The sequence below is a fragment of the Salvia splendens genome, chromosome 20 (assembly GCF_004379255.2).
Source record: "Salvia splendens isolate huo1 chromosome 20, SspV2, whole genome shotgun sequence".
Classification (NCBI taxonomy): domain Eukaryota; kingdom Viridiplantae; phylum Streptophyta; class Magnoliopsida; order Lamiales; family Lamiaceae; genus Salvia; species Salvia splendens.
In genome coordinates this window covers 14233276-14520318 of record NC_056051.1, presented here as the reverse complement: position 1 = coordinate 14520318, position 287043 = coordinate 14233276, and the positions used below count along the sequence as shown (strand labels likewise).

The window sequence follows — 287043 nt, the reverse complement described above, 5'->3', positions numbered from 1 at the left end:
TTCCCAGCCGGGAAGGACTAAGTTCGTCTCTTAAAAGCAGAACGCAGAGGCGTCAATGAGAGGAGCCTATGCATCAAAGGCTGAAGAAGGAGGAAGTTAATCACGTTTTCAGATGCAGATCCGTCCCGGCCATTTCTCCTCATCAGACGCGATTGTCTTCAGCGGAGTGGCCAAACATCTGATCCACAGAGTGTTTTTGTTACAGGAGCGTCGGTTTAGCATTCCTTTTAAAAGAATGTTTTGATATAACTAGGAAGTGGATCCCCAGCGGCTCAGTCCGGCCCCACTTCCTCTGAAAAGTTTCGCCCAGGAAGACACCCGCCCTGAAGGTACCTTCAGCCTTCCGATTACGGTGGGAAGAGCGCCTACTAGCTCCAGTACGATGATCGAGTTTTTTTGTGGTAAAAGCTCGGTCCCCGTATAACATCATCCTGGGAAGAGACTGGCTCAACACAGTTCGGCCATTTGCTCTACTTATCACCTCACAATCAAGATCCCCACTAAAGGAGGGATTGCAGTCATCCGAGGTGATCAAAAGAGAGCAAAAGAATGTTTGCAGATTGCGCTTAAAAGTGCCGAGCAATCAGATCGGCACCATCAAGCATAGCAATCACAGCAGCCGGAGTCAGAGGCAGGCGAAATGACCGAAGTACACCGGAGCCGAACTCGATGACAGTTCAGTTATACGAAGATGATCCATCCAGAACGGTCAAGATCGGTTTCGCGGGAACACACTCTGCTCCGGGAAAAGACCATCCAGCTCCTCAAAGAGTACAAAGATGTCTTTGCGTGGTCTCCGTTGGACATGACCGAGTGTCTTCCGAGGTAATTACACATCGGTTAAATATTGATCCTTCAGTCCGGCCTATAAAACAGAAGCAAAGACTCTTTGCGGCAGAAAGAAATCAAGTCATCCATGACGAAGTCCGCCAATTACTGAAAGCGGATGTATTATTCGAAGTAAAATATCTTCTTGGTGGCCAATCCTGTGATGATCAAGAAAAAGAAGGAGGATGGCGGATGTGCATAGATTTTACCGATCTAAATAAGCACTGTCCTAAAGATTGCTACCCCTTCCGAACATAGATAAAAAAGTAGAAGCTTTGATAGGCTTCGAAATTTTCTGTTTTCTTGATTTGTATAAAGGATACCACCAAGTTTTAATGGATGAGAATGATGCTTCAAAAACGGCTTTCATTACTGACTTCGGCATTTTTGCTTATAAAAAGATGCCATTCGTTTAAAGAATGCCGGAGCCACATATCAAAGGATGGTAGACAAGCTATTTCGGCACCTGATCGGAAAAGAGGTTGAAGTCTATGTTGACGACATAGTTGTTAAAAGTAGAAGCACTTCGGATTACGAAGACAATCTCAAATCAACTCTCGACGTGCTCAAAAAAGCCAACCTCAAACTCAATCCCAAAATGTACCTTTTTGGTAGATTCGGGAAAGTTTCTGGGTTGTTGGGTTTCAAAGGACGGACTCAAGGCAAATCCCCTAAAGGTTCAAGTTGTTCAGAACATGGCAATGCCGAAGTCCATACATGATGTGCAAAGGCTAACTGGATGTCTAGCCGCACTGAATAGATTCCTTTCCCAAGCAGCCGAAAAGCAACTGCCGTTCTTCAATGTTTTGAAGAAGGCACCAAAGTTTGAGTGGGGAGCCGAACAGAAAAAGGCTTTTGACGAACTCAAAAGTTATTTAGCCGAACTCCCTATTCTCTCTGCTCCAACAGATGCCGAAGTGATATTCTTATATTTAGCGGCATCAGATCAAACCATTAGCGCGGTACTTGTAGCGGATCAAACCATTAGATGCAGAAGAAGGCCTAAAGCAGCGTCCTATCTACTTTACAAGCCGAGCATTAAGAGGTCCCGAAACAAGGTATCAACCTCTGGAAAAAATTGCTCTGGCATTAGTAAATGCAGCAAGGAGACTGCGGCCATATTTCTATGCTCACAAGGTATGCGTCTTAACCGATCTTCCACTTCGGCAAGTTTTGACTAAGCCTGAAGCATCAGGCAGAATTGCCAAGTGGGCCATAGAGTTGGGAGAACATTCAATAGAATATCTACCTCGGAAAGCCATCAAGGGACAAGCCTTGGCAGATTTTCTGGTAGAGGGCAAAGTTCGATCAAGCAATCCCTATTATTGCCAAACGAAAAGCCCTACCAATGATGAACCAACACAGCCCCAGGAACCCGAAGTAGAGCCGCCGGACTGTTGGATTGGATTCGTAGATGGAGCTTCGAATAGACGGGAAGTGGAGCTGGTATTCTACTTATCGCTCCCCGACGGACACGAGGGTAACTTATTCACTTCGGTTCTTATTCCCAACCACTAATAACGAAGCCGAATACGAAGCCCTTCTTGCGGACTTCGGTTAGCGCAAAGTCTATTTATCAAATCTCTCAAAATCCATTGTGATTCACAAGTCATAGTGAATCACATGTTGGGGTACAAGTGAAGCCCGAGATGAAAGGATGAAAAAAATACTTGGACAAAGCGCAAAGCATTAGCCGAAGTTTCTCTTATTTTCGGATAATCCGCATTCCCAGAGCGGAAAATGGCCCGAAGCAGATACTTTAAGCAAGTTGGCCTCATATCCGAGCTCAAAAGTGGAGGAATTACCGCACAGAAGCATTGATGATGCTGAGGGTACTTTCAGTAACCAGCTCGCCGAACTGGATGACGCCAATATCAAAGTATCTAGATCAAGGACAACTGCCCGAGGATAAGAGAGAAGCTCGGAAAATCACATGCCGAGCACTTCGGTATGAACTTCATGAAGGAGTCCTATATAGAAAGTCCTACCTTCAACCGTTATTGCGATGTGTAGGACCAGAAGAGACGGACTACATCCTTAGAGAAGTTCATGAAGGATCGTGCGGCAGCCACATCGGAGCTAGAGCTTTAGCTAAAAAAGTTCTGAGATGGGGATATTATTGGCCAACTATGGTACAAGAAGCAGTACAGCTCGTTAAGAAATGTACGAAGTGCCAAATCCATGCAAATATCCCAAGGATGCCGCAGACCGATCTATGTGCTATGCAAACGCCTTTTATGCAATGGGGCATAGACATAGTAGGACCACTACCACAAGCTCCTCGGCAAATGAAATTCTTGATCGTTGCCGTGGACTACTTCACAAAGTGGGTGGAGGCTGAACCATTAGCTACGATAACGAGCTCGAAGGCATTGGATTTTGTTTGGAAGAACATAGTTTGCCGATTTGGCATACCCCATATCCTCATTTCGGATAATGGGACTCAGTTCACCGACAAGACATTCAAGAATTGGTGCCAAGAGTTGAATATTCAACAGCGGTTCACTTCGGTCTCTCACCCACAAGCAAACGGACAAACGGAAGTAACGAACCGTATTTTGGTGAAAGGATTAAAAGCTCGGTTAGAACAAGCCAAAGGACAATGGGTAGAAAATCTTCCTCAAGTCCTATGGTCTTACCGAACTACACCAAAAACCTCCAACGGAGAAACTCCGTACAGTCTAGTGTACGGCACTGAAGCCGTAATTCCGGTTGAGATCGGCATACCCAGCCCCCGAACACTCAATTTCTCAACAGAACTGAATGATGACGGACTGAGAGCCGAACTAGATCTTGCCGAAGAAAGAAGAGAACTGGCCTGCATAAAAGCAGCCAAGTACAAGGAGCAAGTAACCCGGTATTATAACCAAAGGGTGAAAAAGCTGCAGTTTCAAGTGGGAGATCTCGTATTGAGAAACAATGAAGTAAGCCGAGCAGAAAAGCTGGGCAAACTTGAACCCACATGGGAAGGTCCGTATCGGGTGTCAGAAGTCCTGGGAAAAGGGTCTTATAAATTGACTCACATGTCAGGAGAACAAGTACCCCCGAACATGGCATATTTCCAACCTCAAGAAGTTCCATTTGTAAGAGACAAGGTCCGGTCAGTCTTGTATCTAGTTCGGTCCTAGGGATATGTGCTTTCATGTTTCTATTTGTCCTTTATGCTGGTCGTTTCATAAAAGTTTAAAATCTTTTTCGTCTTTTTTATTTGTCTTTATGTGCGTTTAGTCTCTGTGTGCGTTTTGTCTCTTATAAATATTACTGAGGTATATTGATCTTTAAAGGCTGATCCCCTTTTTAGATCATGTATTAAAGACAATTGTGAGTCCAAGCTTCTAAGGAAGATACAAGACCACAATTCAGCTTAAGAAACAAGCAGTTCGTCTGAAACGGACTGCAATAAGCCGAAAACCACTTCGGTCAACCAGGGAAAGTCCAATCCAAGCGATAAAACTCGCCAAATTAGGACACAAAAGGAAAGTCCAATCCAAGCGATAAAACTCGCCAAATTAGGACACAAAGGGAAAGTCCAATCCAAGCGATAAAACTCGCCAAATTAGGACACAAAAGGAAAGTTCAATCCAAGCGATAAAACTCGCCAAATTAGGACACAAAGGGAAAGTCCAATCCAAGCGATAAAACTCGCCAAATAAGGACACAAACTAAGTCCGGTCAAAGAAGAGTTTTCCTCATAAGACCGAAGACGAGTCCGGTCAAAGAAGAGTTTTCTTCATAAGACTGAGGACAAGTCCGGTCAAAGAAGAGTTTTCTTCATAAGACCGAGGACGAGTCCGGTCAAAGAAGAGTTTACTTCATAAGACCAAGGGCGAGTCCGGTCAAAGAAGAATTTACTTCATAAGACCGAAGACGAGTCCGGTCAAAGAAGAGTTTTCTTCATAAGACCGAAGACGAGTCCGGTCAAAGAAGAGTTTTCTTCATAAGACTGAGGACGAGTCCGGCCAAAGAAGAGTTTTCTTCATAAGACCGCGGACGAGTACAATAAATGAAATAAAAAATCGCTGAACTGTAAATACGCAGTGATAGAAGCGAAATGAAAAAATTTCATTTATTAAGTCTTGTTCGGCATACATTTTCGCTGCCCTACGAGAAGGCGTTACACCATTACAAAGGACTATTCTACTGTCCACGGTCGCTAAAGTTGAGCCACCTATCCAAAAAATCCTCATGATGCTGAGTTCGGGTGTTCCGAACAGTTGAAGAATAAGTAGGTCGACGAGATGCTCTGATCGACCTACCGCCCCTTCCCTGAGTCCGGGAAGTTCTAGCACCTCGGCGGCGAAGAGTCTCTTCACGAAGCATCCGCTGATCTTGCTCACTCATAATCACAACTCCTCTACGAACTTCAGGGCGTTCTCGTCTTGACGTTTCCGGTTCATCCTGAGTCCGTTGTTGGCTTGGAGTAGAATCTTGAGCAAGTGGATTAGAGGTTTGAGTTGGAGTGAGAGCATCTGTTGGCGGGAAACGCCTAAGGAATCTCTCGATTGACGGACGCCGGGAAAGAATGATGTCGTACCGAGAAGCCAAGCGCCGCAATGACTTCACAACTTGTTGGCAAGCCGAGCTCTCCAGCGCATTGTTCTTCCGGAGTACATGAAGCTCCTCCCACAGTTCATCAACTTGATTCTGAACTTCAGATATGGTCATTCCCCCGCGCCCGCAGATGAAATCCTCATATGCAGTCCTCTCAGCGATGACAGTGTTCAGCTCGGCATCCAGATCTTTCTTTATGGACTTTAAGTCCTTATTGTTGGACTCCAGCTCCACTAACCGAGCCAAGAGTTCGTCATACTTCACCTGGTCATCTATGGCTTTTTTCTCAGCTTCGTTTAAAGCCGAAGAGTATAGCCGCTTCCAGTGAAGTACCTCCAGCTCCTTAGAGTTAAGAATACAAAGCAGCTATGTCAGTTCGGCATTTCAGTTTACCGAGCAGGCAGTAAACCACAACAGGAGTAAAAGAGATTACGAAAAGCTATAAAGAAGAATTTTTTCATTCACAAGAAAAAATTTTTTTACACAAGGAGGGCTTCAAGGCCATTTTACAAGGAGAGAAAGAAACTAAACTAAGAGAAGGGAGACGAAATCATACTCCGCCAGTTTCGTCTCCAGCTCCTCTGTGGGTTTCAGCCTCCTTCTCCTTGTCTACTTCGGCTTCAGCCTCGGCCTCCCTACTCCCTCCAGCCTGCTCGGTGCCCCCATCGCCGACCTGCTGCACCTCCTGCTCGGCATGCCCGTCGCCGGCCTGCTGATCCGTCTGCTCGGTCTCCTTGCCGGCCTCGTTTTCCTGCCCACCCTCTTCGTTAAAGATTGAAGCGGGTGAAACAGGTCCCAAGGAGGCAAAGATGGCCTCCATGTTCTCGTCCCGGTCAGCGCGGGCAGTTACGGACTCTTTCAGCAGAGAGCAGGACCGAGGAAGAAGCAAGCTCCTCAAGGAGCGGCAGACTCTGGAGACGAGCTGAAATCTCTCGGCCATACAGCGGCAGGACGACTTCGGGTCCCTGCTCAGCGTTATCGGTCATCAATTTCAGCAGATCACCGATAAAGGCCGAAAATTGATTGCTCAAAAAGAGTTTCTCCGTGAAAACACGGAGAGCCTCCCCCTGAGCAACCACGGCGGCAGCCTCCCTCTGTTTAGATTGCTCTCTCTGGATGATGAGCTGGTTTTTGGCACGCTGAGCTTCATCCTGAGCCGAGATCCTAGCGGCCCTTGCCTTCTCAAAGTCTGCCCGAGCCTGTTCGGCCTGGTGACGAGCAGCCGCCAACTTCCTCTGCATCTCAGCATAATCGTTGGACGCTTTGGAGAGTTCAACGGCGACGAGCTTGGAGAGCATATTGTTCCTCTGAAAATGGAAAAAGGAAAAAGTCAACAGAGGGGCCACAAAAAATATAGGAAAAAAGCAAGGCCAGAAAATCAAGAAGAGAATTCACCTCTACAAAGTCCGTTGGCCATGCAAAAGGCTCACAGACATGTTCCGAAGGGGCCGCCAAGACAATGTCTTTCTCCGGCGCTCTTGGGGGTTTCTGAATCTTCCCCTTCCCCTTTGCCGAAGTCGACTCCGGCTTTTTTTGGATCCGAAGAAGAGGTCTTCTGCCTTTTCGGATTCTTCTCGGCATCAGACGCCGAGCCGGTGGCTTTCTGTCTCTCCGGCTCATTAGATTCGGAGGATTTGCGACCGAGCTTGTTTAGCATGTTCACTGCCAAAAAGCAAGAAAACAAGGTTAGTCTTCGTCGTTAAAGCAGTAAAGCATAAAAAAGAAATCCTCACCCTCAGTCTCTTCGTCCGAAGACGAGGAATCGAACACGAAGTCACCCTTGACGAGCTCAGATTCCGAATACTGTTTCCTAATCATGGGAATCTTATTGAGCTCGCCCTCGAGCTCGTCCAACGGTTCTACCCGAGGATGAGGAATTACGGACTTCGGCCCTCTCCAGGGAAAGCCCGGAGCCGCTGTCCTATTGTAAAAAAAGAAACGATTTTGCCACTTCGGCCATTTGGTTTTACAGAATGCTCTGAAGGGCTGTAAAGGGATCAAGTAAAACCAGGATCCCTTTCTCTTAAACTGAAAGAAATTAAGGATTGCCCTCAGAGACAGATCCTTTTCTAGTCTACGCAGCTCGGCAGCAAAGGCCGATAAGTGCCTCCAAGAATTTGGAGTCACCTGACCTAAAGGAAGTTGAAAAAAATCAAGAAGCTCTACAAAGGCAGGGGGAAGAGGGAAACGAAGCCCGCATTCTAAGCAGGCTTCGTAAACGGTGGCATAACCCTCCGGCGCGAGTTAGCCCTATGAATGTCGTCGGGAATCACCACTAACCCCCCAGGTAGAAAATATTTTCCGTGTAAGGATATCACAGTATCCTTACTCAAAATGCTCAGGAAAATATTCTACCGTCTTCTCCCCGGACTTCTTCCGGCCAGAAGACCCCTTACCCCCCTTCCTACCGCTACCTGATTCAGAAACAGATTCAGAAGAAGAAGACATGATTCTTACTCTCTGATGGTCGAAAGTCTGAAGAAAGTCTTGAAGAAGCGGAAGAAAATTTTTCGAAAAAGGGAGAGAATACAGAAGAAATAATCGCAAAAGTGTTTCCAATGATGAAGAAAGGAAATATTTATCGGATTCGCAAAGGCATTTCAAATCCGTCGCGCCGTTTCAAATCCCACTTTTTCTGGATTCAACGGCCGGATTTACTGTCACATTTAATGCAGACACGCGCATGGCACGTCCCCTGACGTCAGCCTCCCCCTTACATTTATCCAAAATGCCGAAGTGATTCACTTCGCTTTTCGGGGGGGGTGGTGATGGGGTACGAACTAAACAACTAAACCCTAGTTGCGAGCCCAATAACAGTGACGGCCCATCAGCCCAAAACCCAAGAAAGAGTATCAGTTCGGCACAACCAAAGAGTTCGGTCACAGCCTATAGCTCGGTAAAAGCCGACCAATCGAGCTCAACTCTCAGATCGGCACAACCAAAGAGTTCGGTCACAGCCCATAGCTCGGTAAAAGCCGACCAATCGAGCTCAACTCTCAGATCGGCAAAAGCTGATCGGCAAAGTTCAGCAGTTCGGTCTCAGCAGTTCGGTCTCAGTATTCGACCGAACAAGGAGATAGTGGACCCATGCAGGATCTCCACGACCTCCACTACACCCACGATCTATTTAGTGGTATTAAGCAGTTATCAACCCCACTACCAGGGCTGCAAACCACGATCTTAGTTCGAATGTATAAATAGAACATAGATCAGATAGACGAGGGTTAAGCTCTCTAGATCCTGAATCTTATAGCGAATCAGTATTGTAATCTGTAAGCGAGACCAAGCAATACAAATTTGCCCTCTCTTCTTCCCGTGGACGTAGATTTACCTCAGTAAATCGAACCACGTAATTTCCCGTGTTGTGATCATTTATTACTTGCATTTATTCCCATCAAAAATTCGCCACATCATCAGTCCCCTTCATAGAAAGAGGAGAAAACAATTTGCCAATTGTTCTTCTCACCCAAATTTTCATGGTCTTCTGATACTACCTGATAAATGATATCAAGAGAAACATTAGTGTTTAATGAACTTTAAGAGTAATGGATAAAGAGATATTGAGAATGCCCAATTAGAAATTAATCCAGCAGCACAAAATCACTGGTTCAATGTGGATAATGATTACTGGATAGGTGTCTATAGGGAATTAGAAAGTCGATGAAGAGGGCACATTACATTAGCTGTTTTTTGTCTTCTACGGTTGACACACTTTCTCAAATGTGTGCCCTTATTTGCAGTATCTTGTCTTGGTATAACCTGTACAAGAAAAAGAAAAAATAATTACAAATGAGTGAGGGTGAATGCATAGTATGCCATGAAGAATGAATGATCTGTAGCATATGCCACATATGAAACCAATAGCAACGACTCACGTCAGAACCTTCCAAGGGTACAATTTGACACTCCCCAAAATTGGTGCTCTTGTAGTAATTATATAACACTTCAGATATATTCACAACCTTCAGAGACCAAAACAGGAGAAAACTAAAATCAGTCAACATTTTATAGAATCTAATCTTAGTTTCATTGCATGAGCTTCAGAAAATAAGATTATAGAGTTAAGGATCCCTCAAATCATGCTGATTAAGAGATTGCAAATTGAAGCTTCACTATATACATACCTCTATCCACTCCGGAGAACAATGTGGACGGCGGTAAAGCTTCACATGCCCGCTGGTGGTGCAAAGAGCAAGCAAACAACTGCCTCATTTATTTGGGGGTAGGGAGAGGGTGATTAGCTCTATGGATGCAGTTATGATGTTACAAGCACAAAATTACTCAAAGCTGAAAAAGTTCATATTAGTACCCAGCAGTGTTGTTAGGGTCGAGGGTCGCACCGGGTCGATAAGCTGAAAATTCGGGTCGCGGGTCGACGAGTCGACTGGGTCGAGAGACCCACTAATCTAGGCTAATTTTTTTGCCTTTTAATATTAAATCAAATAAATATATTACTCTAATGTTTATAATATATCAAATAATATAAATGTAGATGTAATTCATGTGAATAGAGATAAAGTGGAAAATAGAAATTATTTAAATATCAAAACAATTCATAAGTCATAAGTATAACACAAAATAAATAATTGAAACCATTGTCTGAAAATGTCAAAAGAAAAAAGTTATGAAATGTGTGTCATTTTGTATATATGTAGTATTAACTTATAATAAAATAGGAGTGGAATGTGAAATCTATTTTAAAAATTAGTAAAAAATAAATGAATATGTATTAGTAGTAATTTATTCGTAAAATAATATACTCATTTTCCACCATTAAATTATACTCCGTGTTTGGATTGACAATATATTCATTTAAATATATTGGATTTAATTTAACTAATCAAAAATTTGGTAAAATAATATTTATTGCTCCCTAAAAAAGTGAGATAAACTATGTCAATTTTTAATATTTTCCTAATCCCACTAAACAAATGAATAGTGACAAACGATAGAACTCTATTCCCAAGGTTATGACTCATAATTACTCTCCTCTCTCCTCTCTCTTCTCCATCATCTTCCTTCACCAATCTCTGTAAATTAAAGCGCAACAACGCTGTAGACGAAACGCTCGACCCACCGGAAACGCTCGACCCCGCCGACCCAACCGACCCAGCGCGACCCATGCATCTCGATCAACCCACCCATGTTGGGGCGGTGATGGTCTCGACCCGGGCGACCCGGGCGACCCGAGCGACCCGAACGCCAAATTGACAACACTGGTACCCAGCATCTTTGGCGAGACCTGCAGGAGACCAAGAAATCAACCGAACACAAGGACGAGTTTCCCTTGATAAATGATATAGAAGCAAGCACCCATTTAGCAAATCCGCACCTATGTTCAAATCAACAAAAAAGGCTGAGACAACTAGAAACACAATCCATCCTACATCTATCAATATGATTAGGCTAAGCTTAATTACAAAGCATACCTCCGCCATCAACATCAGTGGGAAAGCGCTTGCTAGATGGAACGGTAATCACACCTCGAACTTTAGGAGTATGAGGATTCTAAACAAAAAAAAACAATGCAATTGCTCAACTATTAACCAACCAACTGAACTATGCAACAGCAAATTCAAACAGCAGCACATAAGTTGGAAAGTACACAAATTTACCAGAATTATAACAGCTGCGCCACACGCCACCGCCACCAAATTCTCTTCCGACCAGACGACGGCCTTGGGGTAAACAGTCCGCAATGCGACGACGGCGGATTGGAAGCAGGACATAGCACATCAGAAAATTGAATAATCGTTCTTCTTTTTCGGTTAAACTGAACATTCGATTCGCTGCTCGCAATAAATATGTAAGCTTCGCAATGGCGGCAAAAAAAAAAAATAAGAAAAGAACTGATTTTGACTTTCTCTCTTTGCTGTGGTGCCGAGCCGAGTCGATTTCTGCTACTGCGAGTAGTCTGCAGCAACCTACAACATAATTAGCTTTAATTTACAATAAATTAAATTAAATAAATACTAATATTGATTAATTGAATAAATGGAAACTTTAAACCTTGAATCGGTAAGGAAATAATGAGATACGGTTGAAGATATTGATGCTTAAAAGTAGGGCACATAGCAACAATATTCATAAATAAACTGTTCAATTTCTACTCCTAATTCTAACCTAATGGCCGAATCCTAATCAAACGCGAAAAAAATTTCCATCGCCAACACCTGATTTTTACTCTATAAATATTGCAATCGACAGAATTTTGGGAGAAGCTGCGATTGACAGAATTTTGGGAGAAGCTGCGATTGACAGAATTTTGGGAGAAGCTGCAATTGACAGAATTTCGATATAACTTCATTGACAGAAATTTGAGAGCGATAAAGCCATGGAAGTATCACCGAAAAAAAGCTCGTTTTCAACAGGTAATCCGGAGCCGTGGATGTGGTTTTGCAGTCCAGCGGATGCAGTGGTGATTAAGCAGCTCCGCGCTTATTTTGGCAATTTCAATTCTCGGCCGTCTTCTTCTACTCTGGCGCCGATGAAGCGGGAGCCATGGATGTGGTTTTGCAGTCCTGCGGATGCAATTCTGACGAAGCAGCTCCGCCGTTGCTTCAGTTCTCCGCCATCGTCGTCTGCTTCTACTGCCGAAAACGATGGGAAATCACTTCATTGACGTACCGAGTGTTCTTCAATTTTGTTTTATTTCTTCTGATACAATACTGTCAATGGCGGATCCCGAAATTAAAAATCATGGGGTCAAACGAGAAAATAAATATAATAGTATTTAAATATATGTGTTTAATAAAAATACATTACAAATGAAATATATCCATCTTATATTAAACGTGATAACTGATATATAATATTCATATCAAACTATCAATAGAAACTATCCCACAATTTTCTTGTCGTTGTGGTTATTATTCAACATTAGCTAAAACAACTAACAGAACCTCAAGATCTTTTTGAGAAAATTTAATCCATTAATATAGAAAGGAAGGTAATTAAATTTAATAATGAAAAATAATATACTGGTCATATTTATTAAAATAAGGGAAAAAATATAATTGTTATCACAAATTAAAAATGATAAAATATGATTAAAGAGGTAAAACCAAATTTCAAAATAATAATAATATATAAAAACTAAATTGGTTTATCGTTATATTTGGTTTTTCAAAATCAAATCACCCCAAATAAAAAGTGGAACCAAATTTCAAAAATTAATATTTTACTTAAAAATCTAAAATCATGTTATCATGATATGACCAAATTATTACTCAATATTTATAAATGATCACATAAAATACAGTCTTATAGGAGTATAACTTTTTTCTAATTGTTAACATTAAATAATATACATATAAAAAGGGTAGCCCTTTTAGTGTTTCCCGTAGCATTACAATACATAAGATATTCAATAAAAAAATAATTTGACTGATCTGTTTTTTTATAAATAATGATAGTCAGGACATAATTTATCATTTTTGACTTATCTGTCTTTATTTTTTAACGGAAAATATGGAGTAAATTAGCAGGCATAGTCTAATAGTCAAGGGAGTAATTAATAGTACAAGGCCCAAGCTCAACTAAAGTCTTTTTTCCCCAATTACCACAGCTTCACCGCAGACACAAAATCTGGGTGGCGACAACCATGAGCCATGGCGCGGTGACTGGATCAAGCACCGAATCAAGGGCAGAATTCCAGAGACCGTGGGGCGGGGACCGTTGGGAGTATTTTTCTGGCTGTTATCCGAGGATGGCGGTGGGGTCGGCCGACCCCACTCGATCCTGCCTCCCTCCGCCGCTGAATACAGTATAGATGCCGAGTTTTGTTGCTGAGTTTCCATTGACATTGTATTTTTGCTTCATTCTTGATTACATTAATTACTATCATTAACATTATAATTATTGTAAAATGGTAACAATAACCACACTTAATTTATGTGTCATTAAAATTCTGAATGAAACAGATTTCGAAATCAAAATTAAACTAGTATGCAAAATTGAGGAGGACAATAGAGGTGAGATTCAATATTTTTAGTTTTAAATTTTGATGCAAATTCTTAATTACTACTCATATCTAGGGATGTCAATGCAGCTTGTAACCCGTGGGCTGACCTTAGGGTTGGAAATTTCTAGCCCGATAAAATCAAAACCCGATTAGCCCGCACCCGATTAACCCGCAACCCATTAGGGCCAGACCCGAAAACCCGATGGGCTGGTCCGAAAACCCGATAAAATTTATATTATTCTATTTTTTACTCCTAATTCGACATTTTATTGATTAATTTTAACTAAAAAAATAACTTTTAATTTTATATTAAATATACAAATTATATATTGAATTTTTATTAATATAATAATTGATAAATAAATTAAAAACTTTAAATTCACAAAAAAAATATTTAAATTTCTAAAACATGCATTAAAATTCTACGAAATATCTCAAATATTAGTATTTGATCATGTTTATGATTGAGTTTAAGCATATATCTCAAATATATCATAATTAAATGTTTTACATTGTATGAATATTAGTAATTTTAATAATTATTTATTGGATTGATCACATGTTAATATTATCGGTAGCAACCCGATTAACCCGCTAGGCTAGCCCGAAACCCGAGCTTTTAGGGTTAGGGCTGAGCTTTTATAACCCGAAAGAAATCACAAACCGATTAGCCCGCACCCGATTGACCCGCAACCCGAGTAGGGTTGGCCCGAAACCCGATGGGCCGGCCCGATTGACATCCCTAATCATATCTCTCTACTGTAAAACACCCCAACATGGTACAATAATTATATGGTTGATTAAATAGTTCATTGTCTTTTAAATCACAAAAATAATCATTTTTAGATTTATTTCATTCATTTTAAATTTTGAATAACAAATCATAAAATTTCAAAATTTCTACCAATTTGCATGTAAAATTTATAGTTTTCACCAATTGCTGATATTGCATATTGACTTAAAAAAATCATTCATAAATAATAAAATTTATTCTGATTTTATAGTCTGACTTATTGATATATTCTTCAATTTCTTTTAATTTGATTTGATTGTTAATGATGACTCTAACTACTCACATGTAATTTTATTGCAAATTTTTTTTTTAACTTCCTAATTTAAATAGTTTCATTGTAAATAAATTTATTCTAATTTATATAATTCCATTGTAAATAAATTTATAACTTTTTTTATTATAATTTATTGATTAATTTTACGACATAGAAAAATATTTGAACCAAATTTTATGATTTTTCTAACAGTTTACACAATACTCCTTATACTAATAAAAGTATTTAAACAAAATCAATTTTCTTCTGTTGTGCCGCCGCCGTCTTCAAGTCATCATCTCCACAAGCCCTGATTCCTGCGCAGAAATACTGAATAAGTGAATGTAAAGCAGATTTCGCAGTTGCCATCCACAGCTTGTTGCAACAACCTGGTAATCCTTTACTCTAATTACACTTTGCCTTTTTTACTTTTCCAAATTTTCCAATGCTAACTGCGGAAACATTATAACCTAGTTATTCCCCTTCTTTTTATAGTTTTTTGAAATTTTGTTATCATAAGAGGACGATATCATTTGTTTCTTCACTGTGAAATTCAATTGATTTGGTAGAGTTTATTTCATTCTTTTTAGGATTGAAGATCTTGCTTGTACAATATTTGTGACTATGAAGGGGAGAGGACCGAATAGGGAATCTTCATCCTCTAAATTGGATTCCCGGGAACCCAGAATGGACATCAAGTCCATCCTCAAAGATATTGAATTTTTGGGTAAGATTAAGTCTTTTTACATTTACTACTACTTTACAATCCATTTTATTAGATCTTTGCTATTAACCATTAAGCATGCAAATTTCTTGGAGCTGTTGTTATAGGAAAAAAACGTTGACAATGTGATTCATATCTATTGTTGTATGGAAGCATCTGATGGTTCTATATACAAGAGAGCTTTTGATATTACCTTTGGATATTTGACTTATTGTTTGCTGGAATATCTTTCTAGTGATGAAATACATCAATTCTTTAAAATTTTCTCTGAACAATGAAGGCAAATGAATTCAATAAATGAATCCGTTCATAGGACTAGTTGTATTCATTAGAAATTGCTCCATGACGGTTCAAGGGTTTGTTGTTGAATGTGTTGAATAATGCAAAATAAGGTTTGGAGAACATCACTATCATAAAAGGTTTAGATTTTAGTTGAAGATCACTAAAATGTAATCTTTTCTTGATACTTTACTCCTCCCTCTTACTGTGAACTCATTCCTTTGTGTGTGTGTGTATTTGTATTGGATAGGCAAATGAATCCGATTATCTTTTTGAATGAATCCGTTCACCCGACTAGTTGTATTCATAGAAATTGCCCCATGAGGGTTCTAGAGTTTGTTGTTGGTTGTGTACAATCATAGTAGTAATTCATAAAAATGAGAGGTGGAGAGGGAAACTAGCTTTAGTAGTTTTTTTTCTTGTTCTAATTTGGACTTAGTTTAATAAATTTATGATGCATAAACCGGATAGGACGGAGGGACCCTACCTATAATGACTTTATATTTGTATGAAATTATTATTTTTGTTTTAGACTTTGGTCAATGAATAAAGATATGTAGTCATAGTATGACTAGCTATAAATAATATTTTAATAAAATTGAGGTTTTATTCAATATTTAAATAGGTTTGCGTTGTTATGTCATTCTATTTGTTCTAGAGAGGGGATGATTTAACTAATAATAAAGGGAGTACAATAATTATAAGAGCATTATCAAATGAATCATATATTTTATATGTAAAACCACGGTGATGGATAGATTACTCTTTCAGAATTTATTTATATTATACTATATCCGCCCACGATTATCGATTTATATTTCCTTGTTATGGGTAAATAAATACATGTTTCATTTTATTTTTTACTAATTTTGATAAATGGATCATACATTCTATTAATTCATTTTATTCAGATTTTATTATGAGATTAATATATAAAATAGAAATCATATTTCTTAAATTATTTCTATCCGTATTTATTTACCAGTACATTCTAATAATGAGGAATCATGGCCACATCATTGAGAAACAACAATTTTAGATTAGTGACACCCATGGAGTAGTATATTTTATGTATGATGTTAATGTCATCATTGAAAAGCAAGATGGTTGTCAGTAAAAGTAATATAGAGTGCGATTGTAATTATTTGATTGAGAGACATACAACAGTGGTTAATTAGGGCTTAAGTACAAATTCCGTTTATCATTCGCTAGATTTGGAGTTTTAATCAACATGATGATTCTATGCTAAATATAGTGATCACAAATAAGCTTAAAAATTGGAACAGTTTCTCCCGCTTTTAAGCATACATTTGTTATATGGAAACGTGACTACTTAAATATTTATTTATTGGTTAAAAGATTAAACATTTAAGTTGAGATTTTGGTCGTAAAATAACCATTCAAACCATGAAAGACTAAAATTTGGCCGATTTTACGATGTTTGAAATTAAATTATACATTAAATTATTTGAGTTTTAATTTTTTCAACTATTTTTTTATATATATAATGCAGTACTGTTTTTATGACGTTTTATTAAAATAAATATTTTTTTTTCTTTTCTTATTTTATTGAAACGCCATTTAAACATTAGTAAAATATTTGGATGGGAGTTCAGGGATAACTGTTAAAATTTTAAAGTTTATGAAATTTGAACAAATTTTATGATTAATCAAGTGTTACTAACCTGAAATAAAATGAGTGAGTCTAGTACAAACATGAATGAATATGAATTATAGTAAAATGTAATTTACTTAGTAAAATGTTTTTTTAATTTAGAAATTGTAAGTTCAAGTCCCTATGATTAAGAGATAAAAGAATCATTATCTACTTTCCTTTCAATTTGCAAGTCGGTATCTGAATTACTCGACTATATGATACTCTCCATTTCATGTTAGTAAAGTTTTTTTTCGGCACACATATTAAAAAATAGATATTAAATATATTAAATAAAAAGATAATAAAGTATTAGGAAATAGATAAAAGCAAAGAGAAAAAATAAGAGATGGAAAATGTGTTGGTACTTTTTATCAAAAAGGGAAATAATTTTGTTATTATGGAATGTTTAAAAATAGAAAAATAACTAAACTATCATAAAATGGATGGAATAATAAATAAATAGTAGTGTATTAATATTATTAGAAAGAGATTAAATGTGAAGTTAAGTATGAATGGATGTGGATGATATATTATGAATATATAGTAGTAGATGAAATAGATAGTTGCATGAATGAATGGAATACAGTAAATCATAAATAATGATAGTACTAATATTGTGTGAGGAGGTGCCACGTGTAACGCGGCTTTTGTATCTAAATCATAAATAATGATAGTACTACACGACCAACAGTGAGATTTGAACTCAGGCTCATTGCAACAAGATCTGCTCCTCTGTTGCCAACTGCGCTACGCCCCTGCGGACAAACTAGTAGATTTATAATTATAAGCATGGTATTGGTGTCCAATAACTATTTCTAAGTTACTCCACTCCCTCGAGCAATCTCCGTGTGCAATAATCTCCACTGGTCATAAACTCGTCGAGAATTGTAACAATTTTTTGTATAACATTTGACATTCGAGTTTTTAATTTTCTTTTTTATTTTAATTTTCTTTTTTTTTTGCTTAAGTTTAGCCTGTCGAGGAAAAAGAGAAGGGAGCCATGTATATTGCTACAATTACTCACATAATAGTATTAGACGTGCATTTTTTTTAAATTACTGTTTTAAAATATGCATGAAATCATCGGTCAAATATAATAATTTAGAAATGAATTTAATTCTCATCTAAGAATTGCAACTATGACCATAAATTCATGTAATATATCATAATTTTACTCTAGATTTTGTAATTTAAAAGTTGAAAGTATTTATAAATAAAACAAAATATAAAAGCATGACATTTGTCGTTATTAGAAGCGTGATACTATCAATTGGAACCTTACACACCTCGTTTATCTCATGCGTGCTTAGTTGCTTTCTTCCAATTTAATTATTATACTAATCTTCCCTCTCACATCAATGTCTCATGGTCCTAGTGTCTTAAAAATGGCGATAAATTTATAGACTATATTGAATTATGTAAGTTGCAACACATTTCCTATTGTTATTGAGATTGTTTGTGTTTATTCATAACGCAATATAGTCTATAAATTATTAATATAATTTGTACAGAATATAAGAACAATATAATTATACTGAGTAAAAAATAAATTAGAATTTAATGGTTTAAAATAAGCATCAAAATAGTAACCTAGTACTGACTGCTAACCACTAGTTTGAATTTCTAATATATGCATGTGGAAATAAATCATTTAAATTATCACATAAAACATATTCATATCAAAACCGTTGTTTTCTTTTCCAAATAGCACGTTGAATTCGACCAAAATTAGTCATGGTGACCGATGCATTAAATGCTAGCTATTTTGTATGTGAATATGTGAAAAGAAGTTATGCTACTTGATATGCATTTATTTTTACAATACTATCAGTATCAATCAAAGAGTTGTTGTCACAAAAATGAATCTAGATACATCGATTTTTTTTAAGTTGAAGAGCGACAATAAATACGAGTACTATAAAAAATAACCATAAAAGAGTAACATGAAGCTTAAATGCAAAATCATTACATCAATTAACACAAAATGACAATCTTGAATTTCAAATTAAAATTTACTACCTCCGTCCCCTAAATATTGTCTCACTTTGACCCGGCACGGGATTTAAGAAATGTAATGAAAAGTGAGTTGAAAAAGTTAGTTGATTGTGAGTCCTACTTTTATATATTAGTTTTATAATAAAATATGAGTAGGAATGAGTTAGTGGAATATGAGTTCCACTACAAAAAATGGTAAAAAGTTAAATGGGACAAACTTTGAGGGACGGACAAAAATGAAAAATGAGACAAACTTTTAGAGACGGAGGAAGTACTGTATAGCTTAAGAGAAAAGAAAAGAGACGAGGGGTTGGTGGAGGAAGGAAAGGAATATATCATTATTGAGGTTAGGTAATACTATCAAGAAAGCCTTCTAAATGCATGTTAACACCTAATCAAAGAAAGTGGCTATCAAGCTAAATACAAATGCTTTTTTCTTACATCTCTCTCTCAAAATACTATTATGAGAATTTTCTATTTTTTAAAATTTATTTAGAATGAGACACTTTAATACGCTAGACAGAATAAACTTTATTGTAATAGATAATGTGAGACACATAGTAATGTTAGCACTATGAAGACATGTCAATAAACATTATCATGGGCTAATTTCTTACAAGAAAATATAACAGAACAAAATATAAGAATAAATATGACCTCTAATCATAAGCAATAGTGGGAGATGATCAGGGTCCTAAAAAAGTAATACATATTTTTTACCCCCAAAGGAAAATTACATTATTCTACAAACTAAGAAAATAAACTGAAATTTTAAAATGATAAACAAGGAATTTTCGTCAATAAAGGTGACCCAAATATAGAGCTATACAAAACATAAAGCAACAATTTTTCTTTCTCTTGGCGGTCAAAAAAAAGGATATCCAAAAAATGTAATAAAAATTTTATCATACAATGGTCAATGAAATAACTAAAATCCAAAAGAAGAGCCTAAACGGCTAACCATATATATACATAAACCACCAAAAAACAAAAATAAAATTCTCTCTCACACACACACACACACACACACACACACACACATCATAATGTGAAATAGGAATTTCCACATCATAAAGAGCATGAAGTAGCACACTCTTTTGCCCACTTAATTAAATACTTGATTAATGTACTCCAATGACTAAAATTAGTGGACCACTAAACCTAATTAACTTAATATTAATGAGATATAAAAGATGATCAAGCAGGATCCCACTTTGTCTGACAATATTTCAATCTCAGCCGTTGAAGAATGGCCATGAATTTCTTTGTGGGCACCTCTTGAAATTAATTACAATATACGTGGCCAAATTGCAATTTCACTTGCTATGGCGACAATTCATCACCCTCCAAATATGTATAGGAGCTTATGATTGTGACATAAATGTAGCAAACCATGTGTGCAAATCCTATTTTAAATTGGGATTTTATGTGAATAAGTAAATAGAAATATATTTGCAACAACATGGAAAATGCAACATTTTTTTTCCTTGCAGTAATCATAATTAACTAATCATTAAAGTCAGCATACTGTACATAATGTATTCAACTGTTTCTTCCATGACTTGTACAACCTATGAATGTGACATTAGCAGCATATTCTCAACTTTGATCCCATCAATGCTTTCATTTTCCATAAATCAACATCATACTTCTATAAGCAAAGCATTGCAATTGGAAGATAGGAAGAATCTGGTTTAAACTGGGGAAGGTGACACAAAATATTGCGGTTGCGATCTATGTAGAAGTATGCCGCAGAACGGACAGCATGGTGTCGAAGTATGCTTGTGAGTAGGAGACTCTACGAAAGACTTGAAATCGGAACGATACCTGGGCATGGCGAACAAAATGGTGGGCGCCATCTTTGAAGCCCGTCTGTGGCAACACATACAATACCAGGAGGGCTTAGTTGGTAGAACCTGGAGAGTAACTGCACACCTTTGAAGCTTGTGCGTTCGATTAACCCCATTTTTGTCTATTGATCCGGAGCAAGTTGCGTACTCAGTTGATTCGAATGGCACAATGCCTGTGCAGAAGTGGCAGCGCTCATGCACTTCGTGTTCTGAGGTTTCCTCTAGTTTCCTGATGAGAAATGAAATAGATGTGATATCCTATGTAAAAGAAGGCGTAATTAACAAACCGATGAACACTAGAAAAACAACATATTGCGAATGCTTAGCCTTATTCAAACAGCATACGTTGAATAACATAAATTTGTGATAAACAACATCCAACGAAAATAATGGGGAGTGGAGATGCAGCAAACATTAAGAATTAAACAGTCGAACTAGTAGAAATGTCATACCTCTTCTTAACCTCTCTAATTTCTGCTGCAAGGAATATGTATTCGTCTTTCACATTTTGCAAAAGCCACTGCTTCATCTGTGGCAATCCATCACCTCCAACTCCGGAAAATTCTTCTGATGAAATACTAATGCTGACAAGCCTCAACAAGAGTTCTTTTTCACAGCTAAGTAGTAAGTCCATCCACAGATTTATTTCTTCTTTCTTGTCACCACTCAAGCCTTCTAATAAATGTTCTTTTCCGCTCACGTTCTCTGTCATGAATTCTTTAAGCACCACTTCCCTGCTGATTATGTTTATGAGGTGCAACTGACGGGATGAGTGCATGGTCAGAAGCTTAGGCGCTTCAGACAATAATTTACGAGATATTTCACACTTGGATCCTAAGCAAGATGCCAGCCATTTCAGCAGGATATGCTCTACATACTTGGGTGCAGACTGCTTGAAGGCTCGGAGTGCTGCCACGATATCAAAAATGTTCAGAAGCCTGTTGGGGTTCTCACACTTGTTAAGACGCCCGAGTATATTCATTTCCCACCAAGTCAGTTCTTTCTCCGGGAATCCAGGAAATGTTTCCTTTGCTATCTCTGAAGATGTAATAACAGAAGGGTCCAATTGTTGGCCTCCAACCCAAAGGAACTCAACTGCAGATTTATGAGATCTGAAACATTTATGACAATATTTCTACATTAATTAATGGTATGAAAGAGGATGCGCTGCTTTCTCACACTTCAAAAATATTTCTAATATCATTCTATTGGTTTCTCTAAGGGTGAGTTAATGACTACTATGTGCAGACTAAACTCCTAGGCAGTTAGTTTTGACATTTTTGCAGAATACCAAAGATATTTACCACAGTGGATATGGAAATTATATTGACAAATGCAAATATTAGGTGAATATACCACCATGTATCTCTTGGCGCATAAATATGCCCAAGTGTAGGTATATATTAACAACAGGCTACAAAAAAAGAAGTCTAAAAACTCACCTTCCTTCATACATCGGATCTAGTAGATCACTGTCATATCTGCGAACCTGCAACGAGAGGGCATACACTTTTCAGCCATCCATTCTGCCTAAGGCTGTTATATAGGAAAGCATGATGCCTGTATTTTATCTATCTCATTAGCATATTACTATTTATAAGCATTACTTTCATTCCCAAAACTGCTCTTTACATTCACTGCCTTAATTGTAAATGTTGGCTTTTCATGATACTTCTGGCTATAATAAATAAGGAGAGGACAAAAATATCATACCACAGCAACTGCCAAATTTCCAGGAGATACCGATAGACCAAAGCAAGAGTCTAATGCATGAGCGAACTGTATTTTTTGTTTAGTATTAGTTCACAAACAAAGACAATCTCTTCAAACCAGGAAAGGTGATCTCATACCTCTGTGGAGCTCTTCAAACCAGGACTGCTTCGGGGAAGTGGCACTTCAGACAGAGAATCTCCAACGAAAATCCAGCTCTTCAAGGAGTTATTCTAGAATTAATGAAAATTTATGTAAAACAGTTAAGTTAGTTGCTTAGAGAATCACTCTCTTTTTTGTTAACTTTTAAGACTCTTAGCATCATAAGACAAAGCAACAATGACAATTATCAGAAAGATTTGGTAAGCAACCCAATTGCCAGTGGTAATAAAACATGATGTACTATGACATAAGTCACATAATTTTCAAGCGTGGAATGTTTTATCGGACCATCACCTGACATAAGTGACATAATACATTTACTATCGAATATTGTACCTGACTATAGCTGTACAAACAACGTCCATCAAACGCCCAAGCTAAACCAGAAACCTGATGTTTATTTCAAAAAAAAATTACTCATAAATATTCAAGTGGCCAAAAAACAGTAGTGGAAACTTACCGTGCTGTCATGTGCATTATAACAGCCAATATTGTCAAATTTGCCAGTAGATGTGTCAAGGGTACACAATTCAAAGGATCCGGAACTTTTGCCAATAGCCAAGAACAATTTCGTTGGTGATCGAGCGGGCACAGTAAGTGAAAGTACAGATATCATAGAAGAATCAACAGTCGCAACCTAATTTGATGATAAATTGCTAATTTTAAGATAAGACCAAAATGAATCACGTATAAAACCTAGACACTGAGATGCAATTCTGACCTCCCTCAACAATGATAATGAATCATTGATAACTTCAGACGCCTTGAGTAATTTTTCACCATTTACCAGCCAGATCTTCACACTATAGCATAAAGTGGGGAAAAATAATCATGTCAGTAATTACCCATGTGCATTGTTAATAACCTTAATATGGTAGTTACTCACGTGGTGATTATTTAAGAGCAATCAAAATTCTACTAATTTTAGAGGTCAGCCGGAAGGTATTATAAAATTACGCACCTACCATCAGAACTCCCAGTAGCCAATGCAAACTGGGTCTTTGAATCATTAGACTCATATCTAACCCAACTAATTGCTGTAATCCAGCTATCATGTGCCTTCTCAAGGCCAACAAGTCGAACCTCACTCGCGTGCCCAGCATTATCAGTAGAATAGCACTCAGGTGCACGAACTCTCCACAATGAAATTTTACCGCACTTTCCACCAACAGTAAGAATTGAGCAGCAATTAGAAGAGCTAGAAGGAAAAGCCACATCGTTTCCAGATGTCTCCAGAATTGGAGACCAAGCAATAATAAGTGACATTAGCATTTCATTGCGAGAAGCATACTGCTGTGCAGATATTAATGGAAGACAGTCTTCCGTCACTTCCTCCAGAGGGTCCCCTTCATAGAAAGAGGAGGAAACAATTTGCCAATTGTTCTTCTCACCCAAATTTTCATGGTCTTCTGATACTACCTGATAAATGATATCAAGAGAAACATTAGTGTTTAATGAACTTTAAGAGTAATGGACAAAGAGATATTGAGAATGCGCAATTAGAAATTAATCCAGCAGCACAAAATCACTGGTTCAATGTGGATAATGATTACTGGATAGGTGTCTATAGGGAATTAGAAAGTCGATGAAGAGGGCACATTACATTAGCTGTTTTTTGTCTTCTACGGTTGACACACTTTCTCAAATGTGTACCCTTATTTGCAGTATCTTGTCTTGGTATAACCTGTACAAGAAAAAGTAAAAATAATTACAAATGAGTGAGGGTGAATGCATAGTATGCCATGAAGAATGAATGATCTGTAGCATATGCCACATATGAAACCAATAGCAACGACTCACGTCAGAACCTTCCAAGGGTACAATTTGACACTCCCCAAAATTGGTGCTCTTGTAGTAATTATATAACACTTCAGATATATTCACAACCTTCAGAGACCAAAACAGGAGAAAACTAAAATCAGTCAACATTTTATAGAATCTAATCTTAGTTTCATTGCATGAGCTTCAGAAAATAAGATTATAGAGTTAAGGATCCCTCAAATCATGCTGATTAAGAGATTGCAAATTGAAGCTTCACTATATACATACCTCTATCCACTCCGGAGAACAATGTGGACGGCGGTAAAGCTTCACATGCCCGCTGGTGGTGCAAAGAGCAAGCAAACAACTGCCTCATTTATTTGGGGGTAGGGAGAGGGTGATTAGCTCTATGGATGCAGTTATGATGTTACAAGCACAAAATTACTCAAAGCTGAAAAAGTTCATATTAGTACCCAGCATCTTTGGCGAGACCTACAGGAGACCAAGAAATCAACCGAACACAAGGACGAGTTTCCCTCGATAAATGATATAGAAGCAAGCACCCATTTAGCAAATCCGCACCTATGTTCAAATCAACAAAAAAGGCTGAGACAACTAGAAACACAATCCATCCTACATCTATCAATATGATTAGGCTAAGCTTAATTACAAAGCATACCTCCGCCATCAACATCAATCTTCCCAGTGGGAAAGCGCTTGCTAGATGGAACGGTAATCACACCTCGAACTTTAGGAGTATGAGGATTCTAAACAAAAAAAAAACAATGCAATTGCTCAACTATTAACCAGCCAACTGAACTATGCAACAGCAAATTCAAACAGCAGCACATAAGTTGGAAAGTACACAAATTTACCAGAATTATAACAGCTGCGCCACACGCCACCGCCACCAAATTCTCTTCCGACCAGACGACGGCCTTGGGGTAAACAGTCCGCAATGCGACGACGGCGGATTGGAAGCAGGACATAGCACATCAGAAAATTGAATAATCGTTCTTCTTTTTCGGTTAAACTGAACAATCGATTCGCTGCTCGCAATAAATATGTAAGCTTCGCAATGGCGGCAAAAAAAAAAGAATAAGAAAAGAACTGATTTTGACTTTCTCTCTTTGCTGTGGTGCCGAGCCGAGTCGATTTCTGCTACTGCGAGTAGTCCGCAGCAACCTACAACATAATTAACTTTAATTTACAATAAATTAAATTAAATAAATTGTAACACCCCGAAAAAAAAGAGAAAAAAAAATCAAATTAATCTAATTAAATATTTTCCTAGTTGACTTGGTCAAATATATTTCTCCAAACCCTATCACCAAACGATTTCCCCATATCTCCACTCCCTAAATTCTCTCCAACCACCAAATCCATCAATATCTATCAGTTTTGTCTATATATATATATATATATATATATATATATATCTTCCCACAATCTTCTCCATTAATTCCAAACCTGAGAAGAGAAGCACAGCGAAAATCGTTCCTGCAATTGCAAATTATCCTATCCAATTGAAGGTATATCCTCTGTTATTTATGAAGTATTGTATGAAGTCAAGAGCAATTAGCGTTGACCATGAGTTTTTTTTGACGTAACCATCAAAAAAGGACCAATTCATCAACATTTTCATTTTGTTATGGACCTGTTTTTCAAAAAGTGAATGTTTTGGACCAAAATCGTATTTTTATCGTATGTTTAGGACCAAAATTGACCTTTATTTAAGACCAAAATTGACTTTTACTCTAAATACAACAAAGCATTGTGTGAAAGGCACGATATTAGAGATAAAATTGATCCCATTTCCCTCAACGACATTGATGAGTGTAACAAGTGGTTAGTTGGAGAATTAGATGATGTTGAGGTTGTTAACGCCGACTATGATATAGTTTTTAATGGCAATACACTTGACTGGAAACAGCTTATGAGGCTTCGGGAATTGGAGTGCCTACAACATATACTAGGACCAAAAAAATAAATGAGTCTTCCACATCATCGAGTTTTGTTCGAGGTTCTAAGAAAGACACAAGGACCACAACCACATCAAGAAAAGGAAAAGAAAATTTGCTGACTGTGGTTGTAGAAAGGACCCTTGAAGAAGAAGAAGGATTTGAAGGCGATGAGGATTAGGAGCGAAGACACTTGACTATAGACTTTGCATTTTACTTTGCATTTTTATTATTGAGTGAAGACCTTAATATTAAACATAGCATTGTTTTACTTTATGTTTCAACTACTATTTTTTATTTGAAATATTATATTTTCTAAATTTTTGCATCTTAGGTTATGTATTATATTTTACTGTATCTATTTATTTATATATCGACTGCCATGATACCACTATGCGGCTGCCATATCCCTATGGCGGTTTTTGACCAACCGCCATATGCCGCCATTGATAACACTAATTATGATACATCTACTCATATCAATATCAAACATCATGTTTCAAGAATGATATTCATAATCTCATACCGTCCATTTATAATATCATTTTTTAGTCAAAGCCTTAAATCATTATTTCTTTCGATCACGCACCATTTTCCGTTCCCCAACTACATTTTGTGGTTTATTCACCTTTATAATATCACCCACATATTCCATATCAATTTATCAATAAAAAGGGTGTTGCAATAAGTAAATTCTTTAAACGTCTAAGGTATTTATCATGACTTACAAATATGTGTAAATTAGAACTAGAAAAGTTTCTCCAAAATTACTCTTACTTAGCTAACATACCTTTATTTTTTCTTTTTAACTTTTAGAGCTTTTAAAGTTCACTGCATTACACTACACTTAAATAATAAACTGCCTATTTCTCAGAGCAACCTAGGGGTCGATCCCTATACCAGTATACCACAAGAAACCTCTTGGTGTCTAGTTTAATTTTTTTTAAAAAGTAATCCCCAAAACTCCAAGGGATTAGGGAGTTATGGCAATTTCATTTCAGCCTGCCAGTTTGCGTGACAGTTTCTGCCGACTGTTTTGCAGGAATTTTTAAAATATCAAACATTGATGATATAAGTCGAAATTTTAAAGGGATCTTCCTAAGACATGATAATATCTAAAGAAAATTTTACAATAGGATTTTCAACACATTGGCATGGCTGAATCTGACCAGTACAGTAGGGAAAGAACAATACTAAGTATGAGTTACTTCATATTTGTGTCATTGAGTAATTCCCTCAACACTTCGTGCTCAACAGAAAGACAATATAGTTGTGTATATTTTGGATCTAATCTTAAACCAAGCAAGGCAGATTCCCCCTTTTTTCCTAATTCACACACTCTTCAAAAATTTAGATCAACAATCATCTTCTCCATGGCCCCATATCATAATTATACCTATCACTTGCAATTTTAAGCTCAATTAAATACATGAAACTAAGTTCTCTATTTGATCCCAAGGTTTTAGACGGAGCTTCATTTATCTCCAAAGTTCAACTTTTCTTTTCAATTAATCTACAATTTACAGGTTAAAGACTAATAAAATGCCCAAATCCAGCAATATAAACAATCCCACAAAGGCAATTACTCAGTCCTTTTCATTCCTTTTACTAGAATTGGGATTCATCCATAATAGTTAAGAAATGCAGGGTAACAAAGGGGAGTTCATTAGCACTACAAACTTATTGCCTTGTAGAGGTTACCAATTCTCCTTGATTGTTGGTGATTTTCGAAGTATTGTATGAAGTCAAGAGCAATTAAACAATTAAAACATAATCTTTACTTATTCCCCTACAATTTTCAGCCACACCTATTTCAATTTGAGAAATGGTTTTTATACACCTTTGTTAACGTGTTCTTCCTCCAAGGACTAATTCTATAGCTAATTCAAACCAATATGACAAAATCCATCAAGAACAAGAATAAAAAGGCCATTGTACGGTTCTTCCCCTCTCCAAACAAATATAGAAATTTCTTTTATCTGCCTATCAATTTCGTGTGCTTAGAAGATGACATAATAACAAAAGGGGTAGAAAACTTACAATTTCTTTTATAAAAAATCAAATATGAGAAATTGGTTCTTCAAGCTTGAAGCCACTAAAATTGAAGTGTGGTGTTGGATGCAGGCGAATAGAGAAAAGCGGCGATTCAGGGCAGAGAGTGCCGAGAGATAGAGAGAGATGATGGGAAGGAATAAGGTTGTTGTTGCGGCGCCTGAATGGATTAACACCGGCGGGGCGGCGGCGCCTGAAGTCAGGGATGTTCTATTTTGCTCTATTTTTTCTCTTATTTTTTTTCCTGTACCGGAGTGAGAGTCATTTTATTAGACCTAACTCCAACCATACACCAAAACTCATTTTTGGGTAAAAATCATTTTTAACCATACACCAAATTCAAACTCATTTTTGTGTTTTCTACAAATTTACATCAAATATGGTGTACAACACCAAATATAGTGTTACTGCAAAAATTTATGAGAAATTGCAAATCGATCCATTATTATTTAATTATGTGAATTAAAACACAAAAAAAATTATAATAACAAATAAAGATGTTCGATTTCGAAAGTATTTCACTTGATATGATGCAAAAAAGAAATGAAATGCTCATATGGACTCACTAGTTGATCAGTTGTGGGAATAAACACAAATTCCGAGTCTTGAATTTTTTCTAATTTTATATCCATATTGTGGTATGTTTATTTTTGTGATTGTGATATTTTTAAATATATTTTGATTAATGTTTTAATTTTATCAATAGCATGTGAAGTGTCTATTAATTTTCAAGTTAGTGTATTTTTTAAATATAAAGTATATTTAATACTCTCTCCGTCCCATTAAATATAAAACATTTGGTTTCCGGCACGTGATTTTATGTAGTGTTGTTTTGTGAGTTAATGAAGAAAGAGTAAAGTAAGAGAGAGAAGAAAAAGTAGGGAGAGTGTTGTTTCCATTTTTAGAAACATTTCATTTTTAATGGGGCAACCCAAAAAGGAAAACGTTTCATTTCTAATGGGACAAAGGGAGTATATAATAAGAAATTTTATTATATAATTTAATTTTTTTATTTAATGTTGAAGGATCAATGTGTAATTTAAATAAGTATGTAGGTGTAATTGAAAAGGTATAAAAAGTAGGTGGATATGGAATATTCTTTTGGGTTTGAGTTTGATGTAAATGATTAAAGTAAAATTACTTTTGGTGTTATCATATACCTAAAAATAGGTTTAAGTTTGGCGTAAATGGTTGGAGATGACCAGGGAATCGGGCCAGTCTAGCAGGTTTGGGGCTTTGGGCCAATACTATTCGGATTATAGGTTAATCGAGTGCTGGTTAATCGGGTTGTGCTTTTATCAAATTATAAATATTCACCCCTAATCCTAAATATTCAGGTTCGGACTGCAATGCAAATAATGAAAAATAGTTAAATTTTTTATAAGTTGTAAATTATTTATTTATGATACTTTTAAGGTATATGTTAAATCAAACATAAATATATGCTAGTTACTAATTTAAAATTTGTATGAATAAAATAAAAATTAAATATATTTTAAAATTTTTAAAGCATATTTTACAAATGGAAATATTTTATATGGTTAATATGAATTTTTCGTTCCAAAAATTGACAGATTTGTAAATGATACTGGTTTTAATGTGCAATAAGTAAAGTAAGATATAGATGAGAAAAAGTAAGAGATAAGGTGAGAAAATGTAGTTGAATGAGTGTTAGTGGATCGTGCGGTCCACATTATAAATAATGTGTATGATTATTATTTGTTGAAAAACTTTCCATATTTAGACTTTGTCTAATTTTGGGGGACTGCCCAAAATGATAAAATAACTTTATTTTTAGGGACGGATTGGAGTATTATATTAATAAAAATGTACTCCCCATACATGTATTAAATACAACACTGAATGATTTTTTATAGTTATTTATGTTATAAAAATAATTAATAAAATATTGAATTATGTGTCAAATGTGAAGAAATAATAGTAATAGTTGTACCTAGGTTCAATCCACTGGGTCAGTCCATCAGGTTTCGAGTCTATACTAATCGGGTTGCGAGCTAATCGGACTATACTTTTATCGGATTGAAAAATTGCCAGCCCTTAACCTCTAAATTTAACAGGTCAAGGCAATCTACGAATTACAGACTGTACTAATATTCCTAGTTTTTTCCAATTTAATTCTTTTTTTTCATTTTTTTATAGTCCAACACCTTAGTTATACCACAATCAGCCCACACCAAAAACCTTTCCATTTTCATTTTCACATACTCCATTCGTTTCCTAAAAATAGAAACTATTTCATTTTCATTCTATCTTCTAAAAATAGAAACTTTTATTAAATAAAATTTCTTTCTTTCTTTTAAGATGAGACCCATTTTCCACTGACACATTTTTCTTTCTATCTCTTTTACTTTACCTATTATGCATTAAAATTCGTGTTGTTTCAAAAAATATTATTGTTGTGATGGGAAGGAATAAGGTTGTGGTTGTAATGTCTGAATGGATGAATACTGACGGGGCGGCGGCGCCTAAGTGAGGGATGTTCTATTTTACTCGATATTTTTTTCTATTTTTTTCTGTACCGGAGTGAGATAGTGTTTTAAGGGATGTTAATCGGATCAACACAGTGGGTTTCAGGCCAACCCTACTCAGACTGTGGCTTAATCGAGTGCTGGCTATTCAGGCTAGCCCATTGGGCTAATCGGATTGATACCTATAAAATTAACATGTGGTCATCCAATACAAAAGTAATGAAATACAGTCAAATTTTTATAAGATGTAAATAATTTATCAATTATTTATGATAATTTTAAGATATATATTTAAAATTAAACATTATTATATACTCCTAATTTAAAATTTGTATGAAAAATTAAAATGAAATATATTTTAAGAATTTTTTAAAGTATATTTAGATATAGAATGTTTTATATGATATGAAATTATTTATTTATTTTTTTATTATTATATTAATAAAAATGTTTACGGGGTCAAATTCATGCATTTACGGGGTCTAACACATGTTTTAAGCCAGGTGTGTAGAATGTTTCGCTAGGTCCAGGAAGAAAGGAGGACAATTGCATGGAGAAGGGAATTTGGCCATAAAGTGAGCATTGTGGAGGAAAATGACCAGACGGAGGAGGTCACGAAGCTGAAGGGCAGAATTGATATTTCTGCGAAGGCTTCTAGAAGATTAATCCCGCACCTATATAAGGGAGAGAGCATGCAATCAGAAAAAAAAACTTTTGGCACTTTGGCACTCACAAACACTTCTACACACTTCGGGGTTTTCCGGGAATTTGTAGGGGGTTTCGGGTTTCACTTTCTGTTAGTTGTTGGGAAACACCGTCCTCACGGAGGGCAAAGATACAATTATTTGCTTTCATTTCGTTTTGTTGTAGTAAATTTCACCGAGCTTCGCCGTTCGAAGCTCGGCTCTGTTTTCTGTCGAATTCTCATTGATTTATGCAATTCCTATTTTCTGTTTGCTGCTGTTGATTTTGAGTATGGATGATGTTTTATTTCTGAGTTTGTAGTTGTTTACTCGTTTGGATGCTTTTCGCATTTGCTAGTTGAATTTGAGTAGAATCGTTGGTAGCTTGTGTCGATCGGGGCGGATTCGTTGAATCGGAGTTCATGGAGTTGATTTTGGTTGTTGTTGGGTTCGGATTGCTTGGATCCGGAGTGGATTAAGCATCCCACGTTTGGATCTGAAACAGAGTTGATCGTAGTTGATGCCTCGTTTTCGTGTTTTTGTTTCCTTCCGTCTAGTATATGTAGATCTGTTTTATTTCCGGCTAATTGCAAGTTTCCGACGTCCGAACTTTTACATTCTGTTTGAATCTGGATATGTGCTCTGTTTTCTTCATGTTCGCGTTTGATTCAGGTAATGAGATGCAGGTCGTTGTTAGTTAAATTCTTAGTTTGTTATTTGCAGCTTTTCTTCCGTACTTGCTGTTTCTGGAAAATGGTCCCCACTGTTTACTCGCTTTCTGTCTAGCCTTATTAGGTAGTTGTTTACTCGGTCTAGGAAGTTAGTTTGACATGCCGCAGTTGCGAGGATGTCCGATGTCAGCATGATATTTTCAGTCTCCTAGGTCCAGTATTTGATTTTGTTCCTAGGTCTAGTAGTAGTTATACCTCAACCTAAAATTGCGTAGCAGCAACCATTTACCTTTCTAGAGTCTTCTAAATGTTTTCTTACGCGTCCATCTCCGTGGGATCGATCCCTGCTTCCCTGTACTAATTCATAGTATAGCGGGTTGAGGGTTTTGAAAGCGCAGGGGTTGTGTGTCCAACGACTTAGACTTCCAGGATCCTCCGAGTTCGTAGACCTTGTGATCTAGCGGATTCTCTGGATCTGAGAAGCTTGACCTAGCACAATAACACACACATCTCTCTGTAAACTAAACGTCTTTCAAATGGCGCCGTTGCCGAGGATGGATGGTGTAATTTGTGATTGTGTTTAGAAGATTTTGGCGTACATACTTTTGATTTTTCTTTTTTCCTTTATTTTCAATTTATGAGCAGGGGCTCACGGTTTGGATACTGGAGTAACTCGTCTGGGTGGAGGAACGATCGGTTTATTTGGCAGGTCAGAGACACAGCATCTACGGTCACCCACCAGATCGGGGCTATCTACGGGAGATCCATTTCCGTTTGGTTCAGAAAGTGAAGAAGATTGGAGTTCACCAGGAAGGGAGGATCCCAATTCATCATCAGAAACAGATACAGATGAGGTGGAGATCAGAGACATGACACTCGTAGTCGATCCAGATCCGGAGATCGGTTCGCTCACTGCCCATCTACATGGTGAGCCAGCCCAGACTATAGTGATGAATCCGCGTCAGAGAGCTATCGATATTAAAACAAATGTGCTAGCATCCTACCGACGTTCTCAGGGCGTAGGAACGAGTGTCCATACTAGTTCCTAAATGAGTTCAGCAAGCTGTGCAGTATTCAGAAAAGGCCCAACGATACGACGGAGGAAGATTACCGCCTACGTGCAATTCCGTTCGCTTTGAAGGGAGAGGCCAATACATGGCTGCTGAGGCTGCCTCAAGATTCCATCCGTACATGGAGAGATTTCAAGCTTGAGTTCCTGGATTACTTTTTCCCTTCGAACAAAACGAACGCCCTCAAGAAGGAGATAGTGGAGTGTAAGTAGGAGTATGATGAGTCTCTGAGTCAATATTGGTCACGGTTTAAGGGACTACTAGACGCTTGCCCAAACTATAGGATGATCGAGGCAGAAATTTATTATCTATTCTATGAAGGAGCAAACCCTGAGTCAAATGATTTGATGAATTCCTAGAGCGGGGGAAATTTTACAAAGAAGAAGGGAAGTGAAGCAAGAGAAATTTTGGAGAAGTTAATGGAGGCTAAAAAGGCATACGACAGCCCAAGGAACATTATGAGGCGAGGGTCAGCAAACGCTCTGAGGGAGCAAGATGATGAAAGAGTTGAGGCGGGGATAGATAGGCTTGAGAAAGCAATCTTGAATGCCATCGAGAAAACTACCCCGCCAGCCTCACAAGAGAAAGAGAAATCTCCAGGCCCAGGAGAAATTCCACCCCAGCAATACTATGGCCCTCAAGAGGAAGATTACCAGGCCAGGTGAACGCGATGGGGAGTTGGAATCCAGATGGGAGTTGGAACCCAGGGAAACCCCTGTTGTTTCTGCAAGTGTTGGTGAGGGTGAAACCCTAGTTTCTGTTGTAAGTGTTGGTGTGGGGGAAACCCTAGTTTATGTTGGAGATGCTGTTGAGGGGGAAACCCCTGTTGCTGAAGGTGTTATTGAGGGGAAAACCCCTGTTGGTGATTTTGAGGGGGAGACCCCTATTGTTTCTGAGAAAGTTGCTGAGGGGGAAACCCCAAAAAAGTTCGTGGGCGGTGAAGCCCGTATTTCTGATCAGTTAGCTGCGGAGGGGGAAACCCCTGTTTACATCTAAGGGGGGACCCCTAGTTGCTAAAATAATCGCATAACTTAATTTGGATTATATCTTATTACTCCCTCCGTCCCGCTTTAGTAGTCCCAGTCACTTTTGAGCGACCATTTTGTAAAAATGATAATAAATAGTTAAAGTGGATAAATGGTAAAGTACAAAAGAGAATAACATAGATAAGACTCTTCTCTACATTATTCTCTCTCTTACTCTACCATTTCTCCACATTAACTATTTATTATCATTTTTACAAAATGAGTGCTTAAAAGTGACTGAGACTGCTAAAGCGGGACAGAGGGAGTATTACTTTCTTCGTGCCAACTAAGTTGAGTCAAAATTTTTGAACAAACAAATTAAGAAATTGGGTTAAAAAGTAGGAGAAAGAAATAAAATAGGAAAAAAAGATAAAAAGAGAGTAGAGCAGATGACAGAATAAAATAATAATAATTTGATGTTTAATTTTTTGTACTCAACATAGTTAGGACACCTCAAAAAAGAGTACAACTCAACTTAGTTGAGACGGGGGACTACTATATTTTATCTAGGAAACTGAACACTCATCTACGTTTTCTAGTCTAATTGAAAGTAAAAGTAGACATAATTTTTCTAATTAAGCCCACGAATTATACAAAAAATTATAGAGAAAAGTAGTCTTAATATTAATTGTCTAGATGAAGCACAAACAACGATTAAAATGATTGTTTAAATTTTACACCAAAACCGGATCTTTAGACCAAATATTGGAACAGTAAATCCTAAGCTTCAAGGACAAATTGATGATGCATATAAAGACCAAAAAGTAAAAAGACAAGGAAAAAAGAAACGCTCGATTTATAAACATAGCATGCAAAATAAATTTGACCCATGGGTATGGGAGGAGAGAGCTGAAAACTTGAGAAGCCATTGAAGCTGAGGTGTGTGTGGAGAGAGAAAGGGTGGAAAAGCAAAGGACAAGATAGAGAGAGAAACCCACGAGATGGGAACTCGACGGTCAGCTTCGTAAATGAAAAGAAAATAAAAAAAGATTTTATAGTTTAGTGAGAAGAGGTAGTTGCAAGAGTCACTAACGGCTGAGATTCTGATAATCTAACGGGCGAAACAAGGAAATATTTATTCTTGACGTGGCTTGAAATTCGGCTTTTTGGGTCGGACTTGAGAAAAAAATAAATCAAATTCACCTTACAAAACCATGGCCCAATGATTTCAAATTTCCCTCCATTTCCATTGGTGGTCTCATATTCTAGCAACACAAGTTTAAGAAATAGTTTGACTTTGTAAATAAAAGTAATAGAGAAAAGCTAATGAATGTTGGCGAAGTCAACTAATAGAATATGAGAATCCACTTATAAAAAATATTAAAAGTGAATTAATTGCGTTCTTCACATGCAATAACTATTTATATGCTAATTTGATAATCCAAATAACCATTGTAGATCCATGTAATTTGATTTATTTACTTATTCACATCTCTTCCACTGCGATCTCTAATATTATTCCCTATAACTCATAATTAGTAACATCGCTACATTTTAATGGGATCTTATTCAGTATGTAGTTGGTTGTCAAAATAACTTCTCCCACATGTTATGTGATAAGGCTAATTTCATGCATTGGTTAGGGGGTTAAATTCAATAATTTACGGGGTCTAACACATTTTTTAAGCCAGGTGTGTAGAAGAAATCGCCAGGTCCAGGAAGGAAGGAAGATAATTGCCTGGCGAATGAAATTGGCGAGGAAGTGAGCAGAAAGAAGGAAAAATGGCTAGACGGAGGAGATCATGAGCTGGAGGGCAGAATGGAGAATTCAAGAGGAAGCTTCTAGAAGATCGCCTCCACATCTATAAAAGAGAAAGCATGCAACATACAAAAAAAACTTTTTGGCTCAGAGCTCACTTTCACACACTTCTACACACACTTGGGTTTCGGGAATTGAGAGGGGATCGGGTTTCACTTTCGGTTTGATGTCGCGTACCACCGTCCTCACGTAGGGCGAAGAAACAATTTACTGTTTTCATTTCAGTTTCTGCTGTGAATTCCACCGAGTTTTCGTTGTTCGGAGCTCGGCTTTTGTTAACTGTTGAAACCCGTTTAGTTTCTATGCAATTTCTATTTTCTATTATGATGATGTTGATTTCGAGTATGGATGATGTTTGTTTATGAGTTTGGAGTTGTTTACTTGAATGGATGCTTTTCGCACTTGATCTGTTGAATGGGAGTAGAATAGTGGTTGGATTGTCGTTGATCACAGTGGATTTGTTGAATCGGAGTTTATGGAGTTGTTTTTGGTCGTAGTTGGGTTCGGATTGCTTGGATCCGGAGTGGATTGAGCGTCCGGCGTGTGGATCTGAAGCAGAGTTGGTTGATTGTGCATGATTTTGATGACTCGTTTCTGTGTTTTCGTTTCCCTTCGTCTAGTATATGTAGATCTGTTCTGTTTCTGATTAATCGCCAGTTTCTGACGTCCAAATGATTATATTCTGTTTGAATCTGGGTTATTACTCTGTTTTCTCCATGTTCGTGTTTGAATTAGGTAACGAGATGCAGGTCGTTGTTGGTTAAATCCATAGTTTGTTATTTGCAGCTTTTCATCCGTACTTTGCTGCATCTGGAAAATGGTCCCCACCGCATGTTTTCTTTCTGTTTAGCTAAATTAGGTAGCCGTTTACTAGGTCAAGGAAGTTTGTTTGAGATATTGAAGTTACGAGGATGTTCGATGTTTGCATGCTGTTCTCTGTTTCATAGGCCTAGTGTCAATTAATTTTCATTCTTCAGTTTAGTTATAATTTTCTCAACCCAAAATTGCGTGGCAGCAGCCAATCACCTTTCCAGAGTCTTTTAAATGCCTTCTTACGCGTCCATCGTCATGGGATCGATCCCTACTTCCCTGTACTAATTCATAGTATAGCGGGTTGAGGGTTTCGAACGCGGAATTTGTGTGTCCGACGACCGGGACTTCCAGGATCCTCTGAGTTCCTAGACCTTGTGATCTAGCGGATTCTCTGGGTTTGAGGAGCTTGACCAAGCACAAAAGCACACACATATCCACCTTCCAGTATCCCAGTTCCCCATCGTCTCAATAGTGACATCTTTCTATGTGGATGATGTAGGGATCAGATTACTCGGGATTCACTAATTACTGGGACCTCTTTGTATTGACAAAAGTCTGAGATGGCTAATCTCTGAAGGTACAAGCCAATTACACACTCAAGTAATACTAACAAGAACAATACAAAAGATACAAGAATTAGTAGAAACCCTAATCGATTACAAGATCTTAACCTCTTGTAATAGCACCGGATCTATCACTGCAATTCACCTGCACACTCAAGAAGCCTGTTAGTAACACAAGAGACAAATCCTAACTGGATCTAAACAAGTATACACAGTAAACAACGAAACTTGAAACACCAAGCACAGAGGATGGCTCAGGTCGCAACAACGACTTGACAAGGGCCAAAGACCTCCTCCGTCTTATCCAACAAGTCTCAAGGGAGCACAGTGGACAGAACCTAACCCCGAGCTAGGGTTACCCGATTACTACCACAGAAAGCCACCCCACGCGTTCTACTACTCAAAATCACCACCACACGGTCTCAAGAACCCTCAGAACTCACGGATCTAAGAAACCAACCGTAGATCTTCCCAGAACAGTCAGGAGACGAACTCAACCGTTCGAACTCACACAAAATCTCCAGATTAACTCAGAGGTTGAGAGATAACGCTCGATCCTCACCTAAAAGAAGAGAACGAAGTCATCGGAGAAGAAAATCGGCCAGAGTTTTAGAGAGAGAGGTTTCTAGAGAGAAGTCAGAGCACCAGCTCGAAGAGAGAGAGAGAGAGAGAGAGAAAAGTGATTAGAATGAGAGAGTGAAGAGTCGAGGAGTCGATTAAAGACTCAGAAGAAACACACCTCACAATCCAACGGCTCAACGCCATGATCCGGGTGGAGGTGACAGGTGGCAGCCATCGGGGCACCTCTTCATTAAGTAATGGGCCAAGACAGAATGGGCCATCAATTAAAATGGCCCAGCCGAATTAATTCCAAGCCCAAATGGTTAGCCCATAATTCCACATACTCCACCTTGGACTACCTTTGGTAAACAGAGGAGAGCCTTGGTCATCATGTTGCTTCATCACAGCCTACAAGGTTAGGATCAAGACACCAAAGAGACAAAGCTCATTAGTCCAGAACTTAACCAGGTTGCCTAACAAGACACCAAAGAGACACAGCTCATTAGTCAAGTAGGTCTTTATCTTTGCCTTGAGATTCCAGTAGACCAAGGTCTAGAGGACCAACAAGGTCTTCCCCCGGGACATGCACATGCACATGCACATGCTAACCACAATCAAAATGCAATCTTTTAATACAATTAAGCAGTTTATCAGCATGTAGACATTTAGTTCCCAGGTCAGCAGGGTTTTTATCAGTATGCACCTTATGCAACAAAATTTCTTGTTTTTAAACTACATCTCAAATGAAATGGAACCTAACATCTATATGCTTAGTTCTATCATGAAAAACAGGATTTTTGCATAGTTGAATAGCAGACTGACTATCAGAATATAGAGCAGGAACAGTTTTTAAGAATTTAAGTTCAGAAAGAACTCCCTTTAACCAAATTGCTTCCTTCATAGCCTCTGTGATGGCTATATATTCTGACTCTGTAGTGGAGAGGGCTACTATGTGCTGCAATTGAGACTTCCAGCTTATACAAGAACTACAAACAGTAAACACATAAGAAGTGGTGGACTTTCTCTTGTCCCTATCATTTGCATAATTAGAGTCAACAAAACCACACAGATTAACACCATCATCACTCTTCATAAAACACAGACCATACTTAGAGGTATGTTTCAGATATCTCAACAGCCATTTCAAGGCTTCCCAGTGCACAGGTCCAGGGTTTGACATATATCTACTCAGGCAAGAAACAACATAAGCAATGTCAGGCCTAGTACTAACAATTAAGTACATCACAGAACCTATAGCATTAGCATAAGGAACCTTTTTCATAGCATGGATATCAGTTTCAGACTTCGGACACAAATCTTTACTCAACAGGAAATGAGCAGCTAAGGGCACCGAGGCAGTCTTAGCAGCAGACATGTTAAACTTATGCAGGATTTTAAACACATATGGTTCTTGATGAAGCACAAGTACAGAATCCTTTCTGTTCCTATGGATATTAATACCCAAAATCTTTTGTGCATCACCAAGATCCTTCATATCAAAGTTATTACACAGAGCAGATTGCACAGACTTGATGGATTTGAGGCAAGGTCCCATAATCAGCATATCATCAACATATTGCAGTAAGAACACATGAACCTTATCAAGGTTTTTCACATACAGGCATGCATCAAAAGTGCTTCTAAAAAACCCAAGATTTTGCATGCATGAATTAAACTTGATGTTCCATTATCTGTGAGATTGCTTCAAGCCATACAATGCCTTTTTTAACAGGCAAACATGATTGGGATACTTAGGATCTACAAATCCCTCAGGCTGTTTCATATAGATAGGCTTATCTAAGTCACCATGCAGGAAAACAGTTTTAACATCCATTTGTTTAAGTTCCCAGTCAAAATGTGCACACAAAGCAAGCATAAGTCTAACAGTTGTAAATTTAACCACATGAGCAAATATTTCAGTATAATCTACCCCCTCTTGTTGAGTAAACCCTTTGGCCACAAGTCTGGCCTTATACCTAAGTCCTTCTACCTCATTCTTAATTTTATACAACCATCTGCAATCAACAACAGAAGCACCAGCAGGTAGAGGAACAAGTAACCAGGTACAATTAACTTTCAAGGACAACATCTCATCTTCCATAGCTTTTTGCCATTCATTCCAAAATTTAGATTTAAGAGCTTGTTTATAAGACTGAGGCTCATCACCATCAGATTCATGCACATTAAAAGCCAAAGAAATCAAGTTAACCAAACCAGAATACCTATTAGGTTGATTAATGTGCCTCCTGACTCTATCTCTAGACAGGAGATAATCACTCAAGTCTGGACCAGGGTTAACAACTTGGTCATCAAGTAAAGCTGGTTCAGGCTCAGGTTGAGGCTCAGTTTCAGGTTGAGGGTCAGGCTCAGGTTCAGGGTCAGGGGTGATAGGATTTGGAATCCAAAATTGCTCCACCTCAATTGGAGTATCCTCAGATACCTCCACCTCAGTGAGATTGTCAGGGGACTCCACCTCACTAGGAGGCTCATTGTCCACAGTTAGAGGAGTGGGATCAGGGGCAGGTCTAAGACAGGGGAATTCATTTTCATTGAAGATGACATCTCTACTTATAATGACCCTGAAGCCAGGCTCACTTCTATTCCAAATTCTATAGCCCTTGACACCCTCTGGGTAACCAAGAAACACCCCTTTCTTGGATCTAGGTTCTAATTTATCAGTTTTGGTATGTACAAAGGCACTACAGTCAAACACCCTAAGATGAGACAAAGAAAGTTTCCTACCAGTGAAAACAGACTCAGGGCACTTTCCCTTTAGGGGAACTGAGGGAGACCTATTTACAAGGTAGGCTGAGGTCAGTAGGGCTTCACCCCAAAATTTTTTGGACAGACCACTTTTTGACAAGAGACACCTAACTTTCTCTAGGAGGGTTCTGTTCATCCTCTCAGCAACTCCATTTTGCTGAGGGGTATAGGGGGTAGTCTTGTGTCTCTTAATTCCAAATTGAGAACACATGGAGTCCATTTGGGAATTACAAAACTCAAGACCATTGTCTGTCCTAATCACTTTAATAGACTTTCCAGTTTGATTTTCAAAGAGATTTTTCCATGCAGAAAACTTTTCACTGACCTCAGATTTATTTTTCATTAAAAAACACCAAACTTTTCTGGAGAAATAATCAATTATGGACGGAAAATAGACTGACCCTGAATGAGTTGAAACAAAGGCTGGGCCCCACACATCCATGTGCAGGTATTCTATCACACTGTGACTGATATTTTCAGTAACAGGTGTGGGGAAAGACACCCTATGTTGTTTTCCCAAAACACAAGTGTCACAAAAAGGAAGGTTATTTTGAAAATCATTTTCAGAAAGCAACTCATTTTTCTTCAAAATATTTAAACCTTTTTCACTCATATGACCAAGTCTATTATGCCACAGCATGGCTTTATTAACCCTAGCCAGGCTTGAGACATTATTCACACAGGCCAAAGGTTGAGCAGAACACACATAGAGGTTGCACCTTTTTACAGCTTTAAATAAGCACATAGCACCCTTACAGATCTTCATGACTCCCTGCCCCACTTACCCTCTAGCCCATCAAGCTCTAGGCAGGTACAGGAAATCAAATTGTAACACAGGTCAAGCACATATCTCACATTGTTTAAGTTTAGCACATAGCCATTACTGAATTTTAAACACACAGTACCAATGCCAAGAATTTGACACTTCTTGTCATATGCCATAGAAACATAAGTATTTTTCATAGGTTTAAAATCAGAAAATACAGATTTGAAAGGAGATATGTGATAGGTGCATCCAGAATCAATTAGCCAATCATTTTCAGTAAAAGAGCAACCCAGGGAAGAATTTACAGACAGAATATCATGAGTCATGAAGCAAACTCCTTCAGGGTCATTATTCTTAGCTAGGTTAACAATAGGATCCAGATTATTATTACCATCTGCTTCTTAGGGTTAGGACACTCTTTCTTGTAATGACCTACCTCTCCACAGTTGAAACACTTTCTATTAGCCTTAGGATTCCTACTGTTAGACCTAGATATTCCTTTTCCTTTCTTCTTTCCCTGACCATTGGATTTATTGTTGTCATTTCCCCCTCTGGTTTGAGATCTGCTCCTAACATTAAGGGCTTTAGACTGAGCAGATTTAAAGGCATTGTGTTCCTTAATTTCAATTTCCTTAGATTTTAAAGAACTGATGATCATGTCCAGATGAGCACTATCCCTACCATACTTTATAGCAGCCTTAACATCATTATAAGAGTCAGGGATAGCATTCATCAAAGCAATACTAGTATATTCATCAATAGTTTTGTCCCCAGATCTTTTGATGTCCTGAACAAGTTTCTGGAAAATATCAATGTTGTCATCAATGTCCTTTGAAAGATCCAGTTTAAATTTGAAAAGTTTTTCAAGCAAATACATTCTGGAGGACATTGAAGTGTCAATATACAGAGTATCAAGTTTTTGCCAAAGCTCAGAAGCAGATTCAATAGATCCAACTTTCCTAATCACAGAATCAGAAAGGTTTAAAATAATGGTTGACCTGGCCAATTCATTCATTTCAGCAACTTTATCAGCAGGTTCAGTATCAGGAAGAGTTCCCTCTACTGCCTTGAAAACCTTTTGCTGAATCAAAATACATTTTATTTTCTGTTTCCAGATGGTAAAATCATTTTTCCCATTAAAGGGCACAATGCCTACAGGTTGGGTCATCTTCAAGAAAATTTTCACACAGATAACAGTTCCAACACCACAGCAAGCACAACAAGCAACCCAACTGTCACAGAAAGTGGAATTAAGCACACAACACTTTGAGAGACTACTTAAGGCAGATATGCAGGTATTCCTCATACAGAAAACACAGATGCAAGGCAGGCACACTACACACAGGTAAGTAAAACTCCAACACAGTTCTAAGTGGTTCCAGAAACCCCACAGAAAGTGTCAAAGCTGAGTTCCTACCTATCTGTCACGTGCACCCCGCAAGAGGATTTCCCAGTTCGCAATCACCCAATGTATGGGGGCGCAGGGGGTCACTCAAGGCGGTTACCAGTACAGGGTGGATAGGTAATTCACTCAAGACACATATTTAGGCTCTTAGAAACCCACTTAGCACAAAACAGGAGAGAAACAAATCAGACAGTAGTCAACGGAAGCAAGTTAAGCAGGAATGCATCAAGAAAACATATCAGAAGACAGGAGCACATAAGCCTAGACCACGGCCAGTGGTATCTACCAGAAACAACTGCCCAAACCTAGACTAGAAAGCAGTAAAAGATTTAGGGTTGCAGCCAATTTACCAGAGCGGTTACCCTTCGTTAAGGAATAACCGTCTTACCTCTGGGCCTATACCGGAGGCCGAGCTTTACTCTGACAAGCCCACCTCCTTAATTTTAGCGACCCGGCGTGCCTAAGTAATCCCCTCATGGCTCTGATACCAATGTAGGGATCAGATTACTCGGGATTCACTAATTACCGGGACCTCTTTGTATTGACAAAAGTCTGAGATGGCTAATCTCAGAAGGTACAAGCCAATTACACACTCAAGTAATACTAACAAGAACAATACAAAAGATACAAGAATTAGCAGAAACCCTAATCGATTACAGGATCTTAACCTCTTGTAATAGCACCGGATCTATCACTGCAATTCACCTGCACACTCAAGAAGCCTGTTAGTAACACAAGAGACAAATCCTAACTGGATCTAAACATGTATACACAGTAAACAACGAAACTTGAAATACCAAGCACAGAGGATGGCTCAGGTCGCAACAACGACTTCACAAGGGCCAAAGACCTCCTCCGTCTTATCCAACAAGTCTCAAGGGAGCACAGTGGACAGAACCTAACCCCGAGCTAGGGTTACCCGATTACTACCACAGAAAGCCACCCCACACGTTCTACTAAAAATCACCACCACACGGTCTCAAGAACCCTCAGAACTCACGGATCTAAGAAACCAACCGTAGATCTTCCCAGAACAGTCAGGAGACGAACTCAACCGTTCGAACTCACACAAAATCTCCAGATTAACTCAGAGGTTGAGAGATAATGCTCGATCCTCACCTAAAAGAAGAGAACGAAGTCATCGGAGAAGAAAATCGGCCAGAGTTTCAGAGAGAGAGGTTTCTAGAGAGAAGTCAGAGCACCAGCTCGAAGAGAGAGAGAGAAAAGTGATTAGAATGAGAGAGTGAAGAGTCGAGGAGTCGATTAAAGACTCAGAAGAAACACACCTCACAACGCCATGATCCGGGTGGAGGTGACAAGTGGCAGCCATCGGGGCACCTCTTCATTAAGTAATGGGCCAAGACAGAATGGGCCATCAATTAAAACGGCCCAGCCGAATTAATTCCAAGCCCAAATGGTTAGTCCATAATTCCACAGATGACATGAATAGTCTAGGAAACATGTTTTTGAGACTATCATCATCCCCTATCCAATAATCAATCCAGAACCTAGTTTTGACTTCATTCTCAATCTTCACATGAATACTTTTACTAGCAACTTCTTGTATTTCTTCACTGAACCTCTTGAAATCAACAATCTGCCCCCATGTGCTCGTATCCCTCATGCGTCCTCTCCTCTCAATTGCAAATCTCTGATATTTTTTATACTATGGCTTCTTTGATTTTCCCTTTTATACTCTGTTATTTATTTATTTATTTATTTATTATGTTATACTCTATTATTTTCTATCATTTTAAGTGTAACTCGTACTTGAAATAAAAAAAAACATTCTTTGTTTTTTTATTGCTTTTATTTTTTAATATTAAATTCTTAATTTTAACATTTTATGTCTAATATAATTTTTAGTTCAACCGTACTCCATATAAAAAAGTTCTTACTGTTTAAATTATTTTTATATTCAATTTTATTTTATTTATATCATAATTATTGGTTGTACAATCCGTACCCTCAAATCAAAAATTCTGAATATGTTAATAGTGGAGGAAATAGAAGTTAATTAAATATTGAAAAAGTGGATGATTGAACTAGGTTGGGTGGTTGCTAATAAAAATGGTCATATAGCCTTATAGGTATTAGGTGAAGATACAAATTTTTAATGTGAATTAGCCTTTTACGTTGTTTATTGCTCTTGATATTAGTTTGCTGTGTTATTTTGCTCTTCATATTAGTTTGTTGTGTTATTTCAAATCATAGGCTTAGCCAGAGTTAGAATTAAGAATGAAAAACACCTTAATCAATAAGACTCAATAGAGTTGGGACTTTGTATGGAAGCTTTGACCCTTGGTGCATATGTAGTTGCAAACTAGACATTAGAGGGGAACCTTAATGCAAGCATAATACTTACATAAGTTAACAACATTAAATTCATTACATTGGATCCTAGAATCCTACATCCAGTAGTGGGGCTAGGGGGGCCCTTGGGCCCCTTACCCGAACTTTACCTACATATAAATTATGTATGCATACTTTAAAACGTTTGTAGTGATGCAATTGGTAAAGAGACTGGAGTTAGAGTAGCTTGATCTCAAGTTTGAATCTTGAGGTTGCCTTTTTCTCCTTTTTTCTATTATCTCATATTTTCTAATGGAGTGAACTACTTCAAAAGTCCCTAACTTATTGGGTTGTGACATCACAGATCCTTAACAAAAAAAAATAGCGCTGGAAGAGCCTAACGTTAAATATAATCACGAATGAAGGTTTTTTAGCCGCTTTTCGGACAAAAATGCCCAAATAGCTTGAAGGGTATTTTTGGCAATCCCTAAATTCGCTGACATATGAGTGATTAAAGTTTTGTTAATATTTGTACAGAAAAAAATTCTTATATCCCCCTATTTCTAGTTAGTCGTAACAATATACTAGTTATATCATGTAGGAAATTCATTTAGAAACAACCAAAAATATGGAAAAGTGAAGTTATTTATGTAGTAAAATCTGAATCAATAATACACAGAATAAAAAATATTTCACATTTAATTAAATAATACAGTAATTATTTTCTTGAAAACACTGACATTTATAATATTATTTCGTTATATATCATCAAATTAATTTGTTACTCTAAGCCTAATTTGTAATCGATTTTTATGATTAATATTTAATTAAGAATTTTAATTTAGTTCAAAAAACTGAAATTTTTAACATCATATGAACATTCAATCTTTAGATATAAATTTGCATAATTTCTTGCCATTCATGATAAAATTAAAACATGAGTAATATTTTGAAAATATTCAAGCATGTGATATTAACTATTTAATCCTTGAAGATTTTTTTTATTAATAATAGTATTTGAAATTAAGACATTGTAAATTTATAAATTAATACTGCAAAATTTAGGATATTTTCATTATAAATAAAATTGATCCATAATCAAGGTAAAAAATAAATAAAAATTAGGGCAAAATAGAAACACGAAAAAATACCAGAAAATGAGTTTTATAAGGAAGAAAGAGTTTCGTATTATTTTCATATTAATTAATGCAGATAATGATAAATTTGTATATTATAAAAAATTAGAGAGTGTAAATAACGATTTTTTTTAAAAATTTTATATGAAGTACCATAACTTATTAGAAAATTACATAAGAAATTGCTGACAGAAATGTGACAGAAATCACATGTAAGCAATATAATGGAGTGATAAAAATGCTCTTTTATGGCCTGAGGGTGTTTTGGTCAGGAAAAACATGATTCGTGATTATATTTAACATTAGGGTCCTCTGGCGCTTTTTTTTGTTAGAGGCCTATGGTGTCACAACCCAAAATGTTAGGGATTTTTTAGGCAGTTCACTCTTTCTAATGTTAGCAATTTTATAGTGTAATCTTATAGTTATTAATCTTGTGTAAATAATTTTATTTTGTAATCATTAAGAATATTTTTCATAATTTAAGAAAATAAATTATTTCTTTAATCCCATAAAAAAATCTAGTCATTGATTATTTCAATGTCGACATTGTCTTTGTATCTCTAATTTTTATTGCCATCATCTAACTATGTCATTATCCATTTCTCGCGTGCATCTCTCTATTATTTATATTCGAGTTAATTTCATGTCGTAGATACTGAAACAATTCAACACTGAAATAACTTTACAAAATTTAATACTCCCTCCGTCCCAAGTTAAGCGAGTCATATCCAGTTTAGGGATGTCCCAATATAAGTGAGTCATTTCCCTTTTTAGCAAAAAATTATCTCCCTTACTTTATTCTTTACCTACTTTATTCTCTCTTCACTTTTCTACTTTTCCCTCTCTCATACCGTCTCTACTTTAACTATTTAAATATCAATTCCTTAAATCTCGTGCCCAAAAGAAGTATTTCGCTTATCTTGGGACAGAGGGAGTATTAATTGGGCTCCCCATGATTAAAATCCTAGCGTCGCTATTGCCTACATCCTGGCTCCATTCTTCCTTATATATGCCGCGAAGGACTGGTTAGAAGGACTTGTGCCCGATTCAATCATCACATGGAAGGATATGGCGCAAAAGTTCTTCCTTCTCCGAACAACACTGAAGCTACATTTTAATTCAACTTGCATAAGAATGTGTAGAACGGTCGGGAAAAAGTGTGGAAAAATGCTTTGCATCACCTCTATGTCATGAAGATCATTAAACTCAACATATTTCATATCCTTTAAGGTGAATCCTTGATGTTTCCAACAAATATCTGTAAACGCTAAGAGGTAGTTGACTATAACAAAATCATCAATCGAATTGTCTCAGAGAGACTTTGATACTTCCTTTCATCTACACTATTCATAAGTAGAATGTCAGGTGTAGGTATTTGAGAATGTATTCCCAATTCAGAAAGGTAGTCCAAAAACTCATTGTTTAGCAACTGAATAATTATACATCTTGGGTAGCGTTGATCATCATACAAGAAGGGGTAATATTGTTTAATAATAGAATCGTGTCTCGACGAATGCCAAAGATGATATTGTCCCCAAGAGATGTCATTATCATGTTTTTATTATAGATAAACCTAGCTAGTTGGAATTATTTTAGTATAATAAATAAGATCCTTCAAACCCTAAAAAAACGTTAACTAGTGACGGAATTAGTGACGACGACCGATAGCTCAATAACTAGTAACGGATAAATGACTGAAAAGTGTCAGCCACTAACTAGTGACAGATTATTCCGTCACTAATACGAACTACCCATGGCAACCACATATGTTTTCCGTCGTGGGTTAGTAAGTTTAGTGACAGACTAATCACTAATGCACTTTTTATTAGCACTAAATAAACCTGCAAGTATACAGAGTATATAGTATAGCTAAAGGTCAGTACCAGATATCGAACACATGGAAAACAATCACAGTTTCGCTACCTCCTACTAAGCCTCTTTCATTATTTGGAACACCGAGAGAATTTTGGAATTTTAAAATAAAAACTTAAAAAGCGCAATGAACAACTAATTGCAAGTAAATCAAGGAGATAAAATATGAGAGATAAGAGAATTCCAGGGATATGCGTTCACAATTATGGTTATACAAATTCCTACTACAATACTCTAGCACAATTATTACTTCGATAGAATGAGTCACATAAATTTTGCCCATGTAGCACAAGCGTAGATTACTAACACTAGGGTTGTCAATCCTAGATCTTTAACTCCCAGAAGCTCCTAAGACCTTTGAAAAGTCCTCACTCTCAATTAACAGTGCCGTTTTAAGGGAAGTGATGAGGCTCATTTCACATATGTCTTCTGTCATAAAACTACACCAAATTTTGTGAACTAACGTCTAATTTTGAGCCAGGTGTGTATGAAAGTCCGCCATTTTCAGAAAACGAATTGATCAACTGGGCAGACGAATGGATCAGGAGAAGGAGTCAAAAATGCTGCGCAAATGGATCAAGTTGAATCAAATGACATGCAGCAAGAGCACCCAATTAGAAGACTGATGCGTCACACAAGAAAGATCCCCGAGGGCAAAGGGTAAAGCAGACTTTTAACAGAACAAATGCCCTAAAGATCAAGACCTCACGCCTTCCTATAAATGGAAATAGAGAAGGAGAAATGATGAGTTTTCCAACCCGTGACGCTCATTAGTTTTCAGCTCTCTTCCAGAGCTGAAATGGGAACTCCCAATACTCCACACTCCTAAATTCCGCTGCATACACGCTTGGTTCCTGATTTAGTTTAGTTTTTTTTTAAAACTAATTCCTATATAGGGGAGGAAATTGCAAATAAACTCCATAAGGGAGGAAATTGCAAATAAACTCCTATACTATAGATAGGAGGAAGTTACAACTGATGTCAAGAGGGCTTGAACTCGGCACCTCTTGCAATAATGTCTAAGCTCTTTGCTGCTAGGACAAAGGCTCTGGACTCCTGTTTTAGTTTAGTTTAGAAGGTGTTTGGTGTTGGTTTTTGTCATCTTAATCCTTAGTTTTGTTATTCCGCTTCAAGAAGAGGCGATGAAACAATTTCTCTTATTTTTGTTCATTTCCAGTTTATGCTTTATGCCATCAACCATGAATGTTTTTTGATTTAGTAAATTTAGTATTATGATTTCGATCATTGTGGAATTGTCTGTTTACCATGCACGAATGCTCTGATCTACTTTTGATTCCAGTTTTATGATACATATCTTCGCTCAAGTGTTTGGTTACGTTTTGGTTTGGTCAGATCTGAGTTTTACACTTATGTTTTGTTCAGTTGCGAAGGAGATTATGGATAAGTAGTTTTAGGATGTTTAGATTTGATGGCTGATTGCGATTTCTGCATGGTTATGACTCATGTTTTCTTAATTACGCAGGCGTAGTTTAGATCTTAGGAGTAGATTTAAGTTTACAAGTTGTTATGATGTTTCGTTGTTCGTAATTGTTCAGATTTGCTTTTACTCTGCTTTCCATGTTGATTTTGTGAAGAAGATGAAGTTGTTAGAAAAGTTTTTCTTTATCGTACGTTTTGCAGAAGACTGATAGTCGTCCATTTTATTCTGTTTTCCCATTTCTATAAAGTTTCATTGCGAGTTGATCAAGTAGAATTTAGTTAAGTTTTAGCAAGTTGATCAGTTTAGTTAGTTTAGTCTCTCAAGTCAAGTAGTTTAACTTAACCCACCCCTAGAAAGCGTGGCCGCAACTATTCCCATTCGTGTCCACAGCTAATGTAAAACACATCATCTCTGTGGGATTGATCCATACTTCCTTATACTAGTTAGTAGTATTGTTGGTTAAGGTTTTGAAAAAAATGCTTTTGAGCTCCTCCATTCATCTTACTCAAGTCGAATCTAAGTCAAGTTGATCAGCCTGAGCTTCCACTGGATCCACTCACCGACATTTTGCAGGTAGAAGACATCCGCATGGCCTGCTGGATCAGTTTGATGATTTAGCTTGAGCAGTTCACGACGATACAAAAAGAATGAGAGTACACAAAGAGTGGCGAAAGCGGGACTTTTCAGGAAGCTAATTGTAGTGTCTACTTACCCTTAAAACGACAGTGTTAATTGAGAGTGATGACTTTTGGGAGTTACGGATCTAGGATTGACAACCCTAGTGTTAGTAATATACGCTTGTGCTGCATGGGCAAAACTTATGTGACTCATTCTATCGAAGTAATAACTGTGCTAGGGTATTGTAGTAGGAATTTGTATAACCATAACTGTGAACGCACATCCATAGAATTCCCTTATCTCTCATACTTTATCTTTGTGATTTAATTGCAATTAATTGTTTACTTGCTTTATTTATTTGTTTTATTTATTTTAAACCCAAAACTCTCGTTTCTCTAGATAGTATATGACGCTTAGTACATGATAGCCAGTTGCAATTATATTCCCCGTGTTTGATATCCCGGTACAGACCTTTAGCTATACTATATATACTCTGTATACTTGCAGGTATTTTAGTGCTAATAAAAAGTGCATCAAGTTTTTGGCGTCGTTGTCGGGGAATATTTTTGCTTTAAGCTTATATTGTAGAAAGATTGATAATACTAATTTAGAGTGTAATATTATTTAATTTTAGTTTTCTTTCTTTTGATTTTTTGAGGTACTTGAGGAGAGCAAGGAGCGCAACAACGGAGGTGTTCCAATATTACTTCAATTATAATTTTTTCTGCTTTTGATTTTGTTTTTGGTTTTCTAGAAAAAAATTATAATTTTTTCTGCTTTGTTTATTTTCATTTTTCTTTAAAAAAAATCATAATTTTTTCTGCTTAGTTTATTTTCATTTTTCTATAAAATTATTTTTTTACTGGATTAGGGTTAGCGGTCCGCTAAGTTATTTTCAGCGGCCCCCTCCGAGAGAAGAACGATGAGGATAGACCATCCACAGCGGTCCGTTGAGGCGAGTCTGACACGACATTTTACTTAAGGTATGTTTCCCCTTTTCCTTGTTACATTCTTTTTCTTTCTAACCCTAGCATCCACTTCTCCTCTCTCTTTAAATTTTATATCTCCACATTATTCACACAACCACACTTCAAATTTGCTCACCTGCTCAAATTCTTTGGATTCTATCAAATTATTATTGTGCTCAACTGTCAACCAATGCAAGGTACGTTCTTCTTGTAAATTCTGAGTATTGATCTTGAATTCTTCCATTGAATGACTTTGTTGTTGGTATAACTTTTGGTAGTATGAATTGGAGTTTGATGGGAGATGATATACTTGTGATAAATTTTTGAGTTGGATTTGTTGGAATTAATTATTGTTGTGTATCATTGTTGGGTGTGCTTGAATTAGCCTTTTTTTGTGGATGAAATTTGAATACCCCGTTGACTTGATTGTTGATACGCATATTTCATCTTCATAGCATTGTGAGGCTATTTTATCTTGCATGACTTGTGTATATTTTTGAGCTTATATTATTTTGCATGATCTTGGTCTATTATTGGAAATTCTTGCAAATTATCAGGGAATAGGGATCATGATGGGGGAATAGATTACTTGGTCTTGCATGTGATTATTTTTACACCTTGATTTGATTCAAGTTTGGGGGATTGCCAAATATTATGTGTTGTATCCTACTACAATTTTCTTCATTCTATGCTCACATTGCGAATTTGTAGGTACAGAGGCATCCCAACGGAATTCCCATGATGGGGGATAACTCATGAGCTTCAAAGAACGTCAAGCTAAAGACGAAAAACAAGCGCTTATTGGGAGGCAACCTAACCACTTATTTCCAGTTTTTATAGTACTTTTTGTGTTTAATTTCGTTTTCATGTTGATTGAAATTTTTCGCAGATTCTGGACTCTTTCCAGCGACCGCTGCAGAGCTCGCAGCGGCCCGCTGGGCACCCACTGGAACATTCTGACTCGTCGCCAGCGACCGCTGGAGGGCCCCTAGCGACCGCTGCCCAAATACAGTTTTCCAGCCGTAATTTTTTGAATTTTTCAAATTTTTGCCCCGTCCAGTCACTACGTGAAAATTTCAAGGCATGTTTTCTTTTTAGTAGTTTACTCACGTCCCTACAGACTCTACAAACTTATTTTACACTTCGTTTTAAATAAGTTTGGGGAGATGAAGTGGTGGACCGTGAGTTTAAGTTTTTGTTTTAAAAACCTGAAGGTGAATCCATTTCATAAACATAGCATGAAGAACTTTGAAACACACATGTTTAGGGACACATTAAACCGAGTTGCCAATGATATTAAGGTCCTTTCATCTTTAATTAAGTATGGCTTGACGTTTTGATATGATGGTTTGGTGAAAAGGTGCATAATAAGTGAATTGCTTTTTCGCCTTGAATCATACTTATACCATGTAAGATTTGAGCCTTAATTCTTTCTTGTGTGATTTATCTGCATGCATGTATATGTTTCTAGAACTTGCTCCTAGTCTGCCTAAGTTTACATAGTGTTTAAGTTGATGAAGGAGGATGTTAGGCCATTTTTTCTGAGCTACTTTTATACCTAAAATTTTCGACCCTCTCAAATTTCAAAATTTTCCCTTTGGAGCCAACTTTTGAGCCTTTAAGCCTATTCTTTGGAAGCCAAAATAAATGGGGATTCCTTGGGTTAGTATAGTTTTTAATATCTTTTGTAAAGGAATTGGAGAGATGAGGAGGAAAAGTTATAGAAAGTAGTGTGCTTAAATGTAAAAAGTGCTAAGTTGTGAAATAGTGAAAATTCAAAATGTGTGCTTGATCTAAAAAGGATGCTTATGAGAAAGAAAGAAAAGAAAAAGAAAAAGTAAGAAAGGTTGTGAAGAAAAGAAAGAAAAATGAAAGGATTGGAAAGTGAGTTGTTGGAGAAAAATGTGTTAAAAGTGTTTTGGGTTTTTAGAAAAGTGGAGTCATTTTAACTCTATTTGGGATATTTTTTATTTTGAGCCACTTTTTAGCCAAATATTCCTCACCCTACATTACAACCAAAGATAAAGACCTTTCGGAATTTTGATTCTTAATCACATCAAGTAGATGAGTGATTAGAATTTGAGCAAGCCTATGGTAAACTTTGCATGATGCATGATTTGAGTGCTTATACACATTATCCTTATAAACTTTGAGAGTGAGAGATAAACACTTCCCATCATTAGATGTTTGCCACATATGAGTGTATGATTTCAAGGTGTTCCACGAGTTAGTAATGAAAGTGCACTAATAAGCCTTGCTTGATTTGATTGCGTTAACTTATGCTTAGTCTATCTTTTTTTCCGTACTTTGAGGTAACGAAGAAGTCTAGTCCTTATGAATTCTGTGCGTCTATTTTTGTGTCTTTCTTATTTTGTTTGAGGACAAACAAATATTCAAGTTTGGGGGTATGATACGCTCGGATTTTGCACTATTTAAGGCCATTTTTTGGTCTGTTTTGAGTGTCAAAGTTATATTACATGTTCATTATTTGCATATTTTATCCATTTTGGTATTTAGACGTGTTTTGTGAGAAATGTGCAAAATAGAGCTAAAAAAGAGTATAAAAACGTCAAAGTTCGGAAGCTGGAGCAGAAGGCAACCAAGCGGACCGCTGGCGCACGCCAACGGTCGCTGAAAATTACTTCAGAACGTTCTGACTCTCTCCAGCGCCCGCTGGGCCCATGCCAGCGCCCGTTGGGCATGTTCGCGCACGAAAACCTCTTTTCAAACTTAATTTTCCGGGGATTCTGAAGTCCGATTAAGGTATGCTACATACCATTCCCTTTGTCTTTGAAAGATCTTCGGGATGGTATCTTGATCATCTCAATCAGAGTTCTGTGAAGAAAGTTATGGCCGTTTTCCAAAAGTCGCGCAAAGCTGTCAAGTGCAGAATTTTAGGCGGAAATTCAAGGAAGGAAAGAAGACATTACCTTGTAAAGCCAAATCTTTTCCTTAACCTACAGCGCACGAATATTCCTTAATTACTATTACTTGGAGGAAACCTTTACCAAGTTTAAATCCTTTTCAAGCCTATAAATACCCCATAATCTAATTCACAATAATCACCAATTCATAGCCTCCAAAATTAGGGGAGCTCCAAGGCTCCTCCTCTAACCCTAATCCTTCATCTAGATCTTCTTTTTGCCAATTAATTCCATAACATAAATTTGAGAGTTCTTCATAGTAAAAGGGGTTGAAGAAGGAAGCAAGAGATCATCAAAGAGCTACAAGGATTCAACCTTTGGGTTTTATTTGCTTTAGCACTTATGTTCTTTTTGTTTTTCCTACAATATATGTTTTTAGCTTATTCTATCACGTGTAACTAAACTCATAGGATTATAGGGACGTGTTAGTAACTACTTTGATTATACAATTCCGTTTTGCTATTTAATATCCATTTTGTTTTTACTTCGTTTCTTCCCTAAGTTGATGGATAATGCTTCACGTTTGAGTGACACATTCGGTGATGAATTAATATAACTTGCTACATAATCGTGAGAAGAGGTTGGCGAGTTAGGTCCACTTAGTAGACACTACGTTTAGCTACTCTTAAAACGCCACTGTTAATTGAAAGTGAGGACTTTTCAAGGGTCTTAGGAGCTTTTGGGAGTTACGGATCTAGGATTGACAACCCTAGTGTTAGTAATCTACGCATGTGCTGCATGGGCAAACTTATGCGGCTCGTTCTATCGAAGTAATAACTGTGCTAGGGTATTGTAGTAGGAATTTGTATAACCATAACTGTGAACGTACATCCCTGGAATTCCCTTATCTCAATTAGTTGTTTACTTGCTTTATTTATTTATTTTATTTATTAAACCCAAAACTCTCGTTTCTATAGATAGTATATGATGTTTAGTACATGATAGCCAGTTGCAATTATATTCCTCGTGTTCGATATCCCGTTACTAACCTTTAGTTATACTATATATACTCTGTATACTTGCAGGTATTTTTAGTGCTAATAAAAAGTGCATCAGAAACGAAGTAAAAACAAAACGGATATTAAATAGCAAAACAGAATTGTATAACCAAAGTAGTTATTAACACATCCCTATAATCCTATGAGTTTAGTTATACATGATAGAATAAGCTAAAAATATAGATTGCAGGGAAGTCATAAAGAAAATAAGAACTAAAGCAAATAAAACCCAAAGGTTGAATCCTTCTAGCCTTGATCTTCTCTTGATTCCTTCCTTAACCCCTTGCACTGTGAAGAACTCTCAACTTTATACTCTTGAATTAAATGGTAAAAAGAAGATCCTTAATGAAGAGGTTTGAGGGGGTATATATAGTGGCATTTTCGAGCCTTAGTAATTAAGGTAAAAAGTGGCTAAGTTTGGTAAATCTTGGGGGAAAGTAGGTCAATTCTGTGCGCCACGTTTTCCCAGCGGTCGTTGCGGGTTGATCCGTAGTCTCTGTCTCTCGAACAGGGGTCGCTACACTTCATTCCAGCGGTCGCTGTGAATAATCCCATAGCTTCTGGATCTCTTGCAGCGGTCGCTGCGCACTCCCTAGCGGTCACTGGGCGTGTTCTTCGTTTCAGCACAACTTTCTCCGGAGTGGACCGCTATTGGCTCAGCGGTCGTTGGGCCCCAGCGGCCGCTGTATGTGTTGCAGCGGACCACTGGGCATCTCGAATGCTCCAGATTTCCAACTTGGACTTTTAATTGTCTTTTTAGGCTCAAATATGCATATTTCTCACAAAACATGTCAACATACCAAAATAGATAAATATGCAAAATATGGACATGAATTGTGATTTTGACATTAAAAACGGACCAAATAAATGACTTAAAACAATGCAAATCCAAGCATATCAATTAGTTACAAAGTACTCCCTCCGTCCCACAATAATTGTCATTCTTTTCCATTTTGGTACGTCCAACAACAATTGTCACACTTCATTTTTACCATGAATGGTAAGTAGGTCCCACATTCCACTAACTCACTTCACTAACATTTTATTATAAAACCAATATAAAAAGTGGGTCTCACATTCCACTAACTCTTTCAACCAACTTTTCTTTACATTCATTAAAACTCGTGCTGTGGGACAGAGGGAGTAACATATACTTAAATAAACAAATGAAATGTACAACTAATACTCACTAGTTATTAACACTTTCCAACACTTGAAAATGCACCCAAACCCAAACCCCGAGTTGGAAAATTATCTCCTTCCGGCCCTTCTTAGCCCCGCAAGCATTGTGCTCATTCATATTGTAAATTCTCTTGAATAGCTTCTGTTGGTTGAGACAAATCATGAAACAATTATGAAACTTTTTTGTACCAACATGACATTTGATATCAACATGAAATTGTGATGGAAATTTTTGTATCCCACGTAAGCAGAGAGTTAACGACTTCTAAACTTATACGGAAGAAGGTATTTAAATGAAACATGAATGAAGCTTTTTGTATGAGCTATGCAAATTTCAAACTTTTATACCAACATGAAACAACGATGTAACATTTGTATAAACCGTGTAATCACCCCTCGTCGGTTCATTTACCGGTTCAATTTTTAAAACATTGATTAAAGTCGTCCATGTGCACGTTAATTGGGGTCAAGATATGAACCAACAGAAGCTGATATTTACTTCGAATTCATATTTTTAGTGCTTCTTACTAGGACTAGATTATTTCATAATGCGTACCATGTTCTCAACATCTACATTCTACTAAATTCTACACCAGCCTTATATAAGGTGAACTTGTATATGTCAATTTTAATTCTTTCAAGATCTGGGACACTGTTCCAATGGGTAATGGAACTAAGGTGGCGTGTTTATAGCATCTCCAATGATTCATTAAAACAAAAAATGAGATGGATAATTAGCTTCAATTGTATTTTAAAATTAATCCCATTTTTAGTTTTTGAGTAAAAAATATTTATTTTTAAGTTTACACTAAATCAAACAAAAAACGTTTCCAGATTGAGGATAACTGAGAGAGACGGATGTGGGTAGATGGAGGGCCGATGAGTCATTGTGTCCAAATGTGGGGGCACTATTCTAGCTCCAATTCAACTACCACGAAATTTTAAAGATTCAAATTTGTTCCAAATCTGACGAACAGTGCGGGCCTCCGAAGTAATGCTAAAAAAATAAAAAAGAAATATTAAAAAATAAAAAAGTAACCAAATTATGTCAATAAAATGAAAAAGAAATACTAAAAAAATTAAGAAAAAATGGCTTTTTTTTTAAATTTTCTAGAATACGTAAAATTTGACCCTTTTTATATACTTCCTTCGTCCCACAATAAGAATCACACTTTGCCATTTTGGTCCGTCCCATAATAAGAGTCACACTTCATTTTTATCATAAATAGTAAGTAATCTCACACTCAACTAACTCATTTAACTCACATTTTATTATAAAATCAACATAAAAAGGTGGGTCCCACACTACAAAAAAACACAAAATACTGACGGAATTAGTGACGGCATCCAATAGCTCAACAACTAGTGACAAAATTAATGACTAAAAAGTGTCAGTCACTAATTAGTGACAGATTACTCCGTCACTAATGCCAAGTAGTCACCTACAGTTTCCGTCATAGTAAATTTAGTGACGGAAAAACTGTCACTAAAACTTTTTACCGACAAGTTTATTAATGACGGATCTGCCCAAACTTGATCTGTCACTAGTCTGTTTATTGAAGAAATTTCACTGATTAGTGACGGAAAAATCCGTCACTAATTGGCGACTTTTTTGTAGTGCCCTATTCCACTAACTTTTTTCAACCCACCAGTTTTTACATTTCTTAAAACTCGTGCCCACAATAAGAGTGATTCCTATTGTGGGACGGTGGGAGTAAATCTTTTGAAATAAGTAAATTTTGATTTATGTATATTTTTGTCAACAAAGTTAACATAATTATTTCAATTAAATATAGTAGAGAGAAAGTGTGGGAAATAGTAGGTTATAAAATAACTTTTATTTCCATAAAATAAGATCCACGTTTCAATCTTTTAATGATCCCTTCCTAGGTTTAATTAACCTAGCAGTCGGCAGGTACTCTTAATTTGACGAGACTTAATATATGAAGAATTTAACATAAATCATGAAGATATTGAATTTGAGTTTCATTATATTTGACAAAATTAGTTTTCAATTTTCCTTTAAAAGGTCTGTTCGAGATAGGAATAATTAACATAATAAAATATTTAGCTAAATAACTTTGATTTGATATAGATAAAAGTGAGTATAAAAAATTAATGAAATGTGAATTATATTTTTATAGATAAATTTTAAAATTTTGAACAAACATAATTTTTATATAGAGCAATATTTTTAAGGAGAATTTAATTTTTCGTCCTTCTAAAATCAGAATCGAACTTTTTCTTGTAGTATACACGCATAGTTTTTGGTTAGTATGTGTAATTCTTAATATTGATATAAAATTGAATAATGGACTAGTTTTATTATTTTTAGTCGTCCTCCAAAATTAGACTAAGGCTAAATATGGAAAGTTTTTAACAAATACTACTCATACACATCATTTTTAATGTGGAACCCATAATCCACTAATAATCTTTCCCCTATATTTTTTCCTCTATCTCTTATTTTTTCCCACATCTCTCTTACTTTACCAATTGTACATTAATATTTGCGCCAGTTATAAATTTGTCTATTTTTTAGGGACGGAGGGAGTATAAAATATGAGCAGAGAGTTCGTATTTCTACGGACAATTATTGATGATATATAAATCAATAGTAACTTTTACATATGAACTAATCTAAAAGCTTAATTAAAATACTAAATTGAAAAAAAATAGAAGAAAGTTGAATTATATGTGCAATGGATGGATTTAATGGTTTCAAAATCCACAATTTTACACCTAGCAAAAATGTAAAAGAGAGAAACTATTTGTTTATGCATCGTTGCGTGAGTGCGTCTTTTAAAACAAAATAAAAAAATAATATAATCATGAAGAAATATAAGTTATACCAGAAAAAAATTATGAAAAATGAAAGACTCATGCATTCTTTATGAATTCAGAGTATAATGGCCATCAAAGAAAATTTTCTATGTGATTTTTCTTTATCTAGCCGCTCAAAAACGTAAAATTTTTTCTATTTCAAAGACTTAAAAGGTGCAAACTCATTTTTTTCATTTTTGCATTTTTCAAGGGACTAATAATGACGTCCATTATATTGAAAATAATAAAATTAAAATAAGATATTTAATAGTAAATGAATGAAAAAGAAAATATAGTATAATTATTGAAAAATTTAAGTAATAAAATTAAAAATAAGATATTTAATATTGAATTAATGAAAAAGGCAATATGAGAAATTTAATGAGAGAATATACTACATACATTATTAATTTAGTTTTTACCTTTGTACTCTTATTATTTATATAAGGATAGTACCATATACAAATTTGAAATCAGACGTAAAAAGAAAATACCTTAAATACTGCAATTCAAAGTCAAACGTATATTTTGGTGAGTGATTTCGTTTTTCAGAAAACTACCATTCGATTCTGTGTATAAACAGCTACGTTTGGAAAGCTTCAACATAATACTTACCAAATTGACTGTGGTAACTCGAATTCGCAAAAGCATTATATACATATGTAATATTATTTACTTGTTTTCATGATCAACAGCTCCATACAATAAACTTTGTTAAGAGAAGAAGTTGAAGAAACTGAATTGACGCAGCCAGCTTGTTTCTATTCACGGTATGTGTTTTTTTTCTTTCGAGACTTTTTTTTTCGTGTTTTGGCGTTAGATTCAATGCATATGAGTTTTGTATGTGATTAAGCACGACAACATTTTTGATTCGATATATGATTCTTCGGTCATTTGTTGATGCAGAGAATGGCAAAGTTTGAACGACAATCGGTCCTTCGATGGCCTTTAATAATACCTTGTTTCCTTGTCCTTCTTACTATGATCCATGCAAACAGGTTTGTTTCTAGCTTTGTTTGAATAAAATCTATAGTAATTGTCAGAAAAATTATGAGACGTGGTCAAATTCTGTCAGTCGGAAAATCATTCGTGGACATCACCATCGGTGAATTAAACATTGTAGCCTATACATGAAGAAAATGTTATTTGGCTGAAAAAACATCAACTATATATGATTGATTTTATCAAAAAAATTGCAAAAAAGTTTCTCGTTACATTTGACTAAATTTTATGATTTTATTCAGCAAGTTTCTCATAAATTTCTGTATAAATCTATACCCGAATGAAACCCTAAATATTCCTCCATCTTCTTTATAGACAAAATATAAATTCCTACATTAGAAGTTAGAGCAAATGCAAATCCATAATATCACAATATTTGTCTGTAAATATATTTATTATTATTAACAATTTAAACTTGTGTGGCAATATGGACATTTTTGTTCGATATCCGCGGTAATTGGGTGTTCAATTTGGAAAGAATATGGTATATGTAATTATGATTTATGAACTTTTAGTTGCAGTTGAACCATACCACTCTTTTTTTAAAAATTCTTCTTCAAATTCATATCAAATTATGAGCAGATTATTTCCAGTGAGTAATCAAGAGGCATCACCTCCGGTCCAGCTCAATGTAACGCCCACCCACGTAAGTCTTTAAATAAACTTTAACACTTAATTAAAATACTGAAATATTTTACTACTTCATAGTTAGTCTAGACGATCAAATTGTAACAACATAAGGATTATTTTTGTGCAGGTGGAGATTGACAATGGCATTGTTAAACTGACATTAATGAATCCGGGAGGCTTGATCACAAGCATTGGATACAACGGGGTTGACAATATTCTCGAATACGTCTTAACTGAAGACCGAAGAGGGTTAGTAGAAATGATGATTTCATTAGGTGATTGGTATTTGAGTGAGTGAGTTTTTGCAATGCAGATATTGGGACATTGTATGGAGCAGGCCCGATCGCAGTGGCACCAATTTCGACATGTATGTATATCTCTATTTATCATATTAGTATAGTCGAACAAGTTTTCGTAAAATTGAAGTGAGCATTGTTTGTATGCAGGCTGTTTTGTACAAGATTCAGAGTTATAGTGGCAACTGCTGATCAGGTTGAGGTTTCATTCACAAAGACATGGAGTCCATCCCTCGATAAAGAAGTGCCTCTCAATGTCGATAAAAGGTACATTCTGTTGCGTGGATCTTCGGGTTTCTACTCTTACTCCATATTCGAGCATTTGCAAGGATGGCCTGCTCTCAACATAGATGAAGCAAGAGTCGCCTTCAAGCTCCACCAAGACATGTAAGCAAACATATATACTCTTTCCTCTTTCCATTTTAGTTTGTCATAAATTAATTCACTTTCTGGTACTTTTCACCGCACTATAGTCTAATAATAAGGTGGGCCTCACCATTCATTCAGTAACACTGCTTAAATTAACTCTTCTCATTCTCTTGCATTAAAACCTGTGTCATCCCCAAAGTCTTTCCTCTTGTGGGTTGGTGTAGGTTTAATTACATGGTAATATCGGACGACAAGCAGAGGGTCATGCCAACAGACAAGGACAGACAAGCAGGCGATCCGCTTGCTTATCCGGAAGCTGTTATCATATCACATCCTAGCAACCCACAACTAAAAGGAGAGGTGGATGACAAGTATGAGTACTCGTGCAACAACGAAGATAACCACGTGCACGGCTGGATCAGCTCCACTAATCCGCGCATGGGATTCTGGGTGGTGATGCCTGGTGATGAATTTCGAGCAGGCGGCCCTATCAAACAAGACCTCACATCACATGCCGGCCCAACTTCCTTAGCTACGTTTTTCAGTAATCACTATGCCGGTGACACCTTTGGCGTTAGCTTGCGCAATGGAGAGCCGTGGAAGAAGGTGTTTGGCCCTGTTTTCATGTACCTCAACTCGGGTCCCAGCACTAGTGCCATATGGGGAGATGCCAAGAGACAGGTCAGGTCCGTACCTTTGTCTTCACTAAGCTTATCTTAATACTCTTCATTTACATTTTTATTTGTGTTAATATCAGACAGCAGAAGAGATGAGGAAATGGCCATATGATTTCCCACAATCACCAGATTTCCCTGATGCCAATCAACGCGGTGCAATCACCGGCCGCCTTTTGGTACATGATATTGTAACGGCACCAGCAAAATCAGCCTACGTCGGATTGGCTCCTCCCGGAGTTGTAGGATCTTGGCAAGAGGACACTAAGGTCAGTTATTATGTTAGTATGCGTTAGCAATTGAAACTAAATATATAAATATTATTATCCCACATCAGTGCTAAGAGAACTGAAATCACTATATAAGTCTCATAGGCATTTCCTGCTAAAATCCTGTTTCATTTCTCAGGGCTATCAATTTTGGACACGAACTGACAAAAACGGCTACTTGAGCATCGGTGGGGTTAGGCCAGGCACGTACAATTTGTACGCGTGGGTGCCAGGCGTCATCGGGGACTACAAACACCCCTCCGACATAACCATCCTTCCAGGAAAACAAGTTGCGATAGGCGAAGCCGTGTACAACGCTCCAAGAAACGGTCCAACGCTCTGGGAAATCGGGATCCCTGACCGCAATGCAGCAGAGTTCTACGTTCCCGACCCATACCCTAACCTCGTAAACAAACTATTCATCAACCACACAGAAAAGTACAGGCAATACGGGCTGTGGAGCAGATACACGGACTTATATCCTCGTAACGACCTCGTTTACACCGTTGGAGTAAGCGACTATCACAAGGACTGGTTTTTCGCACATGTAACCAGGAATGCGAAGGGACAATACTTAGCAACGACATGGAAAATCGTGTTCAGCGTTAAAAACGTGATGAGCAGAGGAACGTACACGCTTCAGCTTGCGTTGGCATCTGCAAGCTATGCAGAGATACAAGTAGGGGTGAACGACCGGCCTTATTTCACCACGGGGATGATCGGGAAAGAGAACGTGATTGCGAGGCACGGGATTCATGGGCTCTACAGATTGTTCAGTGTGAAAATATTGGGATCTCTGTTGGTGGAAGGAACAAACACGGTATATCTCAGGCAGTTGCGTGGTGGAAATCCGTTTTTCGGCGTCCTCTACGATTACATTCGCCTAGAAGCCCCGCCGCTGCCTTGAACCTTCACTACTAGGATTACACAGCCATAGCCTTATATTCATATATTTTTTGGTGCTTATAATTTTTTCTCTGTTTAGCTTCTTACATTTTTTTGATTCATATAATATACTCCGTAGTTTTTTATGTATTATTCCATACAGGGATGGGGTTATATATTTTTTTTAATCAAAGTATCTTTATAGGCTTTTTGCTCTCTTTTTCCGATTTAGTATTTTCAAACACGCCAAAATTGTGTAGTTTAATGGATTAAGGGGAAAGAAAATGGAAAAGAAAAAGAATCAGAAATATAAATATGCTTGGTGGGTGATTCATAATCTTGGTGTGAACAAGAAATATAAAAAGGATGGAATTGTGATTTCTTATTTACTTTATTCCCATGATTGGTAGCTATGAATTAAGTATAGAAATTGAATACAATTATTTTATATTGCTAAATTATACTCACTACGTCCCATAGAAATATGTCATATTTCCTTTTTCGTCTATCCCATAAAAATAGTTTATATCCATTTATGGTTATCTTTTTCTCTTTCTTTTTTACTTTATCATTTATATACTCTTCCCATTCACTACACAATTTCAACTATTTTTTCTACTTCTCTTTTACTTACCAATTGTGCATTAAAACACGTGTCAAACCTAAATAATCTATTTTTATGAGACGAATGAAGCAGTAATTTATTGTATTGTACAAAATTTGGGTCAAGCTGAATATTTTGGGCCACATACAATTTCCCTTCAGAGCTAACTTGACAGCATTTTGAGAATTTTATTTGGAATAATTCAACATTTTCTATTTGAAAACTGAATTTGTTCTCATTTTGAAATTTTTGCGTGATTAGAAAACTTGTATGGTTAAACTATTATAGTATTTCTCATATATACATCGGTAGGAGACCAAAATTCATTCCCAAAGACTCACCCATATTAAAAGAAAATAGTAAATAACTTAAAAATTAGCGTGGGTTGTTTTTGAATAAGATTCTGTAACAATTTATGAAAGATATTGATTGCAACATCCTTTTTCAAAATTTGGAAAGGTTGGACTTTTTGCTAATTGAATTGGACCAACCCTCCAAATTTACACATATTGAAGCTTATATATTATTGTTGGGCCATATTTTTTATCACAACAAAATTGATGTATTAGTTGAAGCTTAGTGAATAAAAATTGTGATACTAAGAATCATCTAAGATATTACAGAGAATGTTTATGCATTCAAAATCAAATTGCTAAGTGCTATATTTTGTGTGGACAAATTCTATCAAAGTTTGCGGGAGGAAAAATAGTGAGGGAAGAAAATTTGTAGGGGAATTGTGTATATGGCCCGAGTTATGTCCAATTTTACTGAAATGCACTAATGGAATGCAAAGTCAAGTAGTTGGTATTTACTACATCATCAACCCCTTGATGTTGTATACAAATATATACTGTACATAGTATAGGTATAAAGTTTAAGAATGCATCCATCTTAATCTCTTGAAAAATAAACTTCTATTCATGAATATCAATGTGTAAGTTGAGGCAACCAAATTGATACGCATAATTTGAGTGACGGGGTACGAGCTCTTTGATTCTTTTCGTCGATAATTAGGTTATGCTGCGTACATAAGTACTGGTTTTGTTTGTCGTCAAACAAGATATATAGTGTTTCGTTTGGTGTGAATTTCATTGTCGGCTTAAACGACATGCAAAAGCGATTTGTTTGTACAAGTTGGTTTGAATTGGATTCGATGTATAGGTTTGTGGCGACACGACACCATGGAGAAGAAGGGTCGATGAAGATCAACTCCACGCTGCCTTCTTACTGTCTTTCTTTTTCCTTCTAATTACCAAGAATCATGCACACAGGTTTTTTTTTTTTAATTTTAAATTAATCAAACCTCTACCTTGAAGCCATGTACATCCGTCATAAATATTATAATTGTGATTGTTGGATGTAAAATTAGAAAAGATAGTGTAACTGTGTAGGTAATGTCACAAAACCTGTCACGTACCTTTAAATCTTGTCATTACTAAATTTATGCAACAGTCCCATATCTGAATTTTTTTTAACGTAATGTCTAATTGAATGCTTTGTTGGCTGTTAATATCAAAATTATTCGCAGGTCATCGCCTCCAGTCAAACTCCACATAACTGACCAACATGTAAGTGTCTATCAAGAAATTTACAATTTATGTTGGAAGCTAAAAATACATAAATCAAAAAATAAACTGAGTATGGAAAACTATATGCATTGATGTTGAATTTCATTGCAGGTGGAGATAGATAACAGCATTGTTAAATCACGTTGTCAAATCCGGGTGGCATGATCACAAGCCTCGGTTACGAACGTACTTGAATATCGCCTCGAAGAAGGGAGAAGAGGGTGAGTACAATACTACAATTGGTCTAAATTTTGGAGTATTTGGGAGATATGAAAGCTTCAAATAACCCTTTTTAAAAAAAAAATAATTTTGTTCAACAGTTACTATGACATCATGTGGAGGAGGCCAGATCGCTACGAAAGTAACTTGGATACATAAGATCTCTATTTGCGATTCAACAATGTTGTATAACTGAAGTATAAATTGGTGAAACTGAAGCTGTTGTAGACAGGCTCGACTGTACGAGCTTTAGAGTTGTAGCAGCAACCGAAGATCAGGTTGAAGTTACGTTTACAAAGACATGGGCATCACTTCCTTGATGGCGAAGTACCTCTCAATATTGATAAGAGGTGTGTCATTACTCATGTATTATGATTTTTAACATTAAGCATGTCAACCTAATTCATACATATATCAAGGTATATTGTCTTGCGTGGATCTTCTGGTTTCTACTCGTACGCAATTTTAAAGCATAGGGCAGGATGGCCTGATCTAAACATAGGCGAAGCAAGAATCGTATTCAAGCTTAGACAAGACATGTAAGACTTTATTCGATTCTATCCTACATGCCTGATAAGGTTAATTTCATGCATAGGTCTAGGGCTTTAATTCGTGAAATTTCTGGGTCTAACACACGTTTTAAGCCAGGTGTGTGAAGATTTTCGCCAGGTCCAGCAAAGGAGGGAGAAGGCGAAAGAGTGGACATTATGCGGAAATTGCTCGACGGAGGAAGCCTCGGAGTTGAAGGGTAGAATAGAGATTTCTACGAAGACTCTAGAAGGCTATGTCCGCGTCTATAAAAGGGAGAAGCATGCACGCTGGAGGGATCTTCTCGGTTGGAGACCTTACTAACAGCCTATAGCTTAGTTCACTTCTTCACACACTTGGTTTCTTTTTTCGGTGGGAGATTCAGGGGAACACACTTGGGGTTCACATCTAGTTTTCATTTCGATTTGGTTGTAACACCGTCCTTCTGTGGGGCGAAGAAATAATTTAATTTCTGCTTCGTACCTTGCTGATTTCGCCGAGCTTCGCTGTTCGAAGCTCGGACCTCTGGTTGTTTTTACTGTCTATTCCGTATCTTATGCAAGTTTTATTTTCTGTTATGTCGATGATGTTGATTTCTGGTTTTGCTGCTATGATCTTCTGGAATTTGAGTTAGTTTACTTATTTTGGATGCGTTTTGCAATTGTTTGTTGAAGCTGAGCAGAGTAAAGGGAGATCGGGGTGAGCGGAGTATGCTTGTGGTTGAATCGGAGGATTGAGTTCACTGGTGTTGAGGAGTTGCTTGCGATTGTTTGAATTCGGAGTTAATCGGAGCAGATCTGTGAAAACTGGAGTTATGGAGTCGATTATGTTTGTTGTTGGGTTCGGATCGCTTGGATCCGGAGTGGATTAAGCGTCCGACGTGAATCTGAGCAAGATTGATTTAACTTTATGCCTAGTTTACGTGTTTTCATCTCGTTTCGCCTAGTTTACGTAGATCTGATATATTTTCGGTTCATGGTGAGTTTCCAGCATCCACATCTTTATATTCTGTTCAAATCCAGATATATGCTCTGTTTTTTCCATTTGCGTGTTTGAATCGGTTAGGAATTTCCCTGTCGTTGTTAGTTGGAGCGTGAGTTTGTTATTTGCAGCTTTAGCCGTACTTACTAAATTTGGAGTCATGGTCCCCGCTGTTTTATTCTCCCTGTTTGGTCTTATTCAGTTAGCCGTTTACTCAATCTAGGAAGTAAAATGTGTCTCTCAGTGATGAGGTTTGGTTCTATTTCCTTTTCCGTGTACTAAGTCTAGCATTTATATTTCGTGCCTAGGTCTAGAGGTAGTTAAAAGCAGCCGCTTGTTTCCAGAGTCTCTAAGCACTGCTTTACGAATCCATCTTCGTGGGATCGACCCCGCTTCTCTATACTAATCCATAGTATTTGGGTTGAGGGATTTAATTGTTGAAGGGGAGTCGAGTGTGTCCAACGACAAAAACACTGTTGTCCTCTTGGGTTCCTGGACCTGGTGATCCAGTGGATTTAAGGAGCGTGGTGTCTTGACCAAACAATTGCATTAGTTTTCTCTGTGCACACTTGCCTTACATAACACTTGTTCATTACGAGTCGTCCTTTCAATGCCTATCATCTTTGTATTTAGACTGATAATTTTGTGAATTTAGGTTTCATTACATGGTAATATCTGACGATAAGCAACGATTCATGCCAACATCAATGGATAGGATAGGATGCTACAATCTTGATTACAAGGAGGCTGTTTTGTTAACAAATTCTAGCAATCCTCTACTTAGAGGAGAGGTGTTTAAATAAAATTTAGTAAAATCGTTTTTACAAAAGAAAGTGTGGTGATATGCAAGATTTAGTACTTGAATCCATCCACAGGTGGATGATAAGTATCAGTACTCGTGTGACAACAAAGACAGTCATGTTCACGGATGGATTAGTTCGAATCCTCACATTGGGTTTTGGGTGATAACGCCTAGTGATGAGTTCCGAGCTGGTGGGCCTATCAAACAAGATCTTACTTCACATGCTACATCCACTTCCCTAGCTGTCTGTCTCTTTCAATTCGGTTTCATTACTAATGTCTCGTTTTATTCAGACTAATTCATTTATCATCGACAGATATTCTTTAGCGTGCATTATGCTGGATCAGATTTTGGAGTTAGATTGCGCAATGGAGAGCGGTGGAAGAAGGTCTTCGGCCCTGTTTTCATGTACCTCAACTCGGACTCTATCAAAACCCGAATGCAATTTGGGCAGACGCTAAGAGTCAGGTAATTTTTCCTCCACAAATAATATTACAAACATACACATCTTTACTAACATTTTTTCATTATGTACCAGGCTGCACAAGAGACCAAGAAATGGCCTTACGATTTCCCATTGTCACCAGATTTTCCTCATTTGAACCAACGTGGTGCCATCAGTGGCCGACTATTTTTAAACGACGGTGCAATCACACTAGTAAATTCAGCATATATAGGATTGGCTCAACCTGGTGATGTTGGATCCTGGCAAGAGAACACTAAGGTTATATACACATTTGATAAGTCCAAATCAATCATACTAACACTAAGGTTATATACACATTTGATAAGTCCAAATCAATCATACTAACACTAAGGTTATATACACATTTGATAAGTCCAAATCAATCATACTAACATTAAATTTTCTCAGGGCTATCAATTTTGGACCCAAAGTGATGAGAGGGGCAACTTCAGCATCAATGGTGATAGAGCATTCACTTACAATTTGTACGCTTGGGTATCAGGTGTAATCGGTGACTACAAACACCATACTAACATAACGATCCGACCAGGTCTATTTTTGGATTCGCCTTGTGTTTTTTGACAACTAGACTAATTTATCTACCATATTTTTTATCATATTAGGTAGCCAAGTTGTAATGGGAGATATTGTGTATGATCCTCCAAGAAATGGTCCGACTATGTGGGAAATCGGAATCTCTGATCGAACAGCAACTGAGTTCTACGTTCCTGATCCAATCCCTCACCTAGTAAACCGGTTATACGTTAACCATACTGAAAAGTACTCCTTATAACTTGTGATTTTCAACTTGTCAATTTGTAGCATATATTGAATTATTCTTGCATCTGGGCAGGTATAGGCAATATGATTTGTGGAACAGATACACCGACTTATATCCTCTTCATGATCTGATTTACACCGTTGGAGTGAGCGACTATCGTAGAGATTGTTTTTTCTCCCATGTAAACAGGTACCATATATATGGTTTTTCTCCCATGTAAACAGGTACCATGAGAGATTAGCATTGTGATTTCCAGGCGTGTGAAGGGAAGCTATGTAGCAACGGCATGGCAAGTCGTATTCAATGCGAGACACGTGCAAATGAGAGGAATTTACACACTTCGGGTAGCATTGGCATCTGCCAACTTTGCAGAAATCCAAGTATGGGTCAACAAGCACAAGGGTGTCGGTTCACATTTCTCAACAGGAATGATTGGTGGAGACAACACGATTTCTAGGCATGACATTCATGGCCTCTACAGATTATACAGTGTCAACATTTCAGGATCTCAACTGTTGGAAGAAAGAAACACAATATCTTAGGCAAGCACGTCGGATACCTGCCATTCCTCGGCGCTATGTATGACTACATTCACCTCTCCATCCCTCTCATAACAGCAATATGTTGCAAAATCGAATTCAAATGTGAAAAATAAATACTGAAATGAAAGAACAATCAAGAGCATGGGAACTACTACATTGTATTAGCTTACTTTTTTAAAAAAAACATTGCGTAATCTTTGTTTTATAGAAGAATACTAGTAGTATTGCTCCTATATGTACATGACATATTTTATTAGCTAAGTACATAGGCTATTGCACAATCCTTATTAATTTCATTGGGTAAGTTGAGTTTTAACTTTGTTTTCTTGATTCTGTGCTAACTTTATCTTTGTTTTCTTCTAACTTCTAACGGCCCCTCAAATGAAGTATCAAGGTGCTGATACTTAACTGTAGAGATCTTCAATTTGGATATGTTGAACAAACAATTTGTACTCTCATTCAATAGTTTTCAATTTCATAAAGGCTCCGTTTGGTACACAGAATTGGAATTGAATGGAATTCAAATTCTATGGAATTCCAAATCATATGTTTGGTAAAATGACAAATTTGAAGAATTTATGCACACACACTATACACAAAATACATACTCAGACACACTTTACACAAAATACACATAATATACACATAAACACACAAAATACTCACTTCACACAATGCACACTCTACACACGCTATACACACACTACACACATTACAAACACATTATACACACACCGCACATACCATACACAAAATACATAAAATTCACACACTATACACAAAATACACACACTACACACATTACAAACACACAATACACACTCTACACATATTATACACAAAATACATGAAATACACATACTACACACAAAATACACACACTACACAAATTTTACACAAAATACACACAAAATACACACAATACACACAAAATACACACATCGCACACTCACTATTCACAAACTAAAATTTCAAATTTGGTTCAGTTTTTCAGTTTGGTTCAATTTAAATTTTTTTTAAATTTGAATTTTTCGATACGGTTCAGTTCGGATTGAAAAAAAATCTAAAAATTAAAAAAAAGAATTCCAAAAATCGAATGCTTGAAATGTGAATGTGTGTAGTGTGTGTGAAGTGCGTGTAGTGTGTGAATTGTGTGAAGTGCGTGTAGTGTGTGTGAAACGTGTGAAATGTGTGAAATGCATGTAGTGTGTGTAGCGTATGAAGTGTGTGAAATGCATGTAGTGTGTGTAGTATGTGAAGTGTGTAATGTGTGAAGTGTGTGTTGTATGTGTGTAGCGTGTGAAATGTGTGAAATGAGTGTAGTGTATGTAGTGCGTGAGATTTGTGTAGTGTGTGAAATGTGTGTAGTGTATGTAGTGTATGAAATGTGTGTAGTGTGTGAAGTATGTACTGTGTGTGAAATGTGTAGTGTGTGTGAAATGTGTGAAATGTGTGAAATATGCGTAGTGTGTGTGAAATGTCTGTGAAGTGTGTGAAATGCATGTAGTGTGTGTTGTGTGTGTGAAATGTGTGAAATGCGTATAGTGTGTGAAGTATGTGTTGAGGATATATAGTGAAAATATATAATTTTATAACTATTTGGAATTCCAATTTTCTACTTTTGATATGGAATTGAAATTGTGGAATTGAAATATTTGGAATTGCAATTCAATTCCAAATCCAAATATTTTTGTGGAACCAAACATTGGATTTGGAATTGAAAACTTCAATTCCAATTCTACACCTCCAATTCAATGTTCCCAAACATAGCAAAATAGTTTAAGCTCTTATTAAAGAGCTATTCAAATTTTTATTGATCAATGTACAAACCCCGAAATTCGACGGCGGAAGATTTTGCAGTCCAAAATATACCAACACAATTAACAAAATGAGCAATTCCTCACCCTAATTATGGACACTCTCGACCACCTCAACAGTTTTCTTCTCGACATTCTTTAGGGTGGTGAACTTCCCTTCGACAACTTTTTCTCATGCTCCTAGCCATTTCACCATCAATTGTGTTTCAGCAATGGGTGTAATCGTGTGGCAGTGGTTGTTTTCTATACCTAGGACAGACATCTCGCTAACTCTAATCGTTTGGAGTTTATTTTGTATTCGTGATTCAGATCTTTTGGACAACTTGTTGGAAATGATATCGATCCGACCGGGAATGACACTTCTCTCTATTTGATGTTGAGGAGGTGCTTCATCACCTGGAGGTGCTTGTGATGCACAATTTACTATTCTCTCAGTCTCATAATTTTTATATGAGTTTTAAGAAATGTAAAGCGTAGTGCGTTGGAAAAGTTAGTGGAATATGAGCTCATGTGAGTGAAGTGGAATGTTGGACCTACTAACTATTTATGGTAGAAGTGAAACAGGACTCTTATTGTAGGACATACTGAAATGGCAAAATGTGACTCTTATTATGGGACTGACTCAACTTATTTTAACACAAGAAATACCTGCAAGTGTACAAGACTAGTGTAGCAGTTAGTAAGCAAGAGTATCGTATCCTACAAAGACAAAATTATATCAACTTAAGTAGCACGAATAAATATTGACTACTATCTAGACAATCGAAATTATGTTCTAACACTACTAAGAGCATATAATTAGCAAAGAGAATTAAAAGTTACAAATACAATAAATTTTAACACAAGAGAAAAGTATCACAAAGAGAAATGTAAAGTTTTGGATCCAACTACAATGGAACATCATGCAATTAATTCAACAACATCGATTACCCATTTTATGTCTCTAGGATTACTAGGAAAGTGGCTAGTCTAGGTTGAGCCCTCTCTCGAGTGCACTCACCCGTTGTTTAACCCTTAATATTGAAGTCTCCTTCAAATATGTTTATATTAACTCCAAGGAACAAAAGACTCAAGCCCTCACAAAGGATCTCCTCTCTCGAGTGCAGATTATCTAAGTGATGATCATTCTTTTATCACCCCTGGTTAGGTATCTCTCGATTATTACTATCTAGGTAAACAAACTCAATTGGTAGCTAAGCAATTGAATTAATAAAGAACAAGAATGAAGAAAGAAGCCACAAGAGCTAAACAATCTAAAGAAGTTAGTGAATTAATCACAAACACCCATTGTAGTCTTCAGTTACGAAGCCACTATGGGGCCTGGGGGCACTGGTAGACATGCACAAACCGAACCAGCCCGGCGGTTACCGCCGGTTCGGGCCCGCCGGTTCATGAACCAGAACCGGAACCATCCGGAGGGTTGCCGATAAACATGGGCCGGTTCAGGGTCGGCAAAATCGTGAACCGGCGGTTCGGTAGTTTGAACATTAAACATTCAAGGATGTCTCTATAAAAGAGAAACAACCAAGAATGATTTTTTCCACATCGAAAGTGAAACATAAAACATTCAAGGATGTCTCTATAAAAGAGAAACAACCCAGAATGATTTTGTCCCACATCGAAAGTGGAACATAAAAATTCAAGGATGTCTCTATAAAAGAGAAACAACCAAGAATGATTTTGTCCCACATCGAAAGTGGAACATAAAAATTCAAGGATGTCTCTATACAAGAGAAACAACCAAGAATGAGTTTGTCTCACATCGAAAGTGGAACATATAACATTCAAGGATGTCTCTATAAAAGAGAAACTACCAATAATGGTTTCCTAAATTCGCAAGCCCATCAAATATATATGAGCTATTACGAATTTCTTGTATTCATTTATTTGTAAAAATTGTTTTTAAATATAAAAATCAATTTTTATAAATAATTTTTTTAAAAAAAATTTCGGTTGAACCGCCGAACCGGCCCGGAACCGGCGGTTTAGGCCAAAAACCGGCGGTTTGAACCGCCTGGTGAACCGACGGTTTTTTAAACCGGAACCAGAACCGCTGGGACCCTTGGCGGGCCGGTTCACGGTTCATCATAATGAACCGTGAACCGTCGGTTCATGAACCGGAACCGGCGGTTCGGAACCGTTGTGCATGCCTAGGCACTGGGCCCCCCAGCTTACACAATTTTTACAATATATACGCTATTGAAAAGATAAAGATTGTGAGTAGCACAGTTGGTTTCAGTTCAAATCAGTGTCCTAGCTTACCCCGAGTTTGAATCCCACAGCCTGCAATCTGTCATTTTTTATCCTTTGCATATTTTTTCTTACATTTTTATGCTCCCAAGTTCGACTCCCCTTGAGCCTAAAAATAAATTTCTTTTTCTTGCTTAATTTTCTTACACTCTTATGTCTAGGAGTTCGTTTTATGTTTCCAAAGTTCAATTCATTTTGTAACAAATAATTTTTTAACACTATTTATTTCAAATAATTTGTTTTATTTTCTTACAGTATATTTTTATGTTTACAAGTTCAAATCCTTCCACCTATAAAAAAAATTCTTGTTTTATTTTCTTACACTTTTATGTCTATTAGTTTTACTCTCACTGCTATTTTATTTGCATATATTCAACTTTTAATTTTATATTATAATTTACTTGCACATTGTTTTATAACAATAATAAGTATATAGTATATTTCTAGTTTCTATTACGCATTCTCTCATTTTTTCCTGTCATTATTCATCTACTACTATATCTTTTGCAATTCCCCATTGCTGATGCTACAAAAAATTTTGGCGATGCCAACACTAAAAAATACCTAAGCCCCCAAAGTAAAGTTTTTGGCTTCGTCACTAGCAGTCTTCACCAAAACCCCACATAAGTTTAACTACTCATGTTCTTCATGAAAACCAAGACAAAGGATTGAATCAAATACATAAATAAAAGCAAACTAGATACTCTTGTGGGATGATTTTATGGAATGGAAATTTCAATCTTTCAATTTGTAGTCTTCAATCTTCAAATCTCTCTTCAAAAATGTTCTTGGGGGTGTATGAGAGTTGTTAGGGTTTGTATACTAGAAATTACCTTTCGAGTGATTGAATGCTGTAAAACTCTAATTATTATTTTCCAATGAATGCAACAGATTATTTTTGTCGTAATGTTGTTATGTTTTACATTTAATGGATGTTTATTGCATATTTAAATGCTGTAAAATTACCTTTCGAGTGATTGAATGTTGTAAAACTCTAATTGTTATGTTTTAGTAGACCGGTTGTGGGCTGCGCTCAATTTAAGGTACGCGGTCAGTCCTGAACAAAGAAAAATAAGAATTTCACAACCCAGATAGACTTAGACTACCTATCGTGAAAGGTTGCAATGTCAGTCCGATTATTTCTAAACCTTATTGAAATATGATGACATTGGTATGGTATAGCACTGAATGGATCTAACAGCAAGACGAGTCTTTATGCTATCTACTGAAAGACGAGGTCTTGATAATTAATTTCTTAATCAATGTATGTTAGCATTGAGCATACGATATTGAGTATCTACTACTTTGACTTACCAAAGGTGCGGGTTTTTCGTCACCCAACGATCCAGGTATATTGGGTAGTGGTAATCATTATCTGGCGGTGCTAGGATTGCTATTATGTTGAATCGTGCGCGAGGAGAGTCTCGTTTGATAACATCCACAAGAGGAACTCGAAACAAGGTTTTATTATTCAGAACCTAGCTAGTTGGAATTTAATTACTCTATGAATAATAAATAAGAGTTTCTTGCGAAGTCTACTCTTGGAGATTAAAATATGTTAATTAATTAAGTTCATAGAACACATTGATTAATTAATGGATGTTTCTATCTTAAGCGCGGGAAATGAATTAAACAAATTAAAGGAAACCCGGAAGACTTGTAATTTCGGATTTGGAAAGGCAGTGCAATATTACTTCTGTAGTGGCTGCTTGTAATATTCCAATATAAGCTTGTATTAAATTGTGGGTTCAATTTAATTAGTAAAAAGCTAATTGGGTGAGGCCATGTCCAAATTCTTCCTTAGATACCTGACTAGGCCTAATATGAGACTTAATATAAATAGGAGAATAAAGGAGATAAAAAAAATAATTTTTTCCTCAAAATTTTTATCCCCCTCTGTATAGAGAGAGATCGAAATTTGCTCTTCCTCCGTGAGCTGTGTTCTGTCTTCGTTATTCGAGTCCTAGTATTCTAGTGAGATTTGCCCACACAAATATCAGTCTACAGTCCGGGATACCAGTCAGAAGATCCGAGGTCGAGTTCTGAAGATCTTCACGTGGAGAAGACACAAGTCATCTTTGATTCTTTGGTGAATCAACAAGGTAAATCGGCTAACTCCGTAGTATCCATGTTTTAGGGATTGTTTGATCTAAAGCATAATTATAATTCAAGTTATGAGCATGATACGTAAGATAATTACGCGAATAGAATTTATCTAAATAATCTACTAAATAGATCAAATTCATGTGATCCGTTACTATGCACGCTTCCGCTGCCAACCCCTTCAATTGGTATCAGAGCCAGTCTTTGACTCTGATTATTTGGATTTAAATTTCACGAAATTCATGTATGCATGTGTTATTTGATTACGAAGCATGTTATTGTTAGTTTTTGTTTAATTTTATGCATGTATAACTCAAGAACAATCGAATCAAGAACTTAAATTTATCGATCGTACGAGTGGTGCGATCCGTCGGCGCTCGCACCGAGACGAATCGCACCACACTCGATCAAGAAAGGGTAGTCAAAACAGTGGGAGTTGAAGGATCGTGGGTCACGGGGTGACACGTAGACGAGCATGGGCGCTCGCGTGCCGCCCATCGAGAACTAACCCTAGGTGGCTCGCACACCAAGCTCGACGCATGGTGGCTGGCGCGGTGTGGTGGTTCGACCGAGAACACACCTGAACACCGAGATGCCGAACCCCAACCCTAGGCGGAAGAGACCGACCGTCAACCCCGGACAAGGCCGAGAGCGATGCACCCGTTGGCGCGAAGCTGGCTGAGCCAGTGGGAGCGGCGGATGGAGCCTGGCCGAGATGGGTCTTCACGGCTGGTCGAGAGCAGCGTCGCCGTCGTACACGCTGCTGGCCGAGAATCGTGGCACCCGACGAGCCAGGACACCGAGACGGATTCAACGGCTGGCCGAGAGCTGAGGCTCCTATGTGCGTCTCGCTAGCCGAGAGCTGCCGAGACACCGACGAGCCGGTGGTCAAGCCAGGCGGCCGAGAGTATGCGCGCACTTGTGCGCTGCTGGCCGAGACGCTATGTGCGTCGTGATCCGACGATGAACTCGTTGGATTTTCGTCGTTCATCGTTCGTGCGAACCTCGTGCGATGAGATAACGATGAAAGATTATTTTAATAATTATTTATTTTTTTTAATTAAAAGATATCATTAAAATATTATTAATTAATGGAAATAAAATCTTTTTGGAATATTTACCTAGATTTTAGGAATATTTTTATTATTATCTATATCTATGGAAATAAATAATATTATTTTATTCCTAGATGATATGGATGAGAATAATTTAATAGTTTCCTAATATTTATATATCTAGAATCCTAATAAGGAGAGATATGTATAAATACATTAAATAATAAATCTTCTCTTCCTAATCTTGAACATGGAAATAATTTGAATTTAATTTTTCATGTCTTATTAAGAATTAAATAACTTAATTATTTTAGAAATATCTTATAGTAGACAGTAATAAGAATTAAATACTAGAACATTATTTTCCTAAAGGAAGACTCCAATTATGAATAAAAAATTTAATTATCCAGCATATTAAATACCAACAGAATTTAACTAAGCCTTAATCTGCTTCAAGGCTAAGGATAATTAAATAAAAACCATAACCCAAAATATCTAAGCTGTAATTACGAACTCAGCGTTTGTATATGGTCTCCATCAATTGGTTTGCAATTTATGAAGCTTTTTTCTAATATTATCGCCACCTGCTCTGTGGGGACAATAATCCTAAGAAATAGCGAGTTCATAATGCGGACTTCTCAAATATAAATAGTATGAACTAGAATGTGGTTTCCAATATTATCGCCACCTACTATGTGGGGACAATAATCCTAAGAAACTACGAGATTCAAAAGTTCACACAGGATTTATGGGATAGCTTGATCTTGTTAGCAGCACATGAGCACTGTTATGGGAGTGTGTTGTAGGAATGAGATTCTGTAATGCTAAATTCGGTGGTCTTGCTTAGGCAACATTAGGCGGTCATGCTACTCTGTGGTCTCTGGAATATTCGTCGATGATTGTGAAAAGTAAAATTTTAAAATTTTAATGTGTATTGACCTCCTTTGTAGGATACAAAATTTTAATATTACAGTTGTAAGATTTTGGAAAGTTTTATGGTTAATTTAATCAAACTTCTTACAAAAGTTTATGACAAATGGTAAATACTCTGTTTTCCAGTGCAAATCAAATCGTCAATATGTCGTTCAATCCTCTTTCTGCAATTCTTAAAGAAAACAAACTTGAGGGCCAAAATTACATAGAATGGAAGCAAAACTTGGACATCGTTCTTACAGCAGAAGAGTACACCTTCGTACTCACAACCCCGCGACCTCCATTGTCGTCGGCCAACACAGTGGCAGGAGTCAGAGATGCACACAGACGGTGGCATAAGGTGAATGAGATGGCTAAGTGCTATATGTTGGCATCTATGTCATCAGTGCTCAAGCATCAGCATTCAGCCATGGAAACGGCCGCCGAGATCATGCAGAATCTCAAGAATCTGAGTGGTACTCAGAATCGAACGGCTAAGTCTCAAGCCTTTCGGAGTATCATGTCGGAGACAATGAATGAGGGCTCGTCTGTGAGGGACCATGTCCTCGATATGATGGGCCGCCTCAACCAGATTGAGGTCTTGGGAGGGACGATCGATCCCGAGTCCCAGGTGACAATTATCCTTCAGAGTCTTCCCCCTAGCTTCCAACAGTTCAAGCTGAACTTCGAGATGACCAAAAGGAACTACACCTTGGCAGAGTTGTTGACTGAACTTTAGTCGGCAGAGGACCTTATGGTCCAGGCTAAGGCGGCTATAATGACTTCGGCGCCTCGTTCCTCTGGCTTTAAGCCTAGCAAAGGAAAAAGGCAGGCACCGAACTCAGAATAGGGCAAAGTAGCTAAGGGAAAGAAGAAGAAGAGGGCAATCAAGAAGCCCACGAGGAAGTGCTTCAAGTGTGGAGAAAAGGGGCATTGGAAACCAGACTGTCCTAAAAAGGGCAAGGTTACAGGTATGCACCAAGCTTTAGTAGTCGAGTCATGTTTGGCTTCGAAATCTACTTGCACTTGGGTTATTGACACAGGAGCTACTGATCATATTTGTTTTGATCCTGACTTAATGTAGGTGACAAGACGGCTGCATGATCATGAGATCGAAGTCCAACTGGTCGACGCTACGAAAGCGGCGGCCGTTGCAGTGGGAGACGTTTATTTGCGTTTTAGTAGTGATAGATTTTTGATTTTGAAGAATGTTTTGTTGATACCTTCTTTTATAAGAAATTTAATTTCAGTTTCTAATTAGTTTTTTATGGATATTCGATTTCTTTTAATGACAATTGTGTTATTAAGAAAGATGGTTCTTATATCTGTCGTGGTATCATGGAAAACGATCTATACACGATCACATCTACACAATTTAATAATCGCAAATTAGAACTCAATACAACATCAAAAACTTCAAAGAAACGAAAAGAACCTTCAAGTTCAATGAACGAAATGTACTTGGTCATGCAAATGAAAGGAGGATCCATTCTCTTGTTCAACAAGATCGTATTAAAGGTCTAGAGGAGGAACTCTTTCATAAGTGTGAGTCATGCTTAGAAGGCAAGATGACCAAGAGGCCTTTTCAGGCTAAGGGCAATAGGGCCAAGGAAGTACTTCGAACTCGTTCATTCCGATGTATGTGGACCAATGTCTACTGAAGCAAGAGGTGGTTTTCGATACTTCATCACTTTCATTGATGACTTCTCGAAAATTGGATACGTCTATTTGATGACCCACAAGTCAGAGTCCTTTAACAAATTCATGGAATTTAAGGCTCAAGTGGAGAAGTATCATGGTAAGAGTATCAAATGCTTGCGATCTGATCGTGGATGCGAATATCTCAGTGCCGAGTTTTTGGACTACTTATCGGAGTTGGGAATCCAATCCCAATTGACTACGCCGGGCACGCCCCAACAGAACGGCGTGGCTGAAAGAAGGAACAAGACCTTGTTAAACATGGTCCGGTCGATGATGAGTTATGCACGACTACCTACTTTGTTTTGGGGACATGCCTTGCTATCAGCAAGCCATATATTAGACAATTTACCGTCAAAATCCATACCTACCACTCCTTATGAGTTGTGGACTGAGCGCAAGCCCAATCTAGCACATATCAAGATTTGGGGTTGTCCGGCTCATGTATTGGAAAAGGATCCAACTAGGCTAGGATCTAGGACGGAGGTATGGATGTTTATAGGGTACCCCATAGGGACGAAAGGTTATGAATTCTTTAGTCTCCGAGATAAGAAAGTTATTGTGATCACTCACGCCACATTCTTAGAGGAAGACTATGTAATGAATCATAAACCCAGCAGCGAAGTGGCTCTTGAAGAGCTAACTTCTGCCACAAGTTCCATTAACCAAGAACAAGTACCAAGTGTACAAATAATTCCTGAAACTTCAACTTCTACTCCAAATATTGTAGTACCGTGCCGCAGTGGGAGGTGAACACATATCCTGAAGTAGATTTTCTCGAGTCCTGATCAACTTGAAAGTTTGAGTCAGTATATCCCAAAGGACAGAGCTCGACTGCATTGTAAACTAGAGCATAGTCCTTAGTCCATTTAAGGTACTTGAGTATGTTCTTTTCGGCAGTCCAATGTCCTTGGCCCGAATTTGACTGATATCTTGCCACCATGCCAACAGCAAAGCAAATATCAGGCCTCGTGCAAAGCATAGCACACATGAGACTTCCAACTGCCGAAGCATACGGAATCCTTCTCATTGCTTGTATCTCAGACGACGTTTTGGGGCACATCTCTTGAGATAGATGGACGCCATGTCTAAAAGGTAAGAAACCTTTCTTGGCGTCCTGCATGCTAAAACAACTAAGTACTGTGTTGATGTAAGGTTCTTGAGATAAGCACAACATCTTCTTTTCTCGATTCCGAAGAACCTTGATTCCGAGGATGTGTCACGCGTCTCCCATATCCTTCATCTAGAACTGGTTTGACAACCATGTTCGAACTGATGACAACATCTTTTTATTATTTCCAATTAGAAGAATGTCATCAACATATAAAACTAAGAACACTGCATTCCCCTTTTCGACCTTTTTATACACGCAACTTTCATTTGGGCACTTTTCGAATCCAAACTTGCTAACAGTTTGATCGAAACACTGGTTCCATGATCTAGATGCTTGCTTAAGGCCATAAATGGCCTTTTTAAGCTTCCAAACCATGTGTTCTTTGACCTTTATGGCATATCCTTCGGGTTGTTCCATGTAGATGGTCTCCTCAAGACTGCCGTTTAGAAACGCAGTCTTAACGTCCATCTGCCATACATCCCAATCCATATAAGCTGCTATAGACAACAATATCCAGATCGATTTGAGCATGACCACTGGGGAGAAAGTCTTGTCGTAACTGACACCTTCCTTTTGGGTATACCCCTTAGCCACTAGTCTTGCCTTGAAGTCTTTAACTCGTCCATCGGGTCCATGTTTACGTTTATATATACACTTGCTCCCAATGGCAGTACAGCCTTTGGGTAAGACGGATAAATCGTAGACGTCTTTGTCTATCATAGATTGTAGTTCCAAATCCATTGCTTTCACCCATTCGCAATGATCGACATCTGCCAGCGCCTCCGCAATGTTCCAGGGATCTAACACATTGCTGTCCGAGGAGTGATCCATAGATTTTTTCCAAACCGATGTATCTATCGGGCTCATTTGAAATCCTCTCACTGCGACGCGACACTACTACATTCAGTGTAGAATTTGAAATTGTTGGAATTGTTTGTAGACTTGGTACTTGTTCTTGGTTAATGTAACTTGTTCTTTTGTTTTCTTCTAACTTCTAACGGCCCCTCAAGTTAAATATCAGGTGCTTGATACTAAATTGTTGAGATCTTCAATTTGGATATGCTTATCAAACAATTTGTACTCTCATTCAAGAGTCTACAAATTGATAAATAGTTTAGGCTCTTATTCAAGAGCTCTCCAGTTTTCTGGTTGATCAATGCACAAACCCCCCAAATTCGATGGGGGAAGATTTTGAGGTCCAAAATATACCAGCATAATTACCAGAATGAACAGTTCTTCACATTGATTATGGAGAAACTCACGACCACCTCAACAGTTTTCTTCTAGACATTCTTCAGGGTGGTGAACTTCCCTTCGACAACTTGTTCTCATTCTCCTAGCCATTTCACCATCGATTGTGTTTCGGCAATAAGTGTAATCGTGTGGCAGTGGTTGTTTTCTCTTCACATGACAGACATATCGCTAACTCTAATTGTTTGGAGTTTATTTTGTTTTCGTGATTCTGATCTTTTGGACAACTTGTTGGAAATGATATCCGAGTGGCAATGACACTTCTCTCTGTTTGATGATGGGGTGCTTTGTCATCAGGAGGTGCTTGTGATGCACAATTTACTACTCTCATTTACACGCATTTTAAGAAATGTAAAGCATAGTGGGTTGGAAAAGTTCGTGGAATATGAGCACATGTGAGTGAAGTGAGTTAGTGGAATGTTTTGGATCCAACTACAATAGAACATCATGCAATTAATTCAACAACATCAATTACCCATTTTATGTCTATAGGATTACTAGGAAAGTCGCTAGTCTAGGTTGAGCCCTCTCTCGACTGCACTTACCCAGTTGTTTAACCCTTGATATTGAAGTCTCCTTCTAATATGTTTAGATTAACTCCAAGGAACAAAAGACCTAAGCCCTCACAAAGGATTCCCTATCTCGAGTGCAGATTGTCTATGTGATGTTCATTCTTTTATCACCCTAATAAGACTCTTTTCATGCATGTGTTCCATGATAAAAATACAGCCAATTTTGTAATCTAATGTGCAAATGTGAGCCAGGTGTTAAAAATTGCAGTGCTAAGTTGATCAAGTCAGAATCAAACGGAGCTAGCAGGAGCTTCCACATAGAAGATTGAGCTAAAGACCCCACCTCAAAATCCAAGGGCAGGAATGACATTTTGAGAGGACGGTACCCTAGGGATTAGAGCCCTACGCCTCTCTATAAATTTGAAGCCAATCGTGAGTAGGAGGGGGTTACACAGACGCATACAGAGACACATTTAGGTATTCAACTCTCTTCTAGGGCTGAAATGGTAGCTCATTTTACTTTATATTTCTGATTTCTATCACGCACACACTTGGGGTTGTAGTTTAGTTTTAGTTGGGTGGTAGTTTATCAAACTGGAAGTTGTGTAACATCGTTCCGAGAAGGAGCGAAGATACAATCTTTTATTTCGTGTTTTGTTGCTACAATTTGTTTTTGGTTGTTTGTTGCTTATCGACTTTGTAATTTTTGGAAGCTTTTGAAGTTATGAATTCCGTTTTACTCGCCATTTTGAGTTTCTTTATGCATGATCTTGCTTATTTTGAATCTAAGTAGTTGTTTACATCTTTTGTTTGAATGCTGAGGATTTCTGAATGAAAGGTGTTGGGATGTTCAAATCTGGTTGCTCGTAGTATCGTAGAGTAGATCTAGGTAGGTTTATGTTGATTGAAGGTTTGATAATGTCTGATTTAGCTTCGGAAGTTGTAGATCTGGTAGTCGATTTGTGAAATCTGCAAAATTATGTTTAGTTACTTGTTGACGTAGATGCAGTTTAACGTTTAGGGCAGATTTACTTTTACAAGTTTATGATGTTAAGATTGTTCGGTCACAAGTTGTTCGGATATGTTCAGATCTGATTATACTTTGTTTTAATGATTGATGTTGTGAGGAAGATGAAGTTGTTAGAAAAAATTTATTTTATCATACGTTTTGCAGGAGACTGACACTTGTTCACTTTTACTTTGTTTGGCCATTTCAGGAAATTTCAGTATGAGTTGATCAATTATAGTTTGGTTTTGTTTTTAGCAAACGGATCAGTTTAGATAGTTTAGTCTCTCAGTTCGTTCAATTGAGTAGTTTAACTTAACCCACCCTGAAAAGCGTGGCAGCAGCCATCTCATTTTGTCCTCAACAAATGTAGAACACATCGTCTCTGTGGGATCGATCCTTACTTCCCTTTACTAATTTGTAGTATTGTGGGTTAAGGTTTTGAAAGCCCTGAGTTTCTCCATTTACGCACTTAAGGTTGGATTAACTAAAGTTGATCTCCACTGGATCCACTCACCAATATTCGCAGGTAAAAGGTATACATTGGCCAGCTGCATCAGTTTTACAATGTAACTTGAACCGTCCACAACGACATGAGAATTGAGAACACGGAAAAAGGAGCAAAGCTTTCACACCCCTAGTTAGGTATCTCTCGATTACTACTATCTAGGTAAACAAACTCAATTATTGGCTAAGTAATTGAATTAATAAAGCACAAGAATGAACAAAGAAACCACAAGAGCTAATTAATCACAAACATCCATTGTAGTCTTCACAAAAACTCCACAATAAGTTTAGCAACTCATGTTCTTCATGAAAACCAAGACAACTGATTCAACCAAATACCTAAATAAAAGCAAACTAGATACTCTTCTGGAATGATTCTATGGAATGGAAAACTTCAATCGTTCGATTTTTAGTCTTGAATCTTCAAATCTCTTTTCAAAAGTGTTCTTGGGGGTGTGTAGGAGTGTGGTAGGTTGTAGAATGATGAAACCTAGATTCCCTTTTCCTTCTTATTTTTCTGTTTCTACCCAAAACTGCACAAATTCGCGTGTTTTCCCAGGTGACTTAGTAGCAATAGGACACTTTCCCGAGTGAAAGTTTCTAGAATTCTCACGCTTTAAGTTTAATACCCGCCCGGGTGGCATGTTGCCAAAGTCACCCGCCCGGAGGAAATTTTCTGGACAGTGCAGTGTTTGTATAACGACCATAACCTCTTCTACCCAACTCCGATTGAGGCACACGAGATATACATGTGAAACTCTTTTAGAGACAAAGATAATGATATGGATTAGGGGATGATTGGACTTCAAAATCGCCAGAAGAATTTCTTTGAACTAAGGCTGTTGCACATCCACATATTTTGTACCTTATTCAAATATTTTTGCTATCATATTTCAACAAAATACCAAAATATAGAAATGTAGCCATAATCATGACAAACAAAGACAAAATATAATTAAAATCATCGAAGATGACTCTTTAAAACCATGCAAAATCCAAGTATGCCAGGGACGGATTGGGTAACACAAAAAATAATTGCAAGTATACCTGGCAAGCACATGGTATCAAATCACGGGGACTAATAAGCAAACCGACTAATGCGAGTAAGTTTCATACACTTCATATATATGGGGTTTTTTGATTGGTTATGTATAACTAAAACAATATAAAATAAATAATAAACCTAATAAAAAGTAAGATAAATTAAATAAGGTATGGAATTCTAGGGAATTGATTTCACTAACGCTTTAGTTATTTTAATTATTTAGATCTACGTTCATCCAACTCAAACTTTATTAAGATTTCTCCCTATTGAGTATCAATACTTATGTAACAATTATTGTATTAATACATAAGATATATCAATCAAAGATATCACTGATCAGTGATTCACACCAATCAAGGTAACAGTCAATTAATTGAACAAAAACTTAGAAATAATCAAGTGAAATGAGTTTTGAACATTAAACATTAAAAAATCTACATAAAAGTAAATTACTATCAAACCCTATAATTCTATTGATTAACAATTTATAGATATATGTACTAAAATAAAAATTAGATTACAAAATACGAAATACAAAATAGGAAAATCCTATCGGTTGGAATCCAATGTCTTCAATGTTCTTTCCTTGATCTTTAGAGACGCTATGCAAGATGGTAGAATTAAGGTACTCCCCCTGTCCCATAAAAGATGTTTCACTTTCTTTTTTAGTTTATTCCACTAAAGATATCACATTTCCACTTTTAGAAAAAGTTCTCACTGACAATAATATATATTATAATTTCTTTTTTCACCTAACACACAAAATAAACCTCCTAAAATCTTGTGTCGTCCTACAAGTGTGACATCTTTTGTGGGACGGAGGAAGTACGAAGCATTGGAGTCTCTAAGATGAATGAAGTAATGTAGGTCATGAGGTATCTATATACTTGGAAAAGGTTGAGATATGTTAACAATTGAATCTTATTAGTGCTGTCAAATTGGGTATCCGTGGACATCCGATCCAAAAATTTCGGGTACCCGAACCCGAAAATCCCAAAATCAACTACCTGATACCCAATCCAAAAATTCAATCAGGTATTCAGTCCCAAAAAGTTAGGTATTCGAACCCAAAAATCCGCAAAACAACTACCTGATACCCAATCCGAAATTCAATCGCGTACCCAAAAAATCAGGTATCAGTTCTGATTTTAAAAAAAATACCCTTCCATCCCGGTCTAAGCGAGAGGTTTCTATTTTGGCACAAAAATTTAGGTAGTCGTGTTTTGTGAATTAAATTATTAATAGTAAATTAAGAGAGAGTTGAAAGTTAGAAAGAGAAAGGCAAAAAAAGTAAGAGAGATGATAAAGATAATAATGCAAATTTGTTATTTCATAGATTGTGAGAATGACAATGAATCTTATTTATAAGACTAAGGACCCTATGGTTGATTCCAACGATTCGGGAATGAAACAAAGAAAATCTGAAAATGAGCTTATAGATACGCTCGACCCAATTATTATAATGTTTTAAATAATGCCCCAAAATAATAAGTAAATAAGGAAATAAAAATCCAGTAGCAGTATTAATTCTCTAGCGCCGGACGTAATCCCCGAACCCGTCGGGCGGAAGTGTAGACCTTCTCGGCCTGCTCTTCTTGATCAGAGTCCTTGACTTTGATCTTCTTCTTTCCACCGTCTTATACATAGCTCCATCATCTTGTATATTTGTAACTTCACATGCCGGTGGGTCATCTGCCATGGGGATAATATCGCCCGTTGTTAAGGGATTGCTCCCCTAACGGACGATAATTAGGTTACTTTAGGAGTCGTGGGAAAGTTGAAGTCCCGTCGAGCAGCCTGATTGTGAATTGTGATAAAGGAAAAGATAATAAAGCAAATTTGTTATTCAATAGATTGTGAGAATAATAATGAAGCATATTTGTAAGACTACGGACCCTAGGTTTATTCGACCTATGATTTGGAAAAGAACAAAGAAAACCTGAAAAAGAGCTTATAGATATGCTCACCCAATTAATACAATGCTTAAAATAATGCCCAAAAATAATAAGTAAATAAGGAAATAAAAATGTAGTAGCAGAATTAATTCTTTAGCGCCGGACGTAGTCCCCGAACCTGTCGGGCGGACGCATAGACCTTCTCGGCCTGCTCTTCTTGATCGGAATCCTTGACTTCGATCTTCCCCTTTCCACCGTCTCGTACATAGCTCCATCGTCTTGTACATTTGTATCTTCACACGCCGGTGGGATGCTGCCAAATTATGTGGTGGTGGAGCAGCACTTCTGGGATGATCATCCCTCTCACGATGTCTACGAAGGCCACAAGTTTGTGAAGGAGGTTTATGAGGCGTTGAGGTATAATCCTATGTGGAATGAGATGCTATTTGTGATTATTTATGATGAAAATGGTGGGTTCTATGACCATGTTCCGACTCCGGTCACCGGCGAATTTAAATCAACTACCTGGCATATTATCAATTTCTTTTGGAATTGGTGATTTGAATTTTGTGGAGGCGATGTGTAGATATTAGAGTTAGAGCCTAGAGGTAGTGGAAGGAATTACCTTAATTCAGATTTTGAGGATCTGAAGTAGTCATTTAATATTTTTAAATCAAATGCATAATTGATAAGATTAAAAAATTTATAAAATGGGGAAATTCGGGTATATCCAATCGGGTATCGGGTAACCTTACACCCAAAAATCCAAAAATTGACTACCCGAACCCGATGCTAATCCCGAAACCCGAAAAATCAGGTAACGAGTATCCAACTATCCAATTTTTTGGGTTTGGATATTGGGTTATAAGGTATATCTTGTATAGGAAAAAGATTGGGTTACAAAAGGCAATATAACATGCTGAAATCGCAAACATGTTGTTACCGCCACGACCCACTGACATATGGGCTCCCCCAATTAGCTTTTTACTAATTAAATTGAACCCATAATTTAATATAAGCTTTAATTGGAATATTACGAGCAGCCACTACAGAAATAATATTGAACTCCCCATCTAAATCTGAAATTATAAGTAATCCGGGTTTTCATTGTTTGTCATTTATTTCCCGCGCTTAAGATAGAAACATCAATTAATTAATTAATGTCTGCTATAGACTTAATTAATTAACATCTTATTAATTCCAAGAGTGGACTCAGCAAGAAACACTTATTTATTATTCATAGAGTAATCAAACTACAACTAGCTAGGTTACGAATAATAAAGCCTTATTTCGAGCTCCTCTTGAGGACGTTATCAAACGAGACTCACCTCGCGCACGATTCAACATAATAGCAATCATAGCACTGCTAGATATTAATCACCACTACCCAATATACCAAGATTGTTGGGTTGCAAAAAAACCGCACCATTTGGTAAGTCAAAGTAGTGCATAATCAATACCGTATGCTCAATGCTAACGTACATTGATTAAGAAACAAGTAATTATCAATACCTCGTCTTTCAGTAGATAGCATAAAGACTTGTCTTGATGTTAGATCCAATTCAGTGCTCTACCACACCAATGTCATCTTATTTTAGTAAGGCTTAGAAATATGCGGACTAACATTGCAACCTTTCACGATAGGTATTCTAAGCCTATCTGGGTTGTGAAATTCTTGTTTTTCTTTTTTCAGAACTGACCGTGTTACCTTAAAGTGGACGACGCCCACAACCGGTCTACTAAAACAAAGACTTAGACTTTGTTAAGTTACTTATACATTTAAACATACAATAAATATCCAGTAAATGTAAAACATAACAACATTATGACAAAAATAATCTATTTTATTCCTTGGAAAATAAAATAAGAGTTTTTACAGTATTCAATCACTCGAAAAGTGATTTCTAGTATACAAACTCTAACAATCTTCCACTTATACACAAAACAGTTTTCGAGTATACAACAAAATGTGCACTACGTCTAATTCTCCCACTTATACTGAAAGCGAGTTGAGGTCTTGAGCGAGTTGAACTCCCATCCCTTCAACATGGCGCTCGAACGGTTTCACCGCCAATGCCTTTGTAAAGGGATCTGTCAGGTTGTTCTCTGACGCAAACTTGATATGATACTTCCTCTCTATGTGTTTGCTCGCTTTGTGAGCCCGTGGTTCTTTCGAGTTTGCCATAGCACCAGAATTGTCACAATAAATGGTGATGCTCTTGGACAGATTCGTAACCACACCTAAGTCCAAAAGGAAGTTTTTAAGCCATACAACCTCTTTTGCATCCTCCGAATCGGCCACATATTCGGCTTCCATGGTAGAGTCCGCAATGCATTTCTGCTTTACACTCTTCCAAATTACGGCACCACCTCCTAAGGTAAACACATATCCAGAAGTAGATTTTCTCGAGTCCTGATCAGCTTGAAAATCAGAATCAGTACATCCCAAAGGACAGAGCTCGGCTGCATTGTAAACTAGAACATAGTCCTTAGCCCGTTTAAGATACTTGAGTATGTTCTTCATGAATGTCCAATGTCCTTGGCCCGGATTCGACTGATATCTTGCCACGATGCCAACAACAAAGCAAATATCAGGTCTTGTACAAAGCATAACATACATGAGAATACCAACTGCCGAAGCATACAGTATTCTTCTCATCTCTTATATCTCAGACGGCGTCTTAGGATAAATCTCTTGAGACAGATGGATGCCATGTCTAAAAGGTAAGAAACCTTTCTTGGCATCTTGCATGCTAAAGAGACAAAGTACAGTGTCAATGTAAGGTTCTTGAGATAAGCACAACGTTCTCTTCTCACGATTCCGAAGAACCTTGATACCGAGAATGTGTTCCGCGTCTCCCATATCTTTCATCTCGAACTGGTTTGACAACTACGTTCGTACCAATGGCAACATATTTTTATTGTTTCCAATTATAAGAGTGTCATCTACATATAAAACTAAGAATACAACATTTCTCTTTTAAACCTTCTTATACACGCAACTTTCATTTGGGCACTTTTCGAATCCAAACTTGTGAACAGTTTGATTGAAACATTGGTTCCATGATCTAAATTTTTGCTTGAGGCCATGAATGGCCTTATTAAGCTTTCATATCATGTGTTCCTTGCCCTTCAAGGCATATCTTTCAGGTTGTTCCATGTAGATGATCTCTTCAAGACTACCGTTCAAGAACTCAGTCCTAAAGTCCATTTTCCATACGAGCATGGCCACCGGGGAAAAGGTCTCATCGTAATCGACACCTTCCTTTTGGATGCACCCCTGAGCCACTAGTCTTGCCTTAAACACTTTAACTCATCCATCGGGTCCACGTTGACGTTTGTATATCCACTTGCTCCCAATGGAAGTACAACCTTCAAGTAGGACTGACAGATCGTAGACGTCTTTGTCTATCATTGATTGTAGTTCTGAATCCATTGCTTTTACCCATTCTCAATGATCGTCATCCGCCTGCGCTTCTGCAAAATTCCAGGGATCTAATACATTATTATCCGAAGAGTGATCCATAGATTCTCCCAAACCAATGTACCTATCGGGCTAATGAGAGACCCTCCCACTGCGACGCAACACTACAACACTAGGAGTAGAAGTTGAAATTGCGGGAATTGTTTGTACACTATGTACTTGTTCTTGGTTAATGGAACTTGTGACAGAAGTTAGCTCGTCAAGAACCACTTCACTACTGGGTTTATGATTCATTACAAAGTCTTCTTCTAAGAATATCACGTGAGTACTCACGATAACTTACTTATCTCGGAGACTATAGAATTCATAAGCATTCGAACCTTTGGGATAACCAATAAACAAACATACCTCTGTCCTTGATTCTAGCTTAGTTGGATCATTTTCCAATACATGAGTCGGACACCCCCATATCTTGAGATGTTCTAGATTGGGCTTACGCCCATTCCACAACTCATATGGAGTAGTAAGAACAAATTTTGATGGTAAATTGTCTAAAATATGGCCTGCGGAAAGCAAGACATGTCCCCAAAACGAAATAGGTAGCCGTGCATAACTCATTATTGATTGGACCATGTTCAACAAGGTCCTATTCCTTCTTTCAGCCACGTCATTATGTTGGGGTGTGCCCGGCGCAGTCAATTGGGATTCAATTCCATCCACCGATAAGTAGTCCAAAAACTCGGGACTTAGGTACTCGCCTCCGCGATCAGATCGCAGGCTTTTGATACGTTTTCCATGATGTGTCTCTGCATAAGCCTTAAATTCTTTTAACTTGTCAAAAGATTTAGACTTGAAACGCATCAAATAAACATATTCGACTTTCGAGTAATCATCAATAAAAGTGATGAAATAATGATAGCCACCTCTTGCCTCGGTTGACATTAGTCCACACACATCAGTATGAACGAGCTCTAGTACTTCTTTGACCCTATTACCTTTCACCCTAAAAGGTCTCTTAGTCATCTTGCCTTATAAGCAGGATTCACACGTGGAGAATGTCTCTGTTTCTAGACCTTTAAAAAGGTCTTGGTCCACGAGAGTTTGAATCCTTCTTTGGCTGGCATGACCAAGTCTAAGGTGCCATAAGTACATTTTGTTCATTGAACTTGAAGGTTCTTTCCTTTTCTTTGAAATTTTCGATGCATTATTGAGTTCTGATTTGTAATCATTAAATTGTGTAGATATGATTGTGTACAGATTGTTTTCCATAATACCACGACAGATATAAGAGCCATCTTTCTAAATAACACAATTGTCATTAAAAGAAATCGAATATCCATCAATAACTAATTTAGAAACTGAAATTAAATTTCTTCTAAATGAAGGTATCAACAAAACATTTTTCAAAATAAAAAATCTATCACTACTAAAACGCAAATAAACGTCTCCCACTGCAACGGCCGCCACTTTAGTAGCGTCACCCAGCTTGACCTCTATCTCACGATCATATAGCCGCCTTGTCACCTGCATTAAATCAGGATCAAAACAAATATAATCAGTAGCTCCTATGTCAATAACATGACTCGACAACTAGAGCTTGGTGCATACCTGTCGCCTTGGCCCTTTTAGGGTAATCTTGCTTCTAATGCCCCTTCTCACCACACTTGAAACACTTTCCTGTTTGCTTCTTGTTTAGCTTCGTCTTCTTCTTTCCCTTAGCATCCTTAACGGCGACCTGGTTCGTCACTTTCTTCCTTCCTGCGCCAGGCCTAAGGCAAGAGGAACGATGTGTAGAACTAACCATCGTTGCCTTAGCTTGGATCATGAGATCCTCCACCGACTGAAGTTCAGTCAACAATTCATCCAAGGTGTAGTTCCTTTTGTTCATCTCAAAGCTGAGCTTGAACTGCTGAAAGCTAGGGGTAGACTTTGAAGGATGATAGTCACTTGGGACTCGGGATCAATCGTCCCTCCCAAAACCTCAATTTGATTGAGGTGGCTCATCATCTCGAGGAGGTGGTCCCGCACATATGAGCCTTCCTTCATAGTCTTTTCCATAATACTTCGAAAAGCTTGAGACTTAGCCGTTCGATTCTGAGTACCAAAAAGATTCTTGAGATTTTGCATAATCTCAGCGGTAGTCGCCATGGCAGCATGCTGATGTCTAAGCACTGTTGACATGGAGGCCAACATATAACACTTAGCCATCTCATTTTCCTTATCCTACCGTTTACGCGTATCTCGCACTGCCTGCGCTCCATTAGCCGCCGGCATTGGAGGCCGTGGAGTAGTGAGCACAAACTTGTATTAATCAGCCGTGAGAAAGATGTCCAAATTTTGTTTTCATTCTAAGTAATTTTTGCCCTCGAGTTTGTTTTCATTAAGAATTGCAGATAGAAGATTGAGTGACATTGTGACGCTTTAGGAGATTTACTAAACCATAGAACTTTTTGTCATAAACTTATGTAATGAAATTGAAGATATAAACCATAGAACTTTTCAAAATCTTACAACTGTAAAATTAAAATTTTGTATCCTTAAGCAAAGGTCAATACGCATTAAAATTTTAACATTTCTACTGGTCACAACACCGATGAATAGTCTAGAGACCGCAGCACGGCATGGCTGCCAAATGTTGCCTAAGCACGACCATCAGATTTAGCATTACAGAACCTTGTTTCTACAACACACTCCCATAACAATGCTCATGAGTTGATAACAAGACCAAACTATCTCACAAATTTTGTTCGCACTTCTGAAACTAGTAATTTCTTAGGATTATTGTCCCCACAGCATGGGTGGCGATAATATTGAAAACTACTTTCTAGTCCATACTATTCACATTTGAGAAGTCCAGTTATACGAACTCGCTATTTCTTAGGATTATTGTCCCTACGGCATGAGTGGCGATAATATTCAGAAAATGGCTACATAAGTTGTGGACCAATCGATGGAGACCATATACAAAACATAGTTCGTAATTATCGCTTAGATATTTGAGTTATGGTTTTTCATTAATTATCCTTAGCCTTAAGGCAGAAAACGACTTAATTAAATTCTGTTGACATTTAATTGACTAGATAATTAAAACTTTTATAATCTTTTAACATCTTATTTAAGGAAGATATATTAATTATTAAAGTTCAATCCATATTCATGTCTTCTATAAGATGTTTCTAAATAAATCAAATTATTTATATCTTGGACTGACATGAATAATTAAACTTAAATTTATTCCTCATTCAAGATTAGGAAGAGAATGATTTTATTATTTAATGCCTTCCTACCTATCTATCCTAATTAGGATTCTATATATATATAATAATTAGGAAACTATTAAATTATTCATGTCCATATCATCTTGGAAAAAATAAATATATTTATTTCCAAAGATATAGTCAATAGTCAAAATAATCCAAAAATCTAAGGAAATCTTTCCAAAATATTTTATTTCCATTAAATAATAATATTTGAATTATTTCTTTTAATTTGCAGAATTAAATAATCATAAAATAATCGTTATCTCGTTGACCGAGGTTCGCACGATCAACGACGTCGAAGACGAAAATCACCATCGATCAGCTTGCCGGAACGATGAAAACGCCGTCCAGCTCACGCCGGCAGTCAGCGTAAGTTGTTGCTGCTTATGTCTTCCTTTCCGGCGTGAAAAGCCGTTTGCTCCCTTCGTCGCTGTCACCCAGCCGCGTAGCCATCGCCACGCTGCTCCGGGCGATTTCCCTTCTCCGTCGGTGATCTCGCGTGAACCAGCAGCGCCCGTACAAGGCGGCGCTGCTCCCGGTTTAATGCCGCACAACCTACGGTTCGACTAAGGTTAGGGTTCCGTTAGGGTTTTGGTTTTGTGATGGAAGAACCGTCGCTACTCTTAAAATAGCAGCGAGTTCCGCCGTCTTTCACCACTGTCGATCGCCGCTGTGTCGGAGCATCACCTGGACTGTGGTCCTGCCGGCGGCATGGATGAGCCCTTGCTCGTATTCATGTCGCCGTTCGTTCGCTCCACATGCTCCCACTGTTCGGCCGTAGTTTCCGGAGCATTCCGGGACCGGCGGTTTCGCCGGTGGCACGCACGAGCCATCGTTCGTTCGATCGTCGCCGCATGATCACTTCCCTTGCTCCCACTAAATAGAAGAACATGCTTCGAAATCAAAACCTCATGCATACATGAATTTTGCAAAATTTAAATCCAAATAATCAGAGCCAAAGACTGGCTCTGATACCAATTGAAGGGGTTGGCAGCGGAAGCGTGTGTTCAAATAAATCAGACACTGAAAGCGATCTATTTCGCAGATTATTTAGACAAATTCTATTCGCGCAATTATCACATGTATCATGCTCATAACTCAAATAAATCATGCTTTAAGAATAATTGAAACCTAAAACATGCTTTTCTACGGATTAGCCATTTTAGCTTGCTGATTCTCCAAAGAATCAAATATAGCTAGAGACTTCTCCACGTGAAGAACTTGAGTACTAAACCACGGATCTTCTGACTGGTTCCCGGACTGTAAACTGATATCAGGGTGGGCTGATCTCACCAGAATACTAGGATTTAAATAAAGAAGACATAAACTGATCTCACGGAGGAGAGCTGAGAGGAAATTTTCGTCCTCTTCAGAGAAGGAGATGGGGACGAAATTTTATGAAGAAAATTAAATGTATTTTCTGTCTCCTTTATTCTCCTATTTATATTAAGTCACATTTTGGGCACAAACGGATCTATGGAAGGTTTTGGATATGAGCTCCCCCAATTAGCTTTTGACTAATTAAATTGAACACACAATTTAATATAAACTTTAATTGGCATATTACGAGCAGCCACTACAGAAGTAATATTGAACTCCCCATCCAAATTCAAAATTATAAGTAATCCGGGTTTCCATTGTTTGTCATTTATTTCCCGCGCTTAAGATAGAAACATCAATTAATTAAATAATGTCTGCTATAGATTTAATTAATTAATATCTTATTAATTCCAAGAGTGGACTCAACAAGAAATGCTTATTTATTATTCATAGAGTAATCAAACTCCAACTAGCTAGGTTCCGAATAATAAAGCCTTATTTTGAGCTCTTCTTGAGGACGTTATCAAACGAAACTCACCTCGCGCATGATTCAACATAAAATCAATCCTAGTACCGCTAGATATTAATCACCACTACCCAATATACCATGATTATTGGGTTGCGAAAAACCTTCATCATTTGGTAAGTCAAAGTAGTGCATAATCAATACCGTATGCTCAATGCTAACGTACATTGATTAAGAAACAAATAATTATCAAGACCTCGTCTTTAAGTAGATAACATAAAGACTTGTCTCGCTAATAGATCCAATCCAGTGCTCTGTTAGATCCAATCCAATGCTCTACCACACCAATGTCATATTATTTCATTAAGGCTTAGAAATATGAGGACTGACATTGCAACCTTTCACGATAGGTAGTCTAAGCCTATCTGGGTTGTGAAATTCTTATTTTTCTTTGTATAGAACTGACCGTGTTACCTTAAAGTGGACGACGCCCACAACCGGTCTACTAAAACAAAGACTTAAACTTTGTTAAGTTACTTACACATTTAAACATGCAATAAACATCCATTAAATGTAAACATAACCACATTATGACAAAAATAATCTATTTTATTCCTTGGAAAATAAAATAAGAGTTTCTATAGTATTCAGTCACTCGAAAGGTGATTTCTAGTATACAAACTCTAACATGTTTGTGGTTGGCTTGTCGAATCGCTGACGTTGTCTCAGTGGACTACTGCGCGAGGGGTCATACTCAGGCGGTTTCTGCAACTGGCTGTTGGACCTTCGGCGCCTGCTAAATTGGTTTTAGCGGACTGTTGATATGGTTCGTTGGGGGAGTCACTTCAGTTTCAACCACTTTGTATCTTTTATTTAGTCTGTTTCTTACATTTATTACAAAACACACATCTAAATATCAAAATGCACTATATTCAATAAATATTCAAAGTGGGAAAAGAGTAAAATAAGAGAGGTAATAATGTATAGAAGAGTCATCACTACATTATTCTTTTTCTTACTTTACTTTATCTCTATTTTAACTATTTATTAGTATAATTTTTTCAAAACAAGTATAAAAAAAGAAATATGTTAATACTAATAGAACAGAGGAAATATATTTTCGCAATATAAATCACATGCATAGTATTGAAAACAAGTCAAATGTAGACTTTAATAATCGGTGTTTATTAAGCTGCGAAAATATACAAAAATCAGTGTTTATTAGAGTGTCTCCAATAGGGGAGCCGCAACTCCCGGGCAGCGCGTGGCTCGGCCGCGGCTCCCTATTACGAGAGCCAGGCAGGGCCACGGCGGGGGGGGCATGGGAGAGCCACGACAGCGGCTCGGCTGGGGCGCTTGGGCGAGAGCCGCGGTTCCCTATTGTGGCGGCCGAGAGCCGCGGCTCAATCCATTTTCGAATTTTTTTATTTTTTTTATTTCTTATTTCTATAAATATACTCATTTTTCTCCATTTTTTACCTCATTCCAATCTCCACTCTTTTCAATTTATCTCAATTCTACTTTCAAAAAGTTGAGTTCCGATAAATTTCATTCTGCTTAAATTAAAATACCTTAAAAAATGGAAAAAAAAATTATTTGGTGGCTTGGGCATGTCCACTATTAGGGTGGATAAATTTTTTGGTGGCCCGGCCAAGTTTCGTGGCCTAGGCAAAGTTTTTATGGCTTGGGCAGGGCCACGGACTCTCCTATTGCGGACACCCTGCGCCACTGACTTAGAATTTGTTTTAAAGGGATCGTACATTATAGTTGGATTGCATGTTGGGATACAATTATAATTGTTGACCGTTGACCTTTTACGTAGTTATCGATGAATTTAGGCTTCTAGTGAACTGCTAACTGCTCAAAATTAAGTAATTTGTATTACATTCCCTCCGTCCCATTAAATATGCAACATTTGCTTTTCGACACAGGATTTTATGTAGTGTTGTTTTGTGAGTTAAAGAAGAAAGAGTAAAGTAAGAGAGAAGAAAAAGTAGAGAGAGTGTTATTTCCTTTTTTAGAAACGTTTCATTTTTAGTGGGACAAACCAAAAAGAAAAAACGTTTCATTTCTAATAGGACAGAGGGAGTACTAGTTTGAAGCATTTTGTTTTTCTATAAGACTACAGCTTAAATATAAAATTTAAATATCTGTAATAATTTAAGAATCGGCTACTTACTAGTTACTACCACACTTTTTTCGCACGACATTTAACATAAATACAATTATAATGAATATTAAATTATTGTTGACGTAAAGTCATAAACCATCCCACGTCGTGTGAATTTTTGTCTCAAATTATCTAGCTTCTAAAAGAACACTCAAGTTTGCATGTTACCCTCTATGTCAAACATTGAATGTCCATATCAAAATATATGATTTTATTTTCTATTTTTTATAAATGAATTTCATATTCTATTAACTCATTATATCAATGATTTATTACTATAGATCTAATATATAAAAATTAAAATATACTCCGTATATTATACTCACACTTTTTTTTATATTTTTTAAAATTTAACTAAGGATCGGAGTACAATTTAACGAGGCATTAATACACCCAAGCAAAGTACTAGTATAATATTAACATCGTTTACTAAATATCACTATTGTCAGATCTATTCACATACAACCAAATGTATATTAATAAATGATACAGTTGGCTAGTCAAACTTCTTTCAATACTATTTCATCTGGATATACGCAAACATAAATGAATCAGTTGTGCCAATTTTTTATATTATTATTATTATTATTATTATTATTATTATTATTATTATTATTATTATTATTATTATTATTATTATTATTATTATTATTATTATTATTATTATTATTATTATTATTATTATTATTATTATTATCTCCTGTTAATTTATCTCTAGTAAATGAATACAAAAAATTTGTTGTCTCTGGTATCCAAATTCATGAACAATATTAATCATCGGAGATGCAATTATCGTAGATCTTCGTAATTCTGAACATAAAAATAATTTTCTAATACCTCCATAAAAAAATAGACTAATTTTACCATTTTGGAATGTCCATCAAAATTAGATCGGTTCTAAATATGAAAGTTTTAAACAAATACTAATCTTATACTTATTTTTTTAGATATGGACTCCACAATCCACTAACATTACTTTCACTATCTTTTTTCCCCCTCCTCTCTCTCTTACTTTATTAATTGGTCATTAAAACTCGTGTCACTTATAAATTTGTCTATTTATTGTTGACGGAGGTAGTAGTTCTTATAATAAGAAATATTTTCATTTGAATCTATATATATGTTGTATATATATGGGAGAGGAATAAATCATACTCCCCCTGTTCACTAAAAATAGAAATTCTTCCTTTCAGGGTTGTCCCTTAAAATAAAATCTATCATTTTTAGAAAATTTCTTTCTGTTTAATGAGGTGGACTCATTTTCTACTAACTCACTTTTCCCCCATCTCTTTCATACTTTACCAATTTTTTGCATTAAAACTCAATATTTCTACTTTTAAGGGACGGTGGGGGTATCAAAATTCATTCTTATATTAAAATTAAACTAGATACATTAGATTAAGATAATTAACCACTTAGATTGTGTCATATGGATCAATGTGAATCGTTAAAATCTAAAAAAAAATTTCAAAACTTTCTCGATTTAAATTATTATTTTTACATACCGTATACTCATTCTTAATGATATAATCTTTTTTTCTTTTTGGGTCGTTTTCTTATAAATAGAAACGCTTCATTTTTTAAAAGTTCTTTCTCTCTGTGGTGAGAGTGAGTCTCATTTTCTACTAACACACTTTTTTATCTCTTTTTTACTGTATCAATTTTGCATTAAAACTCGTTTCATTCCAAAAGTTTTTATTTTTAGAAATAGAGGGATCAATTAGGATTCTAGTAAAATTTCAATTGCATGCGTTTCGACGAAATTGTAATTAGTATCTATGATAACTTATAGATTAATACTCTTCTTCATTGCATTGTTATGGTGCCCTAAGTCAATGTACATAATCTCCTAAGTTCACTTTACATAATGCCAAAAAAATTGTATTTTTGTTTAAGTATGTTTTCAAATTTGCGAGTATTTGTAAGTGCAGTATATGTAAGCTCCTAAGTATACAATGTATGTAAAGTCCTAAGTTCAATCTACATAATGCTCATAAAATCGTAATGCTATTTAAATAAATTTTAAATTTGCAAGCAATTGTATTTAAAGCCTAAGTGCAGTATATGTAACGCCCTAAGTACAGTGCATGTGATGCCCTGAAATCGTAATGCTATTTAAATAAATTTTAAATTTGCAAGCAATTGTATTTAAAGCCTAAGTGCAGTATATGTAACGCCCTAAGTACAGTGCATGTGATGCCCTGAAATCGTAATGCTATTTAAATAAATTTTAAATTTGCAAGCAATTGTATTTAAAGCCTAAGTGCAACGCCCTAAGTACAGTGCATGTGATGCCCTGAATGCAATGTATGTGATAAGGCTCATTTCATGCATCGGTTTAGTGGTAAAATACACGCTACTTGATCAGTTTATCGTGCAAAACAAGTGTTAAATGTGCAGGAATGCTGCTTGACCAAGGCATCAAGGCCAAACTGATCAAGCGAGTACAATAGGCGAAAAAGGCCAAATATCATGGGAGTTGATCAAGGGGAGTAATCAATCAGTCAAAGAGGGGACCACTGGTTTCCAGAAGAAGGACACATGAGGCTATGAGCTGGATGGTGCACATCATTCTGTTATCAAGGACAACGTTCTAGAAGGGGACACGTGTTGATATATGAGACGCAAGGACGGAGCTGAGTCACGAATCTGTTACTGAAAAGCGTCGACATTCTAGAAGGAGAGCACGTAGCAATCAATGAGACGCTCACTCTCAGCATGAGCGAATATTCCCTGCCAAGATCATTATCCAGCTGAAGGTCGTGCCGAGCCTATAAATAGAAGATGTGTCACCACACAAGAAGAAGATCCTATCTTTTACTTTCCGTCTTAGTTTAGTTTAGTTCTCTCGCTTAGTTCAGTTCTCTAGATAGCTTAGATAAAGTAATGCTTAGTTAGAAAGGGCGATCGAAGGAAGCACTGCAGAATACTTGATATCTGTCGGTGTATTCTTAAGTTTCCCGCCGAGGATCTCCTCGGTTTTACTTGCTTTCGTATTTTCCGAAGTGTTAGCTTAGTTTAAATTTCACGCTGTACTATTCTGAGTTTAGTTTTAATCAAAGTTGTTTTCATTTCCGCCATTATGTTTACTGTTCTAAGTAGTTAATTTTCATTCTAGTCTGAAATTCACTTGTCCCAGTAGTTAAATTTCTCTTGAGCAAGTAGTTAGTTACTTTTTTGTCTAAGTTAAAATTAATAGTTAAAAACTCTCAATGTTAAAGCGTGGCAGCAGCCAACCCCCCTGTTCACTCCTCACACACTTGATACACTAGCTTCTCTGTGGGATCGACCCCAAACTTGCCGCTTTACTGTTAAAGTAGTGCAAAATTGGGAGTTTACAAATTACATTGGTGGCGTGCAAAAGCGAGATCAACTTGATCAAGGGCAATGACATTTGCTAACTGATCCATCCGGTTCAGTTATCTCTTCCATATAACTTGAATCAAAAAAGAAAAAAAAAATCGCTTAAGCACGAGTTCCGCCAGTATGTAAAACCAATAAAATGTATGTATTTTCGAATTATATTGTATACATAATAAAATTATCAATCTAGACCATTTTAATCCCTAATGCCCTAATCACATTAAACTAATGCCAGCCAAAAATCCTAGATATCCATCATTCATTTTTTAATTAAAGAAAATAAAACTTCACACCCTCATTTCTCTCACCCTACCTAGCGGTGTTGGCGTGTTATGTCGCGCTAGCAACAAGAGGCAAGCACCATCCCGCACCGCCAGCCCCACCAAGTGACATCCCTCCGCTCAACACCCGACCCTTCCCATCCCCCTGCAACAAAGGCACACCGTGCGCTAGGTTGCGGTTGTTGCATCCTGAAATAGTCCTTTAGTGTTGCCCTTAGAGCATCAGCAGTGGTGGACGTCACCGCGGAATTTTCACCGGTGTGCGGGAATTCCATTGCGGACGTCCGCCATTGTGCGTGGCATGCACGGATACAGAATTCCGTCGAGGAATTCGAAATTCCGTGGCATTTTGCGGAATTCCGTGTGGACGTCCGTCATTGCGTTGACTCCCACGGACGTCTGCGCGGAATTCCCGTTTATTGAATTAAATGTTTTTTTAATTTCTATAAATACATCTCGTTGAACTTTATTTCATTCACACCACTTATATTAACAAGTTTCTCTCTCTCTAAATTTCTTTTATATATTCGTAATGGTCGGTAGTGGTAGCGGTAGTGGTAGTGGTAGTGGTGGTGATGGGAATTATGAACACATGATGCGACTGATTCACGCACGTGTGCGGGAGGCCGCGGAGAGGGAGGAACAAGCGGCCTCCGCCCCGGTGGTGCCTTGACCCATCCATCGTCGCACTATAGTACCCCGAGACCACCTCGCTACCCACCATAGGTTGTACGCGGATTACTTTGCACCAGAGCCACGGTTTGGGGAGAACCTATTCCGGCGACGGTTTAGGATGCATCGTCCGCTCTTTCTGTGTATCGTGGGTATTCGGGAATAAGTATCTTGGAAGCCTACCCCCGAAGATTGTCAGGCTTTGGTGGATATGCACGGGAATCAACACGGGTTTCCGGGGATGTTAGGCAGCATAGATTGTATGCACTGGGAATGGAAGAACTGCCCCGCTGCCTGGAAAGGGATGTACACTACTGGTTTCAAGGCCTAGAGTCCCACGATGATCCTTGAGGCGGTAGCTGACTACCGGTTATGGATTTGTCATGCATATTTTGGAGTAGTCGGGTCGAACAACGACATTAACGTCCTCTAGTCGTCGCCCCTTTTCAACGACCAGTGCATGGGCGTTGGTCCGGCCATCAACTTCGTCGCCAACGGCAACCAGCACAACATGGGCTATTATTTGGCGGACGGGATATACCCTATGTGGCCCGTCTTTGTGAAGACGATCAGATGCCCAGCAGATGAAAAGAAGATATATTTTGCGGGTCGCCAGGAGGCATCGAGCAAGGATGTTGAGCGGGCATTTGATGTGCTCCAGGCTTGATGGGCGGCAGTGAAGGGTCCAACACGGCTGTGGTACGTTGACAGCATCGCCGACATCATGTACGCATGTATTATCATACACAACATGATTGTTGAAGATGAAGGTCCAGCACTGACTGATTGGGCCGATGATGATGCTGATGCTGCGGGTCCAAGCCACGGCGTTACCACTAGCAATGTACGCATGGGGATACTCCATGATGAAGTTGATCGAGTCTGTGCATTTGCCGACATGCGCCAAAAATAAGCCCATGTTCGACTCCAGAACGATATTATTGAAGAAGTATGGCAGCGGGTAGGTCGTTGTTGATGTAGTTTTAAATTATTGAAATGTATTTTTTTTAATTTGGTAAAATGTACTTTTCTTTTTTAATGGAATTTTTTCCCTATTTGTGTTGAAATTTTAATTCCGTTATTTGTTTAATTCCGAAAATTATTTAATTTGTGAATTTGTGAATTTTTTTTATTGTGGGAAGTCCATCGGGAATTCTGCCACTGTGAAGTTGAAAGTCCGTATGACGTGGCAGAAGGTGTTTCCTCGGGGAATTCCACCGAGAGCTCCGCGCCACTGCTGATGCTCATAGACATGAATTCAGTTATTGTTAGTTTAGATCTACGGTTTTACTTTTTAATGTTTGAATGTCGTTCACCATCATATTAATTACTCTCCCTTGTTTTGTCCACTTTTACCATTTACTTTTATATTTCAATATTAATCCATTTTCATTTTTGATAAAAAATATTCTTTCTATGAGATAGGCTTCATTCTCTATTAGTAATAACTTTATTAATTTTCTTTATATTAAGTGTTTTATTTTATTAATTTTGTATTAAAACATGTATTTTTTTCCCTAATTCTCTACTTTTATGGAGCAGTAAAATTATTTAGGAACATGTTTATTTTTGTTTGTTGAACAAATGAGAGATGCCGATTCCCTTTATGGCATCAAACCTAGTAAATTAAGAAATTAAGAAATTTCTTTCCGTTCATTTTTTTATTCATTGATATCCTTTCTCTCCTAGTTAATTAATCTAATGGTCTTTAGACTAATTTTTCGCTCAATCATCACAAAAGTAGATGTCTAGCCAACTGTTAACGGGAAGTGCACACATTTTTGTTGAGATATAATTATACTCCAAAGAGTACTCCTCTATTGGGCAGTTTTAAATATTTTCTCATGAGACATAAAAGGTGATTCGGTCGCCTTGACGGCCCTCACACTCCGTCCGACATCATATCAGGGTGTTCAATCAGAATACGCAGTAGCCCATTAAGAGGGAGACCTTAACCCACTAGATGCCAGAAGCCCATCTACCAAGGTCCCACACTTGTGTCTGAGAGATAGAAACAACTACATGCCAGCAGTGAGATTTGAATCCAGACTCATTGCAACAAGATCCCCCTCCGTTGTCAACTGCCCTACCCCTGCGGGCTTCATATTTTATTTTATTTTATTTTTTTATTTTTATTTTAGTTTCTTTGGCTACTTCAAAAATATACAGTCATATCCAAGTGAAATTTTGGGTGGTGAGATAAGAATTGCACTATCCTTTTTAGGGTGTCCACTATGGGGAGCCCGCGGCTATAGCCGCGGGTTGGGGGCGGAGGGCGGGCGGCTATAGTGGGAAAGTTGTCCGGAGGGCGGGCGGACAACATCTGGGGGCGGTAGGGCGTCGGACGGAGGATCGGCGGGGTTGGGGCGAGCCCGCGGCTGGGGAGGATTAGCCGCGCCTATAGGCGCGGCGCCCATAGGGGGCGGACAACCGGCGCGGCGGTTTCAATTTCGTTTTTTTTATCTACCTCTATAAATACCACTCCCCACCACCTATTTTTCACCATTTTCAAAAAATCCATCCACTCACTATCAACACAACCACTCTCTAAAAATGCACCAAGACGTATGCAGCAAATACGCAGGGGAAACTGACCCGTATGTCAGGAACGTCTACAAGCGGCTTATAACTCGTATTGAGAGTCGACTGGGGTTGGTTGATAATGCTCCTGGGGAAACCACGGCCGGCAGCAGCGAGAGAGGAGGAGGAGATGATGAAGAAGAAGAAGAAGACGAGGAAGCCGACTCCGACACCGAGTAGACGGTGGCGGAGTTTTTAGTTGTATTTTATTTTAATTATTCGTTGTATAATCGGTGTCGGAGTTTTTAGTTGTATTTTATTTTAATTATTCGTTGTATAATTTTACCCTGTTGCAATACAACGAATATTCAGCCCTAATTACCTCGTTTTCTATTTATTTATACTGCGATTATTTTAATTATAAAATTTAGAAGCTATTAGAGGTGTCCACTATAGTGGTGGAAATAGAATTTTGGGGCTGTGGACAACAAAACTTGGGCTATGGAAAAAAATTGGGGCGGGGCTATTGGGCGTGTCCGCCTTATAGTGGATAACGTTAGGGTAGAAATAAAGACACTATCTACGTTATTTCTTTTATTTTCCATTTAAAGTTAAGAGGAAGACCTAATCATTAATACTGTTGGGTGGGTAGTGGGGGCTCACACACGACTCAAATAAAAAATTATGCCATTTTGTCTCAATTCGTGTTAAAGTAGTGGAGTATAATATAATACTAAAAAAAACTATTCTGATTGATTCCCTCGACTTTTGTATTTGGGAATCAGTGAAGCCTGCAATGTTTATTCGATGAAATATTGAAGAATGAATACCCAAATTTTACATTTTTCTAAAAAAAATAAACAAAATTAAACACTAAACAAAAGTTTCAAACTAGAAACCCTGAATGTATATAACTCGCTTGTGGACAGATTAATCCAAATATTGAAAGCCTCATGCTAAATGAGTAATTGGATTAATTGGAGTAGTTCTTTAAAACTTCAATGAAATTTTGAATATATTATTGAAATAGTAAATAATAAATTAGTACTCTTTCCCATTGAAGATGATGACCCACTTTCCTTTTTAATTTGTCCAGCCAAGATGTCTTTTTACTTAAAAAAAAATACCTTTATCTCAACTTTATTCTCTCGACTCAACATATAAAATCTCGTGCCGCCAAGAAAAGGGTCATCTTCATTGGAACGGAGGGAGTAGTAGATTTTGATTTTACTTCAATTTTCTTATTTTGGCAGACTGCGTCAGTGCTTACGAGGGGAGGGCAACATTGGTTTTTAATATTTTAGTAAAAAGAAAAATTTAATGGCCTATAAATACCAGTCCTTTGATGTTAGTTTGTAGATCGAGAAAGCATTTGCATTTGCTTTGGAAGAAAAAGAAGTGTTTGGAGATGGCGAAATCACCAGAAACAGAGCACCCAGTTAAGGCTGTTGGGTGGGCTTCGAGAGACACATCTGGAGTTATGTCCCCTTTCAATTTCTCAAGAAGGTGAGTTATTTGGATATTTGCTTCCCTAATACGAATATATAATCTGAGATTGAATTGTTATATTATTTTAGGTAGAGGGAGTTAGCTATGACTAATTAATATGAGATTTGATCTTATGAACTAAACACGTTACATATTTAATCCCGGGATATAGTGTTATACTCCATCACTTGGACTTGCAGGGCAACTGGCGAGCGTGATGTGTAGTTCAAGGTTCTGTATTGCGGCGTCTGCCATTCTGATCTTCACATGATCAAGAATGAGTGGGGCTTCACACACTACCCTATTGTTCCCGGGTAATTTCTCTTAATATTTGTTGATATGTTCAAGGTTTTGTTATAATATTATGTTGAAAATCTCATTCTTCGTTAGACCTTTAGAGAGACTGAGTAGTCTATTTTTACATGGCATCAAAGCAGATCTAGATCAATAAGATATCTTTGACTCTTCGTAAAACCTATTTTCAGAAAAAATCTTGTTCAATATTATACTCTCTGTGTGCCATTTTATGTTCCATGACTCAAGAAATTATTAGATTTTAAAAAGAAAAATGGAAAAAATAAATTAATTGAATATAAGTTCAACTTTTATATACTATTTCGTCCATCAATATACAAGGGAACATTTGACTGGGTACGAGTTTTAAAAAAAAATTATTATAAAATGGATTGAAAATGTTAGTAGAAGGTGTGTCCTACTTATATATATTAGTTTTATAATGAAATGTTAATGTAAGGTCCATTATCATAAGTACTAAAAATGGAATGTTTATTGGTGGATTGACAAAAATGGGAAAACATGAAGTTTGTTGATGGATTGAGGGTATTGACTTTATAATACAATTTGAATGTAATGATTTAGTTGAATGAGATGTCTATTTACTTAAAATGGAAGAAAGTAAAAGGGACGGTAAATCACGGATATCCAAAAATGATGAAAGTGAGACGTCCGAATGGAGTATTAATTAGTTGATTTTGATGTGTTGAGTACCATATATAGACGCTGGATTTTGTATTGAGTACCACAAAATCTTGGTTTGAGAAAGAATTCTGTTCACATTTGATGCACAGGCATGAGATTGTGGGAATAGTAAGTGAGGTAGGCATCAAGGTCGAGAAAGTGAAGGTAGGAGACAAAGTAGGCGTGGGATGCTTGGTGGGATCGTGCCGCCAATGCGACCAGTGCTCCAACGATCTCGAAAACTATTGCTCCAAACAGATCCTCACCTACAGTATGCCTTACTTGGACGGCACCATCACCTACGGCGGCTACTCCGATCTCATGGTCGCCGACGAGCACTTCATCATCCAATGGCCCGAGAATCTACCCATGGACAAGGGCGCCTGTTACGAAGGCATCCACACCAAACCCATTGGACGTGAGTGTAGCAGGGGAAACGGCTGGCGAGCTGTTGACGGAAGCGCCAGCCGAGGACGAGGAGCGAGCACCATCCGAGGACGAGGAGCGAGCACCATCCGAGAACAAGGAGAGAGCCGAGGACGAGGAGCGAGCACCAGCCGAGCTCGAGGCCGAGAACGAGGAGAGAGCCGAGGACGAGGAGAGAGCACCAGCCGAGAACGAGGAGAGAGCAGAGAGAGACGCGGTGCCGAGCAGGAGCTTGAGGCCAAGGGATCGGTTGAAACCTCCCAACCGATTCCTTTGATTAGTTGGAGTCTTTTGGTCATTTAATTATTTTTGTTATTTAATTATTTTTGGTAATTAGTAGTCATTATGTAATTAACGTTTTTTATTATTTTCCGTCGGGTTTTCTTTGTTGGTTCTTTCCCGATGTAGTTAGGATAGGTCGAACCAACCCTAGGGTCCATAGATTATAAATAGGGCTCTTCATTGTTCCGAAAATCATATGAATGAAGAATATTTTTGCCCAAGAAATTGCGTAATACTTTGAACCTTTGTATTCTGCCGACGAAGAGTGAGTCTTCGCGCCAGATTTTGTTTCAGCCGCCGATCTTCTTGTTGAAGACGCCGGAACGAGTGTTACTTGGTGGAATTGGTCAGGATATTCACGTTAAGAGCAGGAGCATCTTAACAAGTGGTGCTTTCATTCCGTACTCATGGATGTGTGGGACGTCAACAACCCGTCTCGCCCGCCGCTGACAGGGGGCAACGCGACGGAATTGGGAATCGGCTCATCTCGCCGCCAATCTGGGGTTGTGTTTCGAGAGAACGCGGGTCAGCCGCAGGAGCAGGCGCGCGGGGTTAATCGTGAAGGGGACGTCGACCCTTTCAAACTAGGGTTTGATCGACTTATGTCTCGTTTCGATCAATTGGAGATGCGTATGGATAATTCTGATCGTCGGATGGATAATATGGAGGGTCGACCCATACAGGAGGATGATCTCTCGGTTGAGGAGTCCGATTCCGACGATCGCGAGTATCGTTCTTTTCGCGATACGTACGGCCAGCCCAAGGATTGTAAACCTAGACGTCAGGCAGGTTACCGCGGAGGGCGACCGCCACGGGGCGGGCGAAAGGACGTGTATAGAGGGCGTGATTCTTATCGACGAGAGGAGGGAGCATCGCCCGATACACGCCCGCGGCGCACGACAAGTTGGGACCGGCCCTCTGCGCGCCTGAAAGGGGGCCCTACTCGCCGCCCAACGGTGTGGGACAGTCCCCGCCATCGGGAGCAGGGTGCTTGGAGACATGGAGGTGATGACAACACGGGCGTCACTATGCGGGCACCGCACTTCGACGGCTCAAATGCGACGAATTGGATATCACGCGTCGAATATTACTTTAATCACAAACTGATGCCCGAGGAGGACAGGCTACATTACACAGTTATGTTATTCGAACCTCCGGCGGCAGAATGGATTTTTAACTATCAGAAGAACAATCCCTACGTTACTTGGCCCGAATTTTTGGAGGACGTACGTCATCGTTTTGATCCTCAGAGTTTCAAAAATTATACGGGTCCCCTTGCGAAATTGGTGCAAACGGGCTCTGTTACTGAATATCACAACACCTTTGAGAGGTATTTGGACAGAGTCCAAGGTCTTTCGGACGAGGCATTGATCCCAATCTTTGTTGAGGGTTTGAAACAACCGCTCCAGGAGACGGTGGAGTTGCAGCAACCGCAATCACTAGCCGAGGCAATGGCGCTGGCACTGCGGTTGGGAGCAAGTCAGGAGCAGCGCGCGCAGCAGGCTGTTGCAACCCAGAAGCGGCAGTGGCAGAACAGGGACTCCCGGCTCGCTGCGGGGGCCCCGACGACCAGCTCCGCCCCACCACCGACTGGGGCGCCATCGACCAACCCTCGCTTTGCTCCAGTCAGGGTTTCGCTGGCTGAAAAATCGGAGAGATCGAGGAAGGGGTTGTGTTGGCATTGCCCCGAGAAATATACCCCGGGACATGTGTGTACGGTGAAATTGTTGTGTTATGTCGGGGAGGAGGATGACGAGGATACACGACCGGATACCGAGTGTCAATTACAGGATGATCATGTTATCACGGCAGACCTATCTCACCTGCATTCGTTGAATGGGAACAGCCGGTCTAGGCCATTTAGGGTGACAGGAAACATTGGATCAACGGAGGTGGGCGTGCTTATTGATACAGGAAGCACCCACGACTTCCTGCACCCGCGAATTGCGGAGCGCCTCCAGCTCGCTTTGACACCTATTCGACCCTTTCGGGTATACGTAGGAAACGGAGCCTCGTTATTATGTGCCCACGTGTCTCGTCGCACGAAGTTGACTATACAAGGTGCTCAGTTTTTGGTGGATTTGCACATTCTGGAAGTGCATGGAGCGGATGTGATCCTAGGGATGGACTGGCTCGAATCACTTGGCAAAATCTCGGCGGATTTTGTTGGGAAAACCCTGGAGTTCCGACGGGGAGAAGATGCGATCGTGTTGAAAGGGGATAGACCGGGACCGCAGCAGCTGTCCTTGAATTCATTGATGATGCTGGCAGCTCACTCTCCATCACACGAATTTTATGAGATTGTGCCCTTCGATTCCGAACTAGGGACAGGCGAGTTGTTATCCGTCGAACCGTGTTTTCCACCTGATCTACCGCCACAGTTTAGAGCAGTATTGGAGGCTCATCAGCAGGTGTTCGCGTTGCCAGTAGGGATGCCCCCTAAGCGAGCTTTCGATCATAAAATCCATTTGCTCCCCAACACCAAACCAATTAACGTGCGACCATACCGTTACCCTTACTTTCAGAAGAACGAAATCGAGCGTCAGGTTCAGGAGATGTTAGAACAAGGGATAATACAGAAAAGCCAGAGCCCTTTCTCGTCTCCAGTATTGTTGATTCGGAAGAAGGATTGTTCTTTCCGGTTTTGCATAGATTATCGTGCCCTGAACTCGGCGACTATTCCGGACCACTTCCCGATCCCAACCGCGGATGAACTATTCGATGAGCTAGGTGCGGCCAAGTTCTTTACGAAGTTGGACTTACGTTCGGGATATCACCAAATTCGGATGAACGGCGAGGATATTTTTAAGACGGCATTCCGCACCCATGATGGGCATTTTGAATTCCTGGTCATGCCTTTCGGACTGACGAACGCGCCGTCCACGTTTCAGGCGGCCATGAACGGAATATTTCAGCCCTTACTCCGAAAATTCGTCATCGTGTTCTTCGACGATATTTTGATATACAGTCCGTCTCTGGAGGCCCATTGCGACCACTTGTCCGAGGTTCTATCCTTACTACAGTCCCATAAGTTCTTCGTAAAGTTGACGAAGTGCGTGTTCTGCAGCACTACTGTCGAGTACTTAGGCCATCTCATTACGGAGGGCCTCTTGAAGGCGGATCCAGCGAAATTGGAAGCTATGACCGCTTGGCCTACCCCGCGGTCGGTCAGGCAGTTACGCGGATTTTTGGGGTTGACCGGGTATTATCGCCGCTTCATCGCGAACTACGCCATGATTGCAGCTCCCCTTACTGATCTTTTAAAAAAGGACGCCTTCGAGTGGGATGCCGGGGCAGCGGACGCCTTCGAAGCTCTCAAGTTAGCTATGACGTCGGCGCCGGTGTTGAGTCTGCCCGATTTCTCGAAGCCATTTTGTATTGAAACGGATGCCTCCGATGTCGGCATTGGGGCAGTGCTCATACAGGATGCTCATCCGATCGCCTTCTTCAGCAGGAAATTGGGGCCCCGTCGACGAGCTGCTTCCACGTATCACAAGGAGTTATTTGCTATTGTGGAAGCCGTCCAAAAATGGCGCCAGTACTTGTTGGGGAGGGAGTTTGTAATTCGTTCCGATCAAAAGAGTTTGAAGGAACTGTTCCAACAAGTTGTTCACACGCCGGATCAGCAAATGTATGTCCGGAAGTTGATGGGGTACAAGTTTAAAATTGAGTACAAGAAGGGGATATCGAACAAGGCGGCTGACGCTCTGTCGCGTCGTGAGGATAGGGTCACACCACCGGGTGAACCGGAGGCTTCTTTAGATGAAGATGCTGTCGCGGGAGCGGCGCTGTTGACGGCTGTGGCCCATCCACTACCGCGCTTGCTGGAGGTACTTCGCTCCGAGACAGCATCCTTTCGCGATTTGGTGGAGCTGGCGGCGAACATAAAAAAAGGCGAGGCCCCAGCACACCTCTCATATACAGATGGTCTGATCTACTTTGGCCGCCGGGTCCTTGTCAGCCCGTCATCGGCCATGAAGAGGTTGCTGTTAAAGGAACACCATTGTACCCCACTCGCAGGCCACCCCGGTCATGAGCGTACGTTCCGTTTGTTAGCCGCGGGGTTCTACTGGCCCAAAATGCGGAAAGAAGTGCGAGATTTTGTAGACGCGTGTGTCGTCTGTCAATCTACGAAGTATTCAACCCAGAAACCGGCCGGCCTGCTACAACCGCTCCCGGTCCCGTCGCAGGTTTGGGACGATGTCTCCATGGACTTCATAACGGGTCTGCCGCAATCCCGGGGATATACGACCATTATGGTTGTGGTGGATAGGTTGTCCAAATATGCTCACTTTGCCGCTTTACCCACTCGGTTTGACGCCCTGCGCGTGGCGCATCTCTTCGTCAATACAGTGGTCCGACATCACGGATTTCCAAGGACTTTAGTGTCGGATCGGGACCCGGTTTTCTTGAATTCCGTGTGGGAAGGAATCTTGCGACTTAGCGGCACGAAGTTGCACTTTTCGACGGCCTATCATCCGCAATCCGACGGCCAGACGGAGAATCGGAATAAGGGACTAGAGCAGTACCTCCGCGCATTCACCGCGGATCGCCCCTCGACGTGGTCGAACTTCCTACCTTGGGCCGAATTGGCGCTGAATTGTTTTCATCATGAGGGTCTCGGGACGTCACCATTCCGTGCTCTGTATGGCCGAGAGCCGCCACCCTTGATTGCTGCTCCCCCGTCGGCCAAAACCCCTCCAAACGTGGCAGATTTGATTAAGGAACGGGGTGCGCTCTTGGTGGAGTTACGCCGGAACCTTCAGAGGGCACAACAACGGATGAGAGCGTCGGCTAATAAACATCGCCGCCACATTGAGTTCGAAGTGGGGGATTTCGTGTGGCTGAAACTGCAGCCGTATCGTCAGCACTCGGTGGCAAAACCGGTTTCGGCTAAGTTGGCGAAGAGATTTTATGGACCTTTTGAGATTCTACAGAAGATTGGTCCGGTGGCGTACAAGCTGCGTCTTCCCGAGGGGAGTCGGGTGCATAATGTTTTCCATGTTAGCTTGTTGCGCGCTTTCGTGGCGGGGGATGAAGTGGTTCCTCTGCCCGACAAGTTCAGCGGGGTCAGACCCATTGCTCATCCGGTGGCCATTTTGGAATCTCAGATTATGTGGCATGAGGGAAAGGCGGTCGAGCACGTGTTGGTGCGTTGGTCGGATGGAACGGACTCACCCTCGTGGGAGCCGCTGACGGAAGTCCGCAAGCGATTTCCAGATCTCCCCCTTGAGGACAAGGGTGCTGCTAAGGAGGGGGGAGTTGTTACGAAGGCATCCACACCAAACCCATTGGACGTGAGTGTAGCAGGGGAAACGGCTGGCGAGCTGTTGACGGAAGCGCCAGCCGAGGACGAGGAGCGAGCACCATCAGAGGACGAGGAGCGAGCACCATCCGAGAACAAGGAGAGAGCCGAGGACGAGGAGCGAGCACCAGCCGAGCTCGAGGCCGAGAACGAGGAGAGAGCCGAGGACGAGGAGAGAGCACCAGCCGAGAACGAGGAGAGAGCAGAGAGAGACGCGGTGCCGAGCAGGAGCTTGAGGCCAAGGGATCGGTTGAAACCTCCCAACCGATTCCTTTGATTAGTTGGAGTCTTTTGGTCATTTAATTATTTTTGTTATTTAATTATTTTTGGTAATTAGTAGTCATTATGTAATTAACGTTTTTTATTATTTTCCGTCGGGTTTTCTTTGTTGGTTCTTTCCCGATGTAGTTAGGATAGGTCGAACCAACCCTAGGGTCCATAGATTATAAATAGGGCTCTTCATTGTTCCGAAAATCATATGAATGAAGAATATTTTTGCCCAAGAAATTGCGTAATACTTTGAACCTTTGTATTCTGCCGACGAAGAGTGAGTCTTCGCGCCAGATTTTGTTTCAGCCGCCGATGTTCTTGTTGAAGACGCCGGAACGAGTGTTACTTGGTGGAATTGGTCAGGATATTCACGTTAAGAGCAGGAGCATCTTAACAGCGCCCCTCTCCTCTGTGCCGGCATCACCACCTACAGCCCCCTCCGGTACTTCGGCCTCGACAAGCCCGGCCTCAACGTCGGGGTCGTTGGCCTCGGTGGCCTTGGGCACGTCGCCGTCAAGTTCGCCAAGGCCTTCGGGACTCGAGTCACGGTCATCAGCACTTCCTTGAGCAAGAAGAAGGAAGCTCTCGAAAATCTCGGCGCGGATGATTTCTTGGTCAGCCGCGATGACGAGCAGATGAACGCGGCAGCGGGGACGCTGGACGGCATCATCGATACCGTGTCGGCGACGCATCCCCTGCTGCCGTTGTTAGGCTTACTGAAGCCTCACGGCAGGCTTATCGCGGTTGGGGCTCCCGAGAAGCCGCTCGAGCTCCCAGTGTTTCCTCTACTTTCTGGTATAGGACACGAAGATAACAAACAAAATGGTTTTAATCAAAATTATAAAATGCTCATATGTTAAAGGATAAAAGTAAAACCTTAGTCTAATGTTTAAGTGTTTTTATGTGACCATTTGGGCCAAGGTTACTTTGTCAAATTTAATGGTGTCGTCACTTTTAGAACAATAATGGTGTGCCTGCACAAGAAGCAAACAAGTATTATGAACTAGTCTAATTGTAGTTAGCAAAATCTCATCACACAAAAACAAAATGAGAAGTTTTAGGATAAGCTCACTTCTCGAATGTTGTTCCCCGATCCCCGAATTACTCACCAAACATCACTCCGATGCAAATTCTTAATTATGGTGCTATGATCCAATCAAGAAAAGCATACAACTCAACGACCTCATTAAAAAGAATAAAGAGATGAGGAATGACAACCTCATTAATGATGATTTCTTCCTCTTCAACTCCTTCACCCTGAATTCCCACTGCATCAGCCTCATCTGCTTCATCGGGTACCGCCTCAATATCCTCAGCAACCAAGAGTGCACCGGGATACCTAACCTTGAGCCTGTCGAAGCCCTTCATATGGCGACCACGGTCCGAGTCTTTCTCCTTGATCTTCCTCAACTTTCTCTGGATAATGGAAGAAACCAAATCTATGCTCCCATAGAGCGACTCAGCATCTTCTTCTGCTCGAACCACTCCATGTTTCTTGGTGAACAAAGTAACCTACATACATTACCACAACTACTTAGATAGCATACTAACAAACACGACCCCAGTAGGATAAATACAACATGGTAGTAAGACACACACACCTCACATCTTCGCACTTTGGGGCATTTCCCTACCTCTCCAGCACGGATGGACAACCTGACATCGACTTCCCTCACTAAATGGCTATGCTTTTGCACTGCCTTACCACACTTCTCTTCCACATAACTCTTCACAGAGGGATGCAGCTGCATTTTCAATCCATGAAAGATCAATGAAAGAGCATCAGAGAATAAGCTCACCACAGTTTCCCCTCAACATTACACCTGTGTATGTGTCTTTACTCAAATGTAAATGTATGATAAAATCAACAGAACATAAATGCAATAGTTCTCTTAAGAAACACCAATTCCCAACCTACTCACCTCCCATCAAATCGATTACCGCTACACCTCTTCAATATCAGAAGTGAGAACTGACTAACTACATATTGAACACTAGTTCAAGCTTTACCTCTTTAGCAACAAATAAAGATCATTTCTTTCTATATCTCAGACAAAAACTCCAACTAATTATACCTCTAATATCAAGAAAGTTCAATCACATATTATAAAAAATGTGAATTTACTAACTAACTATCTAATCAACAAACTACACATTGAACACTAATTCTAGTATGACCACTGCAATTATGATAGGGAAAAATATTTTAATAATAAAAGTATTTAAATAAAATCAATTTCTTCTGATGTGCCTGTGCCGCAGCCATGTTAAGTCTTCATCTCCACAAGCCCTGATTCCTGTGCAGAAATACAGAATAAGTGAAAGTAAAGCAGATTCCGCTGTTGCCATCCACAGATTGTTTCAGCCACGCTGTAATCCTTTACCCTTATTACATCTTGCGTTTTTTACTTTTTCAGATTTTCCAATGCTAACTGCAGGAACTTATAACATAGTAATAAATTTTTGAACTATTTGTTATTATAAGAGGACGTAATCATTTATCCACTGCGAAATTCAATTGATCTGGTTGGGTTTGTTTCATGTATTTTGTTGGATTGAAGATCTTGCTTGTTTTTCAGTTAGGAAAAAGGTTTGACTATGAAGGGGAAAGGAACGAAAAGGGAATCTTCATCCTCCAATTTGGATTCCCAGGAACCTAGAATGGACATCAAGTCCATCCTGAAAGATATTGAATTTTTGGGTAAGATTAAGTCTCTTTACATTTACTACTATTATAATCCAATTTGTTGGATCTTTGGTTAAGTATGTCAATTTCTTGGAGCTGTTGTTCTAGAGAGAAAAATATTGACAATTTGATTCATACATATTGCTGTCATCATTCTAGTATATTTGATCTTATTCTTTGCTGTAATATTTGTTGGGGTTTTGGAGCCCCTTGCACAGCGGAAGACTTGTACAAAACAAATAAATCAGACGTAGGATCCATTTGACCGATTATGAGATTAATCTATTCACATGTTAACGTAGAATTGCATGCTAGAACGCAAATAATTCATGCTTAAAGAATATAAACCCTAAAACATGAATTCTACGGTTTAGAGTTACCGATTTGATTCTCCAAAGAATCGACGATTGCTCGCGCCTTCTCCACGATGATCTTCAATACTAGACCACGGATCTTCTGGCTGGTGTCCCGAACTGTATCTCGAAATCAGGGTGGGCTGATCTTATCGAAACACTAGGACTCGAATAAAGAAGACGGAAATTCCTCACGGATGAGGAGCTGAAAATCTCACGGAGGAGAAGAGAGAAAAATTTTCATCCCCTACACTGTAGAGAGAGGGACGAAATTTTAATCTCTTTAAAATTATGTTTCTGTCTCTTTTATTCTCCTATTTATAATAGTTCATATTGGGCTCAGTCAGGGATCTATGGAAGGTTTTGGATTATGGGCTCCCCCAATTAGCTTTTTACTAATTAAATTGAACCTAAAATTTAATACAAGCTTATATTGGAATATTACGAGCAGCCACTACATACGTAATATTGAACTCCCCATCCAAATCCGAAATTATAAGTATTCCGGGTTTCCATTTTGTTTATTATTTATTTCCGGCGCTTAAGATATAAATGCCCATTAATTAATTAAAGTCTGCTATGGACTTAATTAATTAACATCTTGTTAATTCCAAGAGTAGACTTAGCAAGAAACACTTATTTATTATTCATAGAGTAATAAAACTCCAACTGGCCAGTTTCCGAATAATAAAACCTTGTTCAAGCTCCTCTTGAGGATATTATCAAACGAGACTCACCTCGCGCACGATTCAACATAATAGCAATCCTAGCACCGCTAGATAATGATCACCACTACCCAATATACCTGGATCGTTGGGTGAGGAAAAACCCACACCTTTGGTAAGTCAAAGTAGTAGATACTCAATATCGTATGCTCAATGCTAACGTACATTGATTAAGAAATAGATATTTATCAAGACATAGTCTTTCAGTAGATAGCATAAAGACACGTCTTGCTGTTAGATCCATTCAGTGCTATACCACACCAACGTCATCTTATTTCAATAAGGCTTAGAAATAATAGGACTGACATTGCAACCTTTCACGATAGGTAGCCAAAGCCTATCTAGGTTGTGAAATACTTCTTTTTCTTTTGCAAAGCATTGCATAGAACCGACTGTAGTTACCTTAAAGTGGACGACGCCCACAACCAGTCTACTAAGCAAAAGACTTAGGCTTTGTTTACTTCTTATGCATTCAAATGTTTATAAAACATCTTATAAACGCACAAGCAAACACAATGTAATAATATACTGATTCTATCCGTGCAAATGCTCGAATAATACTGAATCGGGTCAAAAGTGGATTGTAGAGTTTTCCGTATACAAGCAAGATTCTATTCGTGCGAACTCGCTCGAAACATGCTTTTCAGTATACTAACCCTAACAATATTTTTCTAGTGAAGAAGTGCATCAATGTTTTTAAATATTTCTCTGAACTATGAAGGCAAAGTAATTCGATATCTTTTTCAATGAATCCGTTCACATGGTTTATCAGAAATTGCTCCATGAAGGTTCAAGGGTTTGTTGTTGGTTGTGTAAAATAAGGTCTGGAAAAGATCACTATCATAATAAGTTTGAGATTTTGGTTGAAGATCACTAACGTGTAATCTTTTGTTGATGCTTTGCACCCATGGCTGAATTGCTCCTTCCTCTTACTATGAACTCTTTCCTTTGTGTGTGTATATTTGTGTTGGATTTGGCAAATGAATTTGATTAACCTTTTGATTTAATCCTTTCACCGAACTAGTTGTATTCATCAGAAAGTGCTCCATTTGGGTTCGAAGGGTTTGTTGTTGGTTGTGTAGAATAATGCAGAATAAGGTCTGGAAAACATCACTGTCCAATCAGGTTGAGATTTTAGTTGAGGATCACTAACTTTGCACCCATGGCTGGAATTGCTCCTCCCTCTTACTGCGAACTCTTTCTTTTGTGTGTGTTTGTGTTTGATGAGATGAACATATGAGATATGGGTGTACTACAATATCTTGGAATGTGTATAATTTCTTGTCAATTCAGGTTTTCTCACACATGACATGGAAACAGAAAAAGGACTTGGAGAATAAGAAGGTAGTGTCACTCGGTGGAAAGGTGTGTTCATTTCCGCCATTACTATTGCCTGCACATATTAAGCTCTCAAGTACCATGTATGAACTTTGTGTTTCTTGTTAAACAGCCTCCAAAGAAACAGAGGTTATCTCTTAAATGTATGATAAATCAATAGAACATAAATGCAAGAGTTCTCTTAAGAAACACCAATTCCCAATCTACTCATCTCCCATCAAATCGATTACCGCTACACCTCTTCAATATCAGAAGTGAGAACTGACTAACTACATATTAAACTCTAGTTCAAGCTTTACCTCTTTAGCAACACATAAAGATCATTTCTTTCTATATCTCAGACAAAAACTCCAACTAATTATACCTCTAAAATCAAGAAAGTTCAATCACATATTATAAAAAATGTGAATTTACTAACTAACTATCTAATCATCAAACTACACATTGAACACTAATTCAAGTATGACCACTGCAATTATGACAGGGAAAATATTTGAATAATAAAAGTATTTAAATAAAATCAATTTCTTCTGATGTGCCTGTGCCGCCGCCATCTTAAGTCTTCATCTCCACAAGCCCTAATTCCTGCGCAGAAATACTGAATAAGTGAAAGTAAAGCAGATTCCGCAGTTGCCATCCACAGATTGTTTCAGCCACGCGGTAATCCTTTACCCTTATTACATCTTGCATTTATTACTTTTTCAAATTTTCCAATGCTAACTGTGGGAACTTATAACCTTGTTATAAATTTTTGACCTATTTGTTATTATAAGAGGACGCAATCGTTCATCCACTGCGAAATTCAATTGATCTGGTTGGGTTTGTTTCATGTATTTTGTTGGATTGAAGATCTTGCTTGTTTTTCAGTTAAGAAAAAGGTATGACTATGAAGGGGAAAGGAACGAAAAGGGAAACTTCATCCTCCAATTTGGATTCCCAGGAACCAAGAATGGACATCAAGTCCATCCTGAAAGATATTGAATTTTTGGGTAAGATTAAGTCTCTTTACATTTACTACTAATATAATCCAATTTTTTGGATCTTTGGTTATGTACGTCAATTTCTTGGAGCTGTTGTTGTAGGGAGAAAAATATTGACAATTTGATTCATACCTATTGCTATCATCATTCTAGTATATTTGATCTTATTCTTTGCTGTAATATTTTTCTAGTGAATACGTGCATCAATGTTTTGAAATATTTCTCTGAACTATGAAGGCAAAGGAATTCGATATCTTTTTCAATGAATCCGTTCACATGGTTTATCAGAAATTGCTCCATGAAGGTTCAAGGGTTTGTTGTTGGTTGTGTAGAATAAGGTCTGGAAAAGATCACTGTCATAATAGGTTTGAGATTTTGGTTGAAGATCACTTACGTGTAATCTTTTGTTGATGCTTTGCACCCATGGCTGAATTGCTCCTTCCTCTTACTATGAACTCTTTCCTTTGTGTGTGTATGTTTGTGTTGGATTTGGCAAATGAATTTGATTAACATTTTGAATTAATCCTTTCACCGAACTAGTTGCATTCATCAGAAAGTGCTCCATGTTAGGGGTGGCAAATCGTGCGTGTCGGGTCGTTATCGTGTCGACACGATAACGACACGAACACGATAACAACAAACACGAACACGACCCGTTAAGAAAACCTCAAACACGAACACGAACACGACACGAAACCCTCAGACACGAACACGACACGAACACGACACGAACCCATTAACGACAAGAACCAATTCGGGTCAACACAACACGATAACAACACATACACGAGATGACACGATAACGACTCGATAACAACACGACCTGATAACGGTTAAACCTATTAAAAATGAAAATAATAAGAATTAATAATATTAAAATATTATTTGTTAACGGATAACACGAACACGACACGAACACGACACGAACACGTATTGTTAACGGATAACACGAACACGACACGAACACGACACGAACCCAATAAGCTCTGACCCAAACCCATTATTTTCGTGCCGGTTCGTGTCGTGTTATCGTGTCGTGTCAAAAATTGCCAGCCCTACTCCATGTGGGTTCGAAGGGCTTGTTGTTGGTTGTGTAGAATAATGCAGAATAAGGTTTGGAAAACATCACTGTCCAATTAGGTTGAGATTTTAGTTGAGGATCACTAACTTTGCACCCATGGCTGGAATTGCTCCTCCCTCTTACTGCGAACTCTTTCTTTTATGTGTGTTTGTGTTTGATGAGATGAACATATGAGATATGGGTGTACTACAATATCTTGGAATGTGTATAATTTCTTGCTAATTCAGGTTCCTCACACATGACATTGAAACAGAAAAAGGACTTGGAGAATAAGAAGGTAGTGTCACTCGGTGGAAAGGTGTGTTCATTTACGCCATTACTATTGCTGCACATATTAAGCTCTAAGTACCATGAACTTTGTGTTTCTTGTTAAACAGCCTCCAAAGAAACAGAGGCTACCTCTTAGTGTTGCTAGAGTTTCAATGATGTCACGACCGCCCTTTAGGGTTAATAAAAACGGGCGATCGTGATTAAAAGAATTCAATAAAGAGACGAAAAGAATTAGGGTTTCAATACAAGTGGGACTAACAATTAATGTTCAAAGAAGGTGACAAGGGGTTTGACATTATCCAACAAAATTTCAAGTATCCAATATCCAATAATTTAAGTTGTAGACTCAAAAAATGATAAGTAAAAGCAATGTCACAGTGGAAACGACCAAGAGAAAGAGTGACGTCATCTGTGAAGACATAACGACACTCATAAATCAAAGATAACGAATTCATTCTCCAATTCACTTGCTCAACACCACCATATTTCGTCGCCGCTCAACCTGCACATAGGGAAAACACATGCAGGGCTGAGTACTTAATATACTCAGTGGACACATGCCGAAAACAGTTGATAAAAGTTATGTCATCCATACCATTGTGAACTCGAGTTTTACATTCAGAAAAGAGATATCATCGAGTATCACAAAACAGTTTCATAGCTTGGCCAGGCAAAACGATCTTCCCACTTTCTCAACAACCAATCATTCACATCCTCTTACCATAGTGTGACGAAAGTGTGGCAACACTATTCGCCCACGAGACCGGCAGACTAGCAAGGACGGCTCACGATCCCATATGTGTACACAGCCTGATAGGGTTTGCGGCTACTCAGACCATTCGTTTAACATAGCCCTATAGCCTAATGGTGCGAACTCACAAACTAGGCATCAGGTGACAATCTCATCACATAGCCCTATAGCCTAATGGAGCGAACTCACAATCTAGGCATCAGGCGACAATCTCATCATTAAAACACACATGGCATGACATAACAATTTAAACCACCCTTATTCCACCATAATCATACTTTTGAAAGCGTAAATGAGTTTAGTAAAAGAAAGCTCACCTCAAGTGCTTAATTCGAAATTATTTCCTTTCCCTTGATATCACGTCTCGCTTGCAAGGAATCACCTTAAGCATTTAAATAACACATAAATCAACACAACAAATCAAGCCAATAAATAAGATGCATGCACTCTATGACTTTGATAGTTTTTATCAATAAGATTATATTTTTTTTTCATTAGACACTTGGGTACTTCGATTATTTCTAGCCGCTCACGCTACAAAAACTTTACGAAAAGATAACACGAACCACGAGGGTTTAATTAGCTCGATTCTATTCGCCAACAATTAGTCCAACAACAGAAGCAGAAAGTCTCAAACCAAGCCCAAAGACTTAAATAGGTACGGCCACTTCCAAGAATTTAAAAGAACTAGCCCAAAGTTTAATTAAACAATCCACATCCCTTTTGCAAAACAAAAATAAAAAGAAATTTAATAAAGAATAAAAAGTATACTCTCATTCCCAACATGCACACATACACGAATATTCCCTTTTTCCAATACAGCACACTTCCATTTTAAATTAAATATTGACCAAGAATTCAAATATTCTCATTCCAACAAAAGTCGCCGGCCCTCTCTCTTTCAATTTCGTTCAAAGTTCTTCCAAGTATACACCCAAATTTCTCAAATTTGAAACACTCAAATTGAAGATTACAAAAATACACACACCAATTCCCTCTCTCCCTACTGAAATTCTTAGTCCAACACCGGCCAAAATTCATTTGCTGAACAACACAGAGTTTCCTTATTCCCATCTCTCTTTCCCCTTTCCTCGGTCTCTCTCTCCTTTCCCGAAAGATACAAAATCCCCAAATGACTGGACACTCTCTTCTCGTGTCGTCGTCTCCACGAGCAGCCGTTGTCTCAACGCGCAACCGCTCCGTTGCCGTTGTCCATCGGCTTCGGCAGCTCCGTTTCCACCCCCGAAACAGCCCCGATTAACCCCGCAGATAAGTTCTTAATTTGAGTTCATGAACTAAAGCTCGAATCTTTGATTTAGATTGTTCAAATTATCGATTTGTTTCAGTTACATTTTTTTATGAGATGCACAAATATAGAATTGAATAGGAATTGGGGGGAAGAAGGGTATACCTTCATTTTGCAGATTTGCAACTAAACGAAACAGGAACCCCTCACTTTGGTTCTCGGTTTGGTTTCTGACAGGAAGAATGAGTGAGTTGATGATGAAAAAGTGAAACATATATGAAGTTCGAAAGATTACCTTGAATAGAAGTTGAAAGAATGATTCTTGTTTTTCTTGTTTGCAGGGACGTTAGGTGAGGGAAAATAATAACTGAATATAAGATTTAAGGTAGTGGAGAGGGGTTGAGACATGAGCGGAGGGATTTAGGGAGTGGTGGGGTAGTTTAATCATGGGATAGGAGTAGGATTTGCATTCACTTTTTTTTAAAAATATTTAATGTAATTTGCTGAACATGGCTGTTACAAATGAAGAATCAAAAGGATAGAGAAGAGAAACTGCTACAAGAGGTTACTTAACATTCTCAGCGTCATCATTTCATTCAGTCACTCTAAAGCTGTATGTCGATTAAGATTAGAAATTATGTGTAAATAATTGGTCTCTATACAGAGAGCTATACTTGGAAGGTTTGGAGCCTACAGTAGCAGTAGTTCCAAGAAGGTGCCAGAGAGGAAACCAGCAAAGGACAAAATTCTGAAGTCAATGCAAGGCGATTTCAGAAACGGGGTTCTCAACGTCGGGCATCTGTTGAAGCCCTCGGCTCCTGAAGCCTCTAACTACAAGGGCAGGCACCCTATAGGTAAAGGGAAGAAGAAAGGGTGGTGGTGGTGGAGGTGGAGTGGTGGTGGTGGTAAGAGGCGTCACCAGGAATATATCTCAAAGTGACTACTCTTCTTTTAAATTTCTTTGCCTTTCTGAACCCGGCTATGACTGTAACTGCAGAACCAAGCTTGTAGAACATATATACATTCATGCCTTGTATATATTGGCATGCTCAGATTTGTTTTGTTGCTCAATGTAGAATGAAATTTTGTGTTGCTAATTTCTGATATATAGTTTTCAGTTTATTCTATTTGGTAGCGCAAAATTGCATAATACATTTAGCAACAAGGGAATGTTTGCAAAGGAACTGAACACCATTTACAAGAGATCTCATAATTTTCGACTCTCTACAAACGTCATTTTTTACTCATATTTATCTCAAAACACCTTCTTGAGCAGGAATCAGCTCGATGTCGACTCAACGACCACAGACTCCAGTTTCTCTGTTTCACCATTTTGTTTAGGGATGATAAGACCGTATCCCCCGGCTCTCCGTTTGTAGACTATGTTGATCTCACCAGCAACATGGCACTCTCTAGCGTAAGCGTCCGTGAGGAGCCCTGTCATATATAAAGATGAAAAGACGTGAAGTCAGCTTACCAGTTTCTTCATTGCGAAAGCCATAGAAGTCATGATCGAGGTTTTCCAGCTGCTCGACTGCCTCACTAACAGTCAGAGGGGGCATATCGAAGTACTTTGTGCGAACAATCTGCAAACAAAAGTGTATATATCGGGAGATTTCTAAGTTAACACGAATATAATGCACAGAAAAGGAGGTTTAATGTCTAAGATAAAATTGGGTATTTTATTTGTTTATGAGATGGTTTATAGTTTGTCTTTTCCACACAATATTGTTACGCACTCTAGATAACATTCATTATCCAAACACAAAATTTTACAAAGGTGGATGAGATCAGAATATTCTTTAATACAAAAATTAGATTTTAATTCAATTACAAATCCAACACAAATTTCTAATAGCATCAAATTCAAGTGATATAAAAGTCATAAGTATACTAGTAATTATTTTTTCAGGGAATAGAGAGAATTCATCAAAAGTATTCAAGTATGTAATCCGAAATAAAAGGCCAAAACATAAAAGGAAGATAGATAAAAGAGTTATGCGCTAGAACGTATGCTACTAACATTTATAAAAATGCATGAAATTTAGAAATATCAAAGAAAAATTGAAATTATTATTACCAGGTATCCTCTGAAGATTCTCTGAATGAGAATCGCCACCTTGTCTTCTCTCACCAAAACATTCTCCTCCTCCACCGCCGCCGCCGCAAAAGGTCGCTTCTGCTCCTCCATTTTGGTCTGCTTCCTCCTGATCTCTTCTCCGCCGCAAATCCTCACTGCCGAAGAATTCGCACATTTCGCTGTCTCAATGCTTAGATTCTTCCGAAAAATCCATCTCTTCTTCTCTCTTTTCTGAATCAAAAACACACACACATTTAGTTATTGTAATCAAAAGAGATAAAGAGAGAGAGAATGCATACTTTTTCTTCATCTTTTTGGTGGTTTTCTTCATCTCTTGTTGTGGTGATCTTCTTCTCATCATTGGTGGGAGATCTGAAGGCCTTCTTCACATCATTCAGCCATGAATTCTTCCCCATCACAAGATGAAATGTTCAAGACTGGGTTTATGCTTTATATAGAGGGAAACAGTATCTATCTCAGTATCTATCTCACTATTTACCAGATGGAGACGTTTTCTTATATTCTGCATTTTTTATAGCAAAAAATACTACTGTAATAAAGTTGTTTTAAAGTGTCTACACATTAAATTTTGTTTGTAGCACAATGCTGGTGAATAACGATAAATTATAAGGTGAATAGTAGTAATGTTTTATGGGCGATATACTCGAGATAAAGTCAAATAAAAAAGTACTATTGATTTTAATTATACTAGTGTATATACTCTTAATTGAAATAGATAACAAAATGGAATATAAGATTATCGAGAGACATTATTTTGTATGCAAAAGATACAACTATGATAAATTGAAATTTGCTGATTTAGTATTTCATTTTCAAATTGATCTCTAATTTGACTAAAATTTGTGATTTATCTCTAATTGAATAAACATGTAGTAGTGTGATAATTAGGCATATAAAAAAGTGAAAATAATTAGAGGTGAGGGAGTTGAAGACAAGCATGAGGCCATCCGCAATGGCGCCTAGCGCACCGCCTAGCCAAGCGCCAGCGCTAGGCGGTCCATTGCAACCGCCTAGCCAATTTCGGAATAAAAAACCGCCTAGCGCTAGGCGATTTCGGGGCACGGACGATCCGCTCGGCGCTATTGCAGCGTCCGGATTGCCTAGCGCATCGCTTAGCCAATTTTTTAATTTTTTTTTATTTTCGAAACACTATATATACGCACTTTGCACGTCATTTTAATTCGCACCACTTGTTTTAACGAGTACTCTCTCTATCTTAATTTCTGTACAAGATCAACACCGAGAAATGAGTAACGCCGGTGGTAGTAGTGGTGGGGATGCTGAGGAGTAAGAGCGTATAATGAACGAAATGCTAGAGGCCTATACGAACCGTGAGATTGATCGATGGATGAAGAGGGCCTTGCAGCCGGCGGTACCTCCACCTCGCCAGTGGTCCACCACCGAGAAGTGATTGATCGTGATCACGTAGCTGCACATCAGCGCCTATACGAAGACTACTTCGCACAGGAGCCGCGGTTCAATGCCAACCATTTCAGGCACCGTTTTAGGATGAGCAGGGCCCTGTTTATGCGTATTGTTAACGCTTTGGAGCAACGATATCTGTATTTCCGCTTCAGGCACGATGCGGCTGGCAGACCCGACCACACACCTATTCAAAAGTGCACTGCGGTAATCCGGCAGTTGGCCTACGGAGGCGCGGCAGACATGTAGGACGAGTACCTCCACATCGGTGAGACGACTGCCCTTGAATGTATGAAGTATTTTTGTCTGGGCGTGATTGAAATATTCAGTGATCAGTACCTTCGAAGCCCTACCCCCGAAGACTGCCAGGATCATTTGCGGATGCAAGGGGAACAGCATGGGTTCCCGGGGATGTTAGGCCGCATAGATTGTATGCATTGGGAGTGGAAGAACTGTCCCGCTTCCTGGAAAGGGTTCTACATGACCGGCTACAAGGCAAAGAATCCCACGATGATCCTTGAGGCCGTAGCTGATTACCGCCTGTGGATTTGGCATGCGTATTTTGGGATAGCCGGTTCGAACAACGACCTCAACGTCCTCAACTCGTCGCCACTTTTCAATGAGCAGTGCCAGGGTGTCGGTCCGGCCATCAGTTTTGTCGACAACGGCAACCGGCAGTTGGCCTACGGAGGCACGGCAGACATGTAGGACGAGTACCTCCACATCGGTGAGACGACTGCCCTTGAATGTATGAAGTATTTTTGTCTGGGCGTGATTGAAATATTCAGTGATCAGTACCTTCGAAGCCCTACCCCCGAGGCCTCCAAGATCATTTGCGGATGCAAGGGGAACAGCATGGGTTCCCGGGGATGTTAGGCCGCATAGATTGTATGCATTGGAAGTGGAAGAACTGTCCCGCTTCCTGGAAAGGGTTCTACATGACCGGCTACAAGGGAAAGAATCCCATGATGATCCTCGAGGCCGTAGCTGATTACCGGCTGTGGATTTGGCATGCGTATTTTAGGATAGCCGGTTCGAACAACGACTTCAACGTCCTCAACTCGTCGCCACTTTTCAATGAGCAGTGCCAGGGTGTCGGTCCGGCCATCAGTTTTGTCGCCAACGGCAACCGGCATGATATGGGCTACTACTTGGCGGATGTGATATACCCTAGGTGGCCTGTCTTTGTGAAGACGATCCGATGCGCATCAGATGAGAGGAAGGCCTACTTTGCGGCACGGCAGGAGTACAACTGATGGGATATACCCTAGGTGGCAAGGACGTGGAGCGCGCATTTGGTGTGCTCCAGTCTCGATGGGCGGCAGTTAGGGGTCCAACGCGTTTGTGGCATGTCGACTGCATTGCTGATATAATGTACGCCAGTATTATCATGCACAACATGATTGTCGAAGATAAAGGTGTACAACTGACTGATTGGGCCAACGACAATAATGAACCCGGTCCAAGCCACGGCGTGGCCGCCCCCAACTTACGGAGTGGGGTACCTAACGATGAAGCCGGCTGCCTCCAAGCACATGCCGACATGCACCAAACGGAGGCTCATATCGACTCCAAAAGGATTTAATTGAAGAGTTATGGGCGCATAGGACTGCACGACGTGAGTTTTTTTTTAATTATGTAATTTTTTAATTAATGTACTTTTTAAATTTTAATAATATTATTGAATTTTCTCATATCTGTGTCGTAAATTTAATTCCGTATTTTGTGTGATTGTTAATTATTTGTTTTATATAATTTTGAGTGATGTGGCTAGGCTATGGCTGGGCTATTTGCTTGTTTTGATGATGTGGCAGGAGGATTTTTAGTGTTGATGATGTGGCAGAAGGAGTTTGTGGCTAGGCTATGGCTGGGCTATGCTGGGCTATTCCTATTGTGGATGGCCTGAGGGAATATCTTTTTCACGAGAGATGTGAAAGCTGAAAATACTAATATGAGATGCATTTTCTTTTTGCTACTTTATTTTTCTATAAGCTAAAATAAGAAGCAATTTCTTTTTCTTACTTTATTTTTTTTTGTAGTATAAGCTTTTATCATTTTATTTGGGTATTGTTGAAGAAACTCCACATGGTAGATGATGATTTATGGCAGAGAAAGCGTAGGAATTAGGGAACACTGTTGTTTATGGGGATTGCTATTTGCAGAGATGAACAAACAATGGATCTCCATTTTTGGTTTTCTTTATATACTTTTAAAAAAAATCTTATTAATCAAAGGAGTGTGGTCGAGTGGCATGAGACTCATCCATCCTTAATCAAATGGTTAGGGGATCGATCTTTGCCTTTTGGTATGGAGCAGTTTTAAATCCTTGGGCCAACTGTCCCACCCTCACCCTAAAATAAAACTTTTGGAATTCCATGAATTAGATATAGCAACTTTAAGTGATGATTTATCTAATTTCAATAATGGTATGGTGGCGAGTTCATTTTATTTCCCTTAAAACGTCGGTCCTAACTCCAATTGTCTTTTCATTTTTCGGCCTAAACGAAGTGAATGACACTTTTCTAATGGTTTTATTTATCTGTATTACTATATATACAAAAGAATTTACCAGTTGCTTCTTCTTTAAGAGTGTAATGAATGTACATGTTTTTAGTATACATGATATCTTCATTACAAATATCTACGACAAGTTTGCTATTTGACTATTTCATAGCAATATCACCTTTAAAATAGTAGTACGTAGGAAAAATAAGATGATAAGGCTAATATAATAGTGGGCTAAAATCTTCTTAGGCTTTGATCCAAGGCCGCATAGCTATTTTACTTTGTTAGCTACTTCAAAACCAATCCTTTAAAATTCACTCTACATCTTGATCTCATTTTAACGACAAAATCTTGTATTGTGTCCATTCGAAAACATCAAATGTTGAGTCTTGCAATAGAGAGGTTTAAGGATCAAATCCCGTTGCTTCACGACTCGTCCACCAAAAAGAATGACACAACCATGTATTTTGAATAGACAAAAGAATCCGAGAATGATTTCTTACATACATTGTTGACATGGTGCACAATTATCTTTTCACGTCCAAAACTTCTTATCGGATCCACATAATCCGTCCACTAAGTAAAATCACGGATCCAGTTCAAAATCAGCAATTTAATTTTTATACCGATTCTCAACTTTTTTCTGATTTTCTATGAATTCGCTAGTTTTTCTAGTTATGGCTCCAAAAACTTTGAAACCAAAACCGAACTGCTATAACTGATATGCCGGTTTTGATTCAACCCGTGATCGGAACCAGAACTTGCATCCTATACACGAGAGAGACTACTGGCCCATGGCATCATATGACCCTCAAACTTTAGGTAAGGCCCAAAAAATAACGTGGCCCAATCACAAAACTAGATGATTCGCAAATCCAGCACAGAAAATGAAAATTTCGAAAGAACATTCAGGAAAAACACACAATCATCTCTCGATCAGTCGAGATGAATCGACACTCTTCTTCCATCACTCTATCTATACACAATTCCATTCCATCGTCACCAATCAGATTTAGTTCAACAATATTGATTTCATTGCTCCTCTGTTTTCTTCTAGAGTTTGCGTTTGCTTCATTCTAAAATGGCAGCCGGAATTCTGAGTTTTTCTCCGCTTTCATCAAACGCCGTCGTTCCACCTACAAACAGAGCTTCCACTGCATTCTTTCCTAGAGCAAGAGCGTCGCCGTCTATTAGAGCTCAGGCCGCCGGAGAAAACAAAGACTCCGCCGTCGACGTTCATGTTTCTAGCGGCCAAGGCGGCGGAGACCAGCGCACCGCCGTCGAACGTCGCCCCCGGCCACTCTCCGCCGACATATCTCATTTCGGTAAGTAGATTTCCCCTGATTCAGTTTCAATTTCAATTTAGGGAGAAATTCACGATTTAACCTTGCCATCCACGAGATTCAGTCCAATCGCGAGTCGAATTCAAATTAGGGAAAAAAAATCCCCAATTATTGATGACTCAATTGCTCGATCTCCTCACACAATTGCAAGATTGCTGGACAGAGCGTCGCCGATGCGGTCTATGCGGAGAATGCTGGACACAATGGACAGGCTGTTCGGCGACGTGATGGCATACCCCGGCGCGGCGGCGGCGGGGGACGTGCGATTGCCGTGGGACATGAGCGAGGACGAGAATGAGGTGAGGATGAGATTCGACATGCCTGGATTGTCGAAGGAGGACGTGAAGGTGAGCGTGGAGGATGACGTGCTGGTGATCAAGGAAGAGAGGACGGTGGACGGCGAGTGGTCGAGCGGGAGCAGCTAAAGCTCCTACGGCACGCGGCTGAGGCTGCCGGAAAACTGCGAGGAGGAGAAGGCGAAGATGAAGAACAGAGATCTCTACATCTCTGTGCCGAAGACGAAAGTGGAGAGGAAAATCGTCGATGTGGAGATTCATGGTTGAACAAATTCATGGTGTTTCGAATAAATTGGTGTAAATAAAAAATTACTGCTCTTTAATAAATTGGTGTAAATTACGCATAACTGGAAGGTCTCCTTATTTAGTGATATTGAATTTAATTTTTCGTAATTTTTGACAAATTTAATTATAGAAATTCAATGTGTAGAAATATGGATAATCTTGGTATCAACACGTTACACGCCTCATAAAGTCAACGATAATTACAAATAACTGAAAGATTAAATATCTCCAGAGATAAAATGCTAAAAGTCATACCATCAAATTGTCTCATAAAAGCGATGATAATTACGACAAACAAATGACCAAAGGCTTCATTGCTTCAATAACTGAAAGAACAAAGATGATGCTATTTAAATTTCAACACATGTGTGCCATGTATGTGTACATAGATAGCATTATTAACATGGCACTACCTTTTTCTTACTTAGCTAGTTTAATTTCTTACATGTTTTTTAGGATTGAGGAGTTTGTTGAAAATATTAAATCAAGATATGGGAAAACATTATATCAATGTTTAGAACTTAGAATAAGAGTTTGCATTGCTAAATTAGCATCACAATTACTATAGTATTTATAGGAATAATTCATATTGATAAAACAATTACTTTATTATAAATTTTGATTTGAATATGCTCTAATTATGCGAACAAACTTCACATTACTACAATTCATTTTCTTCTGGAATGGGAAGGAGACCAGGTTTCCAGCTCGTCTGATTGGACAGCAGCTCCTCCAGCTGCTTCTTTGTTATCACAATCTTTATTCTCGTCGCCGCCGCCTCCGTGGAGCCTCCGTCCCCCGCCGCAACTGAAAGTTTCCAAGGGAAAATAGTAAGTCTTCCCCAACTGCAGCTTAAAGCTTGGCGCCAAAAACTTGCCACATTTTCTTGATTGTGTCACTCCAACCCCTTCAAAATTCAGTAGCAATTCATTCACAAAAACTGCTGATTTCAACTCCACGACTTTGCCATCATCCACTTTCACTGTTGGAAATAGAATATGAGAGTCTTAAGATTATGGGAAAGAGTAACTTTAGGGTCTCAAGGGAATATATCATTATTATGGTAGAGTCCCAAGTTCATAAGTCCTAGGTACATTTAGTTCTCTAGTTCTATAAATATGAATGTACAATGTATCTCAAACAATCCAAATCAATAAAAATGTAGTCTTCAAGAGTTCTTGAATTTTATTTTCTGTATTTTACTTTTCAACATGGTATCAGAGCAGCAGGTTCGATTCCTTGCATGGATCGATCTTTGTCTCTCTATCCAAAAAAAAAACCAAAAAAATCCTATCGGAATAAACATCAAGGAAGGGGAGGCTCTGCAGTTAGCATGAGGCTGAAACTCTGCCTAACAGGAAGCTCATCACCAACAAAGTGATAGCATAGCAAGATCCGACGGAAATAGCGTCACGACGGCAATGGCAGGGACAGCGTCTGAGGCTGGCGGTGGCGGCGCTGTAAACGACGGTGGTGCTTGGCTGGACCGAGATGACGACAGTGAGTTTTCGGCGGTAGAATTTTGAATGGGCATCAAATGGCGAAGCCCGACCACGGCGAGGCAACAGGGAGATTAAGCAACAGCAGCGCCGCGATAGGAATAGAGACGGCGAGAGGTAGCGCAAGGCGATGGCAACGGCTGCAGAACCCCGACAATGATGAACGTCGGCGATAACGACTGCTACTTTACGAACGACCGAACCGCGGTGGAGATGGCAGCGGCGAGAAGCAAGGTTGGCAGCTAAACATCACTGGCAGCGGCGGTGAATCGTTTGCACGCCGAGTAAAAAAGCAGCGGCGCTAGAGGCCCAAAGCGAACCACGCACGACGATGTTGTGTCACTGCAAAATCGAGGAGAGAAGAAGCGAATGGATGTGTTGCAATAGCAACTGGAGCAGCCCTGTTCAAGAACAATCCGGCCGAGGGGGGGAGGACTTCCACTGCCGGATAGTTCCACCCACAGCCGGGGAAGGAATAACTGTGGAAGAAGAACTCGAAAGCCTCCACGAAAAAACCAGAAAAATGTGGCCAGTGGAAGAGTGAGCCAGCGACCGAACAATACAATTGTCGGATGATTTCACCCATAGCCGAAGAAGGCCAGTGGAAGAGCGAAGCAGCGATCGAGCAGATGTCGTCGAGAAAGCCAAGCGTCGCTCCGGCCGATGAAGAAGCAGCTGGCCGAAGTTTACACACACCTATGAATTGGCGCAGGAGCTGCCACAGACGGAGAAGAAGGCTGCAGAGGAGCAGCCATGGAAGAAATCGAGTCTCCACCTCCGAAAGAGAAGAAAACATAGAGGCGGAGCAGACAACGTCTGTACGGCTAGGGGAGAGAGATTGTGTCACCACACAGCCGCTGTGAAGGTCATGGTGCAGGAGAAGATCGATATGATGACCGCAGGAATGGCGGTGAATACTCTATAGCATCAAGTTGCTTCGACCGAAGAGAGTCTTCGAAGAAAGGAAATTATTGATGGCATCGGGAAGTAAGGCCATAATGCTGCTAAAAGAATGCCGAGAAGAGGCTGAAAGGTGAGCAACGGCACTGTCCGGCAGAGGGGAAGAATTAGACTGCCGGGCGATTCCAGCATTGATGGAGAAGGCGGCAGCAGTGAATAGATCGCTGGTGGTTGCTGATGGTGCAGCATCGCATTGCCACAGTCAAGAGAAGAAAACAGAGGAGTAGTCCTCGGTTTGTCTGGCCGAGGGGGAGAGGACTACCACAGCTGGAGAAACCAGAAGGAGGCGGCCTCGTCGGAAGGACGAGAGATGACTGAAGTTTACGCCTTCAATTAGGCTGTAAACTTGGGCATCCGATAAGTGTTTCCGCTGAACAGATTGTCTCAAAGAAGATAAGATTCAGAAAAGGCATGGCCATCGTCAATTGGAGAAGAGAAGGAGAAAGGAGGCGGGTGTTGACGTCTTCTCAAATGTGTTTCAAGAAAAAGAAAAAATTGGGCCTATCATTATTGGGCTCATTGTATATGATCATTGTTCTCAGCGGTGGCTTCATCCTTCTCTTGAGAAACACTCTCATCAGGAGGTCCCGGTCCAGCAGCAGTGTTCGACTGACATCATACAACAAAAACAAGATCAGTTTTTAGTACGAAAACAACAAATTTCTCGGATAAAAGCATGGGGATTGATTGAACCAACTTACAGCTTGTTTCCTCCAGACGTGCTGCCACAAGTTCCTGAGCTCGTTTTTCCTGACGGGCTTGACAAGAAAGTCGGTCGCACCTCTCAGCATGCATTTGTAGACAGTGCTAACCGAGTCGTGTGAAGACATCACTGCCAAAACAGACAGATTGGTGTTAGAAACCATGAATCATGTGTTGAGGAAAACCAAGAAGCGTTCAAGTAAACCTACTTATTACTGGAATGTTTTTGCAGACGTCGTGCTCCATGATCAAAGTGAGAAGCGCGTATTCAGAGACTGATGGCAGTTCGACTTCAGTCATAATGAGATCTATGTTATGGGACATTGCTTTCAGAACCTCCCAGGCTTTTAATCCATCACTAACTGCAGCAACTGCTTCAGATAAACACAGCTTAGTTTCAAACAAAACCAACCAAAAAACTACTTCTTATCATAGTTGCAATTATGAGTAATACTATCTGACAAATTCAGCAAGAAATACTACATGTGGAAACTTTACATCCTACAAACTGAAATCACCACATAGATGTATCAAACTGCCAACAAAACTACCAATTTTAAACAAAATTTCCAAAATTTGTAATCTTAATGGCCAACTTTCTATTTTTTTCAAAACAATTCATGAGGCAACTTTTCCAGAGATTTGCCATGTCACTTGAACTAATACAACTTGGTAATTGCTTAAATTGAAATTTACAAAAGAAATGATCCAAATTAACAGTCTCAATCTAAAGGTTTGATTTTTCTTGGAGCTAAACCTAAAATCTCCAACTTGTAACTTTCAATATCATCATTCTAGCAAGCTAAAACATAATTAACTCACAATATAGCAATACTCAAAAGATTAATACATAAAATTTCATGATTATTCCTCAAAACATCCACAAATATGAAAAATAAATCTTCAAAATATCTTCACCATATTTGTTCATAGAATTCCATCCCTAGATGAGTTATCCACCCTACCAAACATGCACTAAAAACTGAAGACAATCACAAAACAAAACCGAAAATTCAGCTTATCAGCCTTGTAAATTTGTAATCACACATTCAAACAACAAACATCCACAAGATTCAGTTTTGGAACATAAAAGGTCACATTCCTCAAATCCCACACATCAAACCCCAACCTTTTCACTCTCCCAGAAAAAAAACTCTAAATCCAAATTTAGAGCAATGATCCGAACTCAAAAAACCAACCTCTGTAGCTGCATTTCCTGAGAAGTGCAGAAATGATCTGCCTAGTGGAATCATCTGCCTCAACAAGAGCACCCTCACCACCATTTTTGGGAGAAACCTCTCCCACCTGACTGTCTCAGAAACCCCCTCCACGGCGGCGCCGCCTTCTTCAGCTGTAATTCCATTCCCGTTTCTTTCCATCTCCGCTTCTCGAGCTTGCAATTCCATTCCATTTTCACTGCTCATCGTAACTTTTCCCATTTCAAGAATGAAAGCTTTTGTAAAAAGACTATTTTTTTAAGTTAAAGAAATATATGAAATTGGAGACCCAAATTCTTGATTTTGTTGCTATTGGACATTGTATAACCGCCTCTTATCTGATGGCTTACATTTCTTGTTTAACTTTGAAGGTCAACTCAGTCTAGTCTTTGGTTGGATCATTTAGATATTTTTTTAAAATTTTCTGATTTACCCCCATATTTTATGAAAATTATAATTAACACCCTGTAGGTGACTACTACATCAAATTACCCGTTTTTATAAGTAAAATAAATCAATTTATTATCATTAAAGTTTTCATTTTTTGAATATATGAAGGGTTAAAGATTTAACAAATTTTATCATTTTACCATTATAACACTAATTAATCACGAATTTTGGTGGAATTTTATAACTTTAGCCAGAGTTTAACTAAATTTTGGCATTTAAATGACTACTATCCATTTATCATTAATGTGTAACTAAACTTAAATCCTTTCAAACTTTTGAGGGAATTATAGAATTATAAAAAATTGATGGGCAATTGAGTGAGTGCTCATACTTGCTTTGGACATGCAATAAAAGAAAGGTACATAAAATATCTAGGATCATTATTGATATTATAATGAATGGCCCAAATTGGCCACTTCCTCCCCCAATCAAAATGCAAGTGGCCATTGGTTTTCACCATTCTTTATTATATTACTCCCTCCGTCCCAGTTAAGATGACCCATTTTGTTTTTCGCATGTGTTTTGTAAAAATCATAATGAATAGTTAAATTGAATGGAAAGTAAATTAAGAGAGAGAATAATATAGAAGAGACTCTCATCTACATTATTCTCTCTCTTACTTTACTTTTACTCCACTTTAACTATTTATTATGATTTTTTCAAAATATGTGTGAAAAACGAAAAGGGTCATCTTAAATGGGACAGAGGGGGTATTATTTTGTTGTATTTTATTTCCCCTCTTCAAATTTGGATGGTGGTATAAATTAAAAGAGGGGGTTAGGACCAATGGTCGATATTAAACACTCTTTATTTACAACTAGAATAAAATACAGCTTTATAAAGATATTTATGCAACATATGGGCACAAGTTGTCATTCGGGCCCCACATGAGAAGATATTTTGAAGTTTCATGGATGATAATTCGAGACGTGGAATCAACCATTGATGTCTCTGATTCTCCAATTCGACACGTGGATTCGACATTTGGTGTATCTAATTTGTGGCTTTAGAGTTGTCCAAATGTTTTATCTTTAATCCTTATATTTCTATTTTAATTAAACTATATTAGTGAAGGAAAACGACGACTTGACAATGGGAAGTTGGAATAGTTGTAGAATATTTTCATTTGGAGGGTCATAATCTCAAACACTAGTGGTGGGAGATTCGATAATATCTTTTTTTTTATTTTTACTCAATACAATTTTCGAAGCACTATATGATATATGTGAGCCGGAAAGTGTGGCATTTTAGACAGCAGAGCATGGTATGTTGGCACGCCTCGAGTTTAAAGGCTCGCTAAATCACATTGTGTGCTCGTGTGTGCTCTCCTTGGTTGATCAGCACCGCACGTGAGGTACACGTATTGGGCTCCAAATGCAATATTTGTAAATGTCTCATTTCATCATTCAACTTTCACCATTGTCTCTGTCTCTTGAAAATATGAAGTTTTGAAAGGACATAAATTTTAATGCACAATTGGTAAATTAAGAGAGGTAAAAATAAAAAGTTATTGAAGTATTGTTAATGGATAATGAAGTTCATTTTATTAAAGAGAACAATATTTTCTAAATTGGAAAATATATAATTATAAGAGACATACTAATAAAATAGTTAATATTTTTAAGAGACGGTTAGGGAATCAATAGTAAGTAGGCTTCTCAACGGTATTTCTTTATAAAATTAATGTTCCTTTTATTCATAAAAAAATAATTATATTTATGAACGATGCGGCTCTATATATAATATTATAAAACGTGACACAAAAATCCTCTTTAAAAGAAAGAGCGAACTACAAAAATGGTTCCTGGACTAAAGTTGGGAGCATAGATTTGGTTTCTTCCATTATCCAGAGAAAGTTGAGGAAGATCAAGGAGAAAGACTCGGACCATGGTCGCCATATGAAGGGCTTCGACAGGCTCAAGGTTAGGTATCCCGGTGCACTCTTGGTTGCTGAGGATATTGAGGCGGTACCCGAGGAAGCAGATGAGGCTGATGCAGTGGGAATTCAGGGTGAAGGAGTTGAAGAGGAAGAAATCGTCATTAATGAGGTTGTCATTCCTCATCTCTTTCTTCTTTTTAATGTTTGTTTTCACTTTCTTGTGTGCCTTGTGTGCTTTTCTGTGCATTATATTCGTGTTAACTTAGCAATCTCTCTATATATACACTTTTGTTTGCAGATTGTTCGCACAAAGTACTTCGATATGCCCCCTCTGACTGTTAGTGAGGCAGTCGAGCAGCTGGAAAACCTCGATCATGACTTCTATGGCTTTCGCAACGAAGAAACTGGTAAGCTGACTTCACGTCTCTTCATCTTTATATATGACATGGCTCCTCACGGACGCTTACGCTAGAGAGTGCCATGTTGCAGGTGAGATCAACATAGTTTACAAACGGAGAGCCGGGTGATACGGTCTCATCAGCCCTAAACAAAACGGTGAAACAGAGAAACTGGAGCCTGTGGTCGTTAAGTCGACATCGAGCAGATTCCTGCTCAAGAAGGTGTTTTGAGATGAAAATGAGTAAAAAATGAAGTTTGTAGAGAGTCAAAAATTATGAGATCTCTTGTAAATGATGTTCAGTTCCTTTGCAAACACTCCCTTGTTGCTAGATGTATTATGCAATTTTGCACTACCAAATAGAATAAACTGAAAACTATATATCAAAAATTAGCAACACAAAATTTCATTCTACATTGAGCAACAAAACAAATCTTAGCATGCCAACAGATACAAGGCATGAATGTATGTCTGTTCTACAACCTTGGTTCTGTAGTTACAGTCATATCCGTGTTCAGAAAAGCGAAGAAATTTAAAAGAAGGGTAGTCACTTTGAGATACATTCCTAGTGACGCCTCTTACCACCACCACCACCCTTTCTCTTGCCATGACTTTTCTTGCCATCTTTCTTCTTCTTCCCTTTACCTGTATGGTGCCTGCCCTTGTAGTTAGAGGCTTCAGGGGCTGAGGGCTTCAACAGATGCCCGACGTTGAGAACCCCCTTTCTGAAATCGCCTTGCATCGACTTCAGAATTATGTCCTCTGCTGGTTTCCTCTCTGGCACCTTCTTGGAACTACTACTACTGTAGACTCCAAACCTTCTAAGTATAGCTCTCTGTATAGAGACGAATTATTTACACATCATTTCTAATCTTAATCGACATACAACTTTAGAGTGACTGAATGAAATGATGATGCTGAGAATGTTAAGTAACCTCTTGAAGCAATTTCTCTTCTCTATCATTTTGATTCTTCATTGAAACTCTAGCAACAGTAAGATGTAACCTCTTGTTCTTTGGAGGCTGTTTAACAAGAAACACAAAGTTCATACATGGTACTTGAGAGCTTAATATGTGCAGCAATAGTAATGGCGTAAATGAACACACCTTTCCACCGAGTGACACTACCTTCTTATTCTCCAAGTCTTTTTTCTGTTTCCATGTCATGTGTGAGGAACCTGAATTAACAAGAAATTATACACATTCCAAGATATTGTAGTACACCCATATCTCATATGTTCATCTCATCAAACACAAACACACACAAAAGAAAGAGTTCGCAGTAAGATGGAGGAGCAATTCCAGCCATGGGTGCAAAGTTAGTGATCCTCAACTAAAATCTCAACCTGATTGGACAGTGATGTTTTCCAAACCTTATTCTGCATTATTCTACTCAACCAACAACAAACCCTTCGAACCCACATGGAGCACTTTCTGATGAATACAACTAGTTCGGTGAAAGGATTAATTCAAAAGGTTAATCAAATTCATTTGTCAAATCCAACACAAACATACACATACAAAGGAAAGAGTTCATAGTAAGAGGAAGGAGCAATTCAGCCATGGGTGCAAAGCATCAACAAAAGATTACACGTTAGTGATCTTCAACCAAAATCTCAAACCTATTATGACAGTGATCTTTTCCAGACCTTATTCTACACAACCAACAACAAACCCTTGAACCTTCATGGAACAATTTCTGATAAACCATGTGAACGGATTCATTGAAAAAGATATCGAATTCCTTTGCCTTCATAGTTCAGAGAAATATTTCAAAACATTGATGTGCTTCTTCACTAGAAAAATATTACAGCAAAGAATAAGATCAAATATACTAGAATGATGACAGCAATAGGTATGAATCAAACTGTCAATATTTTTCTCCCTACGACAACAACTCCAAGAAATTGACATATTTAACCAAAGATCCAACAAATTGGATTATAATACTAGAAAAATATTACAGCAAAGAATAAGATCAAATATACTAGAATGATGACAGCAATAGGTATGAATCAAATTGTCAATATTTTTCTCCCTACGACAACAGCTCCAATAAATTGACATATTTAACAAAAGATCCAACAAATTGGATTATAATAGTAGTAAATGTAAAGAGACTTAATCTTACCCAAAAATTCAATATCTTTCAGGATGGACTTGATGTCCATTCTAGGTTCCTGGGAATCCAAATTGGAGGATGAAGATTCCCTTTTCGTTCCTTTCCCCTTCATAGTCATACCTTTTTCCTAACGGAAAAAAAGCAAGATCTTCAATCTAACAAAATACATGAAACAAACCCAACCAAATCAATTGAATTTCGCAGTGGATAAACGATTGCGTCCTCTTATAATAACAAATAGTTCAAAACTTTATAACTTGGTTATAAGTTCCCGCAGTTAGCATTGGAAAATTTGAAAAAGTAAAAAAATGCAAGATGTAATAAGGGTAAAGGATTACTGCGTGGCTGAAACAATCTGTGGATGGCAACTGCAGAATCTGCTTTACTTTCACTTATTCAGTATTTCTGCGCAGGAATCAGGGCTTGTGGAGATGAAGACTTAAGATGGTCGCTGCACAAGCACAACAGAAGAAATTGATTTTATTTAAATACTTTTATTATTCAAATATTTTTCCTTATCATAAAATTAATCAAGAAATTTAAATTTATTTAAAAAATATGAAGTTTGAAATTATTTTCAAGTTCTATAGGAGTATATTAAAGAGTCATTTATTTACAATGAAATTATATAAATTAGAAAAAAAAATTAAAATGAAACTATTTAAATTAGTAAGTTTAAATTTATTTGCATTAAAATTACATTTCGATTGACTAGTTACTAGTATCATCAACAATAAAAAAAATTCAAGAATTTGAAGAATATATCAATAGTCAGACTATAAAATCAGAATAAATTTATTTTATTATAAACGGATTTTAAGTCAATATGCAAAATTAGAAATTGGTGAAAACTATAAAATTTACATGCAAATTGCATATAATGCAGAAATTTTATGATTTGTTATTCAAAATTTACAATGAATGAAATAAACCTAAAATTGATTATTTTTGTGATTTAATAGAGTTTAACTATTTAATCAACCATATATTGATTGTAGAGAGATACTCCATAATTAAGGATTTGCATCAAAATTTAAAACTATAAACATTTAATCAACTCTATTGCCGTCCCCAATCTATCATAATCTAAAGTGGCAGTTTAATGAAAAGACTTATTTATCCTTTTTGGCGGGAAAATGCAAAGCTATTTTGTTTACCCTTTTGGTCATTTAAAAAATGGCAACATTGGAGGAAAATTGGTCCAATAAAATGGTAGCTTTCCAAAATTATAAAGCAATTTGAATGTGCAAAATGAAACGTAGAGAGCGAAGGGTGAGAAGAAGAAAGAGGAAGGAGAAAGAGTGCATCGAGGCGGCTATGCAGACCCCCAATCATCGCCGGAGTGGCGGCGGACGACAGCAGCGGCTGTGGCGTGATAATGAGAGAGAAGAAGGAGAAAGAGAGAAGCCCGGCGACGCGGCACAGCCTGGACAGCTTACACTAACTTAATTTCTTTTCTTTTTTAACATAATCAAAAACTTTAAACGGATAGCTGCAAGTCTGTTACCCTTTACAACAAAATCAAGTGCTTTCAACATAAATCCAGCTTATCACGCTTGAATCAAGCTCAAATCACACCTTAAACAATACTAGCAAGATCAAAACGTATACATAAAACTTTATCATATAGATGGCAGCTGCAAATCAAATTTAAGAAAAACAAAACGGAACAGAAAAATTAAATAACGTGAATCAGAAGAAGACACCAACAGATTTCAGCTCAATCGATGCAATACATGAAAAACAGTAGATTGATTCAATGGAGAGTACCTTTTTGGGCAGGATGGCGGATGCAGGCGAAGAAGAGTGAGTAAAAAACCCTAATTTTGGGGAGCTTATATGTACCACAGAATAGTAGTATGACATATGAAACCTCAATGGGCCTTGGTTTAATGATAGCCTAGTATGTAAGAAATTAGCCTTTCTTTAGGCCCGTAACAAACTAACCTTTTATCTCTTAATTTTGCATACAAAATAATTTGAAAAATAGCCCAAGTTCGATATTTTTGTGTTTTTAGTCTATGTATTTATAATAACTGTATAAAATATTAGCTCAAGTTCAAATTTTGTAATTTGGCAATCTTTAATTTGTGAAACCAATTTCATATTTGATCACAATTCAATCCCAATAACAAATTAGTTGACATGCTTATACTTTATGTTTTAATTGAGAAGAGTTTTAAATTGGGTGTTATGACTATAATATTACGTCTTAAAAGTTTGGTTTTATTTGACTACTACTATATATTAAATTTTATATAATATGTTTTTTAAATAATTTTTTTTGATTAAGCAATTATATTTATATATTAATTTTCCTTCTATTTAGGTTAAAATTGGAGTTGGGCTAAGAGTTTAATTTGCCTTTTATTTGAATTAAAATTAAATTTTTTTATTGCAATGCTTCTTCTTATAAGTAACTCACAAGCTAAACGACAATGCAAATATTTAATCATTTTAAGTTTCATATTATATTTCCTTGATTAAAATATTTACTAAAGTATATTTTAATATTTTAATTAGTATTCAATTTAAAATATTTTAATTAGTCTCCAATTAATTAAATAATAATACCAACTTTGTAGAATAACTTATGAAATTAGATGAAATTATAAATATCTAAAATGAATATAAACTTACAAAGTTTGTATGGATTCGTATAATATAAAGAGTAGTGTAAATTCTCACATTATTCAAAACAAATAAGATCCATAAAATTTTAACGTTATTTTAAGTGAAACATGTTGTAGATATAAATACGTAGGAACAATTGAAAAAATATATTTATTGGTGAATACGAATTCTTTTGGTTTAAATGTAGTGTTTATGAATGGAGATGATATTAACTGTTAAAGTGAAATCCTATACATAACCTTTGGCGCCTTCTCTTTGTTAAGTTGGAGCACATTAGTATCATTTTTTCGGTGTTACGGTTTTGAGAAAAATAAAAATGAGCAAATAGATAAATGAACTGTACACAACTTTTTACACCTTCTCTTTGTTATGTTTTTTAAGAACAATGTATAGGATTACACTTTTTATGGAGATTCATAATTATTTATGTTAATTGTGATTTATTATAAAATTTCCAATTATATTGTGAACTATATCTCCATTTGATATGTTAGTTTCTTAAAAAGCTACAAATCTAAAGTGTTTGTATTAAAATGATACTACATCCGTCCCATAATAGATGTCACACTTTCTTTTTTATTTTGTCCCACAAAAGATGTTACATTTTCATTTTTGGAAAAATTTCCCTCTCACATTAATATAAAAATTATATTTTCTCTCTCCATTTAACACACAAAACAAAACCTCCTAAAATCATGTGCCGTCCCACAAGTGTGACGTCTTTTATGGGACGGAGGGAGTACCACTAAATAAATTCTGGTATCAAAATTAATAAGCTTCATCATTTTTTTAACTATGGTATTTATGTCTATTTTACCCTTATAAATTTTTTTAAAAGATTTTTGTTTTATAATTTAATGCATAATTGGTAAAGCATGAGATATATAGAAAGAAAAGGTTTTTAAAGTATTGTTAATGGATAATAAGTCCCACCTAATTAGAGAGAAAAAAGTTTCTAAAATTAGAAAGTTCATTATCAAACAAAGAACAATATTGCATAACATTAATTGTTGTTGTGTATAATAATATTCAATTTTATATATAATATATTAGTTTAATTAAATATGTTGAAATTATTTATAAATATATATTTGTATTCAAGATATATAATTTATAAATATATTTATATTTATATTATTGGAAGTATACATAGTTATAATTGAGTTGATTTTAATTTATGATACTACCTGATAAGATAATTTTGTTTATGACTTTGAGTTCTATTTCTTTTTTTATAATTTTCAAAATATTATTATGTACTATTAAATCTAATTTTGATGAAAATAAATTTATTACTTGTGATTTTTTTATTCGTTTGGTCATGTCTACTAAATTCTAGAAAAAATATGTTTTTAGTTATGAACAATTATCAATTTCAAAACTGATGAATTACTGGTTTGTTATTGTTTTTTCTTATGTTTATGTTTACATTTATGGATACTTATGTTTTGTTAATCGAAACTGATGAACTATATATTCGTTCAAATAGTTTGTTTTTTTTAGTATTACATTTTTCTTTATTTGTATGTCTTATTCTATTTCATCCACATATCTCCTCTTTTATTATTTCTTTTATTTTATACACTACACTCATATCAATTATTAAAATAGTATACAATCATCTAAAATGTGAAATGTTTAATTGAGAATGGTTGAGAGAAGTAAAAATATGTTTTTGTTGTTTATAATATTTTTAATTATTTATAATATTACCAATACTTATTTTAATTAGTTCTTATTTGTTAATATATATTTTTACTATTTATTCTATATACTTTTTTGAATTATCTAATATGAGTATACTGTTATTGTGAGTTTCTTATTCCAATTTCTACTCTTTGATCTTTACTCGCACATATTTTCTTTATTTGTATATTTGTTCTAATTAACTTATATTCTTTAATCATTAGTTACACATATTCTTTTTGTCATTAATTTTATTGTTTTACTCTACTTCGATCATAAATTAAAATTGTATATAAATAATACATTCATTAAGGAGTAGTAAATTCTTCATTTAGAGTGAGAGAAGATAAGTACATTTTTTTAAATCTTCACATTGCTTTGAGTTCTTCTTTTCTATATTTTTATTATATTTTGTATTCATTATTTGAAGCTCTTATGTCTCGTGCATAGCATAGAGGTTAATACTAGTTTTGCATACTACTGTAGTTTAATTTTGATTTTAAAAATCTGTTTCATTATGAGTTTGAATGACATACTATAAATTAAGTATGACTATTGTAACAATCATCTAAACATATAGTAATTAATTAATGGTATTAAAGGGAAAATATAGGTAAAAAGAATGAAGCAAAAATACAATTTCTATGAAAACTCAACAACAAAACTCTGTATTTATTGTATCAGGGCATCCCCAACCATACTGGAAAACTCATTTTTGAGGTAGAATTGAGCTCAAACCATACTGGAAAACCCATCCCAAAATCGTCCTTTTTTGAGTTTTTGAACAGTATTACTCCATCTTTGCAGTAACATTGTAGCACGACGCAAAACTCATCCGAAATTGCAATTAAGGCCTTACTTTTTGATGATATTCGAAGAAGAGAGAGATGAGAGAGCACAGAGACCGAAAATGGAGAAGAAGAATGAAGAAACGACTTATATGATTATGGAGAGCTGTAGATGGTTGAAGAACTTGTGAAGAAAATTTGGAGATGCAGGAGGGGAAAATACAGAGAATGGGAAGAAGAAGAATATAGCGGCGATGGGAGAGAGAAAATCAGGGTTTATGTCATTGTAACGTTAATGGGCTAGTTAATGGGCTAATTAAATATATGTATTTGTTTTTTATTTGAAATGGGCTAATTAGATACATATGTGAGATGGACTAATTAATTATCATATGTATGATAACGATTTAATCATCAATATTTAGGGTATATTTTATTGAAATGTATAATATATTTAATATATTTAAATATATTAGGATTTTGTGTGATTTGTGAAATTATATTTAATATAATTTATTAAATAATTTATTGAGTATTAGTTATTTTATTGAGTATGATTTGTAAAAATGCACATCTAGAACTTCGAAATGCATTAGTTGATCATTTGTGAGAAAATTTCTGAAATGCATTCGTTGATCATTTGTGGGAAAATTTCTCAAATACGCAGTCTTGAATTTTAGCTACTTTTTCTGTGTTGTCCTATGTTTTATATAATCATGATGTCTTTGAATGTATTTTAATCTATGTTTGAATGTTATTATAGTACGTTTGATGTATTATAATTTGAATATACATATATATTATAAATAATCGTATCAAATTATTTAATTATATTTGAAAAATTATTGACAAAGTGTTGTGGGGTGAATGTGTAATTTAAATAAATATGTAGTTAAGATTGAAAAAGTAAAAAAGTAGGTGAATATGAAATATTCTTTTGGGTTTTGAGTATGGTGTAAATGGTTGGAGTAGAATTACTGTTTGATGTGACAGAACTGGAAAATGAGTTTGGGTTTAGTGTAACATGCAAATTGCATGTAATGCAAAAATTTTATGATTTGTTATTCAAAATTTACAATGAATGAAATAAACCTAAAATTGATTATTTTTGTGATTTAATAGAGTTTAAATATTTAATCAATCATATATTGATTGTAGAGAGATACTCCATAATCAAGGATTTGCATCAAAATTTAAAACTATAAACATTTAATCAACTCTATTGTCGTCCCCAATTTTGCATACTACTGTAGTTTAATTTTGATCTTGAAAATCTGTTTCATTATGAGTTTGAATGACATACTATAAATTAAGTATGGCTATTGTAACAATCATCTAAACATATAGTAATTAATTAATGATATTAAAGTGAAAATATAGGTAAAAATAATAAAGCAAGAATACAATTTCTATGAAAACTCAACAACAAAACTCTGTATTTATTGTATCATCAGAAGAAATAAAACAAAATTGAACAACACTCAGCACATCAATGGAGTGATTTCCCATCGGTTTCAGCAGACGACGATGGCGGAGAACTGAAGTAACGACGGAGCTGCTTAGTCAAAATTGCATCCGCAGGATTGCAAAACCACATCCATGGCTCCGGCTACATCCTCGCAGGAGTAGACGACGATGGCCGAGAATTGAAATTGCCTAAATAAGTGCGGAGCTGCTTAATCACCACTGCATCCGCTGGACTGCAAAACCACATCCACGGCTCCGGCATTACTGTTGAATACCAGCTTTTTTTGGGTGATACTTCCATGGCTTTATCGCTCTCAAATTTCTATCAATCAAGTTTTATCGAAATTCTGTCAAGTGCAGCTTCTCCCAAAATTCTGTCGATTGCACTATTTATAGAGTAAAAATCAGGTGCTGGCGAAGGAAATTTTTTTCATGTTTCATTAGGATTTGGGAATTAGGTTAGAATTAGGAGCAGAAATCGAACAGTTTATTTATGGATATTGTTGCATATGTGCCCTACTCTTAAGCATCCATATCTTCAACCGTATCTCATTATTTCCTTACTGATTCAAGGTTTAAAGTTTCCTTTTATTCAATTAAAAATTAAAACTAGTATTTATTTAATTGTTTTAATTGTAAGTCAAAGTTACTTTTGCTGTAGGTTGCTGCAGACTACTCGCAGTAGCAGAAATTGACTCAGCACCGCAGCAAAGAGAATCAGCGAATCGATTGGTCAGTTTAACCGAAAAAGAACGATTATTCAATTTTCTGATGTGCTATGTCCTGCTTCCAATCCTCCGTCGTCGCATTGCGGACTGTTTACCCCAACGCCGTCGTCTGGTCGGAAGAGAATTTGGTGGCGGTGGCGTGTGTCACCTCTGTTATAATTCTGGTAAAGTTGTGTAGTTTCCAACTTATGTGCTGCTGTTTGAATTTGTTGTTGCATAGTTTAATTGGTTGGTTATTAGCTGAGCAATTGCATTGTTTGTTTGTTTAGAATCCTCATAATCCTAAAGTTCGAGGTGTGATTACCGTTCCATCTAGCAAGCGCTTCCCCACTGGGAAGATTGTTGTTGATGGCGGAGGTATGCTGAGTAATTAAGCTTAGCCTAACCATATTGATAGATGTAGGAAGGATTGTGTTTCTAGTTTTCTCAGCTTTTTTTGTTGATTTGAACATAGGTGCTGATTTGCTAAATGGGTGCATGCTTCCTTATCACTTATGAAGGGAAATTCGTCCTTGTGTTCGGTCAATTTCTTGGTCTCCTGCAGGTCTCGCCAACTATGCTAGGTACTAATATGAACTTTTTTAGCTTTGAGTAATTTTGTGCTTGTAACATCATAACTACATCGATAGAGCCAATCACCCCCTCCCTACCCCCAAATAAATGAGGCAGTTGTTTGCTTGCTCTTTGCACCACCAGCGGGCATGTGAAGCTTTACCGTCGTCCACATTGTTCTCCGGAGTGGATAGAGATATGTATATAGTGAAGCTTCAGTTTGCAATCTCTTTGATCAGCACGATTTGAGGGATCCTTAACTCTAAAATGTTACTCATGTAATGTAACTTGGATTAGATTCTATAAATTGTTGACTGATTTTAGTTTTCTCCTGTTTTGGTCTCTGAAGGTTGTGAATATATCTGAAGTGTTACATAATTACTACAAGAGCACCAATTTAGGGGAGTGTCAAATTGTACCCTTGGAAGGTTCTGATGTGAGTCGTTGCTATTGGTTTTATATGTGGCATATGCTACAAGATCATTCATTCTTCACAGCATAGGATGCATTAACCCTCACTCATTTGTAATTATTTTTGCTTTTTCTTGTACAGGTTATACCAATACAAGATACTGCAAATAAGGATACACGTTTGAGAAAGTGTGTCAACCGTAGAAGACAAAAAACAGCTAATGTAATGTGTCCTCTTCATCGACTTTCTATTACCCTATAGACAACTATCCAGTAATCATTATCCACATTGAATCATCGATTTTGTGCTGCTGGATTCATTTCTAGTTGGGCATTCTCAATATCTCTTTATCCAATACTCTTAAAGTTCATTAAACACTAATCTTTCTCCTGATATCATTTATTAGGTAGTATCAGAAGACCATGAAAATCTGGGTGAGAAGAACAATTGGAAAATTGTTTCCTCCTCTTTCTATGAAGGGAACCATCCGGAGGAAGTGACCGAAGACTGTCTACCATTAATATCTGCACAGCAATATGCTTCTCGCAATGAAATGCTACTGTCACTTATTATTGCTTGGTCTCCAATTCTGGAGACATCTGGAGACGATGTGGCTTTTCCTTCTAGGCTGCTCAATTCTTGCTGTTGGTGGAAAGTGCGGTAAAATTTTATTGTGGAGAGTTCGAGCACCTGAGTACTATTCTACTGATAATGCTGGGCACTCGAGTGAGGTTCGACTTGTTGGCCTTGAGAAGACACATGATAGCTGGATTACAGCAATTAGTTGGGTTGGATATGGGTCTAATGATTCAAAGACCCAGTTTGCATTGGATACTGAGAGTTCTGATGGTTGGTGCGTAATTTTATATTACCTTACGGCTGACCTCTAAAATGAGTAGAATTTTGATTGCTCTTAAATAACCACCACGTGAGTAACTACCATATTAAGTTTATTAACAATGCACATGAGTAATTACTGACATGATTATTTTTCCCCGCTTTATGCTATAGTGTGAAGATCTGGCTGGTAAATGGTGAAAATTTACTCAAGGCATCTGAAGTTATCGATGATTCATTATCATTGTTGAGGGAGGTCAGAATTGCATCTCAGTGTCTTGGATTTATACGTGATTCATTTTGGTCTCATCTTAAAATTAGCAATTTATCATGAAATTAGGTTGCTACTGTTGATTCTTCAATGATATATGTACTTTCACTTACTGTGCCCACACGATCACCATCAAAATTGTTCTTGGCTATTGGCAAAAGTTCTGGATCCTATGAATTGTGTACCCTTGACACATCTACTGGCGAATTTGACAATGTTGGCTGTTATAATGCACATGACAGCTAGGTAAGTTTCCACTACTGTGTTTTGGCCACTTGAACATTTATGAGTAATTTATTTTTTTGAAATAAACATCAGGTTTCTGGTTTAGCTTGGGCTTTTGATGGACGTTTTTGTACAGCTGTAGTCGGGTACAATATTCGATGGTAAATGTATTATGTCACTGCATGAGTTAAAATTTTAGTTAGCGTGATGTCATGCGACCAGGCTTGAAATTATGTGACTTGTGTCATAGTACATCTTATCTATGTTTTATTGCCACTGGGCACTGGCAATTGGGTTACTTTGAAGGGGTTGGCAGCGGAAGCGTGCATACAAGCGGATCACAAAAATTTGATCTATTTAGCACATTATTTAGACAAATTCTATTCGCGTAATTATCACATGTATCATGCTCATAACTTGAATTAAATCATGCTTTAGAACAAATAAATCCTAAAACATGCATACTACGGAGTTAGCCAATTTACCTCGTTGATTCTCCAAAGAATCTTCGATTGCTTGAGCCTTCTCAACGATGATCTTCAATACTAGACCACGGATCTTCTGATTGGTGTCCCGAACTGTATTCCAACATCAGGGTGGGCTGATATTATCGAAACACTAGGACTCGAATAAAGAAGATAGAACTTTCTCACGGAGAAGGAGCTGAAGAACTCACGGAGGAGAACTTCATGAGGAAAAATCGTTCCTCTCTCAAATATGAGTGGACGAAAATTTCATAATGAAATTAAATTAATTTATGTATCTTTTATTCTCCTATTTATAATAGTTCATATTGGGCCCAGACAGGGATCTATGGAAGGCTTTGGATATGGGCTCACCCAATTAGCTTTTTACTAATTAAATTGAACCCACAATTTAATACAAGCTTATATTAGAATATTACGAGCAGCCACTACATACGTAATATTGAACTCCTCATCCAAATCCGAAATTACAAGTAATCCGTGTTTCCATTTTGTTTATTATTTATTTCCCTTGCTTAAGATAGAAATGTCCATTAATTAATTAAAGTCTGCTATGGACTTAATTAATTAACATCTTATTAATTCCAAGAGTGGACTTTGCAAGAAACACTTATTTATTATTCATAGAGTAATAAAACTCCAACTGACCAGTTTCCGAATAATAAAACCTTGTTCAAGCTCCTCTTGAGGACATTATCAAACGAGACTCACCTCGCGCACGATTCAACAAAATAGCAATCCTAGCACCGCTAGATAATGATCACCACTACCCAATATACCTGGATCGTTGGGCGACGAAAAACCCGCACCTTTGGTAAGTCAAAGTAGTAGATACTCAATATCGTATGCTCAATGCTAACATATGTAGATTAAGAAATAGATATTTATCAAGACCTCGTCTTTTAGTAGATAACATAAAGACACGTCTTGCTGTTAGATCCATTCAGTGCTATACCACACCAACGTCATCTTATTTCAATAAGGCGTAGAAATAATCGGACTGACTTTGAAACCTTTCACGATAGGTAGCCAAAGCCTATCTAGGTTGTGAAATTCTTCTTTTTCTTTTGCAAAGCATTGAGTAGAACCGACTGTAGTTACCTTAAAGTGGACGACGCCCACAACCAGTCTACTAAGCAAAAGACTTAGGCTTTGTTTACTTTTTATGCATTTAAATGTTTATAAAACATCTTATAAATGCACAAGCAAACACAATGTAATAATATACTGATTATATTCGTGCAAACTGCTCGAATAATACTGAATCGGGGTCAAAAGTGGATTGTAGAGTTTTTCCGTATACAAGCAAGATTCTATTCGTGCGAACTCACTCGAAACATCGCGAACTCGCTCGAAACATGCTTTTCGGTATACTAACCCTAACATACTTACCAAATGTCTCTGATAATTATCATTGCTGCTTTGTCTTGTGATGCTAAAAGCCTAAAAAGTCAACAAAAATGAGAGTGATCCTCTAGGATACTAACTTAACTGTTATTTTACATAAATTTTCATTGATTCTAGAATAACTTCTTGAAGAGCTGGATTTTCGTTGGAGATTCTCTGTCTGAAGTGCCAATTCCCTCGAGGAGTCCTGGTTTGAAGAGCTCCACAGAGGTATGAGATCACCTGTCCTGGTTTGAAGAGACTGTCTTTGTTTGTGAACTAATACTAAACAACTGTGACGCCCCAACTTTTTCTATTTCTTTTAAATTAGTTTTTGGATTACCTTCAATTTTTTTTAGCCAAATATCGTTTCGTTTTATTTTGAGGGCCTATGGAATTTTTTTTAAGAAGTCGAAATATTAATTAATTATTCCAATCCTGAAGTCAAATCCCCAGTCAACATGAATTTCCTTCTCCTAATTTCATTCTACACGTTTTTTTTCATCAATATCCCTACTCCCTAAAATCTCTCCAAACACCAAATCCATCAATATCTATCAGTTTTGCCTATAAATATCTCACATTCACGATCCTTTCAAACCTGCTGCAATTCTTTTCTTCTGTTCCTCCAAAAGTGTGAAAGAGAAACCAAGAAAGTTGTGATCTGCTTGTGCAAATTTTCTTCCTCCCAAAGGTAATTTTCTCTACTTCTGAAATCTCCCACGTTTCGTTCAAGGCATAGCTTCATGTTTCACATAACACATAACACAGTATGTTCAAGCTCCAATCTTTGATTCTATAGAAATTGTGTAACCCATGAAATCCTGGAGAAAACACAAAAATCAAGTAGTTTAGTTGAATAAAAGTTTGAATTAAAGATTAGAAAGGGGGACGGGAAACGTACCTGTTGTGTTGGAGCGCGACGCCTGGACGGAGGCAGAAATGGTGCGAAGGAGAGGCTGCGGCGGAGCCGGACAGAACGGGGCAGTGCGATGGGAACAAGGGAGAAGTGAGCGGAAGATTGCAGTTTAATTGTTGGACTTTAGCTTCTGTTCAGGCGAGAAAGAGTGGGTGTTTTGTAGAAAGAGAGGGCGTGAGGTTGAGAGCTAGAGTGAGAGAGAGTATGTGGTAGGGAGTAATTTAATAATTTTTGTTTTGTTCCTCTTGAGAATGAGAGAGAGAGGAACTGTTTCCTAGGGGTAGACGTGTTGTGATTTGGTAGTATATCATGTTACTCTTTTTCTCTCTTTAGTTTTGTTAATTGGTCAACCAAATAATTGGCTGAATTAGTTAGCATTAATAAGAAGTTAGAATTCAAATACTTGGGTCTATTTCAATTTAGTGGTGATCGGGATAACAAGAGATAGTTGGGACTTTCGTGTTTAACCTAGTAATTCCATCTGTCTTTGGACTGAGTTTGTTATATTAAGTTCTCTATGAAAGAATAAAGGATAATTTGACCACACACACGTAGGATGCATGCATCGTTTTTAAATTAAGTAATTTTACAAAATCTAATTTTTAGCAATCATGTTATTTTAAAAGGGTGAACTTTTGCACGTTGTTTGTGGTTGGAGCAGAAAGTGATTAAGGAGTTAAGCGTTTGAAGTGGGTTTTCTTGTTAAATAAGGGCTATGCCCTAAGTATATTTTTATGTGAAAATGATATGAATATTTGTCATGCCGTGTTTTGTTTTATTCTATGGAACCTATATGATGTGGCTTTTGCCATCAATGGATAATCGAATTCGGGTCTATCTAGGGAGCGAGTCCCTATTCAGGCTAGTGTACACCTATGGAGATCGTGAGCCGTTTTTTGGGTCGGCCGGTCTAGTGACTTGGAATGTGGCCACATTCCTTGTCATCAATGGATCGGATATGGTAGACATCTTTGGGAAAATGGTTGATCAACCAAATTTCACAATGTAAATGATTTTAGTGTCTTGGGCGATTTCTAAAGTTAAAACCCCAAGGTCACTCAATGGTGGCATGATAAATATATTTTTATAAAATGTTTTCGGCATGAGTCCACTGAGTGCATCAAGTACTCATCCCTGCATTTCTTTTTAAAAAAGTGCAGGTTGAGCGTGACGGGTGCGGTGGGTGTTGAGCAAGACCGTTGAAGAAATTTAAGTGTCTAGAATGTGTCATGTCTTCACACGTGGCATATTCCTTCTCTCCATTGCTTCCGCTGAGTAGTTGTCATTCTTTTGAGTTCTTGTATCGCTTAGATAATATTCATTTTTGAGTTGTTGATTGTTGAGATACTCTGATTTTATTCGAGATATTCCCATTTGTTTCGAGTTATGGTCGAGTCGTGTTGTTTTCTCCTTTCTTTCCCGCTTCTTTAACCCTCCCCTAGTCGCGATCAACCGTGTTTTCTATCCTTATAAAACACGGGCGTGACAAAGTGGTATCAGAGCAATTTTTCCTTCCGCTCTGGACCCGAGAGTCTTTTTCAGTTTTAGTCTAGACTTGTTTCGCTAGACTAAAATAATAAATAATAATTTTGTATTGAAGGCTCAACATCCCGGTTTGCCACGCTCAATCAAGAAAGAGGTAATTTATTTTTATGGAAAAAAATTTTTATGAGAAAGTTTTCAGGAAAGAAGATGAGAAGGGATAGAAGAGCTATGGTTATGAAAACAAAGTATGTTTTACAATGGGATAGAGGAGCTATGGTTATAAAAAATACATATGTATGTTTTGCGATATGTTATGCAATGTGGTGACTTATCTTTTATGAAAAGATTTGATCAATGGAAAGTACTGTGTTTATGAATTGTTCGAAAATTTTTGAGTTTAGAGAAAAAAATAGTTTTAACTTTTTCGTTTGGAAAATTGAGCTATGGAAGTGTGATGTTATTTATGTTATGAGTTGCAAAGTATGATGCGTTATTTTATGGAGTGTTTTATACGAAGGATGAAAGTTGATGCGAAAGTGCGTTTTAGTTTTGAGTTAAAACTTTTACTTTAAAAGTGAGATGTGGAAATTTTTGAGGAAAACTGTGAAAGTGTAAAGAAAATTTTGTGTCAAAATTTTATGAATACAAATGTGAAGTGCGAAAGAGTTTTGCTATGGGATGTGAAAATATTGTGTGTTTATCTTGTGGTATGAATGACGTTAATTGTGGTTGAAGTTGAGATATAAGATGTTGAAGAGTGTTGCGAACATAAAGTGTTTATGTTGCAGGCTAGATTGAATACGCGCGAACCGTAGATTTAAATTGAGATAACTTATGTGTGTTGGATCAGAATGCCGCCAAGACGTAATAGACAACCAAGGCGCAATGAAGAGGGACAGTCCGAGGGGTCAATTGGGCATCCAGCTCCACCACCCCCCACCCCCACCTCCACCTCAAGAAAAAGGATATATCAAGACCTTTTTGAAGCAAAACCCCCCACAGTTTGATGGACTGGGAGAGCCACCAAAGGCAGAGGCCTGGATACGCGCCCTTGAGCGTATATTCGAGTTTATGGAGTGCACAGATAGGGAACGTCTCGCTTGTGTGACTTTTTAATTAACTGGGCCTGCCGATTTTTGGTGGGATACTAAGCGAAGGACAATGAACCCCGCACGCTGTGAAGCATTGACATGGAATGAATTCAAGGAGGAGGTGTACAACAAGTACATTCCCATGAGCTACAGACGGGCAAAGATAGTTGAGTTCCATACCCTAAAACAAGGAAGCATGACGGTGACGGAGTACGACCGTGCTCTTTGTGAAATGACTCGATATGCGCCCGAGTTAGTAGACACAGATGAGAAAATGGCTGAAAAATTTCGTTCTGGCCTTAGACACGAAATAAGGGTAGCCGTGGCCAGCCGGAGAGGAGTTTCATACTCCGAGATTTTGAGTTGCGCTTTAGATGTGGAAGAGGCACTGCCTAGGGATGAGACAGTAGCGAATCCTACACCACCAATACCACTGCAACAACATAACCCTCGAGACAAGAGGAAATGGGATGAGGATCAGACTCCATATGAAAATAAAAGGCAACAACATATCCAGACTGCTCCTAATCAGAGGGGTAATTTCCGACCTAGGATTCCCCCATGCACTATATGCTCTAGGAACCACCGTGGAGAGTGTAGACTCAAATTTGATGGATGCTACAACTGTTGTGGAAATGGCCATTTCTCTAGAGATTGCCCAAGTAAGAATGTTGGAGTGGGTACAAGGCAAAACGACCAAGGACCACACCCACAACTTCAAGCAATTCAAGCCGACCCAAGAGGAGACCCAGCTCCACCCCCGAACCAATAGTAAAATTGTGGTTGCGAGGAATACGCTTGAGAATTGGAGGATAAGATGGAGAGTAGTAGGAACCGTTTAGTTTAATTTTTGCAAATTTCGGGACGAAATTTTTGGTAAGATGGGTAGATTGTGACGCCCCGACTTTTTCTATTTCTTTTAAGTTAGTTTTTGGATTACCTTCAATTTTTTTTAGCCAAATATCGTTCCGTTTTATTTTGAGGGCCTATGGAATTTTTTTTAAGAAGTCGAAATATTAATTAATTATTCCAATCCTGCAGTCAAATCCCCAGTCAACATGAATTTCCTTCTCCTAATTTCATTCTACACGTTTTTTTTCATCAATATCCCTACTCCCTAAAATCTCTCCAAACACCAAATCCATCAATATCTATCAGTTTTGCCTATAAATATCTCACATTCACGATCCTTTCAAACCTGCTGCAATTCTTTTCTTCTGTTCCTCCAAAAGTGTGAAAGAGAAACCAAGAAAGTTGTGATCTGCTTGTGCAAATTTTCTTCCTCCAAAGGTAATTTTCTCTACTTCTGAAATCTCCCAAGTTTCGTTCAAGGCATAGCTTCATGTTTCACATAACACATAACACAGTATGTTCAAGCTCCAATCTTTGATTCTATAGAAATTGTGTAACCCACGAAATCCTGGAGAAAACACAAAAATCAAGTAGTTTAGTTGAATAAAAGTTTGAATTAGAGATTAGAAAGGGGGACGGGAAACGTACCTGTTGTGTTGGAGCGCGACGCCTGGACGGAGGCAGAAACGGTGCGAAGGAGAGGCTGCGGCGGAGCCGGACAGAACGGGGCAGTGCGATGGGAACAAGGGAGAAGTGAGCGGAAGATTGCAGTTTAATTGTTGGACTTTAGCTTCTGTTCAGGCGAGAAAGAGTGGGTGTTTTGTAGAAAGAGAGGGCGTGAGGTTGAGAGCTAGAGTGAGAGAGAGTATGTACGTGTGGTGGTAGGGAGTAATTTAATAATTTTTGTTTTGTTCCTTTTGAAAATGAGAGAGAGAGGAACTGTTTCCTAGGGGTAGACGTGTTGCGATTTGGTAGTATATCATGTTACTCTTTTTCTCTCTTTAGTTTTGTTGATTGGTCAACCAAATAATTGGCTGAATTAGTTAGCATTAATCAGAAGTTAGAATTCAAATACTTGGGTCTATTTCAATTTAGTGGTGATCGGGATAACAAGAGATAGTTGGGACTTTCGTGTTTAACCTAGTAATTCCATCTGTCTTTGGACTGAGTTTGTTATATTAAGTTTTCTCTATGAAAGAATAAAGGATAATTTGAGCACACACACGTAGGATGCATGCATCGTTTTTAAATTAAGTAATTTTACAAAATCTAATTTTTAGCATATCATGTTATTATAAAAGGGTGAACTTTTGCACGTTGTTTGTGGTTGGAGCAGAAAGTGATTCGGGAGTTAAGCGTTTGAGGTGGGTTTTCTTGTTAAATAAGGGCTATGCCCTAAGTATATTTTTATGTGAAAATGATATGAATATTTGTCATGCCGTGTTTTGTTTTATTCTATGAAACCTATCTGATGTGGCTTTTGCCATCAATGGATAATCGAATTCGGGTCTGTCTAGGGAGCGAGTCCCTATTCAGGCTAGTGTACACCTATGGAGATCGTGAGCCGTCTTTTGGGTCGGCCGGTCTAGTGACTTGGAATGTGGCCACATTCCTTGTCATCAATGGATCAGATATGGTGATCAACCAAATTTTACAATGGAAATGATTTTAGTGTCTTGGGCGATTTCTAAAGTTAAAACCCCAAGGTCACTCAATGGTGGCATGATAAATATCTTTTTATAAAATGTTTTCGGCATGAGTCCACTGAGTGCATCAAGTACTCATCCCTGCATTTCTTTTTAAAAAAGTGCAGGTTGAGCGCGACTAGTGCTGTGGGTGTTGAGCAAGACCGTTGAAGAAATTTAAGTGTCTAGAATGTGTCATGTCTTCACACGTGGCATATTCCTTCTCTCAATTGCTTCCGCTGAGTAGTTGTCATTCTTTTGAGTTCTTGTATCGCTTAGATAATATTCATTTTTGAGTTGTTGATTGTTGAGATGCTCTGATTTTATTCGAGATATTCCCATTTGTTTCGAGTTATGGTCGAGTTGTGTTGTTTTCTCTTTTCTTTCCCGCTTCTTTAACCCTCCCCTAGTCGCGATCAACCGTGTTTTCTATCCTTAGAAAATGCGGGCGTGACAACAACAAATACATTTTGCTCATGCATTAGACTCTTGCTTTGGTCTAACGGTAGCTCCTGGAAGTTTGGCAGTTGCTGTGGTATGATATTTTCTCCTCTCTTTATTTATTATAGCCAGAACTATCATAAAAAGCCAACATCCCCAAGTAAGGTAGTGAATGTAAAGAGCAGTTTTGGGAATGAAAGAAATGATTATAAATAGTAATATGCTAATGAGATAGAGAAAATACAGGCATCATGCTTTCCTATATAATCAGCCTCAGGCAGAATAGATGGCTGAAGAGTGTATGACCTCTTGTTGCAGGTTTGCAGATATGACGGTGATCTACTAGATCCGATGTATGAGGGAAGGTGAGATTTTAGACTTCTTTTTTTGTAGCCTATTGTTAATATACCCCTACACTTGTGCATATTTATTCCCCAAGAGATACATGGCGGTATATTCACCTAATACTTGCATTTGTCAATATCTATGGTAAATATCGTTGGTATTCTGCAAAAATGTCAAAACTAATTTCCTAGGAGTTTAGTCAGCACATAGTAGTCATTAACTCACCCTTAGAGAAACCAATAGAATGATATTGAGATATCTTTTTGAAGTGTGAGAAAGCAGCTCAACCTCTTTCATACTACTATTAATTAACGTAGAAATATTGTCATAAATGTTTCAGATCTCATAAATCTGCAGTTGAGTTCCTTTGGGTTGGAGGCCAACAATTGGACCCTTTTGTTATTACATCTACAGAGATAGCAAAGGAAAAATTTCCTGGATTCCCGGAGAAAGTACTGACTTGGTGGGAAATGAATATGCTTGGGTATCTGAACAAGTATGAGAACCCCAACAGGCTTCTGAACATTTTTGATATCGTGGCAGCTCTCCGAGCCTTCAAGCAGTCTGCACCCAAGTATGTAGAGCATATCCTGCTGAAATGGCTGGCATCTTGCTTAGGATTCAAGAGTGAAATATCTCGTGAATTATTATCTGAAGAACTTCTACCCACGCTCTCATCCCGTCAGTTGCACCTCATAAACATAATCAGCAGGCAAGTGGTGCTTAAAGAATTCATAACAGAGAACGTGAGTGGCAAAGAGCATGTATTAGAAGGCTTGAGTGGTGACAAGAAAGAAGAAATAAATTTTTGGATGGACTTACTACTTAGCTGTGAAAAAGAACTCTTGTTGAGGCTTGTCAGTATTAGTATTTCTGCCATAACCCCACCATCCAATTCAGCAGAAGAATTTTCCAGAGTTGGAGGTGATGGATTGCCATAGATGAAGTAGTGGCTTTTGCAATATGTTAAAGACGATTACAAATTCCTTGCAGCAGAAATTAGAGAGGTTAAGAAGAGGTATGGCATTTCCACCAGTTCGACTGTTTAATTCTTAATGTTTGCTGCATCTCCGCTCCCCATTCTTTTCGTTGCATGCTGGTTTTTACTTAACTTTATGTTATTCAACTTACACTGTTTGAACAAGGCTAAGCATTCAGCACCTTGCAATATGTTGTTTTTCTGTGTTCATCGGTTTGGTTATTACCCCTTCTTTTACATAGGATATCACACCTATTTCATTTCTCATCAGGAAACTAGAGGAAACATCAGAACACGAAGTGCATGAGCGCTGCCACTTCTGCACAGGCATTGTGCCATTCGAATCAACCGAGTACGCAAATTGCTCCGGAGCAATAGACAAAAATGGGGTTTATCGAACGCACAAGCTTCAAAGGTGTGCAGTTACTCTCTAGATTCTACCAACTAAGCCCTCCTAGTATTGTATTGTTGCCATAGACGATCTTCAAAGATGGTGCCCAGCCTTTTGTTCGCCATGCCCAGGTATCCTTCGGATTTCAAGTCTTTCTTAGAGTCGTCCACCCACAAGCATACCTCTACACCATGCTGTCCCTTCTGTGGCATACTTCTATATAGATCGCAACCTCAATATTTTCTGTCACCTTCCCCAGTTTAAACCAGAGTCTTCCTATCTTCCAATTGCAATGCTTTGGTTATAGAAGTATGGTGTTGATTTATGGAAAATGAAAGCATTGATGGGATCAAAGTTGAGAATATGCTGCTAATGTCACATTCATAGGTTGTGAAAGTCATGGAAGATACAGTTGAATACATTATGTACAGTATGCTGACATTAATGATTAGTTAATTATGATTACTGCAAGGAAAAAAATGTTGCATTTTCCATGTTGCAAATATATTTCTATTTGCTCATTCACATAAAATCCCAATTTAAATTAGGAGATTTGCACACATGATTTGCTACATTTATGTCACAATCATGAGCTCCTATATATATTTGGAGGGTGATGAATTGTCACCATAGCAAGTAAATTTGCAATTTGGCCACGTATATATTGAAGTAATTTCAAGAGGTGCCCACAAAGAAAGTCATGGTCCTTCATCAACGGTTGAGATTGAAAGATTGTCAGACAAAGTGGGGCCTTGCTTGATCTTTCTTCTATATCTCATTAATGTTAAATTAATTAGGTTTAGTGGTCCACTAATTTTAGTCATTGGAGTACATTAATCAAGTATTAATTAAGTGGGCAAATAAGTGCGCTACTTCATGCTCTTTATGATGTGGAAATTCCTATTTCACATTATGATGATTGTGTGTGTGTGAGAATTTTATTTTTGTTTTTTGGTGATTTATGTATATATATGGTTAGCCGTTTAGGCTCTTTTTTTGGATTTTAGTTATTTCATTGGCCATTGTATGATAAAATTTTTATTACATTTTTTGGATATCCTTTTTTTTGACCGCCAAGAGAGAGAAAAAATGTTGCTTTATATTTTGTATAGCTCTATATTTGGGTCACCTTTATTGACGAAAATTCCTTGTTTATCATTTTAAAATTTCAGTTTATTTTCCTAGTTTGTAGAATAATGTAATTTTCCTTTGGGGGTAAAAAATATGTATTACTTTTTTAGGACCCTGATCAATTCCCACTATTGCTTACGATTAGAGCTCATATTTATTCTTATATTTTGTTCTGTTATCTTTTCTTGTAAGAAATTTTTCTTGTAAGAAATTAGCCCGTGATAATGTTTATTGGCATGTCTTCATAGTGCTAACATTATTATGTGTCTCACATTATCTATTACAATAAAGTTTATTTTGTCTAGCGTATTAAAGTGTCTCTGTGTAAATAAATTTTAAAAAATAGAAAATTCTCATAATAGTATTTTGAGAGAGAGATGTAAGAAAAAAGCATTTGTATTAAGCTTGATAGCCACTTTCTTTGATTAGGTGTTAACATGCATTTAGAAGGCTTTCTTGATAGTATTACCTAACCTCAATAATGATATATTCCTTTCCTTCCTCCACCAACCCCTCGTCCCTTTTCTTTTCTCTTCAGCTATACAGTACTTCCTCCGTCTCTAAAAGTTTGTCTCATTTTTTCATTTTTGTCCGTCCCTCAAAGTTTGTCCCATTTAACTTTTTACAATTTTGGTAGTGGAACTCATATTCCACTAACTCATTCCTACTCATATTTTATTATAAAACTAATATATAAAAGTAGGACTCACAATCCACTAACTTTTTCAACTCACTTTTCATTACATTTCTTAAATCTCGTGCCGGGTCAAAGTGAGACAATATTTGGGGGACGGAGGTAGTAAATTTTAATTTGAAATTCAAGATTGTCATTTTGTGTTAATTGATGCAATGATTTTGCATTTAAGCTTCATGTTACTCTTTTATGGTTATTTTTTATAGTACTCGTATTTATTGTCGCTCTTCAACTTTAAAAAAATCGATGTATCTAGATTCATTTTTGTGACAACAACTCTTTGATTGATAGTATTGTAAAAATAAATGCATATCAAGTAGCATAACTTCTTTTCAAATATTAACATACAAAATAGCTAGCATTTAATGCATCGGTCACCATAACTAATTTTGGTCGAATTCAACGTGTTATTTGGAAATAAAACAACGGTTTTGATGTGAATATGTTTATGTGATAATTTAAATGATTTATTTCCACATGCATGTATTTGAAATTCAAACTAGTGGTCAGCAATCAGCACTAGGTTACTATTGTGATGCTTATTTTAAACCATTAAATTCTAATTTGTTTATTACTCAGTATAATTATATTGTTCTTATATTCTGTACAAATTATATTAATAATTTATAGACTATATTGCGTTATGAATAAACACAAACAATCTCAATAACAATAGGAAATATGTTGCAACTTACATAATTCAATATAGCCTCTAAATTTATCGCCATTTTTAAGATATTAGGACCATGAGACATTGATGTGAGAGGGAAGATTAGTATAATAAATAAATTGGAAGAAAGCAACTAAGCACGCATGAGATAACCGAGGTGTTTAAGGTTCCAATTGATAGTATCACGCTTCTAATAAAGACAAATGTCATGCTTTTTATATTTTGTTTTATTTATAATACTTTCAACTTTTAAATTATGAAATTCTAGAGTAAAATTATGATATATTCCATGAATTTATGGTCATAGTTGCAATTCTTAGATGAGAATTAAATTCACTTCTATTTTATTATATTTGACCGATGATTTCATGCATATTTTAAAACAGTAATTAAAAAAAAATCCACGTCTAATAATATTATGTGAGTAATCATAGCAATATACATGGCTCCCTTCTCTTTTTCCTCGACAGGCTAAACTTAAGCAAAAAAAAAAAAGAAAATTAAAATAAAAATGAAAATTAAAAACTCGAATGTCAAATGTTGTTATGCAAATAATTGTTACAATTCTCGACGAGTTTATGACCAGTGGAGATTATTGCACCACGGAGATTGCTCGAGGGAGTGGAGTAACTTAGAAATAGTTATTGGACACCAATACCATGCTTATAATTATAAATCTACTAGTTTGTCCGTAGGGGCGTAGTGCAGTTGGCAATAGAGGGGCAGATCTTGCTGCAATGAGCCTAAGTTCAAATCTCACTGCTGTCGTGTAGTACTATCATTATTTATGATTTAGATACAAAAGCCACGTTACACGTGGCACCTCCTCACACAATATTAGTACTATCATTATTTATGATTTATTGTATTCCATTCATTCATGCAACTATCTATTTCATCTACAACTATATATTCATAATATATCATCCACATCCATTCATACTTAACTTCACATTTAATCTCTTTCTAATAATATTAATACTCTACTATTTATTTATTATTCCATCCATTTTATGATAGTTTAGTTATTTTTCTATTTTTAAACATTCCATAATAACAAAATTATTTCCCGTTTTGATAAAAAGTACCAACACATTTTCCATCTCTTATTTTTTCTCTTTGCTTTTATCTATTTCCTAATACTTTATTATCTTTTTATTTAATATATTTAATATCTATTTTTTCATTCTTGTGCCGAAAAAAAAACTTTACTAACATGAAATGGAAAGTATCATATAGTCGAGTAATTCAAATACCGACTTGCAAATTGAAAGGAAAGTAGATAATGATTCTTTTATCACTTAATCATAGGGACTTGAACTTACAATTTCTAAATTAAAAAAAACATTTTACTAAGTAAATTACATTTTACTATAATTCATATTCATTCATATTTGTACTAGACTCACTCATTTTATTTCAGGTTAGTAACACTTGATTAATCATAAAATTTGTTCAAATTTCATAAACTTTAAATTTTTTAACAGTTATCCCTGAACTCCCATCCAAATATTACTAATGTTTAAATGACGTTTCAATAAAATAATAAAAGAAAAAAAATACTTATTTTAATAAAACGTCATAAAAACAGTACTACATTTTATATATAAAAAAATACTTGAAAAAATTAAAACACAAATAATTTAATATATAATTTAATTTCAAACTTCGTAAAATCGGCCAAAATTTAGTCTTTCATGGTTTGAATGGTTATTTTAAGACCAAAATCTCAACTTAAATGTTTAATCTTTTAACCAATAAATAAATATTTAAATAGTCACATTTCCATATAACAAATGTATGCTTAAAAGCGGGAGAAACTGTTCCAATTTTTAAGCTTATTTGTGATCACTATATTTAGCACAGAATCATCATGTTGATTAAAACACCAAATCTAGCGAATGATAAACGGAATTTGTACTTAAGCCCTAATTAACCAATGTTGTATGTCTCTCACTCAAATAATTACAATCGCACTCTATATTACTTTTATTGACAACCATCTTGCTTTTCAATGATGACATTAACATCATACATAAAATATACTACTTCATGGGTGTCACTAATCTAAAATTGTTGTTTCTCAATGATGTGGCCATGATTCATCATTATTAGAATGTACTAGTAAATAAATACGGATAGAAATAATTTAAGAAATATGATTTCTATTTTATATATTAATCTCATAATAAAATCTGAATAAAATGAATTAATAGAATGTATGATCCTTTTATCGAAATTAGTAAAAAATAAAATGAAACATGTATTTATTTACCCATAACAAGGAAATATAAATCGATAATCGTGGGCGGATATAGTACAATATAAATAAATTTTGAAAGAGTAATCTATCTGTCACGCCCGCATTTTCTAAGGATAGAAAACACGGTTGATCGCGGCTAGGGGAGGATTAAAAGAAGTGGGGAAGAAAGGGTAAAAAACACAACTCGACCATAGCTTGAAACAAACGGGAATAGCTCGAATAAAATCAGAGTATCTCAACAATCAACAACTCAAAAATGAATATTATCTCAGCGATACAAGAACTCAAAAGAAGGACAACTACTTAGCGGAAGCATTTGAAGCACATGATATAGAAATGTTCGTGCGCCCAGATCGGAAAGATTATCTAATTTTCAAAACATTATATACAAATGTCATTTTCAAAAATTTAGGAATGTTGTTCTGTAATGTATATCTCATTATGACTTACCATGTCATAATCTTCCCATTTGAAATTTTCAATCTTTGACACAAATTCATTCAGCGATGAGCAGAATTTTCTTTGAGCCTCGGCTTGAGTCCATCCAGATTCCCTTGCAGTGATATTGTATACCTGTCATGTTTACATTTTTGTAAATAAATTTAACTTTTAACGTAACACTATTATTTATTTATTCGTTTACTATACCGTAGGTGTGGTGTTGATGAAAAGACGACTCGATGATGCCTTTGATTTGAATTTTTCATGGTGGTTGAGGTACACAACCCATGCATCTATGATGTTGATACTAACGTATGTACGCGGAGCAAGGCTGTGGAAATCAATCTTGAGCATGCTCATCATGTTGTTCTCATAAACCTTCTCATAACTGATTTCAAAATCATATTTAATGTTAGTTAAAAGAATTTAATAAGAATATAATTATGTAATTCAAAACTTACTATTCGCTTTCTTCATGTTTCATCAACCAGTACATTATTTCCTTCTCTTCTTTACTCAGTTTTCCTTTTATACTTACTGCTCTGACATTGTAGGGAGAGCACAGTGCTTCAACAATTTTCTTTGTGGTTCTGGCAACTTTCTCCTTTTCTGTAACACCCGTACCTTAAGTACGAAGTTAATTTTATGTAACGGAATAATTGATAAAATTATTTCGAAATGCTATGCTTCTCGATAAATGTGATATGGAAAAAAATTATGGTTCGTGTGTGTGATGTGAAAAGGAATGTTTTGATGTTCTTATTTGTGAACGATGGGAGACACGTTTAGGGGTCTCATTGAAAGATCGACGATGAAATTGCTATTCATTAGCAAGACGAATGAATTAAATGGAAAGGAAAATGTACGTTTTATGGATAACGACGTGCGTAAAGCGAGGAACGGTTGAATGGATATTATATTGGAAACAACACCAAATATAAATTGTGTACGATAGAATTTAACAAAGGCCCGTGAATTTTAATTAACGAAGGAAAATACGAAAAATATAAAAATGTATGAATCTATTTTGGTTTTCCAAAAATAAATTTGAAGTCCAATTAAATGCAAGATAATTTGAATTCTAATTCCTCTTTTAAATCCACCAAGTAATAGTTTTTTTTTAATTTGGGCTTCCTATTTAATTGAGCCCAACAACATAGGATTTAATAATTTCCAAGCCCAAAAGCTTTCTTCTTCCTCTCTCTCACAAAGTGGTCGACGGTTTCTTTCCCCCCATGATGACCAATCGGTTTTTCCACCCCTCTAACTTCCCCCATTACTTCCACAACTCAAGAGACACCCACTACATCCTTAAACCATTCCCTAAACACTTCACATTACACAACAAAGAGGAAAAAAAAAAGAAGAAGAGGAGAGAGGAAGTGCCGAGGAGAAGGAGGAAGCTTTGAGCCATCCATCTTGTGTTTTCTTCCATCTTTTTCAATCTTCTTGGAGGTATAATCCATTCCTATCATAAAGCATGTGTTGTTTTAAGCTTTACATGCATATAGCTTTGATTATCCTCCATAACCAATTCAAGTAAGAAACCAACTATGAATCAACCGAACGATCGCCGCGCGTAACCGAAACTTAGAAAGAACTTAGCTTTATGTTAATAACACGTATTGCGAGCCTTTGCGGGGTGTTTTCGAGCGGGTTCGGAGTGGTTTCTGAGGAGGAGAAGTCGCCGCCGGCGACGGGCAGCGGCGGACAGCCGCGCTCGACGTTCCCGGTGCGGATGACGGCTCCCGGTGGCGACGGCGGTAGCAGCAACGCGACGGGAGGCAACAGCGGCCGGTGACTCCAGCTGGCAGCGACGCCGTGCGAAGTCCCTCCGCGGCAGCAGCTTCCTGGCGACCCTGCGACGGCGACGAGTGGAGGCGGCAAGGCAACGATGGCTTCACGACCTCCCGACGATTCCAGCAGCGACGTCGTCGAGCCAGAGAGAGGGCGACGGCGGCGGCTGCTGTGTGGTGGCCGAGAGAGAGAGGAGACGGGGAGAGAGAAAAAAATGGAGGAGAGAGAGGGAAGAGAGAGAAAGATGTTAGAGAGGGAGATAATTAAATCTGGGCCATGTGTTTTTTTTTTAATTTGGGCCTTGGAGTAGTTTATTTGTTGTTGGGCCTTTTAAAAAAAATGGAAGTCTATTTAAATTGATGGGCTCACTTTTAATTTGTTGGGGCTTCCTAATTAAATTTTTGGAGGAACAAGGTGGGCTAAGCTTAATCTTATGGGCCGGAAATTAAAATTTAATCGAAGAAAAATATTTAATCAATTCCCGGAAGTATTTTTTTTCTGAATGAATAACTTACCTAAGTTTGAATTAATACTTTTTCCAACGGTGAATAATTAAGAAAATTTAAGTAAGCGCTTAAATAATTTTTTAGAAATTATTTTTGACGTTATGGAAGAATACGAGGAGCCAACGAAGGAAAGAACGAGCGTAAGCGGCCGACCGGCGTCGCACGCGACGCCTTGGGCGGCCGCCGAATAACCGAAAATGCGCGAAAATCGAGAAAGAGAATTAAAAGATTTAATTAGAGTGCATGCATTCTAATTATCGTCGTTACAGAGGTTTGATATGAATTTTATATATTTTCCGAGAAGGTGGTTCGCACGCACTCTAACAGTTGGAACGAGGAATTTTACGGAAAACATAAGCTTTTGAGGTGGGCTTTATTACTTAAACTCTTTTATTTTAAATAAATATGTTTACGGTGTTATAAGGATGTTTCTATGAGTATGTCATGCCGTATTTATGTTTTGAAACTGCCTATCTGTTTGTCTACTAGAATAAAACTCTACTAGACTTTGATGGTTAACGAATTCGGGTCTAACTAGGGTCTACGCCCTACTTAGACTAGTGCACTGATGGGGATCGTGAGCCGTCCCCTAGGTCGGCCGGTCCAGTGATCGAGATTGTGGCCACAGTCTCGTTTCACATGATGGTTCAGATATGGTATGTGATGGAGGATGACGTTAGTCCGCGCGGACACTTTTTAAGGAAATGAACTTTAGTGTCTCTCGGCCTTTTTAAAGTAAAACTCGGGATTCATTCGATGATGGCTTGACATATCTTAACGGTGAATGTTTTTGGGCATGAGTTCACTGGGTGCACCAAGTACTCAGCCCCTGCATATGTTTTCCCTATGTGCAGGTTGAGCGAGGTTGGGAGGCGGAGGATGTTGAACGATGATCCAAGAACGTATTAAATCACTATTCCGGTTACTATTATGTCTACATACATAGTAGTAGCTAAACTCTAAAAATTGCTTCCGCTACTCAATGTTTTCAGAATTTCTGTTATTTTCTTTGAACTGTTGAACTCTGTTACTTCCTTTATGGTCGAACTCTATTATCTTTCATTATGAGACTTGGGTTTTGAAACGTTGATTGATTTAAATGGAATTTCCTCTTTGATTGTTAAGTTGTATTGCCCTGAATCGTATCTTTCCCCCGTCTTCCCCGCTTCTTAATTCCCCCACTAGTCATGATTTCCCGTGCTTCCTATCCTTAGGAAGTGCGGCCGTGACAGAATGGTATCAGAGCCGTGTTTTTCCTTCCGCTCTGGACCGAGAGTCGTTTATTCAATCTAGTCTAGACTCGCTTCGCTAGACTAAAAGAGTATCCGTTTAAAGCTCAACACTCCGTCTCGCCGCGCTCAACATGTAAGAAGGCAAAAGTTTGAAACGAAGCATATTAGTTGTGATAGAACGAATGCGGCGCGGAAAGACGTGAATTCCTAGGAATGATGAGATGACGAGACGAGGATAACCTTGTGAGGCGCGTTAGCGTTAGATCGAAGGATAAACGAAATTGTAAAAGTACCACGTTTTAAAGTACGAAGCATCTATACTTAGATGTTAACAAAAAAAAAGAAAAAGAAAAGAATTGTTATGACTTTTCCTTATGGAAATCGACAGGTATATGCACGGTAGCACGTATGACGTTCTCTACGCGTTTTTATCTCTTTCTACCTCGCTTACTCTTTTTTTCTACGATTGGTTGCTAAGGGAACTTACTTTTATGTAGATGGCGATCACGATTCACGCACCGCTAAGGGGAAGGTGCGTCAAGAATGGATTGCGGGCGGTGGAAATGTATCGCGGGTTCAAGAGGGACGCGAGGGCCCCTTTGATATCTTATGTCACCGACTACTTGACCTTATGGCGGGATGCTCATGGCTGTGGAGTGAGGCACTATGAGGGAATCAAGAGATTGATTGATGGACTACCGGCACCTTGGAATAGGTGGGCCGACGAGGCTTCACGGTCATACATCTGGCATAAGCTTTCCGACTACAGCATGCAAGGAGACATGCATGGTTTTGTGAAGGTTCTCTTGGAAGCACTGGTCGATGCTCGTGATGGACCGCCACCCTATGCTCCTCCTAGGAAGGAGGCGTCCTCATCGAGCCGCAGTCCCTACAGCGGGGGTCGGTACGAGAGTGAGACGCCGCAACCAAACTGCCCCAAGAGAAGGAGACTTGGGATGCGCACCTCCGCACCTCCCGCGACGGAAGTTCTTGTGATCGATGAGCATATCGACGACGCTACTGATGTGCGGGAGAGTGATGAGGAAGAGGAGGAAGACCCCCTTGAAGATGAGGAGGATCCCATGGAGGATGAGGAAGACCTCGAAGAAGAGCCCCTTGCGAGAGAGGTTGAAGTTGATAGCGAGGAAGGGGCTAATTATGAGAGAGCTCCCGAGGAGTAGTGTTCTTTTACTGTTTTGTTAGTTTCGAATGTTTTGTTTTGACGAACTATGTAGTAGTTTCTTTTGACGTTTGCTTTTCCTTCCCTGTTTCAAAGACCTTGTGGAAACACGTACTTGTTGGTTTTAAGATAATAAAGTTTCCGTTGTTTTATCGTTGTGTTCGTTTTACCATGTTGTGTATGGAAAGTTGTATTATCGTTTTGGAAAGGTTGTGTGGTGTGGTGATGGTAAAGTTGGATTTTATACTAACGCATGTGTTGAACAGAATGCCTCCCCGACGTGCTGCAGTTCACCACGAGAATGGGGCAAGCAACGAGACCCAAAGCAGTGTGGGTCCCGAAGGACAACCACCACCACCACCTCCACCACCGCCACAGCCGGAACGGAACATCGAGAAAGAGTTCCGAAAGGAACGTCCTCCCGTGTTCGATGGAATGGGAGATCCAACCAAGGCCGAGACCTGGATTCGGGCCATAGAACGCATCTTTAAGTTCTTGAAGTGCACTGACCATGAACTTTAGTGTCTCTCGGCCTTTTTAAAGTAAAACCCGGGATTCATTCGATGATGGCTTGACATATCTTAACGGTGAATGTTTTTGGGCATGAGTTCACTGGGTGCACCAAGTACTCAGCCTCTGCATATGTTTTCCCTATGTGCAGGTTGAGCGAGGTCGGGAGGCGGAGGATGTTGAGCGATGATCCAAGAACGTATTAAATCACTGTTCCGGTTACTATTATGTCTTCATACATAGTAGTAGCTAAACTCTCAAAATTGCTTCCGCTACTCAATGTTTTCAGAATTTCTGTTATTTTCTTTGAACTGTTGAACTCTGTTACTTCCTTTATGGTCGAACTCTGTTATCTTTCATTATGAGACTTGGGTTTTGAAACGTTGATTGATTTAAATGGAATTTCCTCTTTGATTGTTAAGTTGTATTGCCCTGAATCGTATCTTTCCCCCGTCTTCCCCGCTTCTTAATTCCCCCACTAGTCATGATTTCCCGTGCTTCCTATCCTTAGGAAGTGTGGCCGTGACATTTTCAACAGGAGGTTCTTTGGAAACCTTCTTCTTACCTTTGGCCTTTTCCAAAACTTCTTCCATCTCTTTTAAAACTTCTTCATTTCCTAATTCACCACATATATCCTCCATGACAGTAGATATCATGGTATATGCTCTGTCATGCTTCTTTCAAAAATAAAAATTGTTATTGACATAAGGGATATTATTTTACCCAATGGAAATCATATCATTTTACCCATTGAAAATATCATTTTATACACCGAAACTATCATTTTATCATTTTATGCAAAAGTATCATTTTATCATTCGAAACTATCATTTTATCCCCTTACACTATCATTTAATGATGCAAAAGTATAATTTTTCAAATAAAACTGAACAACCAAAAAACATCATCAAACCTATATCATTTTAACCATATAAACAATCATTTTATGTACTGAACCTATCATTTTACCTACTGAAAACTATCATTTTATTCCCCGAAACTATCATTTTATCACTGAACCTATCATTTTATCCACTGAAACTATCATTGAACCAAAAAATTTCATTTTATCATTGAACCTATCATTTTACCCACTGAAACTATCATTTTATTCCCCGAAACTATCAATTTATCATTTTATGCAAAAGAATCATTTTATCATTTGAAACTATCATTTTATGAAGCAAAAATATCATTTTACCCACTGAAACTATCATTTTATTCACCGAAACTATCATTTTATGCAAAAGTATCAGTTTATCATTTGAAACTTTCATTTTATCCCCTTACACTATCATTTTATGATGCAAAAGTATCATTTATAAAACAGAACAACCAAACACATCATAAAACCTATATCATTTTATTATTCTATGCAAGTATCATTTTATCATATGAAACTATCATTTTACGATGCAAAAGTATCATTTTATCACTGAACCTATCATATTACCCACAGAAACTATCATTTTATTCACAGAAACTATCATTTTATCATTCGAAACTATCATTTTATCCCCTTACAATATCATTTTATGATGCAAAATTACCATTTTTCAAATAAAACAGAACAACCAAAAAACATCATCAAAACTGTATCATTTTAACAATATAAACAATCATTTTATGTACTTAAACTAGCATTTTTAAAAGTTACCTCATATTGATCAGTGATAAAGAATTCAACTTCTTTCTTTTGCACTTTTTCCTTCTCTTCTCGAGCTGCTTTATTAGCCATTTCCTTTTCTCTTTCATTCTGTTTCTCTTGCTCGTTTTCCACCTCATCATCTCTTTCCTTCTCCATATTCTTTTGCTGATCAGGAGTTTTTTCATATTCCTGTATCAGAGTGAAGGTAGGGAACTCATTCCTGTTTTTCAGTATATATGTCCTCTCAGCTGCTTTAGTTAGCTCAATCATGATATCGATCCATTCAGGATCATCAATTTCATCATTGCTCATAGCATGTGGCATTGTTTTCTGACTATCTGTAACATTCTGCACACCTTCCTCTCTCAATCTCAATGCATTTCTTGTTGTATCACAGATAATCTCAAAGCTATTAAGGTTCCTGATTTTATCCGGCGCTGCTTCAAGGACATCAAGCATTTTCGACATTAAGGCTTTACAATACCTGGCAACCTCCTTCCATTCATCTATGAAAGTCTTTTCTTGACTTCCGCTGGTTGTCCCCTCTTCATCATGATCTTTCATCTTCAATGATTTTACATCTTCAGGTACATCATCTTCATCTTCAGATTCATCATCTTGGTCATTCACTTCATGTGGTTGCTTTTTATATCGGTCTTACTTATGACCGAGACCAAAATCTGAATCACTCATTTCTGCTCTTTGTCTTTCTTTCAACAGTTCAACAGTTCATCCTTTAACTGTTGGATAACATCTTGGCACCATTTTTTTTCATAGACAATTTTGTCCACGTAACAAGCCTACATTAACAAAAACTAAACATTATTTTTTCTGTAAATAGATTAATAGACAATGGAAAACAAATATATTCTTACCACTACAAAGATAACTGGTCCGGTAAATATCTTTGCTGTGTTTCTTTTCCATCTCTTTTGTGTTTCAAGCAATTTAGATATGACATAGCTACACCAATTGTATTGTTTGATCTTCTCAACATCAGCTATTTAATCTAAAATTTGTGGACTCAAATTTCCATCAGCAGCAGGAGTGTTAATCAAGGCATACTCCACGAGAACCATAAAACACCATTTGAACCACTCACCACCTTCTTCGTCTTTCATCATCTGCTCTACAACATACACTGGCACCATTCTTTTCTCTCCACGTTTACAGAATCTAGCAATTTGACTTTTGATGTTGATATTTTTCTGAAATTTGATCCTACTCATAGGTAAAGATTCCATCGGGAACCCAAGAGTTATGTGAACATCCTCCTCATCTAAAAACAGTGATTCCCCACTGTTCAATCTAATTGATGAACTTTTATGGTTAAAGTTGTAGATCAGATAATATGCAAATGATCTTGGGAAACTTCTTATCTTGAAGTGTAGGAGTGCGCCAAACCCAATCTGTCGAACAACTCTTCTTTGATTCTTGTTTAGAGATTCAAGCATGTCGACGAAGAAGTCAGTATTCCTTCTTCCTGCCAAATTTGCTGTCTGTATGGCTGTATCATCTTGAAGAACTATTTTCTTCCCCTTCTTTGCAACTGTCCTCTTCTTACTTGCATCATCATTCTTTCTTTTCTTGTTATTTTTTATACTTTATATTTCATCTGCTAATAGTCTATCATCATCAGCAGCATCAGCATCACCTAATACACAAAAGATTTTAGTGTGTTAAACGGTTTATGTCATTCTATTAAGTCAAAGTATCATTTTAACCCCTAGAAACTATCAGTTTACCCCTGAAACTATCATTTTATCCCCTGAAACATTCATTTTATCAAGTGCAACTAGTAAGTTTATCATTTTACCAACTGAAACTATCATTTTATTCCAAGAAACTATCATTTTATCATTTTATGCAAAAGTATCATTTTATCACTGAACCTATCATTTTATCCCCTGAAACTATCATTTTATCCCCTGAAACTATCATTTTACACACTGAAACTATCATTTTATCCCCTAAAACTATCATTTTATCCCCTGAAACTATCATTTTATCAAGTGCAACTATCATTTTACCTTCTGAAACTATCATTTTCAATGTAGAGATTTATCATTAATACACAAAAGATTTATCATTTTACCTTCGGAAACCATCACTAATTGTCTATCATCATGATCAGCACCAGCATCAGGAATGTTTGTTCCTAATACACAAAAGATTTCAGTGTGTTAAACAATTTATGTCATTATATAAAGTAAAAGTATCATTTTATCCACTGAAACTATCATTTTATCCCCTGAAACCATCATTTTATCAAGTGCAATTATAATTTTATCAAGTGCAACTAGTAAGTTTATCATTTTACCCACTGAAACTATCATTTTATTCCCAGAAACTATCATTATTTTATGCAAAAGTATCATTTTATCATTTGAAAACTATCATTTTATGGTGTAAAAGTATCATTTTATCACTGAACCTATCATTTTATCCCCTGAAACTATCATTTTATCCCCTGAAACTATCATTTTACACACTGAAACTATCATTTTATAACTTGAAATTATCATTTTATCACGTGAAACTATCATTTTATCCCCTGAAACCATCATTTTATCAAGTGCAAATATAATTTTATTCCCTGAAACTATCATTTTCAATTTAGAGATTTATCATTAATACACAAACGATTTATCATTTTACCTTCTGAAACCATCATTAAGAGTCTAACAGCATCATCAGCAATAGCATCAGGAATGTTGTTTCCTAATACACAAATGATTTCAGTGTGTTAAACGATTTATGTTATTATATAAAGTCAAACTATCATCTTAGCACCTGAAACTATCATTTTATCACCTGAAAATATAATTTTACCTTCTGAAACTATCATTTACTAAATTTCAATTATTTCAAAACAGGAGTGAGAGCAAAACTTGTCACTTAAGTAGAACAAAACACTACTCACAAAATCAGCACTCAAATAAACTTTTTCGAATCTGCATTACTGCTGCACACATTTTTCTAAACCAAAGCGTTTTAATAAGGTCAGGAGGTTAGGATATGGCTGCAGATACTGATAAACTAACGGATCTCAACTATTCACTTTATCAATATAAGTTTTGCCGCTATAGTTACACATTTGCTATAGACACTGATAAACTTCTTCGAATAAACCGCTGATTTAGAATATAAAAACCACTGAATTATGATATGGAACAAGGTATGTATTGATGATACAAAACCAAGTATGAAGTAAATTCAAAGTAAATTCATCATGCTGTCATATGTAACTCTAAATCTACACTAAAAAACTATAGAATCTAAAAAAAGGAGAATCGCAGGCAAAATGATAAAATCGAGCAAAAACAAAAGTGAAATAAGTAAAAAACTTCATCCAACCTTTATTCGATGATGCTTGAGCATTTTCCAACGTCATATTACAGAATATGGATGGATTTACCTTCGAAACTGAAGAAACTACGGTTTGAATGCGATTGGAGAGTTTGGAAGCGATTCGGATGGTTTGGAAGCGATTCGAAGGGTTTGAGTGTCAGAGAAATTAAATTTAGCATCTAGTTCACGTTTTCTATCGACGCGCCAATTTGAAAACGAAATAACAATTTTGCCCTTTTATATTTTATTAATTATTTATCCCCACTTTATTAAAGTAACCACAAAGTACCCCAACTTATGAAAAAAATAATGTTAGGTATAAAATGATAGTTCAATCCTTTAAAAGTTTGGATTTGTCAAAAGTTCAATCCTTTCAAAAGTATCATTTTATCAACTCAGAGTATCATTCTATCAACCAAAACTATCATTTTATGCAGTAAACCTAACATTTATAAGCATAAAGTATCATTTTATTAACTCAGAGTATCATTCTATGAAGCAAAACTATCATTTTATGCAGTAAACCTAACAATTATAAGCAAAAAATATCATCTTAACTACCAATCATTGGCTTCAAAGCATCATCACAAACAGGAATGTACATACCTACAAATCAGTAAAAGTATCATTTTATCAACACAAAGTATCATTCTATCCGGCAAAACTATCATTTTGTCAACTCAGAGTATCATTCTATCGGCAAAAGTATCATTTTATCAACTCAGAGTATCATTCTATCAAGCAAAACTATCATTTTATCCACTAAACCTAACATTTATAAGCCAAAAGTATCATCTTAACTACCAATCATTGGCTTCAAAGCATCATCACAAACAGGAATGTACATACCTACAAATCAGTAAAAGTATCATTTTATCAACTCTGAGTATCATTCTATCCGGCAAAACTATCATTTTGTCAACTCAGAGTATCATTCTATCGGCAAAAGTATCATTTTATCAACTAAGAGTATCATTCTATCAATCAAAACTATCATTTTATCAAGCAAAACACATCACTCTTATTCAGATTTTACTTCACTCTTGTTCACAAAACACTAGTTCCTTATTCAGTGAAGTAAATAGATACAACACAACAGTGAATTAAATAGTAAACAAGATATTAATGTACAATAAGTAATTGCTATTGAATTTAAATGAAGTTTTCTACAATAGTTCATGAACGCTTAAAGTTTACAATCATGTGTTCCACATCTATTTTATTTGTTTTCCCATATTCTTCATAATGCTTTGATGCTAGTGACAAGATATTCAATGCCTCATAGTTTTTTTTCCGACAATAATAATGCGCTGCAATACTTTACTCTTAGTCTTTGGAGTATTCCCTTGCTTGTTGCAGTTAATCCACAATTCCAATGTGTTCACGCTCACCATAATAACATTCCAAATGTGGCATCAAAAAAACTCCACAATCTTCTACATTTGATGTTGTTCTCCAAGGCATTTTGAGCCTTACTATGCTCGCATACTTTATTGATTTGCTTTGGTTGTGATACCTCATTTTTGTCAAAAAATGACAAAAAAACAATCTCTACAATATATCATTATGAATATCAGATGTAGTTCACTATAAAGAGTGCTATACTTCACTGTAATCACAAAAATACTTAACTATATATCATGTATACTTACCACATTCGCAGGTATGCCACCATATTTGATTAATACATCCTCATCATCAGCATCCTTCGAATTGTTAATCACCACTATACTTTTAGTACTAAATCTGAAGCATATGGTATAGTAATGTTCTGCAGCACATATTGGAAAGAACACCTACATAGATAATAATAATAATTTCAGAATAAAAACAATTAGTGAATATAACAAAGAATCAATTATGTTCAGTATTTACCAAATCTACATCGTCCCATTTGAAATACGGAATTTGTTCAACCTCGGTTTGTAAATTATCACAGAATCTATCAATTAGAGTCATGAGATCGACCCCATAAGGCCGGTCAACAATTGTATACAGCTGAAAGATGGGACAAGTCAAATCTGGATGGAAATAATTGAAAATGATAGGTTCTGGGAATAAAATGATAGTTTCAGTAGGTAAAATGATAAACTTACTAGTTGCACTTGATATAATTATAGTTGCACTTGATAAAATGATGGTTTCAGGGGATAAAATGATAGTTTCGGGGGATAAAATGATACTTTGACTTTATATAATGACATAAATCGTTTAACACACTGAAATCTTTTGTGTATTAGGAGAGAAACTTCCTGATGCTGTTGCTGATGAAGATGATAGACAAGCATATATATAGTCATGCTTTATAATGAACATATACCATGCAATTTATTTTTCAAAATTTATATTATTCTTACGGATGGGTATGTTGTGAAAAAGAGGCGCCTTGATGAAGATAGAGCCCTGTATCCTTCCATATATTGAAATAAGAAGCCCATGCACTGATCACACCTACTTCTATTAGCGTACGTGGCAATAGTGAACAGAATTCTCTGTTTGTTACCATTATGACATTATCATCATACACTATGGCGTCCCTGTTCAAATACGTGTGTGTGTTAGCACATCTTTTGTATATTTTTCTTCTAAATCAGAACTATAATATAAATCTTTCTCATTTGATTCATATGTTGTCATAATCCACAAAAAGATTTGTGACTCCTTCAAGGTAAACTTGGTTTTGGCCTGGACCACCCTCTCCATTTGTTCAATCCTAGCATTTGCCTGTCAGGGCAAGAATGATATGAAAACTTCACTATATAAGACATATAGTTCACTTCATGTTTGTTAAAAGTGTTGGTGAATGGATGAGATATATCATTGCTTAACACTTACCATGTCTGGATTGTAAACTACTATTTCGGTTGAAGGATTATAATCATTTGTCTCATGCAAATGGTGAAATGTGATATAAAATAAGAATAAAAACTTAAAAAAGTAAATAAATTGTTTCCCAAATCTTCAACTTACTGGTTTCTTTCCCAAGTTAATATCAGGCAAAATTGATGTGCCTTCATTCACTAATTTGCGTTTTTCATCATGGGCTTCCATCATTTTTTCCATAAGCTGAATCCATTCTGGATCATCTTCTTGATCCTCTTCCATAGCTTGTGTCATGTTTCAATTGGCTTAGACATAGCTTGGTCCCCTTGATCAACCTCCACACCAACCATCTTTAGTGCATTATAGCTGCAACTTTGAAGCAATTGGTGTCATTGGTATTTGCTGGAGCATCCTTTATATACCTCATCATTTTACTAAGAGCATCTGCAGCCTCCCTAATTGAACTTTTAATTTCATCAGACGAAGGAACTTTACAACTAATATCTTTAACACTCATTCTTTTATCCTGTTTCTTTCTGGCAAGCATTTCTTCTTCATCGTTGGTTTGTGACCTCCCACGCTTTGAGGCTGGAAGACATAAAAAAAAGTGGTCAAATTCATGAATACACACTTAATATAGCTCAAAATTATTCACTAAGATACTAAATAATTAAATAACTCACTCTCTGGTTTCTGTTTTTGTTGCATATCATGGTTGTTTTTGGACCTTATTTCCTCAGAAGTTGTTGTTCGAAGGACATCTTGTTGATTTTTGTCCTTATTTCAGCTGTAGGTGCAACAATTTGTTGCGGTCTATCCTCACGCATCTTAGAACTTATTTCGGCTGCAGCACCTTCATGGATATGAGAAAAAAAAATCAATATAGCAAAAACAAAAGTGAAATAAGTAAAAAACTTCATCCAACCTTTCTTCGATGATGCTTGAGTGTTTTCCGTTGTCATATTCCAGAAGTTGAATGGTTTTTCCTTCAAAACTGAAGAAGCAAGGGTTTGAATGCGATTCGTAGGGTTTGGATGCGATTCGAAGGGTTTGAGTTTTAATCTAACAAAGCTAACATTTTATCAAATAAAACTATCATATTTCGGTTATTTAAGGGCAAAATTGTCATTTCATTTTTAAATTGGCGCCTCCAAAGAAAACGAGAACTAGAAGCTAAATTTAATTTCTCTGACAAACCCATGAATATTGGTCTCACTACACAGATCTTCAAATCTTAAATATAAAATGCTACTACAATGTTTAAGACAACTTGTCCCAAGATTATGCAAAACTAATTTTGTGAAGGCCAAAAACTTATAATCATAGACATCTTGTGTAAAATTGTCTCCAAATTATATGCCGAGACATCCTTAGCAAATCGAACAATATTCATTAAATTCAATACTTTTATTCAATACATCAAACGGAACATCATCTATCAATATTAATCGAGAGAAGTTGATGCAAATCAAACAATATTTTTTTAGATTGTATAGTTTTGCCTGCCAAAAGTATCTTCTTAACTACCAAGAATGTAAATACCTACATATCAGTAAAAGTTAAATTTTATAAACTCAGAGTATCATTCTATCAGTCAAAACTATCATTTTATGCAATAAATCTAACATTTGTAAATAAAAGTATCATTTTATCAACTCAAAGTATCATTCTATCAATCAGAAATATCATTTTATCGGCTGCAAGTATCATTTTGTCATTTTATAGGTTAGAAATATGATTTTATCTACTGCGAGTAACATATATCATTTTATAAACTCAGAGTATCATTCTATCCGGGAAAACTATCATTTTATACAGTAAACCTAACATTTATAAGCCAAAAGTATCATCTTAACTACCAATCATTGGCTTCAAAGCATCATTACAAACAGGAATGTACATAACTACATATCAGTAAAACTATCATTTTATGCTGTGAACCTAACATCTATAAGCCAAAAGTATCATTTTATCAACTTAAAGTATCATTCTATCCGGCAAAACTATCATTTTATCATTTTTATGTCATTTTATCAGCTTATATGCCATTTCTTCAGCTTATATATCATTTTATAAGGTTGCTGTCATTTTATCCGCTTAGATTATCATTTTATCAGGTTAAAGTGTCATTTTATGACGAATGTATCATTTTATAAACAAAAGTATCATTTTATCAACTCAAAGTATCATTCTATCAGTCAGAAATATCATTTTATTGGTTGCAAGTATCATTTTGTCATTTTATAGGTTAGAAATATCATTTTATCTGCTGCGAGTAACATTTATCATTTTATCAACTCAGAGTATCATTCTATCCGGTAAAACTATCATTTTATACAGTAAACCTATCATTTATACACCAAAAATATCTATCATTTTATCGGCTGAAATTATCATTTTATCGGCTGAAAGTATCATTTTATATCAAATGGTTTCAATCTGTCTTCTCATTGACTCTACCACAATTTCTTGAATCATGATGACCCATCTCATGACATTTACCACACCGTCGTTTTGGCTTATTTGCTTTCTTTATTGCACTCTCCCTCTTTGATACCCTGTCACTAGCCGATCCTTTGGTACGAACAACATCTGGAGCATGTACATCAATTACATCAGGTACTGCCATTCCTTAAAAATTCTCAACCATCTTTTTCTTTTCAATGACTGAAGGTGTTGAACAATTTCCAAATATATGCTCTTCCAAATCATCAAGACCAGCACATAACAAAGACATATGATCCATACTTCCTCAGACTTTTGGACTAATCGATGAAAGTTGGAGAACAACTGTTTCTTAACTTCCTGCTTTTCATCCAAATCTTCAAGGTAAAAGATAACATTATTACAGTAAATACTATCATTTCAATGACTGAAAAATAGAGTTTTTACAAATAAGGTTAAAATTAGAGCTCACGTTCAAATGGTAGTTGCTCCTCAAATGGTAGACCATGGGCTGCCTTTAGTCAAGAGCTCTTCCACCACCTTCGACCAAAATATTTCTCAGGAATGAGATTAGCAGACTTATTCTTCAACAAACAAAATATATAACTACATAACAAACCAATTCTGGAAAACTTCTTACAGCTACAGTGGAATGTGTCTTGCTTACAATTATACTTAACATCCCATGTTCTATTATATTGGTCCTTGACCTTATGCATCTTGATGTTATCCTCTACAGTTATAGAAACAATCTCACATACCATACTTATTCCTGTTGTACATGCTTGAAAATAGAATCAGTGTAGATTGTAGATGCATGCTTCTCAATAGGCAATTGGGTTGACAAATCAGGAATAGTTGAGTAATCCAAGTAGTTCAATCGTGATTTGGCATTCCTTTGATCTCCCACAGCACAGTTAAAGAAATTCATGAACTGTACAAGATTTGCACGAGGCTTTGTGTAGTTAATAAAAAATCTATTCTCTGATTCAGACATCGATGTTGTCCTAAGAAGTGACCCCATGGGAAAATCTTGAAAATAAGCAGGAACCCAGAATTCTCTATCTTCAAACATCGATCCAAACCAGTGGACGTCTTCTAATCCATACCGTTCCATAATATCATTCCATATTATATCAAACTCATCAGGCTCTAACAAATCAAACCAAACACATGCATTAAACTCTTTTTCAAAATCTTCACTACCAAGCAAGGATTTAGGCTACTTATCTGACACCTTAACCATAATATGCCACATGCACCATCGGTGCCTTGTTTGTAAAAGTACTTGTTGAACAGCAAGTTTCATCCCCCAATCTTGATCAGTGATAATCATTTTGGGTGCAACCCCCATACATCGAACAAAATAGCCAAACAACCAAGAATATGAGTCTCTACCTTTACTTGATAACAATCCAGCTCCAAATGTAACTGCTCTGGAATGGTTATCTTTTTCCAGTGAATGGAGCAAAAATCATGCAATACCTTCAAAACATACATAAAAATGAGTTATATTTTCATGCATACAGAAAAGTATCAGTTTATCAGCTATAACTATCATTTTATCAGCAAAAAGTATCATTGTATCCACTGAAATATAATTGCATCAGCAAAAAGTATCATTGTATCAGCAAAAAGTATCATTTTATGTCTTTTAGCAACAAAAGTAATATACCTGTTAGTGTTGTATATTGAATCAAATGAAATTACATCTCCAAACATATGATAATTTCGTCTTGAAATAGCATCAGCCCAGAAGAGTTTAGTTAACTTTCCATGAGATCCTATCTCAATTTCATAATAGAAGGCATCAGATAATTCCTTTTGAGAACTCATATAATCAAAAATCATTTGAGCATCTGAACCATCAATATTGGACATAATATCACGATAACCATTTCTAATATCAATAATATCACATCCAACATTTTCAGGTCCCCCATTATTTCCTTCAAAAGTTTGAATGTTTGAGTGGGACCAATATTACACCTGCCACAATCCTCCATAAAACTTCGATGGATAGGATCTAGACTGCGATTGGCCTTCATAAAATGCCTATGCTCATCCGCAACCATTAAGTGATTATGATACTCAACAAACTGATAAACCTCATAACCGCTGCTAATACCATCTGAAAAATATCTCAAGTTGAGCTTAGCAAGACATTCACACCTAAACTACCGACACCTACGCTTCTTAACAGACACTTCAGTTGTTTTGATTCATGACAAGGTATAAAACTCTTAGAGCCTTGTTTGCTGCAAGCCAAAAACTGCCACTTAATAATACCATGAACTGATTTGTTGCCCAGTTTACGAATGCCAAAACCAACTGAACGGGCATAGTGTTCATAGAAACCAGATGCTTCTACTAATGTATTGAATTTCATACCAATCATTGGCTACAAAGCATCATCACAAACAAGAATGTACAAACCTACAAATCAGTAAAAGTATCATTTTATCAACTCTGAGTATCATTTTTTCAGGAAAAACTATCATCAGAAAAAGTATCATTTTATAAACTCAGAATGTCATTGTATCCGGCAAAACTATCATTTTATGCTGCAAACCTAAAATTTATAAGCCAAAAGTATCATCTTAACACATAATCGGCACAATACATAATATACAAACCTACAAAGCAGTAAACGTATCATTTTATCAACTCAGAGTATCATTTTTATAAGGTTACTGTCATTTTATCCGCTTAGATTATCATTTTATCAGGTAAAAGTATCATTTTATTAAACAAAAATGTCATTTTATACACCAAAAATACCTATCATTCTATCTGCTGAAAGTATCATTATATCCGGCAAAACTATCTTTTTATGCAGTAAACCTAACATTTATAAGCCAAAAGTATCATTTTATCAACTCAGAGTATCATTCTATCCGGAAAAAACTATCATTTTTATAAGGTTACTGTCATTTTATCCACATAAATTATCATTTTATCATGTAAAAGTATCATTTTATTAAACAAAATTGTCATTTTTACACCAAAATACCTATCATTCTATCTGCTGAAAGTATCATTCTATCATGCAAAACTATCAATAAATTAAAATATGAACACAATCAATAAGCTAAATAATAGATAATGATTGTTACCTTCGTTATTTGCTACGTTCTCCATCGAAGCAAATTCTGACAGCTATTGAACAGATAATCAATGAAAATCTGGAGATTATGGAATAATGAACCAAATCGGAAGGAAATCTGGAGTCTGTGAAAATAATCGGAAGGAAATTTGGAGTCTATGGAAATAATCGGAAGGAAATCTGGAGATTATGGAAATCTGGAGATTATGGAAATATGAAACCAAATCGCGGAGAACAGGAAAGAATCGAACTGAGAAAGAGAGAACGAATGGAGCGAAATTCAGATTAGAACGAAAGAACCGAACAGGAAACCCCCGCGCCTTTTTTATGAAGTAAATCTAAGTTTGAATCTCAACCACAAGATTAGAAAATATGTGTGGTTCAGATTTGGTTATAGGGTTATTACGATATTTAGGGGTTATCATATGATCACAACTATATATATATATATATATATATATATATATATATATATATCAAGGTATGTATATCTATAAAGATTGGATTTGGTTGTTGTAGATTTTTCAGGTGGGTGGAGATAGGGAGAAACCGTATGGTGATAGAATTAGGAGAATTATATATATAGGCAAAACTGATAGATATTGATGGATTTGGTGGTTGAAGAAATTTGAGATAACTACCGTAGATTTGATATTGAACAGTGATAGATATTATTAGATTAGAATTAAGAGGATTAATTTGATTTTTTTTTCTCCTTTATTTTTTCGGGTGTTACACTATCCATCACCGTGGTTTTAAAATTTCAATACATATAAAATATATGATTCATTTGATAATGCTCTTATAATTATTGTTCTCCCTTTATTATTAGTTAAATCATCCCCTCTCTAGAACAAATAGAATGACATAACAACGCAAACCTATTTAAATATTGAATAAAACCTCAATTTTATTAAAATATTATTTATTGCTAGTCATACTATGACTACATATCTTTATTCATTTACCAAAGTCTAAAACAAAAATTATAATTCCATACAAATATAAAGCAAATATAAAGTCATTAGGTAGGTAGGGTCCCTCCGTCCTATCCGGTTTATGCATCATAAATTTATTCAAGGAGTTGTAAACTAAGTCCAAATTAGAACAAGAAAAAAAACTACTAAAGCTAGTTTCCCTCTCCACCTCTCATTTTTATGAATTACTACTATGATTGTACACAACCAACAACAAACTCTAGAACCCTCATGGGGCAATTTCTGATGAATACAACTAGTCGGGTGAACGGATTCATTCAAAATGATAATCGGATTCATTTGCCTATCCAATACAAGTATACACACAAGGAATGAGTTCACAGTAAGAGGGAGGAGTAATTCCAGTCAAGGGTGCAAAATATCAAGAAATATTACATTTTAGTGAACTTCAACTAAAATCTAAACCTATTATGATAGTAATGTTCTCCAAACCTTATTTTGCATTATTCAACACATTCAACAACAAACCCTTGAACCGTCATGGAGCAATTTCTAATGAATACAACTAGTCCTATGAACGGATTCATTTAAAAAGATATTGAATTCATTTGCCTTCATTGTTCAGAGAAAATTTTAAAGAATTGATGTATTTCATCACTAGAAAGATATTCCAGCAAACAATAAGTCAAATATCCAAAGGTAATATCAAAAGCTCTCTTGTATACAGAACCATCAGATGCTTCCATACAACAATAGATATGAATCACATTGTCAATGTTTTTTTTCCTATAACAACAGCTCCAAGAAATTTGCATGCTTAATGGTTAATAGCAAAGATCTAATAAAATGGATTGTAAAGTAGTAGTAAATGTAAAGAGACTTAATCTTACCCAAAAATTCAATATCTTTGAGGATGGACTTGATGTCCATTCTGGGTTCCTGGGAATCCAATTTAGAGGATGAAATAAACTCTACCAAATCAATTGAATTTCATAGTGAAGAAACAAACGATATCATCCTCTTATGATAACAAAATTTCAAAAAACTATAAAAAGAAGGGGAATAACTAGGTTATAATGTTTCCGCAGCTAGCATTGGAAAATTTGGAAAAGTAAAAAAGGCAAAGTGTAATTAGAGTAAAGGATTACCAGGTTATTGCAACAAGCTGTGGATGGACTCTGCTTTACATTCACTTATTCAGTATTTCTGCGCAGGAATCAGGGCTTGTGGAGATGATGACTTGAAGACGGCGGCGGCACAGCAGAAGAAAATTGATTTTGTTTAAATACTTTTATTAGTATAAGGAGTATTGTGTAAACTGTTAGAAAAATCATAAAATTTGGTTCAAGTATTTTTCTATGTCGTAAAAATTAATCCATAAATTATAATAAAAAATTTATAAATTTATTTACAATGGAATTATATAAATTAGAATAGATTTATTTACATGAAACTATTTAAATTAGGAAGTTTAATTTTTTTTTTTGCAATAGAATTACATGTGAGTAGTTAGAGTCATCATTAACAATCAAATCAAATTAAAAGAATTGAAGAATATATCAATAAGTCAGACTATAAAATCAGAATAAATTTTATTATTTATGAATGAATTTTTAAGTCAATATGCAATATAAGCAATTGGTGAAAATTATAAACTTTACATGCAAATTGGCAGAAATTTTGAAATTTTGTGATTTGTTATTCAAAATTTAAAATGAATGAAATAAATCTAAAAGTGATTATTTTGTGATTTAAAAGACAATGAACTATTTAATCAACCATATATTTGATTGTACCAGATATGAGTAGTAATTAAGAATTTGCATCAAAATTTAAAACTAAAAATATTGAATCTCACCTCTATTGTCCTCCCCAATTTTGCATACTAGTTTAATTTTGATTTCGAAATCTGTTTCATTCAGAATTTTAATGACACATAAATTAAGTGTGGTTATTGTTACCATTTTACAATAAGTATAATGTTAATGATAGTAATTAATGTAATCAAGAATGAAGCAAAAATACAATTTCAATGGAAACTCAGCAACAAAACTCAGCATCTATACTGTATTGTATCACCCTCTCCCTATCCCCAAATAAATGAGGCAGTTGTTTGCTTGCTCTTTGCACCACCAGCGGGCATGTGAAGCTTTACCGCTGTCCACATTGTTCTCCGAAGTGGATAGAAGTATGTATATAGTGAAGCTTCAATTTACAATCTCTTAATCAGCATGATTTGAGGGATCCTTAACTCTATAATCTTATTTTCTGAAGCTCATGCAATGAAACTAAGATTAGATTCTATATAATGTTGACTGATTTTAGTTTTCTTCTCCTGTTTTGGTCTCTGAAGGTTGTGAATGTATCTGAAGTGTTATATAATTACTACAAGAGCACCAATTTTGGGGAGTGTCAAATTGTACCCTTGGAAGGTTCTGACGTGAGTCGTTGCTATTGGTTTCATATGTGGCATATGCTACAGATCATTCATTATTCATGGCATACTATGCATTCACCCTCACTCATTTGTAATTATTTTGCCTTTTCTTGTACAGGTTATACCAAGACAAGATACTGCAAAGTGTGTCAACCGTAGAATACAAAAAACAGCTAATGTAATGTGCCCTCTTCATCGACTTTCTAATTCCCTATAGACAGATATCCAGTAATCATTATCCACATTGAACCAGTGATTTTGTGCTGCTGGATTAATTTCTAATTGGGCATTCTCAATATCTCTTTATCCATTACTCTTAAAGTTCATTAAACACTAATGTTTCTCTTGATATCGTTTATCAGGTAGTATCAGAAGACCATGAAAATTTGGGTGAGAAGAACAATTGGCAAATTGTTTCCTCCTCTTTCTATGAAGGGGACCCTCTGGAGGAAGTGACAGAAGACTGTCTTCCATTAATATCTGCACAGCAATATGCTTCTCGCAATGAAATGCTAATGTCACTTATTATTGCTTGGTCTCCAATTCTGGAGACATCTGGAAACGATGTGGCTTTTCCTTCTAACTCTTCTAATTGCTGCTCAATTCTTGTTGTTGGTGGAAAGTGCAGTAAAATTTCATTGTGGAGAGTTCGTGCACCTGAGTGCTATTCTACTGATAATGCTGGGCACGCGAGTGAGGTTCGACTTGTTGGCCTTGAGAAGACACATGATAGCTGGATTACAACAATTAGTTGGGTTAGATATGGGTCTAATGATTCAAACACCCAGTTTGCATTGGTTACTGGGAGTTCTGATGGTAGGTGCGTAATTTTATATTACCTTCCGGCTAACCTCTAAAATTAGTAGAATTTTGATTGCTCTTAAATAATCACCACGTGAGTAACTACCATATTAAGGTTATTAACAATGCACATGAGTAATTACTGACATGATTATATTTCCCTATTTTATGCTATAGTGTGAAGATCTGGCTCGTAAATGGTGAAAAATTACTCAAGGCGTCTGAAGTTATCAATGATTCATTATCATTGTTGAGGGTGGTCAGAATTGCATCTCAGTGTCTTGGTTTTATACGTGATTCATTTTGGTCTTATCTTAAAATTAGCAATTTCATCAAATTAGGTTGCGACTGTTGATTCTTCTGTGATATCTGTACTTTCACTTACTGTGCCCGCTCGATCACCAACGAAATAGTTCTTGGCTATTGGCAAAAGTTCCGGATCCTTTGAATTGTGTACCCTTGACACATCTACTGGCAAATTTGACAATATTGGCTGTTATAATACACATGACAGCACGGTAAGTTTCCACTACTGTTTTTTGGCCACTTGAATATTTATGAGTAAATTTTTTTTTGAAATAAACATCAGGTTTCTGGTTTAGCTTGGGCGTTTGATGGACGTTGTTTGTACAGTTGTAGTCAGGTACAATATTCGATAGTAAATGTATTATGTCACTTATGTCAGGTGATGGTCCGATAAAACATTCCACGCTTGAAAATTATGCGACTTATGTCATAGTACATCATGTTTTATTACCATTGGCTATTGGGTTGCTTACCAAATCTTTCTGATAATTGTCATTGCTGCTTTGTCTTATGATGCTAAAAGTCTTAAAAGTTAACAAAAAAGAGAGTGATTCTCTAGGCAACTAACTTAACTGTTTTACATAAATTTTCATTAATTCTAGAATAACTCCTTGAAGAGCTGGACTTTCGTTGGAGATTCTCTGTCTGAAGTGCCACTTTCCCGAAGCAGTCCTGGTTTGAAGAGCTCCACAGAGGTATGAGATCACCTTTCCTGGTTTGAAGAGATTGTCTTTGTTTGTGAACTAATACTAAACAAAAAATACAGTTCGCTCATGCATTAGACTCTTGCTTTGGTCTATCGGTATCTCCTGGAAATTTGGCAGTTGTTGTGGTATGATATTTTGTCCTCTCCTTATTTATTATAGCCAGAAGTATCATGAAAAGCCAACATTTACAATTAAGGCAGTGAATGTAAAGAGCAGTTTTGGGAATGAAAGTAATGCTTATAAATAGTAATATGCTAATGAGATAGATAAATACAGGCATCATGTTTTCCTATACAACAGCCTTAGGCAGAATGGATGGTTGAAAAGTGTATGCCCTCTCGTTGCAGGTTCGCAGATATGACAGTGATCTACTAGATCCGATGTATGAAGGAAGGTGAGTTTTTAGACTTCTTTTTTTGTAGCCTGTTGTTAATATATACCTACACTTGGGCATATTTATGCGCCAAGAGATACATGGTGGTATATTCACCTAATATTTGCATTTGTCAATATAATTTCCATATCCACTGTGGTAAATATCTTTGGTATTCTGCAAAAATGTCAAAACTAACTGCCTAGGAGTTTAGTCTGCACATAGTAGTCATTAACTCACCCTTAGAGAAACCAATAAAATGATATTAGAAATATTTTTGAAGTGTGAGAAAGCAGCGCATCCTCTTTCATACCATTAATTAATGTAGAAATATTGTCATAAATGTTTCAGATCTCATAAATCTGCAGTTGAGTTCCTTTGGGTTGGAGGCCAACAATTGGACCCTTTTGTTATTACATTTTCAGAGATAGCAAAGGAAACATTTCCTGGATTCCCGGAGAAAGAACTGACTTGGTGGGAAATGAATATACTCGGGCGTCTTAACAAGTATGAGAACCCCAACAGGCTTCTGAACATTTTTGATATCGTGGCAGCTCTCCGAGCCTTCAAGCAGTCTGCACCCAAGTATGTAGAGCATATCCTGCTGAAATGGCTGGCATCTTGCTTAGGATCCAAGTGTGAAATATCTCATAAATTATTGTCTGAAGCGCCTAAGCTTCGGACCATGCACTCATCCCGTCAGTTGCACCGCATAAACATAATCAGCAGGGAAGTGGTGCTTAAAGAATTCATGACAGAGAACGTGAGCGGAAAAGAACATGTATTAGAAGGCTCGAGTTGTGACAAGAAAGAAGAAATAAATCTGTGGATGGACTTTCTACTTAGCTGTGAAAAAGAACTCTTGTTGAGGCTTGTCAGCATTAGTATTTCATCAGAAGAATTTTCCGGAGTTGGAGGTGATGGATTGCCACAGATGAAGCAGTGGCTTTTGCAAAATGTGAAAGACGAATACATATTCCTTGCAGCAGAAATTAGAGAGGTTAAGAAGAGGTATACCATCTCTACTAGTTCGACTGTTTAATTCTTAATGTTTGCTGCATCTCCACTCCCCATTATTTTCGTTGGATGTTGTTTATCACAAAATTATATTATTCAACGTATGCTGTTTGAATAAGGCTAAGCATTCGCAATATGTTGTTTTTCTAGTGTTCATCGGTTTGTTAATTACGCCTTCTTTTACATAGGATATCACATCTATTTCATTTCTCATCGGGAAACTAGAGGAAACCTCAGAACATGAAGTGCATGAGCGCTGCCACTTCTGCACAGGCATTGTGCCATTCGAATCAACTGAGTACGCAACTTGCTCCGGATCAATAGACAAAAATGGGGTTAATCGAACGCACAAGCTTCAAAGGTGTGCAGTTACTCTCCAGGTTCTACCAACTAAGCCCTCCTGGTATTGTATGTGTTGCCACAGACGGGCTTCAAAGATGGCGCCCACCATTTTGTTTGCCATGCCCACGTATCGTTCCGATTTCAAGTCTTTCATAGAGTCTCCTACTCACAAGCATACTTCGACACCATACTGTCCCTTCTGCGGCATACTTCTACATAGATCGCAACCGCAATATTTTCTGTCACCTTCCCCAGTTTAAACCAGATTCTTCCAATTGCAATGCATTGCTTGTAGAAGTATGATGTTGATTTATGGAAAATGAAAGCATTGATGGGATCAAAGTTGAGAATATGCTGCTAATGTCACATTCATAGGTTGTACAAGTCATGGAAGAAACAGTTGAATACATTATGTACAGTATGCTGACTTTAATGATTAGTTAATTATGATTACCGCAAGGAAAAAAAATGTTGCATTTTCCATGTTGTTGCAAATATATTTCTATTTACTTATTCACATAAAATCCCAATTTAAAATAGGATTTGCACACATGGTTTGCTACATTTATGTCACAATCATAAGCTCCTATACATATTTGGAGGGTGATGAATTGTCGCCATAGCAAGTGAAATTGCAATTTGGCCACGTATATTGTAATTAATTTCAAGAGGTGCCCACAAAGAAATTCATGGCCCTTCTTCAACGGCTGAGATTGAAATATTGTCAGACAAAGTGGGATCCTGCTTGATCATCTTTTATATCTCATTAATATAAGTTAATTAGGTTTAGTGGTCCACTAATTTTAGTCATTGGAGTACATTAATCAAGTAGTTAATTAAGCGGGCAAAAGAGTGTGCTACTTCATGCTCTTTATGATGTGGAAATTCCTATTTCACATTATGATGTGTGTGTGTGTGAGAATTTTATTTTTGTTTTTTTGGTGATTTATGTATATATATGGTTAGCCGTTTAGGCCCTTCTTTTGGATTTTAGTTATTTCATTGACCATTGTATGATAAAATTTTTATTACATTTTTTGGATATCCTTTTTTTGACCGCCAAGAGAGAGAAAATATGTTTCTTTATATTTTGTATAGCTCTATATTTGGGTCACCTTTATCGATGAAAATTCCTTGTTTATCATTTTAAAATTTCAGTTTATTTTCCTAGTTTGTAGAATAATGTAATTTTCCTTTGGGGGTAAAAAATATGTATTAATTTTTTAGGACCCTAATCAATTCCCACTATTGCTTATGATTAGAGGTCATAGTTATTCTTATATTTTGTTCTGTTATATTTTCTTGTAAGAAATTTTTCTTGTAAGAAATTAGCCCGTGATAATGTTTATTGGCATGTCTTCATAGTGCTAACATTAATATGTGTCTCACATTATCTATTACTATAAAGTTTATTTTGTCTGGCGTATTAAAGTGTCTCAGTCTAAATAAATTTTAAAAAATAGAAAATTCTCATAATAGTATTTTGAGAGAGAGATGTAAGAAAAAAGCATTTGTATTAAGCTTGATAGCCACTTTCTTTGATTAGGTGTTAACATGCATTTAGAAGGCTTTCTTGATAGTATTACCTAACCTCAATAATGATATATTCCTTTCCTTCCTCCACCAACCCCTCGTCTCTTTTCTTTTCTCTTCAGCTATACAGTACTTCCTCCGTCTCTAAAAGTTTGTCTCATTTTTTCATTTTTGTCCGTCCCTCAAAGTTTGTCCCATTTAACTTTTTACCATTTTTTGTAGTGGAACTTATATTCCACTAACTCATTCCTACTCATATTTTATTATAAAACTAATATATAAAAGTAGGACTCACAATCCACTAACTTTTTTAACTCACTTTTCATTACATTTCTTAAATCCCGTGCCGGGTCAAAGTGAGACAATATTTGGGGGACGGAGGTAGTAAATTTTAATTTGAAATTCAAGATTGTCATTTTGTGTTAATTGATGCAATGATTTTGCATTTAAGCTTCATGTTACTCTTTTATGGTTATTTTTTATAGTACTCGTATTTATTGTCGCTCTTTAACTTAAAAAAAATCGATGTATCTAGATTCATTTTTGTGACAACAACTCTTTGATTGATACTGATAGTATTGTAAAAATAAATGCATATCAAGTAGAATAACTTCTTTTCACATATTCACATACAAAATAGCTAGCATTTAATGCATCGGTCACCATAACTAATTTTGGTCAAATTCAACGTGCTATTTGGAAAAGAAAACAACTGTTTTGATATGAGTATGTTTATGTGATAATTTAAATGATTTATTTCTACATGCATATATTTGAAATTCAAACTAGTGGTCAGCAGTCAGCACTAGGTTACTATTTTGATGCTTATTTTAAACCATTAATTTCTAATTTATTTATTACTCAGTATAATTATATTGTTCTTATATTCTGCATAAATTATATTAATAATTTATAGACTATATTACGTTATGAATAAACACAAACATCTCAATAACAATAGGAAATGTGTTGCAAACTTACATAATTCAATATAGTCTATAAATTTATCGTCATTTTTTAGATACTAAGACCATCAGACATTGATGTGAGAGGGAAGATTAGTATAATAAATAAATTGGAAGAAAGCAACTAAGCACGCATGAGATAAACGAGGTGTGTAAGGTTCCAATTGATAGTATCACGCTTCTAATAAAGACAAATGTCATGCTTTTTATGATTTAGATACAAAAGCCACGTTACACGTGGCACCTCCTCACACAATATTAGTACTATCATTTTTTTATGATTTACTGTATTCCATTCATTCATGCAACTATCTATTTCATCTACTATATATTCATAATATATCATCCACATCCATTCATACTTAACTTCACATTTAATCTCTTTCTAATAATATTAATACACTACTATTTATTTATTATTACATCCATTTTATGATAGTTTAGTTATTTTTCTATTTTTAAACATTCCATAATAACAAAATTATTTCCCTTTTTGATAAAAAGTACCAACACATTTTCCATCTCTTATTTTTTCTCTTTGCTTTTATCTATTTCCTAATACTTTATTATCTTTTTATTTAATATATTTAATATCTATTTTTTAATTCTTGTGCTGAAAAAAAACATTACTAACATGAAATGGAGAGTATCATATAGTCGAGTAATTCAAATACCGACTTGCAAATTGAAAGGAAAGTAGATAATGATTCTTTTATCTCTTAAGCATAGGGCTTGAACTTACAATTTCTAAATAAAAAAAAACATTTTACTCTCCATTTCAAAAGCGTGAAAAAGTGAAAGAGCGGGAAAAAAGCGTGATTCTTTAATCATGGCTGTGATGGAGAATGCCGGAGCTAACGCAATTGCGTCGTCGAATTGCGACTACGACACGGTGGTTAACGGGCAGGAAGCTAAGCCGGCTGATCAGAATTTCCATAAGATGCCTAACGGCCATCATCAGTTGACTATCAATGGAAATGGGGAACTTTGGAGAAGAAGATGGATGGGGAGGACGACGATGGAGGGGAGAGGGATATGCGGGATTTGGAGGAAATGCTGTCGAAATTGAATCCGATGGCGAAGGAATTCGTGCCGCCGTCTCTCCGCCTTCGGTGGTGGGTCGCACAAGCTGCTGGTGCCGCCTCACGCTGCTGCTGTTGCAGCGGCTGCGGCTGGGCATTTTGGGTTCATCACTAATGGTTTTGTGATGCAGCAGCAGGTTAACTCGGGAGTTCCCACTGCCAATTCTTTTAGAAGGGTTGGTATTTTACGTGATCAATGATATTGTGTTTGTGTGTTGAATTCTCTTTCAAAGATTCCTTTTTTGTTGTTTCTGTTGTGTTTATTTTGCTTTGGGGTGTTGAGTTCCCACCGCCTTTTGATTGGGTGCTGGAAAATATAGGGCTATAGATGATGAGAATGTGTTGGGTTTAATGTAGTATGGCTTGGGGTTGTTTAGTTCATGGATTTGTTGAAGCCCGAATTGTCTGGATACGAAGAAGTGAGATTCGGATATTGATTTTTATTTACTGTGAGTTGTTCAATGATTACGTATTTTGTCTTGCTATAGTGTTTCTCTGTTGTTTTAGTTTTTTAAGAGGTTTGGTAATGGTGATGGTGTTGTGATTTGCAGAAGAAAAATGGCTTTGTTAATGGGAAGCGGAGGATGAATAGCCGAACGAGCATGGCTCAAAGAGAGGACGTGATTAGGCGGACGGTCTATGTCTCTGACATTGATCACCAGGTAAAGAGAATCTAGGTTTGAGGCCGGTTTATCATTCAATTCCTTTAAAAACGTATGAAATTAGGCGTTTTGCTGTGATGGATGTAGGTAACCGAAGAGCAACTTGCGCCGCTTTTCATTGGCTGTGGACAGGTAAATATATTTACGCCCTCAATATGGTTACTATTTCAAGCATTAGCTACTAAATAGTAGTAATTGTTTTCCATGATTTTCATAGTGAAGGTGGTGGATTGCCGTGTTTGTGGTGACCCCAATTCCGTTCTTCGCTTTGCCTTCATTGAATTCACTGACGAGGGTATGGACATTGTACCTTTTGTGTGTATTTCATTAAATTTCTAACGTTCTCACATCAAGTTGTTTGTCGCTAACGAGCAGAAGGGGCAATGAATGCTTTGAGCTTAGCTGGAATTATGCTCGGCTATTATCCTGTGAAAGCGCTACCTTCCAAAACTGCTATTGCCCCTGTTAATCCAACATTATTGCCAAGGGTAAGAAATTTTCTCTCCTTTTTTCTTTTACTTGCTAGACACGTGAAAGCAATAGTTAGTTCAACAATGACACGCCGAGTGTTTCTTTTTCGTGAACTAGTCTGAGGATGAAAGGGAGATGTGTGCAAGAACTATCTACTGCACAAACATAGATAAAAAGGTACTTTGGTTTTCAGAAATTTTTTCCGTGTGGTGTCAATGAGCAATTTCTTGCCAGGCACAAAAAGTGATTTATTGTTGCTTGATGTAGGTCAATCAAGCAGTCGTCAAACTCTTCTTTGAGTGTATTTGCGGAGAGGTTTGTAACTGCTCATGATACCCCTGAACAACTCATTATTGAAATTGTTATAATTCATGAAATGCATCTGTTGACACAGGTTTATCATTTGAGGTTACTTGGTGATTATCATCACTCAACTCGAATAGCTTTTGTGGAGTTTGTGATGGTAAGAACAACAGGCTCCCCCCCCCCCCCCATTCTTTATTTGTTGTAGCACGAGAAGTCATTATTTTATTGCCAAACTTGACATTGCATGAGAAAATCTATTACATTATTTGTAAATGTCGTAATGTATAGTATACTTAGCAACAGTTCTGCTGAGTGCTAATCTGTTACCTTAGTTAAGAATTGTATAAGGAAAAATTTGTTGGACATATTAGAGTACCATCTTCTGTTCGTGTCTAATAAAGAAAATTTTGTTACTATTTGTGAATGTCGTAATGTATAGTATACTTAGTAACAGTGCTGCTGAGTGCTGTCTAATAGAGGAAAATCTGTTACTATTTGTGAATATCGTAATGTATAGTATACTTAGTAACAGTGCTGCTGAGGGCTGATTTATTCCCTTAGTCAAGAATTGTGTAAGGAAACATTGTTGCATCAAATTTCCTTTCGCACTAAATGCCAATATTTATTCTTTCAACCTATTGTTGGTTTAGCATATGGTCAACCATCCACATATTGCATGGTACCATTTCTTTTGCAAAACTTTAGTAACAAACTTTTTGACAAATCCTGACATCGCCAATCCTCTTCAACATATTCAAGCGTATGTCATTTGACGTGTAGACATGCTAGAGCCTATAGATGCTGCCATTATGTTTCTACTTTTGTTATATATGAGCTTGCAAAATACCTTGCTTTATTGTGCCATACTCAACCATACAAATTTGTTTGGACACTTTTATTCCGGAAAGATGCAGTGCTGTTGTTGCCCATTTTATGTACATGTTTTTTCACTATCTTTCCCTTTTTCTTTACCTTTTCACTCTACGATGCTTCTTCTAGTGCGAGTCGGACAAATTAGGAAGCTAAGGAACAAATGTTAATAATCAGTGAAGAAAGGCCTTCATGATTACGGGTCTAATATATTTTGGGAGTCCATGATAGATAAATGGGTCAACCATGATATCTGTTTGATGCAATATAGAAACGTGCTTATATCTGAGAGGTTCACTGGTGAGATTTTAGACAATCGTGTCAACACTTTCGGATAATTGTCTCAGATTGTGCTGCTTGACATTAGCCCTGCCCCTATTTTTTTTCTCTGATTCATTTAAGGATAGAAGTAACAATAGTTGCAAATGTTGAACCATACGCCTATTTAGTGTTGTTATAGATTCAGTTAGTTCCTTTTCTTTCATTGTAGTTGGTTTTTAGCTTTTAATAAGATTCCACAAAATTACATATAGTAATATTGCTTTCATTTAGCATGCCTAGTATGAGTATAGTACATTAATTTTTCAAATAAGACCACATATTGCTACTGAATTTGTATCATAAGATCTTCGTACATTCCTTTCACAGTGAACAATATATTTTTGCAACCTTATGCAGGTTTTACTCAGTTCTTCCTCTTGATTTTTATACTTTGTTGTGACATGCAAGTGTGATCCATTTCTTATCTGGCACGATGATGTTTCGATAAGTTAGCCCCCTTCTTATGCTGTTTCCAACTAGGAGTTTTCCTACTATACTCTCGGGAGGGCTAAGAATTAGTTTCCAGTAATCTTTACATGTAGAACGTACGACACTTTCTGGATCGGTCCTTTCTTGATACATCATCTCAACTTCACATTGTATATTCTCAATTCAAATTGTGTCTCCTGTTTATTGTAAATCCGAATAAGTCGTGCTATCGGCATGCATGTTTGATGCAACTGATCTCCCCCTTTTCAGGCGGAGAGTGCAATAGCAGCGCTGAACTGCAGTGGAGCAGTCTTAGGATCACTGCCCATAAGGTTCGTACCTATCCATTCACTCAATCTATGTGACAGTCTCTCCTCGTGGTAAATGATTAATCCGAGATATTCGCACTTGCAGAGTTAGCCCATCTAAGACTCCAGTCCGACCCCGTGCCCCACGCCAATCCATGCACTGATTGCTCATGATGCACCTCTTTTAAGTTATATATACATAGAAACTGATACTTGCCATGGGGTATCTATGTGTTTTTAGCTTCTATTTTTCCTATGTCTGCTTCATATGTATAGTTTGCCTGTAGAGTACGACTATTTTCGAGGCTTTATTATGCTGCACATTACGCTGCGTTGAGCTTAGTAGGCAATGGCGGATCCAGGAATTGTATATCGTGGGGTCGAAAAATATAAATAAGGAGTATTAAAATAAATACTCTCTCCATCCCAAGTCATGGTTTATCATTTTTTGGTGTTCCACTTTAGGAGTGTCAGTTGAAAATTGTAATAGGCCCCATATTCCACTAACTTTTTTTCACTAACATTTTATTATATAAAAATAATATTGTATAAAAGTAACTCATATTTCACTATCTTTTTTCACTAACTTTTTTTACATTTCTCAAAATCCATGCCGAGCCTAATGGGACTCCTAAAGTGGGACGGATGGAGTAATTTGATATACATTATTTTTTTTATTCTGGAAATAACACAATTTTTTCTATAACATAAAAAAATATAGAAAATTGAATTTTTTAAAAATAATTCTTATATAATAAAGTTGAAATGTTAAATTATATAACAAAAATTAGAAAAAATTAAGATATATCACTAATCACTCTATAGTAGGAGTAGTATTATTATTAAAGTATGTTTTTTTAATTTAAATAAATTAATGTGTTGAAATATCAATATAGTATTTTATACAAAATTGACTAATTGTAAAAATTGTTTAAAAAGTTGGGCCAAAATAGATATCATTACATTTTTGCTTGATATATTTGAAATAATACAAATAAGGAAATAAAATTTCAAACGTTATTTTAAAATTAAACTCTAGGTAGTTAGAATAGAAATGTGTCAATTTTTAACGGAGCCACCTATTCTCTTCTATGTAATTAATATAGGAATAAAAGTAATACTACTAAGTGGAGAAGACTTCTATCTACCAACTAACCAATTCTCATCACCACAACAAACCCGTATCTCTTCTTCAAAACAAATCTGAAAAAAGCCTCTCTTCCTCTCTCACCTTCTCGGTCGCCACCTCCATTGCTGTGCGATGCCGCTGTCAGATCTCAGACGCTGCGTGGGGTAAAGCTGTAAAGGGGTTGAGGAACGGACGCCGTAGGGTCGAAGGCAAACTTTCCGGCAGCAGTCCGGGGGCGATGGTGGGGTCGGCCGACCCCACTCGACCCCACCTGAATCCGCCGCTGTTAGTAGGCACTTCCCTCACACTACTTCTGCTACTTTTACCACATGCTTCGCTCTCACTTGGAAGTTTTAACGATTCTCATTTTTTGCCAAATTTTGTGGCGTTGCTTCGTCCTTGGTATTACCAATGCTTGCCTCTTATATAGCGCTTAAAATACTTTCCATTATGTTGGTTATCAGTAGAAGATCATCTCAATTCGTTGTGTTTTAGGTCATAAATTATTGGAGTTGTTAAGAACAATGAAAAAGAAGTTCTTGATTTCTTGCTCTGTTTGATTTGGGATGGCTAAGTCAAGGCTATGGTGATAGTTTTTTTTCTACTTCATATGTATGATATGACTCGATTTGTATTCGTGTTAGTGTTTAGTCTTATCGTGTTGGCTGATAGTCAGAGATATTTTCAAGGTGTAATCGGGTCGGACTGTTGTGATCTTATCCGTTAGCAGAAAGTTTACTTTGAGCAGTAAGATGGATTGATTAAAACAATACTTATTTTGATAAATTAATTCTATTTTAACTACTTCAAATATTTGATTTTTACATATTATTAGGATTGACTGATTAAAACAATATTTATTTTGATAAATTAATTCTATTTTAACTATCTTCAAATATTTGATTTTATATATTAATATTAATTTTACTAGGCAAGCTTATGGAGTATTAAATGAACCCTCTATCCACAATCTTCTTTCACAAACTTGGAGAAGGTTACAAATTGCAAAAGCAATTAGTTAAATCATTATAAAGTGCAAAATTCGTGGAAGGACGAAATCTTTGTCTCTTCACAAGTCATAATTGGTGTCTTTGTGTTCTTTTGTGATGACGACAATTTACCTTAGTGGAGAACCCACACAAATATAACAAAATAAAAAAAACAAATAAAACAACAAATTACCATTTATAACAATATATCTAACAATGACATTGTGTAATGCCCGACTTTTCCCTATTCCTTTAGAGTTGTTTTTTGATTACTGTCGAATTTTTTTTAGCCAACTATCGTTTCGTTTTATTTTGAGAGCCTATGGAATTTATTTTTTTAAGAAGCCGAAATATTAAATAATTGTCATATTCTTCGTGTAGTCAAATTTAAGTCAAATAAATATCTCACAATCCCATTACTATACGGTTGTCTCCATATCTCCTTCTTTCCTTAAAAATCTCCAACCAAATACTCTTTGTTAAATCTATTTATACTTTTCCTCCCACAATCTCAGCAACCTACCGTTCCTGCAGTTTTCTTCCCCTTCCAACCAAGGTAATTTCTGTTCAATCACAGAATAGGAACCTCCATATTTTGATTCCATAACATAAATTCTTGAAATCACAGTTGAGAAGAAATAGTTCGAGTAAGAGAGCCGAGAGTCCCCCAAATTGTTTTCCTGCAACTCTTTGCAACAAAGGTATACACTTCTTCCACCCCTTTCCTATTCCATTCTTGTGCATCTCATGAAATCTGAAATAAATCTCTAATTGGAAAACCAAAACAAAACCGAATCTAAAGAATCGAGCTTTAATTTCACGAAATCAACGTAATAAATTTACTTGCGGGGTAGTTCAGGTTGGTTTTCTGGGCTGCGCGGTGTCGTTTCGGGGCTGTTCGAAGAGCGAGCAGACCCGTGGCGACTGCAGACGGCGATGGCACTGAGCGACGGCGTGGACGCGGCCAGCATCAGCTCTTCCCGGCGGCGACAGCAGCGTCTTCCAGGCACGGTGACAACAGCACCGTTCCCCTCCCGACGAGCAGTGGCCGGCGGCATGGAGCGAATCGGAAGAGGCGACGAAAATTTGGGGATCTTGTTTTCTTCCATTTTGTGAGAGAAGGCGAATTAGAATAGAGAGAGAAGTCGATGGTTTTGGGTGGATGGTTTTTCATTCATTCTTTTGTTTTATACTTTAATGAATTCATACTTTAGTAGTTGAGGTGTAAATTAAAGTGGAAGTAGAGGGGAGTATACGTGTAATTTTTGTAACAGGAGGTGTGCCCTTTAGTTCCATATTTTAAATTTAACTAGTTCCTCTTCAATATTATTTTAATGATTGATTCATATAGTAAACATATAGTTATATACGTATGTATATGTTAAGTATTGGAATATTTAGGTTGTTTATTCCTTTTATTGGATTACTGTTTTTAATTCGGAGTATATTAATTGGTATAATTGCGAAGGAGAATAGTTATGATAATTTACTTATATGCTTAAATAAATTTTGGGAATTTATTCCGACATCGTGGAGGGAAATACGAGGAGTCAACGGAGGAACTTTAGGCGGCCGCCGAGTAATCGAAAACCGAGGAACGAGATAAACGATGTTAATTAGGTGCATGCATCTTATTTATTTACTTGATTCATTGTGTTGATTTATGTATTATTTAAATGCTAAAGGTGATTCCTTGCAAGTGAGACGTGATATCAAGGGAAAGGAAATAATTTCGGATTAAGAATTTGAGGTGAGGCTTTCTTTTAAATAAGGGCAATGCCCTAAGTATATTTTTATGTGAAATGATACGAATATTTGTCATGCCGTGTTTTGTTTTATTCTATGGAACCTATCTGATGTGGCTTTTGCCATCAATGGATAATCGAATTCGGGTCTGTCTAGGGAGCGAGTCCCTATTCAGGCTAGTGTACACCTATGGAGATCGTGAGCCGTCTTTTGGGTCGGCCAGTCTAGTGACTTGGAATGTGGCCACATTCCTTGTCATCAATGGATCAGATATGGTAGACATCTATGGAAAAATGACTGCAGTCACGAGTTTTTACGATGGAAATGATTTTAGTGTCTTGGGTGATTTCTAAAGTTAAAACCCCAAGGTCACTCAATGGTGGCATGATAAATACTTTTTTATGAAACGTTTTCGGCATGAGTCCACTGAGTGCATCAAGTACTCAGCCCTGCATTTCTTTTTAAAAAGTGCAGGTTGAGCGGTGACGAGCGCGGTGGGTGTTGAGCATAAAAGTGAAGAATGTCTATCAAATGTCTAGAATATGTTGTGTCTTCATACATAGCATTATTATACTCTCGAAATGCTTCCGCTAAATATTGTTTCTTTTGAGTTGTTGATTGTTTAGATACTCTGATTTTATTCGAGCTATTCCCATTTGTTTCGGGCTATGGTTGAGCTGTGTTGTTTTCCACTTTCTTTCCCGCTTCTTTAACCCCCCTAGTCGCGATCAACCGTGTTTTCTATCCTTAGAAAATGCGGGCATGACAAAGTGGTATCAGAGCCATTTTTCTTTCTGCTCTGGACCCGAGAGTCTTTTTCAGTCTTAGTCTAGACTTGTTTCGCTAGACTAAAATAATAACTAAAATAAAATAAAAGAAGATAAAATAATAATTGTGTATTGAAGGCTCAACATCCCGCTTCGCCACGCTCAACCAAGAAAGAGGTAATATATTTTTATGAAAAAAAAATTATGAGAGAGTTTTCAGGAAAGGAGATGAGAAGCTATGGCCATGAAAACAAAACATGTTTTTACAATGGTTATGAAAACAAAGTATGTTTTACAATGGGATAGATGAGCTATGGTTATAAAAAAATATTTGTTTATGTGTTTTGCGAGAAGATGAAAATCAATGGTGATAAAAAGATGTATGTCTTGCAATGGGATGACTTGTCTTTTATGAAAAAATTGATCAATGGAAAATATTGTGTTTATGAATTGTTAAATTTTTTGAGTTTCGAGAAAAATAGTTTTTAACTTTTTCGTTTGGGAAATTGAGCTATGGAAGTGTGATGTTATTTATGTTATGAGGTGCAAAGTATAATGCGTTATTCTATGGAGTGTTTTATACGTATGATCAAAGTTGATGCGAAAGTACGTTTTAGTTTTGAGTCAAAACTTTTACTTTAAAAGTGAGATGTGGAAATTTTTGAGGAAAGTGTGAAAGAGTTTGAAGAAAACTTTTGTTTCAAAATTTTATGAATGTAAATGTGAAGTGCGAAAGTGTTTTGCTATGGGGTGTGAAAATGTTGTGTGTTATACTTGGTTATCTTGAAATGTCACGACCGCCCATACTAGGGGTACTACAAACGCGGCGATAGTGACCGACCTGCATGGATAACAGTTTAAAATGAAAACTTAATTAACTTAAAGGGAGAAAAACATTTTAGTTTAAAGAAGTTTAAGATTAAAATTTTTCTATTAATTAGAAAAGACTTATGATAAAGACTTTTGAAGGAAGCAGCGGAGAGAAATGACCTTTTAAAATTAAAAACCAATTAACTTCTAAAGGAAAGAAACATTTAGTTTAATTCACGGGAATACTATTTTCAGATAACAAAGTAAACACTCGTTTAAAACCTAACACGACCAAACATGCTCAAACACAGTACGAAAAAGATTTAAGTCTTGAGACATAGTTTCAAAATATAGCAGGGGAAATAAGGTTTAAAGAGAGTCAAGGATAACGCCTATGTATGACGACACAACGCATCCTAAGTTCTTAGTCCAACTCAACATCCACCGCAACATCCCGCTCAACCTGCACATAAGAAAAATAATATGCAGGGCTGAGTACCTGTTGTACTCAATGGGCTCATGCCGAAAACATTTATACAGTTATGTCATCCATACCAGTGATCTCGAGTTTTATACGTACTAAAGAAATATCATCGAGAACACAAAAACATTTCATAGACTGGCCAGTCTAATAATCTCCCCACTTTCTCAACAATCCATCAATCACAATCATCATTCCATGTGCGACGAAAGTGTGGCCACACTATTCGCCCAAGAGACCGGCCGACTAGCAAGGACGGCTCACGATCCCACCAGTGTACACAGCCAGATAGGATTTGCGGCCCTACTCAGACCCAAATTCGTTTCACAACACAACCATATAGCCTAACGGAGTAAACTCAGACGAACTAGGCATCAGGCACACAATCTCAATCAAAACAAACCATGGTATGACATAACAAGTTAAACCACCCTTATAACGCCACATAGTATTTTCGGAAAAATAAAGAGATTTGAAAAGAAAGCCCACCTCGTTCGCTTAACAATTCACAATCCAACTTATGGCAACTCTCGTTCCTCGAGTTCACAAATACACAATCACCCTTGTCAACGACAACACAAGTCAGCCTTCCACAAAATCATATTACTATGCATTTCCTATCGTTTCTCTCTCATCGTTTTTCTCAATTTACCCAACCCAACGTTCGTCACAAAGACGGAAAAACACACCGTAATACATTTCAACTTATCGCACGTGATCACCTCATTAGGCACGTTCCTTGGACATACATACATCATATAATACTTTTAAACTTGAAAATAAGTGTCATTTTATCAAGGCAGAAAACTGGCAGAACTGCGCGACCGTGTTGTAAAAATCACTAAAATTCACCCGACCTCATATGAAGCTAAATTTTTGTCAAAACACAGAAGACACATTCAAGTTCATCTAGAAAAATTTTCACACTGAAATGACGTCGTTTAGTCAGTCAAATCAATAATTAAACTCTCTGGTCGGAACATAAAATTTCTGGCAGTGCGCAGTTCATTTGAAAAATTCGCCATAAATTCATCCAATGCCCAAAAAGGCTGAAACTTTTACACAACACAGAAAACATTTCAAATATTCATATAGTTCAAGAATCGCATTAAACGGGGGTCATTTGGTCGGTCAAACAGAATACGAAACTTTCATGGCGAGAACACAAGTTTCTGGCAGAATTGCGCAGTCAATTTCAAAAATTTATTAAAAATTCATTTTTTCGACCACATGGGCTGAAATTCACACGAGACACAGAAAAAACCTTGAAATTCACGCAGTAAAAAGTTCATATCAACATTCGATCGTTTGATAGGTCAATCACACATCAGAAGCCACTGTTCGAACGTCACAGATTTCAGGCTCATAATCTCGAATTTAGGGTTTCTTCTTCAATCAAACAAATACCAATTTTTCATGCTTATAACACACAATCATGCTTAAAGTTCCTCATAATCATGTTTGCATATAAACCCACATCATTCACCAACGATTCAAATCAAACTTCACATAAATTAATAAAAAACGCATAACTATCAAAGTTCTCATGCAATCACACTTTCCCACTGATTAATTTTGCGATCTATCAATCCTACACCCTCTATATGCATGTAGGATTCAAGATTAAAGTTTCAATGAAGGAGATGAGAAGAAAAACTTAGTTGTACCTTCTTGAATCAAGAAAACGAACGGTAGAAACAATAATGGAGGCGATTCGTCGGATACTCTTGAAAATAAACTCCAACGGATGCAAGAACAAGGATGAATGTAGGATTTTTGGAGAGAATATGGAGATGGAGAGGAGAGGCACGAAATTTATGAGGGAGATGGGGGCTAGGGTTTAGTTTAGGTGATTATATAGTCCTAGGTTTAATCCCATTAATTAATTAATTAATTAATTGTAGAGGAATAAAATAGAGGCCAATAAATAAAATCCCACAATTAAAAGGAAGGCAAGTATTTCGAAAATTATGGCTAGAAATTCAATAAGGAATTTATTTGGTATTTACTTAGAGAGAAATAGATTCACAATTTAGGAAATAAAACGATGAATATTCCATAAACTGGGGAACAAAATAAATTAAATCTCCAAGTAGGAAATGATGAGGGAGGGGCGAAAATCTTGATGGTGTGCAGAAGGAAATTATTTAAATCCTCAATTAAATAGAATATGATTTAAATTTGGTAATTTCTTTATAGGAAAAGACTCCCACAAAATAGGCAACAATTAAATAAGTTTTCCACAAGGAAGTTAAGCCAAAAACGTGTGGGATGGAGACACAATAGAAGGAAAATATTCACATCCCCAATTAATTTGGCTTAGGTATTAATTTGATATTGAATAAAAGGAATTCCATAAAATAGGAAACAAATATATTCTCCTCTACAAATAGGGGGCCGAAAATTGGCTTAATTAGCCACAAGGAAATAATTCAACTCTTAATTCAATTGGGGCGAGGGAATAAAATGTGGCAAGATTTAATTGGATTTAATTTGGATGAATATCCCAAAACAATTAATTAAATCCAAGAAAGAATAAAATTCCCATTAATTGGAGGGGCCGACAATAGCTACCTTTTTTTTGCTAGAACAAGATGAATGATTTTATTTAAATTGATTCCCCACATTGGATAATATAAATAACACTTCATTCCAAATCACTCATGACAATTTATTCCACATAGTCAACTCAATCAAGTAGCAACAATTAAATTTCATAAATGAAATTTCCAATCGACATATTAAAATAAAAGTCGCAAAAATTTTGGGGTGTTACATGAAGTATGAATGGTATGGTGTTGAGATGTTATGTGTTTTTGCATGTTTAATAATGTGGGATGATTCAAACGCTGCACTTCATAGTGGTAAGGTAGAAACAAGGACCATCAACACTAGGTTTCATGACAGATAGTATTAGCAATTGAGATAACTTATGTGTGTTGGATCAGAATGCCGCCAAGACGTAATAGACAACCAAGGCGTAATGAAGATGGACAGTCCGAGTGGTCAATTGGGCATCCACCTCCACCACCACCCCCACGTCCACCTCAAGAAAAAGGATACATCAAGACCTTTTTGAAGCAAAAACCCCCCACAGTTTGATGGACTGGGAGAGCCACCAAAGGTAGAGGCCTGGATACGCGCCCTCGAGCGTATATTCGATTTTATGGAGTGCACAGATAGAGAACGTCTCGCTTGTCTGACTTTTCAATTAACTGGGCCAGCCGATTTTTGGTGGGATACTAAGCGAAGGACAATGAACCCCGCACGCCGTGAGGCGCTGACATGGAATGAATTCAAGGAGGAGGTGTACAACAAGTACATTCCCATGAGCTACAGACGGGCAATGATAGTTGAGTTTCACACCCTAAAACAAGGAAGCATGACGGTGACGGAGTACGACCGTGCTCTTTGTGAAATGACCCGATATGCGCCCGAGTTAGTAGACACAGATGAGAAAATGGCTGAAAAATTTCGTTCTGGCCTTAAACACGAAATAAGGGTAGCCGTGGCCAGCCGGAGAGGAGTTACATACTCCGAGATTTTGAGTTGCGCTTTAGATGTGGAAGAGGCCCTACCTAAGGATGAGACGGTAGCGAATCCTACACCACCAACACCACATCAACAACATAACTCTCGAGACAAGAGGAAATGGGATGGAGATCAGGGTCCATATGAAAATAAAAGGCAACAACATATCCAGATTGCTCCCAATCAGAGGGGTAATTTCCGACCTAGGATTCCTCCATGCACTATATGCTATAGGAACCACCGTGGAGAGTGTAGACTCAAGTTTGATGGATGCTACAACTGTGGTGGAAATGGCCATTTCTCTAGAGATTGCCCAAGTAAGAATGTTGGAGTGGGTGCAAGGCAAAACGACCAAGGACCACGCCCACAACTTCAAGCAATTCAAGCTGACCCAAGAGGAGACCCAGCTCCACCCCCAAACCAATAGAAACATTGTGGTTGCGAGAAATACGCTTGCGAATTTGAAGATAAGATGGAGAGTACTAAGAAACGTTTAGTTATATTTTTGCAAATTTCAGGATGAAATTTTTGTTAAGATGGGTAGATTGTAATGCCCGACTTTTCCCTATTCCTTTAGAGTTGTTTTTGGATTACTGTCGAATTTTTTTTAGCCAACTATCATTTCATTTTATTTTGAGAGCCTATGGAATTTATTTTTTTTAAGAAGCCGAAATATTAAATAATTGTCATATTCTTCATGCAGTCAAATTTAAGTCAAATAAATATCTCACAATCCCATTACTATACGGTTGTCTCCATATCTCCTTCTTTCCTTAAAAATCTCCAACCAAATACTCTTTGTTAAATCTATTTATACTTTTCCTCCCACAATCTCAGCAACCTACCGTTCCTGCAGTTTTCTTCCCCTTCCAACCAAGGTAATTTCTGTTCAATCACAGAATAGGAACCTCCATATTTTGATTCCATAACATAAATTCTTGAAATCACAGTTGAGAAGAAATAGTTCGAGTAAGAGAGCCGAGAGTCCCCCAAATTGTTTTCCTGCAACTCTTTGCAACAAAGGTATACACTTCTTCCACCCCTTTTCCTATTCCAATCTTGTGCATCTCATGAAATCTGAAATAAATCTCTAATTGGAAAACCAAAACAAAACCGAATCAAAGAATCGAGCTTTAATTTCACGAAATCAACGTAATAAATTTACTTGCGGGGTAGTTCAGGTTGGTTTCTGGGCTGCGCGGTGTCGTTTCGGGACTGTTCGAAGAGAGAGCAGACCAGTGGCGACTGCAGACGGCGATGGCACTGAGCGACGGCGTGGACGCGGCCAGCATCAGCTCTTCCCGGCGGCGACAGCAGCGTCTTCCAGGCACGGTGACAACAGCACCGTTCCCTCCCGACGAGCAGTGGCCGGCGGCATGGAGCGAATCGGAAGAGGCGACGAAAATTTGGGGATCTTGTTTTCTTCCATGTTGTGAGAGAAGGCGAATTAGAGTAGAGAGAGAAGTCGATGGTTTTGGGTGGATGGTTTTTCATTCATTCTTTTGTTTTATACTTTAATGAATTCATACTTTAGTAGTTGAGGTGTAAATTAAAGTGGAAGTAGAGGGGAGTATACGTGTAATTTTTGTAACAGGAGGTGTGCCCTTTAGTTCCATATTTTAAATTTAACTAGTTCCTCTTCAATATTATTTTAATGATTGATTCATATAGTAAACATATAGTTATATACGTATGTATATGTTAAGTATTGGAATATTTAGGTTGTTTATTCCTTTTATTGGATTACTGTTTTTAATTCAGAGTATATTAATTGGTATAATCGCGAAGGAGAATAGTTATGATAATTTAATTATATGCTTAAATAAATTTTGGGAATTTATTCCGACATCGTGGAGGGAAATACGAGGAGCCAACGGAGGAACTTTAGGCGGCCGCCGAGTAATCGAAAACCGAGGAATGAGATAAACGATGTTAATTAGGTGCATGCATCTTATTTATTTACTTGATTCATTGTGTTGATTTATGTGTTATTTAAATGCTAAAGGTGATTCCTTGCAAGCGAGACGTGATATCAAGGGAAAGGAAATAATTTCGGATTAAGAATTTGAGGTGGGCTTTCTTTTTAAATAAGGGCAATGCCCTAAGTATATTTATGTGAAAATGATATGAATATTTGTCATGCCGTGTTTTGTTTTATTCTATAGAACCTATCTGATGTGGCTTTTGCCATCAATGGATAATCGAATTCGGGTCTGTCTAGGGAGTGAGTCCCTATTCAGGCTAGTGTACACCTATGGAGATCGTGAGCCGTCTTTTGGGTCGGCCGGTCTAATGACTTGGAATGTGGCCACATTCTTTGTCATCAATGGATCAGATATGGTAGACATCTATGGGAAAATGACTGCAGTCACGAGTTTTACGATGGAAATGATTTTAGTGTCTTGGGCGATTTCTAAAGTTAAAACCCCAAGGTCACTCAATGGTGGCATGATAAATACTTTTTTATTGAAAATGTTTTCGGCATGAGTCCACTGAGTGCATCAAGTACTCAGCCCTGCATTTCTTTTTAAAAATGTGCAGGTTGAGCGGTGACGAGTGCGGTGGGTGTTGAGCATAAAAGTGAAGAATGTCTATCAAATGTCTAGAATATGTTGTGTCTTCATACATAGCATTATTCTACTCTCGAAATGCTTCCGCTAAATATTGTTTATGTTGAGTTGTTGATTGTTGAGATACTCTGATTTTATTCGAGCTATTCCCATTTGTTTCGGGCTATGGTTGAGCTGTGTTGTTTTCCCCTTTCTTTTCCGCTTCTTTAACCCTCCCCTAGTCGCGATCAACCGTGTTTTCTATCCTTAGAAAATGTGGGCGTGACACATTGTTTTTGGCTTCTCAATATCATTTTTGTTGAAGCAAATTCCCTTTTTATTATTTAGAAAAACAATTATAGAACCATGTACTCATAATCTATTACATTGGCAAATTAATACTAATGCAGAGTAGAAAATAAATAAGATTTCACACAGATTAGGTCAAGGTCAATATAATGACGGGTCCAATTTCCAGTGGAGTTGGGAAGTCGACCGACCAGTGGCGTATCAAGTTGAGAAAGTGACAAATAATTACATAGCGGTGTGTCGGAGCAGTTAGTGTCGTCATCAACACCAGTGTGGCTTTAGTTTCCTTCGCGAAAGTGTGGACAAATGGATTATGAAGTATGAATATTAGACAATGAAGAATAACAAATAGTGTTGGGGTTTGGAGCCCCGTGCACAGCGGAAGACTTGTACAAAACAAATAAATCAGACGTAGGATCTATTTGACCGATTATGAGATTAATCTATTCACATGTTAACATAGAATTGCATGCTAGAACGCAAATAATTCATGCTTAAAGAATATAAATCCTAAACATGAAAACTACGGTTTAGAGTTACCGATCTGATTCTCCAAAGAATCGTCGATTGCTCGCGCCTTCTCCACGATGATCTTCAATACTAGACCACGGATCTTCTGACTGGTGTCCCGAACTGTATCTCGATATCAGGGTGGGCTGATCTTATCAAACACTAGGACTTGAATAAAGAAGACAGAACTTTCTCACGGAGGAGGAGAGAGAATTTTCGAGCTCCTCTCAAAATAGAGGGGGACGAAATTTTCACACTAAAAATTGTCATCTTTCTGTCTCCTTTATTCTCCTATTTATAATAGTTCATATTGAGCCCAGTCAGGGATCTATGGAAGGTTTTGGATATGGGCTCCCCCAATTGGCTTTTTACTAATTAAATTGAACCCACAATTTAATATAAGCTTATATTGGAATATTACGAGCAGCCACTACAGAAGTAATATTGAACTCCCCATCCAAATCCGAAATTACAAGTAATCCGTGTTTCCTTTTATTGTATTTGATTTATTTCCCGCGCTTAAGATATAATTGTCTATTAATTAATTAAAGTCTGCTCTGGACTTAATTAATTAACATCTTGTTAATTCCAAGAGTGGACTCAGCAAGAAACGTTTATTTATTATTCATAGAGTAATAAAACTCCAACTGGCCAGTTTCCGAATAATAAAACCTTGTTCAAGCTCCTCTTGAGGACATTATCAAACGAGACTCACCTCGCGCACGATTCAACATAATAGCAATCCTAGCACCGCTAGATAATGATCACCACTACCCATTATACCTGGATTGTTGCGTGACGAAAAACCTGCACCTTTGGTAAGTCAAAGTAGTAGATACTCAATATCGTATGCTCAATGCTAACGTAAATTGATTAAGAAATAGATATTTATCAAGACCACGTCTTTCAGTAGATAGCATAAAGACTCGTCTTGCTGTTAGATCCATTCAGTGCTATACCACACCAATGTCATCTTATTTCAATAAGGCTTAGAAATAATCGGACTGACATTGCAACCTTTCACGATAGGTAGCCAAAGCCTATCTAGGTTGTGAAATTCTTCTTTTTCTTTTGCAAAGCATTGCATAGAACCGACTGTAGTTACCTTAAAGTGGACGACGCCCACAACCAGTCTACTAAGCAAAAGACTTAGGCATTGTTTACTTCTTATGCATATAAATGTTTATAAAACATCTCATAAACACACAAGCAAACACAATGTAATAATATACTGATTCTATTCGTGCAAACAGCTCGAATAATACTGAATCGGGTCAAAAGTGGATTGTAGAGTTTTTCCATATACAGGCAAGATTCTATTTGCGCGAACTCATTCGAAACATCGCGAACTCGCTCGAAACATGCTTTTCAGTATACTAAACCTAATAAATAGGACCATCCTAGCATGCATGAACCGGTAGTACACAGTGTTTTAGTGGTTGTACAGTGAGAACAAATAGGCTGAGCCACGCCCATGCATGCGCCATCATCCACTAACACATCTATTTTGCATGCGTGTTGACCATTTTTATTTGAAATATTTCACTAACTTTTTAAACTTGGACTATTGTTGTCACCTTCCTTATAAGAATCTTCAAAACCAAACGCAAAATTAGCTTGTCTAAAATTATGGGATGCCTAAAATTATCAATTCGAAGAAGAGGGGAAGTTTTGAAGGTAGTGAATGTTGAAAAGTAAAATGCGGAAAATAAAATTCAAGAACTCTTGAAGACTACATTTTTATTGATTTGGATTGTTTGAGATACATTGTACATTCATATTTATAGAACTAGAGAACTAAATGTACCTAGGGACTTATGAACTTGAGACTCTACCATAATAATGATATATTCTCTTGAGACCCTAAAGTTACTCTTTCCTATAATCTTGAGACTCCTATATTCTATTTCCAACACTCCCCCTCAAGTTAAGTATCGAGTTTTTTCGACACTTAACTTGCACGATCTTCACTTTGATGAATAGTTTATACTCATATTAAGGAGTCATTCACATTTCATTGATATTTTATGCTCGTATCATAGAGCTTCTTCAATTCATCATTGATAGTTTATACTCGTATCAAAGAGTTTTTTTCATTGAAAGTTTAGACTCATTTTGTAACGCCCCACTTTTCGAACCCTAATTTTCGAACCCTAAGACGTTGTATTTATTGCTTTGATTGCCACAATTAAATGACGAATTTATTATGTGTTTACTATGGTGACCTAATTTTGATTTGACCGAGTCAAATTCGTTGATTTTATGACGTGGTTATAATTAATTGATGGGGAATGAAATTTTGCGGTGAATTATATTATTTTGGGGAGTGAGATTTAATTAGTATCATAAATAATTACCTTGCCCCTTTCATTGAGAAAATTTCGACCACTACTATTTTCCGGAGAGGAATTCTATTTTCTTGGATTTAATTATTTGTTTTGGGGATAATTATCCAATTAAATCCAAAGCCTAATTATCCTATTTCCTTCTTGAGGAAAAATCGGCCCCACTATTTTTTTCCTAAGGAAGATTTCGAAATCTCCTAGCTTGTGGGAGAAGAAATTATTCATTATTTATTTTGATCCCTCAATTATTTCTTTCCATGTTTTAATTGGAATATCCTAGCAAATCTTTCCCTACTTTATTTATTAAAGTTTGGAAATTATTCCTTGTGGGAGGAATTGAATAACACGCCTATTTCCATATTATTTGGGAGGATTTTTATTAATTTTCTTGCTCCGTATTATTTTATTCTGCTCCGTGAAAATACTAAATTAAATCATGGCTAATTAAATAGCCATGATTTTCGAAATATTCTCCCTTATTCTCCCTCAAATTAACGCCAATTTCCCCTCCATCAAATCTCCCATCTTTAATTTGATTTATTCTCCAAATTAATTATGGGATATTCTTTAAGCCTATAAATAAGATACTAACCTAAACCTAGCCTCTCAATCACACGCCTCCCACCTCAATCACACGCCATTCTTCCTTGCTCCACCACTCCCACACTTGTTCTTCCACTCTACTCAAGATCCTTTCGAATTTCCAAGAGATTATTGAAGAATCAAGACTTTTATTCGTTCCTACCGTTTGTTTCGTCCAAGAGAGGTAAAGATCGGACTCCATTCTTCATTCCTCTCCATCCCAACTCTTCTTTTGTTCCCACATGCATCTAGTGGGTGTAGGATTTCAAATCTAAGAGATTTAATCGGTGGGAATATGTAATCGTATATGTGAATGCATTTTGATTTCAATTGGTTGATGATTTAATGAATCCTTGGTGAATGATATGTGATTTCATGAAAATATGTGTCTAAGGACCCTTTTGAGCATGCTTGTATGTTAAAACCATGAAAAGATTGATTTTGAATAAGTGGGGGTAAACCCAAATTCGAATTCCTAAAAGCATGAGAAACTGTGATTCTGAACAGTAAGTTCCGACTCGTTTTTGACCAACCAAATGAACTCTGATTTGACCGATTCTTTTTCCTGAGTAAACTTCATGATGTCTTCTATGTGGTGTGTAAATTTCAACCCATATGGATAAAATATGAATATTTGTTGAATTTTTAAAGTTGACTGCGTAAATCTGCCAGAAACATGTTTTCTCGACCAGTGGGTTACGTCTTTTATTTGACCGTTTTAAAAGGGGTATTCTGACATGAAATTTAAACTGGAAGTTATTTGATGAGTCTACTGCCTTTTCGTAAAGTTTTAGCCCCAACGGAAGTCGGATGTTTTTTAAATAAATTTTATAAAATAGTTGCGCAGTGCTGCCAGATTTCTACCTTTGCAAAATAACTATATTTTTATGTTTTGAATGGCATACATGAATTATATATGTGACGAGATGATATGATATGCAAAGATGTTATGCTATGATGTGATTTCCATTTGTTGTTGGGAAAAGGGAAAAATTAAGGACATGCATAATATTAAGTCCATGTTGGTGACTAATTGAGAATACCTTACCTAAAGGTGATAATTCGTGCGCTAAACGTGATATCAAAGGAAAAGCGATACTTGAAATCTAAACGGTCGAGGTGGGCTTCTTTTCTACCCTACACTATGTGTGGGTTTTCTTTTTTTCTAAACTCGTTTACGTATGACTGTGGAGCTATAAGGGTGGTTTTAAGCGATTATCATGCCGTGATTTGTTTTAACGTGCCTATCTGATGTGGCTGTTGCCACTGTTATATAAATCGAATTCGGGTCCTCGTAGGGCCGCAAATCCTACGTGGATTAGTGTACACCTATGGTAGATCGTGTGCTAGCGTACGGGCTGGCCGGTCTAGTGACCTGGTTTGCGGCCGCATTCCTTGTCATGTATTGGCAGATATGGTTGACGACGATGGGGAAAAATGACTGCGTGGTCCCTATTTTGAACAATGAAAAATGTTTTGGTGCCACGGGCCTTTCTAAGTTCAAACCCCGATGGTTACCTACGTATGGCATGATAATATGTACTCTTATTTAAAATGTTTTCGGCATGAGCCACTGAGTATTTTCAAAAGTACTCAGCCCTGCATATGTTTTCTCTATGTGCAGGTTGAGCAGCGACGAGCGGTTGGTGGTGTTGAGCAGAAATAATAATGTGCTATGTTGTTTTGAAACTCCGAGTGTCGTTGTGTCTTCACACATGACTTCACTCTTCTCTTGGATGCTTCCGCTGTGATACTTTCTTTACTTGTTTTTACTTAACTATGAATCTTTTGATTAAATGTTGAAAACTCGTTACCCTTTTATTAATGTCAAACCTTTGGTCTTTTACTTATTTTAATATAAATATCCTTGGTCGTTATTTATTAGACTTAAATTCTTGGTCAAACTTTTATTGAAACCCTAGTCTTCTATGCCCGTTCTTTTAAACCCCCTTTAAGTCGCGATCGCCCGCTTTTATTAACCCTAGAGGGGCGGTCGTGATACATTTCAAGGAGTTTCTTCAATTTTTTGTTGATAGTTTTAACTCGTGTCATAGAGCTCTTCATTGACATTTTTATCTCATGCCAAGGAGCTAATCTAGATAGTTTTTACTCATATCCAGGAGCCATCTTAGATAGTTTTAACTCGTGTTTAGGAGCCACTTCATTTTTTTTGACCGACACTTTTTACTCATGTCGAGGAGCTCATTCAGACAGTTTTGACTCTTGTCGAGGAGCTAATCTAGAAAGTTTTTGCTCATGTCCGGTAGCCATCTTAGATAGTTTTAACTCGTATCCAGGAGCCATCTTAGACAGTTTTAGCTCGTATCTAGGAGCTATTTCATTTTTTTTCTGACTGGCAGTTTTTACTCATGTCGAGGAGCTCATTCAGACAGTTTTGACTCTTGTCGAGGAGCTAATTCTGACAGTTTTGACTCTTGTCGAGGAGCTTATCTAGACAGTTTTTGCTCGTATCTAGGAGCCATTCATCTTTAGACTGAATTTAAATTGTAGCCCAAAGCTTAATTTTGGAAGGCCATTCTTAGCCCATTTCACTCATATACAATGAGCCCATATTCTTTTCATTGTTTCCCTTCTTGAGCCCAATAATGCTTGGCCCAATTTTTTCTTTTTCTTGAGACACAATTGAGAAGACGTCAACACCCGCCTCCTTTCTCCTTCTCTTCTCCAATTGACGATGGCCATGCCTTTTCTGAATGTTCTCTTCTTTGAGACAATCTGTTCAGCGGAAACACTTATCGGATACCCAAGTTTACAGCCTAGTTGAAGGCGTAAACTTCAGTCATCTCTCCTCCTTCCGACGAGGCCACCCCTTCTGGGATAATGGAAGAAACCAAATCTATGCTCCCATAGAGCGACTCAGCATCTTCTTCTGCTCGAACCACTCCATGTTTCTTGGTGAACAAGTAACCTACATACATTACCACAACTACTTAGATAGCATACTAACAAACACGACCCCAGTAGGATAAATACAACACGGTAGTAAGACACACGCACCTCACACCTTCGCACTTTTGGGCCTTTCCCTACCTCTCCACCACGGATGGACAACCTGACATCAACTTCCCTCACCAAATGGCTATGCTTTTGCACTGCCTTACCTAACTTCTCTTCCACATAACTCTTCACAGATGGTTGCAGCTGCATTTTCAATCCATGAGAAGATCAATGAAAGAGCATCAGAGAATAAGCTCACCACAGTTTCCCCTCAACATTACACTTGTGTATGTGTGTTTACTCAAATGTAAATGTACATCTTCGAATGCCCTAGCCATTTCAGTGAGGTGCCCTTGGGTGAGATTTGCGACAGAGTATCTAGATTTTCGCCATTTCCATTCTGGTGAATATCTTCGAGGAGGGATGCCACTTGTACTTTTGTAGGGAAATCTATCTTGCCTAGTCTCTTGTTCTGTCGGTGGCTCTTCTGTATCACTTTGGTTTTCCCTGTCACTGTTAGTGGTTTTAGGTAGGGTTCCAATATTGGGATCAGAAGTGTTTACCTCAGGATTCAAAGACTGGTCAGATAGCTCGGTGGGATCCTGAAGCGACACATTATGTTCTTGGGGATTTGACTGCCCGATGGTACTGCTAACTTCCTCCGTTGGACCAACTTCTGTGACATGATTTTGATCTGACTCATTTGTTTGGTTGTTCTCCCCCTCCCCTTGAATGGTTTCCCCCCAAAGAGGTAGCCAATTTAGTGTGTCACTACTCGAGTTTTCTAACTTACTCTCCCCCTGACCGCTAGATTGGCTATAGAAATATTCGCTTTCAACAAAGTCGCAGTTCATAGTTGTGTACATACGATCTGTCGAAGGGTCATAGCATCGATACCCTTTTTGATTTTTTCCATAACCCAAGAAGACACATTTTACTACACAAGGTGAGAATTTGTCAAGGTCATGTTTGGGGATGTGGACAAACACGGTACAGCCAAAAATTTTGGGGTCGAGTCGGAGGGACGATGGTACCGAGTTTTGGGAAGAGAAGACCTCTAGAGGAGTTTTGAAGTTAAGGATCCCTGTGGGAAGACGATTTAAGAGATAGACGGAAGTTGCGATGGCTTCTGGCCAGAAGGATTTTGGGATGTTTTATTCAATGAGGAGGGCACGGGTGATTTCTAGGATATATCGATTTTTCCGCTCGGCTACCCCATTTTGTTCTGGTGTATAGGCACATAAAGTTTGATGGACAAGGCCATTTTCAGTGAAGAAAGATGTCATCTTAGAGTTCACGTATTCCCTCCCATTATCAGATCTAAGGATTTGAATTCTAGAGTTATATTGGGTTTGGACAAGACGATAGAACTCAGTAAATTTCTCGAAAACTTCTGATTTTGTTTTCAAAAAATAAATCTAAGTCATACGCGAAAAATCATCAATAAACAACAAAAAATATCGAAAACCTTGTCCTCCAGTAACTGGAGCAGTGAAGGGGTTGGCAGCGGAAGCGTGCATGAACAACGAATCGCATGAATTTGATCTATTTAGCAGATTATTTAGACAAATTCTATTCGCGCAATTATCACATGTATCATGCTTATAACTTGAATTAAATCATGCTTTAGAACAAATAAATCCTAAAACATGCATAGTACGGAGTTAGCCAATTTACCTCGTTGATTCAATCAAGAATCGAAGATGGCTTGCGTCTTCTCCACGTGAAGATCTCGTGTACTCAACCTCGGATCTTCTGACTGGTGTCCCGGACTATACGCTGATATTTGTGTGGGCAAATCTCACCAACGTACTAGGACTTGAATAATGAAGACAGAACTCAGCTCACGGAGGAAGAGCAATTTTCGAACTCTCTCAAAGTATAGAGGGGGACGAAAATTTGAGCAATGAATAATTGTGTTTTCTGTCTCCTTTATTCTCATATTTATATTAAGACACATATTGGGCCAAGTCAGGGATCTAAGGAAGAATTTGGACAATGCCTCACCCAATTAGGTTTTTACTAATTAAATTGAACCCACAATTTAATATAAGCTTATATTGGAATATTACGAGCAGCCACTACAGAAGTAATATTGCACTGCCTTTCCAAATCCGAAATTACAAGTATTCCGGGTTTCTTTTTAATTGATTGATTTATTTCCCGCGCTTAAGATAGAAACATCCATTAATCAATTAATGTCTGCTATGGACTTAATTAATTAACATATTTTATTCTCCAAGAGTGGACTTAGCAAGAAACTCTTATTTATTATTCATAGAGTAATTAAACTCCAACTAGTTAGGTTCCGAATAATAAAACCTTGTTTCGAGCTCCTCTTGCGGATGTTATCAAACGAGACTCTCATCGCGCACAATTCAATATAATAGCAATCCTAGCACCGCTAGATAATGATCACCACTACCCAATATACCTGGATCGTTGGGTGACGAAAAACCCGCACCTTTGGTAAGTCAAAGTAGTATATATTCAATATCGTATGCTCAATGCTAACGTATATTGATTAAGAAATTAATTATCAAGACCTCATCTTTCAGTAGATAGCATAAAGACTCTTCTTGCTGTTAGATCCATTCAGTGCTATACCACACCAACGTCATCATATTTCAATAAGGTTAGAAATAATCGGACTGACATTGCAATCTTTCACGATAGGTAGTCTATGCCTATCTAGGTTGTGAAATTCATATTTTTCTTTGTTCAGAACTGACCGCGTACCTTAAATTGGGCGCAGCCCACAACCGGTCTACTAGAACAAAGACTTAGACTTTTGTTATGTTCGCTTATACATTTAAATATGCAATAAACATCCATTAAATATAAAACATAACAACATTATGACAAAAATAATCTGTTTGCATTTATTGGGAAATAACAATTAGAGTTTTACAATATTCAATCACTCGAAATGTGATTTCTAGTATACAAACCCTAACAAGCAGGGCCCCACACATCAGAGTGAACCAAAATAAAAGGTGATTTTTCTATAGTGTTGTTTAATTTGAAGGAATGTCGGTGACTTTTTGCTAAATACAAGTTTCACAATTCAAAACATACGTAGAAGAAACTAACTCAGAAAGAGTAGGCGAAGATAACTTATGGATGGGTGCCATAACCGGCGATGCAAGAGCCAAATCTGTCTGTCAGTTAGTCCGTGAGTTAGCATCGCAGTACTCTGTTGGGCAATCTCATCCACGTAGTACAATCTATGTCGCTTACTGCCACGCCCAACTATATTTCCCGTCTTGATATCCTGTAACATACAAAAATGAGGCTGCATTAGCAATTTGCAGTTGAGATCTCTTGTTACATGACTAACAGACAGAAGTTTGTGGCACAATGAAGGAACATAAAGATTTCGAGAGGCGAATGGTTGGTGAGATAGTGACAGTTCCCGCCCCCTCTACTTGTGCTAACTCCCCACTAGCTGTTTGGAAAAAAAATTTTGTGTATTGAGAAATATCGAAGTAGTCCGATGCATTAAAGGACATGGTATCAGTTGCCCCATAGTTAAAAATCTAATGGTAGTCTTTAGGTCCTATGTTTGAGGAAGATGAGTACACTAAAGCTTGAAATGTGTTTGTACAAGTAATGGAAGGCTGAATTTCAAAATGTCGGGGTGTATTTTCACTTTTGCCGAAAGTTCGGGGTGTATTCTCGGAAATTCAGACAAAAGGGGGTTTTTTGTGCAATTTTTCGGTCAACAGAGGTGGGTTTGGTAATATCGGAATTGACTGGGGAGAAATTTGGAAAGAATTTTTTTGGTGGGGTTTATTTTGGGATTTATCCAAACTTTGTGGGCTGATTTGCAAAATGGACATGGAGTTTTTAGAGAACCCCATTTTCGGCCACTCCTTCTCAGCCGTCTCCCCCTTTGCAATTTCAGCCGTTTTTCTGCCATCTCTTCGTATTCGTGACTGCCGGAAAGCAGCAGTCACCGCTTGCCAAAATCCAGCGCATCCTCCATTTCTTTCTTCTTCTCCGCTGCAAAGCTTCTGCCGCCGACGCAGCTCCTTCAGCAGCCTCCGCCGCCGATGCTTCAGAATTTGACGGATGCTGTTGCCGACCGGTGTTGCTGCTTCCGTCGTCGCTGCTGTCTGTGACGGCGTCTTCTTCTTCGATGAAATGAGAAGGGGTTTTGCCCTCAGCCTCAGCGTGAGCTCTCTTAAAAAACCTATCCTTCTTCTGAGCTCTATCCTCAGGTCTGTATTTGAGTATCATCTTGAATAGGCTAGTTGCCAAATTCTTATCCAATGTTTTGGAGAATTGGTGAATTGGCGGTGGCACCTTCAAGCGCTGCTTGAGGATCATCTTCATGCGCACGACTTGCGGCCATCTCACGAATCTGTGAAGGTCCTTCTTCGGCGGGAGAGCGCCGCCGATCCCGAACTGCTCCGGCCTCTTCTCGAAGAGTGGGTTGACCACTTTCTCAACCTTCTTCTTGGCGGCGACCGGAAGCTTAGTTCCCTTCTTTGGAGCCAATAAAGGTAAAGTTTGTCTAGAGAAAAAACTGGTAACACTTACCGCGACCTCCTAATCTCAAAATTTGTTATTCTTTTATTTGAAATTAGCGCAGCAAACTTTCTTATTTTTACTATACACGTTTCATTCTTTTAACACACAAAATTTGTTTGTTTCATTCTTTTCGTTTTCTTATTTACATTTTGTTTTGTTTCATTCTTTGTCACGCACAAACTAAAATCTAAAGGTATTATTTTCTTCTTATAATTATTACTCCTTATTCATAAAATTTTAAATTTTACAATTATTACTATTCAAAAAATTTATATCTTACACATCCCATCAATTAAGCTACTTTCAAACTCCTATTGCTTATGTTTTAGCTGTATTTAGCACATCGATACTAAAAATAACCCATAATTATTACTCCCTCCAATCATGAATAAGAGACACGGTTTGACTTGACACGAGTTTTAAGAAATGTAATGGAAAGTGAATAGAAAAAGATAGTTGATTGTGATTTCAATTTTTATATAGTATTGCTTTTATTATAAAATGCGAGTGAAAATATCTAATGGTGGTCTTCATTTTCTAAAATAATGTCCAAGGTTTCAAAGAGGATTTACTATTCGTAATACTTTCTTTATTACTCACACGTCTCTTAAAAATAGACCACATTTATCATTTTGGGATGTCCCTTAAAAGTGGACTAATTCTATTTAAAAAAACTTTACCTCTTTTAATGAGGCGGGTCGCATTCTATACCAATAATACTCCAATCACTTTCTTCTAGCTAACTTATAGACCAAATACTCAACCTACATATAGTTGAGTTCAAAATATGGATGGAAGAAAGATACTCCATTCGTTCCTGAAAAATAACAACGTTTGAAACGACACGAGTTTTAATGCACAAAACTAAGTAGTCAAGGACCAACCAAAACTTTAAAAAGTTGTACAAAGAATTTAAGATAAATCCAAGTAGTCAAGGACGAAAAACGTCAAACGTTGTACAAAGATATAATTAAATAAAAAAAAACACAAAAAACTTCACATGTATTTTGCCTAAAACATTTAATCCACTTCTAAAAATTTGACTAAGGGGGCCTAAATACAAATGTATTTGGAGACAAATATGATCAGAAACCAAATGAAGTGCAAAATCATAATTATCGGGGCCCCGGAGAGTTGCAAAGATATCTAAATGTATTTAGAGAGAAAAATGATTAAATTCGATAAACCATGATCATAATTAAGAAGCACAATATTCACATTATCTTTGACATGTATTTAATAAATGGAAGGATAAAAGAATAAAACAGTCGATCACATTCATAAACCAAGAGCTTGCTAAAGAATGGTAGGATTGGTATCATAGACCAAGCATATTGTCTATTTACAAAAAAATCGACACCCAAAAAATGAATTTAACATGTGCTTACATAACAATAAAATGAACATATGAATTTCTACGTATATCTTCATTTACAATTTGGATAATTCTAACATCTACACTAATCAAAGCTCAATTGAAATCTTTGCCATGAATACCAAGGGCGATCTTACTTAATTTTTTTAATGTTTATGGCCTTCATGTCCGATACTTAATCTAGTTCTACTACTAGGAAAACGAAGGTGCCAGTTTGAGCATCATCAAAGTCTTCCAATGGCTCCAAAACTCTCACAACTTCAGCCATGGTTGGTCTAAGCTTAGGGTGATAGCTTAAGCACTGATAAGCCAACGCAGCCACCTTTTGGGCCGCGATTTCTGGGTATTGGCCTTCAAGTCGTGGATCAATAACCCTCACCAACTTTCGTGGATTCTTCAACATACGCCTTGTCCTCTCTACTAGATTTTGGTCTCTATTGGGGCGGCTCTTGTCTACTGACTTTCGTCCGACTACTCCAAAGCTGTATACGTCGCTTGCTGATGTTAAATGACCTACATACATGGTACTCGATAAATCAATATTTATCTTATTTTAGTAGTCAGAGTTAAAGTTAGTTATACATAACTATAACTACGTGGATGTAATCAAATGCAAACTCAATATATTGAACTATGATCTGCACCCTTAGAAAATGTCAACAGATGACAAAATAAGTGTCAACGGTTGACGACGTGGTGTTAACATCAAAATCTTGAAACTTTACACTTGTGTTGACACTGCGTTGAATAGTTTGAATTTTGTACAATATATAGAGTTTGCATTTTATCATTACCTGTCATGATATATTCAGGGGCAGTGTAGCCTTGAGTGCCCATAGGAGATATGTGTCTGGTCACCTTGTGGGCCATCTTTAGCAAGCCCCAACAGTGAAATCCTAAAAATACGAACAAGGAAACATTAGCAAAAATGCATATAGGCGATACGAATGATGAAGATTGGTTGAGTATTAGAGGAATAGGAATTACAGAGTCGAGCAAAATGTTGGAAGCCTTGAAATCACGATATATGACTGGCTTTTTGGATTGGTGCAGGAAAGCAAGCCCCTTTGCAGCTCCAAGTGCAATCTTCAATCTTGTTGACCATCGAAGTGGAATGCACATTTCTAAATACACATGTTTCAAGTTAATATGTTATTGTCTAAGTGTCTTAAATCCTAATTCATATTTCACTATACATATATTTAATATTGCAATTAAAAAAATAACAAAGTGTAGAAGAATTAATCCCGTGCATGTTGACATTCGAGTGTATCACAAAACAAATAAACTGATATTGACTTTTGCAGTACACAAAAATAGTTCTAGAAGCTATTCCAATAGTTCAATATGTTTTTATTATTACCAAAAGTCATACAATTAGGTAGGTGACAACGAGAGAAACTAGCGTGTAAATTTGTAAATAATTGACCAATATAAAATTTACAATCATACTTTAGCTTTTCAACCAAACCACAATACAAGCAAAGCAACTGACTTTTTTTTTTCCAAAATGTATGCCTCCCATTCCTCTAAAATAATATATTACTACTATCGCTACAAAAACAACTTATCTTTCAGACACAAAAATAAGAGTCAATTACTAGCATTTATAAATTTTTAAAAATAAACATAATTTAGTACGTAAAAGAAGATATTTTAAGTTTTTAAAAATCTTTTGCTTCTATTTGTGTCTCCTAATATTTATTGGGACACTAACAATAAAAACACTTTATAAAGCATTAATGATATAATTAAGTATACAAATTATCATTCTTACTAACATTAAAAAATGTCCTTATCCATTATTATTTTTGGTAGATATACTTCACATATAGAATTAGTCTTTATTAACAAGTTGATGATCATGCTGGAATAAAACATAAAATAATAAAAATAACAATATATTTACTTGCCTCACTTGAAAACCCTTGTCACAAGAAACAAACCAAAAAATTAAAATAAAAACAGTGTGATGAATCAAAAACAGACAACAATATATGTACTTACTTCTAAAGTGCTGATTTTCCAAGCTGCCTCTTGGCATGTATTCATACACCAGCAGCCTCTGCTCTTCTTCACAACAATATCCAACCAACTTCACCAAGTTTGCATGTCTTAATTCACCAAGAAAACTACTCCTGTCTGATCACCTCAAATAGTCAACCAAACCAAAAATCAATAATAATCCAACAAACAATCATCCAATAAATAAATTTAGCAAATGAGCAACGGCAACTAATTATGAACAGTCATTCTAATATATGGTTTAGTTCATGAATTAAAATTTCTTTAGGCATGGATAGACACACATGTTCTTTGGGTCCTGTTAGGTTAATAACTGATGGTTTGGCGAATTTTTGATGGTGATGAATGCAGGAAAATGCAGATTACGACACAGAGATTTACGTGGTTCGATTTACTGAGGTAAATCTACGTCCACGGGAAGAAAAGAGTGCAGAGTTGTATTGCTTGATCTGTTTTCTACAGCTTACAATACAAACTTGCTATATGATCTTTTATGTCTAGAGAGCTCTCTTAGAACTTCTGATCTAAGTTCTATTTATACATTGAACTAAGATCGTGGCTTGCATCACCACTAACTAGGTCGTGGCTTACATCACCACTAACTAGGTCGTGGCTTACATCACCACTAAGTATGTCGTGGATGTCGTGGATGTCGTGGAGGTCCTGCATGGGTCCACTATCTCCCAGTTCGGTCGAACTATCCTGCATGTGATCCTGCATGAGTTGACTATCTTCCAGTTCGGTCGAATACTGAGACCGAACTGCTGAACTATTGCCGAGCAGCTTTTGCCGATCTGAGAGTAGAGCTTGATTGGTCGGCTTTTACCGAGCTATAGGCTGGGGCCGAACTCTTTGGTAATGCCGAACTGATACTCTTCCTTGGGCTTTGGGCTGATGGGCCGTCACTGCTGTTGGGCTTGTTTAGTCCGTACCCCATCACTACCCCCCCCGAAAAACGAAGTGAATCACTTCGGCGAAGCGAGTCACTTCGGCATTCTGGATAAAGGTACGGGGTAAGTTGATGTTTGTCCTCGGTCTTATGAAGTAAACTCTTCTTTGACCGGACTTGGTTTGTGTCCTAATTTGGCGAGTTTTATCGCTCGGATCGGACTTTCCGTTGTCCTAATTTGGGGATCGGACTTTCCCTTGTCCTAATTCGGCGAGTTTTATCGCGTGGATCGGACTTTCCCTTGTCCTAATTCAGGCAAGTTTTATCGCGTGAATCGGACTTTTGTTGCAGTTCGTTTCAGATGAAGTGCTTGATTCTTAAGCTGAATTGTGGTCTTGTATCCTCTTTAGAAGCTTGGACTTCACAATCGTTGGCTTATTGCAGTTCGTTTCAGACGAACTGCTTGTTTAAGCTGAATTGTGGTCTTGTATCCTCTTTAGAAGCTTTGACTCACAATCGTTGGCTTATATATGTTCTAAGAAGGGGATCAGCCTTCGAAGAACAAGATACCTCAGTAACATTTGTAAGAGACGACACGCACAGAGACAGACGAAACACATAGACAAAACGCACAGAGACAAACAAAGACCAAGCAAACCAAAGAAAGCACATTGACCGAACAGGACTCAAGACTGACTGACCGGACTGTCTCTTACAAATGGAACTTCTTGAGGTTGGAAATGTGCCATGTTCGGGGTACCTGTTCTCCTGACATGTGAGCCAATTTGTAAGACCCTTTGCCGAGGACTTCTGACACCCGATACGGACCTTCCCATGTGGGTTCGAGCTTGCCCAGCTTTTCTGCTCGGCTTACTTCGTTGTTTCTCAAGACGAGATCTCCCACTTGAAATTGCAGCTTCTTCACCCTTTGGTTGTAATACCGGGCTACTTGCTCCTTGTACTTGGCTGCTTTTATGCATGCCAATTCTCTTCTTTCTTCGGCAAGATCTAGCTCGGCTCTTAGTCCGTCGTCATTCATTTCTGCTGAGAAATTTAGAGTTCGGGGACTGGGTATGCCGATCTCCACCGGAATCACGGCTTCAGTGCCGTACACAAGACTGTACGGAGTTTCACCGTTGGAGGTTGTGGGTGTAGTTCGGTAGGACCATAGGACTTGAGGGAGATTTTCTACCCATTGTCCTTTGGCTTGTTCTAACCGAGCTTTTAACCCTTTCACCAGGATACGATTTGTTACCTCCGTTTGTCCGTTTGCTTGTGGATGAGAGACCGAAGTGAACCGCTGTTGAATATTCAGCTCTTGGCACCAATTCTTGAACGTCTTGTCGGTGAACTGAGTCCCGTTATCCGAGATGAGGATGTGGGGTATGCCAAATCGGCACACTATGTTCTTCCAGACGAAATCCAATGCCTTCGAGCTCGTTATCGTAGCTAATGGTTCAGCTTCCACCCACTTCGTAAAGTAGTCCACGGCAACGATTAGGAATTTTATTTGCCGAGGAGCTTGTGGTAGTGGTCCTACTATGTCTATACCCCATTGCATAAAAGGCCAAGGGCTTTGCATAGTGGATAGATCGGTCTGCGGCATCCTTGGGATATTTGCATGGATTTGGCACTTCGGGCATGTCTTGACGAGCTGCACTGCTTCTTGTACCAAGGTTGGCCAATAATATCCCCATCTTAGAACTTTTTTAGCTAAAGCTCTAGCTCCGATGTGGCTGCCGCACGATCCTTCATGAACTTCTCTGAGGATGTAGTCCGTCTCTTCTGGCCCTATACATCGTAATAACGGCTGAAGGTAGGACTTTCTGTATAAGACTCCTCCATGAAGTTCGTACCGAAGTGCTCGGCATGTGATTTTCCGAGCTTCTCTCTTATCCTCGGGCAGTTGTCCTTGATCTAGATACTGTAAGATCGGCGTCATCCAGTTCGGCGAGCTGGTTACTGAATGTACCTCAGCTTCATCAATGCTTCGATGCATCAATTCCTCCACCTTTGAGCTTGGACATGCGGCTAACTTACTTAAAGTATCTGCTCGGCTGTTTTCTGCTCTGGGAATGCGGATTATCCGAAGATAAGAGAAACTTCGGCTAATGCTTTGCGCTTTGTCTAAATATTTCCTCATCCTCTCATCACGGGCTTCACTTGTACCCAACATGTGATTCACTATGACTTGTGAATCACAATGGATTTTGAGAGACTTGATACATAGACTTTGCGCTAGCTGGAGTCCGGCAAGGAGGGCTTCGTATTCGGCTTCGTTATTAGTGGTTGGGAATGAGAACCGAAGTGAATAGGTTACCTCGTGTCCATCGGGAGCGATAAGCAGAATACCAGCTCCACTTCCCGTTTTATTCGAAGCTCCATCTACGAATCCGCTCCAGCAGTCCGGCGGCTCTTCTTCGGATTCCAAGGGCTGTGCTAGTTCGGCATTGGCAGAATTTTTCTGTTCGGCAATGACAGGGATTGCTTGATCGAACTAGGCCTCTGCAAGAAAATCTGCCAAGGCTTGTCCCTTGATGGCTTTTCGAGGTAGGTACTCGATTGAGTGTTCTCCCAGCTCTATGGCCCATTTGGCGATTCTGCCTGATGCTTCTGGCTTGGTCAAAACTTGCCGAAGAGGCAGATCGGTTAAGACGCATACCTTGTGAGCATAGAAGTATGGCCGCAGTCTCCTTGCTGCATTTACTAACGCCAGAGCAATTTTTTCCAGAGGTTGATACCTTGTTTCTGGACCTCTTAATGCTCGGCTTGTAAAGTAGATGGGAAACTGCTTTAGGCCTTCTTCTCGTACAAGCACCGCGCTAATGGTTTGATCGGATGCCGCTAAGTATAAGAAAATCACTTCGGCATCTGTTGGAGCAGAGAGAATTGGAAGCTCGGCTAAATAACTTTTGAGCTCGTCAAAAGCCTTTTTCTGCTCGGCTCCCCACTCAAACTTTGGTGCCTTTTTTAACACTTTGAAGAACGGCAGTTGCTTTTCGGCTGCTTGGGAAAGGAATCTATTCAATGCGGCTAGACATCCAGTTAGTCTTTGCACATCGTGTATGGACTTCGGCATCGCCATGTTCTGAATAACTTGAACTTTTGAGGGATTTGCCTTGAGTCCGTCCTTTGAAACCCAACAACCCAGAAATTTTCCCGAATCTACCAAAAAGGTACATTTTTGGGGGTTGAGTTTGAGGTTGGCTTTTCGGAGCACGTCGAGAGTGGATTTGAGGTTGTCTTCGTACTCCGAAGTGCTTTTGCTTTTGACAACTATGTCGTCGACATACACTTCAACCTGTTTTCCGATTAGGTGCCGAAAAAGCTTGTCTACCATCCTTTGATAAGTGGCTCCGGCATTCTTTAAACCGAATGGCATCTTTTTATAAGCGAAAATGCCGAAATCGGTAATGAAAGCTGTTTTCGGAGCGTCACTCTCATCCATCAACACTTGGTGATATCCTTTGTATAAATCAAGAAAGCAGAAAATTTCGAAGCCGATCAAAGCTTCTACTTTTTTATCTATATTCGGAAGGGGGATAGCAATCTTTAGGACAGTGCTTGTTTAGATCGGTAAAATCTATGCACATCCGCCATCCTCCTTCTTTTTTCTTGATCATCACAGGATTGGCCACCCAAGAAGGATATTTCACCTCGAATAGTACATCCGCTTTTAGTAATTGGCGGACTTCGTCATGGATGACTTGGCTTCTTTCTGCCGCAAAGAGTCTTTGCTTCTGTTTTACTGGCCGGATTGAAGGATCAATATTTAACCGATGAGTGATTACCTCGGGGGGCACTCCGGTCATGTCCAACGGAGACCATGCAAAGACATCTTTGTACTCCTTGAGGAGCTGAATGGTCTTTTCCCGGAGTAGAGGCGTTCCTGCGAAGCCGATCTTGACCGTTCTGGATGGATCATCTTCGTATAACTGAACGGTCATTGAGTTCGGCTCTGAAGTGACTTCGGTCATCTCGCTTGCCTCTGACTCCGGTTGCTGTGATTGCTATGCTTGATGGTGCCGAACTGATTGCTCGGCACTTTTAAGCGCAATCTGCAGACATTCTTTTGCTCTCTTTTGATCACCTCGGATGACCGCTATCCCACCTTTAGTGGGGATCTTGATGGTGAGGTGATAAGTAGAGCAAACGGCCCGAACTGTGTTGAGCCAGTCTCTCCCCAGGATGATGTTGTACGGGGACCGAGCTTTCACCACAAAGAACTCGATCATCGTATTGGAGCTTGTAGGCGCTTTTCCCACCGTGATCGGAAGGCTGATAATACCTTCAGGGCGGGTGTCCTCCTGGGCGAAACTTTTCAGAGGAAGTGGAGCCGGACTGAGCCGAGCTGGATCCACTTCCATTTTATCGAAACATTCTTTAAAAAGAATGCTGACTGACGCTCCTGTATCCACAAATACTCTGTGGATCAGTTTGTTTGCCACTCCGGCTTGAATGACAATAGCGTCTTGGTGAGGAGAGATGGCTGGGACGGGATCGGCATCTGAAAATGTAATCACTTCGTCTTTCTTCAGCCTTTTATGTGTTGGCTCCTCTTGATTGGAACCTCTGCGTTCTGCTTTTAGGGACGACTTAGTCTTCCCGGCAGGGAGAGCATCAATAGTCTGGATTACTCCATCATATTGCGGCTCGTCGTCGTCTTCGGGATCCTCATGCCTTTTCGGATCCTGAGGATTGCAGTTCGCACCTCTCTGCCTTTTGTTCTTTTTCGGCTGCTTGCTTTGGTATTTTTTTAACGTTCCTGTTTTCACAAGAACATCAATACCTGCAGCCAAATTTCGGCACTCCTCGGTATCGTGACCGTGGGCTTGATGGAAGGAGCAATATTGATCCTGAGGTCGCCGCGCGGCTGATTTCGTCATCCGCTTTGGTTTTTCGAACATATCGGAATGTAGTTCGAAAATTTCCGCTCTTGACTTGTTTAATGGTACGAACTGAGCGGGCGGCTTCTCAGGATTGAGACGTGGCCCCAATCTGCCTTGTACCGGTGCCCTTTGAATTCTTTCAAAAGGAGTTCGGCGAGGAAGCACCTGGCCGCTTTGATCGGGCTTCTTTTTCTCTTCTCGGGATGAGCTGTCTAAAGACCGTTTTCGACGGTCTGCCTCATCCGCACGGGAAAACTGATCCGCAATGTCCCACATTTCTTGAGCTGTTTGCGGACCGCACTCCACGAGCTTTCTGTAGAGAGCTCCGGGCAGGATTCCATTTTGGAATGCCGAAATGACAAGTAGATCATTGAGATTATCTACTTGTAGGCATTCCTTATGGAATCTCGTCAGGAAGTCGCTGATCTTTTCGTCGCGACCTTGACGTATAGAAAGCAGCTGAGCCGAAGTAATTCGGGCTTCCGCTTTCTGAAAGAACCTCCTGTGGAAAGCATCCATTAGATCTCGGTAGGATCTAATGCTGCCTTGAGGAAGGCTGTCGAACCACCTTCTGGCGTTCCCGATGAGCAGCTCGGGGAACAGCTTGCACATATGGACCTCATTGAGACCCTGGTTCGCCATATTATATTGATAGCATCCCAAGAAGTCATGAGGATCCACTAGCCCGTCATAAGTCATTGACGGTGTCCGGTAGTTCCGCGGCAAAGGAGTTCGGGTGATATCGTCCGAGAACGGAGTCTTTAATGCTCCGTACATGGCGAACCCGACATCTCTTCGGTACGGAGGAGATGGAGTTCTCCTGTGGTTCCGGTACCGAGGAGGAACAGGAACATGTCGGGGTTGAGGATTCTTTCTCCTGGAAGACACGTCACTACTGCGGTAGTGACTTTCATGTCTGGATGAGGAGGGAGAATCCGCTGTTGTCTTCTCCGGCTGTTGGCTCTTCTGCAGGAAGGTTAAGAACTCCTCCTGCTTCTCAGCCAAGAACAGCTTGACAGCTTCATTTAAATCGGGCTGCTGGGAAGACTCGGTGCGATCTCTCCTGGAGTGGCTTGTTCCTTCTTCGTGAGAACCGGAGGTAGATGTCTCCCGAGGCCGTTTTTCAGACCTGCGAGCTGGACTAGCTTCCTCACGGTTATCACGAACGGTATTATGGGTGTTATGTGATCTGGTATGCATTTTTTTTTTTTTTTGGGGTGGAAAAAGGGTCAAAAATTCGCTTTATCACAAATTTGGTTCTCTGTTTCCCACAGACGGCGCCAGTGATGGTTTGGCGAATTTTTGATGGTGATGAATGCAGGAAAATGCAGATTACGACACAGAGATTTACGTGGTTCGATTTACTGAGGTAAATCTACGTCCACGGGAAGAAAAGAGTGCAGAGTTGTATTGCTTGATCTGTTTTCTACAGCTTACAATACAAACTTGCTATATGATCTTTTATGTCTAGAGAGCTCTCTTAGAACTTCTGATCTAAGTTCTATTTATACATTGAACTAAGATCGTGGCTTGCATCACCACTAACTAGGTCGTGGCTTACATCACCACTAACTAGGTCGTGGCTTACATCACCACTAAGTATGTCGTGGATGTCGTGGATGTCCTGCATGGGTCCACTATCTCCCAGTTCGGTCGAACTATCCTGCATGTGATCCTGCATGAGTTGACTATCTTCCAGTTCGGTCGAATACTGAGACCGAACTGCTGAACTATTGCCGAGCAGCTTTAGCCGATCTGAGAGTAGAGCTTGATTGGTCGGCTTTTACCGAGCTATAGGCTGGGGCCGAACTCTTTGGTAATGCCGAACTGATACTCTTCCTTGGGCTTTGGGCTGATGGGCCGTCACTGCTGTTGGGCTTGTTTAGTCCGTACCCCATCAATAACTATCTTAAATTGATAACGGTCAATTACATTTAATTAACATACCCTTTTTTAAATAAATATTTGAAAAATAAAAAAAATATAGTCCCTGCTAAAATAAATTCGACATACCAGCCATTCTCGGTGGCCTTGTTTGCCGTCCAAGTCCAAGAGCTTAACGGCGACGGGCTGGGCCTTCAAACCGGGGCGAAGGCCTTCATGAATGAAGCCCTTGTGGACGGGCCGAACCCGCCTTGACCGAGGAAATTGGTGGACGCGAAGTTGTGAGTGATGAGCTTCAATTCCTGCAGCGTGAAAGCGTGGAGATTCGACGCCGCCAGAGACACGGAGAGCTCCTCCGAAATCGTCGAGCTGCTCAAATCCAGCAACCAAATCCTTTGATTCGACGTCGATGGCTGCTTCTTCTTCTCCGCCTTGAAACACGCCGGAAAAAAGCCCTGCCACTTCTTCACCGCCATGAGATATTGAAGAATGATGTTTTTTATTTATTCATAATTTGCAGATGGTTTTATAAGATGGTGAATTATATATGGTATTAATTAATTATTGATTAATGGTGGTGGTTTGCGCTAATTATTTTTTCACATGTCAATAATCGATACAGCATATAATTACTAGGATAGTCGAATTAGGTGCACTGCGTGCTTGTCCACTACATTATTTTATATATGTATAGATTAGCTTTACAGTTTGAACATTGTGATTGTTTACGACATTGAATTGATTGACTAGAATGAGTCATTGGGTACAAGTTTTCAAGAAAATTAAAATAATAGTACTAGTAATAATGAAATTCATGCATCATCAAGTTTTAGGGTAAACCTCATCAAAGTCAATTCAACTGCACAAAAGTAATCTATTCTTCAAAATTGTGTTTGTAAATTGCATATCAAATAGTACTATCTAATATTACTATTACTATATAATATACACCATATAGAATTTATAACAGTACTAGTTAATAATAGCATATCAAGTATCCCACCGTAAGAGTCATATTTTGTCATTTCAGTCCTTAATATAATAAGTAGTCACATTTTACTTTTACTATAAGTGGTAATTAGGACTTCACCCATATTCTATTATAAAAAAATATAAAAAAAGTGAACTTAATATTCCACTAACTTTTCCAACATATTATCCTTTACATTTCTTAAAACTTGTGTCTACACTAAATATGACTCTTAATGTTAGACGGGGGAATACTATAGTGGTTGTGAAATTGGGTGAATTCATAAATTAAAATTAGTAAAATTATAATTATGATTATTTTTTATTCTTTGTATTTTCGTTAGTATTTCTCTTTTTAATACTCCTCATGTTTCAACTATAGTTTATGTCGTATTCATTTTTTTAGTTGTCTCACTATAATCGACTCATTTCATTTTTTTACAAAAAATTAATATTTAACTCACTAAACACGATTCCATATTCTACTTTATTATGTGTTTTATATTATTCTCTTTCCTTTTACTTCCTCCGTCCCACAATAAGAGTCATGTTTTGTCATTTCGGTCCATCCTATAATATTAGTCATATTTCACTTTTATCATAAATGGTAATTAGGCCTCATGCATTCCATCAACTTATTTCACTCACATTTTATTATAAAACTAATATATAAGTGGGGCATATATCCCACTAACTTATTCAACACACTTTTCTTTACCTTTCTTAAAACCAGTGTGACATAACTAAATATGACTCCTATCGTAGGAGTAATTTATTATTACTATATACTACTATGTCTTAGTATTTGTTTTTATTAAATTGTTTGAATGGAAAATTCATAGTGCTGCCCTTATAGACTTTCTTGTTTTACCAGCTTATTACTGACTAAGTTAGAATAACATTTTTTTATGTCGCAATTGGATGAATTAGTTAATTGTTGTTAGGCTAATTTTACTTTCGTGGGCATTTCTACATACGCGGGATAATTGATAATTCAACACAGTTTTACAGCTAGCAAGTCCATAATAATTATTTAATCCCGGTGGAGTAGAACTAGGAAGTGAAATCAACTCGGATCATGAAGGATCTAAGCAAACGGTTTAGAATTTGGAACTGAACCTGGTTTTGATCTCCAATATACCATTTTTTTATTTAGTTTATTTATTTATTCCATATTATTTTCTCATTTTCTTATACTCTATTCATATTAATATATATTTCACACTTTTCTATTCTTTTCTTTGTAGTCCTATATAAAATTGTCACATGTTCTCTTTTAAAAAAGTAAATCAATGTTAATACATCTAACCAAATTTTCTCTCTCTTTATTATTACTCCAATTACCTTTTTATCTCTCACATCAATATAATCAATTACTTCCTTTGTCCCTCACCGTGAGACATTACTTTGCGAGACAGATTTTAAGAGCATCCACAGCGGAGAGCACACCGCTGTCCGTCCGTCCGTGCCAGCGGCACGGCACCGCTGTCCGCCGCTGCGCTCTTGCCGCTGGCACGGCGCTGCTCTTAGCTAAGAGCACGTCCGTGCCAGTGAGTAGGGCGACGTGGCGCGTTTCTATTGGCCGTTGGCATTTTCTTTTTTTCTTTTTAAAAAAAAATCAAAAATAACACCAAAAATTAAAATATATATATTTTTTTGGATTCCAAAAACTATACAGATTTTATTACCATTTTTTGAAATTTTTTTGAAATTTTTTTAAAAAAAATTAATCCCAAAATCAGCTATAAATACACACATTCATCATCCATTTGGACGAAATTCAGCCACGAGTAGTGGGTTTTTTAATTTTATGAATTTAATTATGTAATTTTTAATTTTTAGGAATTAAATTATGTAATTTTTAATTTTTAAGACTTTAATGAAGAAAATTTTAATTTTTAGGATTTTAATTATGTAATTTTTAATTTTTTTGTAATTTGTGATGTTATTCGGTTATTTTTAATGCATTTTAATATTGTGGAAATGTTTTTATTTAAATTGAACAATAGAATGGTGGGACCCTTGAGCATGTCCTTGCGGAAGAGTTCGGATGTGGGTGTTGTGCTCTTGCCTAAGAACAGGGAGTAAAAGTGGGTCCGGGCCCACATCCGTGCTCGTTGGCAAGAGCACGGATGTGGATGCTTTAAGAAAATAGAATTTTGTTAGTTAAATGGAAAGAATAAATTAAGATAGATGAGAAAAGTAAAAAGAAAAAAGTAAAAAAAAAATGTCAAAAATGGAAATGACTCACTTAGCTTAGAATATTCCACAAAAGGAATATGAATCACTTAATAAAGGATACTTAACAAGGGATATAGGGAGAACTATTCTTTTTCTACACTTAACACTCTAAAGAATAGTAGTATCTCCAAAAATTATGTGTCATTTATAAGTGTGACATATCTCGCCGGGCAGGATTGCTTAATAAAATATTTTTTGCATACTATTTTAAATAATTTTTACATATTTTTGAATTTTATACATTCGATATTACAAATTAAAACATAGTTTCATTTATAGGATTAAGCTATTTGTTAAATATTGTGGACCTATCTTACTGGGCTCGACTTAATTATTTAAGTGCTCAGCCCAAATGAAATGTGTAAGAGCATCTCCAATGGCAGCGAGCGGGCCGGCTAGCCGATTTTCGGCGCTCGCCGGTCCGCTTGCCGAACCATTGGAACCGGCGAGCGCCATTTCGGTGAAAAAATCGGCTAGCGCTGGCCGATTCGCGAGCGCTAGCCGGTCCGCTCGCCGATGCGCTCGCCGGTCCGCTCGCCGCCATTGCAGGCTCAGGACCGGCAAGCGTTCGGCGAGCGAATTTAAATTTTTTTTAAAAAAAATTCGAAACACTATATATACGCGATTTGCACATCATTTTCATTCACACCACTTGTTTTAACGAGTACTCTCTCTATCTTAATTTCTGTACAAGATCAATAACGCGAAATGGAGAACATCAACGAAGGTACTCTAGTGACGAGCGGGTCTCAAACTCCCCCGGTACCTGTGGGAGGTGGATGGGGTCCGATGCCCGGGTACTACAACATGTACCCGTGGCAGCAGATGATGCCCGGGATGGCACCCGGGGGGAGTATGCCGGGGTGGGGTCCCGGGATGCAGATGATGCCGGGAGGGGTACCGGCGAAGCAGGGGACGCTGGGGGGGGGGAGTCTAACGCCCCGGTTTTGATTTTTCGACTGATTCTTCGCACACATCCACCCCAATGGAGGCGCAGTTCACACAATATGAGACTTTCTCCTTAGAGGAGTTGGGGTTTGATCTTCTCGGTGTTCCGGAAACTCCCGTTCAAACGGGGTGAGTAGGGCGGGATCGGGGCCCCGCAAAGAAAAAGGGCAAGGGGAATGACAAGAGGGTCGGCCAGTCGTCGCAGCTAGTTGAGGACGACCCCTCGGTGCGGAGGAAGTGGACGGACGCGGAGAACGTCGCGCTTTCCAAGGGGTGGGTGAGTGTCTGTGATGATCCTCTAACTTTGAACAATCAGAGGATCGTCAACATGTGGGCCAAAATTATTGCAGCCTACATGAGATTTTTCCCGGAGGGAAGGCCGCGCACCGGGGAGGAGTGCCTGAAGGGGTGGGACCGTATCAGGGTTGGGGTCTCCCGATTTTCGGGCTTGTACGCCAACGCCCTCCGCATGCAGAGCAGTGGCCAAACGGAGGATGACTGCAGGAGGATAGCGGAGAAAGCCTTCCCCCAGCCCGAGTTGTATAAGGAGTTCACCTACTGGAACTGCTACGAGGTGCTGAACGACTCCGAGAAGTTCCGGGCAGGTGTCGACGCTGGCTGGCCGAAGAAGCAACGACTGAACTATACTGGTGATTACAGCGGCAGCAGCGGAGGTTCCCACGACTTCCCCGATGATGCGGAGGAGCTCCCGTCCCCGCCATCGTTCGCTCGCTGAACTCGCCCGGTTGGTCAAAGGCGGGCGCAACGGGAGGCGAGGGGGGGCACCGGGGGGTCCTAGGAGGTACAGTCGGCATCCCCCCTTGGCCAGTCGACAGAGGATCTCAAATTCTTCGCGCGTCAACAAACGCGCGCTCAGATGGCCAAGACGTTAGCCGAATGGCGGACGGCGACGGACCCCGAGGAGAAGAGTTTTCTTCACGCAATGCTCGTGAGCATGCGTGGCGATTTGAAGACCGGGGGGTTCCGGCGGATACGGAGGCAGCGGCGACGGTGACGGTGGCGAGGGGGACGAGACGAGGAGTGAGGCGGAGGTCGTGTGTTTTTTTAAAATAATGTAATTTTTTTTAAATTAATGTATTTTTTTAATATAATTTTTTTAAAAATTAGTGTATTTTTTTATTGTATTTTTTTTTATTTAAATAATATTATTGAATTTTCTCATATCTGTGTCGTATATCGAATTCCGTATTTTGTGTGATTGTCAATTATTTGTTTTATATAATTAGGGGTGATGTGACTAGGCTATTGCTGGACTATTGTTGAGCTATTTGTTTGTCCTGATGATGTGGCAGAAAGATTTTTAGTGCTGATGATATGGCATGAGGAGTTTGTGACTGGGCTATTGCTGGTTTAAAGCCACTGGAGATGGCCTAATAGCCCAATATTGTGTTGGCCATTACTTACCTGACCTTCACCGATGGTTGCCACATGTCACTAAACAGGGGATCACGAGCATGAGCCGTCCGATTGGGAGTGTATTTCTTTTGTGAGTTACTTACTCATCCTGACTCTAGTATTTTGACGAGCTCGTCGATCATCTTCTCTGATTATTCTCTTGTGTTTTAATGAACTTTGGTCGATGTAATCTCTAGTAGAGGCAACTTCTTCGGTGACTTGCGAAGTCCGACGCTAAATCGGACCCTACAGTTTGATTTGCTAGGTTATTAAAGCGGCATATAATCAAATAATCAAATGAACATGCATACAATATTATGTAGAAAGAATAAATAATAATTTCTCACGGTTGGATCTGATCAATGTTATACTATACCAATATTGTTAATCTTTCCTAGGGAAGAAACAACTTATCAAACTCACAAAATAAATAATTTTTCAATGGAATATAATATATTTATATATAAGTGGCGAAAATTATGAGGAGATTCTCATATGGAAATATTCAAATCCTAGCTCAATTAGGATTATGAAAAGATTTGGCAAGATTTGACTGGGATCAAATTAACGAAAGTGTATACTTATGAATTTAATTAAATCCACAAAACAATTTCTTCTCTTAATTAGCATGTGATTTTCAAAAATCACATATATGGGATGAGTTTATGGGTCGACAATTAGAGGAATAAAATAGTTTAATTTGGATAAATATCCCAAATTAAATTAAAATTCTAGAAATAAAGACTTCTCTCAAATAAATAATAGGGTCAAAATTCCAAAGAATAAGGTTAGGAAAATTGGGTCCTCTTATATTGCTTATAACATTATAATCTAAAATCAAGACCAAATCTCCATCCTTAGATTTTAAAAAGAGTTGATGAAATTAAATCTTACGAATTTCAATAAATAGTAGACAAAATATCAACAAAATGGTAAGATCGTCATTCTGTTATCATACATAAATTTCGTGTTTTTTTATATCGTGTATTAAATATGAGTATTTCAACACAAGTACACGAAAATATCAACACAGTTTTATTGAAATTTTATATGCATTATATTGAGATTTTTACATGCATTATGTTGAGATTTTTTTATATATTTATTGATAAAAAAATCTGCTTATCAAAATATACGAAAACTGAAATAAAAATCATCAAATTTCATCATCCGAACGTCGTCGGAACATATGCAATTGAGATCTCGTTAGAATTCTTATAAAATTACCTTTAATTTGATATATTTTTGCCAAAAAATAATTTATATCGAGAGGACTGAGATATGCTTTGATGTTTGACAGAATTTTACTTATTGACCATAGTGATCCCCACCCATACATAATATATATACACCATATCTCTATGATTTATCTCCTATGTCTTTATATCAATTAAAAGAATTTTTTCATTCTTTTATATCTTTTCTTATTACCCACTACATATTTATTTATCTAAAATTCTAAATATTCTTTTAAACTGCATAACAGAGCGGTATGTTATATAGCTAACTCAATCCTAAAACTAACAACTAAATGATAGCCATTAGATCATGAAATCAATACACAAAATCATTCATTCATGAGTATCAATACAATCAATACACTACACATAAAATGTCAATTATGGATATTAATGTTAATTGGCCAAAACTTAATTATAACTAACTTTAAAAAAATATCTATAAATTTTAAATGATTACAACTATCTCAATTTAAATTATTATTTTGCACAACTTATATCAAATTAAAGATAATTTTATTAGGATTCTAACGAGATCTCACCTACATATGTTCTGATGTCAAAATGTGATTTTTTTTTTAAATTTCGTATTTTTAAAGAAGCAGATCAATATCAATGTAATACACATACAATATCAATACTAAATTGTGTTCATATTCAATGAAATTGATCTTCTTATAGAGGTGAGTTATTATATTCAAAGATCAAAACTGCCATTCTCATTTAAAAATTAAGAAAAAAAAGAGGAAACAATTTTAGCCGTATGATTAAGAAGATGTATAGTCTGGTTTAGTTATTATTTAAATAATGGGTTTTAGGGTCATGCATATAGTATCCAATCCATAACTAAAATCAATCTTGCATGCATTATATTAACTGCATCTGCATGGAATATGCAGGTGGTTTAGTTTATGTAATATTAGGTCATCCGAGTGAATACATATCTTCAACAGATCAACTCGTGTATATGCTGCAATTGAATTCATTCGACGACCTTCTAATTACTTCTTGTTATGCCGTCAGATATTTACAGTCAGAACTAACTTTGTCTTTTCTTCTCTAGATTGGAGGTGTGCAATGTAAGGCCTCCCGTGTTGAATTTCATCATCTATTTGATTTGGACAAGAAAAGTGCTCACTGAAGTTTGTAATGCGCTGTCGATCCTGCATACTCCCATCCCAACCCTCGTCCTGATAGTGATACAGTCTCACTCCATCACATATTCTTTTTAAAAATGAATAGAAAGCTTCATCGGCTTCTTTACTATCTTCTTTCTTCAACATGATGTTCAAGGGAGCTACAATATGTCCATATCATTTGGTAAATCGTTGATAATATCCACTCTAACTGAGGAAACCACGTATTACTTTTGGAGTCGGCCAGTCTGTCCAAACCTTTGTGGGATCCATTCAAACCCCCATGTTTCGACATAAACACTTCCCACGGAGCTAATTGTTAGAAATAATGGGATAAAATACTCAAGCAGTGAACATGCGAAAGGAAAATAATAACAATAAGTGGAATGGAAATTACAACAAATATAATAATACAAACCAAACTATAAGTCGGGTCGAGGAATGCCCTCTTTCCGCAAGAAAAATTACGCCCCGGCTAGTGCTCACGGAATGGAGTATTGTCCCCTAAGATAAAACGACTTCCTTCTAGCGTGTAGAAGCACCTCAAACCCATTAAGCACCGACGAACTTGATGGAGTTCCGAGAATCGAGCTAGACAATGCTCCTAGGATGCACATTATGATGTAGAGAGCTAGAGAAAATAGAGAGTGTATGATGTGGTGTTTCTTCCACTCCAAGATCAAGCCTATTTATTGGCTAGAGAAAGCACTTGAAAGGCTTGCAATCAAGATATCTCTTTATGTATTTGGGGTTTACAACACTATTTTTGTCCACATCAAAGGTCTCCCACATTTTCCACATGTTACAACACTGTTTTTGTACACAGTTCCCATTTTTTCCAAATAGACAAGCTATTAATTTTAAATTACACACACTTTGCAATAAAACAATTCTCATAATAGTTATTATCTTTATTACTATCACTCGAGATAAATCATTTTCAAAAATTTGAATATTATGAAAAACAAATATGTCATATATGCATGTTGATATTATAAGTATTCATAACAATTCGGATTCCTTCAATGTCGATGTCACTTTTAACGATAATGATTATATGTATCTCTAGTTATTATCATAACCCTTGTATTATTTTTCATTTACTACAATCTATATATCTCACAACTTTAGTCCTACTACAACTACTTATGGTAAGGTAATATCGAAAAATACTTTGCAACTGTCAATAAGTGATTTAGACCCCCCAAAGTTGAAATCCTACGTCCGCCACTAGTATAGGTTTGAATTTGATGATATTATATTAACAACAGTCATATTACTAATGAACATGCATATTTCTTTATATAAAACCTATGCACTTAGGATTTCATTAAAGTTCTCCAAATTATACTTAATTTGATACTATATTTTTTTGTGAAAAATAATTTAAATGTAAAATTAAAATTTTTTGAGTTATATCAATGCCCGATGATGTTGCACTGAATCGAAAGATCAAAAGCCCCGATGGCCAAAAGCTAACATTAATTTCTATCACAAAAAAAAGACAATGGTGTATGGTTGTGGTTTATCAAGGCAAGGGGTTGTAATGAATAATGTTAATAATTTAATTTCATTGTGTGGCTCTATTGTCACCAACAACACACGCATCACACTTTGTTTCCACTGAAAATTGAAAGAAAAGAGAAATCAAAATAATTTACAAGTATTAAAGCTATACAAAATAAAGCACACATAAAAAGCAGCCATCTTGGTGTTTCCATGGACTCAAGTTCTCTTAGGCAAGTCGAAGGTTTTCTTGAGAAACTTTGATGCTATCTTATCATTGCGATGACACAGAACTCTTACAATTGTGTTTGGGTCATTAGCACTCCATTGGCCTGTTGTGGGAGGCAAAGGAGGCCTCCATTTGGCTACCGAAACTTCATCACCGCCGCGAGTCACATGTTTCAGTTGCTCCACAAGGCTCTCTGTCCCGGTTTCAAGAAGAGAGAGAACTCCTTTCACAGCAGCTGAGACCTTATCAATCACATCTGCCGGCAAACCATCTCCATTCGACCAGAAGAGATCGCTAAGAGCCTTGAAATCCTCGTCTATCATCTGAGCATCCTGCATGCTGAAAGCACGGGAAGGTCCTCCAGCAAGCAGAACCAGCAAGAATCCTTCGAAAGAAGCCTTCATCACGTCAATAATCACGCGTGTCCGGATTCTATCGTGGACTGTGACTGATATTATTTCAAGATTCTGCTCCAGCTCCTCGAGGAAAGGCTCAATTCTGGATGAGGAAACTTCCCCCAAATATAGGTGGTCACTGAGAAGGTAACTCAGATCATGGAAAACCACTTTGTATGCTATTGCCTCGGATAATTCCCGGATCCCTTCCATGCTCGAAGCTACGGAGAGGCTAAAATTCCCATTTCCAGCATTTTCATCATGAGCAAATCCGCTGTTTTTCAGATTGGCCACCATCCTTCTCTCGAGGCCTTCCAGCTCTTTGCGGATGTTGTATAGAGTGTTAATGCGAAAACACTGCCGTGGCACGCTAAATGAATCGTCTCCGTCTCTGTTAGAGACCTGGGATTTCCTACCTGGACCCAAAATTGACCGGTCTTTCCTCTTAAACGCCCTAAATTTTGAACCGGTAGCACATCTGGTTAACGCTGGCAGTGACGGAATGAAAGAAACACGAGAACCTGCATTATAGCTCAGGATCAGCAGCTATAGGAAGAACTAAGGAATAAAATAGAATTGTTTTTTCTGTACCACATCCAGATTTTGCCTTTATGATATATTTCTGGAGGCATTTATCTAAACCACCAATCAACTCGGGAAGCAAAACTGGGTGCATTGGTATTGGAAGCAAAAAGAATGCTTCCAAAGTCTCATCAACAATCCGTAGAACTTCTACAGCAGATGGTGCGAAGCGCCCTTTATTTACTTGAGGGTTCCAGTCCTGTGGAGAGAGATGAAAAATGTTGTTAACATCATCCAGGTATCTCGATTCTTCTGTTCAGTATACTCAGTCAAGCTCCCTATTACCAACTGGGAGAGAATAAGCATCATAATAAGGGAAAGGTAATACTGTGACATACACATGATGAATAGAGAACTAACAACCTTCTTAAATTTCTGTTCATTTATCAATTAAAAAAGACAGCAATACGACAGAAAAGCAGGTCAAATATTTTGGAACTTCAAATACACCATTGGTAAAGCATGAAACATATTAATACTCCACCAAGACTACGAAACAAGGAGCATACAAACCTCTCAGAGGTATTGAGACAGCAATACAACAGAAAAGCAGGTCAAATATTTGGAACTTCGAATACACCATTGGTAAAGCATGAAACATATTAATACTCCACCAAGACTACGAAACAAGGAGCATACAAACCTCTCAGGTGTATTGTATACACCACATTCTTACTTGAATGTTATCTGCAGGAAACTCTGTAAAAGCATTTACACAAACTTACCAAAATGTAACAAATAGAACCCTTCTTTTCAACCATGCTCCATTAATAGTCTTAACTAGAACTGAAAAACCCAGATTCATGCCTCCTTAATTACAGATTTCATAATTTTGTGCTTAAATATCTCCTTAAGCATTATCACCAGTGCTTGTTCTTCCTCAATAGATGACAACGCAGTCACTAAATGAACTTAGACAAATGCCACTACTCTCTAGTATCTTCAAATTGTTTATAGCTCAATTGTGCAGAATGTCCTTCTCACCTGATCCCATAGTATATCATGTTCCGGGTTATTCATCAGACTTTCTCTACAGATTTGTGATCAAGCTTGATGTTGAAGGCATTCAACTGATGCACTGATAGTAATAATTTCTGGATGAAGACTTTATAATTTAAAACTCCAACATTTACAACTTTTCACATATGTTCTCTAACATAAGCATATTAGCAAATCAAGCCCCAATTTTTTCAGTTGTGCCCTAATCACCTTAATTTGGACCATTTTTCCTAGTTGCCACTCCGATTTTTTTCAATTAGAGTCATCTTTGCCTAGTTGGCAAACATGGAATTAAAAGAATCCAAATCAACATTGTTTGATGCTTGAATTCACGTCTTTTGTTGGAGAGTTGGATTCACGTATGTAATTGATGGGATTTCCGAATCGCCAACTACGCAGAACAAACCCAATAACGGTAGCCGACATTATTATGAACCTGTTTAAAAGGTTAGGGCCTAATTTGTCAATATGGTTATGTTAACATTGGATTGTTAAATGGTACTTACCCTTAAATTTATTTTTTAAGTTTATAGTCATGCTATTAGTTACAAGTTACTACTCCCTCCGTCCGATAGTAGATGTCACACTTGGAAGATGGCACGAGATTTTAGGAGATGTTATTTTGTGTGTTAAGTGGTGAGAGAAAATATAATTTTATAATTGATGTGAGAGGGAACTTTTTCCAAAAGAGGAAATGTGACATCTTTTGTGGGACAAACTAAAAAGGAAAGTGTGACATCTACTATAGGCCACAGGGAGTACTATTTTTAAAATAGGTTTTATTTGGCTCCAAGTTATTTACTTGAGCCAGGTCTTTAAATCGCCATTTATGAAATAGGGTATGACATCTTTTTGGACTGTCATTGTATAGGACAGCATTGTTGTAGTGTGTTCTTCAGTAAGAGAAGGTAGTGGTGGTCCTGTAACACCTGTTGGAGGTGCAGAGCAATCTCATAATCTAACCTACCACTATATCGCACTTGCAAGGCAGCTTTTCTTGTTTTGAAGTCCTCGGACACTGCCATTGAGTCCGGGCTTGGAGGGGTACCGTTCATCTCGGAAATCTTGACCATGTTGTCATCTCTTGACCAGCCCTCTGCTTTGTGCTCCATAGCTCCCCCTGACCAAAATTCGATGGCTACAACACCTCCTCCTTCTGTGCAGTCCCCACGGCTCCACAAGAAATGTTTCCGACAGACTTGTCATTCTTTGGTAGCTTACTTACCTTGGATTGCTAGGGCTAATCAATATTTCTTGTTCCTCAAACTCATCCAATTCAAAGGTGAATTTAGCTCTGATTGCTAATTCGTTATGTCCAGCATGGCCATGCCCTGGGTCCAATGGATTCTCCACCATTCGCCAACAACCATTGGATTCTATTCTACATGGATCTCAACTCTCGAGGAGCATTTTGGTGATGATTAGGCTATCAACGCCTACGAGACAACACTACGTGTGAGACTGGATTTCTGAAACATTACATTTCTAATTAGAAGCATGAGTTCCCAGTTGCTGTATTTCGTTGAAGCTCGGTACATAAGGGTTTGCAGAAGGGTCCAATGGATTCTCCACCATTCGCCAACAACCATTGGATTCTATTCTACATGGATCTCAACTCTCGAGGAGCATTTTGGTGATGATTAGGCTATCAACGCCTACGAGACAACACTACGTGTGAGACTGGATTTCTGAAACATTACATTTCTAATTGGAAGCATGAGTTCCCAGTTGCTGTATTTCGTTGAAGCTCGGTACATAAGGGTTTGCAGAGCTTCAACAAGCTCTTCCTGACCAGATGCAAGATAAGAACTCTCTGACATGTTTGTCGCCATTTGGATAGCCAGGAACGTGGTACAAGGTACCAGGAAACCACCTGATTCTCTCTTCACTGTCCCTAGATCTAGGTCTATGTGTTGTTCTCTATTTCAACCATGTCCAGCATGTATAGAGTATCCTTGTCCGCCCCGCCTACTCGACGACTCAGCAAAACCATACCACTGCTTTCGTAGCAGCCAACCGCTTGGTAATCTCCACACTCCTCGGTGAGATACAAAATCCAGCCATGTGCTTCGTGCTTTCAGAGGAGACAAGTAGATGCCGATGAACACAATCACTCGGCAACCGATTTTAGCCCAGAGACTAATCACTTTGTCCAGCCTTGAGATCAAGGCTGTTTTGATGTGTAAAGTTATTGATAGCAACAAAATCTGGAATATGATTCTAAAATATTTATTTATTTTATGCAACTTCATTTTATTACTAGTTGTTAATTATTATTAAAGGATTCTATTTCGGGTCCAACTTATTTACTTGGGGTTCAAGTTTTTAAGTCAGTTACATGGTTATTTATAATTTTGGCTTTGACATCTTTGACATCATTATTGTTTAGGGCTACATTGTTGAAACAAAAATTCTTGTAGGGTTGTACCCCTCTTCGAGGTAGTTGTTATTCAGTGATCCAGTAATTTTATTAATAACTCCACCTACACTCTAACATGCACATTCTGAAGACTTCCTAGTTCATATGACTCCGTTAACCCAAAAGAATGTAACTCATGGATCAAGAGAGAGACATCAAGGGGTGAAATGGAAGAGGAACATATGCACAAACATGAGAAATAATAAATGTATTTAAGTTGTTTGGATAAGTTTATTCTAGAGGTTCATAATTTTCATAAACCATTTTGGAGTAATTCAAATGCATTTGAAATCCACCTTTTATTTTGTCATTCAATATCATTTCACTAACTCCTTGCCCCTAATCAAATAATTGGAGCTTCAGTTTTTGCAGTTTGTCTTTCGTAAAGTGCATATTATTGTTGTGCATATGTTGTTCTACAAGCAAATAAACAAGTCAATGCATCCTATGGCTATTATAATCAAGCAGATGTAGAGAAAAGGTACCTCTTGTTGCAAATTTCTGTCGACCCATTCCCTTAGCCTGTCGAGTCTAGTCTGTATCCAAGATTTCACTAAGTTGGTAATCACAGCCTGAGCTTCGTAAGGAGCCATCTCCTGAATGGTTGACTTTCCACCATCTTCACTGTCCAATGAATCAGCAACTGCCATTTCCACTAGATCTTTTTCAAGTTTTTCCGCAGCTAGCAGAACTTGTATTGCTTCAGGGTTTAATTCATTTATATTGGAAACAAATTTCTTGAGCTCTTTTGCATAGCAAGCATGCAGAGTAGCGACAGCTACACTTGTGGCATGAGGGTGCCATCTTTTCAGTATAGGACTATATATTTCCTTCTCATTGAATGCAATGTCACAAACATTTTGGGCTAGAATGCAAAGAAGAGGGAGATGACTTTGCTGATTCTTAGAGGACTTCCTGCTTGCAATGAGCTTCTCTCTTTCCTGTCTTCAGGTGGAGCAAATAAGAGTCTGAGTCCATATAATGACACAAACAAAATAATAAAAAGTTCACATGTCAAAAGAACAGAGCCCATAATCTTTGTTTCCCGATTTACTTGAGATATCAAAATCCTTATTCAATATCTACTCCAATTTATTTCCAGAATGGCCATAACTCAGCAATAACATTAATTATTTAAAAAAATACTTGAGAATTCCCAATTCGGAGTTTGTATATAAAAACTTGAAAAATGATAATTAAGGGAGCAATTAACATATTAACTGAAGATAAACAAATACATGTCCTTTCTACTAGATACTACCCATGATAATTGGAATAACTAATTGTAATATTTGAATAATTCAACCAATACTCACTTTATTGTTATAAGACATTGTAATCTATGAATTGTTTGTATCCTAAAATTTCTACAGTCATTAGCTAATACTCCCTCATCCCCCAAAATTATAGAAAATTTTACTTGCACGGGTTTTAAGAAAATGGTGAGGAGATGTGGTAAATTTAACTATAATGTGATGTAACAATATAAAATCTAGAGTACAAAGGTAAATTATGAAGAATTGAAACTTGAAGAACTAAGCCATATTGGCGTGCATCCTATTTATTTTTTTCCCTAGAAAGAGCTCTAATTTGTTGTAAGCATTATAATAAAAATTTGTCAATAAAAATATTCCAAATACTTGCCTCAGAAAAGGTATTGCACACTGACGACCTTATATGTGCATCAACCCTGCTGCATGCCACATCACCTTCCTTCATCTTCTTGCCATATTCATGAGATATATCCACCAATACGGTCGCTGCTGATACCCCAATGGTCAAAACACTTTGCATTACATCTGTGTTAACCCTATGAAAAAATTCATGGTATCGACCAAGTCTCTTTTCTGCCCAATCTAGTATCAATTTTAGTGTCGAAGTTAAGATCTTTGAGTATTTAGGATCATGAGCTAGGTTGACATCCTCGACCACTTCCACCATTATATGATCAACGGCAAAGAGAAGGTCGTTTTCAGTTTCACCCGTAGCAACATACTGGCGGAATAAAACCCACATAAAACAGAGATTGTGAAACATCTGATCTATCCCAAGGATCCCCCAGGTCTTCTTTACTTGATCCAATACATCATCAAGTTCTTCAACAACTGATGTCTCGTCATTTACATCAAAGCAGGATTCTATCAGTATCTTATAAAGATGGAGATTTAGTGGAATTCCATCAGCCCAATGGCAAATATCAGATGTAGAACCATCAAATGATCTGCAAGCAAGAGAGGTGACAATGTTGCAGAGAACAAGCATCGATTCACTGTGCTTGCTTGTATCAATAGGTTTATCAGACGCAGCACGTAGGATATGCCGAAGACGTTGAGGGGCAGTAAGTGATTTGTCAAGAGGCACGTGCGGGTGGATAAGCAGTCCTGCTTCGAGGATTTTTAAGTTTCTTCTCTGCCATGCCTCGTACTCCCGTTCACTAGCGAAATCTGAGGACCTGAAATGCTGCAGCAGCTCCAACGGCAGAACCATTGACTCAATACGCTTTCCGAGCTGCAAACAAGAGATAATCAAGCAAAGATCAAGATACACGGTTGCATATTCAACTTCAATTCATTATACGGCTTTTACATAATCCTCACAAACAAAACTAAATACACCATAACAGCTACCCTTGGGGTGTTTACTTTTCATGATTGAGCATTTAGCATTTTTTAGAGATTGAGCATTTTTTATCCATATTGGTAGAATCACTGATCCTACCTTCCAATTTAGATGTGAACCAAGCAAAACTAGCTCTCCAAAATTCAATTCATCTTAGTAAACACTTGATTAGCAAGATAGATAGATGAAGCAATGATCATAGTTGTTTGCAAGATTAGAGAAAAAGAGAGTAGTACTGATTTGAAGAGATTAAAATTGAATTCCAACCTGACCGGCAGCCAATCGCAAGAAGCCACGTCGGACTCTAGAATCGGTCTGCTCCGAAACCCTCATCTGAACCCTCATGAGCTCGCCAACACTCTTCTTATCCAATTCATCCTCGCCGCCGCTTTTCTTCATCTTCTTCTTCGACTTGAGGCCCAGAGCCTTCTTCACTTTGCTGGCAGCGGACCTCTGCGGCGGCTGCTGACTCCTCTCCTTCGAATTCGAGCTGGAGACGTAAGTGAGGCGCTTCCCGGAGGCGGAGCTCCGGCACGCTCCGACGAGGATTTCGTAAGCGGTTTCCCGGAGCTCCGAGGGAGAAATGTCGACGCCGAGCTCGCCAAACGGGTCCATGGATGATGAATTGATCATCAGCAGTTGGTATGTGTGATTGGAATTGGGGATTTTTGTGTGGAATTGTCAAAATTTGAGGGAAGGAATTGGAAAAAGGGTGAAAGGGAATTTGGTGGTGGTGAGTGTTGGTTGCTTGACTTTTAAGGAATGAATATAATGTTTTTACTTTTAAGCTGGAGATTGACTGCTCAGCCAACTCCCATTTATATTTATTTAGGTCATCCAATGCGATGTCACTAAACCGTCCCTTAAATTACTAATCACGGACTTCACTATAATTTTTTACTTCATCCCTTAACTAAGGGACGAAACCTGCAACCTTCCGTCACTTATCCGTCCCTTAACCGTCCCTTAAATTACTATTCATTCAATTTCATTTTTTTTATTTTTTTCCAACATATTCAATTAATAAAAAACAAACTTCATTAAAAATAAAATAACATTACAACATAAAATTCGAAAAAAATTAAAAAACATAATTAAAAATCCTAAAAAAATTAAAAATATATAATTTAATTTCCTCCGCCAAAGTTTGCCCAAATGTGCTCCATTAGATCATCTTGGAGTTGGGCCTGGGCGGTAGAATCACGTGTCCTTGCCCGAATAGACAACCGTTCTTTTATAGACGGATGCACTCCACTTCGAGGCGGACTACTTGCGGTTGTTGAGCTTCCGGGGGCTTCAGGGTCGAACCAATTTCCTACCTCGGGTCCTTCGTCTTGGACAATCATGTTGTGCAAGATTATGCACGTATACATGATGTCGACCATGCTCTCCATGAACCACGTACGAGTCGGGGCTTTGATAATGTTGAAGCGCGCTTGGAGAACCCCGAACGCCCGCTCCACATCCTTCCGAGCAGCCTCCTGCTTCTGGGCAAAAAGCGTCTGCTTTGCGTTCACAGGCCTAGTGCACGTCTTCACGAAGGTTGGCCACTTCGGGTAGATGTCGTCGGCAAGATAGTACCCCATTTTATAGCGCCGGTTGTTAGCGGTGAAGTTGATGGCCGGCGCTTTACCATCCAAAACTTCGGCGAAGAGGTCGGATTGGTGGAGCACGTTTATGTCGTTGTTCGAGCCGGGGACCCCGAAGTACGCATGCCAGATCCATAGCCTGTAGTCGGCGACGGCCTCGAGTATAACGGTGGGGTGGGTGCCTTTGTGGCCGCTCGTGTACGATCCCTTCCACGCCACCAGGCAATTCTTCCATTGCCAGTGCATGCAATCGACGCTGCCAAGCATCCCGGGGAACCCGTGCACTTCTTCGTGAAGGCGGAGCAGGAACAAGCAATCTGTCGTGCTTGGCTTCCGGAGAAATTCGTCCGTGAAGGCTGCCCGGACGACTTTGCAGAATTGGAGCAAGCACATTCTCCCAGTGCTGTCTCCAATGTGGAGGTATTCGTCGAACACATCCGTCGTTTGTCCAGTCGCAAGCTGACGGATTGTTGCAGTACATTTCTGCAGCGTCGTGTGGCTGGGACGGCCGACAGCGTCGAAACTTTCTTGGAAGAACTCTTCCCGGACCGCCAATGTATTTGCGATGTGGAGAAATAGCGGTCGCTGCATGCGGAAACGGCGACGAAAGTAGGTATCTCCCAATACCGGGTTATCGCAGAAGTAGTCGCGGACTAACCTTGCGGCGGCTTCCTCCCGGTTACGATGGATGCAAGTCCAGGACCATCTTTGGGGCGGCGCGGCTTCCTCCGCTTCCTGGCGTCGATCTTCTTCAAGTGATTCTTCCATTATTTGACGCATTTGCTCATATGGATCCATGAGATCGATTAAATTTGGGGAAAGAATAAAAAAGAGATGATTTGAGATGAAAATTGGAGAGGAAATGGAGATGATTTGGGAAGAATAGATGTGTAGTTGTGTGTGAAATGAGTATGAATTAAGAGTATTTATAGAGTAAAAAAAATAAAAAAAATAAATAAAAAAAGTGGAAAACGGACCGTTTTCCACTTTTTAAAATTTTTTTATTTCAAATTTTTTTATAAAAAATGATTTATTGCGTCAGCGTGACGAATCCCACTCGCGGGTTGGCCAGTGGGCGTCACGCATGGCCTAGGAGAGCGCCACGTCGCGGGAGCGCGTGGCGAGCCGTCCCGTGCCGCGTCTTGGCGTGACGGGCGATCCGGCGAGATGGTGACGGGACGAGACGCTGCAACGCGTCACTCCACCGTTCCATCACGGAGTAACGAGATTCGGGCAACCCGCGTAACGCGTTGATGATGGAAATTATGTAGACCAATAATGGCAAAAAGTAGATGAAACATTGTCCAGTGAATATTGTGTTTAGAAATATGAATGAGATATAATTATTGTGATAATTACGATTGTTAAATTCAGATTGTAATGACATTTTAATAAGACAGATGACTGATCACCAATGTTGCTTGATAAAAATGGCTACTATTCCTCTTTCCAATCTAAAAATAGTGATGTCTATCTTTCTTAAATACTGATCACCAATGTTGCTTGATAAAAATGGCTACTATTCCTCTTTCCAATCTAAAAATAGTGATGTCTATCTTTCTTAAATAGTAATCTCACTTCTATAATAGTGTTGTGTTTTTTTAATACCATGAAATATCCATCATGCGAAAGTTAGATAAAGAAAATGAGAGAGAAATATGCAGACTTGCAAAGAATAATTAATCGGTTTTTATATTGAATATACATACGTCAGTATCATGTCGAAGTTGTCAAAACTTAAATAGTAAAGTTAATAAATTAATGTACTACAAAATTTTTAAATATAGTCATTTTATTCCTTTTTTTTTGTGAATAATTAATCGGTTTTTATATTGAATATACATACGTCAGTATCATGTCGAAGTTGTCAAAACTTAAATAGTAAAGTTAATAAATTAATGTACTACAAAAAATTTTAAATATAGTCATTTTATTCCTTTTTTTTGTGAAACTTTTTTATTGGATAAAAACAACTTGACGCAGCGCAACTTAGTTTGTAAATACTCTCTTTGTCCGACGTTAGTAGTCTCGATTTATCACTTTTGTACATCCATATTTAGAAGTCTCGGTTTACTTTTATTATAAGGTGTGTTTGAATGGGTAGATAAACACATTTAAAGTGTATTTAATGGTTCAATCTAATGTTAGATATGTTAGTTAAATTTTCTGTGTGACCCGCTCAATGGGGCCGTTGAATTAAAGCTGAAAAATGATGTTTTATTATCATGGAAAAATGAGTGATAATAATATGTGTAACACTATATCAATCTTAAATTACGTGAAATTTATGAATATAGCCCTCAGCCTTGGAAATATAGAAAAAGTCAGTGTATAGTTTTTAAATTTCCTAATATAGTTTTTAAATTTCCTAATATAGTGTGGCTTTAAATAACAAATCAAACATGTGATATTAAGGATTATAGATAACATACCATCAATTCAAACACCACAAATAGAATTGGAAAATCAAGAAAAACATTTCTACAAAATGATTGTGTTCTTATTTAAATGACAGATAAACTTCAAGTCAAACACACCCTAAATGATAGGTACATCTTACTTTCCACTAACTCATTTTACTCACGTTCTATTATAAAACCAATATATATAAATAAGTCTCATATTGCATATCTTCTCACCAACTTTCCTTTATACACCCTTTGTCCGTAATTAGGAGTCTCATTCCTTGGCGGCATAAGTTTTAAGAAATGTTAAGAAAAGTGGGTCGAAGAAAGTTAGTGAAATATGAGTCTCACTTGTATATACTCCTAGTTTTAAATAAAATGTGAGTAGAAATAAGTTAGTGAAATGTGAGATCCAAGCCCCCTAGCTCAAGTGGTTGAGGAGGGTGGCAAGGATACCGCACCATCCAGGAGGTCTTGAGTTCGAATCCTGGATGACGCAACTTGAGATTAATTTCCCCTGTGGGCCTTTAAAAGGCTAGTTGCCTTGGGGCTTGGCAAGCTGATGGGTCTGGAACCCGTCTCGGGTGGCGGCTGTTCACGGGCGTAGACCCGTCTCGGGTGGCGCCATCTCAGATGGTTAGCTTGCCGAATGTATCTCGAACCACAAGGGGCTGGGGAAGGGGCTGGTTAGCTTGCCGAATGTATCTCGAACTCCTAAAAAATATGTATGTCCAGAGGAGAAAAAAAAAGTTAGTGAAATGTGAGATCCTATTACCATTTATGGTAAAAGTGAATTGAGACTTTTATTCGCGAATGGATAGAGTATTTCAAAAAATTCATATCGAACTCAAATGAGATTCCTAATGGCTTACGGAAGGAAGAAGTACTATTCTCCTATACAATATGTTAATGATTTCAATTATTTTAAGAGTAGATGAGGAATGTAATTGGTATTCCTTAAACAAATAACTATGTCCCGAATTTCTTGCACCATGGGGATCACAGTGTCACATAGAGTTCAGAGTTTTATTCGAAAAGTTAGTGACTCACGAAAAAAAGTAGGAAATCTTTAAGATCAATACTGTTCGTTCGTTCCATATCAATAAAGGCATTTCATTTTTCCATATCAATAAAGGCGTTTCATTTTTTTATGCATTTTATAAAATAATATTAATAAATAGTTAAAGTAGAAAAAAGTACTCCCTCCGTCCCGCACTACTTGCACTTATTTCCTTTCTGGGCGTCTGTTAAGGACCTACATCCGTAACGTCGATTTTCACACAAAATCAAGAAACGAGATGTCGTCGTTGTCGAGCGCCCAACGTTGGGTCGTGACTTGGACGGCAAAAAGGGGCAGTTGAGCGCGAGGTCAGCCTCGTCTGCAACCTTAGGAGATGTTTCTTGTTTGCTACTCAATTGAGCCAAAAGAATGATAATTTCATATATTGATTGACTGAATAAAAAAGATAACAGTCTATCCTATTTATAATGCTACTAACTTAATGAACAAGAAAACAAACATATAGAAAAAGATATGCTAAATCCCTATAATATCTAAACTAAATAATAATAATAGAGGTTCGTATCAACTCCCCCACGGTTAAAATCCACCTTGTCCTCAAGGTGGGAACCACGAAGCAAAAAGGAGAGTTGAAAGCAGAAGCTTCGGCGAGGCAACTCCTCCCGGATCAAACACACACCGAACAGATGAACGTCTCCCTTCTTCACTTCCATAAAAAATCAACAAAGGAGACCCAACTTTGTCGGAAAAATTCCTTGCTAAATCGAAAAGCTTGTCCACGCCTCCCAGAATACCCAAGCATGGCGTGTCATTACTCGGAGGGATCAACCTTGCATCTTTGTCGAGCGATGTTGATCGATGATTCATACTTGGAACATCACCGACATTCAAATCCACATAGACACAAGCAATTATGGGCAAATCAGTGTAAGCACCATCTCCTTTCTTGCCCCAACAATTTCCAACAACATTTTTGGATGACACTTGAACAACATTGAGTGAGGCGATTATCTTCTCCACTTCACCAATAGAACCATCCTCCTCTTTATCTTCTAGCAATGTCTCCTCCTTTTCACCAATCTTCTCATCATATACCCCAACGAGCACTTGCGGTGGCACACTGTCGTTCTTGACAATCCCTTTGTTCTTGAGGAACTCTCTAGGGGACTTGTTGTTTTGAACATCAAGAGGAGCGCCATCATTGTGAACATCGGTAATGTCATGGGGAACATCATCACCGAATACTATCGTAGGAGTATTATCAGTTTTCTCTTCGGCTAAATTCTCATCTTGAATGTTCTCCTCAAACTCCTCCCCATCATCCGCATAACAGAGAATGCGTTGTTTACACACATGTCCCATCACCCATTTCTCGAGACAGTGCCAGCAGAGACCCAACCTGGACCGTTCTGACTTCTCCGCCTGGGAGACCCGTATTAGCGGCAGGCGTGGCTGCTCCGGAGTTTGACTGGTCATACGAGCGGGCTGACTGTACAGGTCCCGCGTTGGCTTTTCGGTGGAGTAGCGGGGCTGGTGGGAGGCGGGCTGGACTCGCGCTCTCACCTCCTCCCGAGGGCGAGGTCGGTCCCAGCACATCTCTGAGCGTCGGGGCCGGTCAACGGTCGGGTAGCCGCGGTCCTGCTGTTGCGCCGGTGGGTCCCAGCACGTTGAGCGGTGCCGCTGCGTTTTGGTTGTCGGGTAGCGATCAAACCCTAATTGGGTCTGATGCTCTCCGAGATCAGATAGGTGGCCACCCCTCTCGACGTAGCCGCCGCGGTGTCGCGGCCAAGCGTCTTGCGCGCGATCGCGGTACCCGATGGGCTGGTATCTCGGCCGTGGGCGACGATCAGGTGGATGCAAGTGGTGTGAGACGTAGGGTGATTCTGGATCAGGCCACGACGGCGGGCGGAGTACTTCCACCCGGATGCTCGGAGGGTCCCAACTGGTTTCCCGGCGAGGTTGGGCCGGATGGTAGGGACGGAATGGCTGTGTGGCCTGAGGGAAGTCGTATTGACGACGGCGATAGCCGGCGTAGTTGTATGACATGTTGATGGACTGAGGCGTGGCTGTGGTGGATGATGATCGTCTGACTTCGACGCGGCACGCGGGAATCCTTCCCGTCTGGCGTTGCAGAAGTAGTGTTGTCCTGCGGCTAGAGCTCGGCGGACAGGCGGGACTCGACAACCAAAGCAGTTGCTGTGCGCGGAATGTTTTCCGTCGGGCAGCGGTGTAGCTTTGGTTCGAGATGGTGGGAGGGTCAGCTCTCAATGAAAGCACCAGTTGTTAAGGACCTAAATCCGTAACGTCGATTTTCACACAAAATCAAGAAACGAGATGTCGTCGTTGTCGAGCGCCCAACGTTGGGTCTTGACTTGGACGGCAAAAAGGGGCGGTTGAGCGCGAGGTCAGCCTCGTCTGCAACCTTAGGAGATGTTTCTTGTTTGCTACTCAATTGAGCCAAAAGAATGATAATTTCATATATTGATTGACTGAATAAAAAAGATAACAGTCTATCCTATTTATAATGCTACTAACTTAATGAACAAGAAAACAAAGATATAGAAAAAGATATGCTAAATCCCTATAATATCTAAACTAAATAATAATAATAGAGGTTCGTATCAGCGTCCCAAGTTATTTGCACTCTTTCCATTTTTAGTAACAATTTATCCCTACAGCCGTAATTGTTGACTTTGTCTATCACTCATTCCTTAATCTCCGTGCCCAAAAGGAAAGGTGCGAGTAGTGTGGGACGGAGGGAGTATAAAGTAAGAGAGAATAATGCAGAGAAGTATTTGTTACTTTACTCCTCCCTTAAAATAGACAACATTTGAAACGGCACATGTTTTAATACATAATTGGTAAAGTAAGAGTGAGGTAGGAAAAAATAAGTGATTGGAGTATTGTTAATGGAGAATGGACCCAACTCATTAGAGTGAAAAAAATTTCTTTAAATAGAATTAGTCTATTTTTAAGGGGCATCCATAAATGACAAATGTAATCTATTTTTAAGGGATGAAGGAAGTACATCAAAACGAGTGAAGAAAATGAAACGCGTCTATTCAGTGAGCATTCACATTTTGGATTTGAGTTTTTGCCAAATATTTGATCTAATAAATTCCAAAATTTTAAAAAATTGAATCAAATCTTATCTAAAATATCTGAAATTCGAAATATGAAATTCAATCTGATTCAAAAAATTCAAAAATGCATAAAAATATATATAATTTTCTATGCCAACATTCCAAAAATTTGAAAATCTTATACCAAATACCATTAGATTCAGCACAAAGGTTTTATATTTATTACATTTATATTTATAACATACTCCCTCCGTCCTATAAAAAATTTCCGTTCGTTCCATAAAAATATATGGGCATTTTTATTTATGGAAAGTTGTCCTAGCTCATTATCAATATACATGAATTTATTTATAACTTATACCATTATCACTATCTCCCACCTTTATAACTTATTAAATACTAATAATAATGTGTGTCCCACTATGTATTAACACTACTTTAACTATCGTCTCATTCTCTCTTACTTTATCAATTGTGCATTAATTTACGTGTCATTCAAATGCATATTTTTATGGGACGAAAGGAGTACATTTATTATAGATAAAAAATATATCAGATTTTGAATAAGTTCAAATTTTAAAATATCCCTGATAGATCCGATCATATCAGAACATCTGAAATATTTTTAAAATCCAAACTGAATTTTAAGTTTTAGTTTGATATAGATAAGATTTTCATATTTTGAATATTTTACTCACCTCTACTTAAATATTACTTCATCTGTTACACTTCTAATTCGGCACATGATTTTATATAGTGTTGTTTTATGAATAAAGTAAGAGAGGGAAAGAGTAGAGAGAATGAGAGAGTGATGTTTCTATATTTAGAAATATGTCAATTATGAGACATCTCGGGAAGGAAAATGTGTCATTTAAAATGAGAGTAAAACTGAAGCATCACATCATTTCTTAATGGTTGGAACTGGATTTTGTCCAGTACAAAAATCTTCTTAAAGAAGAGATATGTATTCCTCAGTGTCATGTATAGTTTCATCAACAAAATGTCGAAATGTTATTATGCATACAGATTGGTCCAACCAAGTGGATCGACTATGAATCTCTATGCTGCCTATTTAAATGAACCATGTACAACAAGTACTCCAGCCATCATGACATTTTTGTAAAAAACTGCTCATTTAATAAGGTTCTTCTTGTTGTTGCTCAATGCCAAAGAGGTCCTTAGCTGCTCAAGTTTTCAGAGGGATGTTTGCTTTAAATAGATTTCTCTCTTTCTTTTTTTTGGTTGAATTTAGGTGGGCAGAAGAAAGAGGGTCAAGCCAGAAAGGGAGGTCTAAGCTGAAGAAATTTCATAAACGGTAAACCACTCTTCATTTGTTTTGTTGATTTATTTAGTTTGACTGAGCTCACATTAAAGGGGTTGGCAGTGGAACCATGAATAGATCAGAGAATGGAAGCGGAAGCATGAATAAATTAGAGAAAACGATCTATTTAGCATATTATTCAGACAAATTCTATTCGCGCAATTATCATATGTATCATGCTCATAACTTGAATTAAAACATGCTTTATGATTAATTAAAACCTAAAACATGCTTTTCTACGGAGCAGAAATATACCTTCTTGATTCTCCAAAAAATCGTAGATGACTCGCTACTTCTCCACGTGAAGATCTTGAGTACTCGACTACAAATCTTCTGACTAGTTCCCGAACTGTATTCTGATATCGGCTGATCTCACCAGGATACTGAGACTTAAATAAAGAAGACAGAACTTCTTCACGGAGTATGAGAAGAGGAAAAAATCGTCCCCTACTACTTAAGGGAGAGGGACAAAAATTTTGAGAAAATAATAAATGTATTTTCTGTCTCATTTATTCTCCTATTTATATTAAGTTACATATTGGGCTCAGTCAGGGATCTATGGAAGGTTTTGGATCTGACCTCCCTCAGTTAGCTTTTTACTAATTAAATTGAACTCATAATTTAATACAAGCTTATATTAGAATATTATTATCTGCCACTACAGTAATAATATTGCACTGCCCATCAAAATCCGAAATTACAAGTAATCCGGGTTTTCGTTTTGTTTGTTGTTATTTCTCGCGCTTAAGATATAAATGTCCATTAATTAATTAGCGTCTGTTATAGACTTAATTAATTTAACATCTTTTTATTCCAAGAGTGAAGTTAGCAAGAAACGCTTGTTTACTATTCATAGAGTGATCAAACTCCAAGTAGCTAGGTTCCGAAAAATAAAACCTTGTTTCACGCTCCTCTTGAGGACATTATCAAACGAGTCTCACATCGAGCACGATTCAATATAATAGCAATCCTAGCATCGCTAGATATTAATCACCACTACCCAATATATCAGGATTATTGGGTTGCGAAAAACCCGCACCATTTGATAAGTTAAAGTAATACATAATCAATACCGTATGCTCAATGCTAACATTAAGAAATAAATATTTATCAAGACCTCATCTTTCAGTAGATAGCATAAAGACACGTCTTGTTATTAGATCTGTTCAGTGTTGTACCACACCTAGAGATGTCAGTGTAGCCCGCAACCCGTGGACTGGCTCGAATAGCCCGCTAAATTTACAGGGTTAGGGCCGAAAATTTCCAGCCCGATAAAATTAAAACCCGATAAGCCCGCACCCGATTAACCCGCAACCCGTTAGGGCCAGACCCAAAAACCCGATGGGCTGGCCCGAAAGTCCGATAAAATTTTTATTATTCTAATTTTTTTACTCCTAATTCGACACTTCATTGACTAATTTTATGATATAGGTAACTAAAAAATAACTTTTAATTTTATATTAAATATACAAATTATATATTGAATTTTTATTAATATTATGATTTTTAAATAAATTAAACTCACTAAAAAATATATTTATATTTCTAAAACATGCATTAATATCTCAAATATTAGTATTTGATCATGTTTATGATTGAGTTTAAGAATATATCTCAAATTTATCATAATTAAATATTTTATATTTTATAAATATAACTAATTTTCATCCTGATTTATTGGATTGTTCGCATCTTAATCTTATCGGTAGAAACCCGATTAACCCGTTGGGCTAGCCCGAAACCCGAGCTTTTGGGGTTAGGGTTGAACTTTTATAACCGGAAAGAAATCACAACCCGGTTAGCCCGCAACCCGAGTATGGTTGCCCCGATGGGCCGGCCTGATTGACATCCTCCACACCAATGTCATCTTATTTCAGTAAGGCTTAAAAATATGCGGACTGACATTGCAGCCTTTTACGATAGGTAGTCTAAGCCTATCTGGGTTGTGAAATTCTTCTTTTTCTTTGTTCAGAACTGACCGTGTTACCTTACAGTAGACGTCGCCCACAACCGGTCTACTAAAACAAAGACTTAGACTTTGTTAAGTTTCTCATACATTTAAATATGTAATAAACTTCAATCACTCGAAAAGTGATTTCTACTGTATAACTCTAAGACACATATTTTGGGTCCTCTTTATTAAAATTAGTGGGGCTCGCCAAAAGAAATATTGGTTAACTAATCAAATAGGTCAGATTGATAGAATAACGGTAAAATACATCTAAGTCATATTGCAGTTGAATTATTTTTAAAATATATAAGAAAAATAAATAAATTTATTTTATAAAAGAATAGTTAATTAAATTGTGAAGTTCATTAAATAAAGATCCAATCGAATGAGCTCTTAAATCCAAATGTATTAACATAAGGATGCTTTACAATTTTTTTATTTCATTAAGTCCTCATACTAATGCTTTTTGATTTAAGAGGTTCTTTGATTGAATATTTATTTAGTAGAAATTTAATTAACTTTTTTTCCTCTTATTTATTTTGAAATTAATTCAGTTCAATATCGACTCAAAAATAATTGAATAAATGATAAATTTATATGATGATAATGGACAGTATCAATAAGTATTTCATTTTCCAAGAATTCTTAAGTCGTATGGCAGTTGAGTTAATTTCAAAATAGAAGAAAAATATATAAATTTAATTTATAAAAGAAAAGTTAATAAACTTCTGAAGTTCATTAAATAAAGATCAAATCGAATAACCTCTTAAATCCAAATGCATTAACATAAGGATTTGAAGAAAAAAAATGTAAAGAGACCTAATGAAACAAATGCATTGCTAATGAACCAAAAATTTGTAGAAAGACCACCTAATGAAATAAAATTATAGCACAAAGATCTTTAAATATGTTTTGCCTAAAATAATTCATGATACTTAGATAATTAGATTCATAATTTTCGTTTCATTGACGGAAATTCAATTCTAATTCTATTTTTGTACTGAATTTTTTTTTCAAATTGTGGATAGTCACTAAATAATTATTCCAAGTGGTTCTCATTAATTGACCCATTTTGCTATTATTATTCAACCCATTAATTATCTCATTCCGCTGACTTTTTCATCTTAATTTTTTTAACAAAAGTTAAAATAATTTCTTAAAATCCCGACCTTTCAAAAATGGACAGTTAATGGACATGGGGGAGTATTATTTTTTAAATATTTAAATTTGATGTGTAAAAAAACATTTAAATTGGTGGAACCTATAATTCTACTTCAACAACTTCAATTTTTTTTAGATATTGATACTCTTAATCAACGAACTTTTCCAGATATGAATACTCTTAGAAATCAGCGATCGTTTACAATAGAAGATAAAACTAACCACTTCAATTTACTATTTTTAAAAATTATTTAAATATTACATTTATTATTAACTCTTCATTGTATTTGAGCCAACAATAACGAGTTAACGACTGTCGAAGTAGCCAACAATAAAAAAATATGTAAATTTATTAATTTTGATTGGCAATATCAGTGGCAGGAAATTCTAAAATGGCATCTACGTTTACATTCACAGATGAAGTAAGTTTGATATCAAATTCCACCCCATCCATGTCTTCTTATCACTAAGTGGCACAAAATTGAGAGCAAACATCTCCTTCGAAATGGGCTGCGACGATTCACAGTAGCCGACAAGCTTCGCCACCACTTCTGCACTCTCCTTCACATGCTGCATATCGAGAGGATCCGTCCACAGCTTGTTCACAAGCTGCAGCCTCCTCCTCTGCTTCCCCTCGGGCGGGATCTCCCATTTCATGTACAACATCTCTCTCTCTTCCACACTTAGTTTCGAGGTCACCCTCTTGGCTAAATACTCCCTCTCTTGTTTAAGGGCCTTGATGCTGAGTTCAAGAAAACAACGTCGTTCGTTTTTATCAACTTAGGGAGCAAATGTTGTTTAGTTAGAAGATGTTATACGAGGAACACGTACCTTGATGACACTGAGCTAGCAGGGTCATCACCTAAGAGTGCAGGGCTGGCATTGCCAAGGTCATCGAGATGCTGCTCCAGCCATGTCAGCCTTCTGAGCTCGACTTCCATGTAAATCTGATCACAGGGATCTCCTTTGAATAACAGATAGAACTGAGTGCGGTGCACGATTGAGACATGGCAGACATGCCAAAGCATTATGAGATCCTTCCTTTTCTCTTCAAAAATGACCGTGTTCCATGGCATAGGAGAAGATTTGTCGACTGTCTCAGCCTCATCTTCAGTAGAAGCCTCGTTCACCTCCTCTAGTTCCAAGACCTGAACAAATATTCATTTATGAATTAGATCACGACATATGTTTGTATGATCATCCGTTTCTGCAAATCCTCAATGCATACCAACTTGTTTGAAATAAGGTACAAAAAATACTAAACAAGAAGGAAGGGGAAACAAGAAGACAGGCAACTATCATGAGACTTGAACATCTGCTCATTTGGAATTAACATATCTTGCAATATAGTAGTAAAAAGTTTCCGAGGTAACGGCAGACTAATAGCACAAAAAGGAAGGGCACAAAAAAAAATTAAAATTCTACCTGGCAAACAAGTAGCTGTTTCTGATATTGTAGCTTTGCAACACGTTCTTTCAGCTCAATAACGTAAGATTTAATACTTTGTATGTTGTCCTCAGTTGCCTGCTTAAACATCCTCTGCATTTTTTTCACATTGATGGAGCTCGATTGCTTCTTGGCAGACATGTTTTCTCTTAATGCAGAATCATAATTTTCATCAGCATTAGAGATCCTCTTTTTCCTGGGGGTTGAGTCTGCACCAGAAAAGACGCCATTTCTCTCTGGGGTTCTGTTTTCAATATCACGTTCCATTACTTTGTGAGACGAACCCGTTGTAGAGCATGGTGATCGTATTAGATTTTGCATGTTAGCTCCATTGCTCAAGCTGAATGGAAGGACCTTTTTCTTTTTGCACTTTGACTCGGGAGTCTCCTCACAGGTTGGAAGGTTCATAACTAGTTTCTCGATGGATCTCTGGACGTTCTCAAGCTTCTCTTCAAGAACGGAGATGTCACCTTCTTGAGAATGCAACCGTGCAATCTCCTCTCTTAAGGTAGCTTTATCTTTTACGCAAACTATGTCTGGAGTGAAACTTGCTACATGCATAGCTTTGATTTCTGACAGCATCTTAGCAATCGTTTCAGCAGTATCATGACTTCCAATCCTCTGAGAAGCAACCTCCTTGTGAAGAAGCTCCAGCGCACGAGTTGCTTCTTCACCAAGTTGTCTTTGTCTTGTCTCCAGCTTTCTTATTTCAGTAACTAACATTACTGTAGAATTTACTGATTTTTCTCCTATGTTTTTCTCCCTGCGTTCCTTGAGTTTTGAATCACCGTTTTGAGAAAGAAGGTCATTTTCAGTGCTAAAGGAGAGCCGCTTAACTGCATGGCAAGAAGGTCCATGATGGCCAGAAGCCTGCAGTAGATTAAATTTACAAAATTATGTTACAAGAGATAGAGGTTAAGAGAAATGCAGATTATATACCCTGTATTTGATAGATATGAATGCATGTAAACTGTTAATTTTTTATCAGTCACCATACCTTTTGTTCTTTGTGGGAGCATTTTTCTAGCTCAAGTTGTGATTGTGCAATGTCTCTTTGTCGCTTCAGCTCGGAAATTTCTCTTTCCATCTGCGTACAAACACTAAGATCAGGATTTGTATTTTTCATTTTAAGAGGATGTCTCAGACCTTATATTTCAAGTAATCCTAATACCTGTTTAATCTTCATGTCCTTTTCCCTCAGCAAAGATCTTACACTTGAGGATGCAGGTGGCTCAGGGCTACGGAGCTCTGCTTCCAGTCTAGCAACTTCCTCTTTAAGGTGCTTTACTAATTGCTTCTTCTCAACAACCTAAATTTGCATATGGGATCATAATTAAATTATTTGAACCCTGGATGAGGCAGGACATATCTCTAATAGTTGCAATGAACCCAATCTCTCAATATATTAATGCAAATCCACGTATGAGTTAGTGACTACAGCCTAAATGCAGAACATGCCAGTTACAATGTTGCAAGCAAAAATCACTCAGAGAAGCTCAAACAACACTTGTACATTTAGATGACACGGTTTATATAGTTTTGTTCAGTGATCTCTTAGGGCATACAATGGGAACCTAATTTATCCATAACACTTGTAAACGAAATTAAGAATCAGATGCCACTAATTTAATTTGCTATTTATAAAATGTAGTCCCACATCTTGAACTTTCTCCTTATTGCTACCTACATTATAAAAATCAATCCAATTAGCAATTTTTTAACTTGTTTGTTAGAAAGATGTCTTAGAGATACCACAAAGAGCCGAAGGAAATATGCAATGAACTCATGTTATCAGCTGAAAGATAGAGCCAGATTCAATATTACCAAAAAGTTAATATGTAATGAGTAGATCATTTTTTTTATCAATACCATGTTAACTTGGGCACTGTTTGTAACTTCCTTTGCACTTGTTGCAAATGAAAGTGTGTTTCTTGATTGTTCCACATGGCTCAAAGCAGGACTGATGGTGCATATAATTGCTGTTCGTGCATTTCCGCCAAGTGATGTCTGCAATATTCTTGTGAGTTTTGAATCTCGGTAAGGAATGTGACCGCTTCTCTTTCCACTACTGCAACATAAGAACAACAAAAAAAACAAGGTCAGAATTATTATTATTACTATAGGTTAATGTAAGGCGCAAGAAATTCCTGTTTCATAGTTCGTTCCTCATTGATATATTTGGGGTATCAGATTGGTACAGGTAATGCACATTTTATGTAGAGAGCAGGGAATCAAGTGTCTACAAGTTGAACATCTTGAAGTTTTCTGGTGCAACTTTTCGAAGCAAAATATATAACTTTTCTGATACTCATGATTCTTGCAAACCTTAGCTTTCTGATTACAGTTGTCAATGTCAGTAGGCTTCTATTAATGTGACTCCCTTCCTTCAACCTTGTACCATGTGTATTTGCTTGAGTGGCACGCTCACTTCCCGCAAGATCCACAAGATTCTGTAGTAGTATACCGGTCATTTTTAGATTATCTAATAATGTTTAGCAATGAATGCTACAGAATGAGGTAAGTTAGACATACCAAACTGGCTAGAAATGATTTCACACATCCCGAGTCTTCGCGAAGACTGCTTTCAATTGTCTGAAACCAAAAAGTTTTAAAAAAATGAGCAGAAGACGTAAGATGTATAAACAGTTAGGCACATCTAATATTCATAATACTTCACATGATCTATTAACAAGGGCAACTCAAACTATATGTAAACAAAGAACAAAACCACAGGTCTTTTACATGGTTAAGCTATTTAAGAGTATGGTTCCTCTTCAAATGAACAGTTTTAAATGAGCACCCATGATTAGCAATGATCCCAGTTATCACATATAAAAAAGATTAGTTTATTGCTAGTGACTTAGAAAAGAAAAATCAACGGGGTGTGTAAAATTTCCAAAATACGGGTAAACTATCTAAGTAAATTTAGCAAGAGCAAGACTGATCAAATATATGTTGTGCAACATACACATGTTTCCGGGTTCCGATGGCTCTAGCAAGTGAAGTTCAGCTGGCTGTAAGGAAACTAAAAAAACGTACCAGCCTAATTATCTGATGTGACCTTGAACTTCTATCATTTAGAGAGGTTTCACCGATCTGCCTTTGTGCTGCAACCAAAGTAACTTGTAAAATTTGATGCATACGCTTTATAATCAATTTATCATACACTAGTTTAACAAATGTAATAAAAAAAGGGATATAAACATGAGAATATTAAAAAAAGCAAATACTCAAAGTACTTATTGCTGTGCACCACCTTCACAAATGCTTATCAGGTGTCTCAAATGATGATCATCCTTCACAACCTCTTCAATCAACTTATCCACAACAGTTCCTCTCTGCACGATCAAAGAAACATTAGAATACACAGATCTGCTGACTATAGTAACCACACTGGCAACAAGATACCTCTGGATCATCCAGCAGGCGGAGGGACCCAGATTCCCGGTTCAGTAGATCCACAACCATTTCATTATAAATCTCCAAGGCAGAGAACTTGAGCAGAAATTCTCTCTCAGGAGTCTGTCAGAGAACAAAACTGAGGTTCAGACAATATAAGAACAACCAATAACTAGAAAATTAAATAAAAATTGGTCTCATCTTACAAGTTTAATGTACTTGTAAATGTCTTCTACCGCATCTTCTGCCACACCCCTCATTGTGAATGTCTTTCCACTACTAGTCTGCCCATATGCAAAGATTGTTGCTGTGGTAGAAACATTACAAACCAATAAGAAAGAAACAACCATTTACAGAAAAAATACTCCACGAATCATTTACCATTAATTCCACCGAGAGCTGACAAAGCAACATCTCTGGCACCTTCTTCATAAACCTTTCGCGTAGGACAAGTCGTATCAAAAACCTTATCTGGCATGAAATATTTTCAGTTTCAGATATTACAAATGATAACCAAAATCTCCTATAGATTGCTTTGGTTAGTGAGTGTACCAAATGTGTATGATCCCCCATTTCTCTCGTGATATAGATTCTTCGAAACAATGGTAGTGTGGTCTGCGATATCCCACGCAACCAGATCATACGCAGCTATCTCTTTCGAGCTCAGTGGCCTCATCCGCACAGTCACTAAAATATTTTCCTCCCGGACTTTTGGACCGCCAGGAGTACATGCCGGGGACCTCTTGACCTTAGACGATGGTGTCACTATTATCATCTTCAGCAAACAGATACTTTCTTGGCAGAATCTAAAATTAACAAAGAATTATCAAAACAAAATTACTCTTCACAAGAAACCTAATTTCCACGTTCAATAACAAATCCAACGAATTCCAAATTCTCAAAAATTCCACCCAAAATATTAAGTAAGTAACGCAAATTTTATAACATGTTTTAAAGATTCTACTGCAAAGGAAAAAATTAATGCAAAAAAATCATAATTTCCCTCAATCAAAGTTTAATAATCAATTATCTTCAGCAAGATGGTGCAGAAATGTAAAAAAATGGTGAAAGAGAAAACGATTTAAGAGATTATTGACTTACATCTGAGAGGAACCCAAGGAATTCCGGTCGGAACCATCAACCAGAAGATTTTGCCCAGGATTTCAAGAGTATGAAATGCAAGGATTCGAGAAGTGGTAGTTGGATTCTTTGTTTTTCTGGTTTGTTGAAAGATTATTTTGTGTCACAAACTCCAGTTTTCAGGTAAAAAATTGGAATTGGGCAGAAATGGAAAACGAAGAGAGCTACTGAGAATCTATAGTTGAATTTCAAAAAATTCCAAAATGTGAATTTTATATAACGGCTAGTATTGAAGTAAACTTCAATAACTACTTTTCGCCGTTTCTTTATCCCCGCTCCGCGCACATCACGAAACCTTATTTAAATAGGATTATTTGAAAATGTATGTCCAACTTTGACTATTGTAACTTAAATTTTATTTTTAACTTTATACTACTCCTTCCACCTTCCGGGCCAACAATACTCGAATTACAAGTTACATATCAAATGCGGGTTAATCGAATTGTAATTTTTTAGCCAGCTAGTCAAACCATCGCACGAGTTACATACTGCACTAACATTCTCAATACTTCTATTTTTTCGTATGCTATTTCTCACTGGTCTATGTTGGAATAATTGAGTGAACAATTACATAAAGCTCTCTATGATGATTAACCAAGAACGACGGAGAAGGAGCATAAACTGTAGAGCGGAAGCGTACCTTGATCCATAACGAATTAAACGGTGGAATTGCTTTGCAACGGCTATGGATCTTCCAAACGATCAGAGACGTCCTTCACAATAGTCTGCCGAGAGAATACAGAGATGTTGAACGTTCTTCTGACCTCTGGGGACCATAACCCTAGCTTATATTTATATTAAATATAAGACCCTTTATTTTCTATTCGGTCCCTCATTAAATAGTAAATCTCATATGGTATCTACACTTATTTCCATAACAAATAAATACACTTTAGCCCAAACTTTAATCTTTAATAGATCACTTTAATTGGGCAACTGAAAGATAGCCATACACATTAAATTAGTCATGTGGAAGCCCAAAAATTCTAACAATCTCCCACTTGGGCAACACATGACACCAAATAAATGTGTACTAACCGAATGAGCGCTCAAAAGTGCTATCACATAGTGTATTTCCGAACAATCTTATTATCAACCATACCGGCATAGGACTAAAGAGGCAGTCACCATATTTTTTTTCATGATTAAACCCAGCAGTAATCACATATGCAAATATAATCAACAACAGATCAATTATGGAGTGTAGCATGAAAATTTCATGCAAGGTGATCATATATGCCTATTTCCAACTGATCCTCCCAAATCCTTAGTGAGATCAAACCAAAACCAAATTACAAAAGTAATGGACAAAGCACAATACTTTATTTCTGCAGAGAATAACATGAGTTTATAACTTCATGTTCAAAACACAATATAGAGCAATAACCAAAATTACTCCCACTGAACGGAAGTACCCTTAAACAACATAACACCTATTTGGGCTACATGCCCATGAATGACCTTGAGTGTTAGTCCTTTAGTGAACGAATTTTCTATCAAATGCGTTCCCTTATGCTCTATAGGTATTTGTCCATTCTGAACTTTAATTTACAACCAAGAAACTATGACATAGCAGAGCTCTTGTCGTTTGGAATACAATACTGCAGGGTTATTGTCAAAACATAACTTTAGTGGTCTTTCAATACCTTTAACAATATGTAGCTTAGTGACAAAATTTCACTGTCATATTTAATAACTAGATGCCCAAAACAAGTTACGAATTCGGTTGTCATGACAGAAGTAGCTACAAGTGTTTGCTCAGCACTTCTCCACGAAATGGCTCCACAGCCAACAGACACACGTAACCTAAAATGGATCATTTACTGTATTGGCATCAAACAAAATCAGAATCAAAATGCCTAAAGATCTCTCCAAATGATCTGATTTTCTGTATACGAGCATGTAATGCTTAGTTCTCTGTAAATATCTCATAACCCGTTTTGCTGCTTCCTAATGATCCATGTCGGGTTATTGAGATATCTACCGAACATATAAACAATTAAATCCAAATTGGGTCTAATACACACTTGAGCACACATTAGGCTCCCAATCGCTGAAGCATATGGAACCTTCTGCATTTTCTAAATCTCAAGATTTATCTTAGGGCATTGAATGAGACTAGGTTTGTCTCCCTTAGTCATAGGGGTATTTCTTTACTTGCAATTATGCATCTCAAATACTTTAGGCACTTTTTCAATCTATCCCTTTTGTGACAACTGAAGAATATCTCGAGAGCTATTTCAATTTATTTCGATTCCAAATACAAAAGAGGTTCTCCCAAGATTTTTCACCTTAAATTTCTTCGAGAGTGATTCTTGGTGTTGTGCAATATTCCCCAAAAAGATGCATTTGCTCCAATTGAACTTGTGATACACACAACCATCAATAGCATTCTTTCTGAATCCAAATGAAAGAACTACTTTATAAAATTTGTGGTACCATTTACGAGAGTCTTAATTGAGGTTGTTGAGATTGACTTTAAATGGCATCATACACATGAGATTGAATGTTTACAACATTATCATCTTGAGGTTCTTAATCTGCTTCTTCTTCAATGATAGTAATTGATACCTTAACATTGTCAGAAGCAGTAGTAGGTGTCTATACAGACTCCTCCTCAAAAGTAATGTTCTGAACTTTAATACATTCTTCCCCCCAAACTCAACATCCTCAAAGAATACTATATATCTCGTCCCAAATTAGTTCCTCTTGTGGGATCATAAATTTAAAAAATCCCTAATTTTTTCTGGATGACCAAATGAGAATATATGCTATAGTCTTTAATGCCTCTCCCCAAGGCGAATGTGACAAAGAAGAATGATAAATCATACTCCTTCACATATCTTTAAGAGTTCTATTTCGTCTTTCAGCTACACCACTCATTCTGTGCGATCCCGACATGTTGTACTAAGGGACGATCACTCTTCCGAATAGAGGACAAAAGGTCTTTGACATTGTTCACTTGAGCAGTCATTTCTATAGTAGTATTTGCCACCACGGGCCAGATTTGACTTCCTTAATGCCTTTGTCGAGTTGGAGCTCAACATCGGCCCTGAATATTTTGAACTTGTCTAAAACCTTAGACCTTTCATTGGTTAAATATAGGTACCCATAATGAGAACAATCGTCTATACTTGATATAAAATATTGTTGACCATTCCATGAAACCAAAAAGAATGAACCACAAATGTCCGTATATATCAATTCTAAGACGTCTGTACCTCTGTCGGCACCTAATTTCTTATGTTTGGTCTGCTTTTCTTCGATACATTGAACCCACAAATCACCATCTGAAAAGATAAGTGTATTCAATATACTATCTGACACAAGACTCACAATCCTTTATTTCGAGATATGACCTAAATACTTATGTCATAAATTAACCAAATTTTCATTATTTAATTTGTTTAGTCCCTTTTTGATTCAACATGTAAAGCTTCTGAATATGAAGTAACATAATTGAGCATACAAATATTGTTATATGCACTTAAGGAAACAATGCCTACAATATTAGAATTATTTGAAGGAAGAACTTTACTATTTCTGAATGAACTAGAGAAACCAAATTTGTCCAAAACAGAAAATAGAAACCAAATTCTGTCTAAAGACAGTACAATAAAGTATCCTTCAAAACCAAAATAATTCCAGTCTTTAATAACAATCTATAATGCCCTACAGCCATACTTCACCGATTTGTCATATCACACTTTGATGTATCTTTCACCATCAATTGACTTTCGGCAGCTCAGACAACCTTGCATTGATAACCTTATGTGAGTAGTAGCACCAGAATCTACCCACTAAATATCATTAGGGACTAAAGCCAAATTAACTTCAGAACAGACCAAAACAAGAATTGTAACTTCCTTCGCATGCCATGCGTGATATTTACAATTCTTCTTTATATATCCTTGTTTACCACAAACGAAACAACTATCATTATCCTTATTTTGTTTCTTTTGTGATGAACCCTTATCCATAGCAGTATTCTCAATAAACTTTTCTTAATGCCCTTTACTTTACTTCTTGAGATACTAACCAGATGTGCAACACCAAATGCACAAGCAAGTCTTTAGAATTCAAGCTTAAGTGAAGCAACATAAGACATTTTCATAATGTGCTCCCTTATGTTGCCCTTGCTCTTATACTTTATTGAGATCAAGCATGCTTGTCTCAGCCTTAATGTTTTTCGCAAAACGTTCCTTAATTTTGGCAAGGTATTCACTGACCTTAGTAATATTCTCAGATGTAGTGCCTCGAAAGGCTTCTAGGATGCTATACTTAATGATCATTAGACTTACGCGATTCAAGCATTTTCATTTCTCATAGTTTCTCCTTTGATCAAGAGTACTATTATCCATATGAGAAACAGATTGCTCGGTCCTTAGCACGTAATCCAGATCCATGCAACCCAGAGTAATTAGAATATTATCTTTCCAATCCTTAAAATTTGACCCATTCAACACTAACATATTGTTCATGTTGGAAGAAACCGCAGAAGCAGACATCATAAATGAACAGAGAACAAAGCCGAAATAATTGTCATGCTCACATAATAAAATTCAAATAAGAAGGTAACATCTCAAGGTACCGGCACAACATCCATATCAAGTCTTTTGACAGTAATATGAATTTGTAATTGATAACCTCATCGTAGTGATCAAACACTGACAATAAGATCGGTCAAGAAGTGTCCACCTTTTGGCATCACACTACTCACATGAACACTGAATAATTATCACGTATTTATCACCACAGGTCGTGCCAAACATTAATCTTCCTTTTGGCCGACTAACATCCGCATTAAAATACACACATACATACCGTCCTAACATTCGCAATAAAGAAGTCTAGACAAGAGATGTTACTTTTGCAACGTCTAGCTTCGACTAATCTACTTTGAACATTAGTAAAACATTATGAGGTTCCGAGCACAACATCCACATTAAGTCTTTTGACAATAATATAAACTTGTAAATGGCAACCTCCTTACAGTGGTTAAACACTGACAATAAGATCTTGTTGAGTAGCGTCCACCTTTTAGCATCACACCACTCACAAGAAAACTGAATAATTGTCACGTATTTATTACCACAAGTATATGTGTATTTCATGCCAAATATTAATCTTCCTTTTGGCCGACTAATATCCGCATTAAAATACACACTCATTAGTAGAAAATAAGGAACATGAGATGTGCCCAAAAAAATTGAATTTATTATTTTAAAACTGAATACAAACGCTTACAAGCAAGTCGTTGATAACTTTCTGGAATACAGTGGCTAGCCAACGAGTCACTGGGTTCCATACCTCATGAACTCAGAAAGTCGTTGAATCCTGACGGTCAGTCCAATGAATCCCCAGCAAATCGCAAATTGTTGACTCCTAATGGGATTCCGTATAATTTTTCCAAATCCGATTTTCATTAAAATCGATAAAATCCAAATTTTGATGTTCCCCAAGATCGTAACCAACGAACATAAACATATCCAAAAGCAACATCAAAAAAAAAACAACCAAACAAATCCACAAAACACAAACCTTAAACTTTACGGATTCACGTAACAAGCAAGAACAAAACTTAATCACCGAACAAGAACATACAAATGGCACAGTTCTTCATATAAACTGAATTAACCAAGATACAATCATAAATTGCATATTCTCAATTCTGATACACGATTCATCAATCGAACAGTCCAAAACTCAATTTACTATATGCGATACCCAAACACATAAACACAGCCAATTATTCTCGGCAAGATTAATTAACATAAAACCATATAAAATAACCAATCAATCAGGTAACTGTGCAAGTATACATACTCAATTTTGTTTCACATGAATTGAGAATCAAATTTATAAACCAAAATTTCCATACCAAAATTTATATGGAAACAAGTTCTCGGTAATTATATGAAACAAAACACTAACCAAAAATACATTATGTATTCACCAATCAATTGATTCTACCATCTCGATAAGCGTGCATAAAACATGAATTTATTAACCAACCATGAATTGAATTAATACATTCTATTATGCGTAACTAATCATTAGTCCACAACGAACTTTTGATCAAAATTATGAAACAACAACGTATGCATACAAATTGTTATAACTTTGCAAAATAAGATCGATCCACACCACGACGTATCGCCGTCCACAAAATTTTATTTATCACAGAACCCTAATATGAAGAATTTTAATTTCTTGAAATCCAAATATAAACGAGAATAATAAACACTAATTCTCCTTTTCCAATTCTCAGAAAATCATCAATAGAGTGGCTCTGATACCACTTGTTGGAATAATTGAGTGAACAATTACATAAAGCTCTCTATGATGATTAACCAAGAACGACGGAGAAGGAGCATAAACGGAAGGGCGGAAGCGTACCTTGATCCATAACGAATTAAACGGTGGAATTGTTTTGCAGCGGCTATGGATCTTCCAAACGATCAGAGACGTCCTTCACAATAGTCTACCGAGAGAATACAGAGATATTGAACGTTCTTCTGACGTCTGGGGACCATAACCCTAGCTTATATTTATATTAAATATAAGACCCTTTATTTTCTATTCGGTCCCTCATCAAATAGAAAATCTCATATGGTATCTACACTTATTTCCATAACAAATAAATACACTTTAGCCCAAACTTTAATCTTTAATAGATCACTTTAATTGGGCAACTGAAAGATAGCCATACACATTAAATTAGTCATGTGGAAGCCCAAAAATTCTAACAGTCTATATATAATTTGACTTTATCTTTTTAGATACTTGAAAACATGCTTTTTAGTATCGAAGTGAAGATTATTGATTTAGATACAAAAAACATGTTTTGAGCTGCTACGTATATAATCTTATTTCTCAATTTTATGAACAAAAATATTTTTTTGTTACAGTATGTTTTTTTTCTTAAATTTAATTTGAACAAAAGAGTCCACGTATTATGTGTTGTAGGATAAATGGTGATAGTGTCATGACTAAAAGTTCTTTTTACCTAGTTCATTGCAGAAATAAATTACCCCGTTCTTGAAAATTTATCACTTTTCACTTTTACCATTTTGGTAGTGGACCTCGCATTCTATTAACGCATTCACACTCACATTTTATTATAAAACTAATACTTCCTCTGTCCCACAAGAATATGGACTCTTTCCTTTTTAGTCTGTCCAACAAGAATATGCATTTTCTAATTTTAGAAAGTCTTTTTCTCTCTAATGAGGTTGGACTCATTCTCCACTAACAATACTTTAATTACGAATGGAAATTCGTGTTGATCACAAAGTCCATATTGGTGTTGATCACAAAGTCCATATTCTTTGGGGACGGAGGGAGTATATAAAAATAGGACCTACATGTTACAAACCTTTTCAACCCATTTTCTGTTACATTTGTTAAAATTGTGTCGGGTCAATGGTGACGAATTATTAGCAACAGAGGTAGTAATATTCAAAGTGATTAACAATCCTGAAATGTTGCAGTGTCAAGTCTAAGCCGCATAGCCTTTATTGACGAATGGAAATAGTGTTGTATACCCCACTTAAAGCCACAACGAGATAGATTTTTCTTGCTGATTACTAAAAGATGAGATCCAAAATATTATTATTTCTAAATTAATGTATATAACATTGAGTATACGTCCTTAATTTTCTAAATAAATATGTGATAGTTTTTCGTAACCTTACTCAATTCTGACTGCGTATATAATTAATTATTACTAACTAGAGATTCTAGGATTGTTACTTATAGTCGTGTTCAAAGAAAAGTTCGTTGATTAATCTCCTTGAGATGCTTGATACTGAGATTTTATCGTATGTAAATTTGGTCTATTGAAATTTGTTCTAATACAATAAATACTTATCTTAAAATAGAAATTCTTGGTAAAATAAGTTAGTTAAAGTAAACCATCAACAAGTTAGTTTAGTTTATTATGATTACTGTATCTTAAACACAGACGAAATAAAATTATAAATGTTGTCAAATTATTAGAGTAACCATATTGGTGCTCGATGTGGCGGCGGACCGCCGTGCAGCTGGCGCGGCAAGCATCTGCTCGCCGTTGTGCTCTTGCCAACGGCTTCGCGTGATGCATCGAGCACTGCCGTGCCGCTGAGCAGGGCTGACATGGCTTCGCGTGATTGGCCAACGGCTTAGCTGTTGGCATTTTCTATTTTTTTTAAATTCGAAATATATTTTAAAAATTGATTTTAAATAAAAAAAATATTTTCCTACTTCCCAATAAAATATATCCTTTTTTCTCCACTTTTAATTTATTTTTAATTATTTTTTATTCCAAAATTTACATTTTCATCTATAAATACATCCATTTCCACACAAATTTTTTATACTACACTACATAAAATACTTCTCTCATCAATCCTCTCAAAATTCTCTCATCTCCCACTCTTTCACTCTTACAAAAAATGTCCGGCTCCGACGATCACCCCTCCGACTCCCGCGGATGGAACCACGAATGGTTCGGCTCATCGTCATTCCCTAATCCGGATACGGATTTCTCCCCCCTTCTCAAACCCAAGATTCGCATATTCCGGGTGGCTACCGGCCTTACCCGGTGGACGAGCCAGATGCCAAGGGGTACGGGTGGACTCCCGAAACTGGCACGGGAGGGAGCGCCCCGATGCCACCGGAGGGCGGTTCCGACGCTCCTCCTCGTCCTCGTAGTGTCCGTGTTCGTACTCGTGGCAGTATCGGAGGTGACACCAACGTCCGCACTCCGTACTCCCGGGGAGATGCAGAAGTTATGCAAAGCCTACTTGGAAATCTCCGAAGATGCAGAAACCGACACAAACCAAACCGGGGAAAGGTTTTGGTGGCGCGTCTCTCGCCGGTACAATGCCAATCGACCGGATGACACCATCGAGCGCAATGCCATCGGAAGAGCCAACGAAGAAATCCAAAAGTTCCAGGGGTATTACCTCCAGGAACAGCAGTCGGCAGGGAGCGGCACGAGCGAGGTTGACATCATTACGGTTGCCATGTCGACCGACCATTCAATTCAGTACAAACCATTCAAGTATCTCGACGCTTGGCAGGAAGTGCGTACTCATCCGAAGTATAAGGGAGGCCTCACATCCTCCTCCAACTCCTCCAGCAAACGGTCGAGGTTGGTATCCCTATCCGAGGTCGGCGAGGATGAGGTGGCTAGCCAGCTTGCCGGAGCTCACTTGGGTAGCCCCGACGCCGGCCCGAACAGTTCCCAACGCTGGCCTCAAGGAAGGAAATAGGCGACAGCCAACCACCGTCGCGCCGCGACTCCATCCGCATCGCGATCCCCCACTCCCGCTCATGCTCCCACTTCTTTTGTGCCACCTCAACCCCCACCAATTCGTTGTTGGCCCTTTTGGCTCAACTCAATTTGGTCGATATGTCTCACATGTCTCCTGAGCAACTTGATGCACATAGGGCAATGATACGAGGTCTCCGACAAACATTGGGGATAAAGTCAGAGAACTAGTCTTCCACGAGGTATTTTTTAGGCTTTAATTATGTAATTTTTAATTTGTAGGATTTTAATTATGTAATTTTTATTTTTTTTGGATTTTAAGTATGTCATTTTTATTTTTTAGGATTTTAAGTATGTACTAATTTTTATTTTTTAGGATTTAATTATGTAATTTTTATATATTTTTTAATTTGTAATAGTAGTTTGAGTATTTTTAATGTATTTTTTATATTATGAAAATGTTTTTAGTAATTGAAGTATTTAAATTAAATAATGGAATGATGAGACCCTTAAACATGCTTTTGTGGAAGAGTATAAATGTGTGTGTTGTACTATTGCAGAATAGCAGGAATAAATGTGGATCCGGGTCCAGAACATGGACGTGGATGTGGATGTGGATGTTTTTAGTAATTTCACTCTGAACTGTAGCTAAGATTATTATATTGAAACTCAATTAAATATGCTAAGATTATTATATTGAAACTCAATTTAATCAATATTTAACTCGACGGTGACGGATAACCAAGCTTGTGTCCCTTTGGTCCGTTTCAAATTTCAACGCTTAAAATTCCCTAGATATTAGTACTATTAAATTTAGTCATCTTTCTATGACTGCTGAAATTCAACTTCTTCATATTTATCGTCCTTCCATTTTCTTTAACTAGTTTAATTACACTTACCAACTTCCGATAGTCTGTGACTCTGTAATCCGATAATATTGACACAAAATTAATATGATGCCCATAAGATTATCCTAAAATGAATTAATTTCAATTAGTATATAATTTAAGTTTTTATTACTTTTCAAACTTTTAAAAAATAAATTAAATATTACTTTTGAAATGTATGTGAAAATATATTTTGATTTATTACTTAAAAGATATACTCTTTACTTTATTATTTTATTTTACTTTTGTTATTATCATAAATATTCTGTATGATAATTAGAAAATGATAATTTTTAAGAAAAATGTAATCTCAATTTGAATTAAAATACTCCATTTGTCCGCCATTTGGAATCCCGATTTACCATTTTAGTTCGTTCTTCAGTAGGAGTCTTGATTCACTATTCATTAGGCCATCCACATGATTCACTATTCGTTAGGCCATCCACAACGATGTCTCTTATCCGTCTCTTAATCGTCTCATCTCTTAACTATTCATGGGCCTCACTGTACTTTTCACTCCATCTCTTAACTAAGAGACAACACATGCAACCCTCCATCTCTTGTCCGTCTCTTAACTATCTCATCCCTTAACTATTCATTCAATTTCATTTTTTATTTTTATTTCCAACAAATTCAATTAATAAAAAACACACTTCGTTAAATAAAATAAAAATACAACTTAAAATTCAAAAAAATAAAAAAAAACACATAATTAAAATCCTAAAAAAAATAAAAATTACATAATTTAAAATACAATTTTAAAGAAATTAAAAAAACTACTCTGCCGGCGAATCATCCCCCGAAGGCGGTGGCGGTGCACTCAAGCTACCTGGAGGCGGAATACCAATTTGTCTTGCCATATACTTGGCAAGATGGGCTTGATATTGTGGAGGCGTCATGTGGGAAGTGTCCGCCATCGTGGCGGTCAAGTACATGGACAATAGGGTGTTCGAGCCCGAGCCCGCCTGGCTTGATTCGCCTCGGCCCCTCCTCCCTCTAGCCGCCTTCGCCGCCTTGGTCCCTTGCGGCCGACGGTGCCCACGGGAGGAGCCCCCTGCATCGGTGGTCGTGCCCTCAACCTCTTGTTAGGCGCTGCCTGACCCGCCCTCACTAGACGAGTATTGGCCACCCCCCGTGTGCTTTGTGCGCTTCGAGCTCGAGCCCTAGCTGGACTGGACACCGCCGGCCCACCTTTCAACGTCTTTGACGGCCTCCCAAACATCAACATGTTTGAATTCTTTGCCGTTGTCGTCAAAGAAGACTCGCAAAGTCGCTCTCATAATGTCGGCTCCAGTGGCTCCGCTTTGGTAATGAGTCGTTTGATTCTTGTAGATGCCGCAGAATTTTTTGACATCTCTGTCGACTAGGTCAAAGTGACTTTGGAGCATCTTCATGGTGCGGCGGCGGGACTCCTTTTGCTTGGTCTCATTGTAGGCGTCAGTGACCTTTTCCCAAAAAAACTTTCGGGTTTGTTGATTCCCGACGATGGGATCGAACGAGACGCTTACCCAAGCATTGAACAGAGCCATCGTGTCCTTGCGGCTGTATGGATGACGGCCTACATCCTCCTCCTCTTCGGCCGCCTCTGTTAGGATTGGTATACTGAAAAGCATATTTCGAGCATGTTGCACGGATAGAATTGCTTGTATACAATAAACTCTACAATCGACTTTTAACCCAAGGCGAGAAGAATTAATTTTATCGCATTGATGTTTGCTTGTGCATTTATAAGATGTATATCAAACATTTAAATGTATAAGAAGCAAATAAGTCTAATTCTTCTGCATAGTAGACTGGTCGTGAACGACGTTCACAGAAGGTGACGCAGTCGGTCCTTTGTAGAAGAGAAATAGAATTTCACAACCTAGATAGGCTTTGGCTACCTATCGTGAAAGGTTGCAGTGTCAGTCCGCATGTTTCCTTACATTAGGAAATAAACGACACTGGTGTGGTATTGCACTGAAGGATCTAACAGTTGAGATAAGTCTTTCTTGCTATTTACTGAAAGACGAGGTCTCGGTGATTATTATTTCTTAATCATTGTTGATATAACATTGAGCATACGATATTAATTATACACTACTTTGATTTATCAAATGGTGCGGATTTTTCGCATTCCAAGAATCCTGATATCTTGGGTAGTGGTGATTAATGTCTAGAGGTGCTAGTATTGTTATTGCAATGAATCGTGTGCTGAGTGAGTCCAGTTTGATAATATCCTCAAGAGGTGTTCGAAAAATGTTTTATTATTCAGAAACCCGGCCGGTTGGAATTTATTCCAGAATAATAAATAAAGATTTTGAACTAGACAACTCTTGGAAAAAGATATTAATTAATTAAAGTCAAATAGCATACTTATATTAATTAATGGATATTTATATCTTAAACACGGGAAATAATAAATTAAAGAGGTAAACCCGGATTACTCGTAATTTGGGATTGGACGGGCAGTCAATACTATTATACTATAGTGGATGATAATAATATTCTATTGGACTTGTATTAAATTGAGGCTCAATTTAATTAGTAAAAGTCCAACATGTTTGGCCCAACTCCAACCTCCATGGATCCCTAATCTGGCCCATTATAACTCAATATAAAAGGAGATTAGAAAGGAGATTATTAATTAATTAAGTGTTAATTTTCGTGCTCCCCTGTGGGAGTGGGCGAAAAATCTGTTTTTGAGAAAACTGATATTCTGTCTCCTTTCTAATCAAGCCCTTTTCGATTCTGACAAGCTTTGCCCACCCAAAGGTCGGATTCTGAGTTCGGGATACAGATTAGAAGGTTCGTGGTTGAGTACGAAGAACATCACGTGGAGAAGGCGCAAGCAATCGACGATTCTTTGGAGAATCAGATCGGTAATTCTAAACCGTAGGAATTAATGTTTTAGGTTTTAATTCCTTTTACATGTATTATGTGCGTTCTTGGATGCAATTCTGTGTTACATGTAGTTAATTGATCCCATAATCGGTCAAATAGATCTGTAATTATGATTTATTTGTGAATGCATAACTTCCGCTGTGCAAGGGGCACCCCCAGCAGCCTCCTCCTCTTCCTCCACGGCGTCGAATGCGCGACCCCTGGAGCTTCCACCGCCTCGTCCTCCTTCCGGATTGGGTTCATCCGGATAATCCTCCCTAATTTGGGATAATCCCTGCGAATACTTCGGGGCGGAGTGACGAGCGTATGCATCCACATCAAAATGGGGTGGTTGGTACGCTGCCGGCGTCAACGAGCCTTGGGTGCCCGGCATCGACGAACCAGAACCGGAACCACCCAAGACATTGTACATGCCCTCCAGTCACCAAACGCGTTTATGTCAAAGCCGCCGGAGCCGCCAGAGTTTCCGTCGCTGGATATTTTGTGATGAAAATTGGAGAGGTGAGATGAAAATTAGAGAGGAAATGGAGATGATTTGAGAAGAATAAATGTGTGTTTGTGTGTATAATGAGGATGAAAGAGGGGTATTTATAGAGTAAAAAAGAAAAAATAAATAAAAAAAATTTAAAAAATTACCGTTGAACTGTCATGTGACCGGTTTTTATTTTTTTTTAATTTTTTTTTATTAAAATCATTTTTTTAAAAATGATTTATTGCGTCAGGGTGATGACGTCCACTCGAGGCCGGCGAGTGGGCGTCACGTCTAGCGCCAGCGCGCGCCACGTGTCTCGATGCCGTCTTGCTGGGACGACACGTCTAACGCCAGCGCGTGTCAACCGTCTTGCTGCGACGAGACGCGGGGCTACAACGCCGTCTCGATGCCGTCTCGTCTCGCCGAGACGAGATAGAGATGACAACAAGACGCGTTGCGGATAACCTTATTCAATATAACTAGTTGGTAGATCATACGTTCCACTATTTCAATCCACTCACATTCTATTATAAATCTATAAAATTGAAGCTGCATTCCATTTTTTTAATCATCTTTCTTTTACATTTTTTATAATATGTGTCGAACTCATCTCTATTGGGGAAAAAGAGAGTAACCGTTATTAATAGAAATATTAAGGAGTATGACTTTATGAGGCCGAATAGCCCAACGAATGTAGGGCAATATATATGCATCGTTCGTCACAATCTTGCTTCCGAAGTTAAAACGAAAAGGGTAAAATCCAAAAAGTCCCTCTTTCATTTTCAACTTCAATTGGACTCCAATGACTACCGAAATTCTCCAAATCGGAGGCGTCGACGACGACGAAATCACCGTCATCTACTCCACGCCGCCGTCCTTCAAGTCCGACGCCCCTAAAATCACCATCGACCTCGACGACGTCGTCGACGAATCCCCCGCCTCCCCCTCCGCCAATCCAGGCGAATCGTCCAATTGGAATCGCGGCGACGACGACGTCGTACTCCGCTTCTCCTTCGCCTGCGAAATCTGCGCCTGCGACAAGCCAATCAGCGACTCGTTTCAAATCCACGGCTGCGACCACTGCTACTGCACGCAATGCGTCTCCAATCACGTCGCGGAGAGGCTGCAGGAGAGCATCACGGAGATCGGGTGCCCCGTCTCCGGCTGCGCGGGATTCCTAGAGCCGCAGCACTGCCGCACGATTCTGCCGCGGGAGGTCTTCGATCGGTGGGGAGACGCGCTGTGCGAGGCTCTGATTTTGGGGGCGGAGAGGTTTTACTGTCCGTACAAGGAGTGCTCGGCTCTTCTAATTGACGATGGGAGTGAGAATGTGGTGCAATCGGAGTGCCCTGAGTGCTGGCGGCTCTTCTGTGCGCCGTGCAAGGCGGCGTGGCATGCTGGGATCGAATGCGAGGAGTTTCAGAGGCTGAAGAAGGATGAGAGGAGCAATGATGAGGAACAATAAATAGTGGATTCGATTCAGAATTTGTCATTAAATCTCAAGGTGCTGCAGGTTTCTTCTTTCTCAAGCTTGTGATTCTCCTTTTAATTCTCGATCTGTCAGCCATTAATTGATACATTTTCATTCATGTGTTTTAAGAAATGTTTTACGAAATATTAATAGAATATGAGTTAAAAAAGTTAATGAAATATGAGTGGTCTTAAGCGAAACATTAATATATTCATATTCAAATAGTCCTAAATAAAATATAAATGTGCATTAACATATATTCTCTATAATTAATAAAATAAGAGAGATGAAAAGAAAATAATTGGAGTATTGATTGTGGATATGAGGTCCACTTATTAGAGAGAGTTATAAAAAATAGAAAATTCTCTTTTACAGAACGAGGAGTACATATTGGAGTATTTATTTATAAAATTAATAAGAGGAGTACATATTAGAGTATTTATTTAGAAAATTATTTATTATATATGAATTTAATTTAAATGATAATAACTGGATTAATTTTCTTGTTATAAATAGTTGATTTTGAAAGATGTCTAAGTATACATCCATTATCACTCCTAGTTAGGTTCATAAAAGTAAAATAAGGTAGAAAAGCATCTTAATTTGTAAATTTCAAAAGCATTACGAATGTTATACAATCATATTTGCTTGTGTAATTGATGGGACTATTTAAAATGCATAAAGCATACTCCAATATATAGTATTGTATGTTTAGGTTCTTTGAACCCCCTCATACCCCCTTAATCCGCCATAGTATCAATATTGCTCTCCAACCACCGATGTTCATTCAGTATGGTCGATTAAACATGACAAAATTGATACACACGTTCCATGTTAAAAGAGTAATTTTTCTATTTTGGGAAGTTCCATCATAGTTGTGTCATTTCTATTTTTAGCAAAAAATAATCCCCCTATTTACTTTATTGTCTCTTACTTTATTGACCACACACTATTCTTAAACTTCATGCCTGAAAAAATGTCTCTATTAACATGGAACGGATGGAGTATTACTCTCTCCGATTGTAGTTGAGTCGTATTCCTTTTGGATTGTCACACTGTAGGTGAGTCATTTCTTTTTTGGAAAAAGTACTTTACTCTCTCTTACTTTATTCTTTCTTCATCTTTCTACCTTTTCTCATTTCTAATTTACTCTCCTTTTACTTATGTCATTTAAAACAATTTTCTTAAATTCCGTGATGAAAAAAAAACGCCTCTAATACAGAGAGACGGAGGGAGTATTTAGTTTCTCAAGAGTGTTATGTATATAGTACTGGTTTATATAAGTATTGGTCTCTCGTACTACAAAATTGAAGTAATATTCTTATGTTTTTATTTTTAGACGTGGAACCAGTTTTTGCTACAATTCGGAGGTAAGATGGATCTACATATTTTCACAACTGTGTAACAAGTCCATGGTTTTAATTATGCTTCCCGCTATGTTGACAACCTTTTTTTCCGTTATGTTGATAGGTTAGAGGTATAGGTTAGGTCCTTCCATTGTTGCTCCAAACATGTAATTAGATTGTGATTAGATGAATCACTTTTAATTACTTTTTATTCAATGTTTTTGTTATAATCTTAGGTATGAATCATGAAATTATATTTGAAGGTGCATCTTCCTTGGTAATTGTATTGTCTTTTCTAATGTCTCTTTAATTTAGGGGTAAGATGGATAATGTGGGTGATGAATTATCAGATTCGATTTGTTTAGACAATAATTTGATAATGGACAATTAGAAATTGAATATTAGTTGTAGGATCCTAGAATTGAAGAAGGTAACTCGAGGTTGTGTTTAGCTAATCGAGAGTTCATAATTATTAGTTGGATTTTGATTTCCTGGTCGCTTCATTTTTGCATATGAAGCATTCAGCTGCATATCTAAGGATTGTTAGGAGCAATGATTTTCTTTTATATTTGATCTTGATTTTTCAGTTTTTGTTTTTTGAATTCAATCTTTTTTATCAAACAAAAATCTTCTATTACTCGTGTTTCATTTCATTAATTATTAATCGAGCTCTACCTCCGTGTGGATCGACATTCTAAATACTAATCCACCGCCCCTGAAAAATATGAACATTCTAATTTTGGAAACTTTTTTTTCTCTAATGGAGTGAGACTCATTCTTCACATGGAGTGGGGCCCATTCTTTACTAACAATATTTTTAAAAAAATTTCTATTTATCTCTCTTTTACTTTATCAATTATGCATTAAAACTTATGTTTAACTAAATGTTCATATTTTTCAGGGACGGAAGGAAGGAGTACAATTGATGTTGTATTCTTACAACTATGTTGTAAGTTTAGAAACTTTTGAATGATGAACTAGAGTGTTTTTGCACGAAATGAAAAATCTAATTTTACACATGAATCAACTTGCTCGCCAAGCTTGCTGCATTAGAATGCTCAAACTTTTGTTCCAACAAATACCTTAAACTCTGGTGATTGGTCAAGATAAATAATTTTTAGCTTGGAGATAATGGTGCTATTTTTTTAAGAAATAATGGTAGATTGATTAAAAGTATTCAATGATACAATTCGGAATAAAAGACCAAAACATAAAGGGAGGATACATAAAGGAGTTACGAGCTAAGATATGTGCTAACATATTGTTTGATCAATGAACTCAAGCAACTACCACATCAGGTCTCTGTAGTAGTAATTGTTGACATTCCGATATGATCTGACCAATCGGGTGATGTGTTCATAATGGAGAAGACTACTCCTTATGCATCTGTGTATATGATACCTGGCCCAAGACAGTGTTGAGAAACATATTGAAGTGTAGTACGAATGGCTATCACTTCAGATATACGGGGAGGCACAATCCCATATTGACAACATGAAAATGCATTAAGAAATAAACTGTCGTGCGATAGCAATACAGAACCTGTGTCGATCATATTGCACTCTGCAAATGTAGCGGCATCCGTGTAACACTGCCAGCTTTCGGATGGGGCTGTTCCAGTGCTGAATTGTGGAGGTTCGCGAGGAGCTATGGGGTCTGCGTGAAGGCATGTTTGTTTTCCACCTTGTGCCGTTTGCCATTCAACAAGTGTTTCCTGAGCTTGGTCAACAATTACTCAAGGTGGAAAGCAATTCCCACTCCATACCGCTTGGTTGCGTGCCCACCAAATCCGCCAGGAAATCATAACAAACTCCTCCATTACATGTTTGTTGTTCAACTCCTTGATAGTTTGATAACATTCTACAAATGGAAGTGATAAAGTTGTTTCACATTTTCCCCAATGTTGCCCCCACGGCTCTTGCTTTATGACAAGTCAATAGGGCATGGTTGAGTTCTTCATCCGAGGAGCCGCAACCGCAAATGGTATCAATAGATATGCCGCGTTGTTGTAAGCGACATTTTGTTGGTAACACATTGCGTAACACACACCATAGGAATTTACGAACTTTGGGGGGAATGTGGAGTTGCCATATCTTCTTCTAGTCAATAACATGAAGTGGTTCAGATACTCTATTGAGATGTTATGCAACATAATAACCGGACTTCACTGTGTAAGTGCCGCATTTATCAAAGTGCCAAATACATTGTCTGGGATGGTCGGGGAGATAGAGATAGATAGAATGGTAGGGATGTCGCGTTCGCTGAACACAGTACAAACTTTATCCAAATCCCATTGTTTTTGAGACTGGTCAAGTAAGTCGACAACGAGGAGTTCGGAAGGGATAAAGTTTTTCGCCTGATCAACCTTGTAATCATACTCTCTTGGTAGCCATGAGCCATGCCATACACGAATCCTTCTACCATTACCAACTCTCCATCTAAGTCCCGTTTTCAACACAACAGTAGCCTGATGGATACATCTCCAGGTGAAACTTGGGTTGTGCCACAAATTCACAGATAAAAAATCACCATTGGGAAAATATCTATCCTTGTAAATGCAGTATATAAGAGAATTTTGAGAATTCAGTAGCCTCCATCCCTGCTTAGCTAGCTTAGCCAAATTAAAGCATCGCAAATTCCTAAAGCCTAAACCACCATTAGACTTTCTCTCACACATCCGGTCCCATTTCAACCAATTCACTATTTTACCACCATCATCTTTCGAACCCCACCAAAAGGAATCCATCATCTTCTGTAATTCGTCACAGAGAGAACTTGGAAGCATGAAAACACTCATCACATATGTGGGAATGGTTTGTGCTACGGCTTTTAATAAAATCTCTTACGAGCTCTTGACAAAATCTATTTTTCCAATTTTGTATGCGTGCCCACAGTCTGTTTGTAATGTATGTAAAGATAGATCTTTTATTACTTCCGACAAGGGATGGCAATCCTAGATATCGACTATGATCAAGAGGAGTGAATACCTGGAGAATACTTGATAAAATCTCTTTCTGAATCTCGAACATATTAGAACTATAGAAGATGCTAGTATTGTAAGGTTCACTGCCTGTCCCAAAGCACGTTCATAGGTCTTCAAGATATTCTTGATAGCGAGACATTGTGGTTCTGTAGCCTTGAAGAATAAAAAGGAATCATCTGCAAATAGCAAGTGTGAGACGGAAGGGCCGTCATGACATATGGAGATTCCTTGGATGATTCCGCGCTGCACAGCCTCATTTAGCAAGATAGTTAATCCCTCCGCGCACCAGGTTATACAAGTATTGTGAAAGTGGATCGCCCTTTCGAAGACCTCGTGATGAGAGAGCTGGCCCTATCTCATTTCCATTCACATAGATTGAGTAACGAACATTTCAAACACACATCTTAATCATGGTGATCCATCTACGCTCAAATCCGAGGGCTGCCATCATAGCTTGAAGAAAACCCAATGCAATCATAAGCTTTACTTATATTAAGTTTCAAAGCAACATTTCCTCCTGCTCTGCCTGAACAATTTTTCATGTGATGAATTAGTTCGAAAGCAACCAGGATATTATCAGTAATAATCTACCTTTGATAGTAATCAATATACCTTGATGAAAGCGAATTGATTTTCAGAAACTACTACGGGGAGTAATCACTCAAGGCGGTTTGCCAGAACTTTTGCAATAATCTTATATAAGATATTACATAGTGATATAGGTATCAGGTCTTTGACTGTGGTTGGGTTGTCAACTTTGGGAACGAGCACGACAATTGTATTTGTAAGCGATGGTGGAAAACTGACCATTGGCTAGCCAAGAAGACCCTGCAGCAACGACCTCGTCACCTATCAAATGCCAAAATTTCTGATAGAAAGCAGGATTAAGACCATCAGGACCTGGTGCTTTATCGGGATGCATAGAAAACA

General features: G+C 37.5%; 14 protein-coding genes, 7 long non-coding RNA genes and 4 pseudogenes across 36 annotated transcripts; 14 read left to right on the top strand and 11 right to left on the bottom strand.

Moving 5' to 3' along the window:
* Window positions 1-8749: 8749 nt before the first annotated feature.
* LOC121781940 lies at window positions 8750-12065 on the bottom strand. 6 transcript variants are annotated; one of them, XM_042179645.1, is made up of 8 exons: window positions 11503-12065; window positions 10995-11303; window positions 10809-10887; window positions 10603-10711; window positions 9504-9582; window positions 9255-9341; window positions 9058-9138; window positions 8750-8873 (listed from the first exon to the last, which is right to left on the bottom strand). In XM_042179645.1, exons 2-8 carry the CDS (start codon window positions 11106-11108, stop codon window positions 8793-8795), a joined length of 630 nt encoding a protein of 209 aa, XP_042035579.1. In that variant the 5' UTR covers window positions 11109-11303; window positions 11503-12065; the 3' UTR covers window positions 8750-8792. The 6 variants fall into 6 exon arrangements, with proteins under 6 accessions (XP_042035579.1, XP_042035580.1, XP_042035583.1 ...); XM_042179646.1 differs by having other exon boundaries at window positions 10995-11293; XM_042179649.1 differs by having other exon boundaries at window positions 11553-12065.
* An 8443-nt stretch (window positions 12066-20508) lies between these two features.
* LOC121781926 lies at window positions 20509-28774 on the bottom strand. Its single transcript, XM_042179632.1, has 16 exons — window positions 28528-28774; window positions 25402-25711; window positions 25206-25293; window positions 25000-25108; window positions 24815-24893; window positions 24566-24652; window positions 24369-24449; window positions 23727-24184; window positions 23487-23568; window positions 23226-23402; window positions 23102-23155; window positions 22744-22836; window positions 22607-22672; window positions 22336-22382; window positions 21346-22005; window positions 20509-21122 (listed from the first exon to the last, which is right to left on the bottom strand). Exons 2-16 carry the CDS (start codon window positions 25513-25515, stop codon window positions 20738-20740), a joined length of 2580 nt encoding a protein of 859 aa, XP_042035566.1. The 5' UTR covers window positions 25516-25711; window positions 28528-28774; the 3' UTR covers window positions 20509-20737.
* Window positions 28775-60937: 32163 nt separating this feature from the next.
* LOC121781511 (rhamnogalacturonate lyase-like) lies at window positions 60938-63515 on the top strand. The gene is made up of 7 exons (XM_042179244.1): window positions 60938-61009; window positions 61121-61242; window positions 61307-61360; window positions 61440-61676; window positions 61883-62339; window positions 62416-62601; window positions 62741-63515. The coding sequence occupies exons 1-7, from the start codon at window positions 60938-60940 to the stop codon at window positions 63506-63508; spliced, it is 1896 nt and encodes a 631-aa protein (XP_042035178.1). The 3' UTR covers window positions 63509-63515.
* Window positions 63516-65243: 1728 nt separating this feature from the next.
* Window positions 65244-70090, top strand: LOC121781510 (annotated as a pseudogene).
* Window positions 70091-105951: 35861 nt separating this feature from the next.
* Window positions 105952-114330, top strand: LOC121781952 (annotated as a pseudogene).
* Window positions 114331-114469: 139 nt separating this feature from the next.
* LOC121781945 (ribosome-binding factor PSRP1, chloroplastic-like) lies at window positions 114470-123320 on the bottom strand. The gene is made up of 5 exons (XM_042179656.1): window positions 123093-123320; window positions 122963-123027; window positions 121869-121933; window positions 114969-115664; window positions 114470-114879 (listed from the first exon to the last, which is right to left on the bottom strand). Exons 4-5 carry the CDS (start codon window positions 115116-115118, stop codon window positions 114505-114507), a joined length of 525 nt encoding a protein of 174 aa, XP_042035590.1. The 5' UTR covers window positions 115119-115664; window positions 121869-121933; window positions 122963-123027; window positions 123093-123320; the 3' UTR covers window positions 114470-114504.
* Window positions 123321-129394: 6074 nt separating this feature from the next.
* Window positions 129395-130906, top strand: LOC121781935 (annotated as a pseudogene).
* A 430-nt stretch (window positions 130907-131336) lies between these two features.
* On the bottom strand, window positions 131337-135478 carry LOC121781947 (two-component response regulator-like APRR5). 2 transcript variants are annotated; one of them, XM_042179659.1, is made up of 4 exons: window positions 135110-135478; window positions 134120-134281; window positions 133910-134040; window positions 131337-131731 (listed from the first exon to the last, which is right to left on the bottom strand). In XM_042179659.1, the coding sequence occupies exons 2-4, from the start codon at window positions 134232-134234 to the stop codon at window positions 131729-131731; spliced, it is 249 nt and encodes an 82-aa protein (XP_042035593.1). In that variant the 5' UTR covers window positions 134235-134281; window positions 135110-135478; the 3' UTR covers window positions 131337-131728. The 2 variants fall into 2 exon arrangements, with proteins under 2 accessions (XP_042035593.1, XP_042035592.1); XM_042179658.1 differs by lacking the exon at window positions 131337-131731 and adding an exon at window positions 131912-133817.
* A 1225-nt stretch (window positions 135479-136703) lies between these two features.
* On the top strand, window positions 136704-138160 carry LOC121781949 (ribosome-binding factor PSRP1, chloroplastic-like). 2 transcript variants are annotated; one of them, XM_042179662.1, is made up of 4 exons: window positions 136704-136931; window positions 137428-137625; window positions 137755-137863; window positions 137946-138160. In XM_042179662.1, the coding sequence occupies exons 2-4, from the start codon at window positions 137476-137478 to the stop codon at window positions 137981-137983; spliced, it is 297 nt and encodes a 98-aa protein (XP_042035596.1). In that variant the 5' UTR covers window positions 136704-136931; window positions 137428-137475; the 3' UTR covers window positions 137984-138160. The 2 variants fall into 2 exon arrangements, with proteins under 2 accessions (XP_042035596.1, XP_042035595.1); XM_042179661.1 differs by having other exon boundaries at window positions 137405-137625.
* A 53-nt stretch (window positions 138161-138213) lies between these two features.
* On the bottom strand, window positions 138214-141857 carry LOC121781939. The gene is made up of 5 exons (XM_042179644.1): window positions 141745-141857; window positions 139984-140101; window positions 138960-139030; window positions 138789-138875; window positions 138214-138688 (listed from the first exon to the last, which is right to left on the bottom strand). Exons 1-5 carry the CDS (start codon window positions 141838-141840, stop codon window positions 138419-138421), a joined length of 642 nt encoding a protein of 213 aa, XP_042035578.1. The 5' UTR covers window positions 141841-141857; the 3' UTR covers window positions 138214-138418.
* Window positions 141858-146500: 4643 nt separating this feature from the next.
* LOC121781953 lies at window positions 146501-150382 on the top strand. Of its 2 annotated transcripts, XR_006046215.1 has the most exons (11): window positions 146501-146837; window positions 147211-147441; window positions 147547-147634; window positions 147732-147840; window positions 148179-148265; window positions 148383-148463; window positions 148648-149169; window positions 149253-149334; window positions 149419-149595; window positions 149668-149720; window positions 150170-150382. It is a non-coding gene; the product is annotated as an uncharacterized LOC121781953 (long non-coding RNA). The 2 variants fall into 2 exon arrangements; XR_006046214.1 differs by lacking the exon at window positions 150170-150382 and having other exon boundaries at window positions 146502-146837; window positions 149668-149872.
* A 1208-nt stretch (window positions 150383-151590) lies between these two features.
* LOC121781951 lies at window positions 151591-160123 on the top strand. The gene is made up of 4 exons (XM_042179663.1): window positions 151591-151676; window positions 158237-158283; window positions 158604-159281; window positions 159514-160123. Exons 2-3 carry the CDS (start codon window positions 158270-158272, stop codon window positions 159202-159204), a joined length of 615 nt encoding a protein of 204 aa, XP_042035597.1. The 5' UTR covers window positions 151591-151676; window positions 158237-158269; the 3' UTR covers window positions 159205-159281; window positions 159514-160123.
* On the top strand, window positions 151683-157751 carry LOC121781962. Its single transcript, XR_006046223.1, has 3 exons — window positions 151683-152139; window positions 157094-157156; window positions 157606-157751. It is a non-coding gene; the product is annotated as an uncharacterized LOC121781962 (long non-coding RNA).
* On the bottom strand, window positions 151898-153200 carry LOC121781957. The gene is made up of 2 exons (XR_006046219.1): window positions 152350-153200; window positions 151898-152269 (listed from the first exon to the last, which is right to left on the bottom strand). It is a non-coding gene; the product is annotated as an uncharacterized LOC121781957 (long non-coding RNA).
* LOC121781960 lies at window positions 155990-157304 on the bottom strand. The gene is made up of 2 exons (XR_006046221.1): window positions 156441-157304; window positions 155990-156360 (listed from the first exon to the last, which is right to left on the bottom strand). It is a non-coding gene; the product is annotated as an uncharacterized LOC121781960 (long non-coding RNA).
* Window positions 160124-186400: 26277 nt separating the features above from the next.
* LOC121781509 lies at window positions 186401-188002 on the top strand. The gene is made up of 7 exons (XM_042179242.1): window positions 186401-186435; window positions 186478-186556; window positions 186722-186808; window positions 186924-186983; window positions 187168-187621; window positions 187784-187865; window positions 187948-188002. Exons 1-6 carry the CDS (start codon window positions 186401-186403, stop codon window positions 187786-187788), a joined length of 720 nt encoding a protein of 239 aa, XP_042035176.1. The 3' UTR covers window positions 187789-187865; window positions 187948-188002.
* Window positions 187873-190834, top strand: LOC121781931. Of its 3 annotated transcripts, none has more exons than XM_042179636.1 (7): window positions 187873-188124; window positions 188196-188249; window positions 188515-188607; window positions 188679-188744; window positions 188967-189013; window positions 189344-190003; window positions 190198-190367. In XM_042179636.1, the coding sequence occupies exons 5-7, from the start codon at window positions 189000-189002 to the stop codon at window positions 190232-190234; spliced, it is 711 nt and encodes a 236-aa protein (XP_042035570.1). In that variant the 5' UTR covers window positions 187873-188124; window positions 188196-188249; window positions 188515-188607; window positions 188679-188744; window positions 188967-188999; the 3' UTR covers window positions 190235-190367. The 3 variants fall into 3 exon arrangements, with proteins under 3 accessions (XP_042035570.1, XP_042035569.1, XP_042035568.1); XM_042179634.1 differs by having other exon boundaries at window positions 187874-188124; window positions 190227-190834; XM_042179635.1 differs by lacking the exon at window positions 188679-188744 and having other exon boundaries at window positions 190227-190834.
* A 2829-nt stretch (window positions 190835-193663) lies between these two features.
* Window positions 193664-197856, top strand: LOC121781929 (annotated as a pseudogene).
* A 9603-nt stretch (window positions 197857-207459) lies between these two features.
* On the top strand, window positions 207460-208395 carry LOC121781955. The gene is made up of 3 exons (XR_006046217.1): window positions 207460-207629; window positions 207702-207774; window positions 207933-208395. It is a non-coding gene; the product is annotated as an uncharacterized LOC121781955 (long non-coding RNA).
* On the bottom strand, window positions 207477-208039 carry LOC121781963. The gene is made up of 2 exons (XR_006046224.1): window positions 207917-208039; window positions 207477-207828 (listed from the first exon to the last, which is right to left on the bottom strand). It is a non-coding gene; the product is annotated as an uncharacterized LOC121781963 (long non-coding RNA).
* A 4818-nt stretch (window positions 208396-213213) lies between the features above and the next one.
* LOC121781961 lies at window positions 213214-214712 on the top strand. The gene is made up of 3 exons (XR_006046222.1): window positions 213214-213230; window positions 214101-214165; window positions 214671-214712. It is a non-coding gene; the product is annotated as an uncharacterized LOC121781961 (long non-coding RNA).
* A 7217-nt stretch (window positions 214713-221929) lies between these two features.
* Window positions 221930-232122, bottom strand: LOC121781948 (probable serine/threonine-protein kinase PBL15). 2 transcript variants are annotated; one of them, XR_006046212.1, is made up of 5 exons: window positions 231732-232121; window positions 223923-224065; window positions 222903-223039; window positions 222710-222811; window positions 221930-222428 (listed from the first exon to the last, which is right to left on the bottom strand). XR_006046212.1 is itself a non-coding variant. In XM_042179660.1 (5 exons), the coding sequence occupies exons 1-4, from the start codon at window positions 231736-231738 to the stop codon at window positions 222788-222790; spliced, it is 303 nt and encodes a 100-aa protein (XP_042035594.1). In that variant the 5' UTR covers window positions 231739-232122; the 3' UTR covers window positions 221930-222428; window positions 222710-222787. The 2 variants fall into 2 exon arrangements, 1 of the variants encoding a protein (XP_042035594.1); XM_042179660.1 differs by having other exon boundaries at window positions 223923-224057; window positions 231732-232122.
* Window positions 232123-241071: 8949 nt separating this feature from the next.
* On the bottom strand, window positions 241072-249071 carry LOC121781925 (protein unc-13 homolog). The gene is made up of 5 exons (XM_042179631.1): window positions 248567-249071; window positions 247325-248188; window positions 246166-246621; window positions 242272-242461; window positions 241072-242201 (listed from the first exon to the last, which is right to left on the bottom strand). Exons 1-5 carry the CDS (start codon window positions 248930-248932, stop codon window positions 241276-241278), a joined length of 2802 nt encoding a protein of 933 aa, XP_042035565.1. The 5' UTR covers window positions 248933-249071; the 3' UTR covers window positions 241072-241275.
* Window positions 249072-261162: 12091 nt separating this feature from the next.
* Window positions 261163-267068, bottom strand: LOC121781924 (kinesin-like protein NACK2). Its single transcript, XM_042179630.1, has 15 exons — window positions 266777-267068; window positions 266228-266481; window positions 266057-266146; window positions 265882-265982; window positions 265685-265798; window positions 265533-265614; window positions 265316-265383; window positions 264809-264868; window positions 264602-264726; window positions 264146-264344; window positions 263448-263585; window positions 263274-263363; window positions 262256-263146; window positions 261662-261978; window positions 261163-261572 (listed from the first exon to the last, which is right to left on the bottom strand). Exons 2-15 carry the CDS (start codon window positions 266448-266450, stop codon window positions 261242-261244), a joined length of 2829 nt encoding a protein of 942 aa, XP_042035564.1. The 5' UTR covers window positions 266451-266481; window positions 266777-267068; the 3' UTR covers window positions 261163-261241.
* Window positions 267069-281056: 13988 nt separating this feature from the next.
* LOC121781934 (probable E3 ubiquitin-protein ligase RNF144A-A) lies at window positions 281057-284153 on the top strand. 5 transcript variants are annotated; one of them, XR_006046210.1, is made up of 3 exons: window positions 281057-281817; window positions 283124-283154; window positions 284032-284153. XR_006046210.1 is itself a non-coding variant. In XM_042179640.1 (2 exons), the coding sequence occupies exon 1, from the start codon at window positions 281116-281118 to the stop codon at window positions 281776-281778; it is 663 nt and encodes a 220-aa protein (XP_042035574.1). In that variant the 5' UTR covers window positions 281057-281115; the 3' UTR covers window positions 281779-281817; window positions 284032-284153. The 5 variants fall into 5 exon arrangements, 3 of the variants coding, with proteins under 3 accessions (XP_042035574.1, XP_042035573.1, XP_042035575.1); XR_006046211.1 differs by having other exon boundaries at window positions 281057-281826; XM_042179640.1 differs by lacking the exon at window positions 283124-283154.
* The last annotated feature ends 2890 nt before the right edge of the window (window positions 284154-287043 follow it).

Coding starts and splice junctions, on each gene's coding strand:
- LOC121781940 (XM_042179645.1), bottom strand. CDS start 11,108: ATGTCCTGCTTCCAATCCGCCGTCGTCGCATTGCGGACTGTTTACCCC. Junction 10,888..10,994: donor GCGCAGCTGTTATAATTCTG/GTAAATTTGTGT, acceptor TTTTTTGTTTAG/AATCCTCATACTCCTAAAGT. Junction 8,874..9,057: donor GAAGACAAAAAACAGCTAAT/GTAATGTGCCCT, acceptor ATCATTTATCAG/GTAGTATCAGAAGACCATGA.
- LOC121781926 (XM_042179632.1), bottom strand. CDS start 25,515: ATGTCCTGCTTCCAATCCGCCGTCGTCGCATTGCGGACTGTTTACCCC. Junction 25,294..25,401: donor GCGCAGCTGTTATAATTCTG/GTAAATTTGTGT, acceptor TTTTTTGTTTAG/AATCCTCATACTCCTAAAGT. Junction 24,653..24,814: donor GTTCTCCGGAGTGGATAGAG/GTATGTATATAG, acceptor TGGTCTCTGAAG/GTTGTGAATATATCTGAAGT.
- LOC121781511 (XM_042179244.1), top strand. CDS start 60,938: ATGAGCAGATTATTTCCAGTGAGTAATCAAGAGGCATCACCTCCGGTC. Junction 61,010..61,120: donor TCAATGTAACGCCCACCCAC/GTAAGTCTTTAA, acceptor ATTTTTGTGCAG/GTGGAGATTGACAATGGCAT. Junction 62,602..62,740: donor CTTGGCAAGAGGACACTAAG/GTCAGTTATTAT, acceptor TTCATTTCTCAG/GGCTATCAATTTTGGACACG.
- LOC121781945 (XM_042179656.1), bottom strand. CDS start 115,118: ATGCAGCTGCATCCCTCTGTGAAGAGTTATGTGGAAGAGAAGTGTGGT. Junction 114,880..114,968: donor CCAAAGTGCGAAGATGTGAG/GTGTGTGTGTCT, acceptor TAATGTATGTAG/GTTACTTTGTTCACCAAGAA.
- LOC121781947 (XM_042179658.1), bottom strand. CDS start 134,234: ATGTCCCATAACATAGATCTCATTATGACTGAAGTCGAACTGCCATCA. Junction 134,041..134,119: donor CAAAAACATTCCAGTAATAA/GTAGGTTTACTT, acceptor CTGTTTTGGCAG/TGATGTCTTCACACGACTCG. Junction 133,818..133,909: donor ACGTCTGGAGGAAACAAGCT/GTAAGTTGGTTC, acceptor GTATGATGTCAG/TCGAACACTGCTGCTGGACC.
- LOC121781949 (XM_042179662.1), top strand. CDS start 137,476: ATGAAGGGCTTCGACAGGCTCAAGGTTAGGTATCCCGGTGCACTCTTG. Junction 137,626..137,754: donor AAGAAATCGTCATTAATGAG/GTTGTCATTCCT, acceptor TTTTGTTTGCAG/ATTGTTCGCACAAAGTACTT. Junction 137,864..137,945: donor CTTTCGCAACGAAGAAACTG/GTAAGCTGACTT, acceptor GCCATGTTGCAG/GTGAGATCAACATAGTTTAC.
- LOC121781939 (XM_042179644.1), bottom strand. CDS start 141,840: ATGTCATACTACTATTCTGTGGTACATATAAGCTCCCCAAAATTAGGG. Junction 139,031..139,983: donor GAAAGATATTGAATTTTTGG/GTAAGATTAAGT, acceptor TTGTTAATTCAG/GTTCCTCACACATGACATGG. Junction 138,689..138,788: donor AAGAGAAATTGCTTCAAGAG/GTTACTTAACAT, acceptor GTCTCTATACAG/AGAGCTATACTTAGAAGGTT.
- LOC121781509 (XM_042179242.1), top strand. CDS start 186,401: ATGGAAACTCAGCAACAAAACTCAGCATCTATACT. Junction 186,436..186,477: donor CAAAACTCAGCATCTATACT/GTATTGTATCAC, acceptor TAAATGAGGCAG/TTGTTTGCTTGCTCTTTGCA. Junction 186,557..186,721: donor GTTCTCCGAAGTGGATAGAA/GTATGTATATAG, acceptor TGGTCTCTGAAG/GTTGTGAATGTATCTGAAGT.
- LOC121781931 (XM_042179635.1), top strand. Junction 190,004..190,226: donor ATTAGAGAGGTTAAGAAGAG/GTATACCATCTC, acceptor ATTTCTCATCGG/GAAACTAGAGGAAACCTCAG.
- LOC121781948 (XM_042179660.1), bottom strand. Junction 223,040..223,922: donor GGAAAATCAGCACTTTAGAA/GTAAGTACATAT, acceptor ATGTGTATTTAG/AAATGTGCATTCCACTTCGA. Junction 222,812..222,902: donor CCAACATTTTGCTCGACTCT/GTAATTCCTATT, acceptor TCGTATTTTTAG/GATTTCACTGTTGGGGCTTG.
- LOC121781925 (XM_042179631.1), bottom strand. CDS start 248,932: ATGATCAATTCATCATCCATGGACCCGTTTGGCGAGCTCGGCGTCGAC. Junction 246,622..247,324: donor TGTGCAATACCTTTTCTGAG/GCAAGTATTTGG, acceptor ACCTGAAGACAG/GAAAGAGAGAAGCTCATTGC. Junction 242,462..246,165: donor ACAGAAATTTGCAACAAGAG/GTACCTTTTCTC, acceptor CTCTCTCCACAG/GACTGGAACCCTCAAGTAAA.
- LOC121781924 (XM_042179630.1), bottom strand. CDS start 266,450: ATGATAATAGTGACACCATCGTCTAAGGTCAAGAGGTCCCCGGCATGT. Junction 264,345..264,601: donor ACTGTAATCAGAAAGCTAAG/GTTTGCAAGAAT, acceptor CTTATGTTGCAG/TAGTGGAAAGAGAAGCGGTC. Junction 263,364..263,447: donor AGGACATGAAGATTAAACAG/GTATTAGGATTA, acceptor GTTTGTACGCAG/ATGGAAAGAGAAATTTCCGA.
- LOC121781934 (XM_042179640.1), top strand. CDS start 281,116: ATGACTACCGAAATTCTCCAAATCGGAGGCGTCGACGACGACGAAATC.